The sequence below is a fragment of the Rhamphochromis longiceps genome, linkage group LG17 (genome assembly GCF_057381845.1).
Source record: "Rhamphochromis longiceps isolate RC_006_pf linkage group LG17, R_longiceps_female_GT1.1, whole genome shotgun sequence".
NCBI lineage: Eukaryota > Metazoa > Chordata > Actinopteri > Cichliformes > Cichlidae > Rhamphochromis > Rhamphochromis longiceps.
In genome coordinates, this window is record NC_140573.1 from 5,824,943 (window position 1) to 6,113,300 (window position 288,358).

At 40.5% G+C, this 288,358-nt stretch overlaps 9 protein-coding genes across 16 annotated transcripts in view; 4 read left to right on the plus strand and 5 right to left on the minus strand.

The window, feature by feature from the left end:
• Positions 1-809: 809 nt before the first annotated feature.
• LOC146649158 (uncharacterized) lies at positions 810-11,976 on the plus strand. 2 transcript variants are annotated; one of them, XM_085387566.1, is made up of 6 exons: positions 810-1,201; positions 1,339-1,400; positions 2,708-2,818; positions 2,948-3,016; positions 10,960-11,055; positions 11,608-11,976. In XM_085387566.1, exons 2-6 carry the CDS (start codon positions 1,359-1,361, stop codon positions 11,695-11,697), a joined length of 408 nt encoding a protein of 135 aa, XP_085243692.1. In that variant the 5' UTR covers positions 810-1,201; positions 1,339-1,358; the 3' UTR covers positions 11,698-11,976. The 2 variants fall into 2 exon arrangements, with proteins under 2 accessions (XP_085243692.1, XP_085243691.1); XM_085387565.1 differs by having other exon boundaries at positions 820-1,201; positions 1,345-1,400.
• Positions 11,977-30,839: 18,863 nt separating this feature from the next.
• ano2b (anoctamin 2b) lies at positions 30,840-94,750 on the minus strand. Of its 3 annotated transcripts, XM_085386715.1 has the most exons (25): positions 94,599-94,750; positions 90,624-91,031; positions 77,277-77,375; positions 76,776-76,927; positions 76,341-76,395; positions 76,196-76,247; positions 72,729-72,784; positions 70,601-70,648; positions 69,833-69,897; positions 68,147-68,281; positions 67,404-67,564; positions 64,938-65,020; positions 64,545-64,634; positions 63,116-63,199; positions 57,022-57,096; positions 56,335-56,536; positions 54,961-55,072; positions 54,768-54,825; positions 54,534-54,634; positions 52,917-53,059; positions 44,398-44,550; positions 43,765-43,817; positions 41,844-42,022; positions 34,004-34,109; positions 30,840-31,510 (listed from the first exon to the last, which is right to left on the minus strand). In XM_085386715.1, the coding sequence occupies exons 1-25, from the start codon at positions 94,629-94,631 to the stop codon at positions 31,130-31,132; spliced, it is 3,084 nt and encodes a 1,027-aa protein (XP_085242841.1). In that variant the 5' UTR covers positions 94,632-94,750; the 3' UTR covers positions 30,840-31,129. The 3 variants fall into 3 exon arrangements, with proteins under 3 accessions (XP_085242841.1, XP_085242842.1, XP_085242843.1); XM_085386716.1 differs by lacking the exon at positions 63,116-63,199; XM_085386717.1 differs by lacking the exons at positions 90,624-91,031; positions 94,599-94,750 and adding an exon at positions 81,814-83,102.
• Positions 94,751-114,744: 19,994 nt separating this feature from the next.
• pik3cg (phosphatidylinositol-4,5-bisphosphate 3-kinase, catalytic subunit gamma) lies at positions 114,745-137,400 on the minus strand. Its single transcript, XM_085386523.1, has 24 exons — positions 137,236-137,400; positions 135,934-136,153; positions 135,677-135,848; positions 135,295-135,557; positions 132,041-132,127; positions 131,848-131,948; positions 131,550-131,719; positions 131,277-131,464; positions 129,197-129,304; positions 128,992-129,076; positions 128,478-128,907; positions 128,271-128,369; positions 128,054-128,189; positions 125,421-125,486; positions 125,149-125,292; positions 124,271-124,352; positions 120,160-120,263; positions 119,862-120,008; positions 119,688-119,778; positions 119,423-119,553; positions 117,408-117,519; positions 117,116-117,273; positions 116,909-116,990; positions 114,745-116,690 (listed from the first exon to the last, which is right to left on the minus strand). The coding sequence occupies exons 2-24, from the start codon at positions 136,144-136,146 to the stop codon at positions 116,491-116,493; spliced, it is 3,369 nt and encodes a 1,122-aa protein (XP_085242649.1). The 5' UTR covers positions 136,147-136,153; positions 137,236-137,400; the 3' UTR covers positions 114,745-116,490.
• A 1,433-nt stretch (positions 137,401-138,833) lies between these two features.
• LOC146649161 (HMG box-containing protein 1-like) lies at positions 138,834-147,238 on the plus strand. Of its 2 annotated transcripts, none has more exons than XM_085387162.1 (13): positions 138,834-138,951; positions 139,868-139,969; positions 140,309-140,416; positions 140,505-140,709; positions 142,718-142,844; positions 143,031-143,142; positions 143,230-143,339; positions 143,451-143,607; positions 143,688-143,832; positions 144,046-144,164; positions 144,278-144,461; positions 144,548-144,689; positions 144,767-147,238. In XM_085387162.1, the coding sequence occupies exons 1-13, from the start codon at positions 138,834-138,836 to the stop codon at positions 144,782-144,784; spliced, it is 1,647 nt and encodes a 548-aa protein (XP_085243288.1). In that variant the 3' UTR covers positions 144,785-147,238. The 2 variants fall into 2 exon arrangements, with proteins under 2 accessions (XP_085243288.1, XP_085243289.1); XM_085387163.1 differs by lacking the exon at positions 138,834-138,951 and adding an exon at positions 138,983-139,077.
• A 95-nt stretch (positions 147,239-147,333) lies between these two features.
• Positions 147,334-221,416, minus strand: ptprz1b (protein tyrosine phosphatase receptor type Z1b). Of its 3 annotated transcripts, XM_085386817.1 has the most exons (33): positions 221,080-221,416; positions 198,223-198,291; positions 169,483-169,662; positions 167,752-167,903; positions 167,569-167,664; positions 167,354-167,420; positions 165,888-166,045; positions 164,735-164,885; positions 163,673-163,857; positions 162,566-162,692; positions 162,334-162,386; positions 161,729-161,981; positions 161,508-161,584; positions 161,165-161,348; positions 160,620-160,823; positions 157,372-157,516; positions 157,193-157,281; positions 157,016-157,101; positions 156,011-156,031; positions 154,229-154,325; positions 154,051-154,133; positions 153,841-153,975; positions 153,389-153,520; positions 153,153-153,310; positions 152,922-153,057; positions 152,161-152,307; positions 151,967-152,060; positions 151,386-151,459; positions 151,168-151,296; positions 150,913-151,062; positions 150,686-150,828; positions 150,465-150,600; positions 147,334-149,702 (listed from the first exon to the last, which is right to left on the minus strand). In XM_085386817.1, exons 1-33 carry the CDS (start codon positions 221,141-221,143, stop codon positions 149,559-149,561), a joined length of 4,119 nt encoding a protein of 1,372 aa, XP_085242943.1. In that variant the 5' UTR covers positions 221,144-221,416; the 3' UTR covers positions 147,334-149,558. The 3 variants fall into 3 exon arrangements, with proteins under 3 accessions (XP_085242943.1, XP_085242941.1, XP_085242942.1); XM_085386815.1 differs by having other exon boundaries at positions 161,508-161,981; XM_085386816.1 differs by lacking the exon at positions 156,011-156,031 and having other exon boundaries at positions 161,508-161,981.
• Positions 183,617-184,979, minus strand: LOC146649163 (uncharacterized). The gene has a single exon (XM_085386776.1). The coding sequence runs from the start codon at positions 184,812-184,814 to the stop codon at positions 183,897-183,899; it is 918 nt and encodes a 305-aa protein (XP_085242902.1). The 5' UTR covers positions 184,815-184,979; the 3' UTR covers positions 183,617-183,896.
• A 9,907-nt stretch (positions 221,417-231,323) lies between the features above and the next one.
• Positions 231,324-233,658, plus strand: coa6 (cytochrome c oxidase assembly factor 6). Its single transcript, XM_085386424.1, has 3 exons — positions 231,324-231,501; positions 232,136-232,281; positions 232,496-233,658. Coding segments are annotated over exons 1-3 (246 nt in total). The 5' UTR covers positions 231,324-231,500; the 3' UTR covers positions 232,595-233,658.
• A 1,298-nt stretch (positions 233,659-234,956) lies between these two features.
• Positions 234,957-257,791, minus strand: slc13a4 (solute carrier family 13 member 4). 2 transcript variants are annotated; one of them, XM_085386422.1, is made up of 16 exons: positions 257,332-257,791; positions 250,630-250,758; positions 246,880-247,016; positions 246,581-246,756; positions 246,345-246,408; positions 246,053-246,101; positions 245,771-245,857; positions 245,464-245,648; positions 240,193-240,312; positions 239,850-239,951; positions 239,525-239,626; positions 238,907-239,013; positions 238,496-238,617; positions 238,074-238,235; positions 236,097-236,234; positions 234,957-235,927 (listed from the first exon to the last, which is right to left on the minus strand). In XM_085386422.1, the coding sequence occupies exons 1-16, from the start codon at positions 257,452-257,454 to the stop codon at positions 235,790-235,792; spliced, it is 1,941 nt and encodes a 646-aa protein (XP_085242548.1). In that variant the 5' UTR covers positions 257,455-257,791; the 3' UTR covers positions 234,957-235,789. The 2 variants fall into 2 exon arrangements, with proteins under 2 accessions (XP_085242548.1, XP_085242549.1); XM_085386423.1 differs by having other exon boundaries at positions 246,062-246,101; positions 257,332-257,790.
• Positions 257,792-277,044: 19,253 nt separating this feature from the next.
• The window catches only part of LOC146649166 (uncharacterized), a 19,564-nt gene continuing 8,250 nt past the window's right edge, over positions 277,045-288,358 (plus strand). Inside the window, exon 1 of the mRNA XM_085386897.1 lies at positions 277,045-277,875. Within this exon, the coding sequence (XP_085243023.1) occupies positions 277,590-277,875 (286 nt within the window). The 5' untranslated portion in view covers positions 277,045-277,589. The remainder of the gene's footprint in view (positions 277,876-288,358) is intronic.

Consider the following 288,358-nt stretch of genomic DNA (forward strand, 5'->3'; position numbering starts at 1 on the left):
GTGTTTGATTTTATTAAGTAACAGAATAATAAAATATCAGAACTTTACTTGTTAAAACTGAAGCACAAACTTGTTGAATGATTTGTGTCAGATTTTTCATGAGAACATTTTAATGCCAGAATGACTTTGGAGGTAGCCTCAAGTGGTCGTTTTAGGAGATGCAGTTTTTGGCGCATCAGTATCGGCTTCATTCTTCAGTCCAGGAAACTACTGCGATCTGTTTCATGCAAAATATCTGCACTGAAATTCATGCCTTTATCGTGTTTTATAGACAGAATCCAATGTCTCATTGAATCTGAATGAGAAATTGGAAAGGAAGTGATCCCTGCTGTGAAAAGTTTCACTCAGCTTTGACTTCTCTTGGTCACATCTCCTGATCTGAATTGATACAGCAACAATGTAACAACACTGTGGTAGAAGGTGTTCAGTGGAAACACTCAGAGCCTCAGTGCTGCATATCCATCACAGGAGCAGCTAATGTGGCTGTCAGGCTCCTTTTTAGCAGCCTGCTGAAAATACTAGTAATTAAAATAACAGAGTATCATGAACTTTACTCATCCCAGATGGGGGAGGGTAACACAGCAGCAGAATGCCAACTGCAAAGACAAATGAAGCTGTATATTTACAATGCTGACAATTATTTTTGACCCATGTGGGCATATTAAAATGGTACTTTTCTATACCTGAGGATACAAAGATTCATATTTTTTATTAAATAGTTAAATTAAATGATGTAAGCTGTTGGTTTGTTTCGATTAGCATACAGACTAAAATGTGCCTGTACCTTTTAAAAAAAAAACAAAAAAACAAGGGTAATTTTTTTTTTTTTACTTAATTCTTACTGTGTGTCATCGTGGTTAAGATACAGTGACCCACGAACTTTAATTTTTAAAAAGCGTCACCTATTTATTATGCTCTTCTTGGCTTCCTGACTTTTTATTAGCAGGATAGTGGCAATTCTATCACTGCACTGTGGAAATGACCAGCATTTAAGTGTTGCACTGTTACTGTACAAAAACGTCCATGACTCCGATCGTCAGCTTTCTGTTGGGACTCTGAGCTGAGTAAGGACACATCTGTGGGCATTCTAAAAGATTGAGCAGAAGAGGAGGCAATTAGAGCGGGGTGAGAAAGATCTCAAAACACACTGAACCCGAAAGAGTGTGTAAAAAGAGAGGACACAGTTCTTCTTGACCTACAGGTGAGTTGAGCTAATTTCTGATTAGCTATTTAACTCTAAATGCTACAAAGTTTTCACAGATTTTGAAAGAAAATTAAATGTGTGACATAAAAGCATCACTGAGACTTAATAAAATGTGAACATCTGTGTGTCATGAGCCGCAGATCTGTTGTTTAAGATGACGCACGAGAAGAGGTTTCAAGGCATTCCCATGTCAAAGGTAAGTTACATGCTGCTGGGATTGAAGACTCATGGGTGTAGGGTTGAAAGTTTCTTCATATATTTATTCTTCACCAACTAGATAGATAATTATCCTCAGATAACATAAAGTAGAACAATTCTGAGAAAAGCCAAGAAAAGAAACACAGTAAATCAAATAAACAGTTTCCATTTCCTCGGTGCATTTGTTCCACATGTGTATTTGTCATTTGGGTTGAGATCTTGTGAGGCAGCTGAGGTCATAGCAGATGTCATTTAGTGTCATTTTTATATTCATGAGACCTTTTGGTGATCCCAGTAAAAGGGTGACCTAGTTATGAAGCAGCACTTATCTCTTGTCCCGCTGTCCTACATATTGACAATGTCCTACATTTGACTGTTTCAAGTTTATATAAGTGAACATTTGTAAAACCTGGATTCAACCCAGTGAATATGAAGGAAGCAGGGAAGGCAGGCATCATGGTAAAGTGCAGGTTTATATGTCTTTTGCTGTCAATAAGCCCAAGGGGGAAACAGTCACCAGTCACCACAAAGTTACAAGCTATTCAGACCTTCCAGAAAATGTAGTGGTGTAAAAAAGTTAAAGTAAAAAAATAATCTCAGACAAGAAAAACAACATGTCATAATTAACATGTTAGAAAAACCAATGAATGGCTGCATCCCGACTCAGGCAGCAGGCTAGCAAAGTGAGGCAGTGGTTAACGCTGTGGCATTACAGCAAGAAGGTTCCTGGATTGAAACACTGATGGCAATTCTGTGTGTGTAGTTTGCATGTTCTCCCTGTGCCTAAATTTCCTCTGAATGCTATGGCTTCTTCCCAAAGGCAAGTAAGTTAACCCTTATGTACTGAAATCTGATGACTTCTTAAAGTGAATTGAAATACACAAAAATAAATGAATTTTAAAACTTTTCTAAAAATTTTATACATTTATTTTTGTATTTGGTAATTTTACCCAAATCAAATACCTACTTGCCAGTTCTCTAGACAAAAAACATTTAGCATTGTTAGCGTGCATCACTGGACATTAGCATCTAGTCATGGGTGTTGCACTTACAGTAACATATGTGGCATAAAACTATGAACAGAAGCTTTATGTGAATCATAAAGTGTGGTGTGTGTAAGAATGAATGCCACATAGAAATGTAACTTCAATGAGTCTCTAGTAAGAAATAAATACTGAATACTGAAATACTGAAAATATCCAGACACCACCAAGGGACTACTTTTTCACCACTTCACCATATTGCCTGTGTTCCAGCATTGACGCTGTTTCATGACACTCACAAAAGCCACTTTTCTGGTTCTAGTCAATGAGAGGTTTGTGTAAAGAGGAGGACTATGCATTTCTGAGAACATCGGAAAGGACAGAAGGAGCGGCGGCTTTAGGGAACGACTGGAGAGACAGGAAAGAAGAGAGGGTATGGCAAGTGCGACCGAATCAAATATCACACCCCAAATGTGCACAAATTTCATGTATATCCATGTGTTTGTGTGTGTGTGTGCTGTGTGTGTGTGCATGTGCATGTATGTGTGTCTGTGTGATTTAGGTCCGCAGGCGATTAGAGCAGGAGCAGCAGGAAAAAAAACGACTCAGAGAAATAGAGGAGAGCAAGAAGGTGAGCAGACGCGTGCACACACATACACACATGACTGGATGGTTCACACTCTACAAGTCCATACATCTGCAAAACAAACATAGTCTTCACTTCCAACCTTTGGCACAGCATGAAGGGTTGCGCTAACTGACAGCAGCTTAGGCTCAACAGCTTGTACTTGTTTCTTCTTAGAAACCACATGCCTGTTACACACACATACACACACACACACACACAGGTTGGACACAGGAGCCAAGCAATAGTAACTGAATGTGACTGGTGCTGTGATAGATCAAGCTGGCCATCAGCGCTATTTATTGGAAACCAGGCACTGTTTTAGCCTTTCAGAGTTTAATAATTGAATGTTCTTGACTGGGAGGATGCTTTCCATAACACTTTTTAAACAGCTTTTTCAAGGGTTTTGTGTGAAAATGATCTTCCTTATTAAGTTATTAGCAAATACCAAATGTGAAGTCAGTGTTTTTTGTTTGTTTTTTTATTTCCTTCACTTGTGAGGCACACACACTGTGAAGGTGACTCATTTATTCACATTTTAAGACGGCAAGCTTAGGTTTTCGTGAGACCAGGTTGTAGTAATCAGTCTGATGGAAACAGAGAGCTGAACTATCAAGTAGACGGGCCGTGGTGTGACGCCAAATCAATGAGCATTAATCTACCGTTGAGGTTCACTTTGTTGCTCAGGGCAAAATCAGATCGACTTCCTGGAATTAACAGTCTAGGCAACACAATTCTGGCCCTCTGTCAAGACTGCCAGGGTTTATCAGTCACTTTGGGAGAGCATGTAGACACACACGCAGTAGAAGAATGAAATAGACATTTGGCAGTATGAAACAAAAGAAAGTGGTTTTGCATTGATAGTACGGATTTATTCAAAACACAACACAACACATAAACAGTTGCCAAAACAGATGGACACTCTCATGGACTTGGAATGCAGCATACACTAAACAGCTGTGGACGCTTTGAGCAGTTGCCCAATTTTTGACAAGAGCGTGTTAAGGTCAACAGGGGACGAGGGCTTGCTGTTGCTGTCAGTGTTTCTGCTTCTCTGCAGAAAAAATAAAAAGACAGGAAGCTGATGACAACATTTACCCTGATAGAGTAGACAGTCACTCTCACAGCAGTATGGAATGTACTTTCTGCTGAACCCTAACTTAACCCAGAGCCACACATCAAAAGTACACACAAATGTGCATGGACTCAGTGACTTATGACCTCTGACATGTGCACAGAGAACACAGAGAAACATACAGCCAATGCAGAAAAGCAACCTGAACCCAAACAGACCTCCAGTCTTCATTAAACAAGGGTTAATCTGTATAAAATGTCACACGTGCTCACCACTGGAATGTGTCAGTCGAGCCATATGAATACCAGAAAACCGTTGTAATGTTGACAAGTCAACATGGAGATTTAAGTGAGTGCATTACAATGAATTCAACCAAAATAACCAAACGAAAAACTTAATAGATGGGTGTCTTTTAAACCTAAGCTATATTGCCAGTGTTCACTCACCCATCCACGTCATCGAATTCAGGTAATCGCTTCCATGGCCACAGGTTGATAAAATCAAGCATCTGGGCATGCAGACTGCTTCTACAAACATCTGTGGAAAAAATGGGGCACGCTCAGGAGCTCAGTGAATTCCGAATGAATTGGTACTGTGATAGGATGCCACCTGTGCAAAAAGTCCAGTTGTATATTCCTCACAATTGCACTTGTCGTGAGGAATTAATTCAGCTGCATCCAGGACTTACTGATTTTTATAGCCTGGTCTCGGACAACTGAAAGTCCTTGAAAAAGGACTTGAATCACCAAGCAAAATGCAAAGTGTCAGATGTAGTGGTGTAAAGCATTTCTCTGGAGTGATGAATCATGCTTTCCTGGGAATCCAAAGAACGAGTCTGGGTTTGGTGCTTGTAGGGAAAACGGTACTTTTACTGACTGCATTGTGCCAAGTGTAATGTTTAGTGAAGGAGGGATTATGATGTAAGGTTATCTTCAGGAGCTGGGCTCTGCCCCTTAGTTCTTTAGCATACCAAGACATTTTAGACAGTTCCAGACTCACAACTTTGTGGAAGCAGTTTTGTTGATGGCCCCTTACTGTTCCAACATGACTGTGCACTGGTGCACAAAGCAAACTCCATGGATGATTATACCTTTGGTGAAGAAGAACTTGACTGGCCTGCACAAAGTCCTGACCTCAACCAGACAGAAGACCTTTGGGATGAAATAGAGCAGAGACTGCAGACCAGGTCTGACCTCTGAAATGGGATTCTGGAAGAGTGGTCAAAAATTCCCATAAACACAGTCCTAAACCTTGTGGAAAGCCTTTCCAGAAGAGTTGAAGCTGTTATAGCTGCAAAGTGTGGGCCAACATGGTATTAAACCCTATGCATTAAAAATGGGATGACACTCAAGTTCAAATTCAATTCAATAAACTTTATTGATCCTGAAGGTTGGCCCCGAAGGAAATTGGTGAATGCGTGTGAAGGCAGACAAGTGCATACTTGTCTGCCTTCAATATTGTGCATTTCCAAATTAGTTCTCTGAAGTTGGGGCAAAAAGTTCTTGGTTTAGAGCCTGTTTTTGCTAAATTATGTACTATTATAGGCAAACTCACTGAATAGTGATTGCAAGAACAAGCAACATTTTTTAAGTATTACATAAGCATCTGACATCACCTAAATCAAAGGCCTTTGGTTCAGAGACATGGAGGCAGTTACAGTGGTAGTACTGTACTACTGGCTACATTAGATTCTTTTGTGCTGCTCAACTTTGGCGCTGCATTAAAAGTCCTTAAAAAACACCACACACATACAAATTATGAATCTGTAGTGAAAATTCTGAAAACCTTAGCATAGTTCATTGCTGCATGCATATTTTTCATGTTACAGATCATGCCGTACATTAACCAGACCTAGGAAAGCTGCTGTTTTCTTTGATGAGATGGGGCAAAATGGAGATCATCTACATCTTGTCCTTCACATTAAATAGGACAGGTACCATCCTGATTGCTACCAGGTGACACTTCATAAGCCAGAATCCTTAATGGTTAGGAGGCATTCTGCTGTCCGACAAACCGAACAAGCAACTGAAATCTCACAGAAAAAACATTTCGTTTTATAAACTACAACAGGCTAACTTACTTATTTTATAGTTCTATATAACATTATTATCACATTGACCTTCAGAACCATCTATTGAGGAATGTGCATTTTTCCTCTTCCCCCCATTCCTTTGACAACCTGAAAAAAGTCATAGGGTGCAGCATAAAAACAGGTCAGCTACAGCATCCTTTTATATCTCTAATTCTAACGCACGACGCAGAGCTGATCTTCAAAGACATGGCAACATGTGTCTGGCATCTTTCCTTCTTGAAGCAAACTGGATAGACAGACTTCTGACTTCTTCAGAGTTTCCTAGTTTTTAGATTGAAAAGCTAAAATATTAATTAGCAATAGGACGCATTGAAAACTCCTGGAACCAATGGAATTTGCTGAGAGCCTTTGTCAAAAGTGATGTTTTGTTCATTGCCAAAGTTGTCAACCTGAAGTTTATCTGAACACAAAGCTTACCCCTTACAATATAAAGTGCCTTGAGGCGACTGTTGTGATTTTGCGCTGTATAAATAAAACTGAATTCAATTGAAAAGAGGAGATTTTCGTGTGGTGAGGGTCTCACTCTCAGTACTTAGTAATTAACTAATGATAGCTGTATGCAGTCTATTAGCTCATATTTACTGTTAACTCCCCCTATATGTGTTGAAAGCTATTCCTTTGGGTTTTTTATACAAATAATGTCTGCACGTTAGTTCTGTTAGTGATGGAGTTCACCTTTCTTCACCTTTCAGTTCCCGCAGCATCCTGTGGGAGTACGTTTTTATTTAGTTTCTTTAATGGCTTATAGCATCTCCAGTCTTCTGCGAGATGACAGACCAACGTTAACCAAGTGTGACCTTCCTCCAAATATTTGTTCTTTTATAGTTGACGTCCAAACTTTGGCGTGTTTCACACATGTAGTGCAGATTAAAATGCTTATATAACTTTCCTGTGAAATACAATAATTATGACCTTCTGTCATCTAGTGTCATCTGCACAAGGGGGGTGGGGGGGGGGGCATGTAAACTGCTAAAAACAGAAAGAGAGAGAACGCACATTTGTTTACATATTTCTGTAACTTTTTCCAAATTATTAGTGATTACTAACAAAAGCTGCTGTGACTCAGTCTTGAGTGAACATTACACAAAAAACAGACAGGACTGTGCAGCGATCAAAACTTGATTCCAGCCTTTGAATTGCAGTTAGCAACTTTAAATTTCATACTATGTACATCTTTGTACTATGTGTTCATTAGCTGCACTTTGACTGCTTTCAGGACACATTTAACTAGAGCCAAGATGAAGGTTAATTAGGAACTGCGACCTCAATTGACAAAATGTCAAATTTAGTTACATTTTGTAAAACAAAATGTAACTAAATTTAAAAACAATTTTTTAAAAAAAGAATGAAATGATTTGAAAATCTAGATCCATTTCTTTATTCTCAGTACAAAAGAAAAAATATTACATGTTTAAACTAAGAAAATATTAAATTTTTGAATAAAAATATTAGCAAATTTTGAATCTGATCGCAATAATACATATCAAAAAAGCTGGGGGAAATAAAAGTTAATTGGCAACAGGTCAGTAACATGACTCAGTATAAAAAAAGAGTCTTTTTGAGAGGCAGGGTTTCTCAGAGGTAAAGATGGGCGATTTTGAGAATAATGTTCCCCAAAATAAAATTTTCATCATCTCCAGTACTTGATGTCATTAAAAGATTTGGAGAATCTGGATAGCTATGACAGAAGGAGCAAGAGTAAATGGGCAAATTTAGAAGATGGTGGACCTGCTGTGATGGGGTTTGGAGACAGTGGCAGTGACAGTTGATTTTGGATGCTTGTGGTCTTCAAGCTCTCAGGCAGGACTGCATTTTTTCTGTCTTGGAAATCGCAGCATGGGCCCAGGATCACTTCCAGAAATCATTGTTTGTGAACACAGTTCTCTGCACCATCCACAAATGCAGGTTAAAGCTCATTTAAAATGGACAGAGGCAAAGTGGGAAAACTGTTCTGTAGTTAGATGGTTTGAAATTTGAAAGGAGTTTCATTTTAAAAAGCCTTCATCTCTGATTGTATGTGGGTATATTAGTACATACAGATCTGTCAGCTTGCACATTTGGAACAGCAACAGCAATATACAGTTTTTAGAACACATGCTCCCATCCTGTTGATGTTTTTTTTCTTTTCAGGGAAGGCCTTTCACATTTCAGCAAGAGAACACTAAACCACACACTGCAGCTATTAACACAGCACAGCTTTGAGGTAGAGTCCAGGCGCTGAACTGGCTTGTCTGCAGTCCGGACCTTTCACCAGCTTAAAACATCTGACTCATCATGGAGTAGAAAACACAGCAATGATGCACGGGGACCATTGAGCAACTATAGAATCCTACATCAGACAATAGTGGGACAACACTGTGCTCTCAAAAATACAGCAACTGGTCTCTGTAGTTTCCAAATGTTTTACAGCAGCGATCCCCAACCTTTTTTGCGCCACGGACCAGTTTATGCCCGACAATATTTTCATGGACCGGCCTTTAAGGTGTCGCGGATAAATACAACAAAATAAAACTAGTACCGGTACCGAAAAAAAGAAGATTTATTCATAACACACGTGAAAAGACCCAGGAAAACCGAGTAAACGATAAAAACGATAACAAAATAACGCTGAAAACCGATAAAAACCCTGAAAACCATACATTTCATACCTGAGCCTCAACTCTCGCGGCCCGGTACCAAACGACTCACGGACCAATACCGGTCCGAGGCCCGGGGGTTGGGGACCGCTGTTTTACAGACTGTTGTAAAAAGAAGAGGGATGCTGCATAATGATAAACATGACCTCGTCTAAGCTGTTCCAAACTGTGTTGTTGCCATCTAATTCAAAATGAGCTAATATTTTTCTTAAAATGGTACATTTTCTCACTCTCACGTTTAAACTTATATATGCAAATTCGTTTTAATTAAAGAAATTATCAGAAAGTTTACCAAACACTCCTTTTCCCCAAAATCTAAATTTTCTGGCAATTATTTCATAGTTCAGACTTTAAAAGGTTAATTCAACTAAAAACTAGTACTACTACTACTACTAGTACTAGTACTAAAAGTCACAGCCGGCAATTTATTGCTTAAACATGTATATTGCAATTTATTTCATTTTTTCAGGGTGAATGTATTTAGTAGAGGTCTGAAAAACTGTGTTTTTCCTGTTTTGTTATGTATGTATCAAATGTAATGTAGTTGTTGTTACAGGGTTAAACATCCAAAATCTAGACCTGCCTTTACATTTTCCAAAACCATCCATCCAGTGGAACAAATTGGAGTGTTTGCCAGGCTGATTCTGGCCCTTATGTTTAACACCCCTGCTCTGTTATAAAGTTTCACTTTAATTGGAATGAGACTTTAAAAGTTATTGAGACCATAAACTCAAAGTATGTAAGAGGTTGTAAAGCCTGTGAGCAGCAGGGCCATGGAAGTTTTACTTCACAGACCTGGAGGTTACATCCACGTGTCCGCCTGTAATTCTTCATATAAGCAAGTACATCCAGAGAGGAAATAAATCTAAGAAAAAACAGTTCAGAAGACAGAAAAACAGAAAAGATACACAATCATTCTCACTTAATCCTCCATAATATTTTGAGGCTCTGTAGGATTATTTTGATGGCTAAAGTTCCCCTGGTACAGTGATATAACAGGACATACATTCTGCTGGGCTTGCACCGCAGAGCCTTAAGTAGGCGTGCTTGTGTGTGTGTGATGAAAAGTTCTGGGTCTGCTGGCGGGTGTGTTCCTGACCTCGAATTTGAATCTCTTGTTGAATCTCTTGGATCCAATTTCCTGCAGTGTGTTTGTGTGTATTTTTAAGTAGAATTTACACACATGTGTGTGAGAGAGAAGGCCGATGCGAGTTGCGCTCAATGAACAGCGTCTGTCATTAATTAACGTTCCCGTCATGCTGTGTGTGGGTCTGGGGAGCCGTAATGTTTAGAGGAAGTTGATGTGAGCGAGGGAGCCATTTGCTCTAATGTCAGTCAGTTTCAAGAGGAAGACTCGCTGACACATATGGAGTGAAGGTGAAAGCAGTTACACAGTCAATGCGAACACACACACACACACACACACACACACACACACACACACACACACACACACACACACACACACACACACACACACACACACACTTCCAGACAAACAACCAAGACATTCTTTCTTTAAAGGCCTTTGAATGATTATGGAGAGGGATATGGGGTAGCACTCTTGGTGCAAATTTGCTCAGACGGGCGATCACTGACAAGTTGACAAATTGAGTTGATTATTTTCCGTCTCAACTCCACTGACAAGTTTGTGGGAGCAATTTGCCAAGTTTTGATGATTGTGGAGTGTCATTGTGAGGATCAGTCAGAGGGGCTTTGGGTTGAAACATTAACCGTCAGCAGACGTGTTACTGTTGTAATTATGAAAACTACGGATGTAGTTAAACTCATTTTTCATGGCTGATTAAGACAAATGGAGTATAAAAAGGCAGTGCCAGCTGCTGGACTACTCTACATGGAATATTGCTTGTAAGCAGGGTACAGTTCAGATTCTTTACACTGACAGAATGGAGAGTTACACTTAAGATCAAAGCAGCCTGTATGTGGCCCACAGTGTAAAATGAGTTTGACAATTTGTTACCATGCAGTATTATTCCATGTACTTGGTTTCCCCAGTAAGAACCACTTCCTGTTCTTAACATCTGATTTCAAAAGGAATGAAGGGATTTCACAAAACCAGCAGCTAAGACAAATGTGTCCATCTTTTATATATAGTCTATCTTAAAACTGCATTTTGGTCTTTCAGGAGAAAGAGCAGCTGTGGCGCACTCATGTAGCAGAGCTGACCTCCAGCCAGGAGAAGACTCTGCAAGACAGACTGGCAAGGCTGCGCAGATTCAGGGTGAGGATGACAGGCAAACACATCCAGATCTCATTACCAACTGTTGATGTGAAAATCATGCACCTGCTGTTGTTTGATGTGGTTGCTGTGCTGAAATTCACATTAACCATACGAGATTCAACACCACAAAGCGACAGCCTAAGCAGCCGCAAAGCTTCTAGAGTTTCACTGCTCCAGCAACACAGAAAAGCTTTTTTTTTTCTTTCTTTTTTTTTTATAAAGGACATGGAGTTTATGAGACACTGAGCGGTCATGGACGAAGTCATCAAGTTACAGAGCAGTTACAATTTAGGGTCATTGATCAGGTGCTGGATAAAGAGACTAGTGAGTAGCTTTGAAGCGATATTCATGACTTTGTCATTATGTCATTCATTCTGGTGCCAAAAGATCATTGATCTGTCTTTCAGTCAAATATCACTATCAGGGTTTTTTTTTTTCCTATGCTGGTCAGGTTTATGCCATTGCTGTCTACACACATATTGTGCACCTAGCAATCATCAAATGTGTAAGTGTTTAATGTTCAAACACTCTGAGTCTTTTTTTTTCATGCAGGAGTTCCAGAAGAAGGTGATGGAAGAGGAGTCTGGAGAGGAGGGTGCACCAAGCAGCCAGGCAGTCAATCAACTCCTCACAAGGATGTAGATGCATTAAAGGATAATCAAGAAGAAGGCTGACCGCTGCTTTAGTGGCCAGAACATAGCATTCTAATGCAAATATAAATTTAACAGTCACATACTGAATGAACTACTTTAATCTTTTAAAGTTAGTTATTGTATCTGACAGTGCTTCTTGGGGATTATACCAGAGATTGCTGTTCTTTTCCTCAAGTGTTTCAAAAATCTTGATACACTGTAACAAAGAACTGGTTACATTGTGATCTTGCCTAAATGAAGCATGCATTCTCCTTGCTGTTGCAAATCAGCTGGCTGTTTGTCTGGTGTGACTTTTTGGGGGGGGGGGACTAACAGTCAAAATGTCTCTAGAATTCGTCACAGTGCAGCTCCCTCCAGGATATCCAAGAAATAGATTGTCAGCATCGAGTTTTGTTTCTCTTCAGAAAGTTCAAACCAGCCATCAGGCAACCAGACATGATGGAAATGTTAAACGTCTTATTTTAATACAGTAGACACGACCGAAGGCTGATTAAGGAAGGGCGAGTTTGGGAGCCTGTGCAGCAACTTGTGCTCACATAATATTTGACTGTTCCCAATACATTTTCATCCCACTGTATCGCTTCTGTTTCTTTTCTTTTCTTTTGTTAAATTCTTATATTAAACCGCAGTTGTCCAAAGGACTACTGAGGCTGCCTCATGTGTTATCAGGAGAACATAGCCTAGTTTGAATTAAAGGGAGGGAAAAAGCCCAAAAGAACATTCAGAAAGACAGGTCCCTGAAAACTACTGTGAACCTGAAAGTAAATTCATTTTTTCGTATGTCTTCTGGTCCACAGGTCAGCTTCTTAAGTGAGGTATTATACCCATACTTAAATCTTCAGCATGTTAAAATGCACACTTTGGTGCATTTTTCAAAATGTTTCAGTGTATGTTGGCTCTGATAGTGGTCTCTGGATTTATGCTTCCAGCAATACAATGTAACTAATATGGTGTGTGCATTCAGGACAGTCAAGAAAGCCTGGCTAAATAGAGGGATTAAATGGAAAAGATAGAAAATAGTCCTTTATATATATTCAAAGTCTACTGCAGTTTTAGGGTCACCGAGGAAACAAATAACAGGGCTAGCATAGTCAGAGTTGTTATCCCCAAGTATGTATATCAGTCTGTACTGCTAAGCACATTACTTAGAACTTTGACAGTGGAGGCAGGTGCTCGCACGCCATGTCCCAGTGGTGGTTAGCGTTAGGCTAAAATTTGTGTGAGCAATTTGTTACTGTGGGAAATATTTTAATTGCATTCTTGCTTCATCTGCAGTGTTAATTTTGACTGAAATTTTAATTTAGTTTTAATAATAGGCTTTTGACTAAAAAGAAAATTCTAGGGAGAGGAGCTACGCTAAGAGAGCACTTAACCAACCAGTGTTAAGTGTAAAGAGGGCATAGCCATCAATTGAGTACACTGTCATGAAATGTTCACTGTAAACATCCATTTTGCATGTCTTTGCTTTAATGTCCCAGCAAAGGCCAAACAAGATTAAGGTAATATGAGTTGGATTGCTGTAAGCACTCGTCATTTCCAAATGTCTTTTCTGGAGTTTTTTGGGGGGGTTTTGGAAGTAAAAAGAAACGATGAAGAAAAAACTCAGGAAAGACTTGCAACAACTTACACACACACACACCTTCCTGTCACACTTCAAAGTTTATGTATTGACACAGATGGAAAGACAATTTGGTGAGTCTCAGCTGTGATCCCTCTAAATATAAATGTGTGTGGGAGTTAAAAGTTCCTGCTTTGTGCGTTCACATCCTCACATGCAAGCATGTGCATTTTGCACATGCGCGATAAAGTACTTTTACTTATTTGTCTGCACATGTGTGTGGACATTTTATATAGTGCATTAACCCACCACCATTGTGTGTGTGTGAATTTAAGGTGTGGCCTGGGTCCTATAGGACCCTTTCATCAGTGCACCGAAGGGGGAAAAAAGGACAAAACATGTCGAAAGAGATGAAGTGAGCAAAGGTGAGATGAGGAGGAACAGGAGTTTCCAGTGTGTAAGAGCAGATCAGGAGAAGAAAAGAGGAGAATATGTCCTACAATGCAAAGTATAGTATTGCCTGAGGACACAGACATACAGGAACATGAACCGTTTCCCTCCCTCCCACAGTGTCTCTTCAATAGTATACCACAGTGTGAGCCTTTTCTGTGTTTATAATTATTTATTATATTTTATATGATATATTTATTTATTAAAACTGTGGACAGGTTTCCCACATTAAAGAGGCTTTATTATTCTAATTGCTTGTTTTATTGTGCAATTAAAACACACAATGTTCTAACGAACAAAAAGCCCCCACTATATGCAGAGCTAACTATTCATTTTTGCATTTTCAACTGTTACACCCAAAGCAACATAGAGTGCACAAGAGAGGTGTAGAAAAGAGTGCAGACAGGTTGGAGTGGGTGGAGATTACAGAAGGATAGCAGCAAAACTGAAAGGGAAGGTTTACGAGACTGTAGTGCTGTGAGATGATGGACGATGTGGTAGAGCTTGATGTTGAACAGTTGGAGATGATAAGATTTTTGTTATTTTAAAGGAAGAGCTCTGGTTTAGCAGTTTGGAGACAAAGTGGGAGAGACAAGGGATGGTGTGGACATGTGCAGAGGAGGGATAGTGGATATACTGTACAGAGGATGTTGAATAAAGAACAGGCAGGCAGGAGGAAAGAGGAAGACCTCAGAGGATGTTCAGGGATATAACAAAGGAGGACATGCAGAGGGTTGGTGTGACAGAGGAGGATGGTAAGGCCAGGATGAGATAAAGGCATTTGATTTGCTGTGATGAACAATAAAGGGAGCAGAAGAAGTCTGTGATACAGCACAATCAGAATCTGCTCCCTTGAAAAATTATGGGAGTTTTAGTATTAGCTGATTTATCAGCATGTGTCAGTTTTCCAGATAATTTGAAATCTACTAGCTGCTACATATAAAATCAGAACAGAAAAACAGTAAATTTTTTAGTGTATTTTGGGAGGGCTTTTATTGTTTATTGATAGTGAAGAGAAGACTGGAAAGCCAAGGAGAGAAAACAGGTTAAGAGACAGTGTCTCAAATGTTTCTGCAAACCAGTGAAACAGTCTTCTGTAACCCAAGAAGCGACCTGCAGGGCTGAAAAATGAAGCCAACATGCAAAGGCCAAAAACTGCAGTTCCCAGCGTGGCCACTTGAGGCTGATTTCAAAAGTGAATTGCAAAATTTCGTTATAAAACCCCACATGTTAAAATTCAACCTAAAAGGATGTTCACAGCCAGCTCAAAAAAAACAAACCAACATCCATCCTCTTCCACTTATCCTTATCAGATCACCAGCCTGCTACAGGGCTAACACTGAGGGACGACCATTCACACCCAGTAGTGGTTTTTGATAAGGGCGACACGGGCGGTTGCCCGGGGCGGCATCGTGGTGGGGGGCGGCATCATGGGCATCTGCAAAAAAAAAAAAAAAAAAATTGCTCGTATTCATGCTGCCCTGACGTCATGCCAGCGCATACTGGGAATGGCATAGGCACCGATCGGTTTTCTATCGCCCATTTGCTGGGAGTAAGGGTGACCTCCGTTTGCGAGGTTCGCCTGCTGCTTGCGGCACAGGAAGGAGAGGGCGGGGCGGCGGGGGAGTCTCTGGCTGGCTGGAGCGGCATCTAATCCGGTCGTTAGGTCTGACGTCACTAGCCGTGTCTGGGCCTAAACTCCGCTGCAGGTCCATATATCAAACGATCACTATGGCATTACTGAGAGTTGAAAAACTGTCTAAAGTCTTTCATCTTTAATAAAATGATCAGCGTTCTGCTCTACCAGGTGTAACAATTGAGTTTAACATCCAGTATATAGCATGTCCTGACTGCGGGGTTTTGGAAACAAATTAAAACGTACAGCTCTGTTATCATTTCCAACATAAATGAATAATAATAATAATAATGGATTTATATAGCGCTTTTCAAGGCACCCAAAGCGCTTTACAATACCACTATTCATTCACTCTCACATTCATACACTGGTGGAGGAAGCTACAGTTGTAGCCACAGCTGCCCTGGGGCAGACTGACAGAAGCGAGGCTGCCATATCGCGCCATCGGCCCCTCTGGCCAACACCGGTAGGCAAGTAGGGTAAAGTGTCTTGCCCAAGGACACAACGACCAGGACAGAGAGCCCAGGGATCGAACCGGCGACCTTCCGGTTACAGATGCGATTCCCAACCCCCTGAGCCATGGTCGTAAATGAAGACAGAAAACTAAACAGCAGTGACGTTTGTAGGGTTACTGAAGTTTGGCTAACTGGTATATAATGATGTGCTACGTGACTGCTAGCGACACAGCTATGTTAGCATAATAAAAACAAGCTAACTTTTTTTCCACTCGATAAAAGTTAACATGAGTGTTCTCGGTGGTCAGGAACAAATGCAATCGCATGGCAGGATGCTGTAAAAGGACCAAACTTCAGCCAGGAGAGCAACTGAGATAATCCATCCACAATACGAGGTTAGTCATTCATATACTGCTGCATGGGCTGTAGTTAAATCCTAAGGTTTTAAAAACTGAGCTTAAATAAATGATTAGCGGTAATAAAAGCAGAGGGAGGTCAACAGTGATCACTGACTGTTTTCACTGAGCTTTTTGAGATTAAATAGAAGAAAATACAAAACATTAAACATGTTAACAACACAAAAGCCATATTAAACGCAGACTACTTTAGGCCCGAAAGTAGGATTCGTCACGTCATCACTTAACGACCGGATAACCAACTCACAAAATAAAAACAAAACAACAAACACGAAAACACCAGACATTATAATACAGACTTATAATTTGCACCGATGTTTTTTCAAAATTCAATACGCGAAAAGTGAGCGCGAGAGCCCTCGGTGCGCCTGCTTGCTGCCGAAGTCAAAGTAAAACTTTATTGTCATCTCTGCTACATACAGTCCAGTATATAGAGAGAGGAGACGACGAGGCTCCAGTTACAGCAGTGCAGTTAAACAAACAAACAATAAATATAAGAAGAGTAAGAAAATAAACATACACTTTAGGACCAGGGGTAAAGGGATCAATAACAGTTTAAAATTTATAATTTACAGTTTGATGATTTAAAGTCTCACACACAACCCGTCGAAAGGTGAGGGGGGCCGGCTGCTGCCAAATAGCACATTTCATTCATAATGATGTAAATCCAAGCCCATTATTTATTCATGATCTGAATCCTGGGTTACGTGTAATCCCAGAAATAAACCCTAGACAAAGTGAATCTGTGAACTAAGGTGTAGGTCTTTTAGGTTATGTTGTGGTGATTCTCGGGTTGGGGAATGGGTGTTCATACTGGAGTGCAAAATTATAACCACTGGAAGATGGACAAGAAAAGTTCAAATCCATCAGGTGCTCAGTTTAGAAGAAGAAGAGAAGAGAGGAGAAACGAGCAAAAGATGCAGGTAAGCAGATGTGTCATTGGATAATGGCAGGTCATCCTGAAACAATCAGAATCAGAATACTTTATTAATCCCTAAGGAAATTATGTGGGTTACAGTTGCTCCAAGAAGAAATGGTAAAAATAGTAACAGTAACAGGCTAAACTCCGAACAATACATTATTTTACAGATTTTAATATTAATTAGTCATTGTCAGTTGTTGATTTGTCCTGTTCTCATACTATGCATACTCTCTCTCTTCGTGTGTGTGCGTGTGTGTGTATGTTTCTGTGGTGAAGTTCAGTGTGGTTCCGACAACAGTTTTATGTTAATGTACAATCCTTAATATGTTTTGTGGACAATTCAGAAACGGCAAGTAACTTAACCCACTAACTCCATAGCTCTGGGCCGTGTAAGGAAGCTGGGCTACCTGGAGAGTAACACGTGCAGGACCTTCTTACTGTAAGGCAACAGTGCTAACCACCACACCACCATACTGGCGTGAAAAAAAAAAGTTTTTGTTACCATTCAGGTTTCCCTTTTCATTTCATTTCACTGGATGAATTAAAAAAAACAAACAAACATACATTTGGATCCTATTAAGGCATAAATTTAGGATGATGCCACTTTAATTGACCAGTGTTCTAAAACAGCTCAACAACAACAACTCCTACCCTGAGGCTAAGTTGAAAAATGAGAAAATTCCTTGTCTTAGGAATCGAAATTCTTTTTGGAAAACATGGACCCCACATCCTTTGAACTAAAGACAGGTTAAGAGGTTATCAGCTCTCACTTCAAAAGCCTGCATCTCTGATTGTATAGAGGTGCATGAGTCCACAAGAATACAACATTCCTCTCCCAAATATCCAGCAAAATGGACTTCTCAGTTCTCAAATATCCTTCTGGAGAATTGCAAAATCACATTAGCATGTAGGACCTTTTTTATTGTCTGTGTAGGGTCAGTTATCCAGGTCACGGTAGTCTTGAGTGCTTAAGAAAAGAAAGCAATTGGACTTCTTTAAATTTTCTGAAGACATTTTTACCTTTCATCCAAGAGGCCTCTTTGGTTCTAAAAGCAAATGGTGGAGAGTCCCAGGTATTTAACCCCTAGTGGGGGTTGTCTTGATGCATACTCAATCATCCAGGTAGGAAATTCCCAGAAAGTTTATTCTGTTCTCTTAGTGGGTGTTGGCCCCTTTAGACGTGGTCCTCGGGGTAGTTGGACTAGCATTGATCATGTCGTCACATAGGCCAAGGTGCACTTTAGACTCAGCAACACTCTTAAACAAAAACTGGTTCAACTCAAGGACAAGCTCCCAAACACAAGTTACACAGCACAGTGTTTGATATGTTCAGACCTCGAACCTTGTAGAACATAAACCTTCACTTGAAGAAGAAAAGCACACTCTTTCAATGATTCCAATGTTCACATTCTAGACTGAGGTGGTTTAAAGGGGAGGTAAAAGAGGACATCGTTCACTGTGAACGACCATGGCAACACCAGCTGTCCACCACCTACAGTGGAGTCTTGAGATGCATTACCAGGTGCTTCAACCCCCACTCACTGCCTCGGGTGCCTTCCACCGGTCACATGATGGGGTGGGACAAGGTCTCACAGTGGTTTCACCCTTAACCCCAATGGTGATTCTAACAATCCCCCCAGCCCACCCAATGTTTTCACACTTTGGCTCAATAGTAGGTCAATGACCCTCAGGGGGAAAACACACACACAGGGATAAAACTGTGAGTCTCCACCTTTTGTATTTAGAGCTCAAGAAGCCTCTCAGATGACAGGTGAAACATCTTCACATGCCTAAAAAAAAAATCTAGCTGCCTTCTTTACAAGCTCTTAAGACAGCCTTTCCCGTTACGCTAATATTAATGCAGAGAACAGCAGTGGTTGAAAACTAACCTGTAGTGTTGTGTTGTCTTGCACTTCTTTTGCATAGTCCACAAAAAAGTTTGTAAGACTCCTTGGAAATATTGATTTCTATCACTAAAAGTGTGTGCGACACAGCATTGTCCACGACAGCTGGAACAGGCTCCAGAGGCCTGTTTAAATGAACCTTTTTTTTTTTTAAAGGATTGGCTATAAGTCTTGCAATTATTCAGTGTAAGATTTGTGTGACCAACATAAGTCTGACAGCGAAACTCTGTTACATGCCACAGTTTGCAGAACATGTTATTACACCCAAAACAAGACAAGTTAACTGCACCTAGCTTGATGCATCATGGGAGGAAATACAGTTTTGTCATCTAAAGAGACACACCTAGAGACAAAAGGAGCACTTTTCAGAAAAGTAAACGGTATTATGACTATGAAGGTTTTTTTTTTCCTCCTACAAATAGAATTCATGATAGAAATGTAATAAAGGAGGATGAGCTAGTTAAACATTTAGTTCTCAAACTGTGTGTGCAGAGAACCATAAGCAGAAGCGTGAACACTATTGGAGACTTGAGACAAATCTGGGCAGGTCAGGAATTAGCCTGAGGCAGGTGACTGACACACACACACACACACACACTTTTATGAAACACAATTGATGAAACGCACACCATGTGCATGTCATCTAGAGTCATCTACCTTTAGTGCCTGGTGGATCACTTTTAATCAGAATCAGAATACTTTATTGATCCCTAGGGGAAATTCTTTTTCGTTACAGTGCTCCGTTATAAATAACCATTAACAAAGACAGAAGAAAACAGAGCTAAACTAAGAGAAAAAGCAGGAGCAACTGTAACAGGCTGCACGCTGGTTGGCGCATGCGCACAAAAAAAGCTTTAGGTGAGAACTGTCTAATTTCACATGTTTCACATTGCGAAGGTCTGATATGCATCATTAATTTATGGTGTTTGCAGACTAACGACGCAATCGCCACAAGAGCAACTAAATGTCACATGCTTAGAATATAAATCAATTTGTAGTATGAATTAAATATTATCGCAGCAAATGCTTAGCAGACAAGCCAGACATCCTTTATTAAACAAAGGAGGATTTACGTTTTTATTTCTCTCTGACTCTTTGTCTGCTGATCTTTCTTTTCTTTGTAGAGCTTAACAGACCAAAACATTTGGTAACCTTCTCTTATATTTACATTTTCACTTTAAGGTTTTCATTATGTTACATGACATTATTCATGCAATATTCTGCAATCAAATAGCCTCAAACCAGACTTGCATTTATTCAGCTCTGTGTCTTTGCATATCCTTACCTCATTTACACCCTTCGATCATGAAGACAGAGAGAGTGCAACAGGTTCGTATGATTTTGTGGTCAGCTATCAGCTTATGCTCAGACTGTGTGTCATGCTAAAACTAAGTCAATAAATCCAAATATTTATGTGCCTCTGGTCCCCAAGAGCAGGGTTTTTTCGTTTGTTTTGGGGTTTTTTTTTTTTCTTTTTTTCAAATGACCCAGCTACAGGCTTTAATATACGTTGCCTGTTAAGCCTGTGGCCAATGTAATCCTCCCTGAAAGCACACATATACTCAGGAGATCAGACCGTCAAACCAGACTGACAAATACACAAGGTTAAAAATCCGTTGCATATCCGGCTTTAGCTGAGTTAACAGGAAATTTGAACATTTCCGGTGTCATTACATCATCATTAGCCTGCAACTGTGATTTTCTCTCTTTTAGAGAGCAGATAACCAAATTTTGGATCGCTCAGCCCACTTACAAAAGTCAGGCAAAAGTTTGCTTGACAGACCAGAAAACACATTTTTAGCAACAACTAAACCTTACCCTAGCCCATGTGAGGAATGTGAATCCCATAATGCCACACTCAGGATGTCGGTTTGTAGGAATGTGTTTGCCACCACCCACAACTCGGCAGCTGGTGTTGATTTTAATCTCAGTGTCACGATCATGTAAGCGGATTGTGATTAGACACAGTTGTGACCGATTCTATAGATTTTGGCCATGTCTACAGAAGTGTGCGCACGTCCTTCAGCCTAGTTTTACACAAATATTTGAACAACCACCTGTTTTTGCTACATTCTGCGTCTGGCCCACAGAAAGCCACAAGGTTATTTGCTATCTCCTTTTTCTCTCTCTCTAAATTAACTTAAGCTACTTTCACAGATGAATAAGCAACCCACTGCACTCAGCAGGAGATAGTCCACACTAGATTCTGTTCTCACCATTGGAAATACCGTCTTTGGCTTAGGCAAAGAGAGCTGTCTGGGTAGAGCGGGAAGCCAACAGGACAGCCATTGCCTCAGTGAATTCATGGACAATCACCCAGTGGTGTTTTGTCAGGACAAGGCCTTGTCAAATCTAAAAATAGATATAAATGAACATACCAAAGTAAAACAATGTCTCTCAACTTTCATCTTGGACGTTGCTGTCATAAAGCTTCTCACCTTTTTCCATCAATCCATATGTTACTGCCATCTTGTGAGACAGTCAGCTACTGCCACTGAAAGTTGGGCTTGTTAGGTGCTCATAGGAAACTGTAGCTGTCTGTCTCTTTCCTTGTATGGGTGTGGCCATCCCTTGTTGAAATGAGTGGAACTGGGCAAGCTGACCATATCTAGTCTAATGAAACAGGCAAGATGAAGGCTCACAGCACTTTCAGGTTAGCATCTACGCGATTGTCTCAATCTAATATGTTTAACCAGCTACTTTGCCAGCACTCTACATTCATTTTTCATTGGTATGGACCAATAACCATATTACACCCTGCTCGAGCTTTTTAATTCAGCTGATTTTCTTTTTGATAACAAATTTTAATATTACTTTATTTTCAAATAAAGAAGCAGACCTGTGTTTGAGCTTTTAGTTTTTTGGCTTGAGCATGAATTGAGGCTGCTGTTCGGGGAATGCCTCAGGGGACTGGCTGCAGCTCTCGAGCCAGGCAGATCCCCATGTAGTAATGCAAAGTAAATGAATTGGAAATTGCAGGGAGGGTGGGGCATGTAAACAAGAATGTAAACAAGAACACCAGACTGGAACAGGTGTCTATGGAGATGTGGTCCTACTCCTGAAATTCAAATACATCATCTATAATTCAAATTCAACCTTAAATATTGGCAGCAGTAATATAAATCCTCCACTTGTTGTTGTCAACTAATAGTAAATAATATTTGGAGTATAGTAGCTATTTATTTAAATATAGCAGTAATAAAATTTTCCAATTGTTCAACCAGGAGGGAGTGCAGAAACACGTCCATGTAGATTGCAGACAGCAAGTCTGTTTTTAACTGATCCAGTTTATCTTCAATTCCTAAATAGTGGAAGCAGATGTTTTTGTTTGTGTGTGCATCACCCGGTGTACGTCCTTACCTTTCTGTAAAATTGACCACATACCGTTACTTCCCTCTGGCTTTGTACTAGGGAGGTCACAGACTGAAGATTTTTTAAATCAGACATTTGTATTACAGTTTTTCTCAAATGCTAAAACACATTTCACAAACGTTACCACCAGGTCCCCCAATGTCCAAACACAACACCCTTCTCTAAAGCTACATAAACACAACCACACCTTCCCACTGCAAAACTCAAACTCCCACACCAAGAGAGCAGCTCGAAGCTGTCAAAACTGTAAACACTATACACAGCATTACACACTACAGCAAAACAATTGAAAACACAATGCTCAATTTGTGAGAAGGTTCTTTGTTTCATAACTGCCAATGCATATTTTAGAAGCTATACAGTAACGGATCGTCGTAGATCTCTGCAGAGGATTAGGCATTTAGATTTGTGAGTTTCATATGAGTAGTATAAATCTATAGAAAATCCTGCATGTACGTACACTACTGTAACACAACTCTGCAAAAACAGAATCTATTGCACACAACAGTAATCTTGAAAACATGAACAGGGTGTGAAGTTTTTTTATTTACGTTATTCACACCACACACACACCACAATCACTGTGCGGCATCATGTCGCTGAGCTGTTGCTCGCATCTCGTCCGTAATGATGGTGCGAGGTTGTCTTGCTCTCCCTCCTGGACCTTCTCCTCTCCCATGTTGGCCTTCTCCTCTTCCTCGTTGGTCGCTCCTCTTCCTCCTCTCATTTGAACTCCTCTTCCTCATTGGCCTGCTCCTCTTCTTCCAGGGCCAGCTCTTCTCCCTCCTCTGCATCAGATTCCTCTTCCCCTGACTCTGCCTTCATCCATTGTGTTTGTTTGGAACCTTCAGCATACTGTGCACTCTGAACTTGCTTTTACATGTGGGTACAGCATTAGCAACAAGTGTCTTCAATTTTGAGTCATTGTGTGTAGTGAATGACGCCAGGTGTGTTCCCTGTGTTCAAAGATTGGTGACTGTGGCAAGCATTTTGCATCACATGGGCTTTCATTTGAGGATATGAGCAGAGTTGTTTTGCAACATGTGTTTTAGCAAGGAAAAATGTGTTTAGATTTATGAGTACAGAGGGTTGTGTTTTGTGAATTGTGTCTTCATGTGACATGTGTTTATGGTACTGGAATATGGTGGCTACATTTAGTAAATGTGTTTAGACTACTGGTCATTTGGGTTACAGGATTGGCTTTTGTGTTTTAACATTTGAGAAAAACTGTAATACCTGCTGATGTTCAAAGTATCCCAGAAAGGAGTGGAGTCTCTCACAACAACCCAGTATTTAAGCAGACACCGATTTCTGTGTCTAACTGCCTTTTTCCTCTTTCCTGTACAGCATAATGTAGTTCCCATAAAAATAGACCTATTTTGAACAACATGGAGTGGAAAGCCAATGCTGGGACTGAACACACTGGAAGACATCCAAGCACTGTCTTAATTGGGAGCAATCACAGTCATGTCCAGTGTATTTCTGGGGTAAGTCCATACATGGAGAATACTGAATCTGGAAACTAAATGTGAACAGGAAAAAAACACGTACACAATGAATCCAATAAAGAAACAAAGAAATGTCATTTCTTTGTGCTCATGAAGCACAAAGACAACCTGGGAACTTGCAGGAGATGCTGACTGCCTATACTAAGCTGAAATGGCTAATTAGAAACATTTGGTAATCAAATGGGAAGAGGAAGTAAAACTGAAAAAAAACCAAAAAAAACAGAAAGATTCTTTAACCTAAACATAACCAAAACTGTGCTAGTTAGCGTTGCTAATTGTCTTTCTGCTTAGCAAGCAAAGCATAATTAACTGCACGCTTACACAAGAAGATATGGCCGTTTTTGCTTGTAGATTTATAAAACAGAATGCCGCTGGAAGCCAGCATTTTAGGTGTACACCTAACCACACAATAGCTGAAAATAAACATAAAAACCTCGTGTTTTAAAGTAATGGTCCAACGAGGGAGTTGAACCCGGCTCCAAAGTAAGAGTCTTATATTCAATAAGTAACTACTGCTTTAAGCCAGACTGTTTTTGTCAGTTTCTAAGCACAAGGGAAACTATGTTCCCACAAGAACACAGCTACCAATTAACCATCCAGTGGCATTGTTTCTTTGTTGTAGCTATGTAATTTTAACACATCACTTACCACCACATGATTAATTATTAAGAGGTCATGAATAATTCACATATTTCTGTGAGTTGTTGCTCCCTTCTGTTTCAACCAGCTGACAAATGGTGAACGAAGGTTGACTTAGTTTAGCTCTTGTGTGTCCTGTGGACTGGTCGCACAGCACATGGTAGGGCACACATTTTGGCTTTAGGGACAAGTTGGCAGAGAAAAGAGGTTGCTAGACTTGTGCTCATGCATGTTCATTTCCAGCATCAGTCATCTGATGTAACCACAAGCTCATTTTCTGTGGTGAAGTTTAGCTTTCCTTAGGCATCCAACAACAACATAGCTATTTGGCCTCACACTATAAAAAAAGGAAAACTATGTTTTCATAGTGTTTCATTGCAACACACTTGAAAGCGCAATGCCACAAACAGTAGTACATATTACTTGGTGTTGATGTCTGATTTCTGTGCCTTGTGTTGCAATCATGTTTGCAGGGTTGGGCCAGATTATTATATAGTCAGTTACTCAATGCAAATAACAACATATTGTAATTAATAAGTCAGTTAAACATGTGTATTATTGTATCTGATCAGTATTCTGACAACACTTAAAATATCTTACACAAAAGAGACAACTTTTTTTTCAAAGCTTCTTCAGTAAACAAATTGATTTTCCAAATTAAGCATTAGCTGATGGTCAAATTTAACATTGCTTGCAAAAACAGTACTGTAGTACATTACTACTTTACTGTAGTACATTCTGTGTGCTCTTACCTTGCACTAGCATCAGACTGAAAATTTTTATTTTAAAGAAGTATTCAAATCATAATCCTTATTGATGAGGCCATAATCTAACATATTTACACATTTTGTTAAATATCATCTACAGGTGTAGTTTCTTATTTTTAGAGTGACTACTACGAATGTTGTTGGCGACTAATTTGTAGTTGATTAATCATGAGAAAAATCAAATCCAGTTAATGATATTTGTAATAAACATTGGCAATACAAATACTAGGGGTGTATATACAAGATATATGGGACTGTCAAAGTCTTGGTTAATAAGCTTTAAATGACACTGAAATGCATGGAACCTTGCACCGTATACATGTGTGGCTAACATTAGTAGTGCTAGCACCAGTAGCCTTCCATCTCTGCAGGCTGGCATCTACACACCTGAGAACAGCCTGCATATAACCTTTCATTTTCTGCATCCGAGTACTGTCTGTCAACATTGGTTCACACAGCTGTCATCTGATTACTTTCCACTTTGTTTGTTGTGACAACAGCCCATCACACAGGGAGAGGCAAAACCCATTAGCCTCGGATAGTGTCACTCTAACATTGCGAACCATCTTTGTACATAAATTCTTAAAAATATAAGAACAATATATTTACCTTGCATTGCAATACCATTTGCATTTCACCTAACCAATGGAGTAGAGCTGTTGTATGATACAGTATCATGCACTGCTTGTTGTGACTATGGTAAGAGTCTGTGCACCGTCAGCTGCAGCTGTGCGGTTAGGCACCCGTTCGTGTCACAGCATTTAGAAAGAAAAACAGAGATTGACTGCCTCTCCCAAAGAGCACCGCCAAGACAAATCTATGACTAAAATTTCAGACTTTGGATGACACAACTAGCAATGATTGTTTTTTGTTTGCTATGATTAGGATTTTTTGATTTAAATGGATGAAACTGTGTGGACATGGAATGACTGTTGTGATGGCTGTTGAAGACAACGCATCTTTCACAGATGCATCACAAGTTGAAATGACTCTATAGAATGAGCAGCTGTTGCAGATAAAGTATGAACAGTAACCTCATGTCCAGTGATAGAAGGAAGAGCAGCAGCAACTTGCTCACACTTGCAGCTGGATACTGTCAGGGAGTAAAAATATTACAAAGTGTCACATCATCTCTTTTCTCTTACAGTTATGTTGTAGAAAGTATCTTGGCTGTCCATTCAGATATTCAATTATCAGTTAGCAACATAAACTTTAAGTCACACAAACTAATACGAATCCACATCTTCATGAGGACATCTTATATCAACTTAAGTTGATATCAACTGCTATCAACTAAAGCTGGCAAAAAAGTTGTCAAAGTTCCCTTGTAAAAAATATTTGAATGTAGAAAAACACGTGGGTAGAAATCAGTACTAATTTCATGCATGATGTAAATTTTTTAGATATACCTATGAGGTTTATTTCACCTCTTTTTGGATATAATGTATGAATTTTGATCGCAAAGACTGCGTTTTACAGGTTTTGGTTGGCTGCTATATTAAACTGAATTACCAAACAGAACTGTTTAGTAGCATCTGAGCTTTAACCAGATAAACAGTACTGTTTATCTGGTTAAAGCTCAGATGCTACTAATGTGCAGTATTTATTTTTGCATCTACTCAACCATTAATTCATATTTCGATTCAGCAAAGCAGTGACTTCACTCAGTAAGATTTAACGTATTACATCACTGGAAAATTCTCTGCAGCAATTTGCATTTGCATAAAATCACCATAAACCAATGGTCAAAATACAAGATAGACTTTTAAAGCTGTATCGGGGCCTCTTTTGTCCACCAGGTGGCAGGAATAATCAGAAACAACCCTAAAACAACAGTTGCTACAACTTTTGTATCAAGGTGTTCATGGACATATACAGGGTAGTATAAGCAATCCAAAAAAGGTGTGTTTCATAAATTTAATGTAGAAATACAACCTTTGCTGGAGTCCAAAGAGACGTCAGATTTTATGACAGTGTTTGGCAGGATGAGACGTACTTTGAAGCAAACCATCTTTTATTTCACTGGACATAGGCACGAAGAGACTCCCTTATGAGGATTATTCTCTTCATCGGTTGCAGTTTTGATGCATCAGATTTTTACTGGTCAATAAAATCCAGTGTCTGTTCATGTGGATTTACCAGCAGACATTACTGATAATGCCATGCTCTAACAGCCTCATATATTCGTCATGTTGTATTTTTCTTTTGACCAAGTAATCACACTAAGACTACCTGGTCCAAAAAAAGACCAATAAATAAACAGAACTATGGGATAAAAGTACACATCACACAATGTGAAGAACCAATCCATCTAACAATTCTGTATTTAGGATTTTGTACACCATCTTAAACTAGGACCAACATTTTTTGAACAACAGAAAGTCGTTTAACAAATAGATCTTAATTACAACTTCCTAAAGTCGATACAAATAAAGTTAACAGTCTGTCACTGAGTATTAGATGGGCAGATGATGTGACAAATGCAAAGTAAAGAGCAGTTACAAGGCCTCTGAAACAGCACTGAAGGTTTACAGCATGTCGGCATATTAACATTATTACAAGAACTAGATATTGAGTGTCAAGAAAGTACCCTTTCATTCCAGTGAAGATTCACTGTCCCATCACACATCCTTGAAAAGTATACAATATGCAGTTGGCCAGCAATACACATTAGCAGCAGGAGTGATTCTTCCACACTGTTAAATCTGTGAAGATTAAAATTAACAACACTTTCCCTCCGTATTTTTTTCCAAGAGGGCATGAATTGAAGCAGTTTTGGTTAATTGAGCAGTCTAATATCTTGTGACACCTACAAATAGTTTATAGTAGCTTGCGGGTCTACTCCTACTGCAAATACCATGTCTATTTCATGTTATGAAACACAGACTGATCACAATTACTGTGACAAAATAGATATTTAACATACCTCATGACAGACCTTCTGTAATGTAGGATGAACACAGCACCAAGTGTACAGGAGCTGAATTTCATAGGTGTTGAAATAAGTTACCAAGCTAAGCTAATAAGCTTCATCAATTCAAGAATTTAAAAAGAAGATGCAGTCTTGCGGGGATTCATCAATACTGAAAGTATTCAGACTACAGTACATGATGCATTCACCCTTTAAAAAAAGAAAATTAAAAAAAACAAACAAACAAAAAACCCCACTAACCATAGCCTTTACATTTTTCATCTATAGAGCACATGACTTTTGTAGGTCTGTCACGTAACCAGTCTCTCTCACTGACACTTGCTTTTATTGGATAACAGCTGGCTTCTCATCCATTAGGGTCCTAAAAGCTAAACATGAAGAAACCAAATAAAAACTAATCTCAGCTGCATTCTTTGCACATTCAAATTGTTTGCTGACAACAGTATTAACTGTTGGAATATCAGATAGCAATAATGCTGATATGGATGTGTGATGTTTAAAAATGTTGTGTTCAGTGTAGCTTTGTCCATTTAATTTTAACACCTCTTTGCAAATTCAACCTTCTCAGATTTGGTTATGAGTGAGCGCTACTTCATGATGGGAACTTATTTACTCCAGTATGATATGCACATCACATTAACATTGTCTGAATAAAAGAAAGTAGCTTAATAGCTTAAGGTCTTGCAAGACACTGGATGTTATAAAGGGACAAATTTTCTAAAATCACAAATTCTACACCATCAACAAGCGGGCTTGTTTGGAGACCATCTGTTAAATTAACATTTGTAGGCTACATAGCTATGGACTGTTTCAGTAGGTACATCGATGAACATTGACTTCCAAGAGACGATCAATGACTGCAAAGGAACTGCCTACTGAGAAGCTGTTTTATGCCATTGCATGTACATTAGCTACAATATGATCACAGCTTATATTTCTTAGAATTTAATTTTTGAATAACATGCAAAAGCTCTTTTAATCTGTATGTCATTTAACTATACACCAACAGACCTGGGGTCTTTACTACAAAGCAAGTTTGATGTACCTAGGATGTCAGGATATTTTAACCCAGGGTTCATCAATCTGGCTAAGAGCACATTCACATGAAAGGGTTTGTGCTGGCATCATCTGACCAATCACAAACATGGAAAATTCTACTGCAGTAGAGCATCTGGAAGACATAACTATCATATTAGAATAATACAATAGTGAGAGGATGACTGTGAGAGGGGGAAAGCGCTGTATAAATGTGTCTCTTCTTGAATTGCTTTGGTCAGTAAAATCTGTGAATACCTTTCATGTTAATCAAATTGGGCATATTTAAAGTCAATAAGGAAAGCTAGCAGAAATGCTGATTGTATGGGCTAAGTTAACAGGCTTACCAATATCACCGCTCTATTGGTCTGAAAGTAAAATTTCAGTTTTCATTATTTCAGTTGCAGTCATGTTGCTATTTGAATGAGTAAATAGAATAAATATAAAAACAGAATTCAAGGGTACGCGCCAATTTGATATTAGATCTACAAAGACAAATGGGCGCCCCGTTTTCAAAGGAGTAACTTTTGTAAAACAGTTCCCTGCCAAAGTCAGGTATTATTTTCCAGAGAACTGATTGGTCAGCAGGCAGTGATTTCTTACGTGTTCATATTTAATCTAGAGTATAATCTGCGCCGCAGCAAATTAGGTCTGCTGCATAAATTACAAAATAAGTTCCCATTGCATGTAACTCATTGAGAATGGAACTGCCTTCATAATACGGGAACCTTAGGGTTAACATTTTACATATTGGCTAGCTAACAAGCTAATAAAAAAAAAAAAAACGTGATTTAACCGCAATCAAAGAAATCTGTGTGTGTGTGAAGATGCAGATTTCCACTAAATGGGCATGTTGAGTCCATGTTAAGGTCTTCTGTTTAAGCAGAACGGGCTCAGATTGATTACTTACCTGAAGGAATGTCAAGGTACACTGTCAGGTGTTTCATAATAAAGGACAGCTAATGCCTTTTGTTTCGCTGTCAATAAGACACAGTGTGATCATTTTCACCTGACTCAGTCTATAAAAGAGATGGCTTTTCCTTTGCATTCACAAGTTATTAAAGTCATTCAACAGTCAGCTGAAAGTTGTCACGACAGCTTCAACTGAAATGAGTGCCATAAACATGGTTTGTCACATTAGCATTTTTCCATCATTTCAAACTCAGGGTAAGGTAAAGAGAAACAATGACCAGCAGCTCAATCTTTAGTGGCAATTTTAGTGAATTCTGAAAAAAGGGGTTCAAAGTGTATTCCTGAATTCTAAAGAGAAGAGTACAGAAAATGTGGTATTTTTCAACTGCTACAAATTCTGTAAACAAAAATACATGAATAGCATAAGCACATAAAGCAGGAAACTATTGACAGCCCTAATGAGGAGCCACAATGTCTGTCAGTTTAATCATGTTGGTTAAATGCTTATTAAGACTACCCATTAGTTCATAGTCCTCTCTTCATCTCCAGTCTCTTCCAGGTTCCTGCAACATTTAGTTGTTTAACCTAACATGATGATTATTGCTTCTCTACGCTATGAAGCTAGTATGCCTCACTATTTTGACCAAAAAGTAAAAACGACAACTCTGTCAGGTAAACAGTCAGTGAGAGTAGGAACAACACATACATACACACACACGCTCACACCCATTTAGTCAATCAATGTGAACATTGCAGAGTCAACCACTCACATATCAGTGAATTTAAAATTTATGTTCAAAAGGTAAGCCACACATACCGGGACACAAAAGACACAGAAAAGACATACATGGACCGAGTCACCCAAGTGACAATCCATAGAACCAGCTGAAGCACCCCCGTAACGTGTGTTTCATCTCACACCGCTGTGTGTTTTGAATTCTCGTTTTCCTTCATGGGCGAAGAGGCAATATTCCTGTTGAACTGGCTGAAACTGGCTGCCCTGCATCTTGCCCTTGGCCCTCCTCCTCCTCGGTCCTCTCCAGCTGTGGGCCCCGATGGTAAAGTACTGTAGCGACCCGGGATCGGCAGATCCTGCCCTGGGGGGAGCGTGTTGCCGCTGGGGTGGAGGGTGGCATCCTTGGCAAACAGCCGCTGGATGAGTTGTAATTTCTCCTTCTCCTCCTGTAAAAAGACATCGACCAGGAGCTTCTTTTCCCTTTTGAGCTGCTCCACTATGGTTTTGGGAACATCAGGAATCACCCAGGCAACCACGAGGCTGAGGAACATCACCAGGTTCTTGAAGAATAGGAGAAAAGTGGGAATATAAGTGATAGAAAGACTGATGCATGTGGAAACAAGTGCGATTGATGATAACTGTGACAGTGACATACTGTATATCAACCATATCAATGTCACTGAGCCATTATGTCAAAAATATATACGCGGCTAGCGTAACACGCCAAAGTTGAAATAATGGATCCTGGCACTATTACAATTGTCCACTGGGTTATACCTGAGAACCAGCTGATCAGTGATGATCCCTGATAGCAATTTGGACCAGTTTAATGCAGAAGCTGATGTTTGCCTTTGTGCAACTTTGAGGTCTTTGCTCAAATCAAAGACAAACCAGTTCAAGTGATGAGAACGAGAAGGTACAGTCTGTAAATTTTTCACCGCAACACGTCAGTAGATTGAAGATTGCATTCATCTGTAGTGAGCAGAGATGGGCAGTAATGCATTACTGTAATCCGATTACTTTTTTCAAGTAACGAGTAAAGTAAGGGATTACTATTGCAAAAAAAGGTAATTAGATTACCGTTACTTTCCGGTAAGCACACTGCGTTACTAAAACTGTAATTTTTTTTGTGAGTGTCTCATGACAATGATGTAAGCGAGCGCGACGTTCGTGGCATATATCGAGTGCGGGAGAGAGTATGCCCGTGCAGCTTTTAAAGTGTGGAAGTACTGACCTTACTTTGAGCTTAAAAACTTAAGCTCAAAGTAAAAATGTGACAAAAAAGTGACAAAAACATTAGCGTCCACTGTTCACTGCGTGGGAAGAAAACTTCTTTTTACAGCAAAAAAACCCCTAAACTTCCAAGCAAGTACCGAGTACGCACCGAGTATGCTACGACGTAATGGGAAATTCACAGACAAACTTCCACTGACCGCTGCGGCACACCTGCACCAGGGCAAACCTCTGCCTGCCCCACTCCTGCTATACAGGTGAAAATAGAGCAACAGGACCGCTGAGTCTTTGATTTTATTTATTTTCTGCTGTGTTTTACTTGCATCTATTGAAAAACTGAGTGTAAACACAAAAAAATATTTTATTTTATGTGCAGGAATGTGCAGAAAATAGGTTTAGATGTTAAACAAATTTCTTCCAGTCAGAGAATGTTGCATATAATTTAATGTTTTCTTGATGCATAAAGTCAAGTCATAAAGATTAAAACTAATAAAAACAAATTTTAAAAAGAGACTTTTTCCATTTGATTACATTTTATATGATGGATTAGGCAGAAAGTAGAGCTGGGCTGAAAGATCTATTGCTTTATCACCTATTCAGGTTGTAAATCATGTTTTTAAAAGTAACTAAGTAACTAATTACTTTTGAAAATAAGTAATCAGTAAAGTAATGGGATTACTTTTGGGGAAGTAATTAGTAATTAGTTACTGATTAACTTGACCAACACTGGTAGTGTGTGTACTCTGCGTATCTGTAACCGGAAGGTCGCCGGTTCGATCCCCGGGCTCTCTGTCCTGGTCGTTGTGTCCTTGGGCAAGACACTTTACCCTACTTGCCTACTGGTGTTGGCCAGAGGGGCCGATGGCGCGATATGGCAGCCTCGCTTCTGTCAGTCTGCCCCAGGGCAGCTGTGGCTACAACCGTAGCTTGCCTCCACCAGTGTGTGAGAGTGAATGAATAGTGGCATTGTAAAGCGCTTTGGGTGCCTTGAAAAGCGCTATATAAATCCAATCCATTATTATTATTATTATTATTATTACTCAGATACCAAAGTGACTCCGGACTTTTTCCCCTATCTGCGCAGGCCGTCACTCTATTGTTAACCGGAGCTGTCAGTGCTGGGTGAAACATTCTGAAGAGTCCAACATGGACCAATGAGTGAGAGAAGCTCACTTCTGACCGATGACAGCAATACTGAAGTGAGTTGTTGAGGATTTCCCAAACTTTTCAGTCTGTGAGCACTGCTGTTTTTTCTGTTGTTATGCTCAAGGGTCGTAAAAATTACAATTTCCCTCTGACAAACAGTTTGATTACATTCTGATGCCGTATGAGAGTTTATTCAGGACAACAATTTTACATCTATTTCAGATAGTTTTACTAATGCAACTATTTATGGGAGTAGGATTTTTAGTGGAAATTGCAGCAATCACAGATAAAGGACATAAGTGGGTAAAACTAAAAATGATTTCTCACTGTTCCATTCACATCACAAAACAACTATTGAACCAAAAGTTTAAGAGCAACTGTATAGTACCTGAATTCTGGTCATGATTATTTCTTAACAGAAATAAAGAATGAAACTTTAACAACTTGTCCAAGGACATTTGAGAAACATGAAGCATCTGGTTGTTTTCCTGACCATAATGAGAGCAGAGTGTGATCCACTCAGTTTGGAATGACTGGCCAAACCCCCCCCCCCCCCACACACACACACACACACACACACACACACACGTTTCTTTTATATGCATCGCTGCAAATGCAGACAGGATTTAAAAAAAAGAAAAAAACAGAAACTGAGTAATACACTGAAATTGCACCTGGAACAGAATGACGAAGGCGAGCCTTGCAGCCAGGACACACCAGTACTGTTTAGAGAACTGGTACGCGTCTGGAGACCATGGGGGTTCCCTGTAGTCTTTATACCTAGAACAAAAAAAAATAAAATAAAATAAAACACCCATGGAGACAAGAATATCTACGAGTCCAGAGTTTGAGAATATGAGGCAAACCTAAGATTAAACTGATTTACAGCATCTTTATCTAGCTGAGACTTTGCCTAATCAAAACATATAGCTCCTTGGCTCAGTCGAGAAACTTAAAGTGCAATAAACTTTATCAGGATTCCTTTCATTTGTTGTCCTTGTAGTAAACACTCTTTATTGTACCTTCAAAACAAACATGGGGAAACTCAAACCACATGTTGTACAAACTGTCTACATGCTCCAAATAAGGACAGAGGCAGAATAAGATAACAAGGACTAAGAATAACAGCCAAGTGCACAACAAAAAGGTAGACAGGGTAGAGCCATTTTACCACCACTTCACACTTTGACATTATACCTGGAAACTTCACTTAACCATAACTACTACTATCCTCACCCAAACCCTTACCAATCATACTAAAAAGCACAAACTGAGATTATGGGGATTTGTCGTTCCCCAAATCTTGAGTAATTAGATTGCGGTCCCCACAGGATCAGCAATACCAGATGTGATACAGAAATTGTTTCAGTCTGTTTTAATCATCACAGAAAGATGTCGTCCAAATTCAGTTCAAGGGTAAAAGAAGGTGAGGAGTGAACACGTGAAATTAAAAAAAATAAATAAATAAAGCACAGTTGGTTCATTATTCATTATTCATTCATTATATCTTTAACTTTAAAAAAAAAAAAAAAAAAAGCGGTTTGTTAACACTGGAGAAAAAATGTGAGTTATTTGCTGCTGGAAGAAAGACATGAATAATATAGTTGGTACAGCTGGTACATTCAGGTACCAGAGCTGCTGCTGCTTCTGTATCTGTTGGCTAAAATGCAACCAGAGAGGATTAGAAAACAAATGTCAAGTTGCAACTGGACTGTTTGAGATTCAGCAGTATTATGAAATCAAAGAGACCCTGCTGAGTGAGTGTTGGAGAAAACCTCAGTGGTTTGTTGGCAATTTTCCACCCACTCTCTCTTAAAATAAAATAAGTGAAACGGACAAAAAAAAAAAAATTCCCAAGAAAATAAAAGCATTTGTGGACAGGCATCTGATTTGAGCTACTGCATACATAAACTAACAGTCTAGATGATCCAACTTCAGCACAGCCAAGATTATTTAGATTTCCAAGTTCCTTAAATTCACTCGCTCCTTAATGAAGGTTGCACCCTCTTTACATCCTACTTTAGGATTTTAAAAAAAAGCATTTTCAAAAGAAAGGCAATGAGCAATAACTGTGGGTTAAAATACCTCCATCTAAACACATTTAGTAAAATTGTGGGTATTGAAACTCCAAATAACAATACTACTATGCATGTTATGGAACTGGCTGAGAGACCTTTGCAACCTGCAGCATTATGAGATGTTATGAAATATCACTAAAATGCCAGTAAAAGCATTGAACAGCCTTAACCTGTAAACATCTGAAACGTTGAAGCTCACCAGAGTTCAGCAGCAGGTTACTAATCTGACCATCAACCAACCTTCTACAAATATGTAGAGAATGACACTTGGCTTTATGTTACACTGCTTTTGGCCTCCGTTTTCACAGCTATTGTAAAAGAGGCTGCATTTTCCTGTGGGATGCAAAGTACAACATAGAGCATTCCTTTGAAGCCAAGAACTAGGAGACAGTCCCTCTTATTGTTAACCTCAAGCACATCTTTAGGCAGAAAACGCGTCGTCTGAAACCACTAAATGTACAGAAGAGTGTGGAGACAAAGACTGGCTTTATGTGGAGCTGTAGCTATAGACAGTAGACATCTATTCAACATTAGGTTGAATCAGTGCACATTTAAGACATGGAGACACTCAAAATCAGGTTAAAAAGCAACATTTACTCCGTACTTAAAAATGTACTTTAGTGGAGACTTAAAATGTTATGAAAAGCACAACCAAAGAACGATTTTCAATCAAGTACTCAAACTTTAACTGCTTGCACTATGCTTGGATCAAGTGTGGTGCAAAGGTCCTCTCTCACTTCTGCAGCAATTTATGGAAACATGATTACAGAGATTCTGGGACTCTCCACCATTTGACCCTTAGAACTGAAGAAGCTTCTCGGATGAGAGGTGAAACGTCTTCAAGCAACTTAAAGAAGTCCAGACGCTTTTCTTTCCAAGCTCTTTAGACTACAATGACCTGGATGACTGAGAGCCTTCACAGAAATTACAGAGATTGTAATATTCTTTTGAGCATGAAAGTCAGAAAGTCAGTCATTTCTTTCCTGCATTTATAACTCGATCAGTTCTGGAAGATCCCCAACAACACTGGCTCAAATAAACCCGCAAATCATGACAGAGCTTGAACCTGAAAACTATATTCCTTATATTTTACATAGATGTATTTAAAACTGCACACCCCAAGAAGCAAAACAAAAGCATAACAGAAAAGAAATGCAGGAAGCTCGAACTGCAGGGCAGTTTAACACGTCACGCAAACAGGATGTCTCACATCAAAGTTTTACATTAAAATGACTGCACAACAAAAGTCAATTCCACACACTGTCATGAAAAAATTCCTCTGAAGTCAAAATAAATTAAAGGGACTGAATGAGCTGCCTCACTAAGCACTTGACTAACAGTATAGAAATAACAGAGAGGGAGGGGAGGGCCAGTGTGTGTGTGTTAGCATGGTCTTATGATGCCTGACTCCTTCTCCTTATACAGTCATGAGTGAGGAATGCTGTCCGTGAGAGTCAGTCTTCTTTCCCTTTCTTTTTCCTTTGATCTAGTCATCTGTCTCTCAGTCTCTCAGTAATATTTTTGCAACATTTTGTTTTAGGTCATCTTGAAATATAAAAAAAAAAATGAAATAAAAATAAAATAAGACCAGTCTCTGTCAGTTTAATTCACTTAACACTTCTTAGGTGGAATCACAAATACAGTTGTGCTATCAAAGATGATTTTTCTCTCTGTTCTTGTGTGTGTGCACGCATGTGTTTTCTCAAAGCTCCATGTTTGGTTAAAATAGTGGAGCTCTGCAGCACTGAAGCATTTAACTCAATATTCTTTCAGAAGACCTCTCAATAAGATTAGGGTTACTATGTGAGACGAGCGTGTTCGTCTGGGTCATTCCCATCTATAAATAAATAAATAAATAAATAAATACACAGTAAACCTGTGTTACGCAACATGGTAGCTGTTAGCTATCATCCTGTTTGTTGTACGAACATATGAGCTTCATATTGGATCCATTTGGTAGGTTTGGCATCACCCCACATTTGCCCCAAACCCCTTTAACCCTTGTGCAGTTTATTCATTGTCTCTAGATCGCTCTAGGCAGGAAAATGGAGCCGGATGCAATCTTTTGGAGGGCAGACTTTGGGGGCACAAAATTTTATGTTGTTTTTCCAATGAGGTCACGTTTCATTTCAAACTAAAAACATGGAGGATTATTTAATGCTGGCAAATGGCAGTATATACTGTATTAAACTTTACACTATATGTGGATCAATGCAATCAGCGTACAGTAATATAAGTCTTGAGCCAGTCCCCATCTCTTTATATTTCACTAGGAAAATGTGATTCAGTTAAATGTGCAAACATACATGGAAATACAAAACATAAGGCAAAACCACAGTTGTACAATTCAAAAAAATAATAATAATAAAAAATGTAAAGTCAATATTTTATATGACCACCTTCGGTGTTGCCGTGATGTAGCCAAATCAGTCTGGTATTACGTCACAAAGAACATAATAAACTGACAGAAAACCAAATCAAATGTTCTTCAACACAGCCTGAACTCTTTAAGAAACTTTTCATGTCATTCTTTTCCTGTAATTTCTTCAAGTAGTCTTCAGGAAGGGCATCTGGCAAAATAAAACTCCCAAATCATACATAGAGCTGTAGTAACTCCTTATACATAAGGGAGTAGCTAAAAGTAGCAGTCTGTTGGTAGCGGTCTTTAAGAGGCTTCTTGAATGACATTCCAAAGCTTTTTGGATTTCGACTGACTTTTGTTCTGTTCTGTCAAAATTATCCCACACTGCTTCAGTAATGTTGTAGGTCTGGGCTCTGGGGAGGCCAATCCATGACAGTGTTCCACTATGTTTTACAGATTACTGTACACACTCACTACTGTACCTTTCTCCTGACCTGTTCCCTATAAGTTTCAAGGTTTTTTTTTTTTACTGTGCTATGTTTGTCACAACCCTATTACCCATACTCTCCAACCTGAAAAAGTAAGTTTTTAAATTATTGTTTCATAAATTCTTGACTTAACAGACATTAGTTTAAGCAGCTTTAGAATTCTTGTTCAACATTTCACTTGTGACATTTTTGTTTTTGCTGTAATTCCAGTTTATTTTCAAATATTTGCTCAAATACAATATTAATATACTGTAATGGCAAACTAATACAGAGGCAATATATTAAAGTTTCAGTCAGGTTTCAGAGCTCATCAGAGCACAGAAACAGCTTTAGTGAAGGTTACAAATGATCTTCTTATGGCCTCTGACAGTGGACTCGTCTCTGTGCTTGTCCTGCTAGACCTCAGTGCAGCGTTCGATACAGTTGACCATAATATTCTATTAGAGTGATTAAAGCATGCTGTAGGTATTACAGGTAATGCACTGCAGTGGTTTGTATCATATCTATCTAAAATTAGAAATATCCTGTCTCAGAGTGACGCTGAAAAACTAGTTCATGCATTTATTACTTCCAGGCTGGACCACTGCAATTCATTATTATCACGATGTCCTAATAACTCCTTAAAACTCCCATGATGCATTGAGTTTTTCCTTTCCAGTCACCTTTCTCACTCACTATGTGTTAATAGACCTCTCTGCATTGAATCATATCTGTTATTAACCTCTGTCTCTCTTCCACAGCATTTCTTTTATCCTGTCTTCCTTCTCTCATCCCAACCGGTCGCAGCAGATGGCCGCCCCTCCCTGAGCCTGCTTCTGCCGGAGGTTTCTTCCTGTTAAAAGGGAGTTTTTCCTTCCCACTGTCGCCAAAGTGCTTGCTCATAGGGGGTCATATGATTGTTGGGATTTCTCTGTATCTATTATTGTACGATCTACTGTACAATATAAAGCATCTTGAGGCGACTGCTGTTGTGATTTGGCGCTATATAAATAAAATTGAATTGAATTGAATTACTAAACCAAGCACTGAAAATAAAGAATATTTTCTCCTAATGCTGAGAGGAAACCTCTCCTTACAAATTATTTGATAATCCATTGCATAACCGCTTAACCCTCAATTGACTTCCTGCTGATAAGCCTGTTAGCAAAGCCAACTTCCCGTCAGCTCAGGAGTGAGTACTGTCTTGATATAAAGCAGGTATATACCTAAATGGCAATTTTAACAGTTTTCCTCTAAGATTATGATTTTCAATACATTTCCATCTATAATGGTAGGTTCCTTGTTTTCTGTAAATCACTCGAAATCTACACTTTCAAGCTAAATATAATTTTATTATAACCAACTTATATCAGTAGATGTCAGACACATGGAGGTCAAAGGTCAAAGATGTGATATAAGAGGAGGTACAGCCACTCCAAATCTGTTTTAAAACTGATTTTTTTGTTTTGTTTTAAAAGTGAGCTTTTACTCTACGCCAGGGGCTACTCAACATCCCACACTTCAAATTTCATCTCCTTAAATAAACAGTTTTGAAATAGCTATACACTAAAAAGATATAATAATATAAAAATTATTTGTTTAAAGTTTTAACCAGATACACTGTTACTGCTATTTTCATATAAATTTACACAAAACAGCTAACATCAGCATCACAACATCATCAAAAATGGAAAATAGAAAAGGAAAATGTCCTTTTCTTGACATAGTCTTAAAATGTTTAACTCTTTGTTTCACATTCAGAATTTTGATGACACCGACAACACTGTAGGACAAAAAGGACTGCGGAGATGTACAGTCATGCTCTGCTCACTGATGCAGAATCTTCAACTTCCTCACACTGCTGTTTTTAAAATTTTATTAAAAATGTAAAACCTTGGTGGGTAGCTTCTGTCACACCATCCATCTATTTATCCACCCATCCATATGCAGCACCACCCCCCTGCCTTCATTCATTCATTTCCTCACTGGTATTTCTATATCTTTCCATTTCAACAGTTTCCTTACTGTCTTAAAAAGCATTCCTTTGTATTATTATCTGATCATCAGTTCAATGATATCTCCCCTCATCTCTGCATCCTCTGAATGGATGGATAGTTATTATCCATCCATTCATCTTGACTATTGCATGCATTCATCCATATGTCCAGAACCCCAAATTAACTGGGCCAGAAAGAAGAAGGAGGAAAAAAAAAAGGCAACCATTGTCTGGAGAATCTGAAATTCAGAGCTGAATCATTTGCCCTGAGCCCAGAGGCACTGCCCACATCAGCAGCACTGTCTAGATACAGTCTATACATGACTACACAGCTCTGCTCACTGCAGACACACAAAATCTTCCTGGAACATCCTGCAGCCAATTTCACGCCTATGAAACGTTCAAGGCGAACACTATCTGGTCATTCTTGCGATGTGACATATCAGCCTACAGTGGTACAAAGACTGCATTCTCGCATAGTAATTCTTTGCCATCTTATGTAACAGCAGGTCGGCCTCAGTTGTCTGTGGGCGCTGGCATCCATGACCTTTTCCTCTGCAAAGCTTTATATTGATATTATGAAAGAGATGCTTACCAGTGGAATGAGTGAAAATGCATAAAAGATACAATTGTGCATTTTGCAATAATGCCTTTCCAATCCATTCTTGTTGTTTCCACATTCAAAGTGGCATTACAGTTTGCATGAGGGTGCGATGGTGCGTCTTAATCAAGAACTTAGTTCCTCGCCGTTTAATTGAGTGTTTCACATTTGTAGCTAGCACAAAATATTAATACATCAATATTTGGTATGATAGTGACGACTACAAAAGGTTTTTGGTTCATTCAACTGCAGCCCTTAGCCCTGTAGCACAACCCAACTCAAGAAAAATCAAGTGAAAAAAAAAAAAAAAAAATCAATAAATCAGCTGTCCCTCCCTCAGATTGGAGTTTAATATTAGATGCAGAACAGGCCTTCAGGTTGAGCATTAAAAAGTGTTTGTTGTACCCAAAACAAAACACTCTTAAGCAATCCAAACTTGTAATGATTTTCAAAATTAGCAACGTTTAACTAAATTTATCACAGAAACATTTTTGAGACCAGTGATAAACGTTCAAAGCACTAAATAAAGTTCCTAAACTCAAATACAAGTTCAGATATAAAGAGAAGATTTCAACTCCATGAAACAAACATTCTTTAGTCAAGATTAAAGGGCCATTAACCTTAATTTATACATAATAATCTGAGTGAATCCTTGTTAATAGAGACACTGTTTGCATGTTTCTGCAAAGGCCAAAATTATAAGTTATGACAAAACACAGAAATGCTGTTTTATCCTTCCCCAAATTAAATTCCTCAGATGTAAAAATAGATGAATTGGCCTGAATGTTTTCTTGAATGCTCACCAAATACTTCACTGGCAGTTGAGGGAACAAAAGCAACAAGGCCAAACGCACAGCGTTTGTCCATGTATGACAAGTGAATAAACAAGTTGAATAGGTATTCCCATGTTGACTGGCTATTTGCTGAATACAGAAGTGCTCGTCCCACAGAAATGTGAGCAAAACGTAATTGCTACAAATATACTTCGTGAGCATGGGTGTGTGTTTTACCGGCATAAAGTTATGTTTCCAAGCTCAGAGTTCTGTGGTGCTGTGCCAGGTTTTAAATCGGACACGTTGAAGTAGGACAGCGTGTGGTCAATGAAGCCGTGCATGGTGCCCGTCGGACTGTACATGTACTCGTAAACGAGCCTAGGGATGAAGTCGGACGTAAAGGAGATCACAAAGGCCTATAGACAGAAAGACAAAGAGATCAAAACAGAAAGAGTGAAACAGTCTGTCTGTCAGGACCAGTGATATAGAAAAGTATAAAAACTGAATCATGTTTTATGCTGTTCACATTTCTTCCTTCACTTTTTATATATGCAAACAATTTGATTTTTAAGGAAACATTCTCACAGTGAAGAATGTAGCTTATTAAGCTACTGTAAGACCAGAATCAAATCAGAATACGATCAGCTATTACTCAAAGCCAAACTATCTGTAGCTGTAAAGGACAGAAAACCTCAGACTGATGCTTGTTCTTTTCAGTGAGAGGAGGGACAGGGGTTACAAAGAGCAAAAATCTGGTAAACTGTGCATTTGTTTAATATACATTTGAGTTTAAGGAACATTAAAGTCAGTAGAACTGATAGATACACATCTGTTATTGTTGTGAAGCTCCTGGTCAATCAATCAATCTTTATTTATAAAGCACTTTTCATACAGCAATGTAGCACAAAGTGCTTTACATGGTTAAAAGCAGCCCACCCCACCCTGCCCTCCAACTCACTCCCCACACTCTCATTAATATAAACAATCATGGATACATACCACCCCCCCCCCCCACACACACACACACACACACACACACTTAAAAAGTAAAATTGGGCTGGACAGACATGAGCCAGGTGAGGAAACGCTATCACAGGGAGCCGTCTGCACCGGGAGCCGGTCACGGACTGCAGCCTCCGGCTGGGCACACAGCAGGAGAGAGGCAAAGAAGCCCCCCAGCCAGGCTGAGAAGACCCACAGAGCCCCAGCAGCCACGGTCCACAGTGTGTGTCCAATCCCTCAGATCTAGATTACATTAAAAACTCCTGCTGCTTGTTTTTGGATCTGCCACAAATCTGTTTAGTATTAAAAGTAAACTACCGGTAGATGGGCTTTAGCTCACTGGCCAGAGACAAATGCAAAGCAGAACCTTCCTGACCCCCCTTCCCCCTCCCCTCCACAAACATTGCATATTTATGTATTTCAGATACAACTCTGTAAATTGACAAAAGGTCTAATCAGCAGATCCAAAAGAGTATTTCACACATTATCCATGCCTGCGTGTAAAATTTGCCCCAAAATTGCAAATATCTTTTTTTATTAAAAATCTATAATAAACAATTATTTAACTACTTATTAACTAATCAGTCAAGAAATATGGCCGCCCATCCAGAGACTAGTTCTGTTGAAGGTTTCTTCCTTTTAAAAGGAGGATTTCCTCACCAGGTGCTGCTCAAAGGAGATCTGTTTGGACCCGTTTGCACTTTACACTTGTTCTCTGTTCTTTCATTTGATAATTTCTAAGGCACTTTGAATTTCACCTATCTTATAGCAGCACAGAGATCTGTGTTAGAGAAGTCTGGAAATGCACCATTATGCCAACTTTGTTAGTGCATTCCTGTCTCCGGTCTCTAAAAACAGGTAACATTTAATCTTATAAAGACATGAAGAAGTGGAAGATCCATGCAGTATATGCAACATATATACTATACAACCATTTTCCCCAAGATAAACTGAGCTGTAGAGGACTTTAAATTGATTACCAATTGCACCAACAGTGATAAATGTTTAAGTGTTTGGGTGTTTTGTGAAGTAATTAAAACACATATATTACTACAATATTTGTAGAATAATTATCTTCAGGTTTTTATTTTGCATGCATCTGCCTCATTTACTAATTTAGAAACCTGGAAGAGTGGAACACTGTGTTTATACTTACATTTATAATGACTGAGAACTTGCCCATTCCACTTAGTACATTGTACCAAATGCCTGTAAGGTGAGAAGCAAAAAAGACAGAAGGATAAGTTGAAGGGAATAAACAGGAAAAACAGGAAAGTCTGTATTAAGTACAGTAATAAAACTGTATAGGGACTGAGACAGTCAGTTAAACTTTACCTATAAAGTATTTAAAGGATATATTTATAACTGAGTGTGATGCAAATGTTAGCTAATTTTTAAGTGATCTGCATATAGACCAGAGCTTAGCTACACATAGACAAATAATCCATCTGATGATTATGAATTTACTTATTTTAATAATCCAAAGTGAATTATTTCGCTGGCAAACCATCATTCTGGTGATATCAGTTACCTAGAAAAATGTTATTGAATCGGTTGCCTTACAGTGTGGCTTTTGGGCTTATTAAACCTCTTTAAAAGTATCTGGGTACAGTGAAAAATGCTTGGAAATCAAGCTGAGAGGTTTCAGTCTGTGTATTAGTGAGATTAGCCAAACTGCCTGAAGCCACTGCTAACTCAAAGAATCAAATCAGACTGGTTTAAGATGAGTTGTAGCATCTTGTTGATGCTTAGAATGGCGATTCATAAACTGAGTGTCAGATTAGCTTACCAATGTCTTTAGCTCGTGCAGCGACTGGCCTACGCAGCTCTGTAACAAACTTCTTGGCATCCAATCTGATCTCAATGATATTGTTCAGCAGGGCAAAGAGAGGAGCCAGCGGGAAAGAAGCCACGAACAGAGAGACGAAACCAAACTGGATGACTGCAGAAAGAGAAACAGTTATTACATCTATCGGATGTATAATATAGGACATTAAAACGTTTTTTGGTAATTTGTCTACATGTATTCAGATAAATAAGTTCTATATTTAAACCAATATTTACAATTACCAATTAAAAAAAAAACACTGCTTACGTGTTAATTGTTGATATATCCCATACTTCCTACTGTAATTTTGCTGATGATATTAATGGCCATTCTACATGTAGATGATGTGATGATCTAAGTATAAAGATGAACAATACATCTGCTCCCAAAGCCTCATGCAAAACAAAAACGGGACTCATGAAAGTTTCATTTCATGATTTTACATTACTTAATTTATGATGTCTCAAGGGCACAAAGAACATTGAACCATTGAAAAGTAAAACAAATCAGATGTTTACAACGTTCAAGTTTATGTCACATGCTAACATAAGCCCCAGTGTTTGGCACATTTTGCTTTGGAGAGAAAAGTTGTTTAACTGAAAATCTCTGGATCTGCCTCAAAACTGTTTTCAAGTTAACCCTTGTGAAGCTGCAGTTACGTCGACAGGTTTTTGGACGATGATGCTTGTTTTTGGCAGTTTTGTCCCTGTACACCACCACAGAGTTTTAAATCAAATGATCAGGATGTAATTCAAGTGCAGACTTTCAGCTTTAATTCAAAGGGTTCAACAAAAGCATTAGACTAACTGTTTACGTCAGCTTTTATGCAAAGTCTCCCATTTTCATAGGCTTAAAAGAAATCACACAATTGACAGACAAGCAGTTTTTATCTTTCAATCAAGTTTCCACAATCTGGTAGCTTCATAAAAAGAATGAATGCACTGGGGCAGCTCAGCAAGCCACAGAAGATGACTGCAGTGCAAAATGACAGAATTATTTCCTTGATTAGGAAAAAACACTTCACAACATCAACAAACCAACATTTTCAAAGAAGTGACAATGGCAAAGTCTACAATTGCCAGTATGAATGAAAATACAGAACAATGTGACCAGTGGTTTGTGCCACTGATGATGTTAAGAGAAGAGCACAAAGAAGCAGAGAATCGGCTCTGAAGTGCATAACATCATCTGTCAAACATGGAGGAGGCAGTGTTATGGGATGGGCACGTATGGCAACCACTGGAACCACATCAATAGTGTTAAATAATGATGTGACTGCTGATAGAAGTAACAGGATAAATTATGAAGAGCACAGAGTTGCACTCTCTGCTTAGATTCACAAAAATGCTGCAAAACGGATCAGATAGTGCTTCCCAGTGCACATGGATAATGATCCAAAGCATACTGCAAAAGAAACCCAGGAGTTTGTCAAGGCAAAGACACGGGATATTCTTCAATGGTCAAGTCAGTCACCTGATCTCAACCCAAGACAGCAATCTTCGGTGACTGAAGGTAAAACTGAAGGCGGAGAGACCCACAAACAAGCAGCAACTGAAAGCAGCTGCAGTAAAGGCCTGAAAGAGCATCTCAAATTTAAACTATTACATTTGGTGATGCTGATGGCTTCAGGCGGTAACTACCTTCAAAAAATTTGCATCTAAGTATTCAATCACATATTGATTGTTTAAAATCCACTATAGGCAAGCTACCAAAGAAGCGCCACTGCTCAAATACTTTGGGTTCCAATTGTATTTCTGCTCTTCCACATCTCACGCAATATGAGAAGGAAATCAAACCCACAACACAGGAAGCACATTTTTTCAGTAGCCACTAATACACCCTCGGATTGACATTTGTGAACAGTCATTTGTCTGGTCAAGAGTCACACTGTCTGTCTGGGCTTTTTGGTGGTTCAGAAGATGCCTTTTATGGTTAAACCCTCTGCTGCAGCAGCCAAGCTGAGACATTTTTATGATTAAGCAGTGTTAATGGGGGTGTGCATCTACACTGTGTGCTGTGTGACTGAGATATTTAATCAGGTGGATTTAATCTGAATTTGTCAAACATCATAATCAATATATCCGTGTAGGTTTTGTATAACCATAGATGTTAGTTAAAAACAATAGGTTTAGATGGATGAATACATTCTTTTTAACCACACAGAGTGGAAGCAGTAATCTAGAAAGTAGTATAAAGTCTGGATTTTTGGCTGAGGACCATAAAGGCAGTTAGGCAGTTTATTTGGACACTGGGTAGAACTGGACTAGTATTTGTTAGAGCAAATGTGCTGTGACATCAACTGAAATCTTGCTGTGATACAAATTTTTCTCCACTTAGTATTGTAAAAGCTTTCATATGATATTAGCATCAATAACCTCAAGGTGGGCTTACAGTCTGATTGGTTTGACAAAGCAAAATGGGGCTGGGTTTGGAGAAATAAATTGTCTAACAAGTCGTCTCATGATCAGTTCACCCGCTTGTAAAGAATGCTGAAAGGAAACCTGAGAAACACAAGGCAGTATTCCTGACTGCGGCCAGTGCAGGACTTCTGTCAGAGCATTGGAACTTTAGCAGTGTGGGAACGGGGATTTCCAGCGAGCGGAAGACTGACGGCTTCACCTCAAGACACTACACTGAGACAATGAGTGGAAAGGAAGAAAATACGGCCGAGGCACAGCGAGCGCTAAAGGGCAAGCTTAGAATAACCCAACATCTACCTGAGCCGAGGTTAACGAGTTCGACCCAGTCACACAAAGAAAGACGCGCATACATTAAATTAAAAAATGAGTTAACACAAATCCAGACTATCCATTCACACACACTCGCTACAGTGCGTGTGTCAGACATTTCTGACATTCCTCTGTGTGCCCTACAGCTACAGCCCAGTCTTCTTGTTCCGCCCGTCCTCACTCTATTCATGTCACATGAAATAACTAAAACACAGCAGAAACATAAAAATCGCCAGGTTTTCATCCAGTTTGACCTGGATTACTTTACAGCAGTATAAAACTACCATCATTTTGATGTTCTTAATAGAAACCAAGTGTAAGGTTCCCACAAACATCAAATTCTGCCAAGAAAACTTCACTTTGAAAACACTGTTACACAAGTTCTATATGGCACTGATATCCAAGGAAAACACGGCCCATTTTATGGGTTCACGAAGATCAACACCAATTTTTTTTTACAGGTCAAGCTTGTTGATGCATGTTTGTGAAACTGCTGCAGCGCTTAGACTTCTATCAGCAGTGGGGAAATGATCAGACACCTCAAGCCGTGCAGCATGGAGGCCAGCGCTGCATGTCTCCTTCAAACAGTGCACGTCTTTCATTTGTTTGTTGATTGTATCTCAGTTTCTTGTTTTCTTTTATTCTCTGTACAAAATTAGGGTTCAAATGTATGTTCATTTATCTATTCAGTAAAACCTTTTGAAAGAGGCAGTTTCACAAGCTCACTCTGAATTAGACTGACTCAAAAAAAATGTAATCAACCAATCAAAGAAAAATGTAGGGGCTTAAATGAAATTTAGTCAAAATATCACTAGCTTCATTGTTTGCAAAACAGGCATGATGCATGGAATTTACTCTCCCCTGTCATAGGTTATCCTCACTGTATTGGCTGTTGTGTTTTAGCTGTGCCTTTTGATGAGAGATACAAAATGCTTTGTTTTGTTTCTAATGAGCTTCAAAAAATTTTTAAATCTGCTTCTTAAGTTTGAAGTAAGTAACAGTTTCTGGGTCCAAATGCTCCTCTATCCATCCATCCATCTTCTTCCTCTCATCCAACTCGCCCTATAGCAGGCTGGGTATTGAAGATATGCGTAGCTTATTTGAGAGTTTAGAAATGTGTTAGGTAGGATGTAGAATTATTGTAGAGACACTGACACTGCCCTGGATGCAATAAACAGAGGTGGGACCAAGTCATTGTTTTGCAAGTCTCAAGTAAGTCTCAAGTCTTTATCCTCAAGTCTCAAGTCAAGTCTCAAGTAATGTCAGGCAAGTCAGAGTCGAGTCTCAAGTCACTGGTGTAAAAGTCCGAGTCAAGTCACAAGTCTGAAACTTTGAATTTCAAGTCCTTTCGAGTCTTTAAAAAAAAACAAAAACGAAAAAATAATGTTGCAGTTATGCTAAATGTAAATATTAGACCATGTAATTTTTAAATCTGTGTTTTTCTCAACACATGACAAAATAGTGAACTTAGAAAATATACACAAATTGTGAAATTGCACCTCTTTAAAATGCAGCTCAATTAAACCTAGCTCCTAGAATAATTTTCACCGACAGTTCTGAGATAAGCTGCATGTCATTCTTGGATGCGGTTGTAGGACCAGCTTTAAAATCGCATGACAAAAATATCATACATATTAAAAAAAACTGCATCACCAACGTAGCCTGGACAACATTTGCTAGTTAGATGAAGTCAGCTATCTCATCGTAGCATATTTATATGCATATTTATAATCATATGGCTCTTGGAGTGAGTGCATACACTCATGAAGTTTAGTAACTTCCGGTCACTGCAACAAGCCCAGGTACAGTTTACCGACAGATGGGTGCAGGACCTTGAAATGCACCGTGTAGAAAGTAAAGACCATCGTACGTATCATAAGTTTACCACTCTCACAAATCGTCTTCATAAATACACATTCCTTAACCGTTTATTAATAGGACCTTTGAGCTCAACGGTAATTAATTAGCAGTGGAAATAATTTCTGGTAGCATCACAGAAATGTAGCAGTGACAACAATACTGTATGCTGTAATCGTACTGGGCAATTAGTGATACAAAAAACCTGTTTTATCCTGTGAATAAAAGTATATGTTTTTGTCAATGTACCATAATAACAGAAGCGAAACGCAATATTGTGTCAGGACAATTCACTATTTATGCACAATAAACAAAGGAGCATAGCGCGACAATTTCTGTTCAGCGCCAGACTTGCTTGTAACCTATATCACCAATTATGTTATGAAAATGACGTATTAACTACAACAGCAGACTGACCTTCGTGTAAATGCTTGGAGCAGACTAACCTGTGAGCTGGAGTGTTCTGGGACGTTATATTTGGTCTTTGAATGGCTGCAATCCAGGCCATCCGTCGCGTCTTTGTTACTTCGGAAACATGGCTCGAACAATTTCTCTTCAACGACGTAATCCGATAACAACCGATCTCTTTACCCGTCGGCTTCCCGTGGCTGTCATGCGACCGGCTATTGCAGTTAATAATACAACAGCTTCTTGACATTTTTGTGTTTCTTTTTATCGCTGTGTGACTGATTTTAATTGAAAGCCTGCGTGCGCTAGTACCGCTTGCCACGAGTTCCCAGAATCCTTTGCGGTTCTACCCGTGAATGACGTCACATTTTCAATCTCTATATAATATGCATGTTAAATTTTATATTTGGGGTAAAATATCAAGTCTTTTCAAGTAAACCGGTTCAAGTCCAATTCAAGTCCCAAGTCATTGGTGTAAAAGTCCAAGTCAAGTCACAAGTCTTAGAACATTTTTTCAAGTCAAGTCTAAAGTCATAAAATTAATGACTCGAGTCTGACTCGAGTCCAAGTCATGTGACTCGAGTCCACACCTCTGGCAATAAAGGCCTGAGTGTGTCATGAATTTAGGAGTAGATTTCTAGGAGGCCCACCCACTTTGAACTGTGAAAGTAAGACAAAGAGAAGTTAATGTTGAGTGGAAATTGCCCAGGGGAGACCTGGGTGGGGGTCTCAGTGTTTGTAATATGTTAACTCTGTTTTCTCTGTTGTGTAGAGGAATTTGGTGTAGTTCAGGTGAGGAGATTACTTTTATGACCGGCAGGAAGTCACAAACAGAGACACACACACAGTGCTTTGACTGTTATGATGCACCCACACCTACATGCACACTCACTCACGTGCACTCACATAGACATACGAGTACGCGCACACACACAGGCACTCACGCGCTCGTGCATACACACACAGACAGAGTTTGCAGTACACCATGGGGGTATTATGATAGGGTCGCTTCTATAAAGCTGACTGTAACAAACAAAGGAGTGGAAGATCTGCAGAGGGACACCGGCCTTGCACGTCTTCCCTTCTAGAAGATGCATGCTTAAATGAAGATGAATAAAGATGAATAAAGGTTTTGTGAAAATGACTACTGAGTTCCGGTGCAGTCTCTGGATGCCCGAGGAATAAAAAGAACCGGGGTGAAACTGATTTCGTAACAGTATGCTAGACAAATTGTCAGCCTGTTGCAGGGCTAACACAGAGAGACACACAACCATTCACACTCACATTCACGCCTATGAACAATTTAGAATCACCAGTTAACCTATCCCTAATAACCGCATGTCTTTGGGCTGCAGGAGGAAGCCGGAGTACCCGAAAAGAAGCCACGCTGACACGGATTGAACAAGAAAACCCCACACAGAAAGGCCCTAATCACAGCGCCACCAGGTACCAAAAACCTGTCAGTACCACAGAGTGAAAAACATGGTCAAAATGATTTAAAATCCAATAAAACAAGAAGTCTGTTCTCTCAGGGTTCACAGTAAAGCATAGCATTCAGCCGTATTGTGAAAAACAACATTTACAAGGTTTCACTGAGTTCAAAGCTGCCAGTCAGCAACCTCACTGATATCTAACATGTCACCCAGTGCGAGCTGGAGGCCATCACCTGATGAAGCCAGCAGAACTACATCATCTGCAAAAAGACAGGGATGAGATTCTGAGATCATCTAAGTGGAAGCCTTTTGCCACTTGGCTACGCCTAAAAATTATGAACAGAATCGGTGACAAAGGGCAGCTCTGGCAGAGCCCATCACCCACCGGAAACGAGTCCGACTTATTGCCAGCGGACTAAACTCCTGCAACAGCTGTATCACGCTTCCCGAAGCACCTCCCACAGGACACCCCAGGGACAAGGTCGAATGCCATGTCCAAGTCCAGAAAACACATAAACTTGTTGGCCAAACTCTCATGCGCCCTCAAGTATCCTCGATACTGTATCTGAGGAGTATGGCATCTTACCTGTCTAAGATGCCATACAAAGAACTGAGAAGTTGTTGCTTATCCAAGGTGATTTTAAACACTCAACACTGATGGCAAGCCTATACATTTAAAATGGCGTAAATAGCATGGAGTGGTGTCAGGCAATGATAAGTTGGGCAGCTCCAGCTTACAGTGGTTTATTGGAATCCTTGCCATCCATCCATCCATCCATCCATCCATCCATCTTCATCCGCTTTATCCGGGGCCAGGTCGCGGGGGCAGCAGCCTAAGCAAAGAGGCCCAGACCTCCCTCTCCCCAGCCACCTCCTCCAGCTTATCCGGGGGAACACCAAGGCGTTCCCAGGCCAGCCGAGAGATATAATCTCTCCAGCGTGTCCTGGGTCTGCCCCGGGGCCTCCTCCCGGTGGGACATGCCTGGAACACCTCACCCAGGAGGCGCCCAGGGGGCATCCTTGTCAGATGCCCGAACCACCTCAGCTGGCTCCTTTCGATGTGGAGCAGCAGCTGCTCTACTCTGAGCCCCTCCCGGATGGCCGAACTTCTCACCCTATCTCTAAGGGAGAGGCCAGCCACCCTTCGGAGGAAGCTCATTTCTGCCACTTGTATCCGCGATCTCGTTCTTTCGGTCACTACCCACAGCTCGTGGCCATAGGTGAGGGTAGGGACGTAGATCGACCGGTAAATTGAGAGCTTCGCTTTTACACTCAGCTCCCTCTTCACCACGACGGACCGGTGCAGCGTCCGCATTACTGCAGCTGCAGCCCCAATCCGTCTGTCGATCTCCGGCTCCCTTCTCCCATCACTCGCGAACAAGACCCCGAGATACTTGAACTCCTCCACTTGGGGCAGGAACTCATCCCCGACCCGGAGTGGGCACTCCACCCTTTTCCGGCTGAGAACCATGGCCTCAGATTTGGAGGTGCTGATCCTCATTCCCGCTGCTTCACACTCGGCTGCGAACCGTTCCAGTGCGAGCTGGAGGCCCTCACCCGATGAAGCCAACAGAACCACATCATCTGCAAAAATCAGAGATGAGATTCTGAGGCCACCAAAGCGAAAGCCCTCCGTCACTTGGCTGCGCCTAGAAATCCTGTCCATAAAAATTATGAACAGAACCGGAGACAAAGGGCAGCCCTGGCGGAGCCCATCACCCACCAGGAACGAGTCCAGGAATTCCCACCAGGAGTTCCTGGTGGGTGGGAATCCTTGCCATTATTATAAATAAATATTCTAAATACTATTGTTCTTATTTTAAAAACTAATGCCTCCTGTTTTTAATATTTTCTGTCTTTCGTCTCTGCTTGCCTTCCTGTAAATGTCCCTGCATTCCACTGTAGTATACAGAGTTCATCAACTCACAGCACTGCACAGTTTTGCAGTGACATCTGTTGGAAAGCAGCATAATGTAAACGTCTTATGTGTCTTATATAAGTTTTCAGGCTACAGACTGTGAGGCCATTTTTCTCTGTGTGTATGCATACTCACTCATCTCCATGTATTCTGGAGTGAGGCCTTCAAAGGGAGCCAGGGCATAGTCCAGGTTCCACTGCTGAGGTGGCTTCTCTTCCTCCCTCGCCTTTGGTGTCGTTTCTTTTTCCTTTAATGTACGGACCAATTTCTTCAATTTCCTGTTAAAATGAAGGAAGATGAAAGTGCAAAGACAATAAAAGACTTTACCTTTACTGCAACTGTACTATGTGTAAGGCTCCAACTGACTGCTGGGTTATAGCTGTGATTAATCCCTACTGCAAAAATCCATTCTAAAGTTGTCAGAGGCAGGGCATGAATACCTTCCACTCACAATTCCTGCTTTCTTGTTTACTTTCAGTAAAAGATATCAAAGCTGGAAACTAAAATAGGTGGCACCGATGCAGTTGAATGAGTGCAATGACTCCAACAAAACGATCGCATTTGGAGTTTCTAGCACAGCACAGAGTCGTTAAAACTCTCTAGACCTTAGCTGGAACAATAAAAGATTTGCAGACTGCTTGTGAAACATAATAGCAAAATAAGTATTTACAGAGGTGCTGAAATGCTGATGTTTGTTGAAAACCCAGTGAACTGACAGCCAGGGGCTGAATGTTTTAGGGTTTTTATGTAAGCGAAAAAGGGAACAGCCAACAGAGAACTGAAGAGACAGTGAAGGAAAGTGAGAGCATGGGTGTTTCTCTAAGAATGCACTCTTACATGAGTAATACAACCATAAATATGCATGTGTGTTTGCAGTTTGGTGAAGGGATATACAATACAACCTAAATATTTTTTATGTTTTGTTTGCATAAACACACATGGAGCAACAGGGCACATGTGATGAGTTACACACCTGCACACAACAATTCTACCAGGTGTGAAACTTTTAAGGAGATGAATGTGTAACAGTGGAAAGGATGGCATGCAGATATGATTGCATGTGCTGCGACTTGCAGGTCCATCAAGATGACTAACAGAGCTTTTGATGAAGCTCACCTAATGAGTGAGTAAAGCAACAATAAAAGTGTAGCCTGAAGCTAGAAAGGGTGTCTGGTTGACATCTGTTATAAACGTAGATGACCTTTGAGCTTTCAGATTTGCATGTTAATGCTAAGCTATTGCACAAAACCACTGTCCAGACATGGAAGGAATGTTACTAGAACAAGAAAGGGCAGAGCAGATGCTGCAAGAAATTGTCAGCAAGTGTGTGTGTGTGTGTGTGTGTGTGTGTGTGTGTGTGTGTACACACGTTTAGACATCTTTGTGGGAATAGAAAATTGGCATGCTACTATACTTGTGGGGACCAACAGTCACAAAACACTCGTCCCCATGTGTTTGAAGGCATTGTTGAGGCTCAAAATGTGGTGTTGGTGTCAGGTTTATAATTGGGTTACGGTTAAGTATAAAGAGCATGGTTTTTCTGTAGCCATTAATTATAGGTTCAGTGCACTGGCATAGGTTTAGGGTAAGGTATTCATTTTTGATTTTCAGGGTTAGAGTAAGCGGCTGGGGAAAGCATTATGTCAATGTCCAAATGATATCAAACACTAGCAATCAAACACATACAAGGGACAATCTTATTGCCTGACTGCTTCTTTTCATTTTTATCTTCATACAAATCGATGGACTTACGGGATGCCAATCTCAAAGATGTTGTTCTGGATTAGTTGCTTCCCCAACATGATGATGCTGAGCTGAATACACAACTCAATGAGGCACCCTCCTGGAGCACACTGGGGGATACATATCATTTTTTTTTTTTTTTTTTTTTTTTTTTTTTTTTACACATTACACTGTAACTTTTGAATCCAATTTCGCTAATCCAAATGAAAAACAAACTTATGTTTAAAGGTAAAAATCACACACCTCCTCCATCCGAAAATCATTAAACACATACACATAATTTCCCGGGCGTCCAGCAAACCTGCAAAAACGTACAAAAAAAAAAAAACATTAGGTCCCAGTAGTGACACTAAAAAGAAGTGGGTGTCATTTTATAGGTGACATTTCAGATGTGGTGTTCATGGTACAATGGTGAACACAAACACAGAGGGCTTACCGTCCCTTGAAGAAAGCCACGTAAAAGATGGGAGCATATGCGTTCATAAACTTGAGTAAGAAGGCTTTCAGGATGAGCCGTTCTTCAAAGTTGGTTTCTGTTTTAGGAATCTCTGAAAAATAGTTGATGTGAAACAGTGAGAAAGAGTTAGCACGGTATTTCATGAGTGCTACAGAAAAAGAGGCATGCTAATAGAAATGAAATGGGGCCTATGTAAAAGAAACATCAAGCAAACACATGCACAGCTCTATTAGGCTTGTATTTCTAAGGTGTCCACATTATTTTTTCTACAGTGTGACTCTAGACTGTTATGACTGCACAAGAATGGCGTCTGTTCAGCAGAAAGTGACAACTCTGCAAGTGAAGAGAGTTTAACATGATCACTGTGCTGGAAGTAGGTTAAAATACTGGAACTTTTCACATTGCACATCATCTCTCTCACACACACTCACGAGCGCACACACACACACACACACTCTCTCTCTCTCTCTCTCTCTCTCTCTTCCCTCACATTTCTCCATCTAATTTTTTTCTATTTCAGAGGTTTTGAATATGAATATAAATGTAGGAAAACCCTCCTGGGATGACTGATGGGATGGCTGGAGCATGAAAACATCAAAGTTTTATCAAGCTGTCCACCATGAGGCAGAAGGACTCTTTCTCAGATACAGAAGATGAAGATGATTACATGTTTTATCAAGAGACCTAGGCATTATTTTACTCCTAGCATTTGTAAATGTGTCATTCTGGATATTTGAAACAACTCCCTGATTTCCAGAAATCAGGGTTAGATTAGATTCAAGGAGTAAATTACTAGCAGGATATAATTACCTTAGCTTAGAAACAAAACCAGGGCAATCTACTGGCCTAGCCTTAACGTAGGAAATATCAGTCTGTTGCAACTGTCATGCCAGTACATGTTCCCAAATAGACTGTAGTTAACAGGATGTATGAAGAGCTTGTATAATCTATCTATCTATCTATCTATCTATCTATCTATATATATATATATATATATAATTTTTTTTTTTTTTTTTAAACTATAAAAAAAAAACCCCATACTTATAGCAATTCAAAAAATACATTTCTAAAGTTAATCAGACTTTGATGACTTTGAGACTTGATATCATGCATGGTGACCAGCATGGTGACTGTTAAGCTAAGCTAACATCTTGTGCAGTTACAGCTTCATTATTAAAGATATTCAAATGTTAATGATCTTTTTACTTAACTCTTGGCAGGAAAGAAAACCAATCAAGGTTTTTAGCAGTGTTCACCAGTGGATCCAGTTTTCCCCCCCATTCTCTCTGGTACTTGAAACCAAAGTTACTTTACTAGAATAGAGTAAAAGGACATGTGTGTGTGTGTCTGTACCTAGCTCAGTTAACCACACTGCCACAGCACCGTAGATTTCATCCAGAATCAAGATAACCACGAGGTTGATGATGACCGCAGTGGCAGTGACTGTCACCCGAACATTGTGCCTGATCTCCGGGTCAGGGCTCATCGCCATAATCGCAGAGATTGTGATGCGGTAAATGATGACGCCGAAAACTGCAGAAAATGTCAGCGCAAACTGGGAGCAAAAACACAAGCAAAGGAAGGGTAGTTATTACTCAAATCGTTATAGAGCAATGGCTAGACTTATTATGCTCTCACACTTCAATTCTGAGAAAATGGCACGGCTAGGCTAGATCAGATGTAACCAAACCTTATTTTAAAATCATACATATCTCAGAGAGGGGGATAGTAATGTTGAGAAACTCGTGCTTAAAGTGGTAACTTTCGGGATGAATAAAGTATTCTGATTCTGATTTAGAAGGAAAAAATGTGCGCTTTGGTAAGTTAAAAGTATTTCTTTACTGCTAAATCCAACTGGAAAGAAAGATCTAATTGTATTCTCTTATCCGCTGTTGCTTGATGAGGTCAATCCAACCTTATAAAGTCAAATGGATCTTAAGAAAAAAAAAAAAAGGAAAAAGGAATCCCTTTTATTCCCAGCTCTGCACATACATTTTTCTCATCCTACACTGGCCCTAAAACACATTTTTAAATACTCACCATGAAGAGGATAGAGGACACGTTTATCAAGTATCCGGGAAGGCGATCTTTCCAGGTCAGCTTCTCTATAGGAGACTGACAGAAAAAACAGAGGAGGAGAAAAGAGGGAAAATTCCAAATCAGTCATACAGGAATCTGTGGATCTTTAAGTTTGTTTTTAAATCTGTTATCCAGAACAGAGAGCCTACAGAGACGTCTTAAAAAGAGAGAAAAACAAAGCCCCTTCCTCCTTTCAAATGGTTTGTAAAAACTGAGTTTAGAGCGAAACAAGCAGCCAGTGAATTTCACACGACCACGGGGAACATTACCACATCTCAGCACAGACATAAGGGAGCATAAAAATGTGTTTTACTGTACGCAGCCTAAATTCAAACACTTGCTTCTTGAGGACATCGTTTTATTCCAGAGAATCTCTAACATCCAGATGACTCCCAGCTGATTCATCCATTCTCCCAGGCATTAACCACATTAACTGGCTTCTACTTTGGAGCGATTTCAGGTCTAAGAAAACACAAGTATCTGCTTTCTTGCCAAGATTCAGATAGGAAGATTGATTTCTACAACCTCGAAAACCAGGTTACAGCCAGGAGACAGTAGCAATGCATAATTTAAAATGCTAGGAGATGACAGAAGGATCTGGTTTTGCCCAGCTACTAAACCCTGTGCAAACAAAAGTCTCGCCCAGAATGTCAGAAATTTTAATAATGGAATGTAACCTGTACAGTTACAGTTTACAGTGGAACAAAACCGCTGTCAAACTGTTTCAAATCTTCCACCCCCAGGTGGTGCTTATAGGCATATGGAAATAATGCATACATGAACATCTTCACACAGTGATAGGAAGTCAGTTTGCACACACAGACCTGAGTGGATCAAAACCCTGTATACTCTGAAGAGGGATTATGCAGCCTAGCAGTGCAATGGCACCATCTAGTGAATATGATGGCATTGTACACCCTGCAATACAAGCTTTTTAAAAACAGAAACAGGCAAATATACATATGAACCGTCACGAATAAGCTTATACAGTGGGTTGAAAGGGGAGTGTTAGACATTTAATCTGAGATTTAGAGTAAGACACCACGTCTAGGAGTAGCATCAGTTTAAAATATGGGGACGCAAGGTTCAAAATAAGGATTTCGAACCTTGTAGAATTAAAATGACGTACACATTTCTGCATGCAAGGACACATTTTGACATTTATTAGAACTACATTAATACTGGTCTAATTGCTTCAACCACTCAAGAGTTCTGCCCTTTAGTCATCTGAGGACCTCTTGGTTTTTCACTAAATAGTAAATGCACATTTAGACAGCCTTAACCATTAAAGCATGTTTCTTGCATACATCATTAGGTAGTCCTTTGGTTGCTCCAACATTTGCACTGCAGATCTGAGGTGTGTATGCTACATTCAAGTTGTGTTTTTATAAAATTAATAATGTGTTTTTCAAGCCCACTACAAACTTTAAGAGACAAATTAATTATGAGGTGTTAGCCATGTAAATTATTGGATTACAAACAAATCTCTTAAATGTGAAGTTTTTTATTGTCACTTCAGTTCTACAACATTGTTCACTTTGCAGCTTTTGGCAAGTATTCCCAGAGAGACAGTGAGTCCAGAAGCCTTTCACTTGGGGTCAGGTTGTAGGTTGTTCGCTGATGATTGAAGACCTATAACAAAAAAAAAAAAAAAAAAGACACAAGTCATTTTAAAAACCCAATTCTAATAAAGTTTTAGTTAAAAATGAGAATTTGCTAAGTAATAAGTAAGATTAAAAGTTAAAACAGAGACTGTGGCTTTTTATAGCTCTCTGGCATTCTGGATTAGACTCCACCTGACTGGTTCTCCATTGCTGTGTTTCAAAAGTTCAGCTAGTAATTTGTTTAAAAAAAATGACCTACAAAAGGACAATTCATGGCAGAAATCCAAGAAACCATTAACACCAAAAATATTTAAAAGAAACAATCTTTCAGCAAAAACCAAAAATAATCAAAATAAAGCCATACCATCTTCTCTTAAGGTTCTCACTTCTCCTCCCCCTTTTCCAGACTCTTAGCCTGGTTCAAGTGCTGAAGGAAAATTTGATCACACCAGGACTCGTGACAAATTTCCAATCTGCTAGAGACAGAAGAGCAAAACAAGATTTAAATGAAATGTAAAATAAGGCTGCATTAAACTGCAACAAGTTATCATCAGTAGTTTCTACTTTTCACAGACACTACCACTTCTATTATTAAATAGTACTATGTATGCAAAACTATTACTGCTACCAAGTATAAATTCTTCATATTAACCTTTTTTAAAAGACTATTACTAGAATAATAAAACGTGTTAGCACTTGAATGTGACGTGGGCACTATGTGCATACTTGTCAGTTTAGATCAGATTAGATTAAGTGTGTAAATCAACTTGTGCGTTCTACTTTGGTAACCAGCAGCAGATGTCTACACTGTGTTCAGACAACAAACCAACTCATTTAATTAACTTACCGGATGGTTTTGGCAAGCTTCTTGAAAACGACCTCGTTGAGTCTTCTAAACTTGTGAACGCTGGAAAGTGTGTTTGTTTGCACTCAGAGTGCGGTGTTGAGAAATGACAAACAGGTTTCATCCTGATTACAACTGACGAAATACATTTGATTTAAAAATACACAATTTCGCTAACATTTTTCTTTCTCATTATTCTGTTGGAACAAAGTCGTTAGCCTTTCAAACGGAGGGCCTTTTGTCTTAACTGAACATGCACATATTAAATATAAAAACTTTAATGGAAATGAAAGTGTTACATGGAACACAATGTGCTTTTCTGCTCAAGTCCATTATTCAGATTTATGCAGTCTCTCACTTATAACGTCTATGCAGTGAGCAGTGTATAAAAGAACCAGAAACGAAATCAGCAACTTGTTTTTAATCTGTACATTTATCATCATTTTGAGAATCGCGCCTTTTGGACATGAGCCTTCATTTCAAACATAATAAATGCTTTTCTTCTAAAATACTAACTAAATACTAACCCCACGTTTGCCTACTGGTGGTGGTCAGAGAGCCCGGTGGCGCCAGTGTCCGGCAGCCTCGCCTCTGTCAGTGCACCCCAGGGCAGCTGTGGCTACAATGTAGCTTGCCATTGCCAGTGTGTGAATCTGTGTGTGAATGGGTGGATGACTGAATGTAGTGTAAAGCGCTTTGGGGTCCTTAGGGACTGAGTAAAGCGCTATACAAATGCAGGCCATTTACCATTCTTGCTCTCTCACTCTCACCCTGAAGCCTCTACATACACAAAGTGTATACAAAAAGACCTTCAGAGTGTGATGGCCATCCTGACCAAGAGAAAGAAAAAGGTAGGTCAGACTTTATATTTAGCTTGTAATGCCCACTGAGGAAAGACCAACAAAGCCTTTGCATTTGTGACAGACTTGGCTCTTAAATTGCTCCTTTTTTCAATTTCACTTTCAGTTCGTACTCCAGTTCCCCTTTTGAAGTACGTATTGCTGCACTCACTATGGATAGACTGCAAAACACTACTTCATTGGAGCAACTCAAATATTCAAGCACAGAGTATTGTGGACCAGAATCACTAAAAACCATGCTGGCTTGATTTCTGCAAAATGTAAGCAGATGCAGAAAAACACTGTATTTAATATATTAAGCAGTGGGGAACTATTCTGGTATACTACATGGCTGTTTTAGCAAATAAATGTTTACATTTGCTTAAATGTTAAGAATGATGTTATACATATAGTACCATTTCACCATTTTCAGGCACATCTAATGCAATGTAAGTGTCTAAGACAGAGCTGGCTTCCCTTTAGGATTCTGGGCTTTAAAACATGTGACCCTCTCTCTTTTTTTAGTTTGTCTTGTATTATTAGCACTAACATGCCCTGTAGTTCAAAAACTGATTTGAAACATTGTGACAGTGATTTGTCCGTCACTGAAGATTAGCCACTGATGTAGTTACGGCACTTTTACTGTCAGTTTGCAAATGTAAGCATGCAGCCTGAGCTCTGTACTTAAAGTAGCCAAAATGAATGCTCAACTTGATTTACCCAACATTTATAAGTGCTTAGTATGCCGAAGGCATATTGCTTTAAAATAACAGGACCAACGTAGAAGACTCAAAAACCAAAGACCCATTTTACTCACATATATGTTCATATAATCTTTTGATTTGATCCTACAGCACATTCAGGTAACAATGGTTCAAGTGTGTGAGAGGGAGTTGTGTGTCGCCATAGTGACGGTCACTAATCTTACCCCTGGCTTCCTGCCCAGCATGCATCACTCCCACTCAGCCCGCCCTCCCTCAGTTTCTTTCCATCCCTCTACTTCTCCAAGTCGGCTTATTTGTGTTGTGCATCTTTTTGTCATATAAATTTGTGTTTTAAGTCTCACACTCTGTCATTTCTGCATTCACAGAATTCCATCCGCGTCTTGATGTCAGTGGCTTCCATCTCCTCCTTCAGCCAGCTTATTATCCCAGCAGGGTACCTGATCAGAGCTAGGTGTTGATAGCCTAGACTTTGTTTTTGCCATTCAGCTGACTCCCCAGGACTTGCCTGAACCTCTGCAGGTACTTGGTGTTTGCAGCTTTCATAGTGGCCTCTTCATGGTTCCCATTTGCCTGTGGGATCCCCAGGTACTTGTAGCTGTTTGTTTGTTTGTTTTTTTGACAGTAGACCTAACCACAATTAACTTGTCATACAAGAAAAGGTGTAACAAACAGTATGTCTCCATTGAGTCCATTAATGTCATGTGGTACACCTGCGATGAGGAAAAAGCCCACAGAGATAAAGGTTGCAAAGAAGGATTAGCAGCTCACCCAATTCATAAGGGGGTCCTGTTAACTGTCTAGCAACAAGGTTTGTAGAAAAGAAATCCTTTAGATCCAACAAATCATTTTACCTTTGCTGTGTTATAAAGAATGTTCCTTTTTTAAAGACTATATTGGAAGGATTTCTTAACATTAATTAGCTTAACTACCTGGGAAAACAGTACTACAGTGCTTTGGTTGAGAACTATTTTCAGACCTGGATTAATACTTCTTTGATTAGTGTGTAAAGCGTGTGTTTAGCCTGTTTAATGACAAGGCAGTTTGAGAAAGGAAAGACATGCACGAACTCATCCAGGGTGGAATAGAACCAGGCCGCACATGGGTCACCTACCAGCACCCAAGTTGAGCCAGATTTCATTCCATTCTGAGAAAAAAGCAAAAATCATACACTACTATCTGAATTTTTCCCAGAGCACATGTTCTACAGGGTGACGTGGGCAGTGGAATGCAGGGTAATTTTGTGTGTCATGCCCTTCACTTGTACCATCATTCCCACCAAGCTGCAAAGCGCAATCTTTTCCCTCCCTACTTTCTGTGTTTCTGTTTTCTGCCTGCTTGATTGCAGGATGTGATGAGCGGGGGAAGTCAGACTGCCAGCTGCTTGTCATCATCCTGCTCTGCAATAAATACCTAGATCCAACACTTTGACTGTGAAAACATTGTATACACAACTGCCAGATCATGCAGTCTCTGTTAGTTTATTGCCCACTCATGTATTCGCATTTACCAACACCTGTTCTTCTCTGTCTGCAGCATTCATCTGCCTAAGCCCCTTCTTATCTTTCTCAGTTCTGAGCTCTCTGTTCTCTGAACTTCTCATACAGCAGTCCTTAGCTGCATTGGCGCCCTGGCCCTGCCTATTGCTTCAACCTCATCGTGACCTCCATTCAAACCCAACTCTCTCCCACCAACAATGAGCATTTTTTTTTTTTTTTTTTTTTAAATACGCAATCTTCCTGTTCCTGCTCATATCTGTGCTCTGCTTTCGGGTTCATCAACTAGCCCAACTATATGGGCAATTTTAACTCCTGCTGTGGTCATCACATACCTGGATTGATATATTTAAAAGGGGTATGCTAGAAAACATACAAAGAAATACCTGTGAAGTGGAAACGGTAGCACCCTGAGGATGGGACAGGAAGAGAAGAACAGACAGCAGCCTGCAGGAGGGGAAAGAAAGGATAGGGAAAGCAAGGTGGGAGCAGGAGGGAAAAGAAAAGGACAGGTGGTAGAAGAGGACAGGGGAAGGAGAGGAGGGGTTACCGGTATTCCTGCAGACATGGCTGACAGTAGTTTTTGTCTCCATCTGTCCTTCCCTGTCACTGTCCCGTCCTCCTGCTTTGCTGGCTGAAAGACAGGGGGGACAAGTTACAGACACACAGACAGACAGACAAATACACAGACAGACACAGACAGACAGACGCACCCACTATCACTCAAAAGCTTGGAGGATGTTTTTCTCTTTGCACATAAAGCATATTTGTTTATATAAAATATAACATATTTATTTAAGTCACATCGATTTACAACAATTCTATTAATTATGAATCACACCTCCTTTTTAATGGACCATCTGTGTAGGTGTACAGAGGCACACTTTCAGCAACAAGCATTCCTGTACTCCACATTATATTACCTAATACAAGTTTGTTAAAAGTCAAAAAATAAAAAATAAAAAAACAAAAAAAAACATGAAGGACCTAAAGACTCTGATAAAGTCAGGTTTGGGTACCAAACTCTGTACTTTTTAGGGTACTGACTGAATTATCTACTGAAAACCAACTCACACTAAATCATTCGGTGCCAAATTTTAGGTAAGCGTAAGAAAGAGCATGACTATTACTAACTATCACTCAAGTTAACCAAAAGATCTCTCAGGTGTGGTTACGCTTTCAAAAAATAAAAATAAAAATTGCGCAACGATTGCTCTCTGTAACATTTGCAGAGGAAAATGAAGGGAAAAAAAATGGCAACACATCAAATCTGAGGAAACACCTGGTCAAACACAAAGTGCATTGGCTCTGAAGAGTGTCCCATATTTGATTGGCTGAAAGCCACCGAAGGACCTGCAGCTAACTTTCGCAAGTCTTTCGCCAACGTATAAGAAGTTGAACCCATTGATGGTGAGGAATCTTTAAGTGGCACACTAACAGCTCTATCAATTTCTTCATTGTGGTTATGGGTCAGGAGATAGAGTGGTTCATCCACTAATCAGAAGGTTGGGTGGGTTCCTGGCTGCTCCAGCCTGCATGCCAAAGTATCTGTGGGCAAGATACTAAATCCTGAGTTGCAACTACAGTATATATGATCAGCTCCCAGGAAGATCTTTTAAATTTTTCTATTTTTCTTCCCTAATCAATTTTGGGATGGTGTAATGATGATCCTGTGTCATGTGAACCAGTTCCCTGCTTCCCTCTGGCAGCAGCAGGCAGCCATCTGTTACCACTGCAAAAGTATGTGGGCCAACAGGACTCAGTGTGATTGACCTGGTTTACACAGAGAATCTAGATCACTCCCAGTCATGAGATAATCTTGGACATGTTGAAAACCAGCTGGGTGAAAGGAAATATATTTCCTTCATATTTGTATTATGTATACAGATCACTGAATTTAAAAAACATGACTTGTTACCATAACACGTTCCTATAGTAAGCACTTTAATAGTATAGCTTTGTTTTCTTTGCCTTCCTACCTCATTCTTTTTCTTCTTCTTTTTCTTATTGTTCTGCTTCTTCTGTCTTTTCTGCAGGAGGACGGTCTCATATCTTGGCCTGGGGTGTTCCTGAAAGAAAACAGGAGTGAGAAGGAGTTAGGTTCTGGACATTCTATCTGACTCTCATGTGGGCATCTATGTGTATGCCACATGTACATTCCAGGCTAGTGTGGGATTAGCATTAGATGATAATGCATTTAGTGCCAATGTTAAGTGTCACTGCAGGAGGAGGTAGTGTGGCCACACGCAGATTGTAGGAGTGAAACTGGTTAAGAAAAAAGAAAAAACCTCTGCCAATCTGAATGTTCAGAAATTTTTCTGCTAATTTTGTAGGTTTGATGCGTTTATGTTTGCACTTTAAAAAGCATTTACCTCATCCTCCTCAATGCCTGTCAAGTCCCAGCTGAAGCTCAGACTGATCTGACGTCGCTTCCACTGTTCCAGAAATAGCACCGCTGCACAATCACACAAACGAGGAACTTTAATAAAGGTTACAGTATCGTAAATCTCCAATTGCAAGTTTCCAACTGCATCATATGACTTAAAAGTTGACCCTAAGTTTTTATTTTAGAGTTGACTAAACTACTTCTTTTTCAATTGATTCAACGACATAGAGGGCAAGCAAGAAAGCAAGAGAGAAATAATGCATTTGTCCCCTAATTGCTCTTTGACAGTGACTTGGTGTAATTTAAATTTACAGCTGCCCAACCTGAGCTGTTCCTATGACTTATTTGTAACATATATACTCATTTCTAATCGTGTCCATTCTGGTCATTGCCAATGAAGGATTTAACATCTTCCACCTCCCATCTTGCCTTTGTACCAGTCTCCAAACCAGACATCATAGTAACTCTCACTACTGTCCTGCAAACCTTTGCTTTCACACTTGCTGCTATCAACAAAATCACCTATTCACCTCTCTCATGTGCTGTATGTTGCTTTGGATAGCTGCCAACAGATGTTTAACTCATCTATCTTCAAAACATCTGCTGAGTGCAGCTTCACTCTTACACCCGTCACCCTCTCTTTCACACAAACTTATTCTGTCTTGTTTCCAGGGACTTGTCCTTTTCTCTCCACTGTATACCTCCACCTCTCCTGGCTCTCTTCCACCTGCTTCCTACTCTCACTACAGATCTTAATGTCATCTGTGAAAATGATACCCCACAGAGACTCCTGCCTGACCTCATTAATCAGCCTGTCCATTACTAGTGCAAACAAGAAGCCGATCCCTGATTAATCCCACTCAAAGCTCAGACATATGTCAATCCTACCACATACCTCACAGCTGTCTTACCATCTTCATACATGTCATCTACCAGCACTCTCACTCTATCACTCCTTCCTCATACAGTACAACAGTTCCGCACTTGGCACCCTCTCATATGCTTTATCTAGACCATCAAAGACACAGTGCAGCTCCTTCTGACAGTCTATACTTTTCCATCAACACCCAAACATCATGCTGAGAAAGAACTACAGATGTGAAGCCACACTGCTGCTCATTGATTGTCACCTCTCTTCTTAACCTAGCTTCAGCAACTCTTTCCCACAGCTTCATGGTGTGGCTCGTTAACTTTATCCCTCTGTATCTACTATGGCAGCGGTCCCCAACCCCCGGGCCACGGACCAGTACCGGTCCGTGAGTCGTTTGGTATCCGGCTGCGAGAGTTGAGGCTCGGGTGTGAAATTTATGGTTCTCAGGGTTTTTATCGTTTTTTTTTTTTTATTGTTTTTATCGTTAACTCAGTTTCCCTGGGTCTTTTCCCATGTGTTATGCATAAATCTTTTTTTTTGGTACAGTTACCGGTTTTATTTTGTTGTATTTATCTGCAACACCTTAGAGGCCAGTCTGTGAAAATATTGTTGGGCATTAAACCAGTGCATGGCGCAAGAAACGTTGGGGATTGCTGTACTATAGCTCTGCACATCAGCCATTTCTTCTCCATTCCTCAGTCATGCTCTCACTCTCCAAGATTGTGTCTGGTTAAAAATCCCACTGCCCTCTCTCCTACACATCTTTATACCACCACAGGTATGCCACCTGAACCATCCACCTTTCTAATCTTCATCCTCTTCATAGCCGTCCTCACTTCCTCCTTACTAATCTTCTGCACTTCTTAATACACCATTTATCCTCCTCTGTCATGTTCTTTACATTCATGAGCTCCCCAAAGTACTCCTTCCATCTTCTCAGCATACTCTATTCAGTCATTAGTAGAATTCCATCTCTATCCTTAACCACTCTAACCTGCTGCTCCTTCCTTAGTGTTCAGTCTCATGTAATTTTATACAGATTCTCTCAGGACATAAAATTCAGGTCATAAGATACAGTCCCAATCAAAAGTTTAGGACCACATGCCTTTAAAAGGCCAAATCTGTGCAAAAATGTGGATTGTGCGCTGCTAGAGACCCTGCTTATGCAGTTCAGCAACCCGACCCCGTTCAAAAAGGGAACATTTTGCCTTTGCCATCAGAACACCATGACAGTATGACTACCGGACAGAAAATGACAATGAATCCACATTTTGCACAGATTTGGCCTTTTAAAGGCATGTGGTCCTAAACCTTTGATCAGCTGTAAAACAGTCTGTTTCAGTTTAAGCATTGTTTTCAATAAATTGCATGCTCAAAAAAAATGTTTTGTCTCACTCCCATTTCTTCTTGTTGCATGTTGAAGCTCTACTTAGAACCTTGTTAAGATCCAACCATGCCAAATATGTTATTTGCCATTTTTCAAGTGGTCTTAAACTTTTGATCAGGACTGTATCTCTGAGCATTTTCATAACCAGCCCACCTGTCATCTCGGTATGCATATGCAAAAACACATAACCTTACCCCATAGAGACATGAAGATGGCAAAGAAGACAGTGGCAGGGTTATCAAAGAGGTGTGAAGCTTTGGCGGTTCCACAGGCAGTGCTGAGATGCCAGAAGTCACATGCTCGGTCACACAGAGGACACATGGTGAAATTGAGACGCTGGTCACACATCTCCAGACTGAAGAAGAGGGGGAAAAAATATCAAATCTAGAGTGCCCACCATTATATAACACGTGGTGTAGTGTTAATGTTTATGACTATAAGATTAACTGAGGCTCTATATTTCTGTCTGTGGATTCACTCTCAGCTAAAAAGGCGCATGGATCTTTGGGTCTGTTACATTTAACCACAATAAATGAATGGAACTTTTAACACATAACCACAACACAAGCTTTTCTACTTTGACCCTATTCATACTTGGTGTAGGCTGAATTATCAGCCTTCCACTTCATCACACACACACACACACACACACACACACAGCCAGCTGAGCCTTTTGTGCGCCACCCACACAACCCTGACTAAAGCCAGATACAGCAGGTATCTGGGCAATCCCTGTCTAGTAAATGTGTGTATGGGCATATGTGCATGCAATGGCAGGAACAAATCCTTATTTTCTGCATTATGCTAGAATCCGTATTTTAGGGAACATCTCATTCCATAACCACTTTTTACAGTGTGGGATTGTACAATGATTTTCTCTCTCAAATGAAACTGCAACAGTAAAACTAGAGATTTTTGCAGTGGATTTCTAATGTACCTTGGTATATTAGTGTCCATTGTCGCCACTCCATAGCCAAACACAATGATACCCACTATGGAAGCTGGTACAAGCAGCTGGGTGTACACGCCGAGCCATGCAAAGTAAAGGCCGATCTTCTCACCAAAGTACTTCCTGTGGGTAAGGAATAATGCAGTTCATGGTTAGGGCACAGCAGACGGAATTAGTATGTAAAACAGGTGTAAGGATCCTGATGCTGTGTTTGACCCCAAAATAGATTAAGAGGGCTAATGCTCTTATTATTTAGGGTGTTTCCTACCTCTGCAAAGCCTTTAATAGTTGCTTCTTAAAGACTGGTGTACAAATTCTGCCTGAGCAAGATCTAAAGACTCCAACATGGACTTAATTAACCTTAACAATGGATAAATCTGTGCTACTTACTGCAGAGTAATCAAAATAGTATAATTAGTTACACTATTTAGTTATACTATTTAGAAGTACAAATCAACAGAATATATAGTAAATAGCAGCATCAAGTTTTTATGATTGTCAGAGGTTTATTACCACAAAGCAAATGTGTCCACATGTAATGAGATAAGCAACATTCTTCATTCTGTGTAATTTTGCTGAGTCAATAATTGTGTCAGTACATAGTATTTTAGCCCTCAGCCTACTCTATTGGGTGTTCTATTGGATTTAGGTCAGGCGAGTACGGGGGTCATTGAATGGTATCAGTTTCTTCATATTCAAGCAACTGCCTGCATTCTCTCACCATATGAAGCCGAGCACTAGGTGAAACCCGTCAGTGTAGGGTCTGACGGCAGGCCGAAGGATTTCATCCCCATATCTACTGGCAGTCAGGGTGCCAACACCCAGCATGTCGAGGTCTGTGGATATTCCTCCATGGATATATACCTCCCCAGACCATCACCGACCCACCACCAAACAGGGCATACTAAATGAGCTTGCATGCAGCATTACATTCTCCACAGCTTCTACAAACCCACGACTGTCACAGGTGCTCGGGGTGAACCTGCTCTCATTTATGAAAAGCACAGGGTGCAAGTAGTGGACCTGCTATGACTGGTGTTCTATGGTAAATGTCAAATGGGCTCCACAGTGCCAGGTAGTGAGCACAAGGGACATCGGGCCTTCAGGCCACCTGTATGAAGTCTGCTGGAGGTCATTTTGTAGCTCTGGTAGTGCTCATCCTGTTCCTCCTTGAGCACATACCAGTCCTGCTAATGGGTACAGCCCTGTCCAGCTCTCCTAGAGTAACTTCTGTGCTCCTAAAATCTCCTCTATGTTCCTGAGTCTGTCAATATTGGGTCAGGCTGAGATATAAAATTTGCAGTTGAAACAAATATAAATTCTTGATTTGTCAGTCTTACAAGGTGGTTTGGCTAGTAAGGAATCATTCATGACCAGTATACACATGGTGACTAGTAATGCCAAAGAACAAATGGGCATGTGAATATCTTAAGAACCATTTCACTAGCTGGCCGACATTCTTATTTTTAGGTTTGACAGCATTTTTTAGTAGATAAAGGTGAATGGCATAAACATGAATTGAGCTGCTGTTTGGGGAAGGGCTCTGAGGGGACTGGCGGCGGCTCCCGTGCCTGGCAGGTCCCCATGTACATCTTTCACTAATCATGTATGGCAGAGTCATATTAAATTAAAAGAAAAACGGAGGTCTTCGTGTTGATGCTGTGGTTACTTTACCTGACTAGATCAATGGGTTGGTACTTGTAAAAGGCTGAGTATCTAGCCCACTCTTCATGCAGAACCTGACAGACAAGACAAAGCAATAGAGAGAAAGGGAGAGGGAGAGAGAGAGGGGGAGAGAGAGAGAGAGGGAGAGAGAGAGGGAGAGAGAGAGAGAGAGAGAGAGAGTGTGGGCGTATTTTGTCATGTTGTAAGTTGAAAATGATTCTCAGAGGTAGAGCTCATCTGTAGGCAGTAACATTCTGATTGGCCGAATTAAACCTCAGTGGATGAAGCCAACAAGCTGCAGTATAAGTAACATTATCCTGCAGCCAAGTGAAATGCAGTAAGAGAGGAGGAAAACCGCATTATGAAGCCTGGTGCTCCTCGTGCTTAAAAGATAAAAATCTAACAAGGTATGTGGTTGAACTAGAACATGTTACAAAAACTGGAGTAAACACAAGGATAAAGACTAATCCTCTCAATTTTCACATTTCAATTTTCTATTAATATTTTGCTTTGAAATTTGAGTCGGATCCTGTTTTTTTGCACTTTGAGAGTTTTGTAAACACGTTAGACAGATGTTGGAAGAAAATCAAATTAAATATGAGATGAGGATGGCAAACTAAAGCTCAGTTGTTCAGAAAAGTGGAGGTCCCTTTTTGAGTTGCTGGGAGTTAACATGTTTTGGACAGCTGACTTGACTGAGACTGAGTTTTCATAGCTGTACCACATCACTTAAAGGAACAAAGGGGGTGACAGGAATGAAAGGCTGAGTCAACGCACCTGTCTGTCGTTCCTCTCCTCCAGGTGTCCGATGACCTTGTAGTCACCCTGAGCAGTGAGAAGAGAGGATGAAAAGCATGAGTGCACACAGGCGCACGACAACAGGCAGCACAGTGCACTTGTGGAAAACATGTAGAAATACAGAAATTAAAAACACTCGAAATACAGTATTTGAAGTTGTTAAGAGCAGATAATGTGGTAAGAGGAGGTTGTCTGAAGTGTTAATATCAATCAAGTTAGATGTCAGAGTTATTGTCAGTTTTATAGCTGGTTAAACCACGGGGCCATGCCAGTGTACATCTTTAATTTAGAGCCAAAGACTTTTCAGAAACTGAAATTATCATTTTAGGTCAGAGAAGGCATGATAGACTCCAATTTGTTCATTTAAATGGATTTTTCTACACACTAAGGTTAAATATGGAGATCCACAGGGTTCTATGCTGGACCAATTCTATTACACATGCTTCCCTTAGGCAGCATAATTAGACATACATTTTCATTTCTATGCAGATGAAACTCAGGGGATCTATGAAAGTAAATGATACACACCAATTAGCTAAGCTGCAGGAATGTCTTAAAGAAAAAGACTGGATAACCTCTAATTTACTGCTTCTAAAATCAGATCAAACTGGGGTTATTCGACTCACTCCTAAGGATCTTAGAAATCTGATGGCTGCTTGGCCTCATTACCTTGGCTTCCAGTATCACCGTAAGGAATCTATTATATTAAACAAATATTTAGGACTTCTTTCTTCCATCTGTGCAATCTCTTAAAAAATAGAAATATCCTGTCTAAGAGTGATGCTGAAAAACTATTCCATGCATTTATTTGTTCTAGGAAAAATGATCCAAAGTGCTGCAGCAAGAGTACTGACAGGGACTACAAACAGCTTTTTTCCACCATACTGGTTCCTCTTCAATCACTGTTAAAGCTGGGATTATATTTAAAATCCTTGTCCTCACAAACAAGGTCTTAAATAATCAGGCCCCAGTAGAGCACTTAGCTCTCAGATTTCCTTCTGGTTCCTAAGATATTTAAAAAGTGGAATGACAGGCAGAGTCTTCAGCATTCAGGCCCCTCTTCTGTGGAACCAGCTCCCAGCTTGAACTTAAAAGCAGAGAGAGTGTCTTCTAAGTTCAGGCTTAAAACTTTCCCTCTTGTTAAAGCTTAGCTGGGGCTGGATCAGGTGATCCTGAATTTAGTGTAACTAAACACTACAATAGACATGGCTTGCTGGGGCTTTCCATGATTCACTTAGCATTTCTTTCTCACTCACTTGTTTTTGCCTCAGCATTTAATTATCAGATATTCGATTCTGGCTCTCTTCCTCAGTACATGTTTTGTCCAATTTCCTTCCACTCACCCTCAACCTGTCACAGCAGATAGCTGCCCCTCCCTTAGCCTGGTTCTGCTGAAGGTTTCTTCCTGTTAAAGGGGAGTTCTTCCTTCCCACTTCTTGATGCATGTTCAATCATCCAGGTAAGTAAATCTCCAAAAGTTGATTCTGTTCATCTGGACGTAGCGTTTTGTGGAAGAAACGTTTCATCACTCATCCAAGTGACTTCTTCAGACTCAGCTGACTGCAGACTGAAGAAGTCACTTGGATGAGTGACGAAACGTTTCTTCCACGAAACGCTACGTCCGGATGAACAGAATCAACTTTTGGAGACTTCCTTCCCACCGTCGCAAAGTGCTAGCTTAAAGGGGGTCATATGTTTTTGGGCTTTTTTCTCTGTCATTGTAGGGTCTTTACAATACAAAGTGCTTTGAAGCGACTGTTGTTGTCATTTGGTGCTGTATAAATAAAACTGAATTGAATTATCACTCACAAAATATAATTAGATAATCAAAAATTAACACAGAACAGTAATTCTTCCTTATATTTCAATTTTCAATTTCAATTTTATTTATATAGCGCCAAATCACAACATAAGTCGCCTCAAGGCCCAATTATGTATTATATGTACCCGTTAATTTCAAAACTTGAGAAATTCCTGCACTAGTCAGTATTTTGCTACGTCATTTGTCAGAGTGTAAGATTTCTACTCCAAGAATGTTTCCACTCACTGAAAATTGAAATCTAGTACACATTAAAACCATCAGCGTCTCAGGGGACTTTGCACTTACATCGTGAAGAGGGAAGGCAGCGTCATACACGCCTTTAGCTATCAATGTGCTGATGCCTGAAAGAGAGAGAGCAGAGACGTGAGACAACCCCAAGAGAGTTTGAGTGTCATTTATGAGGGGTTTCCTTTTCCTGCTAAGCATCGTGAACTGCATCCTCTGAAAAGACGACAGTTTTTACTTGCATTGAAAGGCAAGTGAGGTTTCAACCAGAAACTCAAACAGCTGGCTGGGCTTTTAAAAAAATAAGTGTTTGAGGCACTTACAAAGAGGTGTGTAAGCACATTTTTTACTGAAAAAGAATTAAGGATTGAGGTTAAAATAACTGTTCCAGGCTAAGAGGAAATTCATTTTTAGACAATGAAAAAGAGCACCTCCTTTTATTTATCCAATATCCAGCACTACTTACTTGTGATTCGATTTTTTTAAGGATGTGATTTGTTGTCCCAAAAAGATAATAATAAAAAAGAAAAATGGTTCTTTCCCCACACGTATTGTATAGCCTGTACCATTTTAAAAAGTCTGGTTTTCAGTGTCAGACAGACTGGTTCTGTCTTTTGCCCTTGAAAGTTTTCACACGTTAAATCGTGGCCTGCCCGTTACCTGTCAATGTCAGGGGTGGACGCTGATGCATGACATGACGCGGCATACACAACTACCTCTTCCATCAAACTAACTAATCAATTATCAGTGCCTCAAAGGGGACACGGACCTATGCAGCGATTAGCTGTGCTATTAATGAACATCACGACCAACACACATACACCTACGCATGAATGCTCACTCAACCAGCCAGAAACAACCACAACTCCCAGTGGCCCCTGCTTCAATCTCAGCCTGACCCGGGAAGTATGACCCACTTGTAGAAGAGATGGAGTAAAGCAACAGAGACAGAGAGGGAGAGTGTGTGTGTGGGGATTGTGTGAGCCTGGGTGGGCGGGGGGAGGGGAAGAGAGAAAATAGAGGTTAAAAAGATGCAACTCTATTTTTCTCGTCCCTTCTTGCCCTACAGCTTCATTAGTACCCGCTGGCTGAGACCTTCTGCTGTGATAGGCAAGCCAACCAGACATATGGTGGACATTAGAAATGAAACTGGGATCAGCATATCTATATGGGACCGATGGGCATTATAAGTGTGACAGGCAGATGCAACCATAATCTGCGTCTAATTAAATGCTACAGTTATATAAACAGGAAAGAGCTGCACTAACAAAGAATCAGGGGATACCTGATACCATGCAGTTCTTTCATGTCTCATACGGACAAACAGTGGTGGATATATTTTTATGGAAATTCCAATGAAAGTACAATGAAGCCTTTAAGACAGCCGTCATCTGCGTGCCTTGCATGTTTATTTTCTAGATTACCTCAACAAATTATGGGTCACGCACAATTGCACAAACAAAGAGTGCGGCTGAACATATTGACTTAGCTGCTGAATGTCCCTATGGGTGTCTATGGTTAAAGGAATTGTTATTGAGCAGCCTTTCTAGGAACGGCCTGGTGGGAATAGGTTGTTGGGAAAATGATCTCTGTGTCATCCAACTATGCAGCACAGCACTCATTGTTTAGACAACCACTTGAACGTCACTTTATCTCTCTAGTGCACAAACAGCTTGCATGGCTCTGCGACCTTCTAGTACCTTCTTCTTCCTAAACTAAGAATTATTGCTGTATAACATTTAACTACAAATCTATAGTTTTACCTTTCACAACAGAGAACAAGACAATATGAGATGCTCGGGTGTTATTTAGTTTATCATCATTGACGCAAATAAATGTTGCCTGATTGCTACACCCTGTTTGAAGGGTGCTATAAAACGGGTGTAGTCAATGTGCTGTTATACCAAAGGTGTAACCAAAATGCTCAGTATTGTATACGTATTGTATACAGATCTAAGTAGCTTGGAAAGAAAAGCCAGTGGATTTCTTTAGGTTTCTTGAAGATGTTTCACCTTCATCAGAGAACCTGCTTCATTTCTAAAACCAAATGGTGGAGTATTTAATCCCTAGTGGGATTAACCCTTAAGAGGGCCGTTGACCCGCTATTGATTATGTGCCTCATCACATGAGCCAAGGTGTGAAAAGGGTGTGGGTCATTATCAGCAGAGTTTTCAGGTGAAACTATTGTGAGACCTTGGCTCACCCGATCATGTGACCTATTGAGATCAAGTCACAGAAGATGTGAGTGGGCGTTGAGGTGTCTGGGGAGGGATCTCAAAACTGGCTTGTAAGTTGGCAGACAGTTGGTGTTGTAAGCCACCCCAAAGTGGACAATGACAAGACAATGTTGTTTCATTTGTCATTCTGCTTCTTCCTAGTTGGTGTCTGACCTTTATCCTGTGCATCTTTACAGATTCGATGAATTGGGATAACCACCTGTTTAAAGAGCTTTCTTTACATGTGTGCGTTCCTTTTCTTTCCTTTCTGGCTTACAGGGAATGTTTTCAGCCCGGTGTTCTAGGGTTCTGATTACTCCAATGTTGTGTTCCAGAGGGTGGCGGTGGAGTCAAAGAGTGGGTACTGGTCTGTGTGTGGGCTTCTGGTAAACTTCCAATGTTGAGGTTTCCATTCTCTTCAATGTGCACAGCACAGTCCAGAAATGGCAAACTATTATCCTTCTTGTCTTCCCTGGTGAACTTTATGTTTCTATCCACTGAATTGAGGTGAACAGTGTAGGCTTCTACTTCTTGGGTTTTGATTTTGACCCAGGTGTCATCCACATATCTGCAGCAGTAGAAGCCTATAGAAAGTCCAGTCACGTTTCTTCCGAGTGCCTCGATTCGATTACCATGAGATTGAGATTACCATGATCTGGATGACTGAGAACCTACACATCCATATTGAATGCAAACATATTTTGAAGCAGGGTTTTATTGTCATAGGCTCTTGTGTAGACCAGTGGTTTAGAGGTTTTTATGGCACACTAAAGAGCAAAGCAAAATTTCCAGCAACACCTGTTTTTATATCTGCAGAAGAGAGAGTGTTTATGTCATCTGGAACACCAGATCCTTTTGCACTTAAAAATAAATAAATAAATAAATAAATAAATAAATAAATAAATAATGCTTGACACTATGCTAGCAAATGATAAATTCACATAAACTTTCCTCAAGACATACCAGTGTGTCTCTGTTAAGAAGCACTGGTGTAGAAATAATCTAAAATGAGTTAGTTCTGGGAGTAACCAATGGCGGACCAAATTTCAGGAGGCTGGGAAGGATATGATTGGAGGAGTGTTGCTGCTTTCCAGCACAGGTGAATGAGATCAATTATACTGAAAACTATTTTAGACTAGCAACATGACACTTAAAAAAAAAAATGAGTGAATAACTTAGTGACTTCTATTAGACACTGATGCCTTCAGCAAACCACTTGAGATCTGCTATTGGAGTCTATTGGAATACACATTTAAACACTGATAAAGCAGAGGCACAGCAAACTTCTAATGAAATGCTTTGTACCCTCACCTATGGTTTGACAGGTTCGTGCACACACCGTCCGTCTCAGGATCTCATAAACCTGTGGAACATTTCAGCTTGTTAGACTGGAAAAATTGACTAATCTTGAAAAAAATATGATACAGGAGGTAGTGATGTAAACATAGAGACTTACTATTCTGCCCCTTGTAGAATTGTCAAAGAAAGTGTCTTTAGATGTGATGTTGTACCTGAAGGAAACACAACCAATGAACACTATGGTACACTATGGCAGGGCTGCTAAGGTTTTTGCAAAACATAGTCTTTTCAACTTTAAACACAAAATGCACCTGCAACAACACCAAACAGGTGGCTGTGTGTTACAAGTTTGTGGTTTAAAAAAACAAAACAAAAAAACAAGTGTAGTGACTTTTCGACAATAAATGATTTGACATCATTTGTTGTTTAGGTTAATAGAAGGTTGTGACTATAGCATCCATAGTCAGATCCAACTAAGGACCAGCCCTGGTACCAGACAGTTGGCTTTCTTATCATTACTTAGTCTTATTTTATACTGAAACCATAAAATAAGGCTCTATAGAAAATAAATCTGTGTTCATATTTATCTCACAAGTGTAGCTTGTCCCTGGAGAAGCAGTGTGAAAGAAATTTGGTGCGTCCATGATCTTGATGTGGTACTTTAGGCTGGAAAGGCTTGGTCAGCGTTCTCCACACTGTGCTCATACTGGAGCCGAAACCAGTTTCCTCTTTGATTTCATAACTCTGGGGTAACCAAAACATACAGAGTTAACCATGTTACTACCTGTAAGATACACACATCCAAAGAACTTAACACTGTCTGAGAATTAAAGACCTAACACTGAGTGGTACTGCAGTAATAACCCCACGTGTAAATATAATTATGGGTATGACTGTCTCTGTACTTTTAACTGAATTTTAAAAAAACTGGCATACCAAAGTCTTAGACTTAATTTCTTAAAATGTTACAACCCTTAAGTTTATTGTAATAGCCATTATATAGAAAAAAAAAATAACTACAGAGACACAATATCAACTTCAGCTGTTTGCTAACCTAACAAGAAACTGCTGCAGTGAGGTACTCTGATCTTACCGTCTTGGTGGGGACTCTAATCTTGAGAAACTCGGCCTCTCGACATAATACTGGCCATGGTGCGTGGACTCTGGTAAAGCTGGGGCCATGGCTCTTTAACTGAAAAAAACAAAAACATTCAGTTGTGTTTATGTAAGCAATTTGGGAAATTAAACATGCTAATCAGATCCAAACACAGTTTTGATTAGCCATGATTCAGTGTTTACAAGGACTTACCATGACTGAGCTTGTTTTCTACCAATAATGCTTTATTGCCCTCAACTTTTTATGCTCGGGGAAATGTATCAGCAGACTGCTTGGCTGACAGTACCTGCTGTTTAAAAATGGCTTACCAGACCATCTGCCAATACTGCTTTGCAATCCAATACAGCAGACTTTGTTTTAGCAGGAGAGACCTAAATACATTCTGCTCCTCACTTGATATTTTCGCTTCTCAGTGCTTTTTCCCTTCAGGCCTTACAGTTGACATCTGCAAGGGCCAACTCAACATTTTGCATTCAACACGGAGTTTTCTTTGAAATCCAAGCCAGATGCAACCAATCCTTGCCATCATTCTGACCTACGGAAAAGCTTTGGCTAGCCTGTTTAGCCAGCAGCATTCCTCTGATATCTATTAAAGATAGATGTGTCCTGTGCTCCTACAGCAAAGCCTGGAGCCGTTTGCAGTTTGGTGCAGAATGTTCCTAACACATTGGAGGTTTGTTTTTTGTGATTTTACCTCCAACTTCAAATGTAACATATTAATTGTATGTAAGATGAAATTCTGACTCATCTAGCTGCTAATGAATCATGTTCCAGTTCCCACACGGTAATTAGTATATTAATATTAATATGCATTAGCAAAATTTGATAATTGGTTGCTTCAAATAGCACCAAGAGATACATGATTGAATTCCTGAATACGAGCGCGATGACAAAACTTCTTCTGGATTCCTGTGGCTGAATATAAATAGAAAGTATAAGTGAAGCAACACATTTCCAAGAAATTTGTTCCAAAAGTAAATTCAAAAAAAAAATTGTTTGCAGCAGGCCTGATGGACCTGGTTTTTAGTGTGAGTGAGAGAGTAAATGAAATGAAAGCGGAGCCAGTGGGGGATGACAGCCAGGTAACCTTACCCTCCTTAGACCCCCCCATTAGGTTCTGCAAGAGGGGGGGGAAGTGAAAAGAGAAAGGTGGTATGGCAAATGACAGAAACCTGAAACTATTCCCTTTCTCCTCTCGACTCCTACTCTCCTGAGATCTTTCACTCCCCCTCACCACCCTCCCCTCCTCACATATATTACTGTAGCTTGTGCTGCCCGCTAGACACTGTTTCACTGACTGATTGACTGCTTCACTGTCAGTCTTACTGCTCTTATTTCATTATCATCTCTCTCCCTCTGTCACATCCACACAGACTTTAGTCCCACACATTGCATACAGCTGAATGCGAAGGCACCTGAGATTCACCTCGCTTTAATAAGATGTATTTGTTATAAATAATCCATGTGCGGGCACACACACACATACAAAATAAATGTACTTTTACCATTTACAGATGACCAAAATAGAAGAAAAATAACTAAAAGAAACACAAGTAAATTATCTCACTAAAGTACGAGGAGACTCAGTTGAATGTGAAATTGAAGTGCTTTCACCTTGTTGCTGTCCTGTTACACACTGATCTGTCACATCACAGTATGTTTATGTGTCATGGCAAAAAGCTTACATTCCTGAGGACTTGAGAGGTTGTTTATGCTTATCAGACTATAAAAGGGTTACATAATTCATCCCAAACAGACAGATAATGTAAAAATCAAGGAAATCAAAGACCACTACCACTCTCCTCACGGGTGGTCGATCAGCAAAGATCATTCCACGAGTAAGAGGTGTTAAAGTCCAGAGCAACGTCTAATCAAGCAAAAGCCTGCAACTAAAACTGGTCTACTGTTTTAGGTTTATGAGTCCATCACCGGGAGATCACTGAATGTGTGGTGTGCATGGCAGGATTAAAACAAAAAAGGACATCGCTGCCCATCTGCAGTTTGCTAAAGATCACATGGATGAGCCAGATGGCTGCTTAAACAATGACTGTTATTGGGATGAATGAGACCAAAATAGAAGTTTTTGTTTTAATGAGAAGTTTTATGTTCAGATAAAGGGAGCTACTCCACTGCAGGACAACTGTGTTATCACACCTGTGAAACATGGTCTCATGGTTTTCACCTCTTTTGTATAACAGTTGTATGTTGAAATAAATATTTGAAATATTAGCATTTAGCAATTCCCAGAAATCTTTAGTCGAGGGGGAAACAGCAACTAAAAATATTTGACACCAGACACAGTTTTTCCTTCTAGCAGATATTAGATCCTTTTCCTCAAAAACAAAATCACAAAGTCATATCATACTTTTTTTGGAGAGGAGATTTTCTTTGTCTCCTTTCTTTAAATCAGATACTCTGCATGATGTGTGTAGACCACATTTGTGCAACACTGAAAATACTATAGACCTCAGAGTTTCAAGAAACCCCTGAACATTAGGTGAATATCCTAAGAGACATGTTATACAATCTGCAGTGCCTGGCCTATATTTGTGGGCATTTCTTGATTTATATTTCAGTTCCTTTTCAATCTCCTTTGATACTCCCACAATTCATCTAATCATTTCAGGAAAGTTTTCTTTTCTTGTCTAAATCAAAATTTAGATTCATGACAATATTCATAGTACTAAAAGTAAAAAAAAAATGTAAACACTTCTGGCGTAATCAACTGTAATCCTTGTCATAAGTACCATTGATAGAACCGTTGAACTCTACTGCCTGTGTTATTGTTAGATAAAGTTTACAAAATTAGACTACACGTATCCAGAGACTACATTTCCCCCGAGGTCCCTCTGCACCCCCAAGGGTTTACCCTCACCCCTTTCCCCATCTGCCATCATCAAAAACACAGACACTTCAGTCAATTTAGGACAAAACAATCCAGCAGGTTTCACTCCACACTGACCTGGTTTTTCTGTGTTTGTCAAGCAGCAAACTGATGGCTGAAAATTTTGCAACCTTACAACTGACCATCTGCCACAAAACTGAGAAATAAGCAATGAATTGCCGATGTACTCCATCTCGACTTGCTCCTTTGAAATTTTTTTGTAGCCCCTCTCACCAGTATTCTGTTTCACCTGCTTAATCAACATTTATCATCTGTCTCCCAATCCTTTCCTCCCTCTTCCTCCTCCTCAACCTCTCCTCCCATTGCTATCGCTCCATCAAAAAGCAGATGATATAAATACCTTTTAGCCTGGAGAAGGTTAATTAGTAGAGCGATTTCCAATTAGCTCTTTATCTCTGTTGGGGGCGTAACTAGGCCGCAGCCGGGGGCGTCTTTGGGTAGGAGGGTGGTGGGTTATGAGAGGGTGATCAGGTGGGTGATGGGATGGCTGGGAAGAAAAGTATAGCAGGAAGTGGAGAGAAATCAAGAGAGATGAGGGGGGACTGGTTGAGTGAGATAAACGAAGAAAATACAAAAAACAAACTGAACCATGGGAAACATGGGCATAGGCAAAATTCCAAGATTGGAATTTGGAGGCAATGCTGGAGGTGGCAGAGTTAAAGATGTTAACATTTTCATCAGGAGTGACAGTATGGACAAGATAGAATGAGTACTTCAAAGGGAGCACTCAGGTTGAGTGTTTGAGAGAAAATGTTAGAGAGGCAAAGCTGAGATGGTTGGACAGGTGTAGAGGAGGGATATAGTGGATACACTGAACAAAGGATGTTGAATATGGAGCTGCCAGAGAGGAGGAAAAGAGTAAGACTTCAGAGGAGGTTAATGGATGTCATGAAGCAGGACATGCAGAGGGTTGGTGTGACAGAGGAGGATAGTAGAGGGTGAGACGTGGGTAGGGTTGCCAACTCCCTGAAAAATAAATAAGGGACACCTCGTGGCCAGGGCCGGGCGACCCAGTTGTCTTCACCCTTCCCAGTGTGGTGAATTTTCTAGCTCTTTTTTTGTGTGTGAAATTATTTTTTTTAACCATTTGACTTGAATTTGATTTAAGTAGATGTTTATTCTTTGTGATATGAACACATGTGAAACAAATGATCATTTAGCCATTTATTTTTAGCTCAAAATGACAACATTAACACAGTAAAACAGGTCTCTTTCTTAAACAGAAGCCTGTCATGCTTAACTTTTGAGAATATAAGTAAATCTTTCTTTAAAAGAACTCTGTCCTGCTTAACTTAAAATAATAGAAAACAATAGAAAGAAAAACATTCTTGTAACAGTGCTCATTTAGTGCATTTAGTACAATTGGCTTCAGTTGAGGTATTATTTCAGCTTTTCTAATGCTAATCAGCTGCTCCTGTTTGTAAACCCGCTTGTTCCCATGATTACGCATCTTAACTCATCATCATTATTCATCTATGTATTACTTTTATGTATTAGTCATCTATTTGTAATCATCTATCCTTGCAGTTGTTTATTACACAAAATAAATTATATTATCACACTTCTGGCCACATAGCGCTGATATTGACTGCACATGCCCATATTAACCTTTTCCAGCCAGGTGTTTTCCTTTTCCCATTCTTCCCTTTCTCTGAGGGGAACAAACATTGCTGCTCTAATGCTGGGCTTACACTGTGCGGTTTTAGGCCCATTTTGAGCCGATTTTTGAGTGATCTTCATCGTGCGTCGTGTAGTATACGTGGGGTAACGAGAAGCGATTAACACCTCACGACCAGCTCCCGATCATCAATCGCTCGTGAGGGTCTCATCACAGCCGCTCACACTGCTCGCGCGCAAACACGTAAACGTTGGTGTAAAAGATGGAGCAGCACGGCTGTGCAGCGTGTGATCTGGACACAAGCGATGGAGGCACTACTTGTAGAACTTTTCAAAGCTCATCCGAGCCTTTTCGATGTGGCATCACAAAATTATCACGACCACAACAACCGTGAAAATAGTTGGATTTACACTGCTGCTCAATCACAGCTGCCTGATCAATGTTTTTCATTAGCAATTTAGCAAAGTTGATGGTGGTGGTGTGTGTGTCTGTGTGAGTGTAATGCTGGGCTCACACTGTGCGATTTTTGGCCCATTTTGAACCGATTTTTGAGTCGTGCGACCGATTTGGCGATCGGCCCGATTTTGGCCTTCATCGTGCGTCGTGTAGTATACGTGGGGTAACGAGACGCGATTAACACCTCACGACCAGCTCCCGATCATCAATCGCTTGGTCGTGAGGGTGTCACCGCAGTTTGTCACACTGTGCACGCGCAAACACAAATGTCAGCGAAAAAGACAGAGCAGCACGGCTGTGCAGCGTGTGATCTGGACACAAGCGATGGAGGCACAACTTGTAGAACTTTGGAAAGCTCATCCGAGCCATTTCGATGTGGCCTCACAAAATTATCACGACCACAACAACCATGAAAATAGTTGGATTTACACTGCTGCTCAATCACAGCTGCCTGATCAATGTTTTTCATTAGCAATTTAGCAAAGTTGATGGTGGTGGTGTGTCTGTGTGAGTGAAAGACAGAGGGAGAGCGCGACAGATTTTCTGTTATAACCTTCATTTTATGGAGGCACAGTGTGAGCACTCAGGTCGCATCAGAGCATCGGGCCGTATAGTGTGAGACCTGCATCGTGACCTACCCCTGCGAGTCAATTGTGCAGTTTGAGCAGGAGCTGAATAACGCGACTGAAAAAAATCGCACAGTGTCTGCCCAGCTTTAGGTGTACTGTCGTCCGAGACTTGCACCGCAGTGTCGGCGTTTGTTTCCCTGTTGGCCATGCTTCTTGTTGTGGTCATCTGTTGTCTTCCGGTATTTTCTCCGTAAGCGACCTTTCCTCGACCAATGAGATGAGCGGTAATCTGAATTGTCATACTCGAATTGTCATAAGTGTGCTGTCAGCTCATTGGTCACAAAGCAGGAGAGGGGCTGGGAATTATGTTTTCAAACAAAGCGTTAATTCCATTAAAAGTTATAGACTACTTTTGATTCTCACTGTATTACGGGACAAAGTGCGTCCCTTATTAGCTCAATACGGGACGTGTACTTTTGTTTCGAAATACGGGACGATTCCGTTTTTTAAGGGACGGTTGGCAACCCTAGACGTGGGCAAATGATCTGCTGTGGTCCCCTACAGGGAGCAGCCAACAGAAGGTAAAGAAAGTGTTTACAGAGCTCAAGTCAGATTTCTATAGGACCAGAAGTCCTATTACAACCACAGCTATCGCTATGTGGTGGCCTTAAGATAGATGCAGGTTTGAGGCACTTTTATTTTCCAATCCACAAGGTACATCTATCTTTTACAGCATCTATAGCTAGGTGTTAGGATGACATCAGTAACTTTCTACAGATCTCTAGGTGGTCGGATCATACCTGTAGGTAGCTAGATTTTTTCTTTGTTGTTAAAATCAATTAGCAAAAAACTCACCTGTGTTAGCACTGTGATGGACTGGACACCTGTTCAGGGTGTACCTTGCCAATCATGAAGCCCCCAGCAAGAAGTCATTCCAGCCATCAAGAATGAATAAACTAAATGCAGGAGGTGCATAGCATTCAAACTAAATGCAATGCAGTTGACACACAACTAGGGTTGCTACCTTTTTAACTATCAAGTAAGCGACAGTCTGGTGTGCCAGAAGCACAATGCACAGACAGGTGTGTATAGTGAAAATATGTATGTTCATTTTCTTACAGTAAAAATCCAGTAAAATGTTAGTATTAAGTTTAATCAATACCTCATCTAAAACAATAAAGAAAAATAAATTAAGTGATGACAGAAATCCTATGGGCATTTCCTTTAAAAAATAAGCAAAAGAGAAAAAATATTCAAATACAGGCTTCAATTACCCAGGTTAATATGCTGCGCAGACCAAACAGCACCGTCTTTTTAAGAGTCACGACTCCAGGACACAATCACTCGTCTGATATAATTGTGGTCAAATCAGATATTTATAAGAGTGCAAATCTGTTGGTCAGAAAGTGACATTTCAAGTAATGGTCAATATATGGGACATTTAAGTTGGAATAAGGGACAAACAAATTTTGCTCATTATACAGGATGTCCCGGCTAAAACAGGACATTTAGCAGCCCTACACACAACTCAATTCCCATTAACCGTAGCTGATGCTGACAACACTAAATAACACGGAGAAATTTCGAGAGGTGAGTAAAGCTCCCATTTTGAAAACAGTTAAGTATTAAACACTTTTCATTAACATTAACCTGGCCGTCATACACTTTCATGTTACCCATATAACTATTAGCAGTTAAGTGTTAGCCACATTAGCGGTCTATTATCATGACGGTTTTGGTTAGCTGCTAAAGCTAACAATAACATAACTGTTAAAGTCTAGGCTAATCTGTAACAGTCATTAGTGTGGCCCATCTGCAACATTAACAGAGTAGATTTAACAGTTATTTTGGTTCAGAAAATGCTAGACTGATTCAGATTCTGTTCAGTAGACTGGATATACTGGATTTCGTAATGTGCAGTGTGTTTTTCATGGCAATTCAACAAGTAAAAAAAAAATATATATATATATATATATATATATATATATATATATATATATATATATATATATATATATATATATATATATATATATATATATATATATATATATATATATATATATATATAAATAAAATAAAATAAAAAGATTTCCTTCATTTTGCACTAGGAACAGAGTAGGTGGTTTTCATACACCTTAGCCTACTTCTGAAACACACAGGTCTAGACTAGCAAGGTGTTCTACACACACCAGTGTTGTTGGATATTTGACCTTTACACTGAAAACAACAAAAAAAATTAATTTATAAAACAAAACCAAAAAAAAAAAAAAACCCATTGCTGGTGTATTAGATGGAGAGCGCAGTCAAAATGCAGGTAACATACACTTGATACTGTGTATGCATATACTCAGTTACAGACAGGTGATGGACTGAAGCTGCAATTACTTTGCTGACAAAAATGTCTACGTGGGAAGAACAGGACAAAAATATTAGCAGAGCACCAGTTTCGGCGCTACATTTTTATCTACATAGTGCTGCTTTCTGGCAGCACTTACTGCCAAATACACAGTCACTGTATCGGTGTAGAATGGAAGAAAAATAGTTTCATGTATAAAAATACTGTATGGTTTGCAGTTTGCATGTTTAGCACAAGTATAGAGCTGTTATTCATTTGGTTAATTAAAACTAAGGCAAGATGCCGGATGAATCCTAGCATGGAGTCCACAGCAACACAAATATGTTTTAGAAGACGAGTGGAACATACTTATTTTTTCTGATTATTAATGTTCCCATGCCTTCATCTAAAAATACTAACATAACATTTAAGTGTTTAAAATGTTTCTAAAAACCCCATGGACTGAAATCTTGACAAGTCCCAGCTCTACTTCTTCAATTAAAATCTCGCTCTGATTTAATTAAGCATGTTCTCTAAGAGGATGTCCCTAAGAGATCAAAGGTCAGCGCAATAATCCTGAGACACAATCAACAAGTTTGACATTTGAGTCACTCTTCTTTACCAGCATCAAGTTAATCTGAAGTCAAACAGGTTGGGCACAATAAGGATCATCTTTTTTATTATATAAAAAGTATACTTTGCTACTGGTGATGCTCAATGTATATATCTTTAAAACAGAACAGCAAAAACTATTCCTTCTACCTCACTCAAGAATAGCTGTAGCTCAGGTAGATAGGCCATCTACTAATCTCAGAGTTGCTGGTTCAATCCCTGATTGCTCCAGTCTGCGTGCCAAAGTACCCTTGCGTAAGATACTAAGCCGTGAGTTGCTCCTGATGCGTTAATCAGACTGTGAATGCGTTCAAATGTTAGATAGAAAGCTTTTAGATGTAAATAAAGTAACATTTTAAAACGCATCAGATTCTCACTGGGGGAAAAAAGACTAATGTTACCAACTTCAAAATGCTAAAACATTTCAAGCAAAATGACATTTGACATTTATCATTACCCATGTCGAGTGAGACACTTACACTGACCCTAATCTCTCAAAAATAAAAGTGTCTTCCAAAGCCTTTGGAAAACATTTAACTACCAACATACGCCAGCAGGCCATCCGTTAATTACCTGCTTTATTTTAAGTTAGAGGTGCAGTTTGTACTTCTGTTGTATGCACTTGATTAACTATGATTAATGTTGAACAGCTTCACCCGATTATGTGCACACAGAGTACAGTGGAAAATTGATTTTTGGTACATGACTTATTATATCTGTAAGGCTGCTTCTCACCCATTGCGGCCTATACAATGATGGAAGGAGAGCAGTTATGTTTGTCAGAGTGCTTCCCACTTTGTTCAAATTAAGGATATTGGGATGTTTGTTTCTCTCGGTGGCAGATTTTAGCCCTAGATCTGTGAGACGAGATAAAAAGCTATCAGTCAGTCAGTTAATCTCATCCAGGCTTAGGCTCCATTGCCACACTGTCAACAATCTGATTAATACTAGCCTGCAGACTCCACACACTGCCAACTGGCTGCCAGCCAACACACACGCGCGCACACACACACAGCAAAATGGGTATCATACACACGACAAGCCCTGCACTGGTAAGTTAGACACTACAGTACACTATTTCTTAAACATTTTAGAGTACATGAGACTTTTATGCTGTTTTTGCCTTGTGCTGAGTAAAAAAAAAAAAAAAAAAAAAAATCTATTTTGTTTTTTTACTTTACGAGCGAAACAAGTAAGCATCACTTAAATTTAACAATTTAATCCTCTTGTTGAAGCCAAAGTGCAGCAGAAGCTCATTAACTGACAAACGGAAGTTTAACAAAAACTGCATTTGTACAACTTTGTGGCAGTAAGCCTGGAGCATCATTACCACAAGCAGGCAGAGCACATAGGCCGTGTGTTGTGCCAAGTGCCACGCATAAGCATGCATGCACGCGCACACACACACACACACGCACAAACAACAAAAGCAGGACAGAGCCACACAAGCTAGCGCCAGTAACACACAATGACAGCGAAAGTGATTTGTGCGTGTCAAAACAAAATTAGCCGTTTTAGGCCAAATTAGGAAATCGATGCAGAGGTCAGAGCAGCAGCTGTGTCAGCTAAAGTGACCAGAATTAAAGGCTTTTAGCACCGATGAAACATCAAGGCCACTGTGGATGCTGACTCAAAACAAACAGGATCTGCACTAACTGGACATTTTATTAGGTACACCCTGCTTTTACCCAGCTTGGGCACCCTTTTGCCATCAGAACTTTCTTTGTTTTTCATGGTTCAACAAGGTGTTTTAAGGCAGCACGGTGGCACGGTGGTTAGCACTGTTGCCGCACAGCAAGAAGGTCCTGAGTTCAATTCCAACATCAGGCCGGGGTCTTTCTGTGTGGAGTTTGCATGTTCTCCCCGTGTTTGCGTGGGTTCCCTCCGGGTACTCCGGCTTCCTCCCACCGTCCAAAGACATGCAGCTTGTGGGGATAGGTTAATTGGAAAATCCAAATTGCCATTAGGTGTGAATGTGCGAGTGAATGTGTGCGCGAATGGTTGTCCGTCCCTGTGTGTTGGCCCTGCGACAGACTGGCGACCTGTCCAGGGTGTACCCCGCCTCTCGCCCTATGACAGCTGGGATAGGCTCCAGCGCCCCCCGCGACCCTGAAAAGGATAAGCGGAAGCGAATGGATGGATGGGTGGATGGATGGACAGTTGTTGCAGATTTGTCCGCTGCATATCCATATCCATAATCTATGATCCACCATTTCCTAAAGGTGCTCTGCGGGATTGAGAGCTGTGACTCTGGAAGCCATTTAAGTACAATGTTCAAGAAACTAGTTTGAGATCATTTGAGCTTTGATGCTCAGTTGGTACTAAGGTCTGCCAAGAAACTACACCCCCATATCAAAACACCACCACCATTAGCCTAAACAGTTCATACAAGCCAGGATGGATCCATGCCTCATTTTATTTGTGCCAAATTCAGATCAAAATGTCACAGCAGTAATTGAAACTCATCACACCAGGTTGTATAACAGGTACCGTTTCCTGGTCTTAGACAGCAGAAGTGGCAGCCAATGCAGTTTTCTGCTCCTTCAGCCCATCAGTTTCCAAAGTTTGACATGTTGTGCATTCACAGATTATGCATACCTGGGTTTTAGCAAGAGGTCCACCAACGCAAACAACCATTTCCAACAACCATGCCATGCTCAAAGTCACTTCTTCCCCATGCTCAATTTGGGCTACCTGCCTCAGTGCATCAAGTTGCTGATATGTTAAATTACAATAAATAAACATTTAAATTTAGACTGCCAGTAACCAGAAAACAGCAGCAAAGGTAAGTCACAAGGTAAGACTTTGCAAAAGTCTTGCGGCAAAAGGTGCGTCGCAAAACATCTGACGTGATGAAATCACTTGTGGTAAATAGACATAGCCCAGTGTACGGGAACGCTGTAGAATGTGCACACACCAAATTCAACTTGTTGAGCTGCTAATTTGGCTATATTCCACCCCATGCTCAACAGTGAGCAATCTCTGTGTTTTTAGTAGACACAGTAGACACAGATCCATCTATAATGGTAGAAAACACTGACAGTTAAAGGTTTCCTTTCTGCAGGCATTTACGGATGAAGGCAGAAGGCTGAATGACTCAGGCTTGACTTTTTTCTCCCATCACTCAGGTTTGCAGGTTTGGTGCAGCTTGCACCAAGTTATGCATCAGTGGGTTGCCCTTGGATACAAGCCATTTCTGACACAGAAAGCCGCCATTCTCTAAAACCACAATGTTACTGAAGTTTCTGTGAAACTGCTTTAAGTTCTAGAGGTTTTTGTTTGTTTTTATTGGTGAACTTCAGTGATGAATTTTGTCCACGTTTCCCACAATGCTGACATTTATTCTGACTTTCCATTTTGTAAAGCATCTCTATTTTGATGTGTGTTTATTCAAGTGGCAAATTCCTTGTACCCTTTTTTTTTTTTTTTTTTTTTCACCCTCCCCACACCTCAGGAGCCCATAGAGCAGGGGTGGGCAATCTCAGTCCACGAGGGCCGGTGTCCCTGCAGGTTTTAGATGTGTCCTCGAACCAACACAGCTGATTTAAATGGCTAAATTAGCTCCTCAACATGTCCTGAAGTTCTCCAGAGCCCTGGTAACGAACTAATCATGTGATTCAGGTGTGTTGACCCAAGGTGAGATCTAAAACCTGCAGGGACACCGGCCCTCGTGGACTGAGATTGCCAACCCCTGAGTCATGGGGGTGTCTAAACCAGTACCTATGGAAATATTTGTCGGTTGCAGCTGTGGCTACAACCGTAGCTTGCCTCCACCAGTGTGTGAATGTGAGAGTGAATGAATAGTGGCATTGTAAAGCGCTTTGGGTGCCTTGAAAAGCGCTATATAAATCCAATCCATTATTATTATTATTATTATTATGTAGAGGAATAAAGTTTCATAATTTCACATAAGTAGTCAGAAACTGGCGATATCGTAATATGGTTTAGGCTAAAATATAATCACCAACTTAAAGCCCCTAAAGACAAACCCACTTTGCAGCTGCCCTAAATTGGGATGACTCATGTAGGTTTTCTGTTGTTTTGTCCCACAGCAGTAGGATGATTAAAGAAGGTTGAACACTTTGGTACAATCAGCAGAAACCTCAAGACAAGCTCAACTGCTGTTGTTACACAGTCTCTCCCACCTCCTTCTACTATCTGAGCCAGGCTCCTATGTAGGCGCTCACTTTAAATAGCTCAAGATAGTGTTACGTCAGATCCTGTGTAGAGGTTCAACTTCAAAAAGCCTGTGAAGTCAGTGAAGCTATAGAATTTAGCCTGTGTTCAAAAACACAGAGTCTAGTGTGTCAAATTATAATCCCATTTATTTCTCAAGGATTTGGGATAAAAATAAATAAATAAATAATAATAAAATAAAATAAAAAACAAAGCTTTTGTTTTTTCCAAGCCTTAATGAAAACTAATGGTTTTTAAATATACCTGAACTCTGCGCACTATTCACCTCAGCATTGGCTGACCTAGCTCTGCGATTTTACGTGTTCTACCACTTAGTGGCTTAGTTGCTGTTGTTCCCAATTGCTTCCTTCCACTTTGTTAAAATACCACTTTCAGTTCCACTTTCGCTTATCCTCATCAGAGTCACAGGGGGGCTGGGGCCTATTCCAACTACCATAGGACGAGAGGTGGGGTACCCCCTGGACAGGTCGCCAACTGACACCATTTAGAATGACCATTTAACCTGATCCCACTAACTACATGTCTTTGGAAAGTGTCTGTTAAAGCCTACCTGTCAGCTGCATTAAATTTAGCCAGTGTTGTGCAAATGAGAATAAAAGAAGCTTAGCATGACCATACACACACTCACCTCTCTGTCTCTCTCAATCTCCAAACCAGCCTCTAGTAGGTTAGCCTCAAACTCCTGCCTGATTAGACGCATCTCATGGTCACCGGGCTCCATTGGCTCGCCATCTCCTGCTCCTCCAAGCTCCATGAACACCTCGCTGGCGCCCGCACCCTCCCCTCCTGGAATGCCGCCGCCGCCTCCACCACCACCACCACTTCCACCTGGTGCCACATCTGAGGCCGCCATTGAAGGAAAGTTGCCATTAGAAACAATAGATAACCGGTCTTGTGAAACGGAGGCACTAGCAGGAGATCGTATCGAGGTGTGCCTTCGCTGATGAAAGACCAGAACATAGTCGACTTTCCGTCGGCCGTCACTGAAGTAAAGGCCTTCTCCGATGGCATGAGGACCTGAAGTTGATCCCATGACCTGTAAAATATAAATATCAAGCAAACATCAATACTGGTGCACTATATATTAAAAAACCTAAAAGATTTAGAATAATTATTGTAGCGTATCCCAGTCAAATACAAACTGGTTATAGAGAGCATACAACACCTTTAAGCAGCAGTGGAGTTATGTAATAAGTGTTTGAATGAACTTAAACATTACTGCAGTGTCAGTGCACACAACCACAAGTGGCTTTTGGCAGGTTCTCAAAAACACTGAAGTGAGAACCTTCAGCAGCAGAGTGGGCAGTCAGCTCACCTTTGGCTGTTTTATTCTTTATTTAGACAGAGGGAAAGCAGAGAGCGAGACTAAACATGGAGGACACAAGAGGCAAAGCTCTATACTCTGAGCATGATGGGAGATTTCTTACCAGACAGCAGTATAGCGATGCAATGTATGTTGTTGTATTACTCTGTTACACTTTAACCTAAACACACACTGTGCTTCGGTTGAATACACATCAGGTTTTTTCACATAACGCCAAATCACAGCGAGTGTCATCTTTATACTGTAAAGTAAAGACCAGAGTATTCTGGAGAAAACCCCAACAGTCAAACAATCCCTCATGAGCAAACACTTGGTGAGAATAGAAGGAAAAACTACTTTTAACAGGAAGAAACCTCCAGTAGATTCAGGCTCAGGGAGGGGGTAACCATCTGCCATGACCAGAAACAGGACAAAACAGAGACCAAGGGAGAGAGAAGATGTACATGAACGATCACAAAGTGCTTACATTTTAAACTATTTGAGCATGAAATAGACTAGTACACTAAAAAAAGAAAAGAAAGAAAAAACATGCTAAGTTTAACAGCTTGGTTTTTAGAAATATCTGATATGATATAGCTAGAAAAAGCTAGCATCACTATTGAAAGTAATTTTGTTGAATTTGCCAATACTTAATATCACTAAAGCTGATTGAAAACTACATTACAAGAGCAACTTTGAGACAACAGTGTAGGCCTTATCCTTTTTTTCCATAGTGAGAGAAAAGAAAGAGTGAACTTCACTCAGAAATGGAGAAAGATAAAAAAGACAGGACAGGAGAGGAAGAAGAGAAGATAGATTTAAAGGTAAGAACTGCTCAGTTGTGTTTGATCAATGGAAATGTAAAGCTTGCATGCAAGTCCTCATGTTTTTGTGGTATTATGGGGGGTTTTCATATTGTGAAACATGCAGCAAATCAAAATGAGGCATGGTTTAAAGGGCACCAGAGATTAATTTAGTTAAATGATGATGATGCTTAGATTCATTAGCTGAATTCCACCTTTCATGCCAACTGTATGCCCTAGAGTATAAAGACAGCATAAACAGCATACTGTCAGTGTAGAGGATGGAGATTAATCAGGACAACTCATGAAACACCTGCTGACATCGTATTAAATTCAGTGTATATCCACAAAGATCAGTAAACCTCAGAGCTGCAGCATCCCCAATCAACTGATCACAGCAGGTACATTAAGAAAATCTACTTGACCTCTCGATAAAAATTATTGTGAGTTGTGATTCTTGTTCCGATGTTGGGCCATTTCAGCTGATTTTAGGGTTCCCCCACCTGCTGAATCCCACTTTAACCTGTACCCTACTCATTTTCTTGTTTAGAGGGAAAGTCACCCTCTACAATGCAGGCAACAGAAAATGGAGCTAATTTTTTTCTCCTTCCTTTTCTCTGCTCATGTTCTGCTTACCTGTCTCAAGTTGAGTACCTTTATTAGAATTACAATTTAGACAGAAATCATATTTGTATTCCTGTCTACTAATATTATTTTTATGTGACATTAATATAGCACAAAATTCAGTTTGCTTTGCATAAAAATAGATACTAGAGTTAAATAGGTAGTAGAAACATCCTCCAAAGAGCTACTTTTTAAACTTTTCTAGAGTACATTTCAGAACCTGCTCATTTTCCACTTTTACTTGAGTAAATAAAATGAACCAGTTCTTGAAGTTTTACTGGTGCATTTTTTTTAAACACTAGTATCTGTAATTCATCCTAAGTAGAGGATGTCATGATTACCAGTTCAGTAATGTGTACTCTATATCACTTTAATGATGCAGCTGATGGTTTTAATTTCCTATATGTTGTTGAGTAGCATGATTTAAAACAATGTGATTAGAAGCTAAATAAAAAATAATAATATTTTGATGCAATATATAGTAGAATAGAGGCAAAGAAACAAGCATGACAGAAATTGTTCCTTTTTGGGAGAAGCAGTGCCACCCCATGCCCTTCTTCTGGACACACCCCTGGCAAACACATTGCAGTAAATGACTGAAGCAACTAAAAAAAAAAAAAAGACCAAAACAATAATTAATAATAATAATAATAATAATTCCCTTAGCTACCTTTAACTTGCCAATTGTTAACCAAACAGACAGCACACCAAACAGCTAGGCCTTTTTTAGACATTTGAATTCCTGTCTATCTCGCCAAGTACTGAATAAATGTAAACCCCGGTAGAACAAACCGAATGAGTGCAAATTCAGGAAGGTGTGCATTACCGACTTATTTCATGGCTCAGGCAAGTCAAAACAAGTTTAGATGTTCCTGAAGCATGTATTGCCAAGTCTCACCAGATTAGCTTATCGGTGTAGTTTATTCAAGGTGTTTCTTTCTATCAAGCTAATTAGCTGCACCTGCTGGATGAAAGACCCTATTTCACCTTTGAGCCGTGTCTTCACTTTCAGATTCCACTTAGTTTACAACACTCCATGTGAACTTTAAAAGTCGCTGCTGAGCGGACTCCCAAGAAAAGCTGAGTTAGTATAGCGCCGACCGACTTGGGTCTAATCAACAGACACCTGTGTAACGGTGTAAATTACTCCAGCGCATTGTTCCTAATGTCTCGGGTGTTCTTGTGCTTCAGCTACAGTTGCTATTACAAAAACTGTTTGCTGCATGTGTACAAAGTCTATAGACTATTACTCAAATTACTTACGAAAGCTCTAATTATTTTTGACTGCATAACCGCACAACAATACATATTGTCTGCACTACTCTGCAGGACACAAACGCTGCTACAGTCACGCTCCTGGAGCTTCACTATAGTGCTTGTGTTTGCTCACACATAACAGAGCGAGAGAGACAGGTGTGCAGGGATTTTTAGTTGCTTTAGTTTAACCAGTACCAAGAATCCCCCGGTAGTTGTTGTTCTGTTAAGAGCTTAATGAAAACTCCTGGGAAGACCTTCCCTGGAGGTTGCCAAACATTTTACTGAGCCTCACCTGTCTGCTCATCATAAAGTGGTATATGATAGCCAATTATGATGTTCTCACGTATAATCGAAAGCGTCGTCTTACGTTTCTTGTAGCCCCATGGACAAATTAACTAATTATAGGTTCCAAGTAAATATAGTAGATGGAGAAACACTTCAAATCAAAAATTAAAGCCGAGCTTTCGGCAATGTCACCAAATGTAAAACGAATATGAAAACTACCATAGAGAGTCGTAAATATGTCACGAACACTGAGGTGTAGTAAAAACTAACTCCAGACCACGACCAGAAGACCAAGAGAAGCGGCGTGCGGGGAGGCTGTCGTTGTACTTACTGGGATCTTGTCTTCACTCGGGGAGACCTGCATGCTGTTGCGCTTTAAAGACACACAGAGGATGAGTAGTGGGAGAAGAAGAAGAGCAGGAGTGAAAGTTGGCGGTTTAGGCAGAAAAATACCTCCGGATTCATCATCCCTCCCATCCCTCCCATCAGATTCATGAAGTCACTCCAGTTAGTCGACAGTCCAGGTGGAGCGACGGATCGAGTGTCTCAGGTTTCATTATTTTCTTTGTCTGTCAGATGTATGAGGCAGTTCGTATGCAATCGGCAGCCTGATCACATGCTGGTGATACCCATCTATCCAACTGTGTGATCTGGAGGCTGGCTGCGCGCTGCCTGCGCTTTTGGCACGGAGCGTCCCACGCTGTAAAAAATGCCCATCTCCAATATGTTGTTTTCGTCTTGCTGCTCATAGCGACATGTATACTCAAAAAAAGAAGAAAAAAAACACCCTCAGTTAATTTGAGTTTTTTAATTTGAATATTTTTTTCCTTTTTTGAGTATACATGTCGCTATATTCAAAGATTAATTTATTTACATACTTAATCTTTAACCTGAATGTAAAATTACATTTTACATTGTACCTATTGTACCTAACAAAATTACGTGGACATTTTACATTATTAGTTAAAATCAGCATTTTGGGTAGATTTTTCTTTTTCTTTTTTTTTTTTTAGTGTATATGACATTCAACCACCTGAAAAAAAGACCAAGTTTATTTACAGTAAAATATAGGACTCCCCAAAGTGTTTGTTACTTTTCATTTTTAGTTTTGGGTAAGATGGTTAGGATGGACACTTTTTGCAGCGTGGAGAGAGGGAGCAGCATTGGCTGTTTCCACACTTCGGTGATGTAACTTGCAGGGAGACCTGTGTTTTCACATCATTAAAGCAACAAAATGTTTTTTGAAACAGTGCTTTTGTGCCCCAGCAGCATATCTGTGCTTTTCACAGCATGCCAGTTTTTCCAATTTAAATTTTGAACGATTTTTCTTTCTTTTTGTGCGCTTGTACTTGTGTGATGGAGGGACTAACGTACAAGTGTAAGGAAACGGTATGCAAAGAAAAGAAAGAGAAGTGAGCACATTTTGTGTTGCATCAGTATATACATGTTCTGTTAACTGTGTTTTGATGCATTATAAAGGGTGTATTGTAGAACCCCCCCCCCCCCCCCACCCGCACACACACACACACACTCACACACACACACAGATTGAGCTCAAGTCTTTTCCTTACTCTTACAATCATTTTAAACTTCTTCTCAAAGTCAGTCCGAGGTGATTCTAGGCTGTTCAAATATCTCAGATGCGACTTTTATTTTGAAAGAGTACAGGAACAAACATCATTAAACCTCAGAGACTGGCCTCCTTCATCATTATCACAGTCTTATCTGGGGTCATTTTAATGAGACATGATAAATCATACAATGATGCAATGCAATGAAACACATGAGCTCACAGGAAATATTACGTGATTGGCTTAGTTGAGGAAGTTGGTAACGAAAGAATGAAAGGGGGAAAAAAACATTAGACTGGTTCCCCAAAAAATATTATAGCTTTTTAAGCATGTTATTATAGTTCCCCACACATGCACATTTTCTCTGGTCCTGTAGTTACCTGTAGCAGACTTTGTGATTCCTCAGCCCATGGTTCTTCTCTATAAGGTCCAGGCTCCAGGGTGCTGTAGGACATGGGTTCCAGTCCAATCCCGGACATGTCCTTGTTCAGGTAGCACAGCGCATCACTATGGATTGAGGAAGATTCGCTGAGTACTGTGGCCACTCGCTTGAAGCCTGCACCATTAGGCCATGACTCTGCAAGACATTTATTTTGGAAATTAAACACAGCTGCAGATTATTCAACTGTTTGTGAACTGATATTGTTCACATATCAGTTTTATTTAATACAATTACTGAAGAAACAACAATGAGCTAGCTGTAATTTATGTATATGTAGAAAAATCTGTCTATTATGAAACACAAGTCTCATGTGTGTGATTTCATGTAAAGTCACACTCACTGTGTGACTTGAGTAACAAGGTGCAGTGAGTTTCTGAAGTTACTGGCTTCCAGGTCTCAGGAAATTGCTGTTTCCCCATCAAGACATAGTTCAACACATAATCTCTCCGTAAAACCCCAAACTGACCACAATTAAGATTAAACATGTTAACCTGCAAACTTCCTAAGAACTTAACAACAAATTTAGTTACATTTGAAGCAAACTAGACCAATTCTAGCTGTCTTAGGGTGAGAGGCAGGGTACAACCTGGACAGGTCGCCAGTCAGGCTGTGCGACCATTGTCCAATTGTTTCTGTCTGACTTATGTTTTAATGCTAAGCTGCAGACTATTGTGGAACACACCTGCTGGTCTGTTCACTTAGCCAGGATCTGTGGATAGCAGATAATGGCTATCCAGTTCAAAACTAATCGTTTGTACAGTTTTTAAAGTTAGTGTCTACCATCACATGACAGCAGATGTGTTTGAAATGAAATCGCTCTTTTACTCTCCACCTGGACTGTTTACCTGCATGTAACCAAAGACTGCTCATACAAGCCCAGTCAATAAAACTGGGACGACAGGTGTACTACAAACAGAAACTAGAAAGGTTCCAGTGCCTGAAAGCTTTTCCTTGGTCTACATATTTTGTACATTTACATACAGATACAGTATTCACAGCACTTCTTTTCTTCAACATTTTGTCATGTTACAGCCTTATTCTTGTATAGATTTCATTCATTTTTCACCTCAAAATTCTACACAAAATCCCCCATAATGACAAAGAGAAATTCTTGAAAATGTATTAAAAAAGCAAATATAACAATATAACAGGTACACTCCAAACTGAGCATAGGTGCATCCTGTTTCCACTGATCATCTCTCTGATGTTTCTACAACTTGAGTCCACTTGTGTTAAGTTGATTGGACATGGCTTGGAAAGGGACACACCTGTCTATACAAGATTCAGTCATGTACAGTTCATGTCAAAGCACAAACCAAAAATCCAAGAAACTGCCTGTAGACCTCTAGACAGGATTGTATCGAGGCACAGATCAGGGCAAGGGTATAGAAAAATTCTCCTGTATTTAAGGTCCCAATGAGCACAGTCGGCTCCAACATCCATAAAGGGAAGAAGTGAGCGATCCAGAGTTCTAGTTTTACTCTGTGGAGAAAGGAGGATCTCTCAAAAGGACAATCATTTCTGCAGCACTCCACCAATCAGGCCCGTATGGTAGAGTGGCCAGAAGAAAGCCACGCCTTTGAAAAAGGTACATGACAGTATGCCTGGAGTTTGACAAAGCCCCCTGAAGGACTCTTAGACCATGGGAAACAGAATTCTCCGATCTGATAAAAAAAAAAAAGGAATACCAAGCTTCATGTCAGGAGGAAACCAGCACCACTCATCACCTAGCCGATACTATCCCTAGAGTGAAGCATGGTGGTGGCAGTTTAATGCTGTGGGGATGTTTTTCAGCAGCTGGGAGGCAGCTGGGAGGCTGGTTACGGTTGGGGAAAGATGGATGCAGCGATGTACAAAGACATCCTTGATGAAAACCTGCTCCTGAGCACTCTGGACAGCCAAGATAAAGGAGTGGCTTTAAAATCATTCTGTGAATGTCCTTGACCAGTCAAGCCAGAGCTGAGACTTGAACCTCTCTTGAGAAATGGCACCGACACTTCCTATCCTACCTGATGAGCTTGAAAGGTTCTGCAAAAAAAGAATGGGAGAGAATTCCCAAAAATAGGTGTGCCAAGCTTGTAGCATCCTAATGAAAAAGAGTCTGTAGTTACTATCAGAGGTGCTTCAACAAGGTGCTGAGCAAAGGATGTGAATACTTTCTGGATGCACTGTATCTGTTTAAAAAGTTTAAAACATTCGAAACATTTGCTTGGTGTATATTAAATACATAAATAATTCTAGTATTTTCTCCTGTGAAATTCTAGCATCCTGTCCAGGTTGTACCCTGTCTTCTCACCCTGTGACAGTCGGGATAGGCTCCAGCACTCCAGTGACACTGAATTGGGTAAGCAGAAGAGAATGGAAGGTATCATCTCTAACTCTCAGTAAGGTCATTTATATCCCAGAACTGTTTTGTTCCACCATTCTTCACTATCTTAAGCTTTTGTTTACTGCATTTCTTCTCCATAATGCAACATAATATATACTCAGCTTCAAAAAGTAAGGTGACCCACCAATAAACATGCTGCCATCTGTCCTTTTGAAAATGGGTATATACACTATTTTATCCCCAGGTCAGTGTGTCACACAGGTTTGGCAGTCTTGCGTTCAACATTTTCAGCCAGTTTTCTCTGTATTTGGAGCTGCAAATATGCAAAGTGGCCCGGTGGAGCTTTGTTTCCCACTGTGCAAATTGATGCATGTGTCAGTCAATCACAAAGTTTGTCTCAAAGCACTTTACAAAAGACAAGCCTACAAAGTGCCAACTTCTCAATTTGCCTCAGAGCACAAAGGACACATTGTAACACAAAGAAAAAAAAATACAAGAAACAAAAAAAATACTGTAAACGTGTAGACTTCATTTTTATCCTGCATTAAGGGCACGAAGGAAGAAAAAAACAGCAGGTTACTTGTTGCATAGCACTGAGTGCTGATTTTCCAAATGGTACCTCGGAGGGAGTTTGAGAGCATTAGTGACAAAAACGATATTTGTCCGCTTTTATCAGTGTGACCACTGTGCTATCAGGAACTGAACAGATTGCCATTTTTTTGTAATAAGGTTACTCTCTGTGTGTGTGTATGGTTATTTTAGGGATACAGACAGCTGTAGCCATAGTAACGCACCAGGCCACGTGCTGTGCTCTCATTTCAGTACCACGGACAGCTCTTTCTCTTGGTCATCCAAATAGTTGCACCATGCTAAAAAATATGGTATGACAATGAGATCTATCCGTGAGGTCAAGAGGGGTAAAATGTTTTTAGGATTTCAAGCACACAATTTTATATATATATATATATATATATATATATATATATATATATATATATATATACACACACACACACAGTGGGGCAAAAAAGTATTTAGTCAGCCACCGATTGTGCAAGTTCCCCCACCTAAAATGATGACAGAGGTCAGTAATTTGCACCAGAGGTACACTTCAACTGTGAGAGACAGCATGTGAAAAAAAAAATCCATGAATCCACATGGTAGGATTTGTAAAGAATTTATTCGTAAATCAGGGTGGAAAATAAGTATTTGGTCAATAACAAAAATACATCTCAATACTTTGTAACATAACCTTTGTTGGCAATAACAGAGGTCAAACGTTTACTATAGGTCTTTACCAGGTTTGCACACACAGTAGCTGGTATTTTGGCCCATTCCTCCATGCAGATCTTCTCGAGAGCAGTGATGTTTTGGGGCTGTCGCCGAGCAACATGGACTTTCAACTCCCGCCACAGATTTTCTATGGGGTTGAGGTCTGGAGACTGGCTAGGCCACTCCAGGACTTTCAAATGCTTCTTACGGAGCCACTCCTTTGTTGCCCGGGCGGTGTGTTTTGGATCATTGTCATGTTGGAAGACCCAGCCTCGTTTCATCTTCAAAGTTCTCACTGATGGAAGGAGGTTTTGGCTCAAAATCTCACGATACATGGCCCCATTCATTCTGTCCTTAACACGGATCAGTCGTCCTGTCCCCTTGGCAGAAAAACAGCCCCATAGCATGATGTTTCCACCCCCATGCTTCACAGTAGGTATGGTGTTCTTGGGATGCAACTCAGTATTCTTCTTCCTCCAAACACGACGAGTTGAGTTTATACCAAAAAGTTCTACTTTGGTTTCATCTGACCACATGACATTCTCCCAATCCTCTGCTGTATCATCCATGTGCTCTCTGGCAAACTTCAGACGGGCCTGGACATGCACTGGCTTCAGCAGCGGAACACGTCTGGCACTGCGGGATTTGATTCCCTGCCGTTGTAGTGTGTTACTGATGGTGACCTTTGTTACTTTGGTCCCAGCTCTCTGCAGGTCATTCACCAGGTCCCCCCGTGTGGTTCTGGGATCTTTGCTCACCGTTCTCATGATCATTTTGACCCCACGGGATGAAATCTTGCGTGGAGCCCCAGATCGAGGGAGATTATCAGTGGTCTTGTATGTCTTCCATTTTCTGATGATTGCTCCCACAGTTGATTTTTTCACACCAAGCTGCTTGCCTATTGTAGATTCACTCTTCCCAGTCTGGTGCAGGTCTACAATACTTTTCCTGGTGTCCTTCGAAAGCTCTTTGGTCTTGGCCATGGCGGAGTTTGGAGTCTGACTGTTTGAGGCTGTGGACAGGTGTCTTTTATACAGATGATGAGTTCACACAGGTGCCATTCATACAGGTAACGAGTGGGGGACAGAAAAGCTTCTTACAGAAGACGTTACAGGTCTGTGAGAGCCAGAGATTTTCCTTGTTTGAGGTGACCAAATACTTATTTTCCACCCTAATTTACGAATAAATTCTTTACAAATCCTACCATGTGAATTCATGGATTTTTTTTCACATTCTGTCTCTCACAGTTGAAGTGTACCTCTGGTGCAAATTACTGACCTCTGTCATCATTTTAAGTGGGGGAACTTGCACAATCGGTGGCTGACTAAATACTTTTTTGCCCCACTGTATATAGCATCACAGTAGCCTGGAGGTGCAAGAGGCAGGCCTGTCACTGGAAGGTCGCCAATTTAAATCTGGTAGGAGGGGGAAATTATTGAGAATATCCCCATAAACTATATATTTATGTAAAGCCCTACTTAGTGTGTCTAAATTGTCAAATAAAACATGAACTTGAGATCATCTTAGCAAGTTCTCCAACTACACCCATCTTCAAATTTTACCTTTACTTTGATGAACACCACACGCCCCAAAAAAGTAAAAACGCTCAGAACAAATATGTACAGTCAAAATTAGATTAAATGAAAGTGTTTAAAAGAATACTCTTACTCAGGGAATAGCAGGAAGAAACATAAGGGCACAAGAAGAGACACAAAGCTCACAAGCTTCAAACACAGATGACCAAAAAAGTTGTAGTGCAGCAAAAATGAGTTAAGGGTAGTATAACATCTGTTTTCTTTGATTACACAAACATTATGTAGGAGTAGGTCACGGATAATAGGTGTTTATTTGTAAAGAATATTTTTAGGTTATTATATAATATCATACTACAGTATATTTCTAAATACTGTAACAAGGCAGTTCATTCTCTTTCTCTTAATAATTTCTCTTAACAATTAAAAGAAAGGCAGATGTGAAATGTAAAAGTGAGATCTGAGGTTAAATGTGAGATGATATTTGGATGCAAACTATAATGTGATAGTCAAAACCCCCACATAACTGCATCATTTCCTACATACAATACAATACGAACAAAGACAGTAGAATTTTCAGCATCGTTTTAAAGATAAATGGAAAATTTCTGAATTTTTAACCTTATTTGACTTTGAAGACGAGGTCAGAGGTCCAAAGTAGTGACATTTAGTGACATTTAGAATCACCCTATATCATTCCCTATATGCATATACACTGAACAAAAATATAAACGCAACACTTTTGTTTTTGCTCCCATTCCCCATGGGATGGACGTAGAGACCTAAAATTCATTCCAGATACACAATATAACCATCCCTCCCAAACAGTGGTCACAAATCAGTCCAAATGTGTGGTAGTGGGCACATCTGCTATATTGAGATAATCCATCCCACCTCACAGGTGTGCCACATCAGGATGCTGATCTGACACCATGAGTAGTCCACAGGTGTACCTCAGACTGCCCACAACAAAAGGCCACCCTGGAAGTTTACAGTTTTTTGTTCTATTGGGGGTCTGGGGACCCAAAACCGGTCAGTATCTGGTGTGACCACCATTTGCCTCATGCAGTGCAACACATCGTCGCATGGAGTCTATCAGATTGTCAATTGTGGCCTGTGGAATGTTGGTCCACTCCACTTCAATGGCTGTGCGAGGTTGTTGGATATTCATGGGAACTGGTACACGCTGTCGTATACGCCGGTCAAGCACATCCCGAACATGCTCAATGGGTGACATGTCCGGTGAGTATGCTGGGCATGCAAGAACTGGGACATTCTCAGCTGCCATCTGCCCTGAACAATGTGAACCATGATTCATCCGTGAAGCGCACACCTCTCCAACGTGCCAGACGCCATCGAATGTGAGCATTTGCCCACACAAGTCTGTTACGGCGACGAGCTGGAGTCAGGTCAAGACCCCGATGAGGACGACGGGCATGCAGTTGAGCGTCCCTGAGACGGTTTCTGACAGTTTGTGCAGAAATTGTTTGGTTGTGCAAACCAATTGTTCCAGCAGCTGTCTGGGTGGCTGGTCTCAGACGATCTTGGAGGTGAACCTGCTGGATGTGGAGGTCCTGGGCTGGTGTGGTTACACAAGGTCTGCGGTTGTGAGGCCAGTTGGATGTGCTGCCATATTCTCTGAAACGCCTGTGGAGACGGCTTATGGTTGAGAAATGAACATTCAGAATAGAATAGAATAGAATTCAACTTTATTGTCATTGCATATGCACAGGTACAGGGCAACGAAATGCAGTTTGCATCCATCCAGAAGTGCTTTAGTGATATAGATATATTACAATATATATTAGCAATAATATAGATATGTGAGTATATTACAGAAATGGGTCTATTATGGTATGTTATAATGTACACGGTATGAAGTATGTTGTGAATATTCTATAACTATAAGTATGTACAGGCTGTAGTGAGTACAAGCTATGTACAGGATATGAACAGGATATAAATATGAAAAACTATACAGAATATGAAATAAATAACTTTACAGAATCTGGGATATACAGCTATACAGAAATGGGAACTATGCAAGTTGTAAACAGTTGTAGGATTAAAGATTATCGAATGTACAGAATGATTATTTACACAGAGCTATACAGTAGTGCAGTTAAGATAAGTGAGGGTGTAGATAGTTTCTACAGAGGCTATATAAAGTGCTACAGGCGGGCGACAGATCTGGTTGACATTCCTGCTGTCAGCATGCCAATTGCACGCTCCCTCATTGCTTGTGGCATCTGTGGCATTTTGCTGTGAGACAAAACTGCACATTCCAGGGTGGCCTTTTGTTGTGGGCAGTCTGAGATACACCTGTGCACTACTCATGATGTCAGATCAGCATCCTGATGTGGCACACCTGTGAGGTGGGATGGATTATCTCAATATAGCAGATGTGCCCACTACCACACATTTGGACTGATTTGTGACCACTGTTTGGGAGGGATGGTTATATTGTGTATCTGGAATGAATTTTAGGTCTCTACGTCCATCCCATGGGGAATGGGAGCAAAAACAAAAGTGTTGCGTTTATATTTTTGTTGAGTGTATGTTGTCAGTATAAATAATAGCAGGTGGAAACATAGTTTTAATAAACAGCTCCATGAAGCATTCTTATCACTTTGACCTTCGGATCAATCTATTGACATTGAAGGAGAGGTCAGAGGTGAAATATGTTATTTGAAATCTTTAAATGGTATTTTCTATGTGTTGACAATACACACAATACTTGTAAAAATCTCTTCTTTTTTTTTTGTCAATTTTCAACCAATAAATCATTGGGTTGACCTCGGAGATCTTGTTGGATGTAAGCCATCAGAATTCATTTAAATCTTTGTGAGCTGCCATGTTTACAGACAGTATGATATGCAAATGCTTAAAAAAACATGACCTCTTTGGCAGAGGTAATTAAAAAGAATGTGTACCAGCGATATAGTAGTAGTCCTGAGCCAGACCACGCCCATCTTCATACATGACCTTTAATAAACACCTGCAACAGTTTTACACAGCTGCAAAACTACTGTACTGACAGATTCAGTCCACAGAACATAAACATATCTTCACAGGACAGCCTGACAATATTATCATCTGATATTGGCCTAACACAGATATCAGCTTGTTCAACATTACACAACATAATGCAGAAAAACATGCCAGGGGTTATTCCGAAAGTGTCATCAAACAATGGTCATCACACAGTTTGAGCAGGAGAGCAGCTCCAACTCCTTGCTTGCAGCACTCTCTGCGGCACATCGCAGAGTAGCATCACAGCCGCGCAGGTGATGAGTCAAGTGCGGTCTTTACATTAAGTTGCGAACTAGCTTGTGACATAATGACCCCATCATTTTCTCTGCTCAGTATAACTCAGTGTGTGGACAAACAGTATCTGTGCATTTATACAACAAATATCTGCTAATAAGCTAATATTGTATCCCCCCAAAACCATAAAAGATGCCAAAATCATTCATTCGGGCTCTAATAAATACCATTCAATACACTCCAAACCACCTTTGTGGTTATCCCTGCTACCCGAGGTGTCCCCTATGGCCCTGATGCCATACACACCAACAGGCAGTCCAACTTAAAAGAACACAGCAGGTAATTAAATATATTTTTTGCAAATGACAAACTGTTCATGAAATGGTTTCTCGGGAGCAGCAGGGGGTCTTAGAGGGAGCATGCGGGGGTCCAAATCTGAAAAAGTGATAGCTTAATCTCTGTACTCTGAAAATTTATTGGAAAATATGTGAATACAAAACGTTTATTCTGTATTTTGTGTTCAGAGATTGCACTGCAAGGAGTGTCCCATGAGACATATTATTCTAAATTGGGACGCTGTATCTCTTTTGAGGTGCCTGACATAAAAAAGCTTCCTCACTTTCCTTGTTGCTTTATACCAGAAGCTCTTGCAGTTTCATCCAGCGTCTGTTTCTCAGAATGATTGTGTAAGATAAACTCTCTCTCTATTTTCACACTGATTTCTAATGGCAGAGACAAAGGGCACCTTTCAGAGAACAGCTAATGGGCAGCAGCACGGCACATAGACTTAATGCTGATGCTTTTAGTACATGCTGCCTCAGCTCTAGTTGCCTGATTGCACGGACACCTCTGCCTGAACAGTGTCTTATTTGGTTTTATGTTATTAACTACTAATTAGAGGGAAAAATGATTGTGTTACAGCGCTGGAGACTTCCACCATTAGCTGAGCACTGAGCTGGGCTGAATTGCACAAGAATTTTTGTCACATATCAAAGTCCCCTTTGATGAAAAATGAATTTCACATTTCTTGATGGGTTTTGTATATCAGTCTTAGTTAATGGTTTGAAGACCAGTCATGGTCCAGCCTACATAATGGTAATGTTTAATCCACGAGAAGGCACTTTTCTGTGAAGTAAAAGGTATTTTGTGTCTAATATCATATAGAACTAGTTTTTTAATGTACCAATATGTTACCTGAATAACTTAATAATTAAACAAATTATTCAGTACAAGTCTTGCAAAATGTTGGCTAAAGGACTTTCTCTGTTATGGACAATATGGGTAAATGGCTTTCTCCCAGCAATTAGAGGCATCCAGGCTTTGAGGTAACAAAGCAGGCCAAAGCCACCATGCTTCACAGTTACCATAAGGTATTGCAGTTACCAACGGCAATACCTTATGTCACACCATGTCTTTCCCCCAAGAAAAACTACAGATTTCTGCTTGTGTCTTTCAGATTCATTCATGTGTCTGTATTTTTATGCACATATACTGTACACACTATTAAATGAAAAAGAAGGTAGCATGGGCAGTAGATCAAAGACAGTTATAAATTATCAGTCATTATTCTCTTATTGACTTTGGGAGAGAAAGCCTCCAGGTGGGGGTGGTGGGGCATAAAAGGACGGTTTCTTTTAACCTATGTCTTTCTGAGTTTCTGAGAATGTTGCCTTGCCAGTATCCTGCTGTTTAAACCCAAAAATAAAATTTCACCTTAGGCCCAGGAGGCTCCTCGCCTGACTAACAGTGAATCACAGCAGCAGTCAGCCATGTAAATAAATTGGGATTACTGCTCTGCCTGAGGCTTACCTCGAGAGAGCACATGTCTGAGAAACAGTCATCTCTCAAAACTGATTAATTCTGTTCAAATATGACAAAGGATTTCCTCTCTGAGACAAGCTGAGAACAGCAAGAGGCTCAAGAGGGGCCTGACTGCATATCTGTATTAAACTCACATGCAACCATATACCCTGCCTGCTGTAAAGAGCTGCCTGTTGATGGCTGCCCCACACAAACACACACACTGGGGGAACAGGGAAGGTACAAAAGGTGGGTTACTCTACAGTGGTCCTGTCTTTTGTTAGGTGAAGATACAGGAGGGACAGGCCACACAGGCCACACAAAGGAAAGAGACAAGGCCTTTCTATCTGTGTCTGCAGCACTCACCTGCACAGGTAGAGGAGGGAGATCTGCGGAAGGCCATTTCACCAACTCTGTTACTGAAGCAGAGACTCGTTTCCCATAAGTTCCCAGTCAGCCAGTCAGTTAACCATGCTGTTTTGCAGAGAGCAGCAGGTAAGAGGAAGAACAGCAACACTCTGACTCAGTAGTACAATCCTAAGCTCTGATGAAGCTTAGCTCTGATGGGATAATGCTCCTCTCCAACTGGCTGGCAGGGCGACAGAAACTCTGTAGCTCAGCTTATTGTGTACACTTGCTTAATGCACTGTACACCAGGCTCATGGGTAAGAGACCAGCTGGCTGATTGGGTGTTTATAGCCCCGCATACTTGAGCGGAGATTATTGGGGCATCAAATGTGCAGTAATTACTGTGCCTTCTGTTTAGATTTAGCTGCAAACCTGTGGTGTCTTAAAGGACTTAAGACCTGAGAGAGGCATCCTGGGACAAATTAAAATTATACAAGGAGCAGAGAGCGCGATAGTGACAGTTCGCATTAGGAGCAGCACATACGGACTTTAGGTGCACCTTCAACAGGGCAATAACAAGTCCAGATATTACTAGCTAATTATAGAGCAAGAATAAAGAATATATGTTCAAGCAAGATTGTGAAAAACAGCCCTATACCTTTATATGTGCACTAGGTTGAAGTGTAAAAGAGTCCTTTGCGACATTTAATTCCCTTTTGTCATTTTAATCGTGACATGGAGATGAGTCAGGTGTTATCACTTGTGGTACTTGTTTATGAGTCGCAACAATTTTATAGAAGTGGCCTGATTTTGATCTTTTTAAAATTTTTGTACAGTTTTAATGAGGTTGAAAGTCAGTATGTTTAAATATTTGCAATGGCCACATTTACACATCTCTCTTAGGCCAGTTTTTTAGTCATTTCTTTGACTGGCTCCATAGTGTAGTGGTTTATAAATTCACCTAACAAACAGTAGTTCTCTAGTTTGATCCTGGGAGAAGGCACAACTATTTCTGGAGTTGTGTCAGGAAGGGCGAAAAAAAACCAGTGAAAGTAGAAGCCTTCAGATATGGCTCTCCATGTCCTTCTTGAAGGACATTCAAAGCTCTTCTTTGGATATTTGTTCCTTGGTATGTTAAGGTTCTGGGGAGGCCAATCCATGACTGATAGCATTGCATGTTGTGTTTTCTCTCTCCAGGTATGCTTCTACTCAATTTCCGGTGTGTGCACAGTGTGCAGTGTGATTTACAGATCTAAAATTTGATCTGCATTCACAGTTCCATCAAATTCAACACCATTGGCTCAAATGCTACTTGTGTTTCCCTAAGCTCAAGAGGACTGGTTGGCTGGTTGAGAGGGTCATGGCAAATGTGATTATATAAATATGATAAATATGATAAATGTTGGTTTGTAAAAAAAATTGTTATGCTACGTTAGGGCTTTTTGGTTGTTGTTTGTGTTAGTTTTCCCCTTTTTATGTGTCTCCTATATCAATATATACTCTTGTGTGTCGCTAGGGGACGTCAGTTATGTTATGTTAACATTAGCTGTGTTTTTCTTTGCTGGCCTGATTTTGAGTGGGTCCTGTTTAGTAGCTACTTTTTCCAATTTGGATTTTATGGCCATTTTTACAATTTCTTCATTCGATTAAAATCAAAATGACTAGCTACACCTTTGTCTTTGACTTTCAGCTTTTTCTCAGGTCTTCTCTGCATCTCTCATGTTGTGCGTCAGGTCTTATACTCACTGCTGTGGAGGTTTTTTTGGGGGGCGGGGGGCTGTCACTTCTTTTTTTGTCCTCCAGTTATCCAGTTTTCTCAGAAAAAAGAACATACTGCACACTGTGATGTGCAGAACCACCTTGTTAGTGCAAAAATAATTTTTATTCCTGTCAAACTATTTAGCTGTGATTCAGCTAAATAAATGGGACCAAAGTATCTGTTTTAATCACCACGGTTAAAATGGGATTTGCATATCAGTAAAAGCATATATTTCGACCTTACTGCTTCTCTATTTCTTCTCTTGGAAAGTAATTAATTAAATAAATGATCTAATTAGCTACAGGTTTGTGTGTTACACATTAAACTTCCTCCTGCTTGGCCTCTCTCCTCAGTGACTAATTGTTCTACCCGATGGTAACTGATGCTAAATACAGATAGAGTGCGAGAAGCAGCATCAGGTTGCACACACACATGCATGCACGCACTAACACACACTTTCATGCACCCTCGTATTCTGTCAGTAAAAGTATCTGATGTGGCACACTGACACACACGTGTGTGTACTCAGACACAACTCCACGTTCATTCTCCAGTTACAGAGGGTACAGATATGTTCAGGGCGTTAAATATTAAAGGCTGTAATTTTAACGGCTAGGTGTTGTAATCGTGGAAACCGGTAAAAGGTCATGTTCAGACTACAGACTGTGGTTATGTGGTTGACCATTTGGCGAAGCAATGTAAAGTATACAGGTACAGGGTGTGAAGCTAATATATGTAATATATAATATTTTGGCCTACTGTTCTTTACAACATTGCTTTAGTTCAGTTGTCATTTTGTTATAATATCTATAATATTTCAGTCAGGTTGAGGTCTGAACTTTGAGCTATTTCTTTTCTTTTTCGGCATTTCTGTTGCAGATTTTCTGCTGTGCTTGGGATCATTGTCCAAGGTTTATCAGCCTCACATTTGACTCAAGAATTCTTTGTTATCCAAAGAAGTTAACTGTCGACTCAGTGACTGTAAAGTACCCAGCTCCTGTGGCCACAAATCAAGCCCAAATCATGACCTCTTCACCACCACGCTTGACATTTTTAATCAAGTATTTGTGCTGTTAGGCTGTATTTTGGTTTTGCCAAACGTGGCACTGTGCATTATGGCCAACCAATCTCCAATCTGTTCAAATGACATTGCTCCAGAGTTCTTGTGGTTTGTTAAGATACAACTTCTCTTTTTCCAGAGAAAAGAGGCTTTCCTAGTCTTTCTTTGATTGTCATGATCTTTAACATGCTGAGGCCTGAAGAGTCTGAAATGTAGCTCTTGAATTTTTTGCAGTTTCTCTTAAGGGGAATTTCCTGGGATCTCCTCTCCTGGTAAGATTGTGGTATTGTGTTAGCACACACCAGAATGGTCCAGATCAGCAAACTGCTATTTAAACCTTGCCCCTATTTAAGCGATTTCTTGATTCGGTTGGTCTGGAAGATTCTTCTGCCAGTATCCCCAAGAAATACATGTGTAAAATGCAGTAATATTACAAATGGTTTGGTAATTATTTTGTTTACCTATCATGAAATTTCATTTCACATCTAATTTTTCAAAAATGTACACTACAGTGGCAAAAAAGATCAAAAGTAAGCGCATGAATGGAGACATCTTCGACAGCTAACATGTACTCTTCACACTCACACTGCGAATTCAGAGAGAAAGCATCAAATCTATATTTATGCCCTTCAAGCCACTTCAAAACACCCACCACAAACAGAGTGAATCACACCCACACATCATAGGCATATACATGCACATACGGTTTAACAGCATTTACATTAACATAGTTGTGCATACACAGATATGTGCACATGTGCATGCACAAGTCACACACACACAATTATTTTAGTGCCTTTGCAGTCTTTAACCTTTGGTTCTACACAGCCCTACACACACTAATTATTTCTAATTAACCTCAAACCAGGTCCTAACCCTAATATAACCAGGTCATACCCTCACCCGATGCTCCTAAACTCCCACTGTTCCTCACAAAGATTATACAGGATCACACACATTCATGCACACAGTACGTGATGGCACGCAAGCATGTGCACGCACACACGCATACAGACAATGGAGTGATTTCCCCCGTTGTCTGATCTGGTTCATGTCTTCCTGGAGAGGAACAAGAGATAATAAAGAAAGAGAGGGAATCGATTCTAGATGCTCCAGTTCACTCCAGTTTCTTCCAGTTCCCTCCCACACCAACCTCACAGCCCTGTCACAGCCGAGGGAGTTATTTTGTAAAAGCTACAGTGCACATTTACCCTGGAAAAAAAGCTACTGAAAATCATTTAGTTGCTGTTTCAGAAGCAGAAATATGCCCTGTTGAAATACTTCTGACTGTTCTACAACTCGCAGCATTTATGTGAGGCAAAGCCTCTGTGATGTGATCACCATAATAGTGTGCTCATCAGTAAATTTGACTCGCTCTCGGTTTGTTAGAAAGCACGATACTGTATATTTAAAGCACGCTGATTTGCAGTGGATGGATTCAATGGATTCAAGCTTAAGCAGCAGAGTCACTGCATTGTTTCACTGTTCAGATCAAGCACTCAGGCCTATGCTGTTATCCTGGTGGATGCCAAACATGCATTTCCTCACTTGTTGAGAATATGACAAAGGATGACTCATCTAACCATACTGCTTCTTTCACCTCTCTGTGGATCTGTACCTATCGTTTTTGCACCACTATACTCTCAAAAGTGCATTCGCTGTTGTTACGAGGGGTTTATATATCCATCTATATTATCCCTCTATATTTAACATAATATAGAGAATTTTTGCTGACTTGGATCTGGTTCTGTGGTAACTTTATGACTCTCTCATCAAATTAAATGGTTTTCTGTTTTTTTCCCCTACATATTTACTATGAAACTAAAATTTGCTGCACTGATTTCTTTATCATAGAAAAAAATACACACATTTAGGTTTTGTTACCATTTCTGGTGAAACACTACAGTGTTTGTGAGTCCTGTCATCAGTGCTTCAACTATGAGGACCATCTTTGGACACAAGCCAGCAGACCACAGATGGGTTATATGTTTTTAATCAGAGTTACTAAAAACAAATGTAATCAATGTTTCACAAAACATAGGAAAGCTTAAGTTCCAGCTGTTTGCAGCAGTCCTGTGAGTTTGTTAAATACCTGCAACTTTGTAGGTTTACCTACAGCAAGAGAATCAAAGTGAGGGTTCCCAGAATTATTATTTATTCAGAATTATTCAGAATTCTGTTTAGCCAACAGACAAACAGGTGAGCTGCATACACAGTCGAATTTGGACTTTTTAAGTCATTTGTTACATAACAGCCATCCAGTTAAATAAAAAGATGTTTTTCTCTTGCAATTTTGATAGAAAATCAGGACCAACTGGGCTACAGCTCTTAAATACTACAGCTCAAGACTGAATGTTAATTATTTAAATGTACCGGCAATCTGAACATTTAAGTAGGATTATACTGGCACACTCTGAAGGTTTCTTGAAATGTGCAAACATGAATGGAAACAGTATATAAGGTAAAAAAAAAAAAAAAGCAGCCTTCAGGAATAAATGGTAAATGGCCTGTATTTGTATAGCGCTTTTACTACTCCCTAGTAGTAGTAAAAGGACCCAAAAGCGCGTTACACATTCAGTCATCCACCCATTCACACACTGGTGATGGCAGCTACATTGTAGCCACAGCTGCCCTGGGGCGCACTGACAGAGGCAAGGCTGCCAGACACTGGCACCACCGGGCCCTCTGACCACCACCAGTAGGCAACAGGTGAAGTGTCTTGCCCAAGGACACAACGACCGAGACTGTCAAGTTGGGGCTCGAACCGGCAACCATCTGATTACAAGGTGAACTCCCAACTCTTCAGCCACGATCGCCCAGAATACTTCTCAAAGCTTCTTGAAGGTTGTTCAATGCTCTTCTTTGGATGTTAGGTGCATTTTGATCTGTTCTCTGTCAAGATGATCGCATACTGCTTCAATAATCTTGAGGTCCAGGCTTGAGGGAGGAAATCCATGACAGTGTTTCACTGTGTGAATTTTTGTACAAGTATGCTGTTACTGCATTTGCAGTTTGGGATCACTGTCATGCTGATAAATGAACCCATTGCCAGTCAGATACTTTCCCAGTGGTAATGCATGGTGGACCAAACTCTGATGGTACTTTTCTGGGTCCATCAAGATTTTCATCAAGATTGGCTGCAATGCAACCCCAAACCATGACAGACCCTCCACCATGCTTTACAGATGGCTCTGGACACTCACTGTTATACCTCCCTCCTTGACCTCCTCCATACTTATAGACAACGATTTGGAGCACAACTTTCAAATTCATCACTTCGTAAGACCTGTTGTCACAGATTTTCAGTCCAGTTCTTGGATATGTCTTTGGTCAACATTGGTTGTTGATCATTGGTCATGACAATTAGCATATTAATGACCAAAAAACTGACCTCACAGCCCATTGTTCCTTCAGTGGTGCTAGTTTCTGTCATTATGCAAATGTACTGTTTATAAGGTTGGGGAAACCTGCAGTCAGCTGAAGAAGTCACTTGGATGAGTGACAAAACGTTTCTCCCACTGAAAACACTACGTCCAGATGAACAGAATCAATATAAGTATAATATGACATACCTCAGACTTTTCTTCCCTTTTTCCTCTGCTTAAGAACTGTTTACTGACAGCCACAATTTCTGATGAGGCTTCAATAAACAGTAAATAGATCAATTGAAGGGTCAGATGCATCTCTTAGGTCCTGTATCAGGTCTTTGCTGGATTTTGTTTTCCTGTTTCTTAAGGAGATGACTTTCATATATTGTCCATCTGCTGTAAATAGTTTGCAGGCCCACCACTTCTTCTACAAAGAAATGAGGGCTGGCTCAATACTTATGCACAGCACTGTGTAAAATATATTTTTGTTGTCCAAAAGAGAAGGATGGAGGAGACGTTGCACATAAAAGCATTGACGATTTATGTCTATCTGCAAGAATGCATAAGAAAAAAAACACTCTATTCAGTGAGCACCATTATTGTCTTGCTTCGATACAGTTCGTAGGCACACTAAAAACCTTACAAATTACATTACATAGAAAAAAGTCAAAAGGAGGAGGCTCATCTGTCTAATCCATTTAGAACCTCAACACTGTACATCACAAGGCATAAGCGTACTGCCATAAAGACTGAAAGAGATGTGTTCTTCGTGCAGTGCGCTTACTCCCACGACTCTGCTGAAATTTTGTTGGGGAAGACAAAGGAGATAAGGTGAGGAGGAACAGAATACATGGGATAACTATCAGGAAGGAAAAGGGGAGCTGAACAGGGAAAAATACAGGGAAAAAAGAGGAGCAGAGGAAAGGATGAGACTGGTTTCTATTTTGTCAAGCTTTGGGACGTGTAAATGTAGAGACAAGCTTGTGGTCTTGCGCCATCTTGTGGTAAAAGTGGACTTCCATCATTGAAGTACACTCACCAGACACTTTATTAGGCACATCTTGCTCATACTAAGTTGGACCGCCAGAACTGCTGCAATTCTTCATGGCATGGATTCAACAAGGTGCTGGAAATACTTCACAGAGATTTTTATCCATGGGCATGATGGAAGCTATTTGAATTCAGTAAACGTCTTGACATAATCCAGAAACCAGTTTGAGAGTTTTGACATGGTGTGTTATCCTACTCAAAGCAGCCATCAATAGATAGCATTGTTTAAAAGCCTGCCCGAGTGTACCTTAGTCGGTATTAAGGGGCCCAAAGTTTGCTAAAAATATATCCCCTACACCATTACTCTATTACCACTACCAGCCTGAATCGTTGACACAAGGCAACACAGATCCATGCACTGATGTATATTGCCAAATTCTCACCCTTTCATCCAAATGTTGAGGCACCAATTGAAACTCAGACCAGGCAACATTTCCCTGTCTTCTTTTCTCCAATTTTGGTGAAACTGTACAAACTCTAGACTCTGTTTCCTGTTCTTAGCTGATAGGAGTAGCACCTGGTAGGTTCCCCTGCTGCTGTAATCCATCTCCATCAAGGTTTGACATGACATGTTGTGCATTCAGAGATGCTCTTTAGCACACTTCTTGGCTGTAGTGAGTATTACTGTGAAAGGACATGACTTACATTGAACAGCACAAACACGTTTCAGTCCTTTTATTGTCCGGAATCAACGTCTACAGGCAATTACACGCACAAAAAGGCTTGATTATAAAACGTTCTTTCTGCTACAAAAAAAAAGAAGAAGAAGAAAGTTTTCCATCTTTCCAATAATGTTTTAATGCAAACTTTAAAAAAACACTGATTGTCAAACTACTGCATTTAACTTTCTTTTAGCTTTTATCTCCAACATAGATACATGGATACTACTGATATGGAAAGACAACACAATCCCACTTCCTGTTTATTTCAGAAAAACTGTGGAAAGACAAAAGTACATATTCATACAGTAAGCTGCAACTTATCTCTGTACATGGCTGTTATTTTAAACTTTAAGACAGCAAACAGCCATAAAACAGACTGAAACATGTTTTTAAGTCATTACATAATTAGAAGTTGGAAATTCCAGTTTTAAAGACATCGAACAGTTTTTCCTTAATGGGCAGCGCAAATAAAAACCACTTTCACGTATAAATAATAAGCCTCTCATCAAGCACAAAGTTGGATGTGTTATATTATTTGCAATCTCTGAAAAGGAGAATCTAACCATTTCAATAAACTCTTGCATACTAGTCAAATATATATATATTAAACATTTAATTACCTGGACACTGAAACACTACTAAAATACTCTGACCACATTTAAAACATTTTTTAAGGATGAACGTAAACATTGCAAAGATCCGTTTTTTACTGTTTGCTTCTGTTTTAAAAGCTTTCTTTTTAACTACTGCATTAAGTGGTGTCACTAAAGCAGACAGATTCAGTGCTTTTAAGTCTTAGGTCACTCCTATTTTGCATCTAAAAATGACACATTTGATGTTTGACATGGTCCATTGTGCAGTGAAAACAGTCATACCTGTATTTGGTTTATCTCTCCCCTTGGTCTGAATCATAGCATATAACCTTTAGCGCAAAGCTTTGCAGGAATGGCTCAGCAGATAAAATTTAAGTTAGTGACGTTTTATAGACAGTGACATCCCATTATTTAGCGAAATATCTCATTTCAGATGGTCTCAGCTCATTCGCACAGGCCTAGAGACTGATCAGGCCATCTCCCCCGGCAACCTCTAGTTGCTAGGCAAAACTGTGTATTTGGCAACCACTTGGCAAGTGGTTCCTGGAAGTTGGGGAAGGTTGCCAGGTGACATCAGCGCTGCACCACAAATCGTCCTTGTGATTGTTTTGGTCACTATTAGATTGCCACAGTCTCCCATAGCTTGCATGGAAGACAGCAATTTGTTTGCAAGCAGCCTTGACTTGAAAAAGCGCACCACAAACAGGAAACAGAGAAGGTTCACCTTCAAAGTAAAAGTTCTGCCTTACCACTGGAACCAACACATTTCAAAAGGCCCAACTTTTACTTTGAGGGCAAATGTGTTCCGTTTCTGGTTTGTGTTGCACTTTTAACAGTTTCACTACAGCTGGGTGAGCAGTTTTCAAGTGTTTGCAGACAAGTTAACATCTTCCTTGAAAAAGCAACCAGAAAGAGGTTTTTGTTGCAGAACCGTATATCTCTTTAAACCACTCTCAAAAACTTGTTGAGAACACGGTTTTCCCTCGTGACCAGTGGCTGTCTAATGGTCACCGACCAGTCTCTAGATGCCTAAAACACCACTTTCAAAAATACATTGTGTGCAAACATTTTAAATCCTTCTAGATTGTCTTCAGATTTTAAAGTCAAGAGTTTAAACTCTTCAGTCATTGACTTTTTTTTTTTTTTTCATGGAATACATCTTAGTAAGTCCTAAGTGGACCGTTTCTCCACACCCTGCTTGATTCCCAGGACCAGATGAACAAACCAGTTAATCTGAACCATCCAGCCTTTCTCCCTGCAGATCTCTATCTGGTCCAGCAGGTGGCGCTGTGCCTCATCTTCACTGCGGCCAACAGTCAGGGCCTCGCGGATGTACTCGATGTCCTCCTTACTAGTCAGCTGAGGCATCCCTGTTAATGAACCAAAAATAAGTGTCAAAGCATGAGCATGTCTTAGTTTCACTTCACTTTGGTATCAATATCTAAAAAGATTGAAAATCTGTTTAAAACTACTTGTCACCGGTGAGCCAGTCATACTCAAATTGGGTACAACTGGACCAACCTGTGAAAATGACACTATTATTATTGTTTTAATAACTGGGTGTTGTGGTATCAGGAGGAGATTGTACCAGTCATAAGCATCATGGAGAAAAGAATGATGAGCAGGTTGGTGTGATGCCGAAGGGCGAGGTAAGCCTTCACGCACACGTCCTGAAACACAGAGGATGTTCATATAGACAAATGTGACTAACTGGTGTTTGCATGAATCTGCATGAATTTAAGAATGGGACGTGTGTGTTCCTGCATCTATATTGTATTGACATGAAAAAAAGCACCTGGAACTTCTGGAAGTGGGGGCTACTTTTCTTTCCCGAAGTTCCCATAACATACAGGAAGTCTGGTGTGAGCACAAAGGGAACCCACTCCTTACTGATTCCCATGAAACTCTTGTAATTCCCCAGGATGTGACCAAAGTCGATGTGGAAGAGATTCCCTGCAGAAACACAAAGGAGGTCTGTTAGTGTGGTGCCACTCGAGTTTAATTTCTTTCTAAAAATATCCCATTTTTGTAATTATTTAATCTGTATTTTGTCTGACAGTGACGTGAAAACGCAGATGTAAGATTACCAGATTCAGTGATCATGATGTTGTCGTTATGGCGATCCCCAATACCCAGGACGTATGTAGCCACACAGTATCCACCACAGGAGTACAGGAACCTCTCCACAGCCTGCTGGAACTACAACACAGACAACAGAGTTTTTAATCATGTACTTGTATACGACAACATCCGGGCTGTAACCCATCCAGCTTTGATAAGTGAGCTTCACACTAATAGTGTAGCTGTTAAAAACATGCACAAGGACATTCAGCTCCTCATGAAGACCCAAGTTTAATCATCACGACTAATGCAATGGCTAAAGCCCTTACACTGACCTAAGCCTAACTTTATCTTAACCCTTTAAACCAAGTCTTAAATCTCAAAGAGGTCTTTGAAAGGGGTGTGGAAAAAATGAAACACCATCACTCTTACAGCCTAAAAGTGTATCAAAGATAGACTATTACACACTATGTTTTCTAAATTCTGTGTCAAATTTATTAATTTTCATCTTCAGTTTTCTTGAACAAATGACTTGCGTCACACAGTCTCTAGTTTGCATGAGCAGTTGTTATGAAAGCTCCAACACAGAATCTGCCCACTGGGAACATGCAGAGGCACAAACACACACTCACACGCGTGCGCGCGCGCGCGCACACACACACACACACACACACACACACACACACACACACACACACACACAGTGAGTGTATCTTCGCATCAGTCCTTGCTTCAGAAGTGTAGCTTTCTGACTGCCTGCATGTGATGCATTTTGGACACATCTGTAAATTGTAGCTTTAACAAATAACCTCAGTTACACTCTCGCCCAACAGACGCTGCACTATTAAAAGCCAAGTGAGCACACTCACTCACACACACAACAATACTGTTTTGGAAAGAGAACAGCCATAATTATACGGTGGCAGGTTAAATTGATGGTATGTGTGTGAGTCACTGCTGATAAACAAAAGCACCCAAGAAGCAGAAGAAGTCAATGCTAACTGAGCTAGATTAGGGAAGATTCGATTTGGGAAGACTTGTACTTACGTTATATTGACCCCTTTATTTGAAACTCTGGCCATATTTAATATGAGAATCAATTATTGTAACAGAGTTAATGCCAAAAGTGACAAAAGGAGTAACAGGTCCCCTTTAAGAAACTTTGACCTTGTAGTTACTGGAAACATAACTCGGTTTAAAAAAACCACGCAGAGGAAAAAGCGCAGACTGTGGGAGTGCAGGTGTCTGTGCTAAAAGTAGCGCACGTGGGTGCCATAGCGACAGGAAAAACTCTGACGGTTGCTTCCTTCCTCTCTCTTCCTCATTTCCTCTGATCTAATAAAGTCTGCAAAACTGGTCTTATCAACACAGTTACTTAATGCATGCATTGCGTGCAAGGCTTGTAACTAAAGCTTTGCTGATCAGCGACATGTAATCAAGTATAATGATGAATTGGAGCGGAGGTATCAAATATGGGGGACAGGGACCAGAATCAGCCTGACAAAGACTTCAATCCGGTCAGCTGGATTGCTTTGCGAAAATGGAAGTAGGGCATAAAAAAGTCCACCAATGGATTTAAAAAAAACTAGATGACAGCTTTGTAATGCCATTTGTTTTATTTGAGACTTCTACATCATCCGTGTGATTTTTTAAGCAATAAATTGCTTAAAAAAAAAAAATCCCAGCTGCACATCACTGAGCAGTGATGACCAGGAACGCGAGCAGCATGAAAAATCATCAAAGATGGAAAATACAGCATGAAAAACACAGTGACAGCAGTGGAAACTTCATTGTTTAGCACTTGGTTTACCTTCAGCTCTTTGCGTGTTAGGACTTCGCTCTTCACCGCAGCTGATTGACCACAGGACAAACAAGTGCAGCCCGCAGACCGGTTGTACTGCATATTTTTGACACTGACCCCATCTGACAACAAACACTCTCTGTAGGTAGTCAGGCTGTCCACGACTGCCCGCAGACTGTCTTCGTGCTACCCCCGCTCAAGCGTAAAACCATCATAAGCTGTCAGTGATACAGTACGTACCTTGTCCTCACTGACACACTTGTCCCGGAGCCACTGGTAGAGGATTTCATCTTTAAATGCGCCGGTGCTTCCCACAACACTCTGCTGGATGTTGGCGATGGTGGTGGCGTCCTTAACAATCTCAATCATGCCTACAGTGATGCAATAAAGACAGCGATGACACGCTATTTTGGATTTGTCAGGCTCACATGATCAGCCTTGGTTGTTATAAATGAGGGACACAGGATCTAATATGTTTTCTGTATCTCTGCAGGGAATAACCGACCTATCTTATTTCCAGTGGAGATGCAGCCGTACGGTAAAAGACAGAGATCCAGCGATTCAGTCTCCCAGATTGACTCCATGATCAGCAGAATCTGCAAAGAAGACAGACGGAGTGCTACAGAACTTTTCTTCTCATAACTCTCTCAGTCCTGTCTAAGGCTGAGCTGCTACACACCTGCAGGATGAGCATATCCTGTCTGAGATCATCACCGTCTTTGAAGATGATGCCTATGGGGTCTTTGGAGAGAGTGGTGGAGTCGGCCCGTTTGAACTGCAGCCACAGCGGCTTCTTCTTAGACGCCATCACTTTGCACTGCTCAATCTACATAAAGATAAATTGTTTTCATCAAAAATTCAGTCATTTATAGATACAATTCTGACGTCTCTGCCCAGAAATAAGCACTCATGAGAGCTGAAAGTTGTTCTAATTTCAGTGTTTATTGCAGGGTCGTGTTGATGTGTTTGCTCCTCACCAGCAGGGCTCCAGCTCTTAGTCCTGGATCATAAGGAACTCTGAAGCTCTCTGGCAGACCAGAGGACTGCAGATTCTCCAACTTCTGACGCAACTGAAACACCACTGAAAAACACACACTTCTTTCTTTACACGTCTTTTCAAGTCTTAGTGCAAATTAGAAGGTTTAGAATAGTCAGAGTAATATCGACACATCAAAAAATAAAAAATAAATACACATCTGACCATACAGTACATACATGCAACCATGTATTCATACAACAGACATGCTTTACACATGCTTAGATACAAATGCTGGTGTTAACCACAGAAAGTACAACCCAGAATAAACTAGTGAAGAATGTTTAGCAAAGAAAGGTAACCGTAGACATTTAAAGCAAAGGTTTGGGGTGCAAACCTCAAAAGTGTGATATTCTGTTGATAACAGAATAAATAAAACCAGTGTGGAAGAAAAAGTCAGCAGGTTCACTGTATAAGCAGGACCAAAGCCTTGGAGGGTTTGTATTTAAAACTGAAACCATCTATCCATCTTCTTCCACATATCCACTTTGGGGTTTGCAAGGGCACTGGAGCCTATTCCAGCTGTCATAAGACAAAAACTGAGCTTACACCCTGGGCTAACACAGAGAGACAACCATTTTTTATTATTATTAATCCTTTATTTATCCAGGTAAAAAATCTCATTGAGATTAAAAATCTCATTTCCAAGAGAGACCTGGCATCATAGCAACAAAAGTCACATACCACATAGGTATCTAACATTTAAAACAAATACAATATCCCATACAAACATGTGTAAAATATACAATAACAGATCAAATTAAGAGTACATTAAAAATAATCACACTGAGTAAAAGAGCTGTTCTCTCGTTCCTTTAAGACAGACTTAAACTCTCCCAAGGTAACCAATTCTGATAACTTCAGTTCCTTCTGCAGATTATTCCAGGAAGCAGGGGCAGCGTATTTAAAAGCCCTTTTCCCCAATTCTGTTCTGATTTTTGGGACAATCAATTGTATGATTTTGTTCGAACGAAGGTTGTATTGGTTGTGGTTTTTACACATATAAACACATAAATAAGATGGAACCAGCCCAAGGAGAGATTTATAGATAAAAATCAACCAATGGGAGAGTCTGCGAATATGCAAAGATGGACATTTAGCAGCAGCATACAAAGAACAATGATGTACACGATTTCCATAGCCAGTAATAAAACGTAAAGCACAATGGTCCACAGTATCCAACCTCTTTAGGTAGTGGGCAGGTGCATTCATAAAAAGCAGGTCACCATAATCCAATAAAGGTAAAAAGGTTGCACGAATCAAATGTTTTCTCACTTGGAGGGAGAAACAGGATTGGTTTCTAAAAAGTAACCTAGTTTTAATTTTAACTTCGACACAAGCCTTTGAATGTGAGTCTTAAATGACAAATTCTGATCTATAATGATCCCTAGATACTTGTAAGATGTGACCATTTCAATTTCAGATCCTTGAATTGTTTTAATCTTAGGAGACGTAGCTAACAACTCTTTGCCATTTGAGAATAACATGAACTTGGATTTCTCTGGATTTAACACCAACTTAAGTTGAGTTAAATGGGACTGAACGACATCAAAGGCAGACTGCAGAAATTGCAGAGTTTGTGCTACTGAAGGGGATGAACAATAAATGATTGTATCATCTGCATAAAGATGAAATGCTGCGTTTGACAAATTATCACAAAGGTTGTTTATGTAAAGAGAAAATAGCAATGGTCCTAATATGGAACCCTGTGGAACTCCTTTGGATACTGGGAGAAAAGAGGAAGAAGACCCAGCAGCACGGACACACTGTTTTCTTGCTGACAAGTAATTTGAAAACCAACTTACAGCATTTACAGATAGACCAATATTGTTTAGACTATTTAATAAAATAGCATGGTCAACTGTATCAAAAGCCTTTGACAAGTCAAGAAAAAGAGCAGCACAGTATTTTTTGCAGTCCATTGAATCAACAATGTCATTAACCACTTTAATAGCAGCAGTTATTGTGCTGTGTTGTTTTCTGAATCCTGACTGATGTTGGGAAAGAACTGAATTTTTGTCCAAAAAGTCTTTCAGTTGTTCACTAATGAACTTTTCTAGAACTTTTGCTAGAACACACAATTTAGATATGGGCCTGTAATTATTAACATCTGAAGGATCACCTCCTTTCAGCAAAGGGAGAACATAGGCAGATTTCCATATTACAGGGATCTCACTGTTCGAGAGGCTAAGATTAAAAATGTAAGTTATCGGTTCTGCTATAAAATCTGCAGCCAACTTAAGAAAATAGGGATCAAGTTGATCTGGTCCTGCAGATTTATTTAGATCCAACAGATTTAAAGCCCTATGGACCTTAAAAACATTTAGTGGAGAAAAACTGAAGGGTTGGACCACAGATTCAGTTTGAGCAGTTGCAGAGAGAGCCTCTTGTTGATTAAGCTGTTTTAAATCTGGATATAAAGATTCAAATAGAGATCCTGAAGAAACAATATGCTCATTAAAGCAGTTTAGAATGTCGCATTTCTCTGTTAAAGTGCAGGAGTCTTTTACAACAAAAGTTGGCATCTCGTTTGTAGTTATGTCCCCATAAGAAGATTTTATTATTTTCCAGAATTTTTTAGGATCGTTCAAATGTTTAGTAGTTTTTGAAAGATAGAATTCTGATTTGGCCTTTTTAATTAAGGAAGTTGAACGGTTTCTGAGCTGTCTAAAAATCAGCCAATCCGCTTCAGATTTAGTTTTTCTGGCCTTAGCCCAGGCAGCATCCCTTTTTTTGAGTAGACTAGAGAGCTGAAGAGAAAACCAAGGGTTGTTTCTGCATTTTACTCTAAATTTGCGGATAGGGGCATGTTTATTTATAATTTTGATAAAAGTATCATAAAAATAATTCCATGCCAGCTCAAGATCAGTTATCAGGTAAATTCTACTCCAGTTATAGTCCCATAAATCATGAAAGAAAGCTTGCTCACAGAAATGCTTAAAATCTCGTTTAAAAGCTATCTGTGGCCTTGATTTTGGGAGCTTCGATTGCCTGACTACAGCTACCACACAGTGGTCACTGATATCATTTGCGAAAACCCCAGTGTGAGAATATTTATACGGCATATTAGTTAAAAATAAATCAATAAGTGATGACTTTTCTGGGTATTTAAGATTTGGACGAGTTGTGCTGTAAATTAGTTGTGTGAGATTATATGAATCACACATGGATTTAAAACTGTCTGAGGCAGAGGACAACCAGTCCCAGTTGAAATCTCCGGCCAGCACAATTTCATTAAAATTTAAAGTAGATTTTTTACTAAGTGAAACTAAAGCCTCACTACTAGCTGAGGGGGGTCTATAACAGCCCACAATGGTAATAAAATAGCCCTTGAAAAGTTGGAGTTTGAGGGCAAGAAGTTCAAACTGCTTACAAACAGATACCGATGAATCGACAGTAACATGGAATTTGCTTTTTACATAAATTGCAACACCGCCACCCTTTCTGGGGCGGTCGCAACGGAAAAGATTATAGCCCGTTATTGCAATGTCTTTGTCAGTAATTGATTTAGTAAGCCAGGTTTCTGATAATATAAGAATATCAGTATCTAACTCTTTCATCCAAAATTTCACAAACTCAAGTTTGGGAAGAAGACTTCTGACATTTAAATGAGTGATACCAAGACCTGTTCGAGTTTTGAAATCACAAGGAGTACTTAAGCATTTGCAGTCTGGACCGGGATTAGGTTGCACATTTCCAGATAAAAGAAGCAGAAGAACAATAAAACATTTTCTTTTCACAGATTTTTTTTGTAGGATTACAGACTGATTTCTCTTAGTGCCCGATCTCTTCACGCCTAAACGCAGTTTACTGTCGCCAGTTAACCTAACAGGCATGTCTTTGGACTGTAGGGGGAAACCAGAGTGCTCTGAGCACGTGCAAACTCCACACAGAAAGGCCGGCAGGTTTGAACTACCAGCTCTCTTACTGTGAGGTGACAGGGGCATCCACAAAGGAGTACCACTAAATTACTTTAAAAAAAATAAGCAAATAATGCACGTTCATGCTACACGATATAGGCTCATATCAGTGCTTCTGTTTCTGCTCCTCACCTTGTGGCGTAACATCATACTTGTCTGCAGACATGGTCTTGATCTCACGGGTGACTTTCTGCAGAGCCTCTGTCATATCCACCTGCAAGCATCAGGACTTTCTGTCAAAGATGTGTTCAAACCCAACCCCCCAAACACCTTCTTCTTCAACACAGCCTGAACCTTTCTAGGCAGCTTTCTCGTCATTTCATTAAGAAGTCTTCGGCAAAGCTCTTCTTTGGTCAGCTGCTTTTTGTTCCATTCTCTGTAAAGATTATCCCAAATTTGGACTCCGTAAGACATGCTGCCACCAGTGTTGATTTTGCTGACCAACAATTTTTTGTCACAATTTTCATCAATGACTTCTTTTCCTCTGATGAAAAGAAAAATGATATCTAAATAAAAGTGAATGCACGAGGACAGAAACCAGCGAATAAAAACGAGATGAAATAATTCTGAACGGAAAATTCCAATCAGAACTATTAAGTTGTCTAGAAAGGCGGGACAAGTTTGGAAGTGATCCAATCAGAAGTAATCACCACGTGCAGTGAGGTTAGACATGCTCATTTGATGTGCCCCCAGGATCAGTACAGCTGGTTCACACTGTGTCTCATGAAAACGTCACAAAATCTCAACGCTTGGGAGGAAGAGATGAGCAGACATATGGAAACATTTCACATGTGACATCAAGGAAAATTAAAAAGCTTTGAAAACCGTGTTAAGTCTACTCTAATTATGACTAAAACTACATTTAAATTTGCTGTCAAAGTTATTGATGGTTGCCCCTAATTTTCCCTTCTTTAAGAATGGCGTCTTCACAGCCTGCCCTTCAGACCATGCGTATCACATTTTCACAGTACTATACAATTGTGGAAACATCTATAAATAGGGCGTGTCACCTGCTTCCGGAAGTCCTGCAGCATATTTTCACCACAGCCTCTGAGGTAGGCCTCCAGGAGGACAGCGTACCTCTGCTGGTAGTGCTTGGACTGAGCGATTTCACTCCGCAGGAACCAGAAGAGAAAATGACCGATACGCTTACTCTGCAAAAGAAAAACAAAAGGTGTTGTTTAACTTGACATTTTTTTGACTGCAGTTATTGTGCTAGTAAAACACACACACACACACAGAGCTGAAATGACATAACACAGGCAGACACATGTCTGCTTACCCTCAGAGCTCTCTTCAGCAGGAACCTGACTAGAGCGCTGTCATGGTAGGGCTCAAACTTGACTGCCTGCAGGACACACAAACACATAAACAAAGCAGCTAACATGATTTCTGATGATAGCACAATGTGTGTCTACAACAAGCCTGTGTGACCTCTGGTGTTGTGCAATGCACAAAAAGGAAAATGAAACATTCTTCCTACTCCAAAGCACGTGGTGGTGGGCTTTCTAACAACATCACGCTCTCTTCTCTTTGTACATGTTGCCGTTGGGATTAATTTTTAGAAAATACAACATCTCCTTTCACTGTTATGCTGACGATATCCAGATTTATTCACCTTTGAAATCCAACGTGTCCGCTTCTTTGCAACCTCTGTTCAACTGTTTGCATGAAGTTAAAATTTGGTTATCACATAATTTTCTTACATTGAACGAGAATAAGACCGAAATCTTTGGTAGTCTTTGGTAGTCACACTCCGCTAGACCAGTTAGCTGATGCCCTTGGCCCTCTCGCTAGCATCTCTCGCTCGCTGTAAGAAACCTTGGAGTGTTCCTGGATGGCTCTTTTAAACTTGAGAAACACGTCTCCACTGTGGTAAAAAACAGCTTTTGCCAGTTGCGTCAGATATCCAAAGCAAAGCCGTTCCTTCCTTTAAAGGACCTTGAAAAGCTTATCCACGCATTTATCACATCCAGATTGGACTACTGTAACTCCCTCTACTCGGGCCTCCAACACTCTTCTCTTTACCGGCTTCAGTTACCGGCGCGTCTTTTAACAGGTACGAGAATATATGAACGCATAATTTTAGCCAAATTACATTGGCTCCCTGTTAAATATCGCATAGATTTTAAAATTCTTTTATTCACTTTTAAAATTCTGAATAATTTAGCGCCCAGCTATCTTTCTGAACTACTCCACTTATACAATCCCAACAGAGCACTTAGATCATCCAATCACAGGCTCCTAGCACAACCTAGGTCTCGAATGAAGTCGAGAGGTGACCGGGCCTTTGTAACCGTGGCACCTAGACGTCTTAAAACTTATCTTTTTACTTTGGCTTTTGATTCTAACTAGTTGGCTGTTGTGTTGTTACCTATTTTTTGTTGTCCTGTTTTATTGTTTGTTTTAATTGTCTCATGCTTTTACTGACTGTGAAGCACTATGGTCAACACTGTTGTTTTAATATGTGCTATATAAATAAATTTTGATTTGATTTGATCATCTGCCAGGTGAAGTTAGCAGGCTGTGTGCACACATTTATACCAGAAGAACTGCCTTTTAACAGAGGCTACAGTGTGTTGGGAAGCAGCATGGACTGGCAGTAAAGCAAGTGCAATGAAAACACAGAAGTAACTGTGCTCCAACATAACTGCTATTTAAATGTTTAGAAAAAGAGGCAGCGAGTGGTTTAAAAAGGACTGAATCCCTTTTTTTTTAGCATATTGTGAAGCATCATGGAAACAGTGTATGTAATGTGTATTCTTTCACGTTCACCCTACAAAGACTTTGACACATGCATGTTCTGGAGAATTTTGATGGTATAATATATTCCACAGATCAGTGAGATGTCATAACTGCATTTAGGAAGATGTCTTTCTCCTAAAAGGCTCTTTTGTTGGCCACGGCTGACGACTGATACAGTATCGCTCATGCAAAGCTGACTGCAGAGTCAACTAAACTCACAGCATGAAACAGTGAATCAGACAGAGTGAGAGTGTAAATGCAAAAGAGGCTTGGTCCTCTCGAGCTAATATTTATCCGACCAGTCAAATGTTAGTGGTTACACATTTGAAATCAACAATAAACAACTGTAACAGCAGCAGAGTGTGTGCTCATCAGCACCGCATCATAAACTCACAACAACACAAAACTTGGCAGCAGCAATGTAAAGCAGGCAGTGTGTGTTTTTGTTCACCAAACAAACTGCCAGCGTAGGATTAAAGTGTAGCATGTCTGCGCTAGGCTATGCTAACCAGCGTCACATAGATACCAGAGCCTGAATCTGACACAGGAAACGAATGTCCAACTCTAAAGTGCAAACAGTCTCACATTATCGACACATCAACACAGAAACTGTAAAAGATCAACTTTAGCATTCAGCAACATTTTAAAAAATGCATTAGATTGATTGTTTTGTAAGCAAATGTGGTTTCAGCTGCCAAAAGAATACAGCAGGATACAAAATGTACCATCTGTTTCCTGGTTGTAGATGGAGGAAAGAAAAGTTCTGTGCAAGTACAGCGAGTACATGTTAGGTATGCAAATGTTAGCGGCAGATAACAGCTGATTTTAATGCTGGCCCACGTCAGTCGATGACTCAGCAGATACTTTTACAGCCTTCTTCGATTACAATTGGAGACTCTCACATAGGGCGCCACTTTATTAGGTACACCTCACTAGTGTCAAACTGGACCCATTTTTGGCTTCAGGAGTGCCCTGATGCTTCATGGCACAGATTCCTCTGTGCTGAGACCTTACACCCTCCCTCCATCTTTAGCTCTGAATGCACATGTATAGAAAGGTAGGAAGGTCCTAGAAAAGAGCTGATGGCTAATTCTGTGACTGAAGTGGTTCTTACTCAGATTAACCAAATATTATTTATATTAAAATAAAAGGAAAAAAGACAGGGTGTACCTGTACAAGCTGGAGAAGATATCGGAGCACATCATCATCCTCCAGCGTCTCCAGCTTCCTGACAGCCATTGAGCGAACCTGTGCATCTGAGTAGTGGCAGTCAAGCAGCTGCATGGCCAGGCCAACATCCAGACCACTGCAAAGCAATGTTATGGTGAAAGGTGATACGACATTGATCCTAAACACAGTACAGTGGCAGTTTGAAACGCTCTTGTACCTGGTGTCCCATGCGCTGCTGCGCTCCAGCAGTCGATGCGTCGCCAAAACATCTTCCTGTTTCCCCCATCTGACTGAGCCCAGCAGCTTTGGGTAGGCTCTAAGGGCAAGGCATTTGTTATAAAATTATATTTTCAGTACTTTGGGGCAAAACATTACTTTATTGTCGTTTTAATTTAAAAGGACAAATAAAGAAATAAATCAGTACCTGGGGTCACGCATACATTCGTGTCTAAAGTGCCACAGCAGCTCTTTGTCCTCAGGGCTGAGGGGATGTAGGGGATCGGTACCTACAATGGCCTCAAACTGCTTTTTCAAGTGGTTTGGCATCTCTCTCTGACCCCGCTCCCCTCCCTCTGCGTCCTCACCCCCAACAGCCCAGTCCCGGCCCACATCCCGGCTCTTGGGTAGTACCACAGGGTAGCAGTATTTGTCCAGCAAAATGGCAATGGCCATGGAAGAGGCCTTGTCTGGGTTCGTGGCTGAGGTGAGCTTGTCCGCGTTGATGCTACTGCTGCTTTCCTCGCTCTTTTCTGGCATTTTCCACATGTGGAGGATAAACTCCCCCTGGCGGAGCAAGGAGCGGTGATCGATCAGGAGCAGGTTCACGTAGTACAGGAGACGACTCTTGGTCTTTCCTGAAAGCCGGGTGAACACACAGAATAAAGCATTGCTCTGTAGATTTTCAACATGCGAAAGAACAGAAAGGGAGAGGACTTTACCATCAAGACAGCTGCTTCCCGCTGTACTCTCTTGATAAGAGCTTCCTTTGGAATTTGGGATCTGGGGTTGCTTCCCACAGATCACCTGGGTGGGAAACGTAGAACCATTATGTAACAAAAGTACAATAGTTACAGCTTAATGATTATTTATTCTACCAACAAACAGAGAATGATAACAGCACCAGAAAGAAATTTCTTAGATTACCTGGAGGTTAAGGCATGCCCCCTTAGGCAGATCCTTGATCTTAATGTTAAACTCCAGCCAGCAGTTCCACAGCACTTCTTCACTGAAGGTTTTAGAGGTGGTTCTCTCCTTAAAAATGTAAAAATAAATAAATAAACAAAACACTGCTTTTATCACCCTCCAGCCTTTTTCAAACCCATCTATTTCATATATTTTCATGCTGCTTATACATTTGTGGGCAGAAGTCATCATGGGCATGAATGTGAGGGTAATTTGGAGCTTCCAATGCTTTCTTTGAACTGTTCTTTTTCTAAGGTGGCATACATCTTTAGTTCAAAAACAAGAAGTGAGTGCACAAATTTGAAATTCCTTTAGATATTTTTTAATCCACTATTTAAGTATACATAAAGGGTCTAAAATATACATGCTGCTGCCACTAATATTGGGTTAAATGTCCCTTAGCAAGTTGCACCTGAACCAGGTGCTATTAGTAGCCAACAATAAATCTCGCTGTATATTTGCCTATTCTTCTTGGCAGAATTGGTAGTTCATTTAAATTGGTTGGTTTCCTGGCACAGACCCAGCATTTAAGCATAATCCACGGGCGATCATGGCTCAAGAGTTGGGAGTTCGCCTTGTAATTGGAAGGTTGCCGGTTCGAGCCCCGGCTTGGACAGTCTCGGTCGTTGTGTCCTTGGGCAAGACACTTCACCCGTTGCCTACTGGTGGTGGTCAGAGGGCCCGGTGGCGCCAGTGTCCGGCAGCCTCGCCTCTGTCAGTGCGCCCCAGGGTGGCTGTGGCTACAATGTAGCTTGCCGTGAATGGGTGGATGACTGGATATGTAAAGCGCTTTGGGGTCCTTAGGGACTAGTAAAGCGCTATATAAATACAGGCCATTTACCATTTAATTTTGAAGAGGCTGAGGTCAGAGCTCTGCCAAAGCTGTTCAGGAAGCATAATGGGCCATTATGTTTAAACTGCAGATTCCAGGATCAGCAGTTTAAACAACTGTTAATGTAAGTACATGTTAGTTGGATGTCTTACCGTTTTACCAAGGTCTAGAAGAAGACCCAAACAGTCACCCTCAGAGGGTAGAAAACTGGTTTGAATGCTCAGAAACAACCAAGGCTCAAGCTTGCCATGGAATGGAAAAGTGCTGGAACACCAATGTCACTGTCCACAGTTAAGTGAGTTTTCCATTTCCACGGACTGAAAGGCTTGTATAGTTATATTTAACTCATTCACTCAGTGAAGCAGTGGGCAGCAATTCAGCACCCGGGGAGCTCAGTGGTACCTCAGTGCAGCCGTTGTATTTTCAAATTCAACACAAAACTGTTTTATGTAGTTTGTAACACAAACTATCTGCTAGCTAAATATGCAGTTGCTGTATTTTTTTTCTCTGGGTGAGAAAAAAACATTAAAGTGTGACAGATGAAAGACAGGACAGAGGAAGTGAACGTTAGCAATGCTCATGCTACCAGTAGTGAGAGTGCACTGAAGCACCCAATCTTAGGTATACCCTACCTGGCTAGTCTCATTTTAACCTCTGTTTATATGCTAATTATTGGAAGAAGCATACACATAAACACAACAGTCACCTGAAGGTGCCTAATATTGTAAGTTAGAGACCCTATGAGGACGCACTTGGCGACATTGGGAAGGAAAAACTCCCTTTCAACAGGAAGAAACCTTCAGCAGAAGCGGAGGCTATCTCCCGCTGCCAGTTTGGGTAAGTCAAGACATGACCTGGATGCTTGAGAATCTGCATGGACCAAAACTGGATCACAGTCAGTTAAGGAAGTTAACCTCATAATAAAGCGCTATACAAATACAGGCCATAATAGTATTTGTCAGATAAATGCACTAAAAATGCTTCCAAAGCCACAACAAAATGATCAAAAGGTTAAGTTAATATGACTTGGTTCAGCTTTGATGAAGACCAGTAGGAAGCCAGTGGTCTAAGTTTAAGTTTAATGCAATTTAAAGATAAAATAAAGGGTAAACAAAGTGTAATTTAATCTAGAGACTGCAGAGGGATCAACTTGGTTTTATGGCTGGGCTTAAATTGTCGTTTGAAAAAGTGTAGTTTTGTCTCAATTACCTGAGCTAAAAGCTGCTGCCCGTGAAAGATGCTGGCCTCGATGTAGACAATAAACTCCGGGACTTTGGGGAGAGATGGGATGTCAATACCCAGCACCTTCACTCTGAACTTCCTGTTACAGTCCCACATGGAGATGGTGAACACCCGTTCATGGTCCTTCTCATCAATGGTCAGCTGCTCATGGGTGCCTGAGAGGGAAAAATCAAAAGACTAGGGTTACAAGGTTGGCCATGTGGAAAGAAAATGACTGAACAGCTTAGTTTAACTGTTTACCTGCAACTCCAGTGCAGTCATCAACTTGGGCCCAGTCTTCCTTCTGGACCAGATCCAGATCGGGATCAGGAGGCATCTCCAGAACCAGGTGGATTTCCTCGCCATTCTTCAGGCACTGACGGATCCAGTTAAAGTTCTCCAGAGGCTTTTCTCCGTACAGGTACTCCTCCCTGTGGGACAGCGGCATGCTTACTCTCTAATGTAACGAATAAAATAGTAATGCTGCTCTGTTTCTCTCAACTTGGTTCTCAGTTTAAGCCATCAGCGGCTTTCAAGCCCAACTCGATGGCACGGTTACCTGCCACACACCCGCAGCACAAAGTCAGTCTCACACACATTGTCGGGGATGCCCAGCAAAGCTCTTTTATTTGATGTCTTGGCAAAAAAGCTCGCCAACACCTAAACAAGATGGCAAACTTTCAGGAAACTGTACAGGAAATAGGCAGAGGAAACAGTAAAGATATAAGTGGAATTCATCACTGCACATCTACCAGTGTTGGTGTGTCATCAATGGAGACTTTGATGGTCTGGCTGGCTGTCCCTATGTGGATTACCACCAGAATGTGGCCATTATTGATCTGAGAGGAGGAGCAGAACACAAAAAACAACTTGAAAGTCTAAATAAACACACACTAAGACATTTACTCCAACATTTGACCAACAGCTTGTTGACAAATGGTCAGTCATTTACGTTTTGATGCATTCTCAATCATCCAGGTAAGTAAATCTCCAAAAGTTGATTCTATTCATCTGGACGTAGCGTTTTCAACGGGAGAACCGTTTTGTCACTCATCCAAGTGACTTCCTCAGTCTGAGCTGACTGCAGGTTTCCCCAATCTTATAAACAGTACATTTGCATAATGACAGAAACCAGCCCACTGAAGGAACAATGGGCTGGGAGGTCAGTTCCTTCATCATGATTATGCAAAAACGGCCAGAAGACAGAAGGATGCGACACCGAGGACAAGTGGGTGAAGAATTTGTCTGGCAGACAGCTCACCGAAACAGAGAAAAACATCCTTGCTAAAGGGTTGAATTTTGCTGTCACGCCAAGACAAATCCCGCTAGTGGAACTGATCACAGCCACAGAAACAACAATATTGCAGAAGTGGAAGCAGAGCAACTACGGACAAAGGTTTCGGCCTGTCGCAGCAATGCAAAGCTCCCAGCATCCAACATCACCATGGAGGAGAGGAAGGCACTCACAACAACAATGACAACAACATTATCATCCTTCTGGCAGACAGGAGTAGGTGCACAGTTTTGCTAAACCAGAAAGACTATCGTGAGAAAATTTTGTCACTACTAAATGATGAAAATACTTATGAGCCCCTGAAACAAGACCCAGGCAGTGGCTACAGGAAGAGGGTGATAGACTGTCAGAAGCAGTTAGAACGAGACAATGCTATTGACCAGACCTCATACCACAGGCTGTACCCAGGGGAGTCTACACCAAGTCTGTATGGTTTACCAAAGATACATAAACAGGGTGCACCTTTAAGACCGATTGTCTGTATGATCAACTCGGTCACCAATAACATCTTTAAGTTTCTGGCTTCGATCCTCAACCCGCTGGTAAGCAGCTCTGAACACCACGACCAGAACACCTTGGATTTTGTTGAGAAGGTGAGAGATATTACGATGGAGGCAGTTAAAACCATGGTCTCGTACGACGTTACATCTCTCTTCACTTGCACTCCAGTCATGGAAGCGTTGGAGGTAGTTCGTAAGCGATTACAGGATGATCCCAACCTCAGCAACAGGACCACTCTCAGCATCGACCAAGTGTGTTTGCTTTTGGAACTGTGCCTTCATTTCACCTATTTGAAAATTTGTACATGGAAGAAGTGGAAAAGAGGGCTTTGCTATCCTACTCTGGAACACCACCAAGTCATTGGTTCAGGTATGTGGATGACACCTGGGTGCAAATCAAATCTCAGGACGTACCACAATTCATGGATCACATTAACTCTGTGGACCGACACATCAAATTCACCAGGGAGGATATGAAAAGTGTCAGGTTAGCCTTCTGTGAGATTTCCATCAGTAATGGGGGACATCTAAAAGCTGACGTGTACCGTAAACCTACAATACGGATCAGTATTTAAGGTTTGACTCTCATCATCCACTGGAGCACAAACTGGGTGTCATCAGGACGCTACAACACAGAGCCAACACCATCCCCACAGACACAGTGGCCAGAGAAGAAGAAAAACATCACATCAGGAAGGCCCCGAGTACATGTGGTTATCCCAGCTGGACTTTTGTCAAAGCTGGGAAGGCGCCAAAAGAAAGCTCCAGCTGATCCAGGAGAGAAGGACAACGGTAGACTAAGCGAAAACCTGTAGTTATCCCGTACGTGTCAGGAGTATTGGAACAGTTGAGACGCATTTTTTCTAAACACCGCATCTCATTGGGGCATACATCGGGGAAACCAAACAACCTCTGGCAAAGCGAACAGCACAACACAGAAGAGCTACCTCGTCAGGCCAGGACTCTGCAGTCTATGGACACCTACAGGCCAGTGGACACTCTTTCAATGATAAGGATGTACACATCCTGGACAGGAAGGAATGCTGGTTTGGAGTCAAGGAGGCCATTTAGGTGAAAAGAGAAAAAGACCATCTCTGAATCGAGGAGGGGGCCTAAGTACCCTTAGGACCCTCCTCTTTCGCCATCTTACAATGCTGTGATTGCAGCCATTCCCCAACTCTCTGTGAATGGTACTCATGGCCATTGATCAGTGGTCTTTGATCAATGGTCATGAGAATTTGCATAATCATGATGAAGGAACTGACCTCCCAGCCCATTGTTCCTTCAGTGGTGCTAGTTTCTGTCATTATGCAAATGTACTGTCTATAAAACTGGAACTGAAGAAGTCACTTGGATAAGTGACGAAACGTTTCTCCCACTGAAAACGCTACATCCAGATGAACAGAATCAACTTTTGGAGGGTCAGTCATTTAGTGGAACATAATTTCTAATTAAGACTAAACTGAGAAATTCATCAAACAGTTGAAAGTTCAAGTTCAGCCTGTTGATCTGCAGTTTTCTTGATGCACTATTTTCCTCATCTCATTCAAAGGCAAAACTCGCTGCTCTCATTCTCTGCCCTGTTCTCCAAGCAAATCACTCCACAGTCAGTTTTTTTGAAAGAACTTTGAATGAAGAGCCTGGGGTTTCACACTGGTAGTAATACGCTCCAGGATCCAATCACCTGTCATTACAATCATACAACTAGGAGGCAAATAGGTGTATACAAGGCTAGAGGAGGTGGTTTCTGTAGCAACAGACATCCCCGTCTATCCTGTAAGCTCAAGCTGGTGAAGAAAGTGGCTCTTTAGTGAACTTACTACTCCAAGTCACACTTTTATGTGTGACTAAAGCTGTATCAGTCATCAGCGCAAGCACAGACTTTATAACTCAAGAAGAAGAGAGAACAGGCAGATGAAGTGTGGAGTTAATACTTTTTTTAGGTTTCAAAATGAATTATTATGACTGAAGCAGAAGCTGTAGCAAAGGTTGGTCCATTTTTTTTAAATAACCTAGCCCGTTTTTCTTTTCTACTTTATAATTATAGGAAAACATCTACATCATTTTACAGAGGTTTTCATTTGAGTCTGCAGGGCTTGGAGTTCTGGGTCAAACCTTGCATATACATATAAGTCATTTTGAACTGCAGTAATTAAAGCTAACAGTGCTAACTGTGTTATACTATTATAAACACACACACACATACACACACCTTGGAGAGCAGGTGCTCGGGCAGAGGCTTGCGTGTCACCCAGGGGTCCATGGAGTAGAGCTTTGGGTCGCGTTCCGACAGCTCTATGCGTCGTGGGGTCAGCAGCTTCCTGCGTGTGAACTCCAGCTCGTCGTCGTGGACGTTGCTGACGTCGGTTACGTCGTAGCCAATCAGGTAGTTCAGGTAGCGCTGGTACTCCACAGACTCCTGTGAGGGCTGTGGGCGGGGCACTAGCTGAATCCGCCCCACATCCTTCTTCAGAGCTTTTGAAACAAACAAACAAACAAAAAACAATTTAACATGATTTAACAAAACATGATTTTTACATCACAGCTAAAGACCAGCTCAGACTCTGATTGCAGGTAGAAGTGGGTCGTGGTACCTCTCCAGTAGCGAATGCAGTCTAGCGTCTGGAAGACCTGGTGCTTGTCATAGATCTCGCAAACGTTGCCCTTCTTCTGGTACAACAGGATGCAATGGTCAGGAGAGAAGCGCTGGTAGAACTCAGGGCACAGGTTCGAAGTCACTGCCTTCATCCATACCTGGGCTTTCACCTGCAAACGAGGCGCAGTGAGGATTTTTAACATCTACAGCAGACGGTACGCGGGTCTGAGAAGAAAAGGAGTGAACGAGCCGGACCTGTTCGACAGTCCAGTTCCCAGCCACGTCCAGCTGCAGAGTGTCGGGGCCACTTCCACCCCGCGCAGCTGTGGGTAGCACAAACTCGACAGAGATCTGATCCATGGAGGTGGAGCAGGACGAGGTTATGGCTTTCTTTCTCCTCCTCCTTCGGCTCTCTTCTCGTGGTACTTGACACTCTTCGTCGCTCACCTGGATCTGCTGCCTGTCCATCGCCTAGCTTGAGGAGGATGAGTATATGGAAATAGGAAAAAAAATCCAACGCGCTGGTGTCATTAATTTGTGACGAGCCCTTCCCTTCAATAAACTCTGAAATTGGAAACATGCTGTGTTTCCTGCTGATGCTGGAAACTGAGACAGGCCATGATTGGCTGGTGAAAATATAAAATACCAAAGCATCTTCGAAGATAGACGACTCAGAGCCATCCCGGTATCAAGCATCGTCCAGCAACGCCTCCTCGTGTCAGCAAAATGTTGTGTCAGCAAATTTACCCAGATTAAGAAAGACTTCAGATTTCTTTTTTTAAACTTATTTTCCATTTATTCACATCATAAATTCAGTTTACTTCTCTTTTTTTAAGATCCAGTTTTAGATTGGCATACTTCCTAAAAGTTGGTATCAGAAAAATTCAGTCAGTCAGTGCAGAGGCAGATGCAGCAATCAGCCCACAGACCTTCAATGTTTTACTGACACCCCCCCCCCCTCTCTCTCTCTCTCTCACACACACACACACACACACACACACACAGCTCTCTATAATTAGACCTATACAAGAATAATACACTTTGCAATCTAAATGTTACCTCTAACTACACTTCAGAATCAGACACAGAAAATAAACACACTGAGGGCGACTGCATGTACTGGCACTGCTTTTGGGAAAGTAAAGATTTACCAAGACGGTATTACTCATATACCTCACTAATAACTAAATACTTTTTCATCTTTTCTTTCAAATCATCTTCACTGGCTGACGTGTTCAGGATTAAATGGCCGGGGTTTCCCTTCTGCTTCTGTCACATCAGCAGAGGAAGCTTTGAAAAGCAGGAAGCAAAACTCAAAACAACATGGATGTGATTACAAGTGGCTTTAGTGACAGTCTGCTGTTTTGACGACTGTGTCATAAACATTTAAAAACACTTGAAAAGTGACCGTGGGGCATCTACTGGTGGGGATAGTTCAGCCTGTATTTAACATGACCACAGCCGAGCAGGGTTAGCCTGTGGGTGTAACGGTACAGCTGCCGCAATAATCGAAAGGAGAGGCGGTAATTCTGTAAAATAAAATTTATAAAAACTCACCAATGAACGAAGATGGCAACGAAATCCGGAGCTTTGGACAAAAGTTTCGGCATTTATGCGGAAAGAAGAGACCACGGAATAGAGTAAATGATACTTTCAAGCTAATGTGCACAGTTTGTGGTTAAGGAAACGCGCCGCTTCTACTCAGAAACTTTGTCAAACTCTCTGGCCAACTTTTGCCCAGTCAGAGTCACACCGACACTTCCGGCTTCTCTCCAAAATAAAATACCATTACGCGACACCATGCTCTCATAGACCAGTGCAGAAAGTTATTATGTATAATATTTACAGTCAGTGACATGGCCCCACCAAGCTGAACACGCTTTCTGCAAAATACGTAAAAGCAAAAAAGGGTAAAGCATTTAAATATTAAGGGCAAACTAAAGTGAAGGGATGTTTAGAGGGAGCATGTAAGAGCTATAAAAGCAATATTATTATGTATATTTATTATTTTTATTATTATACATACTTGCATAGTTCCCTAATTAAGTTAGTGCTTTCTGGCATCAGCATCATGCCTGATCCGATGCCGTAGAACTGCCGTTGTTCACTGCCCTCTGGCGGCTACAGTAGGAAACTACATTACTACCAATACATGCGCTCGTGAGAGGTTTAAGTAATACATTTGTGAAGGAATAAGGGCAAAAATAACAAGATCCGAATTTTACGAATAAAATATGTTGAGCTACCCACTGTCGTTGTTGCTCCATTTATGTTGGTGTTTTATTAATTTATTGTGAAATAGTTGCTGGAAATGTGCATATGTAACTAGATCTAACTTAATCTATCGGGCTTGCTATAAGTCTCCGTAACCATAACCACTAGAGGGTAGTGACTGACAAAATTGCATATCAAATACCTAGTGCCAGCTGCAGTCACGCAATACTTTTTTTTAAAAATAAATACATTTGTTTAAACATGTACTTTCCACGTGTTTTACTAACGACGTGGTCGCCTCACTGTTTTTGCTGAGTTCTGCATGTAGTGCTCTCAAAGTTATGCTCCTAAAGCTCAACTGGTTTGATGAGTTTAATGTTTCTGGGTCTTGCTCAAACTAGTACGCTGATGTGTATTCGCTCATTTCACATAATGATAACATTGGTTGCCCATATTTGATTTGTAAAAACAGTCGCCAAAACGGAGAATATCACACAGCAAATTCTGAAATCCATATGTTCGGCTTTACATAGACATCTATAATTACAGTAAAGACCTATTTAATCGCTTCACACAGAAGTTGCAAACTTTGGTGAAAAAACAAACAAATAAAAAAACGGGTGTGTGGGACAGAAACCCTAACCAGGCAACATGGCGCCCCCCCAGTGTTTTTGTTGCGCTGGATCTGAGAACTGAGCTGAAGGCTGTTTGACCGCCGATGTTCGTAGTTATTTTACAAAAAGACGCTTGAGTCAAGCATACGACTCCTGTTTCATTTTAGAGTGCTATTGTAAAATTGCGCTAATGGAAATGACTTTCTATTTAGCTTCACATGTAATAAAAGAAAAGAAAATAAATAAAAATGAAAAGTAGACACACACGATACATTTTTAACAAACTTTTTTTTTTTGCGGGGATCACAATGTACAAAACCAGCTGGAATGGAATTGACCAATGAGCGCAAGAGAAGTTGCGGATTGACGTCGATTGTGACCAATAGCACAGCTTGTGAAACTGTGTTTATACCTACCCACTTTTCCGTACAGGGAGACTGTTTTGGTGAGTTAAGGAAAGTTCATTGAAATAGTTTATAGGTTTAAAAGCGTTGAAATGAAAAAGCGACTCCACAACTTGATTTGTTTCTCATTGAACTAGGCGTCGGAGCAACAGCGTGAAGCTGACACCGTGCGTTTTTTGTCGTAAAATACATTTGCGCCGCTCGCCCCGTAAAGCTTCTTTGTTGACGTTTGTTGTTTTGTTGTAATGTCTTTTGCGCAACCGTGTAGCTCGTCCATTTTCATCCATTTAATGGCATTTTCACCCCGAACATGTTTTGAGAATGTATTCGGTGCGTTTTAATAAAACCCGAGATGTTTTTGGCCACTTTCTTGTCGAAGTACAAACACAATTTTATCGACAGCTAGTTTCGATACAAAATGCTCGAGTGACGCGTTTCAAAACGGGCAGTCCGTGACGTAACGCTGTTGCGTTAGCTTTGGGTGATTTCATTTCTTTGCTTTTTATTCGTTTTGACGACTTTCTTCAACTCTTATTATCGCTCCCTTTCTCCGTATTGAATGAATGGGCTTTTTGTGCGCATGCGTCCAGGAACGAAGTTTATAAACAAGACGTCACATGATTATGAAATTATAAAATAGATAAAAGTTCTCTTCGGGGTCTGCGGTAGTTCTCGTCTTTAGTCCCTCTGGTAGTGAAGTGGAACGGGTCTAATGTGTCTATAGTAAACCTGTTTATGAGAGGGGAATAGCAGCCAGGCTACTGTCCCCTATGCCACCGCAACCATTTATAGCCTATACATTACAGCTCAGTTAGGGATTATGTTTCTGTGTGTGTGCGTGCCTGCGGCTGACCCATGGGGATTGGGAACATGGCTAATGCTGATTCAAGTGTATAGATTAGCCTTAATTCTGGGTCATGTATCTGAGACTCATGTAAATCACTCTGTATGTTTTAGTGCCTGGCATCATGGTGTGGGAGGTGGTGACTCCAACTGTGCTGTCAGGTCACTCTAAATGTCACCAAGTGCCGGAGCCCGAGCCTCAGGCTGAGGACACAGGTAACCACTGATTACAGCAGTTTGTTAAACATGCTTCTGTGCTATGATGAAGCCGTCAGAAAGCCTCACCAAAAAAAAAGAAGGTCAAGATCTAAATGTCTCTTACCCTGGTTCTGCTGGAGGTTTCTTCCTGTTAAAAGGCAGTTTGTCTTTCCCACTGTCACCAAGTGCTTGGTTTTTTATATTATTATAGGATCTTTACCTTGTGATATAAAATAGCTTGAGGGGATTGTTATTGTGATTTGGTGCTGTATATGTATAATGAAGTTGGACTAAACTAAATTATTTAAAGCCCCGTCAAACCGTTAAAGCATGTGGTGACTCTGCTGTAACCTTCAGAAATGATGATGGATGCAGATGGAGACCAATCGCATGATTTGCTGCGCTGTGACGAACACTTCCCCTCCTTGCCCGGATTCCCCACCAGTGACAGTTACATGGAATATGGTATATAAGACACGAGGAAGCAGCTTGCAGGCTTCAGCTCTTATCAAAAGGAATTTAACTGTTTCTAATGTCTGTTTACTTCTCCTAGATGACCTCCCAGATCTACAGGAGGTTCGAGAGGAGACGGAATCAACATCACCACCTGTGTACCAGGTGGAGTTGGGTGTGTCACACCAGGAACGAAACACACAGACACACAGACCAGAGCCTCCGGACACACGCTGGCTGACACAGCTAGCACACATTGCCACTGGACCTCAGAGTCCACTGCTACAGGAGCCTCCTGACAGCAGGTAGGTGCATGCCTCTTAAACAAAGCTTGAATACTTTACTGAAGGTACAAATAACTGGAAGTGTGTATAGTCTTAATTTGTCTTGTAAACAAAGTGAAGTGACTCACAGCACCGTGACATTTAGTGACCCGAGATCAATTTTTCTCAACTTTCAAACACATTAGAGGGTTACCTGTGATACATCTGTGCTGAATCTACGTAGAGTCTATGTTCTTTCCAGGTTATGGTGTAAGTTATGGGATAGTGTTTCAGAAGGGTTCATGGTTATGATGCACCTATAGTGTATATTTAACACATAAATATAAGTCCCTCTGTAGATGACAATATTAGACATTTCTGGTCTCCCTCACATCATACAGGGCCAATAGTAGAAAAAATGTCTGAAACCAAGTGTAGAGTTGTCTCAAGTGTGAGCTTTTCACTCACAGACATTACTTGCACATTTGCTGACATAACTATTTGAAACGCCGGAGCTATATTAATATGACAACCCACCACTGTAACAATATATTATCCCCTCTAAAGGTAAAGTATGTAAAATATGACCACTAGATGTCAGTATATTGCACATTGCAGTCAGATGAGTTTTGTTATCCTAACTACAGTGGCCCCTGTGTGGCAATCAACTCTGGCTGCCGTTCATCAGTAGTGAGTGTAGGTCAGTCTGCTGTTTACCTCAGCTAGTGTCCACATCTGTGTACTCTGCAGGAGGCTGTAAAACCTTGAGGAAAGAGTCTGATGCGAGTCAGTGAGTCTGAGAAGCTCAATTCTGTCCGATAATAGCTGTACAGAGCCTCAAATAATGTGGGAATGTAATTTTAAAAAAGTTTATCAGAGGGAAAGATGTCAGGTCACTTGAGCCTAACATTACATGGAATAATGTTACCACATAACCAGCTGTGGTTGTTGTCTTGCCGGCTCATTGTTAGTTGTATGGAAACAAGAAGGTCACATATCTAACACACACAAAAATGTTTATTAAAATGTTAGAGCCTTGACATGACCACCTCAAGCCGCTTCTTCTGATGAGGTGGAAATAAGGGAGGAAAGAGAATAATGTACAATTGTTAAAATATCATATATATAGTTTGAAAGAGAAACTTGTGATCTTTAAATTAAAAGTAACTTATAAGGCATGCAACATATGTGGCCGTTCTCTAGCATACATAAAACAGTAAGGCAGAAGCACGATGTCTTTCTCCACCACTGTATGGCAGGGCAACAAGTGCTGTGTTCTCCTTTGTATTTGTAATGTATTAAGTTTATGAGAAGACATCGGTTTTTTTAAGATATGATTACACATTAATCAGTGTATATTTATGAATACAACATTTTTTTTCTATGAAATAACTTCAACAGTTTACAGACTGTACCTTAAACATAGATGTATATACTTCATTACAACGAAAAAGTGTGTCAGAAACAGGCTTTATTCTCTTTTGGTTGTTTTCTCCTCCAAATTTAAACAAATCACATTTCAAAAATCTCTTTTCCACACGTGAAAAGTACTGAAGCAGCAAGTGAAGCAACAGAGAATGGTTTATTGTTTTTAACCAGAGAACATGGAAACAAAACTAGCGCCATCTCCTGGGGAAATCTGGTACTGCACATGTATTAGTGAAACATTTAAAATATAATTGGACTTACTTTTTTCATTGTTATAACCTCATCAAACACTTATCTTAGTTTTTTTCTATAGTTTCTTGTTTGGTCACATGACTTTTCCCAAAACGAGGCAGTCTTTCTAAGACACTTCAGCTTCAAAGAGGGGATGTTATATAGTCTATGCCTAATATTTCTACTTGTGCACACGAGTTGCTGACATTAAACATACCAAAAATTACAGCTCGTGTTGACAAGTAGAAAAACTTTAGCACCACATCTGAGTGACAACAGCGAGCTTCAGAACATCATCTTTATTACACAATTCTTTGTGTCCTTGAGCCCTCTTTTAGCAACACGTAAGTGGACATTCTGAGCATTTACAGTCACACCTCTCTTTTTGCAGTTCTTCTTCAGTCTGCATCCCGAGCAGCAGCAGTGATCTACATTCCTACGCTCGGCCTCCTCCTCCTCTCCCCAGCAGCCCCCTGTCGTCCCTCAGAGGTCACGGCAGGGAGCGTCAGCGCTGCAGGGTAGAGCCTTCTTATTTCCTGTGCTTCAATACCACCCACAGTCAATTATGAAAACTCACTTACACCACTGCTTTTATAATTGTATACGTTTAATACAGTAGTGGTTTTTTTGGTGAAACCTCCAGAGCTTTTCTGGCTTCTTACAGCATGCATTGATCCTGATGATGCTTCTGTATCTTTCCACAGACAAGCAGTGAATGTGGCTCTGCAGTGTCCACCAGATCTTCTCTGTCTGATGATGAAGACATGGGCTGGAGTTTTTCCTGCCCACCCACTGCCTGGCACTGTTTTTTCAAGGGTATGTACAACACTTACACACTCAGTCAAGATGGACTGATTGTGTTCTTTCATTTCACAGTAGCTCACTGCTCCTCTCTGTCACCAGGAACTCGTCTGCATTTCCACAGCAGCTCAAATATAGAGTGGCGAGAAGCTGAGGACTTGGAGTCTGCTGAGGAAGACTCTGCTGATGAGGAGCAGTCTAGATTTCTGAAGGTACGTTAAGCAAGCAGCAGACTGCTGGGAGAAAATGCATAAAAAAAACAAGCAGGGATCCACCAAAAGACATCACACAGTGAGGTAAAAATACCACTTGTTCTTCTGCAGAGTTATGGCTCTGAGGGTCTGCAGCTGGTGGAGCATGCAGAGATTGTGTTGTCTGGTCAGGCTGTTCTACAACTGACCTTTGACCCCGGCACATTTGGATATATCCCCCTGACTGCCCGCTGCCAACTGGATCACCCCTTCTATGTCAAAAACAAAGGTACAAGTGTGGTCAAGGTTTAAAGAGACTAAACAGCATCAATGACTCTGCAGACATTTCATCCTCCTTTCTGTCGTCAGGCTGGTCATCCTTTTACCCCAGCTTGACTGTGGTGCATTATGGGATACCATGTTATGAAATGGAAGTGGGAGATGTTTGCCTGCCTCCAGGACACAGAGACGCCAAGCACACAGAGGATTCTCCAGTCTTTGACACATTTAAAAGGTAAAGCAGATGTTTGCAGTGTCATGCTTAAATACAGTGTTATGCGAAAATGACTCAGTACTAAGGGAAAGGTCTTAAAACAGTAATCAAATGCCCATATAGAGGCTGTGGTTTGGGGTGAAAAAAAGAGGGAAAATAGTCTTGTTTGAACCAGCTAAGCCTAAAATAAACACCACTTAGTTTCAAATCAACCTCTGTTTGTCTCATACTTAGTTATGATTTCACTCCTCTGGACTCCTCGGCGGTTTACGTATTGAGCAGTATGGCGAGAAGGCGGCGTGCTTCCCAGTCCAGTGGGGGAGCTGTTTCTCCAGACAGAGACGTGCTTCAAGGTCCTGCACTTCAAATCTCCTGAATTATTACTTACTCACTGATACCGTTCAGTTTGCAAGATGCAAAAATCCCTGAAAAAAAAATTCATGTGAACCCTGTTTTGAACCCACAGATGTGCACAGTCCCAGTCATTCCCACGCCACTAAGCAAAAGCCCCCCAAAAACCAGCTGCTCAGTACACAAGGAGGCAGCAGCGCCACACCCACTAAGTGCAAGCGGCCAATGAATGCATTCATGCTGTTTGCCAAGAAGTTCAGAGTGGAATACACGCAAATGTACCCGGGCAAAGACAACAGGTGGGTGCATGCCATGGTTGTTAGCGTGGGTGTTGTGTAGGAGTAATCAGGTGTGTGTGTTAGTAAATGTGTGCGTCTGCCATCAGAGCCATCAGCGTCCTCCTCGGTGAGCGGTGGAAGAAAATGCGAAGTGAGGAGCGTCGCGTGTTCACCCTGCAGGCCAAAGCACTCGCAGACGAGCAGAAAAGACTCAACCCAGACTGCTGGAAACGGAAACGAACCAACTCTGTGAGTACACACATGCGCCTGCACAGCTTCACCCACTGTTTTGTATTTCTGCTTCATCCTGCCTCTTTGTCTTGCAGGGCTGTCAAGGAAATTAAGGCTACAGAAAAGAAAAGAGGACAACTGACAGAGCCTGTTGTGTACACACACACACACACACACGCACTCACATACGCACATTAAAAAAAAGAGCTATGCATAACCGAATATTACGCTTTAGTTCTATATTTGTTTTGTCTTGATCTCCTAAATCCCTGAATCCTGTTATAGTAATGCAAAAAAACAAAAACAAACAAACAGCTGCCCCTGGTGAACACCTTGGGCTGCTCTCAACAAACATCACTTTCCTTTTTCTTGCCTTTCAAAGGTGCTACTTATAAAATCTTGAAGTGCTATAAATCATTATTTCTTAATAGGAATTAGCAGAGGTGTCAAACATCGCCTTTTTTTTGAAATGCTGCGGGACACCCGTAGTGTCTCCTGCCGGGGACCGGATATTTTTCCAAAGAGATGAACGGATTTTAGCTCCAATGAGCAAAGTTCGTCTCTACACGTGATTCTTACATCAATGTGATAATATCCACAAAAAAAGAAGAGATTCTGATGATCTTCAGTTTCTCACACTATGCTTGAAACAGGTGGAAGTTGTGGTGCTTTTAGCCAAAGTAGAGAATGTAGCTATTTTTCCAAAATTCTATATTGTACAATAAGAAATATACAATTTATTTTATTGTCTGTATTACTTGTATTTGGACTCAGTGTTATTGCACAAGACTACATATGTTAACTTTGCTTTCATTTATCACGTAGCATTTAATAATGAAACACCACAAACTCTTAAACAGGGGCCTGGGTTTTATTCACCTCCCCACAAATTAAATGTGGCCTTTTTTAGCAGCAATAATAATAATTTGCTGTATTTTAGTGAGTCTCCAGTAGTGCTTCAGTTTTTCTCAGTAAGGGTTCCTCGTGGAGTTGTTATGTAAACAAATGTGTTTACATTTGGCGTTAGTGACCTAAACCTGCCGTGTCATTTGGAGGACTGTGCATCACGTCACCCTTGTGATCGCGTGACAAACCAAGAGACTGCATAATATCATTTGAATTCATCAAGTTGAAGTGATGAAGGGAAAAATAACCATTAAATGTCAACCCAAGTTAAAGCTCTTTCATCTTTGAGGTTAACAATTCTAGTGGCCAACAATGGAGGTAAAGAAAACCATTGAAATGTGGTGGTGCAGTAACTCTAGGTCATCTAAAGAGGGTCATCTGTGCGCTGGTCCACCAACAACCAGAAACAAGTTGCTTTACATGAAGACGAGGCTTAAAACTCTACAGGGTTAAAGCTTCCCTGAACTCCTTGAATCCCTCACTTGCCCAAAGCTTTTATTTTGAAATAAGAAATGTATTTAAGGAAGTAGAACCACACTCTAATTGTACTTTGAATTAAATGACAATTACTTGGACAGTAAATAATCCCACTGCTTAAAGTTTAACTTTACCTGTGACTACTGGTGGCTTGACTTCGTGTAAAATAAATAAATAAAATAATAAAAATAAATTAGTAATACAAATATATATATATATATATATATATATATATATATATACATTATGACGTGCCCATTGATTAACCGCTACTGTGAACATTCGGTGAAGCTAAATGCCAAGAAATCATCATGAGCAGTCGATGTGATCAGAAACAGGGAAATGTACGATGATGAGGTTTTGTGGTGTATTTTATTCAGGATGTTTTGTTTTTGGCAAAAATAAACAACTTTGTGAATGTGTTTACATGCACATTGTAAAGAGTAAAGAAGGAAGGACATTTTACATTTACATTGTAAATGTAAAATTGTTTACACTGTAAAATTTAGAATCTCAAAGATGAAAATGGGAAAGGAAATAAAGCAGCCCTGAGGCCTCACTGATAGTAGGGAATGCTTGCCAAAGGCACTAAGAAGAATTCTGGTATACAGTCATAAGCATTAAAAAAAAACTAACAGTACTGTTCCTCTTACTAAATAACTGAAAGTGAAACGCGTCTCAGTTCGGAAAACCTTCTGCCTGAAAAGCGCGACCCGGGGCTGAATCGTCATACCTTAATAAAAAAACAGGAGATATTCCCCGTGTGCATGTAAACACACCCACTGCTAGAAATGTTTGGAATTCAACAGGTGTATGGGAACTCAGCTGTGTGAGGATTTAGAGATGTCACACAATTATTATGAGAGAGTGGGTTTGTGTAGATTTGCTATCCAGGCAGAGTGCAGGAAGGGTGGGCACTCTTAACTCCCACTGCACAACGAGGTTTATTCTTAATGCACTATATACACTTTATCTACTATTTTTTTGTGACTGCTACAGTATAATGTGTAAAGATAAACATTAATATGATCATATAGAAATCTATATTTTTGGTTTTGACTTATCTTTGGTAACTTTTCGTGGTTGTGCTTTGGATTATTTGACTTTTTGTCTTTGCCATCATGTCATGTACAGGTCCATCAGGGGAGACAATGCAATACAGTGTATTATAGTCAAAATAAAAGTGTGATAAACATGTAATGCTCCATGTCTTTACTTCTCTTTGAGTCCAATAATGATAATTTGAAAAGACGAGAAGATGTCTACAATAAAGGTTTGAACAAATCTTTAATCTTGTTGCATTATACATACAGCACCAGTTCATAGCTGGAGATAAAGGTGTAGACATTAAGCTGCTACTGTAATTATAGAGATAAAAAGAGATGCCATTTCATTAAAACTATAAACATGATCAATTTTTCCAGGCTAAAATTATCAAATAGAATCCACACAGTTATATATATGTATGTGTGTGCGTGTGTGTGTGGAAAGGACTAGAAAATCACTTTTTGTAGTAAAATAGAAAATATGTAGAGGTACAGTATAAACATACAGTAATTTGGCCTTTAAAGTATTCTGGGATCTTTACACATAAAGACTTTTTATTCCAGTTAGGACTGCTCTGAGCGTGTTCAGCTGCGGTCTCTGTGATTTACACCAGAAAGAGATTCACAGGTTGGCTAAATGTGTCTGATGCAATAGAAAATACTTGGACCCTTTTAGAAAAATGGAAACAGTCACAGCAAGCGCTACCAAGAATTTCATTGCCAGCCTGTGCCGCTGAGTATTAACAGAACGTTAAGCCTCCCAAAATATCAAGAATATGGGCAGTTTCTATTAATTCCTCCCTTGTCTCGTTTCACAGCAGTAAATTTTTACAACGTGATGGCAAAAAAAGAAAAAAAAAAATCTTATCTCTGCCTACATCTATAAGAAAATAAGAAATGTCATCTCTTAAGATTTATTTTCAAATGGATTTTGAGCCGCACATCACTTTAAATCCCAGATTTGATCTTTTTTGTTTCTTTTTTCCTTTTTTAAACAAAACAGCTGAAACTGATGGCATTTTTTTAACGAGATCACCAACACAGGGAATCACCTTTAAGAAAATAGATAAAAATACCTCACCAGGATTTTGGCATATTAGTCACACAAACAGGTTTTTAAAAGTACAATAACGTGACGTACAAAAGGCACTGGGTACCACGGACCATGGAGCCAGTTGCAAGGTGACGTAAACGTTAAAAAAAAAAAAACGAGCAGTTGCTTCAGTTCTCACCAGTGAGGCCTCGGAGAGGTTTGGCTAGTAAGAACATGATTCTAATTAAGGATACGTGGTAGTTTAAGCCCCACAATGTGCTGGTTAATGTGCAGTGCATTTGATATTTTGCAGGGAAACGAAGGGTTGTCTTGCATTGTTTCCCTTTTTAACAATAAAGTAAGAATTTGCACTTTATCTATATTTATCGGCATTTCTACAATTCCATTTTGCCTGTGCATTTCTCTATTATTGATTTATTTTCTCTTAGAAGGAAGGTGTAACCTATGACGGTAATAAAAGAATATACTAATAAAATGAAAGAAACAATAGATAAAAGAAACATTAATAGACAGATTGAATTTAATTATAAGGGATCTGTCATTAGAAATAAACAAAAAAACTTCATGCTGACCAGTGTCAGGTACAGACATGGAGACTTTCTTACCACTATCACCTAATTCCAACTATCCATCCATTCTCTTCCACTTATCCTTTCAGGGTCGCAGGGGAGTTGGAGCCTGTCCCAGCTGTCTTAGGGCGAGAGGCAGGGCACACCCTGACAGGTCACCAGTGTGTCGCAGGGCTAACACAGACAACCATTCACACCTATGGGCAATTTAGAGTTTCCAATTAGCCTTACCCCACTAACTGCATGTCTTTGGACTGTGGGAGGAAGCCAAAGTACCCGGAGAGGCCATGCAAACTCCACACAGAAAGACCCCGGCCTGATGGATTTGAACTCAGGACCTTCTTACTGTGATGCAACAGTGCTAACCACCGTGCCACCCCTAATTCCAACTAATGCTTTAAATGATGATTAAAAATAAAATAATAATGTATTGTTATAAATGATGCAGGGTTTTGTTTGTTGTTCACTTATAAAGGGTCCCTTAGAAGCAGAAGGGTACCTTTTTCTCTCATCTGGTAGCCTTGTCTGCTGTGCATGCTAACATAACAAAAGGGACACTTTCAGGTGTTTCATCATCGCTTGTCGGGCAGAGTAAGAATTTTCTTCATAATAAGTGATTGAAAGGGAAAAGACTTTAGACCAGAGGTCTTTTAGATTAAATGTCATTTCATTAGATTGTTCTGTTTTGAAAAATGATCTTATAAATAATGATTTTTGAATTTGTGGTAAATGAAAGTATTAGCATGATCAGCAGACCTACTCTTTTCTCCTCGTAATCTCAAATGTGCGCTCGTGTGATTTATTTTCTCTTTCATGCGCATTTTTGTGTGGATGTCTACATGAGCGACTCCAGGCTTTCTGCGATGTTGGTCTGGCCCAGCGGTACAGATCCGTTGGTCTCTGGATTCTGCAGAGCTCTCTGGTCCTCCTGACTGCTCACCAGGCTCAACACCGCTCTGTACAGATACTGGTACTGCTCCTGTAGGGAGTAAAGAGGCAGAACACTGGTAAAAGCTTGCACTTGTTACCTGTCTCATCCATTTATTACTTCTAGGCTGGACAGTTGTGATTCATTATTATCAGATTGTCCTAAATAAACAAAACAATCCCCCCCCCCCCCCCCCCCCCCCTGAAACCTTCAGTTGATCCAAAATGCTGCAGTAAGAGTACTGACAGGGACGAGAAAGAGAGAGCACACTTCCTGTTAACTCCAGAATCAAATTTGAATTCCTTCCCATCATATACAAACTCTTGAATAATTAGGTCCTCTCTTATTTTAAAGACCCCATAGCATCACATCACCCTAATAGAGCACTTAGCTCTCAGACTGTGGGCTTACTTGGGTATTTAAAAGTAGAATGGGAGGCAGAGTCTTCAGCTTTCAGGCCCCTGTTTCTGTGAACCAGCTTCCAGTTTGGCCAGACGAACACCCTCCCTACTTTTTTATTAGGCTTAAAACGTTCCTTTTTGATAATGCATATAGTTACGGCCTGGTCCGGTGACCGCAAGTTTCTTCCTGTTAAAAGTGTGTTTTTCCTTCCTGCTTTTGCCAAAGTGCTTACTCATAAGAGGTTCTCTGATTGTTGGAGTTTTCTCTGTATTACGGTAGAGTCTTTACCTCACAATATAAAGCACCTTGACAGGACTGTTGTTGTGATTTGGTGCAATGTATTTGATTTTATTTATTTTTTCTAAATTATGCTGGTAGATGAGAATTAAAAGGAAACATTCCAGTACTTACTATATCATTAAATACCCCAGGCCTCATGAGGTTGGTCATCCGTGCCACTTGGTAGACATCTACTGATCCCTCCTCCTCTAGCTGATTGGACAGGGTCGTGAGGGCACAAAACAGTCCTGACGTAGCACCTCCCAAACTACACATCCACAAAAAAACCATTAAGAACATTAGACGGATTTAAACAGTTTTATGTCCTTAAAAGGAGTCTGACTCATACTCACGGATCATGTACGATCACCGGTCCCTGTGTGTGCGTGCTCTGTTCTCTGACTCTGTTAATGAGATCAAAGCTGTTTCGGATCGGACTGTCTGGGTTGGGCCAGCAGGTGGTGCTGTACTGACGCACTTCCAGCACATAATTGTTCTAGATGCAAAAACAGTTTTAAAGTCTCAGACTGTATTAAAACATTTTGATTGATGTAAAATATTCTCTTTTATCGCGTGTTACCTGTGGAGACTGGACTGTGAAGTCCTGCACTAAAAGTCTCTCATCATTAGACAGACACATGTGCTCCTCCCTGGAGTATGACACAGTGAAGCCATCAATGCTCAGGGGCTGGTCTTTACTGGGCCAGTACGCACGACACTCTTCGTCTCTCTGAGATAAACAGGAAACATGTTTATGTGTGTGTAGTTTTATATAGATATATCTATATGTATAGGTATCTATAAGTTCTACATGGAGTATGTGTGTGTTTTATACCTGGCTGTTTGAGTCTGGCAGACAGACTACAATCTGTGCATTGTGTTCCCAGATCATTCTCCAGAAATCTGCCACCGTGCTGCTCAGAGGAGTCTGGCTCACTATGAACTCCTTAGTGTAGTGATGTCCCTGTGAAAATACGAGCAGCAATATTTATCCACCAGCTGATTTCGAGGTTTTCGAGACTGGAAAACATTTGCAATTTCCAGTGGTCTTACCATCACGTAGGATGCATTGATGTAGCCTGTGGAGTTTGATTCTGAAGCAGTCAGAGTGACTCTTGATCTCTCCACTTCACAGAGACATGAAGAACCAGGTTAGAGAGAAAATGCCCCCAAAATAAGACAAAAAACAATAATCCTGCATTTAAGTTCATCATTATAGTTAATTAAAGTAACCATAAGGGATTATTGAGCAAGCTGTGGAAGAAATGATGAGGCATCAGGTAACTTGTCGTCATAATCTTGAACCGAAATATCACATTTAACCTCTGACCTCTTCTTCTAGGTCAACGCATTGATCTAAAGGTCAAAGTCATAACTTTGTATAGAGCTATTCAAAACTCTTTCTTAATGCCACTGTTTGCACTGACAATACAGGCATACAGTGATTAACTATGGGGATTCTAAACATCACGTTATAATTTGCATCGAAATATCATGTCATATTTGAACTCTGAACTCTGCCTTTCTTTCTGGTTTATTGTGTGCTATGTATGGACTGAAATTTCCAGAAATTATCTGCAACATATTGCTGGGAGTTGCCGGTTTTGCCCAGTGAGTAATCCAGATCTGCTTACCAGGCATTAGAGCTCTGGCTCTGTTCCTCTCAGCGTTGCCATCTTTCAGGGCAGTGCTGTAGTCTGCGTGCTTCGCCTGACGCTGACTAATTAACTGAAACACAAAAATAAAAACATTTGGTTACATTCACATGGCAGGAACATCACAAATGATTCATTACAAGTTGGTGGGCGAAAAAGGAAGCATGCTGTACCTTGAATTGTTTATCCATACGTGTCCTGCCTGTGGCACCAGGGGTCAGCAGGTCAGAGACGTAATTGTGAAGGAGGTCAGAGGTCACCAAGGTGTCCCGGCTCAAAATAGCTTCAACCAGGGCATCGTGGATGAATATGTACTGCTCCTAGAAGACAGCAAAAAAATGACTTCCTGGTTTTAGTAAGGTATGTCTTTGTGAACACTAGTGAAACACTTTTAAATGCCACGAGTTACATTTTTACAAGAAAGAAATCTGATATGAATGTGTTTCCTCTGGCCCTTGCTGCTGTTTAGTCATCTAGACTGTCTTTATATAAGTGGCCTAGTTTGCCTGTGCTTGAATAAAATGGAACTAGTAATGACTTTGAGGCTTCGAGGCGCGAAAAGTACAAAAATTATACTGAAAAAGCTCAGCAGCAGAAATCAAGTCCCAGTTTGTCAAAAAATGTGCTGTAAGAGAATACGGCGTATTAATATAATAATAATAATAATGTGTGGGGCTATATTTTTCTCGTTCCGTCTTCATCCTCCAAAAGAAAAAGGAGCATGCAGTGAGCTTACACACAGATCGACAAATGCCTCCATCTGCACAGTGACGTGGTTGTTGAGTAAGTCCGTACAGACCTCATTACACCGGCTAAAATTACCCTTAATCTAGCCACTATTTCCTTCTTTGCAAATGTTTAAATTGATATTACATTTCTGGGATTGCCCCCACAAAAGGAAAGGTGAATTCCCACAGCTGTATCACCCTCTTACCTCTGTCTGAACAAGGAAATTCCTCTGTGTGCGGACATGTTTCAGGAAGCCAAGAACGTTCACTGTCCCTTGATCCTGGATCTGCTGCAGCATGCTGTCTATCACAATGTAGGTTCCTGTCCTTCCCACACCGGCGCTGTGACAGACACATGCATCACATGTTAGCAGTACACACACCATCAAATTGTGGTAAGTCTTAAAGAGCAATAAATCATTCCACACACACTCTACCTGCAATGTACCAACACAGGTCCCATCTCCTGCGTGCGGGCCCTGGAGGACGCTCTGATGAAGGAGAGGACGGGCAGAGTGTATTCTGGGACGCCCATGTCCGGCCACTGGGTGTAATGATAATGGAGGACTGTGTGTTCAACTCTCCTTTGAGATACCTAGAGGATCGAAGTGGGTATGAGAAACCTAACCACAAAGCCACTTTGGACTATCGCTGCATAGAGAGAAGGGCTTACCTTATTTGCAGTATCCCTGACAGTGAACGTCCGGAGTGTGTAGTAAGCAAGTGTCTTGGTGTTTTTCAGTGTCACCTGATAAGACCCATACTCTTCCTGGTTCTCCTCTGGCCAGTACTGATCACATTTTGTCTGTAGAAAGGGAGAAAAATTCTGTGGATGTAGTTTAATTTTAGGCCTAATACATCTGAAACCGCAAGGAAAACATGTCAAAAGGAAAGTCCTCAAGTGTATAACAAAGCCAGATTGCACTAGTGTCCATTCTGCAGTTTTTCAGCTGTCAGACTGCAGTGAAACTAAATGAAATACCTGAAGTGAATCAGCTGGTGTCTGCTCATGACAAGAGACGGAAGACACAAACTAAAAAGAAATCAGCTGCCTGGGGTCAGTGTGAATGATATCAGATAAAACTGCACTTATGTCTGCGGTGAGGCTTGTGTTTGAGCTCCTACCCGTCCCTTCTCCTTCAGATTGGTGATCATGACAATAACTCCAATATTCTGCTGCCAGATCATCCTCCAAAAGTCCTCCCTGCCTGATTTTAGAGGCCCCTGAGCTGCAATGTATGCCCTCGTCCGCTCATAACCCTGCAAAAGGAAACATCAGTTGGTTTGCGGCAGCCTGGATGTAAGGTGTGTACACGTAAAAGGACCTTTACTTACATCAACAAAGTTAGCGTTGATGTAGTCCCCGCATGTCCCATCTCTGTCCAAACTGTTAGAGAGCTTAACTCTACTGTGGTCGTCTGAGACAAGTAAAAAGAGTCATTAGCAACATTCCTGCTGGCTTACACAGTTAAAAGTTGAACAGCGATGCAGTGAACAGTGAAGGATGACATACAGGCCAGTATGTTGATGTATCGGTTCTTGTTTTTGTTGTCAGGGTGGTTAGAGCTGTCTGTAGTAATGCCCATGTCCACTGTGCATGCCTGCACCTCCTGAAACACACAATCCAATACTAATAAGAATGACAGTAATTACTCAGATGAACACAATGAGGCTGTTTTTCTTACAAGCAGGGAGGTTTGCGTTCTCTTCATTTGCCACATTACAATGTGAAGGTCAGGTATATAGAGAAGCTACTATAGGAAATAACAAGAAATAAGCACAACTGAATCATATCAAATCAATTTCTGTCTCTCTACAGTGTGCCTTTTGTCCCGTCTCCCTCCCATCGCACCCAATAGCAGATGGCCGCCCCTCCCTGAGCCTGGTGTTGCTGGAGATTTCTTCTTATTAAAAGGGAGTTTTTCCTTCTCACTGCTTCCAAGTGCTTGCGCATACAGGGTCTTCTGATTGTTGGGGTTGCTGTAGGGTCTTATAATACAAAGCACCTTGAGCACCTCTTGTCGTGACTTGCTGCCATACAAATAAAATGTAATCAAATGAGAGGAGGAGCTGTGTATAGATTTAAGAGAACAAGAAATAAAATCACCCCATGGGATTGGACAAGTCGCCATAATACAAATGTTTTCATTCTGTGATGATGACCCCATATTTAAGCCTCATATTGCAAGCTCTGGGAGAGAAAGGCGACTATTAACAGCCAGTCCCAACAAGCAGCAACCTCGAAGAGCTTCCTGGAGTGGCCACTTAAAATTAAGCATGTTTACATCTTGGCAGACAAAATAATTTTGGTCTCTATAGCTGCTACACCTTTTATGACTTTATGAATTGTACTTTTACTTTATTTTTATTTATATAGCACATTTAATAAAAAAAAACAAAATGTTGGCCAAAGTAATTTACAATGATAAAAAAATATTACACAGTAACACATAACATCAATAACAAATAAAAAATACCTGGTAACCGATGAGTAAGTAGATAAACAGGTAACTCTCATGCGGTGTTAAAAGTGAGTAAAAACGTGTTGAAGATGGGATTTGTAAAGATTGACGGTCGGGGCCTCTCTAATGTGGAGAGGTAAATCATTCCACATTTTCGGCGCTACAACCACAAACGCCCGGTCACCAGTATTGAATTGTATGAAACTCTTGTATGAATTGTACCAGAATTAATTTGCAGTTCACCTTGTTAAACTTTTTCAAGGTTTAAACATAGGTGGCTATAGCCATTAGCCAACTGCTAGGCCACACCTTAGCTAGCTTGAGACATGGACGTAGCATTCCTTTCTGTGTTTGTGCCTTTGGAGTGATTGAATGCAGCCATCTAACAAACAACATGGATTACTGTCTGGTTAAGTGTGCTAGTAGTCCTTCGAACAAGTCTATCCTTCAGTTTTTGGTGAATATATTTTATTTGCCTGTTTCTTTCTCTGTGCATTGTACCCATACAGTCAAAGGACACAGGTTGCTAGAACTGGCGGATGGGTAATCAAAGTTACTCTTATATTTCTCTGTATTTCTGCCATTTTTACTGACTTCCATTGCTTTTATTAGAAGTGTGTTTAACTCGCACAGGCGACCATATTATTGTGTGTAAAACATGGCGAGTGCAGTAAAAGAAAAATACATTTTCTTCCCAATTAAAACATCAATATGGAACGCTAAATTTTAAAATGTAAATTTTAGATTTTTTACAGTTGCAGTTACACTTGTAAAAATCAGGCCAAGAAAACAACAACAGCTCTGCAACAGGAGAGGGATGGTTGGTGTCTTACCTCATAGGACTCTTTGACAATCTAATGGAGGGTGGTGAGGATGCAGAAAGCACGGCGATGGTGGAGATGAGAGGAGAGTGGGATAGGGGACCAAGATGATGGACAGACAGACAGACAGACAGGGAGTCAGTGCAGGTACAGGATATAGGGGTTCAGATACACACAGAGAGGTGTGTTTAAAGTCCACAGCTCCCATCTGAGCTGTGGACTTTAAACCTGCTACTATGTAAACCATGTTTTGTTATTTTACAAGTATAATTATAAATCAGGCTAGTTTTAATGTAATGATATAGAGAAAGTAAGCAAATGTAAGTCCCCCTGGCAGTAATAAGGGAGAAGTAAACTTTATCTAATCCTATCTGTGTGTGTTTCTTAGGAGGTTCATGCTAGGAAACAGGGGTGACTAATGCCATGCAAATGTACCTGTTGAAATTAATCCATGTGTTTCTCTCAAACCATTAACCAACATTCAGATATGTCAATACTCCACATAAGACTAATATCTCTTTCTTCACATTCTAAACAAGCTAAAATGGAGATTTTAAATGCCTGAAAGTCAACAGGTAGTTTGCAAGTAGCTGGCCTAGCATTGACAACCTGTCTTTCAGTTGTAAAGTCCAGTTTTCAGGTCAACAGGTTTAAATTTAGAGTCTGGTGTGAGAAGAAAGCTGCACGGTCATGGTTAGTACCAAAACCTTCCTGCATGTTGATGTTGCACATGGGCGTTACACATCAACGCCATGCTAAATGACCTGCCTAAAGAACGTGATGTTAATAGAGATATGGAAGAGCATTAAGGGGCTATGACAAATGAAATACTTATACACATGGACCAGAGCTAGGTGATCTATTTATATGCTGGTTACGTTTTTGTACAAATCCAAAAACAAGAAAATTTTTGTAAGTCTCCTAAAAGCGCAAACATACTGTAACTCACTAGGTTTTTTTTAAAAACAAAAATATCTTCTTCTGAACTCAAACACTGTGACTGGAAATGTCACCGACCTCAAATTCCTTGGAGAAAGTGTTGGTGGTCTGGAGCTCCATGACATGCTTCACAAACTGCTTCACTGTCAGCGGCTCGTGACCATCTGGAACACAAGACTGAATATTAACTACATCCTGGTCACCTCAGCCTAACAGTTACAATAAGACTACTAGGGGATCCTTTGAGCATGTCACCTGTGGCCAACAGCAGGGGTGTAGATGGAGCAGATACAACTTTAGGCGATGTGTCATCTGGGTAGAAATTAGCTGCCTGGAAACAGTTTCTGTGACATACACACAGACATAAAATCTGAAGTAAAGTGCAAGGGTGCAAACTATACAGACAGGCACAGTATGTTTAAGTTGGCACGTACCTCCAGTAGATGAGTATTCCCACTAGTACCAGCAGACAAAGGATGGTGAGAGTGGATACGACAGCCAGAGGAATGACTGTCCTCTTCTCTCTGTCCACACCCTCAACAAGTCCGACCCGAGACTCGTGGCTGCTGTTGCTTCGCTCTGTAAGAGAGTAGAAGACAAGTTTGAAAGTCAAGAATGAACTATGAATTTAAATTGCTATTATTTACAACACAGAGCAACAGTTAAGAGCACAAAAAAACTTTACATAAGAATTTCAAACTGTTCCCCAAAGGTTCCTGTGAAAAACAACTGGTCTGGAATTAAGTGTGGATCTAATGCCCACTTTTGGACATAAGTAATCATACTTATAAAGGTGGGATTGACTATATTCCATTTAAGAGGAGCTGTTAACAAAGCTTGTCTCAAATCACCAGTGCTTTTCCTACCATCAGAAGTCTGTTATCATCTTCTAAGATGACATATCTAGCATGTTTTCAAACTGTTTCCTACCATGGATGTATTAAGAGAGCTGAATATACTATCAATCAGATTTCCTGTCTTGCCACAGAGAAGTGCAATTTTCTCCTCGAACTCCTGAGAAAAAGCTCTGGATCTTCACCTGCTAAAGATTCAGACCAAGCCAGAACCAGTTGTCAAACATTGTAATGTGCTGTCTGCAATCTTACCACATAACGCATAGTCAGTTGATCCAGATTTAACTGTCCGTGTCTCCACCAGTAATATTGCTTCTGTATTCTACTTGATTATTGACTCTGATCAAGGTTAAATTAAGAGAAGTCCACCACCTCAAACCTCAAACAATGGGCTGACCTCCCAGCCCATCGTTCCTTCAGTGGGCTGGTTTCAGTCATTATGCAAATATACTGTTTATAAGGTTGGGGAAACCTGCAGTCAGCTGAGACTGAAGAAGTTACTTGGATGAGTGACGAAACGTTTCTCCCACTGAAAACGCTACGTCCAGATGAATCAACTTTTGGAGACCTCAAACCTAGTTAGCTGAAATTGGACTTGTATGCATGTCACATTCCATAACAAACAGCCAGGGCTGTGTCAAATACTACAGTATTTACCTTCCAGTTGCTCCTCCGTTGCCTTGTCGGTGTCCGTCAGTCTGACCAGAGGAACAAGAGGTCCCAACTCAGGGTTACTTGCACCATCAAACAATAACCCATCTACACTGGAGAACTCGTGCACACTGTCTTCAGCTATGCCTTCTTTGTCCTCTTTAGTACCTCCTTTTAAGTATTCTTTATTCTCAAAAGTAGATTCAACCCCTAAAAATGGACCTATAAGGCTTTTGTTTTGATTGTGTTTATAAATTCTGTCACCATGGCCTTGTTCTTCACTGTGGTCAAATAGTATGGACTCTGCTTTTTCACTTTTTGAAAAATTGCCTTTAAGACCTTTGGCATTATTGTCACCTACAGTTCTAAAACCCTTTTTACTGTTATTAAGTACCTTTAGATTTTCTCTAAAGTCAAGCCCATCATGCTCCCCAGAGCCACTGACATCCTCAGCTCCACTTCCGCTATCACCATATATTGTCGTTCCTAATACACTTACCACTATCTTTTTTTCTTTCAGCATCTCCTCAATATTTCTTAAACTCTCATTTCTTACTCCCCTTTCTCTTATATTTTCTCCTTCCTTTCTGTTTAGCTCGCTTTCATTCTCCCGTATCTCATTCTTTGACTCTTTTTCATTCTCATAGTTTTTGCTTTTTGTTACATCTCTTTCATTGATCACGGATCTGTCATTATCAGTGACCATCTTAGTTACTGCTGATCTACTTTTGTCCTCGAAGCTAATAGTTGAAATGTCAAACACTGAAAATTCAGTTTTTACTGCAGCAGCTTCATTGATTTCCTCATTGAAGCCATTGCTGCCAAGGCCAGAGCCTGATCCACTGTCTTCTGCTGAACTTTCTGACAAATCCAGACTTTTGGAATTAAAGAAAAATGTTATTGCACTGACATTGTAGTTATCAATTTGTTTATCCGCCCTGGCTTCCATTTCTCCTATCTTGCTATCACTTTGAGAATGAGGAGACTTGTTTTTTTCTCCATCAGCAGTGTTTGTTTTTGATGGGTTTATGGTACTCCAACCAGAATTAGGAAGGGAATAAGTGGCAAATAATTGATCATGTGAAGACGTGGTAGAGAATTGAGGGTTTTCTACATCAGTCTGCAAAGGAACAAAAGTGGGCTCTTCAGAGGACTTGTCATTATGATGAACGATAACACCACTTTTCCTGTTTTCATGGAGGGCAGGAAAAAGATGGAAGATGGCAGGGTCTTTGCTGAAGGGTGTCTGTAATGGAGGGATTACACTGGATAAATCTCCTTCAGCAGAAAATGCCCATTCAGAGACTGTTGCAAGTGCAGGGTTGATGATAATTCCCTTTTGAGTGTTTTTGAAGCCAGACGAGGCATCAATGGTCGAGTCTTCAACCGTCGACGTGGCTGTATTTGCTGCAAAATATTGCAAAGTCAAAAAAAAAAAAAAATCCAAGACAGAAAGCTTACAGAAATATCTCCTTTCATTTTGTGTTTCTCAAGCCAGCAAAGATGGAAGCAAAGGAAAGAACTGTTCTTCATTGAGTGTGCGAAAATTCTCCATAAAGGGTACTAGCAGATGAGGCACCCTGGAGATGAAGCAAAGCCTTCATTCTTTAAACAGGACAGAGGAAAAGAACAACCACCAGAGTGCGCTGTTGAGGCGCAGAAAGAATTCAGACACAGAGAAGGAGTCCCAAAGCAGACGATAATCACCAAGCTCGAGTGGATTCAAGTAGATTACATTGAGCAAGGAAAAAACTTGACCTTCTTGAGGTATGTGCTGAAAGATTTGCAAGAGTCAAACATATTTAATTTCCGGACCAAAAACCAAAGCAAGAAAGGAAGCTGCTGATCATCACTCTAATCATCAAAGCCAACATAATTTTCCTGGCCATCATAATTACCACCACCACATTATCCACATCATGTCACTAAACAACTGATCAGAGAGCGCAGCAGTGATTAGCTACACAGCCACAGGCCATTAGAGGAGAAAAGCAAACAACCACCACACTTAAATCCAGCTTTCCACCACAGAAGAACTTAATCATGTTCCTATGCATTAAAATTCATCAATATGACAATTCACAACTGCTTTTATTAAGACCTGGAGATCAGTTTTGGTGTTTTATTTTGTCTAATGGTGTGTTTGATTGATTCCTAGAGAAGTTGTTACATCTCACCATTGAACATGGGCTGAGTCGTATGCATCAGCACTCTGAGGAGAGAGGAGGTAGTGAAGGACTTGTAAACTGAATCGGCAAGTGTGTTGCTGGGGGTCGCCGTCTTTTCTGTGATCCAGAGAGATGAGGAGGGTAGCGTTTTTGGCAGGGGCTCATTTACAGGGGCATCGTCATCTTCAGAGGGCGGCGGGAAGGCTTCGTCCACTATATAACGGACAAAATGATAAATAAGAAAAGATGGTGTAAACTGAACCTGTCTCATTCTCAATATGTCTCATAAGACACGTTGTGCCGAAACGATGTTCCAGAAGGTCTAAATGTTCTACAGTGATTATAATTTCAGGTTTAGTTCATTTTAAATGTAGACAAACAGTTTCAAACTGAAACTAAACAGTAAAAGATTTACACCACTTGGCAAGTGCCCAGCGGACTTAATCTTCTGTTTGTACCTGTTAGATTAAACTCCCTCCTCGCTCTGCGTGACAAGCTGCAATAGCAGAAACAAACAGAAAGAAACAAGAAAAGCACTTATTCTCTGATCTGACCTGGCACTGCAGAGGCAGGCGTCGTTGGAGGGGAGGTGATGATTTCCTGTGGAGAGTTGTTGACTGTGTCTTCATAGAAGACATCTGTGATGTGGATATCCTCCATAGGAGTTGTGTAGAGCTCTGGTGAAGCAGAAGGGAGGCTATTTCCACTGGCTTGCTGTGGTGGGCCTTGATCTCTTGTCTGCGAGCAAAAGATACAGTGGATAAAAGAACAGATGAAGAACTGAATTAGGTTGAATGAAAAAAAATGTTGCTGCAAGTAACAGTGAGTCTTTATGTTTGTTCAAATTAAAAGTTTTAAAGTGAAAAAATCAAAGTAAATTGCGGTATGAGCAACTACCTCATGTGGCAGCACTGACAGCGATGCCTCTTCTGTGATTTGCCGGCGAATTGCTGGCAGAGAGGTTGTCCGAACAACTGGAAATAGGAAGCCTGGTTGTTCAGTTAGCTCAGTGGTAACCCATATTGCGCTATTGCCCTCAAAGCCTGCATTAGTGAAAGGCTGGTTCATCATCTGGTCACCTTCAATCCAGTTCTGATCCACATCATGTGATTTTTTACCCTGTTTCTTTCTGACATTCTGAGAAACTGGGGCCTCGGTGGGTGTCTTCGGGGTTGGAGTGGTGCCTTCTTGGACTGGAATGTTCTGGCTGGCTTGGGTTCGGTCTGTGGGCTGGTTCTCATGATATGAAGGTTGGTTCTGGTAAACTCTGGTCTGCTCCAGTGGAATCGCCTCCACTGGGCTGTTGTCCTCTGAAGCTAAATGCATCGGATTCTGCTTCACTGGCTTCTCCCATCTGACTATGGACGAAAGCTTAAAAGAGGAATAAAAAACAGGTATGTCATGTGTATACTGTGTTTATAGGAAATTAGAAACAAAAAAATGTTTTACAATTTCACCTCTTCCTCCTGAAAAGAGTGAAAAATTACAGTAGGATTACTGTTTTTTCTGGTAATCCCAACTCAACATGTCCCTCAAAAAGTCCCTCACAACCTTTTATAAAGCTCTCACAGCCTCTACAAACATAATTACATTAATCTGCATAATAATTAGATGCACTGATTTTATTGCCGACAGGTCAAAAGTCAGCACTGCAAAATAATTGCACAAAATTCAGCTCAATTATGTGGTCAAGTGAAAACACAGATAGCTCAGACAAGCTTACCTCCCTGTTTCCTTCCAAATCCTTTGTGACAGCTTCAGGGTCAGAATCGCTTTCTAAAACAAGAAGGAAGGAAGGAAGGAAGGAAGGAAGAAAGGAAGGAAGGAAGGAAGGAAGGAAGGAGGAAAGAAAGAAAGAAAGAAAGAAAGAAAGAAAGAAAGAAAGAAAGAAAGAAAGAAAGAGTTAGCATGTAAAAATGTGCTCTCACCAGGAGCATGCTTGTGTGTCTTTGTACCTGGGTCTTCCAATGGCATGTCCACGATTATCTGGTCGCTCCATCGTCCTCTGAGTCCATTGGTGCAAACAGCCACCACCTGGACCACATAGCTGCTGTTGGCCAGCAGGTTGGAGATGATGGCACCCTGCAAATTTACATGTTAGACTTATGTTAGATCCTTTCAAATGGACCCTCATTACCAGGCCTCTGGAGAACTTCAAGACATGTTGGCTGTGTCCAAATTCAGGGGTAGCATGCTTCGAAGGACCCTACCCTACGTGGAGTGGATAGGTTGGGTCCTTCGAAGCATGCTACCCCTGAATTTGGACACAGCCTTTGAGGAGGTAATTTAGCCATTTAAATCAGCTGTATTGGATCAAGGACACATCTAATACCTGACACCGGCCCTTGAGGCCTGGAGTTCCCCCACCCCTGCTCTAAGTGAATTCAATGCGAATCCTCTTGAGTCGAACCGAATGTCTTTTTACAATGAATCTGCAGTCACAATGACACTTTTAGTATCTTAAAGATATACTTAACCCTCTTAACAGTTACTAAGTATCTATTTGCATTTATCTGCCTGTTCACTTGCTTCTTTCTACACACAGTCACTCATCTTTTTTCATGTACTCTCTCTCAGAATTACCCACATGGATGACACATGACTCCTGGATGTCTTTAAGTATAAGGAAGTTAAATTCACCACCACTATCACACTAAAACAAATATGAAACTACAAGTCGACAATAAAAAAAATAATAAAATAAAGACTGGAAATGAAAATCTCCGAAATCTGAAAATCTTGTACTCTGAAATACAAATACATGGATATTGTTAGTCACAATAAGGGATGTTCAGTGACTCACTGACAGGCAAAAACTGACTGTCACCACCAACAGCAGCAGCTGAACTATGTGAGAGATACATGGAGAGGAAGAGCAGATGGTAGGAATGCTTGATTTTCACCAAAAGTACAGGAAATTACTGTAATTTCTATCGGTTACCTATTTATCAGTTTAATATTGCTGTGTGGACAGTAGATAATAGTACAAAACAACATGAAATTACACATCCAGGCGCTGTTTTTCAGCATTTTGTGGAGAGATATAAAAAGATCTTGCATACCACATCCTGGTCTCCGTCGGTCCTGTACTCCTGCTTGCGCTGGTCTTGGCCCTGCAGCTTCTGGTATGTGACAGTGTACCAGTCGATGGTTGTGTCATACACTGCACGGGGACGCTCCCAGGTCACCATGATGGTGGTGTCGTTCTGAGCATCAGCCTGAACATTCTGTGGCTCAGAGCTGCAAGCTGGAGGCAGTGCACAGAAAGACAGGTTACTAACATGAATAGCATGCAAGAAACTTTTTTAAAAAAAGAATGAGAAATAAAGAGATGATAGCAGCAACTGCAAGTAAACATCAAGTATGAGCACACATAAACGTTCCCCACATTGAGTTCTGAGTTTCTGAGGCAACTTGATATTAATCAGCTGCTGAAACTGGGAGGCTGAGTGTATGCGTGTGTGCATGGGTGGATGAATTTGTTACAGGGACAAAAAAAAGCCTTTCTGAATTTCTGAAAACGTTATTTCAATTTCAAAAAGAGCTGCAAAATAAATTGCCTGCACTGAGAGAAGCAGGGCCACTGAATTACAAAGTCGAGCTGCTTGGCAACCCAAAAGACCCACTTTATTTCAAGGTCCCCTTTATGAAAATGGAGAGTGCGGTGAATTGTATCTTTTGATGATCATAATCAGGCTAGCCTTGAAGGACCACATTACAACCATAGTGGATGCAGAAGATGGGCAATATTTTTAGTGGAGTGAAAAAACATAAGATTAATAATGCAATACTTATACTGATCCCTGAGCGGTGATCCAATTTTCTCCTCCACGCACGCAAAATTTGGTATAAATTAGATTGGTGAAAAGCTTCAGAGACTCTGAGTCAAACTCTTTAAAACCTAATAAGGATGTTTTTTTTCACAATTTAAAATTATAGCATGCTGTATTGGGATGGGGGTGAATAGCATTGTATCTCAATGTCTTACTTTTGGAGACGCTGGTAAATGCGACTATTAGTGTGCACAGTAAATAATCATAAAAAAAACTTGTAAAAAGGTCAGTAAAAACACATATGATGGATAAATGGATGGCAAACTTTTCCTTTAGACTGTGATGACATACTGGGTGTGAGCACCTCCTCGACTCCAGTGTAAGAGGCAAACACCTGACCCATAAACTGCTGCTGCTGCTCTCTGAAGTTGTTCTGCAGGTAATCCGTCAGCATCACATAACCAGCCTGCTCCATAGTCATCACTTCACAAAACACCTCAAGCTGGTGGCAGACAGAAAACACACAGAGGTAAACAAAGAGAAAATGTTGCACATCTTCCTGCTAATCTCTATCAGGCTGCTGAAATAAACCAAAAGTGATGCTTCTGAGTGTTTCTCTGTGTGTGTTAAAGTGGCTTGTGTTGGTGCCAGGCTGAGGCAGAGAGGCAGCGCTGCTCTATTTTTGGTTAGCATGAATATGCCTGTGTCATGCCTTGCCACACTGTTTCAATCATGCATGCACTCACAAAACACACACAAATATTCATGTACAATACACACGCAACCATTCGCAAGGCCTCATTCCCTCTCCATTACTCTGCTGCAAAAGTGATGATTATTACACGGATCAATTCGTCAAGTCAGGGGTCCTTAAGCGTCGTCAGTCCAGAATCAAAATGTAGTAATGCTGCTGCGTCAGCCCGTGATGCCATGTTTACCGGATTACCCTGCTACAAAACCCTGCTCTGTGCAGTTTGACTTAATGTGTCACACTGCATCGCTTCAATGCAGCATTTTGTTTTATTTTGTGCAGAGATGTCAAAGACAATTGACCTGATGCCAACCTCACACAACAACCAGACACAACTGCAGGCAGTTCTGCTGTTTTGTTCATGCACATCATGTGCTGTGCATAGGGCACCAAGTGCTGGAGGGGACGCCAATACAAGATAATGAGATATATATATAAATGACAGGCTGACACAGACCTGTCTCTGTATGCGAATCTCAAACCTGATCAGGTGATAAAATAAATAACAGTAGCTGAATTTCTTGCTTGTAGCTGTTTGTAGGAGTCTTTACTTCTGACTTAATTAAATACCAAAGGTCCCGAAATTTAAACACGTAGAAGCATCAGCATTTTCATGATTATATAAATAATGCTGTAATGTATATTTGAATGGTTTTATTCTATGTAGTATTTTTTTTTTCTTTTGAATAAATAATTCAGTGTTACATTTGGCCAGTTTTGGGGGTAAGCGTGTGTGTGATTCAGTGTACTTACCTGTGTTTCCGATATGGGCACAACATGCTTAAAGACAATCCATTCCACCATTTCAGTGCATGGGGGGGAAGTCAGTGAGCCGTTGTAGATGTAGTATTTGTCTGTGTTATTTGGCAGCAAGGACCTCAAGGTGAATGCCTCCACTGACCCACTCTTACCTTGCAAAAAACAACAAATAGCAAATCTTTTCTACAAGCTGCAAGAACATCTTTAACATTTTAAAAATATCCCTAAATGTTGTTCTCTGGTCATTTATAGCACTCCTTCATAATTTTTCTCAGATTCATTCTGGTTGTCGTGCACTGTTTACCTCAGCTGTATGTATGACTGCAGTCATTCTGAGGCTGTGAAGGTTTGCAAAAGAAGTCCCATACGAGTCGATGAGTCAATGAAGCTCACTTCTGTTTAATAACAGCTGCACTAAGGTGAGTTGTTGATATTCTGAACTTTTCTGTTGGTAAGCACTGTTGTTTTTGCTGCTGTTAGCTGCTGTTAGCCTCGGTCAGTTGCTGTTATCAGTGAAACTTTCTTTAAAGCGGATCCAACATTGTTAGATTTGGACACTTAACAAATAAACTCTTATACAGTTTGAGAATGTAATTTACCTGGGGTTAATGTTTATCAGAGGGGAAGTGTGATTTTTATTATGCTCGAGCCTAATGCATAACTTTAGCTAATAACTAGTTGTTGTTACTGCTTATCTGGCTTGTTTTGAGTTGGTCTGGAGACGGAATGGAGTCTAAGCAGTCTCATAATTAATAGCAATAATACTGGGAGTAAATGAGCATTTCTATGCATGTTTTCATGTATTAGAGCCCTGACTTCAGCCTAGGAGGTGATGCTTCTGGTGAGGAGAAAGAAGATTGAGGTAGAAATTAAGAAATAAGAGGGGAAAAACAGCAGTGGTGGAGTAGGCAGATAAAGAAAGACATGATGAGAAAAAGATGATGAAAATATTGTAGGGTCTACCTTACAATATAAAGCGCCTTGAGGCGACTGTTGTTGTAATTTGGCGCTGTATAAATAAAATTTAATTGATTTGAAAATATGTTAAATGGTCACAAGAGTTTTGTGATCTTTAAATTTAATTTATAAGACATACTACATATGTGGACAGTCTCTAGTCACACATATAAAACATGATAAGGCAGAACAGTGATGTCTAGCAGCGCTGCTTCCTATGTACTTTTAATGGATTAATTCTTTTTGAGAACACAAAACTTGCTGTAAGAAGTAATTTCACACTATTTGATGTATATTGAGTACAACATTCTATCTGAGCTCAAAAGAAAATATTTACTGTACCTTTAAGTGAAAAATTGAAATTAGGCCTGCTTTCCCTGATTACGTGTTTTGGGTTATATTTGCTAAAACATACGCTTTTGTTTATCTCTCGATTTGATAGCTTGATATTTAATGTTCATTGTTCACAAGCTGCAATGCACTGTCCTGTAGCTTCAACCTACCAAACCTGCTGACAGTGTTAATGGCTTCCACAACAGGAATTAAGTTCTCATTATCATCCAAGCTAATCTGCAGACAAAAGCACAAGCTATTATTGAGGATCACATAGACAAACAATGACAATATTACATTTACAGTATCTGAGGAGAAACCGATTGGACCCTAATAATGACACTTTAGTTATCAGGTGATCAGGTCAGTTATCAGATCAGCCTACCTCAAATAGCACAGCTAAGGCAGCCACCCTTCCTTCTTTCTCTATAGCTTCATCCAGACTTTGGAACTCCTCTGAATTGTAACAATAGATCTGCATCTGATCCATAAGAGACACAAAAGTTATCACGGTGTAAGGTTATTGGTTAAAAAAGCCAAACTGATGCTGTGCACCACTGTCCTTTACCTCCAGAGGGTATTTCATTCCATTCAGACTGTGTTCAGACCCATCTGATGTTGCATTGCAGCGACCCCAGTGGAAGGTGATTCTGCCAACACGAAACCTGGACCTCAGCCCTCCGCCACTCACAAAGAACTCCCCATCCACATCGATTGCCACTAAAATGCACAATAGAACACAAGTTTAAAAGAGTTTCACAGAAGCCAAAAAGGCCGATCATCAATCTTGTTTAGGCAGGACTCATTACTTATATGTATTCAGTCTCTCCTAACTTCAAAGTATGTCTTTAATGTTTGACAGCCTAAGCAACAGATTAGACAGTAGTAACTTTTAATTCTGAAACATACTTCTCACCTCATAAAAATTAAAAACTTCATGTGATCAAATTTGGCACAATCACCCCTTCAAAATTATCTTCTAAAAAAATTAATTAATTAAAGAAACACTTTTTAATCCGAGTTTAGCATCAAGCCAGTTAAACCTCTAGCATATTGATCTGGTTAGTTAAGTGGGAGAGGGAATTGTTAATCAGTTTCAGCTGCGCTAGAGCAGCAACAATTTAAAAAAACAATAACAATTTTTTTGTCATAAGCACCACAAGGCTGGGCTCGAACCTACTTAGTTACAGTGTTAGCATTAGCATTACGGTCTCAGAGAAGAATCAATATGCCAGTGTTATACTGGTTTAGGTGCTCACACAGCATACTGCTACCAAGCAGAACAATCACAAGCACGGGCTTATGAGATCAAAATCTGATACATCTGAGGCTGATTGGTTAGGTTCCTGTCATGGCCCATCAGCTGAATACTGGTGATCACCAGATCAATTGGTATATCACTTTCTACTTTGCTGAAAAATATCTCACAACATAATAAAACATTTTAATGGGACTCTGTAGGCTATACATTTCTCTCATGAAAATCCTGCCAGCAATGGAATATCTGTTTAATATGCAATTTCCTCTCAGACAGAGCAAGAAAGGATTAATTTTGGAACCATTAACATATACAGAGCGCACACAGAAGCACACACTCCCACAGCCCAGGCAGTATTGGAAAGAGGGTGATGATAGCTCAGCCAGCTTTCATTTGTTTATCAGACCAGACATCACTCCACATGATGCCTCTCCTGCCTGTCTCTTCACATCGTCCTCATTTCATGCCTTCCCTCTCTATACGTTTTCCCTTTGCTCTTTTGTCGCCTCTTTTCTTTTGCTCAGTTTCATCTCTGCCTCTTGGCATCGATCTTTCTTTCTCCACACGGTCTCCCTCTGCTGCTGTCCCTCTAGTTGCATCGCTCTCAATTACTTAGTCTCTTTCTCTTCATCTTCCTTTGACTTGTTCTCCTTTAAATCCTAGCTGCGCTCTCCTTCATTAACCTCAGAACTGTGAATCATTTTTTTTGTGGTATTTAGAAAGTTAAGCTTATTTCCACAGCCAGAGATTAAGATGTTGTAATTTCGAGCTCCACGAGTATGTCAAAATCATTGCCGTAAATTGAACTGACCATATATTGTATCTCTACCTCATGTGCTCGCTACTTTAATACTTTAATAAGCTGGTGAAATAGTTCAGTAGAGATGAACTGGCTTGTCGTTGGACAGGACAGAATATTTTTTTAAAGAAAATTAAGAAACAGCACTGGTTAAGGTAAAAAGATAGATGCTGGAAATTATACGTATTAGGGTCAAACACAAACAAAAGCACACAAGGGACAGTAGAGGGCTATCAACATACCAGTCTTCCCGTTGTTGTGAATGGTGGTAGACTCTGCTGTCAAGCTGTTCCAGCCCTCTAGCTGTAGATTCTGGTACTGCAGCCTAACCTGGGTAAATGTCTCGTCGATGTCCACAGGAGACTGTCTGGGACTGTTACAGGATGGATACTTCTTACCCCACTTGCGCTGGTTTAGGGTACCTGTATACAGTATGGAGAAAGTGGATTAGTGCTCATAAAAGCTATTAAAGTACAACTGTTACCACCAGACAATATTCACACGAAAGGCAAGGATTACACCTGTACATTGTGGTGTCACAAAACTAAAAGGTAAAAATACTCAACAAGGTCTCATATATCATAAAGGTAAAAAGTAATACTAAAAAAAGACAAAAAACAAATCATCTGATATCACCAACACGTTCTTATCCCATAACGTAACATACGACGCCATGTGACAAATGTCGATATGTTACACTTTCGGCCATCCAACCTGTCTGTATGTTACGTGTTCGGAAACACGAGAACCATTTGGAATGAATCTACAGATGTATATTTATTTTCTCATCAATAATCGCTTTGGAAAACACTATCTAATACGATTAAGATTGTGGTTAAGGTTAGGGATAAGGTTATGGTTGGGTTAGGGCTGGAATAAACAGCTGGAACATGTGTTACCGCCAGAAGTGTCATTCTGTTGGATTCCATCCACAATCCGGTGCTCCTCATAGGGATGCGACAGGTTACCTTTCACGTTTCTATGGGATGCCTCGAGACGTGACAAATCGTTGGTAATGTTATGCGTTGAGAATGAGAACGGTCTCATACCACTGTTAAAGGTATTATTTTTCATTTTTGGCTGATCATTACAATTTAAATGAGTGCTAGAATAACAACTGTACAAAAACAGTAGTTAATAACAGTTGTTACTAAATGTAACTCCTGTTCTGTGAGTAGGCACAAGGCCACTTACAAGTTTAATCACTGAATGTGTGGACCCAGAAGAAAGAAACCACTTCTGCTTTGTGCTAAAAAGAAATCTTCCCTTTAATGTACAGTTCAGTATATTGCACAGTAATGTAATGTGTACAGTACAGTTTAGTGGTCCATTCAATTAGAATGTATTGTGTCAGTTTCAATTTTTAGTCAGTTCAGAGCAGACGGTCAAACTCAACAGTAACCAATTGGCATCAGTCAAACTTTATGCTAGCATTTTAATTACTCTATATTTTAATATTGATGTGCTGTGGTTGAAGAGATGTCTTTTTTTAAACAAGACTGTATTTTTCACATATAAAGATTAAAAATAAAAACTAAACAAAAACACATTTGTAGTGAAAAATGCAACATGAATAATCCCAATGAGGTAAACCAAAAGCAGCATTCCTCTTTTTTGAGGGAAGGAGTTTTATGCTAATTTTCACCAGCTCAAATGTCTTTGTGCTGTGAATTATTATTTATGAGACCCTGTCAGAATGTACGTATATGATGATTTTCTGAATTTATCTACTGCATGACACATACTCCGCATTTAAATCCACCTGTATAATGACTGTTTTCTGCTTTGGCTACATTTGCTTCATATTCAACATTTATTTAATTTTGTTCATGTCTGAACTGCACCTTTGTATTTATTAACAAGATATATGTGCAAGTGGTTAAAACATTACTTGTTATGTGCAACTTATATATTACTAGTCATGCATTCAGGCACACACAAGTACATGTTTCTGCATAAATAAATGTTTTAATTTATTGTGCATCCAAATCCATGACATTTACTCAGTTCCTCCAGGCATATCTAGGGAAACGCTCGTTAAATGCATTTATTATGCTGACTAAACTTACTGAGCTTTCTGCAACGCTGATAAATACCATAAAAGATAGTACTGTAAATATCATATTTTACATAGGTTTTACAATAACAACTGGGACTTTACTTCATTCTTTTCAATCTGATCCATTTAAAAAAAAAAAAGATGAATGCATCAAATATGCATCTTTACCAATAACAATTGAGCAAAGACCTATTGTGAGAATTAACATTTCTGCATAATGAAATTGCATAACTAGACGCTTCTTTTCTAAAATATAATCATTAGCATGTGTATACTTAGTATAGTATAGTATACAGTAAAGACAATAAGTCTAACGAGGTCAGAGCAGATGGTTTAACTGTAACTTGTCACACATGACCAAACAGCTATTGGCTTTACATTCCTGCTTGCGTGTGTGAGCATGTGTGTGACGGAGAGAGCGTTGATCGAAATCGATCGCTGTGATCCTTGTTTCGCTGTGCCCTCTTTCAACAGCTGAATACGGAGGGTGAAGGCAGGTGCTTTTTTTCTATCCAAAGATGCCACATGTACGATAAGCAGTTGTGTTACTTTTTCCTCTAATGCTGTCGCCCGGGGACACAGCTGAAGCGACATTCACTCTGCTGTTTTCCAGTATAATACAAAATTGAATTTTTCAAACCACTGAAGGGGATTCAGTCACCAATCAACAACCCATTTTTTACAAGCTGAGATTTGTGACCCAATTTGTTTGTGCACTGACCACTCAGAAACCCAACACACAACAGCATCTATCTCTGCATCAAGTATAGATTGACATATGACCTTCAGTATCCGAGTATAATGCTACACCAAGAGACTGTGGAGACTGAAAACCTCAGAGCTACCTCCAGCTCCACTGAGGAATTATCGCATTCTCCAGCCATTCTACCAGTGTATTAAAATCAGCTAAAGGGAGCGCACTTAGTGGCTGCCAGTGGTGTCACCTTATAACCTGGTTCACAGTCTTGGTGTGTGTGCTAATGGGTGTATGACAATCAAATTGTAAAGTGCTTGAATAACAAGCACAATATAAATGTATAGCTGTTTGCCAAGTTTAAACAAGCAGTAAATGGGATGATTTTTCAGTGTTTGCTGGTGAAGCTAAGATAAAACAGTGGTATCATTCTTTCCAAAAGAAATATTGGACTGTCCCTTAAAGACTCTTTAAAGTGCAACTGTGATTTAAGCATATTTTAAGCCTTTACATTGGCTAAGATTTGAACACACAGTATCTGTCACCAAAACCTCAAATCCTACTTTACTTCACTGACTGCAGGCAATCAAAGTGGAGTGCTCTAGTTAAAAGGTCAAAGCAGAGTGGCACAAGTCCTTATATTCAATTTAAATTGAAGCTCTAATAAGTTTCCTGTGCTCAGTAATACAGTGTTTTTATTATTTCTTACCGAGGTGTTGTAGAGCAAAAATATTTGACCTAAGTATTTATTCACTGATGGATTTTTTAAACAGGAATAAATATGACTAAACACGACTGAAAGCCAACAGTTTGTTTGACATGGACAGATCCTTGATCTTATATATAAAAAAAAAAACTTTAGTTACCCATATTTTAAACCTCTGGGGCCTCATTCATATCGCCGGCATACACACATAACCAGGTCTGAAATATGTATAAAACAGTAGTGTTCTGTCAGGGTCTTTCTCCTTTCATCTCAGTATTGTGTCAGAAGTCTTCTCACACATCTATTTCCATCACAGGTGATGGATGGGAGACTAGCATAGTAGACAAGCTTACATTGCTTTCACTGCACTTGAGTTGAATGGAGTTTCTCCTGTTGACCATCACAGCCAACATGTGTAACATATGTAACTTGTTTACCATGTTAGTAAAGAAAGCTTCAATGAAGGAGAAGGTAACTCCTCCTGTGTCAAACAGATTCCACAAACGCTTTCAGATTAGCATCAAGTTTAACCAGCTGTTTTTCTAATACAAATCCTACTGTAGATATTGAAAGTCAAAGGCTCAAGCCTTTAATTCACCTGTTTTTAAATAAATATATTTAATATACTTCGGTAAATCAAAATGTAGGCCTGTGTTTCTGAGCTGATTGTAAGCAGAATGTAAAGTGTTTAAAATGAGCTCACAATAATGCTAATCCATGTAACGCTGAGGAGGAATATTTATTTTTGCTGCTTTGTCTGGAATTTGCCAATAATACAGTTTTATTTGTAGTGAAGTGTTTTACATCCAACCATTTTATTGCTTCTTCTACTAAAGCAATGTTTCCATCACCTCACACTATTTTCAGCTAATAGTAAATGGCAACACACACACACACACACACACACACACACACACACACACACACACACACACACACACACACACACACACACACACACACACAGTAGTGAACATGCTCCAGGTACAAAACATGTCCCAAATTCTAGCATCTTTAAAAACCAACCTGATGGATGCACAGCTGGTTGAAAACTCATGACCCATGACAAAACACAAAAATTATAATACTGTATAACTGTTGTTTTGCATTGTGTGGTACATTTTCCTTTTTAGTTTGTCGTTGTTACAACAGGTTTTAAGCTGCTAAAACTGATTCATTTGCTTCGAAATAAGCAATTTGTAATTAATTATTAGAATTGTCATTTAGTCATCTCTGAACTAAAGCACCACAAAAGACAGATAGAAAGGAAAGAAATCATAAATAAAAGTTATTTTTCAGCCAAAAGAGCAGTCAGCTGTTAAAGTGGTCAAGACAGAAACCATTTACACCTGATGCTGCTGCTCCTTTTTATCCCCAGTCATTTGAGCTCACCTCTCACTCAGGGGAGGAGAGAAAACACAGGAGAGGAGGAGAGTGGATAGATGGCAGAAAGAAGAAAAGGAGATACAGCAGCAGAGGGCAAGGAAGCTAAAGTAAGAACAGAAAGAGGAGCAGAGAGAGGATGATATGCAAGACAAGTGGGAGGAACAGAGAAGCACAGAATGAGACAAAATGAGGACAGCAGTGTGCACATAGACGTATGGCATGTTTGTGTAGTGTGTGTGTGTCTGTCTCCCCTCGCCCACGCTTACACCAATTAAGCTCCCATGGACAGCATAAACACACAGAGAGCTGATTTCACTGTCTGTCAAAGGTTCTGCACTGCCGAGTGAGCGAAGTGTTCGGAAAACATGCGGGATTATTACTCTGAATAATGTAGGGCTTGACTTTTTTAGTGAGTGTCTGCTCCTGTTTGCATCACTGGCGGCAAAGATAACTGGATATGTATCAAATATTAAATACCGAAAAACGGCCTCTGGTTTAGTTTAACTCGCACTGCCTATTTCGAATCTGCATTATCGTCTGGCTGACATAGATAAAACACCAGTTAAACAGCTTAACCTCATTTCATGCACTGAGAGCCCACTATTTCTCAAAGGCCCTGGATGTAACATTTTATGTACTTAAACACGTTCTTATTGCTTTCATTACCCGCTGGGTTGTTTATCTTTTTTGGCAGGGTTTTTTTTAATCATTCTCTCTAGAAAATGACAGAGATGAATGAGCAATTTTAACAAAAGCTGTAAAGCTGTGAAATCGATCTATTGTACTGTCAGTTTACTGTTTATTACCTCATATCAAACATGCCCAAAGTTTCTAACAATGAGGTCAGCATATGTGTTTTTTCTCTATGACCCCCATCCACCCTGCTGTTAAAATCTTCTGTTTGTAAGAGGCAACCAATGAGAAGAAAGTCGGATTAGATTAGTATGGGGGCAGGGAGTAGATAAAATGACTAAACCGAGGCCAAATAAAGATTATTTTGGACTGAGACTAATGTAAAACTATAACATGAAGCTGGAAATCAGCATAATTTTGGCAATGAAACTTCCCTCCTTGATTAACTTACATTAATATTACTACGTTGTAGTCATCTGAGTTTTCCGTAACCCTCCCAATTCAATGCAAAATCCTAGCTACGTTAGCCACTGTAGGAAAAACAACTATGGTTGTTGTTTGTCTGTAGTGAGTGTAGGAAGTCTGTTGCTGTTTAGATGCTAGAGAAGATTAAAACTTGAAAGTAACCCAATGTGTTAAGTGATGTTCACTTATGTCAGATGACAACAATACTGAGGTCCGATGTTGAGGATGTCCTGAACTGTTTTTAACCTCCTAAGGCCCGAACTCTTCCACAGCATGCATTTTTAATTTCTCTTTGATATTTGAGCTAAGACCCTTATGAAAAGGACACCGAGGGAACAGTTTACCCTGCCCGGGACAGGGTTACCGGGGCCCCGCCCTGGAGCCAGGCCCGGGGAGGGTGCCCGAGGGCGAGCGTCTGGTGGCCGGGCCTTAGTCCAGCCCGAAGAGGAGACATGGGCCCATCCTCCCGCAGGCCCACCACCCGCAGGGGGTGGGGTCGGGTGCATTGTGTGCCGGGTGGCGGCCAGGAGCGGAGGCCCTGGCGGACTGACCCCCGGCTGCCAAGACTGGCAATAGGGACATGGAATGTCACCTCTCTGGTGGGGAAGGAGCCTGAGTTAGTGCGTGAGGTTGAGAGGTACCGGCTAGATATAGTCGGGCTCACCTCTACACATGGCTTGGGCTCTGGAACCAGTCTCCTGGAGAGGGGCTGGACTCTGTCTCAGTCTGGAGTTGCCCCTGGTGAGAGGCGGCGGGCTGGGGTGGGTATCCTAATATCCCCTCGGCTTGCTGCCGGTACGTTGGGGTTTTTCCCGGTGGACGAGAGGGTTTGTTCCCTGCGCCTTAGGGTCGGGGAACGGGTCCTGACTGTCATCTGCGCTTATGCGCCGAGTGGCAGTTCAGAGTACCCAGCCTTCTTAGAGTCCCGGGGGGGGGGTGCTGGAGGGTGCTCCACCTGGAGACTCTGTTGTCCTGCTGGGAGACTTCAATGCTCACGTGGGTAACAACAGCGAGACCTGGAGGGGCGTGATTGGGAGGAACGGCCTCCCTGATCTGAACCCGAGCGGTGCTCTGTTATTGGACTTCTGTGCTAATCACAGTTTGGCCATAACGAACACCCTGTTCGAACATAAGAGTGTCCATAAGTGCACGTGGCACCAGGACGCTCTAGGCCGTAGGTCGATGATCGATTTTGTAATCGTATCAGCAGACCTGCGACCATATGTTCTGGACACTCGGGTAAAGAGAGGGGCTGAGCTGTCAACTGATCACCACCTGGTGGTGAGTTGGATCAGGTGGCGGGGGAGGACGCTGGACAGACCTGGTGCACCTAAACGCGTAGTGAGGGTGTGCTGGGAACGTCTAGCAGAGGCCCCAGTCCGCGAGATCTTCAACGCACACCTCCGGCAGAGCTTCAACAGCATTCCGAGGGAGACTGGGGACATTGAGTCCGAATGGACCATGTTCAGCGTCTCCATTGCCAAAGCTGCTGCATTGAGCTGCGGCCGCAAGGTGGTTGGTGCCTGCCATGGTGGTAATCCCGGAACCAAATGGTGGACACCAGAGGTGAAGGGAGCCACCAGGCTGAAGAAGGAGTCCTATCGGGCTTGGTTAGCCTGTGGGACTCCGGAGGCAGCCGACAGGTATCGACAGGCCAAGCGGAATGCGGCTCGGGCAGTGGCTGAAGCAAAAACTCGGGTGTGGGAGGAGTTCGGAGAGGCCATTTAAAAAGACTTTCAGACTGCCTCGAAGAGATTCTGGCAAACCGTCAGACGTCTCAGGAGGGGAAAGCGGTGCTCTACCTGCACTGTGTATAGTGCTGGCGGAGCGCTGCTGACGTCGACTGAGAAAATTGTCAGGCGGTGGAAGGAATACTTCGAGGACCTCCTTAATCCCACTGACACGTCTTCCGAGGAGGAAGCAGAGTCTGGGGATGAGGGGAATGACCCGCCAATTTCCGGGGGCGAGGTCACTAAGGCAGTTAAACAACTCCTTGGTGGCAGAGCCCCTGGTGTTGATGAGGTCCGCCCCGAGTTCCTGAAGGCTCTGGACGTTGTAGGGCTGTCCTGGTTGACACGCCTCTGCAATGTTGCGTGGAGATCAGGGGCAGTACCTGTGGACTGGCAGACCGGGGTGGTGGTCCCCATCTTTAAGAAAGGGGACCGGAGGGTGTGTTCCAACTACAGGGGGCTCACACTCCTCAGCCTCCCTGGGAAAGTCTATGCCAGGGTGCTGGAAAGGAGAGTTCGTCCATTAGTCGAACCTCGGATACAGGAGGAACAATGCGGTTTTCGTCCTGGTCGCGGAACACTGGACCAGCTCTTTATCCTCTCCAGGATACTTGAGGGTGCATGGGAGTTTGCCCAACCAGTCTACATGTGTTTTGTGGACTTGGAGAAGGCATTCGACCGTGTCCCTCGGGGTGTCCTGTGGGAGGTGTTGCGGAAATATGGGGTGTCTGGCCCATTGCTACGGGCCATTCGATCCCTATACAACCGTTGCAAGAGCTTGGTTCGCATCGCCGGCAATAAGTTGGACTCGTTCCCGGTGGGTGATGGGCTCCGCCAGGGCTGCCCTTTGTCTCCGGTTCTGTTCATAATTTTTATGGACAGGATTTCTAGGCACAGCCAAGTAGCGGAGGGCTTTCGCTTTGGTGGCCTCAGAATCTCATCTCTGATTTTTGCAGATGATGTGGTTCTGTTGGCTTCATCGGGTGAGGGCCTCCAGCTCGCACTGGAACGGTTCGCAGCCGAGTGTGAAGCAGCGGGAATGAGGATCAGCACCTCCAAATCTGAGGCCATGGTTCTCAGCCGGAAAAGGGTGGAGTGCCCACTCCGGGTCGGGGATGAGTTCCTGCCCCAAGTGGAGGAGTTCAAGTATCTCGGGGTCTTGTTCGCGAGTGATGGGAGAAGGGAGCCGGAGATCGACAGACGGATTGGGGCTGCAGCTGCAGTAATGCGGACGCTGCACCGGTCCGTCGTGGTGAAGAGGGAGCTGAGTGTAAAAGCGAAGCTCTCAATTTACCGGTCGATCTACGTCCCTACCCTCACCTATGGCCACGAGCTGTGGGTAGTGACCGAAAGAACGAGATCGCGGATACAAGCGGCAGAAATGAGCTTCCTCCGAAGGGTGGCTGGCCTCTCCCTTAGAGATAGGGTGAGAAGTTCGGCCATCCGGGAGGGGCTCAGAGTAGAGCAGCTGCTGCTCCACATCGAAAGGAGCCAGCTGAGGTGGTTCGGGCATCTGACAAGGATGCCCCCTGGGCGCCTCCTGGGTGAGGTGTTCCAGGCATGTCCCACCGGGAGGAGGCCCCGGGGCAGACCCAGGACACGCTGGAGAGATTATATCTCTCGGCTGGCCTGGGAACGCCTTGGTATTCCCCCGGATAAGCTGGAGGAGGTGGCTGGGGAGAGGGAGGTCTGGGCCTCTTTGCTTAGGCTGCTGCCCCCGCGACCCGGCCCCGGACAAAGCGGATGAAGATGGATGGATGGATGGATATTTGAGCTGATTGGGACCTGATGAATGTAAAAACAAAGAATTACCAGATTTTGTTTTTATCTAATTTTTGTTTCTAAGAAAAATAAGAGCCACATATGAGGATATTCATTTAAAATTTTGATAGAACAGTAGCAGTATTATGTCCTCGTAAGTGGATATCAGGCCCTTGTAGAGCAAAATTGAGTATTTTGGTCTAAATAACCCAAAATGTGATGTCCACATATGTGGACGCCAGGTCGTAGGAGGTTAAGGTAAGAACTTCTGTTTTTGCTGCTGTTAGCTGTTGTTAGTCAAACTTTCTTTTTTTTTTTTTTTTTTTTTTTACAACTTTATTTATAGTTTTCCAACAAAACAGTCCAGAATTTCTTACAAAAGTTGCGAACCCTACCCCCCACCCCCATCCAGGTGGCATCCCCACAACCAGGAAGCACAATACACACAACACAAAAAAAAAAAAAAAAAAAAAAAAGGGGGGAGAAACACTCAAACCAATCTGTGACAGTCATTATAGCACCAACAGCCGGACCCCGGCACATGAGAGAAGAAACAAAGAAGAAAAAGGGATTAAAGAAATCCCAACAGTCAAAGTACGGGCATTGAGGAGACTATGGACAGCAGTCCGAGAAGAGAGCAAGAGCATAAATTACCAACAAGTAAAGAACAATAAATCAGGCAAAAGACAGACTCTTGACATGAGTTATGAACCGTGACCAGGTTTTGTCATATTTACTCTCCAAGCCGCGCACGGTATACCTAATTTTTTCCAGAGCTAATCCCAACATCACCTCTCTAATCCAATGGACGTAGGAAGGAGGGTTCGACGCCTTCCAGCTCAGCAGTATCAGACGGCGGGCATGCAACGAGGCAAAGGCTATTGCGTTTTTGTGGAGGGGAGAGAGTCTCAGCTCTTCCCGAGGTACACCGAAGATAGCTATCAAAGAGTCAGGCCGCAGTGTTTCACCCGATATAGCTGACAGTGATTGAAAAATTGATGTCCAGAAACCATACAGGGAGGGACATGACCAAAACATGTGCCCCAAAGAAACAGGAGAGTAATCACATCTAGGACAATTCGGTGCAACATCAGGGTACAGTTTAGACAGTCTGTCATTAGAATAGTGGAGCCTGTGGACGACCTTAAATTGAATCAGGCCATGTCTAATACAGAGAGAAGACGTATGTATACGCTGTATGGCTTTCTTCCAGATGTCTTCTGAGATGAGTTCTCCAACCTCCCCTTCCCACGCCGCCTTAGGTTTGTCCCATGTATGAGGGCAGCTTTCAAGAATCAATGCATAAATCTTCGATATTGCTCTTTTAGTGGGCTGACTCACATTAAGAACTAGATACAGTAGGTCCTTAGAGGGCAGAGACGGGTACCCTGGGAGAAATTTAGAAGCAAAACTCCGAGCCTGAAGGTATCTGAAGTAGTGAGACTTTGGTAAGTTATGGTCTTCACACAAATGTTTAAATGAGACAAAGCCATCCTCAGTGAAGAGATCTTGAAAGAAAACCAGACCGTTTCTGTGCCAGACTGCAAATGAATGATCTATTTGAGATGGTGTAAAAAGATGGTTGAACATTATCGGAGAAAAGCTACAAGTATTTGTCAAGTTAAAATGTTTCCTGAATTGACCCCAGATCTTAATTGAATTTTGAACCACCAAATTGGAGTTCAGCCCAGATGCTTTGACATTCAGTGGGAGAGGGGCAGTTAAGATCGAAATCGGAGAGATTGGGAGTGTAGCTCTCAGTTCCATATCAGCCCAGACTGGACCCTCCCCATCCGCAAACATGGTTATCCAATATGTCAGCTTGACAATGTTAGCAGCCCAATAATAGAATAAGAAATTAGGTAAGCCCAAACCACCATCAGCTTTAGCTCTCTCCAGGCTCGCTCTCCTTATGCGTGCAGGTTTTTTGTTCCATATGAACAAAGAGACAAAGCGATCCAGCTGGGCAAAATAGGATTTGGGGAGAAAGATGGGGATCATTTGGAATAGATAAAGAAACCTGGGCATTACAGTCATCTTCACCACATTTATCCGTCCTGCCAGCGAAAGTGGAAGTTTTGACCACCTACCCAGATCAGATTTAGTACTGTCCAGAATAGACCTGTAGTTATACTGGAAAATAGTCTTAATCGAGCCAGCTATTTCCAGTCCCAAATATGTGAATTTGTCATTTTCAATTTTAAAAGGCAAATCGTCATAAGTGGTCTGTTTTGCCAGATTGTTCAATGGAAACAGTAAAGATTTTGATAAATTAACCTTATACCCCGATATGTTGCTGAACTCCCGCAGCCAGCGGAAAAGGTGGGGCATACTCCCAATTGGGTCTGATATCTGCAAAAGGAGATCATCAGCATAAAGCAGAGTTTTATGAGTTACCTCACCCCTGGATATACCTTTAATCCTCTCATCAGATCTGATAGCAATTGCCAGCGGTTCGATCGCAATGTCAAACAGGAAGGGTGACAGGCAACAGCCCTGCCTCGTCCCCCTGTAGAGCGAAAAATATTCCGAAATCAGACCATTTGTCCTGACTGCAGCCATAGGCGTTGAATATAGGACTTTAATCCATCTACAAAAAGTAGGTCCCATGCCGAATTTCTCCAGAACTGTGAAAAGGTAGGACCATTCGATTCTATCAAACGCCTTTTCAGCGTCAAGGCTCAGAATAACTTCCGGTTGTATTGTCGAATGGGGGGAGAATACCACATTAAACAGTCGTCTCACATTAAAAAATGACTGCCGTCCGGGAATGAAGCCCGTTTGGTCCTCATTAATAATGGTGGAAATAATAGGGTCCAACCGTAGTGCAAGAGTTTTGGTTAAAATCTTATAGTCACAGCACAAAAGACTTATTGGCCTGTATGAGCTACACTGTACAGGATCTTTATCTTTCTTTAGTAAGACTGAGATCGTGGCCTGGGTAAGCGTCTGCGGCAGATTGCCAGTAGCAAAAGATTCAGCATAAACTGATTCTAAAATAGGTGTGAGCTTCGAAGAGAATTCCTTGTAAAACTCCATGGGGAAACCGTCCGGACCTGGCGACCTTCCAGTCTGAGATAATTTAATAGCGTTCGTTATCTCTTCAATCGACAACGGCTGTTCCAAAGGCGACTGAGCGTCCGGAGAGAGCTTGGGAAGATCCAGCGAGTCAAGAAACGAGTAGATCTCGGATGAATTACTGCCCACCTCTGATTGATATAGGGTAGAGTAGAAATATTTGAACTGGTCATTAATGACTCGGGGGTCGTGAGATATCGAATCAGCACCTATTTCAATTCCCGAAATCACGCGCTCAGCTGACCGCTGTTTGAGCTGAAGTGCAAGGAGCCTCCCCGCTTTATCTCCATGCTCATAATATACCTGCCTGGATTTAAAAATATTTCTTTCGGCTCTCCATGTCATAAGCGTGTCAAATTCAGTTTGCAACAGTAATTTCTCCTTAAAAAGATCTGGCGTAGGTGAAAGAGCGTAACGCCTATCCATATCCGCAATCTTGTCAGCCAGTTCTTTAAGTTGTTTAGAGCGCTCCTTGTCTCTGTGTGCCACATAAGAAATAACTTGGCCCCTAATATAGGCTTTCATAGACTCCCACAAGACTCCCCTCGACACATCCTGAGTGTCATTAATTTCTAGAAAGAAGTCAATCTGATTGCTGAGAAACGTTTTAAAGCGTTCACATAAAAGTAATAGGGGGTCTAGCCGCCACGTTCGTTGGGGCGCCACATTACCTGGAAAAACCAGACCCATCTGCACAGGGCTATGATCTGACAGCACTATACTGTGGTATTTGGTGCTGGAAATTAAGGGAAGTAGCTGGTTATCGACAATGAAGTAATCAATCCTGGAGTAACTATGATGTACAGGGGAAAAAAAGGAAAATTGCTTCGTAGATGGGTTTGTTGCACGCCAAGGGTCTGATAAGCCGTAAGAACGAAGTAGGGAATTAATAGCCACTGCTGCTGACGAGAGGGTGTTGCTCGACCTTACGCTTGATCGGTCCAGCTGGGGAGAAAGGACACAATTAAAGTCTCCACCTAGAATCAGTTTATAGGAGACAAGGTCTGGGAGAGTCGAAAAAAAATTAAGAAAGAACTGTGCGTTGTCCCAGTTAGGTCCATAAATATTAGCCAGTATTAGTGGTGTGTTAAACAGCTTGCCCACTACAACAACATATCTGCCATTAGGATCTGATATCACTTCAGAGTGTTCAAATGGAACCCCCTTCCTAATTAAGATTGCTGTTCCCCTGGCTTTGTAGTTAAAACGTGAATGATATATTTGTCCAATCCACTTACAACCTAGTCTTTTTTGGGAGTTAGTATTTAAGTGTGTCTCCTGTAGAAACATCACGTCAGGTTTGAGCGATTTCAAATGACTAAATACCTTGCTTCTTTTAACCAAATTATTCAGCCCTTTGACGTTCCAGCTAATGAATGAGACCGATTTCTGTTGATTATTCACATTATCCAGAGTCATAGTGCCACAATCGATAATAGACTGATCCTGCACGTTGGTTATATCTCAGTGTTTCAGTGCCTGTTTGAGCCACAACATAAACCACAGATAAACCCAAAGCAAAACTAACAAAAACAAACAGATAAACATAGATAAACCTCTCACCATCCTGGACCCCTGGGCTGGTCTTCCACAAACCTGAGACTGCCCTGAAAACACTCCTCTCTCTCCTAGGCATATAACACGTTTACACTAGCTTAAACTCTTACATGAACTCAGCAAAGACAGAACAAAGTATAATAGGACCCTTGACTCAGCATCATTATTGCCGCATGCATGTCGGCACCCATCCACTTACAGGCCGGTACGGCTCTGAACACTCACGGTTGGAAAATAATCCCACAAGAAAGGGGTAAAACCCAATAAAAATAATGACACTGGTGATAAGAAAAAGGGGATTAATTAATCAGAATACATCAAAAAGCAAAATAAAAGCACTGTTGGGGTTATGGTGTCGGGCTGGAACTAAGACCAATGAGGATACCGAAGATATTCTGAAATAAAATATTCCCCAGGCCACATGACATCCACAGAAATCCTCAACATCTTATAGCTATACCTTGTCCAATCATAAAGGGCATCCAACCGTAGCGTGGCGACGTTCACCAGTCAATGCACAGCCTGTGCAGACTACCTCAATGGTAGCACGCAGCGTGTGATACTTGTTGTGGTCCGTGAATTAACTGTCACTCTCCCTCCGTCTCCCGTGGGCGCAGATTGGTCTCGACGTAGTGCCTTGCCTTGATCGGATCTTCGAAAGACATCTGTTCGCCAGCCGGGGTCGTGATTTTCAATGTAGCTGGATACAGGAGACCATATTTCACCCCCGTACACCGGCGAAGCAATCTTCTCACCTCGGTAAAGGCCGATCTCTTCTTTCTAACGGTGGCCGAGAAATCTGGGTAGATGTAGAAACGCTTCCCATTACGGGTAATGGGACCTGCCCCCATGGCCTTTCGAAGAACATCCACTTTCTCCTGAAAATAGTGGAACTTGACGATTATCGGTCTCGGGGCATCTCCATCCTTTGGCCTCGGCTGCAGGCTCCTATGCGCCCGATCGAGCGTCGGCGTATAGTCGAGGGCGAGCGCTTCCTTCAACAATTCAGCCACGGCTTTCTCCGGTCGAATATTTCCGAATCCCTCTTCCACTCCAATTAGTCTGCAGTTATCACGACGTTGCCGGGACTCCAAATCATCGGCCTTGTCTGCCAACCGGACGACTTGGGCAGATAGCGCATCAACTTTAGCTTCCAGTGCTACAACACGGTTAGCCTGGCCATTAGCTTCCTCCTCAAGATCATCAGTGCGGGTCGAGAGCGTGGCGTTTTCTTTCTGCATGTCTTCGATAGCCTTCGCAAACTCTGCGCGCACACTCAGGACCTCTGACCTTAAATCACCCGCCAAGTCGTCTATTTTCTTGTGTAGTTCACCTGCAGCTGCCATCACAGACGAGTCGATCTTGGCTAGCACATTCTGCTCCGTTTGCTTTATGGCAGCCATGATTGTGTCGAGATCCGGCCCGGCCCCCACCCCCGCGGCCGGATCCGCACCAGGCAAGTCCGAGGCATCAGGCCCCGGCTTCTGCTTGAGCGATTTAGGCATGTTGAACAGCTTTAGACTACAAAATACAACTGATTCGAAAGATTAGGCACTTGTGAGACGGGTTCGCGCCGGGATGTACTAGAAGGGGAGCGGGAAAATTACGCAAATGGTCAATCTAAGCAGAGCTCGCAAAAACACGTCTTCACATGTCGCTGCTCTCTCCCCTCCCCCGTTAGTCAAACTTTCTTTGAAGTGGCAAATAGACTCTCATACACAAGAATGTATGCAAATTGTTTATCACATGTAAAGTCTATTTCTTTAGGACAAATGAGCCTAACAATACATGTCTGTATCTAGAAGTCATCAGAATCATCATCATTAGCTCAGGTCAGGTCATTATCAACCATCCTAGGGGGCGTGTCCCATTTAAAGCTTGGAACTGAATCGACACACTGGAATCTGGGAAATTCCTAATTATCATAAATGATTCCTACTGGGGACAAATAAGGTGAGTGTACGCTACCAGTAGTACCGTTGCCAGTATCCTAGCCAGCTAAATGTATCTATTTGTCCTGTGAGAGACTAATTAGTGATGAAGCTCCACACTCCACACATCTCTCTCTTTGATTAAGAGGTAAAACCTGTGAAGCTGGTTAATGACCTGCTGCATTTTTTATGTTTTTGGCCTTTTGTTTTGACAGAGCAGGCCCTTATCACAGGGATGCTAATGTAATCAAGCCACACACAAACGACAGAGGCTACTATTCCCGTTAATTAACCCTTCAATATGACATAGGTTATTCTGTATTACACTTTTTCTTTTCTTTTTTTCACTTAAATGACCTCGGACAAGAAAGCCAATTTTTTCTGTTGTCCAATACTGAAGAAATTTAAACTTTATATGCAGAACATTGTAGAATATTTTTAAGGTTATCTGCTATAAAAAGCCAGACCAGGGAAAATCTCCTTCATGTTTTTCTGTGTTTTATTCTCAGTTACTTTCACACAAAGGCATCTGCTGTGATTTTCACAATTCTGAAGAAGTCTCATGTGTATCAGTACTGATAAATGATCAGAATTATAATATTTCTGACTGTCTGAGGCTAAGTTGAATCGAATCGGGACTTTGAAAACCGGAATCGAATGGATTATAGAAATCAGTGATGATACCCAGCCCTAGTGAGTAGCCTAGGCACGACAGAAGTGGATGTAGCTGTAATAGGAAAAGAACTATTGCTAACTTTTCTGTTAAGTTAAGGCCTGATCCTTCTGAAATTCATAGCCAGTGCTCTGACACGGTGTCATCAATCTTTGAATGCTGAAAAAGCACAGTGTATCCAGAAAAACACATTAAATTATATAAATTATTAGAAAATAATTACGCCTAACTTTTTAAAGTTAGGCGTACCGGTACGCCCATGGCAAAAAGTTTGTCTAGAGCCCTGTATAAAGAGCAGATAACAGCGAGCACAGATCACTGCTATCGCACTGCAACTGTTATGTAGGGTTAACAGTTAAGCACTTTTATGCACTACAAATAAATAACCTTGTTCTCGTAAACCTCAATATTCAGTGGTGGATTTTACAATTAGAGAGCCATTCTTCTGTCTCAGCTGGAGTCAGGTGTTTCGATTAGCATCTCAGCTAGCAGTATCACTGATTAAAAGCTGAGCACACAAATAAGAATCATACCTTTGTGTGAGAGTAATTTTTATTCATTTGCGAGCACATACAGACTCACACAGACTGACTGACACAAAGAAGCGAGTCTGTAGCTGACAAGATCTGAGCCACTAAATGAATCCTTTCTGAATGACAGAGAATAGACTACACACACACACACACACACACACACACACACACACAATCGCACATCACTCATTCAACAAGATCGACTACAAAGACAGATTGTCACACACATGAGCAGCCAGCATATCTGACAAACAGACCCGTCAGAAAATTCAAAAAGAAAGCAAGCGGGTGGGGGGAGTGAATCAGAGTTCCCATATGAACTTTACGTTATCTCGATGACTCGATAAAGTGGTGAACGTGAGAAAGTCTTCAAACCGCCGCTTGCATAAATATTAAACACCAACTGGTAGACTGGCTCTCTGAATGAATTTACTATTTATCTGAAGTTTTCAAATAAAAATATCTGTATTTCTTACAGAAAACGAGATTCACTTTGACCACTAAAATTATTCCTACTGCCGACACGAGCTTGTATCTTTTAGAATCCCACCTGTTGACCTGTGACTGCTAGGCAAAAAAGACTAGACTGGCCATGCGGGTACACATAAGCGTGAAGTGTGGCGTTTGAACATTTTTAAATGCTGAAGTCACCTCATAACATCTCCCGTCAAGGCTGTGTAGTGCTGCCAGTGCGCAGGGGGGGAAAACCCAAGCAAAGAACTCATTAACCCAACCACATACTGGTGAGAGCAAGTGAAAAGGAGAGAAAATAGGGAGTGCATATTGTGTATTTGTGAATAAAGAAGCACACCTCTGCATCATTACCTCATGTCTCCCACAAGGCTCCAAGAGCAGCCACACAGGCTGAGCAACAACTGGAGCAGAAGAGCAGCCGGCGTAAAGTATTTGGTGACTAAGAGAGCTGTTGAGAACATAGTGGGTGGTGAACACAAGCATGTAAAGGGAAAAAGAAACAACAAACGCATGAAGGAAGGGTGCAATGCACTGCTAGCTGCCTGAGAGATACTTAAATAACAAGGATTTAATGTTTTCTTCATGTCACAGTGGAAATGGCACAATGAGAGCTTTTAAACCGGGATCTGAAAGCTTGTTTCTAAAATTTTCACTCATCAGAAATAAAAGCGGTAAATAAGATGGCTGAGAATAATTAAGATGGCTGAGAATAATTAAAGCGACAAATCAGATCTCAGTGAGGAAACAAAATCATGCCTGATGTCTATACTGATGTGAACTGGGTCATGTGCTAGGAATGAAAGGATGCCACACCTTTTACTAGAAATATAAATGACCAACCTACAGAGGGCAGAATTCAAAGACACCTCAAAAATTAAAATGAAAAAATGATGTTCTGTGAAAAGCACAAGGTGCCAATGAGGAACCTGCCAGTTCTGATATTCTATGGCAGATGCCAATCGGGTTCCACGGTGCCAGGCAGCAAGCACACTAGAGGACCATCAGGCCTCCCTCATGAAGTGGCCAGGGGCCTGTTGAAGGTAATTTTGTAGCTCTGACGGGGCTCATTGTCTTCCTCCTTGAAAAAAATGAGCAGATATCAGTCCTGCAGATAGGTTGAGGACCTTCTATGGGTCTGTCTAGCTTTCCTAGAGTAGCGGTCTATTTCCTGGGAGACACAACAAACCTTCTGGCAATGACATATATTGATGTGCCACTCTGGAAGAGCTGGACTACCTGTACAACCTCTGTATGGTCCAGGTATCTCCTCATGCTACCAGTGCTACACTTACCCTAGCAGTCAGTGTCACTAGTGTCAGTGTAATAAGCAACAAATGATAAATAACTAATTAAAGACAATGTCGTTCAAAATAATTGCAAACGCAAAAGGAAGATAACTGGCACTTCTCACATTTAAATAACTACCACTGAAAGTATGGGATTAAAAAGTGTGTTCACAAATCACAAATACAGCAGTGGCCGTTTTAATCCCGAACAGTTTCAGTGTTGATTTGTCATCAGACAGTCAAAACGACTGAGTCTGGTGTGTCACAGAGTTACTTTTCTCCACTCTTACTAAGCACCTTGGGGAATAGGTTTCGCTCTACAATGCTAAAACATCTTCACCCCATTATGTAAGATACAAAGGAAAGACCTATGCTAGGTCTGGCACTTACGGAGCCCCTCTGATGACATGGTCCAAAAAATAAATAAATTGTGGCCACAAAATACTACTTTGTGCCCTCGAAATAGTATAACGTGCCCACAAAATACTTATTTGTGGCCGCGAAATACTATTTCGAGGGCAACGAATGTGGCAACGAATTACGCATTTGTGGCAACGAAATAGATAACGTGCACACATCATATTGATACAATTCCTGGACAGCTGCGTAGAGACATAAGCATAAGAGTAGGCTAAACCTATACACCATGGACAGAGACAGTATGATTGAGTTTTATTTTAGGCTGGGAAAGAGCTACAAATGCATTTTGAAAAGCCTGGCAATGCAAAGAACCATTTTTACGGAGAGACATTTAAACAGGATATTGAGAGCCCAGTTACTTTACAAACTAAAGCACGACCTGGATGCCAGGATAGATTTTATTGTCAACCAACTGCAAGGGCCTGGGAAGGATCACGGTTATCGGTCAAGTGTTTCATGCCCACTAATTAGCATTACACGTTATGCCTATTTCGTGCCCTCAAAATAGTATTTCGTGGGCACAAATAAGTATTTCGCGGGCACGTTATATCCATTTGGTGCCCACGAAGTAGTATTTTGTGGCCACAATTTATTTATTTTTTGGACCATGTCATCAGAGGGGCTCTGTAGTCACTATACAAGTCAAATAAATATGAAAACTGTCTAGCCCGTAGATTTAAAAACAAGATTTGTCTTAATTTGTGTTCCATTTAAAGAAGGCAGAAATAAGCAGAAGAAAACAATTACTAAACTATTTTCTGCTTAATATATTTATTTTATCTCTTTATAAGCTTAATGGAACAGCCTTGAAAATGAAATGATTTGCCCACCACTGCTTAAGGTCAATGGATCATGCAGATGACACAACAGTGATTATATCCCCACCTTACCTGATAAGGTAAGGTGGGGCCGAATAAGTCATCAAACATCCGATTAACACATCCAGCAGACACAGAGTCCAACATTCCCCTCTCTGCTTTAGTGGCCAAGAAATCCTGTAGCTGATAAACACTCACTGTTCTGGAAACAGCAGCAGAATCAGGCTGAGACATTGCACACAGCAGGGGATAGTTTGCATCAGGTACTAGTGGAAATCATGCTGCCTGACTAGAGCATTCGAGAGGGAGAGCACAGAGCAGTCGCTCACAAGCTGTGAGAGGACATGCGCTATCACATCAGCACAAATCGGTGCAATCGGACTTCAAACAGGCTTTGTGGCAGGGAGTTTGACGATTACGGGCAGAGTCTCACGTGCACCTCAGGTGATGTCGACAAAAGTTTAGAACTGCCTGCTGTTTACTGCAGACAGAGCGATGTAAAGTGTGATCCAGCTTTTGGTTTGCTTGTTTGCTTGTCATAGACTGCATCTGGAAACAGCATTGCAAAAAAGGACAAGTGTGAACTATGAAGGTAAAGCTTCAAGTTGTAAAACTAAAAGAATGACACAATAAAGTCCACATAAAACAAATTTCTGTCATTTCACATCCAGTAAACAGAAGAATAACGAATGCTGTCAAGATCTGCCGAGCTCTTATTCCTTCCTTTGTTTATTTGTTACATACCTGTGCTTGCTTCTCCTACTAAATACTGAACGTGTATACACATACAGTACACACATGGACCAATCAGGCATGACTACCTGCCAAATGACTACCTCCCCCTTTTCCTGCCAAAACAGCAAACAACAACAACTGTGATGCACGGTGGATTCTGACACCTTTCTATCACAATGAGGCTGTAGTAAAAAAATAATAATAATAAAATAGCACTTTGAGTGCTCTATAGCGACCAGTCGATTTATTTTCTCTAATGTGAACAACTAAGAACTCTGTTTGCATGATATGACTGGAAATGCAAAAATTTTGTTGGTGCCTCCTTTGTCTGAATTAACATTATGTGATATCATTGAAATGAATGAGTGATTGCATTTTTATTCATACTGTGCTCCTGTTCCTACATGAAGAACATTGTATAGCTGAACTACGTTGCCTTCCCATTATGCACCTCTCTATTTCATTGGTTGAAATAAATACTTTAGCTTCAATGCAACTTTCTTCGGATTGGCTGCCCCTCATAAACAAAAGATTGTAACAGCGGGTGGGTGGATTTTCCGTGCTCTCATCATAAAATGAGTGTTTAGCGCAGTCTGAAGCCTGAGCCTTTGGCTAAGAGGAATTAATGGTGACCTCATTACTTGGAAATTTTGGCCATGCGTAATATGAGAATCAAATATGATCATTTTCTTTATTCTGTAGAATGTTTTCGACCAATTCTTCTAAAGAGATTTGGGTTAGGTTTTTGTTTATATAAAAGAAGATAATTCAACAAGCACGGATGCTCTCAGGCATTCTCTACCATTATAAAATACACGTACAGAGTCCTAAATTTTCTCATAAATTATTCACTGCTTTTCTCATTTAATATTCTCCCAACTGAATCAACCTGCAGTCATGATTTACTCTTTGGTCCTGGTTTTAGATGAGTGTAACCAGACAGTTCAACATGATATCAAGTCACTTTTGCATCTTTTGTTTCGGGATGTAACCTCTTTAGATGTGCATGTGTTAACTGCAAACTTCTAAGATGAAAATGAGTTAGCTTAATTTGTTTCAACTTGTCGGATTGAAAAATGTCAGACCTCGTCTTTCTTTTTCCTTCTGCCTCATCCATGGATATCAATCAGCCTGTGTGTACAATGGATCAGAGGAGAAGCTGTGCAGCTGCTAACTGAGATCACAATACTGTGACTGTCCACAAAATAGTGCTATGGTTAAAATTAAGATTTCTGAGTCAGAGACATTCCTCACTTCCTCACTCGCCTAATAGTACAAGTGCAATATTTCCCCTCCATCCATGCCGAAATCCACACTGTCTGAATATTCACAGACTATAAACCCACACACAGAGCAAATCACAAACTCCTCTGAGATTTGCCAAAATTAAGCTATTACGCAGTCTCTCTTTTTAGTCCTAATGATTCTGCTGCATGAAGAGCAGCGCTCTGTTCAACTGCAGCGTAGATACAGGATGTTTTCTTGGAAACCACTGCACAGTTTAACCAAATGTGTGATCTGAATCTAAATGTGAAAATATATGGGTTGATTCATAGTCTGCTTCTCCTTCCAATCAGATAAAATGAAAACTTTAGGGGGGAATTTTACAAATGCATAAGGACAGAGGTATTCATATTTAAAATCTGCAAATGCATGCATGTACATGTGTGTGCGTTTGTGTGTGTCTTCCCCAGACAATGAGGGGAGTATTGAAGCCTGCATTGCCTTCGGCTATGACTTAGTTGGATCAAGAAGAGGGAAGAGGCAGAGAGACACACAGAGAAGCTCAGATACAGATAGTGGGGGGGGGGGGAGGACAAAAAACATTCAGCATTTCCATTCAATTAAATTCTTTTTCTCTTTGTCATAAGGCCAAAGCATCATGTTGTTACTGCTTCAGTGAAAATACTGTCTTATATAACAGTGATCACATCTATTACGAGGGCTCATTTTTATGTGGTTCTGAGGTAAGTAACTTAAAGCAAATAGAAACCACTGACTTATTTTTGATATCCATTAATAAATAGTGCTATTGTATGTCTATTTCCTCTATAAGGATATGAATATAACAGGCAAAAGCAGGGGAAACTCTGGGTTATCAGGCCACTCTTACATCCACACATACACATAACAGATGGGGCCCTAAGGGGTGTCTTCCAGGCAGAAGGATCCAATGGACACCCTGAAGGCAAAGCACAGTAATGATGAGGACAACACAGAGGAGAAGGCGATGAGGAGGAAGAGGAGGAAGGACTAACACTGATACACTTTGCACACAAATATGGCCTCATGTATGAGTATGCCAGAGTGTGCAGGCAGTTTCTGGAGGACGAAGGAACTGATACCACTAAATGGCCCCACAGTTACCTGATCCAATGAAATCCATCAAAAGTGTGACATCGTTCCATTCCTCACACATTACCGAGTCTATATCAGTATACATATCCACATGTTTTTTTCTTATTGAGATTCGATGTGTTTTTAAAGTGTTCCTTTAACTCTTTTGAGCAGTCTAATTTATTTCTCAAGTAGATGAATCAGCAACTTAAAAAAAACAAACAAAAAAACAAACTGTGAATGGTGCAGCCACATGCTGTATGTAATACATTTAATCAAATCAAATCAAATCAAATCACTTTTATTGTCACATCACATGTGCAGGTACATTGGTACAGCACATGTGAGTGAAATTCTTGTGTGCGAGCTTCACAAGCAACAGAGTTGTGCAAACTACAATAATGTAAACAAGCAAAATACAAGAATGGCTACATCTGAAACTAATAAATATATGTACAATATATAATAGTATATGCATTTCTGGATGTGTATACTAAATATTTTTCTACGTGTGTGTGTGTGTGTGTGTGTGTGTGTGTGTGTGTGTGTGTGTGTGTGTGTGTGTGTGTGTGTGTGTGTGTGTGTACACACATACAGTGGGGCAAAAAAGTATTTAGTCAGCCACCGGTTGTGCAAGTTCCCCCACTTAAAATGATGACAGAGGTCAGTAATTTGCACCAGAGGTACACTGCAACTGTGAGAGACAGAATGTGAAAAAAAAAATCTTGACTTCACATGGTAGGATTTGTAAAGAATTTATTCGTAAATCAGGGTGGAAAATAAGTATTTGGTCACCTCAAACAAGGAAAATCTCTGGCTCTCACAGACCTGTAACGTCTTCTGTAAGAAGCTTTTCTGTCCCCCACTCGTTACCTGTATGAATGGCACCTGTTTGAACTCATCATCTGTATAAAAGACACCTGTCCACAGCCTCAAACAGTCAGACTCCAAACTCCGCCATGGCCAAGACCAAAGAGCTTTCGAAGGACACCAGGAAAAGTATTGTAGACCTGCACCAGACTGGGAAGAGTGAATCTACAATAGGCAAGCAGCTTGGTGTGAAAAAAATCAACTGTGGGAGCAATCATCAGAAAATGGAAGACATACAAGACCACTGATAATCTCCCTCGATCTGGGGCTCCACGCAAGATCTCATCCCGTGGGGTCAAAATGATCATGAGAACGGTGAGCAAAGATCCCAGAACCACACGGGGGGACCTGGTGAATGACCTGCAGAGAGCTGGGACCAAAGTAACAAAGGTCACCATCAGTAACACACTACAACGGCAGGGAATCAAATCCCGCAGTGCCAGACGTGTTCCGCTGCTGAAGCCAGTGCATGTCCAGGCCCGTCTGAAGTTTGCCAGAGAGCACATGGATGATACAGCAGAGGATTGGAAGAATGTCATGTGGTCAGATGAAACCAAAGTAGAACTTTTTGGTATAAACTCAACTCGTCGTGTTTGGAGGAAGAAGAATACTGAGTTGCATCCCAAGAACACCATACCTACTGTGAAGCATGGGGGTGGAAACATCATGCTATGGGGCTGTTTTTCTGCCAAGGGGACAGGACGACTGATCCGTGTTAAGGACAGAATGAATGGGGCCATGTATCGTGAGATTTTGAGCCAAAACCTCCTTCCATCAGTGAGAACTTTGAAGATGAAACGAGGCTGGGTCTTCCAACATGACAATGATCCAAAACACACCGCCCGGGCAACAAAGGAGTGGCTCCGTAAGAAGCATTTGAAAGTCCTGGAGTGGCCTAGCCAGTCTCCAGACCTCAACCCCATAGAAAATCTGTGGCGGGAGTTGAAAGTCCATGTTGCTCGGCGACAGCCCCAAAACATCACTGCTCTCGAGAAGATCTGCATGGAGGAATGGGCCAAAATACCAGCTACTGTGTGTGCAAACCTGGTAAAGACCTATAGTAAACGTTTGACCTCTGTTATTGCCAACAAAGGTTATGTTACAAAGTATTGAGTTGTATTTTTGTTATTGACCAAATACTTGTTTTCCACCCTGATTTACGAATAAATTCTTTACAAATCCTACCATGTGGATTCATGGATTTTTTTTTTCACATTCTGTCTCTCACAGTTGACGTGTACCTCTGGTGCAAATTACTGACCTCTGTCATCATTTTAAGTGGGGGAACTTGCACAATCGGTGGCTGACTAAATACTTTTTTGCCCCACTGTATTTTACAAATTAAATAGAGTAAACAATAAATAAAATATATAAAAATTTACAGAGTTGAGACATGTGCAAAACAGTGGCATTACTGTACAGTATGGAGTGCATAATGTTAAAGTTCCAGTAGTGAAGCTGAGGTGTCTATGACGTGTTCATCAGTCTGATGGCCTGGTGGAAGAAGCTGTCTCTCAGTCTGCTGGTTCGGGACCGGATGCTGCAGAACCTCCTTCCTGATGGAAGTAGTCTGAACAGTTTATGGCTGGGGTGACTGGAGTCCTATCCAGGTGTCTTAGTGACAGTAACAAGAGGCCCAATAATATGCCTGTCCAGCCATAAACTAAACAGATAACAACATGACAAGGGATTTATACTGACTTCATATTATAGCTCACTATCTGATATACAGTATCAAATCAAATCAAATCACTTTTTATTGTCACATCACATGTGCAGGCACACTGGCACAGCACATGCGAGTGAAGTTCTTGTGTGCGAGCCCCACAAGCAACAGAGATGTGCAAACACAACAACACAAACGAGCAAAATACAAGAATGGCCAACCTGAAACTAATAAATATATGTACAATATATAATAGTGTATGCATTTCTGGATGTGTATACTAAATATTTTCCTACGTGTGTGTGTGTGTGTGTGTGTGTGTGTGTGTGTGTGTGTGCGTGTGTATACACATTTTTACAAATTAAATAGTAAAAAAATAAAATAAAATAATAATAATAATAATAATAATAATAATAAAATATATAAAATATACAGAGTTGAATATGTGCAAAACAAGTGGCATTTATATACAGTGTGGAGTGCATAATGTTGAAGTTCCAGTAGTGAAGCTGAGGTGTCTATGACGTGTTCAGCAGTCTGATGGCCTGATGGAAAAAGCTGTCTCTCAGTCTGCTGGTTCGGGACCGGATGCTGCAGAACCTCCTTCCTGATGGAAGCAGTCTGAACAGTTTATGGCTGGGGTGACTGGAGTCCTTGATGATCCTCCCCGCTTTCCTCAGGCACCGCTTCCTGTAGATGTCTTGGAGGGAGGGAAGCTCACCTCCAATTATCCGTTCAGAGCACCGCACTACTCGCTGGAGAGCTTTGCAGTTGTAGGCGGTGCTGTTGCCATACCAGGTGGTGATGCATCCAGTGAGGATGCTCTCAATGGCACAGCGATAGAAGGTCCTGAGGATGCGGGGGCTCATGCCGAATCTTTTCAGTCTCCTGAGTATCTCTCACTATTTACTTTCTCAAGCTTTTCCGAGCTTTTGCCAACGATGATGACGATGATTTGAAAAACTATCCCTTGTACAGACGACAAAACACAGACCAACCACTCTTGCTTTGGACTAAAACGTATAAACTATCACTTCTTTAAAAAGGCAGGCCGCCACAAATTCCTAAGCAGGAATTGTGTTTCAGTTCTTTACTTTTAAACATTATTAGGACTCAAACCATAGTACGTCTGAGATAAGCATCTCAAAAAGGGTATTGTGATCTGGATGTAACCTAATTTGAAACCTTCTCCAACTCTCTAACACCCCCCCCCCCCCCCCCACACACACACACACACACACACTTTCTTTTATTTCCTTTTGAGCCCGCACCCCCCACCCCCACTCCTGACCTAACTAAAACACAGTGCACAGTGCTTCACAATGAAGTGTATTTCTTTCACATGTTAATGCTTTTACTCATGGCTCAGTGCACAGCACAAGGCAAGAAACAGAGCTGGTCAGGAAAACAAGACTGCGCGCACACACACAGATAGAATGAATCTAAATGAACTGCCACTGACTTACCTTTATTTGTGATAATGACATTTGAATGAATGAAAGAATGAAAGAAAGAACCATGTCTATTGTAGACATTTGTCATTGTTTCTAACCATTTACACAAAAAACCCTTTTCCACATTGACAAAGAGGGCGTATGTGTGTGTCTGTCGAGGAATTGATTGTACAGATTTGACAAGGGGGAGGAAGAAAAAAACAGAGATGAAAATACATATGAATATGTTGACATTCATGCTGTTTGACAAATAGAACTACAGCGAGTCTCAGAAACAAAAAATAACACAGCTGTATGCGAATTTTGTGTGTGTGCGCATGTATGTAACTCCTCCTTCAAAAATGCACGAGAAGTGATTTATCGGTTCATTAATTAATTAAATTCTTCTGTGACGGCCGATTCGATCCCGTTTTATCCTTTTTGCTTCATTGTTTTTAACATGTTTCATATTTCACCCAGTTAGCAAGGACGTGGATGAATTGTACTTTGGAACAAACAGCCGCGACATTTCATTTTCACAGGCTAACGATATCTGTTTCGGGAATACGGTGACAATTCATCCACCGGTAAAGCAGATTGCGAATGATTACTTTCACATGCTAAATTGTGTGAGAGCTGGAGACACTGTCATGGTAATTTGCAGAAATTCAGGTAAAGGAATGAAGACCAAGAGGAACATTAATCTTTTGCTTTGCGGTGACGTTAACTGCGAATCTCTGCAATGGTAAGCTTCCCTTTTAAGGAGCTGAAACACAGGGATTCAAAGAACAGAAACCCAAACAGTGGATTTGGTGTGCAGGAGAACAGCATTGCCATCTGTCTTCTACAGAAAAAATGTTTCTGTCTGCTCAGTATGCCCATCAATAAACATTTCTAACAAATACTCATAGCTGCACATTATATTCTGTGTACTCATCAGGAGTCGGATCAATAAACCAGACAGAATATGTTGCTGATTTGCCAGTTATTGATTTATACTGTCTATGATCCCTGTAAGCCTAAAACTAACCATTTCTCTTGTATGAGCTTCAAATGACGTGCTTATTATCACCAACATGCTACTTAGAAGTGCAGGTTAATAAGTCTAATAGCTCTGCATTTAACCCCCTGATGGCCTGCTAAGCCTGTTCGCTCCTCCCGGTTCCCCTTGAACAGCTAATCTCTCCCTCTGGGACCATCGCTGTCTGTCTGCGTCCACTCTTCGTTTCTGTTAGACCCACGGCTTAGCTCGGGAGGAGCTTCGTGCTGAGTTAGCCTTTATCATCCAACCATATGGTCTGAGGTAGATCAAGGCTCTCTCGTGGGAGATAGTAACACATAATTCCTTTGCTTGATGTGATGTTCAGACGGTCCAGACTGACATTGACCAGTCTGGTGTAGCTGTCTGTTTCAGGAAGCGTCTGAGTGATTTTGAAATCCTCTGGGATTTCTGGCTGAAACCTTCTGTCACTGTTTGCAAGTTTGCAGTGCGCTCTCCTTCTTTTCCTGCTTGTCTTTCACTTCTCCTTTATCGTTCTTCATATTAGCGATGTAAAATATATTTCAAAGATATTACAACACTGCCTTAAAAATAGACCTGAGATTTGATTTGCCATTTATTGCGCCGTGTAACTGACAGCAGATCAGATTTCTGATGATTCTCATCTGAAATTTCCTCTTAATGCCAAAAAAGGTCAGAAAAGGAAATAAGAAAAGCCACAAAAAGCTCACACAGACCTGAGTATGACCAGTCGACATCTTCGGTGAGCCTCCTCAAGCCTTGGGCCAATGGTTCAGCTTCCACAACTATCAGGGACAGAGAGAGATTATTAAGTATGACGTGATCAATGACTTTTTCTTGGGTTCACTTCAGTTCATTCACCAAGCTGCCTATTAGAAAAAACTAGTTTCATTTAAGCACACGGCAAAGGTAAGATTCTCTAAGTAACACTGAAACAGCCACAACTTTGAATTATTCCATTTTTCCAACTGGTGTTATATACTGATTTATTCAGTGGCCCTATACATTTATAGGGCCACTGAAAAAAATTGGGGTGTGTTTTGGATTTTATTTTCCCAGAATTCTGACACTGACAGAAATGTTTTCTCTTCCGCAGAGCTATGTCAATATATGAAATGACTATTTTTCACTTTTGAAGGGCAAAATAAAATCGTGGTCAAGGTGTTTGAAATGCCACTCACACCAGAAACTACCTTTTAAGGCCCACACGTGACAGATTTCATCATTACAAATTTGCAATGTATTGAACGTAATGTAATATATAGTTCTGGGGCGATCGTGGCTCAAGAGTTGGGAGTTTGCCTTGTAATCGGAAGGTTGCCGGTTCGAGCCCCGGCTTGGACAGTCTCGGTTGTTGTGTCCTTGGGCAAGACACTTCACCCGTTGCCTACTGGTGGTGGTCAGAGGGCCCGGTGGCGCCAGTGTCCGGCAGCCTCGCCTCTGTCAGTGCGCCCCAGGGTGGCTGTGGCTATAATGTAGCTGCCATCACCAGTGTGTGAATGGGTGGATGACTGGTTGTGTAAAGGACTTTGGGGTCCTTAGGGACTAGAAAAGCGCTATACAGATCATTTACCATTTTTTCCAAAGTGACAACATCCCACCTCACACTGTACTTCCCATGAAATACAATAGTTTCAAAGTTACAATTCATAACCAGGAATATAAATAGACATGTTTTTAATTTATGTTTGCAATGAATGCAGGTTAGGTGGTTTACAATAAACATATTCTATATCCTGGGTAGTCCAGTCCAGAGCCTTTTGATGTCTTAATTAAACAAACCAACAAATGAATTCTATACTGAATCAAAACATCTCTATTTTTCATCAAAATGACCTGTGTGTAGCCTTGAGTAACAATCTGTCTTTGCTGGATGGGTTTAATTAATGAAATAATTCCTTCTTCCCATTTTCTGCCACTTGAGCTCATCATGCTCCTCTGACTGTTAAACTATTCTCTGACACAGGGATCAGCAACCTGACAACAATAATTTATGATAATTTGGATGTTTATTATGATTATGATACGATTGCACAATAACACCATGCTTTGGTAGTATTTATGAAATTATTAAACTAAAATAATAAAATTCAATCACTTCTTTTATAATTTTTGTTAAAATCTAAACAGAATAATCATGGCACAGTGAGAAATATATATTCGCATGTACAGGCCGACTTTAGTTACCTGTGTTTTTGCAAATGAATCCGTGTAAATTTGCCTGCTTTGATGATGAATGAAACATTGTAAGTTGTAATAACTGAAAATTAAACAGTTCAGTTTCCGCACCAGCTAAAATTGAATTGTCGCCGTAAAGAAACAGTCTTGGCAGTAAAAGTAAATCTGTCTTTCTTAACAGCCGTTCTTCATTTGGACTCTGTTGGTTGCCATTTATGTGTATACACCCATGTTAAACACAGCTTTACAAGTCCAACAAAGATAAAAGAAAAGGGTGCAGGTGATAAATTGCAACAATGTACATATTACAACTTTTCTTGGCAAATGTAACGAATGATAGCAAATCTAAATAACATTTTCCATCTTTTTAACTAAGTATGTGATGCAAATGAAATAAAAGAGTATCACTAAACAAGAGATGACTTTGTAGAGCGCAGGAAGTAACTGTAATTCTGTTAGCATACACGCACACACAAACACACATTCATAGAGCTATCTATCACGGCAGTAACTTTCACTCTGGGACAGATGAGGACACGATGATGAATGGTGTCGCAGCTTCAGTGTATCTGTGGAAGTGCTGCTTGCATAGCTAATAATTCCACTAGCTGTACATTTGCTAACAGCTTTGTGCCCTTCCATAACCACCCTCTCTTCTATTATCACAGTGTAACAACATAAAAACGCACAACGCTCTCTTCCTTGTGCTAAATCTAGTTCAGACTCTTGCTTTCTATTTTCACATTCTGCATACCAATCTTTTTCTCTGCTTTAGTTTTCCTTCCTACTTCAAACAGGGTTCGGTAATGAAAGGTATTTAATGAAAGAAACGACTGCATGTGAATTTATTTTCTTAACTTGGTTGGTTGGTTTTTAGGAGAGCTGAGTGAGTACTATCAAGTGTATTTCCTAATCATTTCTATTCATGGCACAAGGGTAATCTCAGCTGGATAATAATGTCAACAACATTATAAAAAAAAATCTTCGCATTTCTGTTAATCAAAACTGCAAAGATGTCTATCTTTACGTGTGGTCCAACAAGCCTGTTGCTACACTGAACCCCACAAAGAGAGCAGCAGGGGGCTCCATGACAGTCCAGACTGCAACATAGAATCTGAAAGGTTTGTGTCAAAAACAACATGAATAAATAAAAAATAAGAGGACTATAAGAAACCATCTTCTCTTTCTTTGATCTTTTACTGTGTGCAAAAATACAGAAAACCTGTCCTCCAGGAAGATGAAAGCCCTGCGCAGAGTCAGATTTAGGTCACGGACAACAACCATCATATCCACAACGTTAAATCTGTCCGTGCGGCTCAAGAATAATCCCATTGTTTACTGCATAAAGCAGCAGGATAGAAACACTGGGTAAATTACTGCACATGTGACATATGCACTTGTGTTGTTCAAACACCAAATATATTTAATGCAACGCTGCCACGCTGTATCATCTGTTAAAACTCCTTCCTAATGAATATTCAACAAATGCTGACAGAGAATCAGCCACAGGGGGATGTAATGTATTTTACACTTGTCTGACTCATTGTTGCTTCTTCCGCGTTTTTACCCCATAAGTGAATTAAGGGGAAAAAATAAAAGAATCGTTGCTTTCTTCTCTCTCTTTTTGGAGTTTACAGACAGCTCACTGCTAACTAGCTGGCTGAAGAGTTAAAAACAGAAAACATTTTGAGGGAAAAAGGGTTCTGGAAATATCTGAACAGTGACTTATGCTTCAATCCACAAAAACAAACAAAAAAACATGAATCCGCACTTCCTTTACTGTGCTTCATCGCTTTTACATGAATCCAGTCCCACAGTCACCGATGAATCCACTACATTTGGAAATGTATGTAGTTAATGCGTGTATCATCCTGCATATTGCCTGTACTGCAAGAATGAGAAATGATGTGTATTTAGGTGTATGGTCAAGTGAAGAAAACTACAACCAGATCTGTATCTGTGAATTATTATGGTCCATGTAGTCACAATAACTTTAGATGTGTATTATGTGTCTACAAGGAGCGAAGAAAAGCACTGAGGAGAAATGAATGGAGTCAGCTGGAGCTTTAATAATGACTTCATTAACGTCACACTATGCGCAATCTAATTTGGTAATGCTCTTTGGTAAACTTGGATTTTCAAGGGTTTTTTTTCTAGAATTAAATTTCCATCTGAAAAGGGATTTGAAGTATTTCTTTGGAGAAAAACAGGAGAACCGGAGAACTGCCATGGGCAATGCGTGGAAAACAAATATTCAGAATTGAATGAAAATGCAGAATAAATGCATCTCAGCAGTATTTCCTTCCCATGTGATCACTGAGACGACACTTGATTAGACATCCATGACCCGCTGTGCAGTTATGAATTCATGTCCTTTCTCACAATAAAAACGGTTTTCTGCTTAATCAAAAGACAAAACCTTAGTTTACTATGGGACAGAAAATACAGTAACTTTCAGGAGAAACTTAATAATAACTGTATCAAGTCTTCTCTAACTCAAGTGACAGGAATTCACGAATGAACACAGCAAACTTAGCACGTTTTTCACTTCATAATACAGCCTGTGACTAAGAGTGTAATTCCCAAGTAATTAAAGGAAATTTCTGTATGTATTTTATTTAAAATTACAGTATCTACTAATACTTAAAGGTAGGCATACTGGAATAATGGGTAACAAATCAAGTTTTTTAAAGAAACCAAAAAAATAACTTGATTGTAACAAATTTTGAATAATGCCTAAGTAGTTTAGGTAGATTATGAGTACGTTTAAGTACTGCAAAAGTTCAGGTATTTTCCATAAAGGGATCCACAAATTATATTTGCGTAAGTACTGTGAGTGCTGAGTACTTTCTTGGTAATTTGATGAAAAATCACAATCTTACAATGTAAGTGCACTGTACTTTTCTGGACACTGGCTGTATTGTGGAGCGGCTTAATCTTGGCTAAATTCATATATTTTGCAGGAAAAGAGACACTGATGGAGCTTTAGAGGTTCTGCAAAGACAAAAGGGAGAAGCTGCCCGAAAATAGGTGTGCCAAGCTTGTGGTACCATACTCAAAACGTCTCGAGGCAGTGATTGCTGCCAAGAGTGCTTCAACAAAGTCTAAAGCAAAGACTGTGAATGCTTACGTTACATTTTTGTTTTGTTTTTTGTTTTTTTTATATATAGTTGTAAGAATTTCAAGCAAACTTTTTTTATTTTGACATTATGGGGTATTGTATGTAGAATTTTGAGGTGAAATTTTCATATAAAATTCATTTTGGAATAAGACTGAAAAAATGACAAAATGTGGAACAAGTGAAGCGCTGTGATTACTTTGTGGATGCACGTTATGCTGGCAGTGCCCTGCATGTGAAATGATGCTGGTAAAGCAGGAAAAGATTTCTCAAAATTAGACAATGAAAAGGTTCTCACAGGTGCTTTTCCAGAGTGCTGCCCTTTAAGAGAATACTGCTCAGCAGGACAAATGTAGATGGAAGACCAGAAGGAGGAAACCAAGACAAGCATTCTCTTAAAAGAGCTGGCAGAGAAAGAGACAAAACTCTCCACGAACAGGAACCAGCAGCTTCAGGTATACTGCCTGAGCTCATGATGTTCCTTTACAACAGTGGCTTGTTGAATCCTAAGAGATTTTTTCAAAAGTGTTTCTCAGTTTAGTGAAGAATCCTTAAAAATAAACTTTTTTTCTGTTCAGCAACTCCAACTTTTACGTCCTTAAATACTTGAAAAAACTAACTGTCTAAACCTACCTACCTAAAAATGTTCTTAGTTTCCTTAGAAGAGATAATGGTATAATAAATAGTTTTAAAGTGTTTTGCTGATATTTTATTGACTCCTTTTACATATAGAGGATTTTCATACTTACTTACTTCACTGAAGAGGTATGTGCCACCCTGCCTAGACCTCTTGCCCCTCCTTTCCCCCCTCATGTAAAGTTTACAAAACACCATTTACACACAAGTCCCAACTCTCTGCACAACATGCACATATTGTCCAGGGTTACTACTGTCTTCACTGCAAGTTATAAGTACACATGCAGCACTGCTAACGAAAATACCTTTTGTTATCAGTAATGAATACGTTATGCTGAAATGCACACATGTGGAAACTTTTGGGGGTTTTTCCAGTGCAAAAACTGTAAAGTTGAAGCTTTTAGCAGATAAGATAAGGCATATATTGGGGGGTTTGTGGACATTTTGGATCACACAGATAGGTTTCATAGCTACAGCAGGAGCTAGCCACAAGAGCCACAAAGCCACATTTGGTCTGTGGCTGTCAGTCAGTTTTTAGACACTACTTGAGGGAAGAGATGACGAGACAGTGAAAAGCCAGGAGCAAAAAGACACTGGTGCTCTCTGCTTTAAGAGCATAGCGGAGACTGATGGGCTTTCACTGCTACAGGCTGGCCATGCATAAAGCTCACAGCTGAATCACTGTATTATTCCACCCATCTGCACTTTATCTGCTTTATCAGATTTCCTGATATTAAAATTTTAAGAGACTGCTGCAGAAAGAAGACTTTCTATGAACGGTGTTTTATTTAGACAGGAAAGTCAAAGGACATGCAGCGCTCCAACAATGTTTCACTGTCAAACAATCACACGGCTACTATCTGATACCTGCATCAAGGGCATCCAGAAGTAACTGATGTCCTGTGATAAATGAAAGTAATTAAGATGAATGAAATCCTGACTGAAAGGCGTGGAACAGGCACTTGACACTGACGACACTGACTACACTGACGTGTCAGTCAGTGAGGATAATTTGTTATCAGAGCAACACTCATGCATATAAGCACAAAAGATCCTTCGTTTTCACATGTGTATCAGCTGGTTGGGAAAAACTATTTTCCTTAAAAAAAAATAATAATAAAATAGCATCACACAACCACGTTTCTTAAATTAAATAGCAGGTATTAGTAGTAGGTGCATTTTTAATTTACAGTGCCACTTTTCTTGTAGACAAAATTTAAAAAACAACTTTTAAATGGAAAAGGGGACAAAGATCACAAAGGCAAAGGTCATGAAACTGTTACCTCCTGCTCCCATCACCCTGATGGGTTAGTGCTACCTCTCGAATTTCATTACATCAACACTGATTCATTCCAGACGTGATTTGGTGATGAAGTGCTGAAATTTACTGTTTCAGTCTACATATTTGACCGTGACCTTTTCTCCTTCTTTAGTTACCAGTCCCCCTCTGCCCAGAGCAGGGACATGAACTTACCAAATTAAATCAAGAATTGATGTTTAGGCAAAGAATTTTAGTGTTGCAGTTTGTGAACCTGCATTAGTTTTGGATCACTGGATTTCTCATTCACTGAATTAAACTGATATGTCACTTGTTTTTTGGTTGTTTTTATTAGATTTATACAGCAATAGCATTGGTTTTCTTCTGGTGAAGGCTGCGGTGGGGGGATGGAGATGCTGCGGGAATGATTCATTGAAACCTTCTCACTGTTATTAGATTAAGGAAAAGCGAAGCTGTCCCAGCTGAACACTAATGAATAGCACCGTGTTGGATTACATGACTCCTGGGGGAGATTTAGCCCGACTCCTGAGATGAGGGAATAGGCTGCTATGTTTACACCAACACACACTGATTTTTAATGGTAGATGTTATTACTGTTGTCCTCTTAAATGAGTCTCAGCACTCCAACAGGAAGCCCACATGTGTTCACCCACAGAGGGAAAGGTGTCTGTGAGGTCCTGTGAATGTATTCATTTATAAGGGGTTTACTTTGAAGCCTGGTAAAAATCATATGTGAATTCAATTGTATGTACGATGTTACAATGTTACAATGTTAATAATACATGTAAATGGATCTAATTTGTACAGAGACCATTTTCAAGCAGAAATCTATGATACTTAGATTGTTAGTTTTTCTGAAATGATTCCAACAAAGGCTTACAGTAAGCAGACAGGGAGCTTTTAGGAAAGGGGACCCTAAAGAGACATCCACTAAAATAGATTTTTTTTCAGACCATTGCTTATCTAACTAGGGTTACAGAGGGCTGAAGCTCATCCCAGCTGACATTGTGAAAGAGATGGGGTACACCCTGGACAGGTCATCAAACCATAACAGGACTAACACAAGGAGACAGCCTGCTATTGCTCACATCCACCGCTGCAGCCAATTTAGGCTCCACAAATAGGCTGGCATGTACTGGCACAGCGAGAACATGCAAACTTCACACAGAAAGAAAACTCCAAACCTTCAAGCTGCGAGGCATCATATTTGTCTGCTGTAAGATAAATGAAGACTTTTTTAAATAAACATCCAAAGCTTTAGTGAACAACAAAACATGATGAATTCCACTGTGTCACTATTTATCTAACAAAAACTAAATCAAAATGCAGAAATAGACTGTTAAAAAAATGCAGTAGCTTGTAGAACTGCCTGGAAATAAAAACTCAAAATAATCATTCTCACGTGGCTTTGTCAGGCTCTCTCGCTTCAGTTTAAGCATAGCTTTGTTAAGTCAGGTCAAAGTCTGGACTTTGATTGGGTCATTGCAACATTTTATTCTTTTATTTTTCAGCCATTCTGTTGTAAATTTACTGCTTCAGATTATTGTTCTCGTGCATGACCCCAAGCAAGGTTTAGCTGTTGACAGATGACCTCACATTTAACTCATAGAAAAGTTTATGATTGACTCAATGACTGTGAGATGTCCAGGTCCTGTAGCTGCACGACATGCCCAAATCATCACACATCCACCCCCGTGCTTGACAGTTGTTATGAAGTGTTTCTGCAGATATGCTGTGTTTGGTGTTAGCCATTATGGCCAAACATATTAACTCTGGCCCTTTGTGTCCAAACCTCATTATTCCAAAGGTCTTGTGGTTTCTCTAGATACATCCTTACAAACCATAAGCCGCGCTTTTATGTTTTTGAAGAGAAGAGGCTTTCTCCTGGCAACCCTTCCAAACACGCTTTAATTTTTTCATCTTTTTCTAATTGTTCTGTCAAGAACTTTAACATTTAGGATGTTAACAGAGGCCTGTAGAGTCTGAGATGTAACTGTTGGCTCATTTAATAAACTACATCATACTGAACAACTCTAAGAAGAAGGACACAATAGTAGATTTGCAAAAATTCAGAGCTCGTCTCCACCCTGTGAAAGTTTGTGGGTTGGACATAGAAGTGGTAACAAAATCTAAATATCTAGTTTTACCACTAGATAACAAACTAGACTGGCCCCTGAATACAGACAAACTATACAAAAAGGGGGAGAGTCGCCTCTTTTTGTTAATCTTACATTCATCTTAAATTTGACCTGAGTGTCAAACCAACATCCAAAGCCAAATTGAGGCATTCAACCATAAACTGAACACTGCTAAGTGAAAGGACGCAGTGACAAAAACTGCCCTGACGGATCTCTGATGAACACACTACATCCGCGTCACATAAAACGTGACACCTGTTGACCTCAGCGTCAGAAACACAAGCCCAAACACACACACAAACGCACACAGGCACATACCACCAGGGGCCATCTTATAACTTATATAGCACTCAGCTGTGTTAGCCATCAGCTGGTTAAATTAGTATGCATGTCATCTCTCACCGTCTCACTATGTCTGTTTCCTTATCGTACTCTATCAGCCTCGGTCTGATTTCCTGTGTGTCATACTGGAAACTATGCACAGGTCCATTAGCAGGATGGTTAAACAGAACGAAGATTTAAACAAGAGACAGCTTAAATGTTGGTTGTACCACAAGCACCCTGTTATTTACAAGTCTAATTAAATATCCATTAAATGGTTCAATGAACATCATTTATTAAACTGTCCATCTAATAAAATCCCAGTAATTTAATTACTTATAGATAAAATGCAGATTTTGCCCAGTTTTGCCTAGTTCTGGGACCTTTTCTGGTCTTTCTGTGTGTTGCTGTGTTTAAGATGTCTCACATATATCTATGTCCACCTGAAAGAATGAAACCTCAGAATAAAGTCCACCAGTGCAGGTTATGAGTTTAAGAGATTAGGCTCCATATAAAATGGAGGATATTGTTTCTGTGTGCTAAACAAACCAAACATTGTTCCGCAGAGAGTCAACGACATTAAAAGCGCAATATAAAACCTTATCACAAAAGCCTATCATTGCACTCTGTGTGTGTGTGTAACAGAGCATGTGGACTGTCTTGCACTCCAGCTGTTCTGAAAGAGGCAAAGAAATAAGCTTTGTGAGAAAGTGTGTGTATGCGTGTGCATGTGACTGGTTTAGAGGTGACCATGAAAATATGGGGCCCTGTCTTGAACAGCTGGGAAAGGGAGGGTTAAAAGACACATATGCAGACACACATACACACACACACAGAGCGTTGACACCCGACTATGTCCAGCCAGATGAGGTATCACATATTCCTTTCCTGCCATTTGGCTCCATGAAAATCTAATAAAACCAAGCTTGTTCTGTAATTTAAAACTCTTCTCAGCTTTAACCAGTTTCATCTACACACCGCCTGACAACTCAAAAGTGGCTGCTGGGTCTCCATGGGACAAAAGCTTTAGTGTGTTTCAGGGTGCGGACTGTACTATAAGGGAATCCCCACACTGGCAGCAGGAGTTAGTAATGTAATCAGAGTTGCATTGAGTTAAACATTTTCTTTCGCCTGTGCAATATTCTTGTTTACTGCACACAATAAATTGAATGACAATATCATACGTAGGCAGTGTCCAGAGAGCAGCAATTACCACAACAGTAAAAATTAATGAGCAGGTGTCCTCTTGCTGTATTTTTCTGTTATTCTGTTAAGATTTTTTGTAAACAATTCCTGGAATATTTTAGATGTAGGCTCAGATGGCCCCGCCCCTCCCTGAGCCTGGTTCTGCCGGAGGTTTCTTCCTGTTAAAAGGCAGTTTTTCCTTCCCACTGTCGCCAAAGTGCTTGCTCATAGGGCGTCATATGATTGTTGGGTTTTTCTCTGTATGTATTATTGTAGGGTCTACCTTACAATATAAAGCGCCTTGAGGTGACCGTTGTTGTGATTTGGCGATATATAGTGAATTGAATTGAATTGAAGATGGGCACAGGAGGAGTGTAGCCAATTTGATCGACAGGTGGATGCTTTCTAATCCTTTTCGGCGTTTAGTTGTAGCTGCTGAAAAACACTGTAAGGAGTCAACTATACGATATTCCCAAAAATAAAATTCTTTTTTTAAAACTTATTATTGTGCATCCAATTAAATATCACTATTGCTAACTAAGCCAGGCTAGCATTAGCTAATAACCCCCCCAGCACTACTGTCTCAGACATATATGATCATATCTAGTTAAAAAAAAAATAATCTAATGACCTCAATGGCAAACTTGAGATTAAGAGAAATAGCTTTCAAATCAGCGGGGATCACCACTCTGGCTGGATCCATCTTTGATATACAGTATATTTATTTATATACAGTACTTTATTATCTTCCTGTTCTATTAAATTAGGATTGAGAGAGCTCTTGTCTTGTTCATTGGGCTTCAGTATAATCTTCTAAGTTAAATGAGGTAAGCTCATAAAGCTATAGTGTTAAACTCTGAAAAAAAGATCCCAGCCTTGGGTTAAAGCCAGATGTTAAGAAGATGAATGAGCATGTTCTCTCCACTTTTAGCCTGCAGCTGGGATATTTCTGATGAACTGTGAGTAGCAGAGGCCCTGCAGGGGACTGACCTCAAATTTTTTCTCCTAGATAAAAATCAAACTAGCAGGTCAGACAGGAGCCTTCTTATCCAAAGCCTATGAATAAATGCAGCACATGAAAGCATATGCTCTCTCTCTCTGGCACACATACACATGTGAGTACGTGTCAGATCATTTTCTTAGTCAAATGAGGTGAACACACAATTATCAAAGGAGATTAAATAAGCCATGACACACGTATTACCAGTAACGAATGAGTGATGTGAGGCGACATCTAGGACACACATATGTATGCAGGAAGGAGCGCAGTGGACTGAAGGAAAGCAGCCAGTTGGCACGCACAACTGTTTATCTGTGTGTGTGTGTGTGTGTGTGTGTGTGTGTGTGTGTGTGTGTGTGTGTGTGTGTGTGTGTGTGTGTGTGTGTGTGTGTCCGTGCTTAATGTTTCAACCCAATTCCCGTGTTCCCACTGGTTATGTGTTGTGGTTACTGTTGTGTACATGTCCACCTTAGTCATCAGCGAGCTTTGTGCGTCCATGTGTGTGTGTCTCACTAATCTGCCCGTTAGAGCAGTGAGATGTACCATTTCCATCTGCTTGGCACAAACTGAGAAAATACCACACAGCATCTTTGGATATGCGCGTGTGTGTGTGTGTGTGTGTTTGGAATATGCGATTAGTAGTCTGTAGTTTAGTGGGGCCACGTTGCACACTGATACATCTGTTTGTGGTTTTAAACAAAGATCATCTTGAAGATTTCCTAGGATCTGCAAGATTTGTTTACTCGAGGAAAGCTAACAAATCTGAATGCACAAAAAGGACACAAGGAAAAAAACATATGGCTTCTTGAAGGCTGTTTTGTTTTCTCTGAGAATTTTCTGCTCTAGGTTGGTTAAATCTTACGTTATGTTACGACACAGACCAACAACATCGCACAGTCTTGTTCATCTGGTGATTCCTTAAAGCGTAATTGTGGAAAAACTTCCCTATCAACAAGTGTCGAGACTCATTGTAGAGTCTATTCAGCATGCTTTCCATAAGCATTCAGCCTCAATCAGCAGAGTTCCCATGACAACAGTTCACAGCGTCATGACAACGGAAGAGCCCCTGATGGCGTGCTGAACACCCTGACTTCCTGTCGGCTTCCTACTCTGACTCTCTCTATCTCCATGGATACAAAACCATCCCCTCTCCTCTCTATTTTTCAGGGCAGGATCACGCCCCCAATTCTTCTCCTGTTTAGCAGAAAGCGCTCACACACAAACACACATAGGCTGGAATAGCAACACAAAAACACATGGATACACTTACAGACTTCAAAAACAATCCCTACACATATACATTTGTATTTATGCACGTATACAAAGGTATTCAAGGGCTGTTGAAAAAGTGTTCAAGCACACAAATATAGGGGAGACTGCTCCAAGAGCTCACCCAAATCTTTCGATTCAAGAATCTCTATGTGCACGCAAGCATGTGTGACTAATGGGGTGGCTGGCTGGTGGGGGTTAATCAACTTTCAAAAAACTCATTGGTCACAGCAGCAGCAACTTAATGAACGTTCCCACTGGAGAAAAAAAAACTTAATGCTCTGCTCAAATTCACTCAACCTCTACTCTTCCCCTCTCTGAATTTTGTGCTTGAAAAAGTAAAAGCTAAATCTCCTTTAACTTTCAATACAACCACTTTTTTGCTCAGTGCCAGGGCCCTGGGGTGCCCCGACTTCCTTAAGGCTCTGGATGTTGTAGGTCTGTCCTGGTTGTCACCTTTCTGCATTATTCAATTAAATTCAATTTTATTTTTACGGCGCCAAATCAAATTAACAGTCGGCTCAAATTGGATTTGATTATTTAAGACCTTGTATGTTCCAAATCATATAGCTCAAATTAAAGCAACTGAGGAATAAAGGGGTGCAACAAACAATTAATATACTGATTAATTTCAGTGTCACATATTATTTTATCCATTATTCCATTTTCTTTACATCTGAAATTTTTGTTGTCAATAAAAAAAAAAAACAATACTGTGCTGTCATGGTCAGTCTAACCTCTGATATAGGTCTAAGATGCCAAACAAAAGTATTTGCAGTTATAGGTCTATCAGCAGCACACATAACTAAAGATATAAATTGGTATTTAAATAAAAGTCAAGTCTGAATTACACTTTAGCATAAAGCTTAACTTTATTCAATTATCTAACTAAGAACTGTCCTAAAAGTGTGATTGTGTGAGTTCAGAAGTACAGAAACATACTAGAAAGGTACTCCCTCTCCAGAAGCCTTGGTCCTTGTGCCAGCCTCTTAAAAAAACCAAAAAAAAACAACAACAGTAGCTTTTGTATGTGGGCAGAGACAGAGACAGACGGCCATTGTCAGCTGCTGTAACTTCAGACAGACTTTCTCAACTGGAGAGACCACAGAGAGAGCATTGGCATTGGCATTGTATATCTGAGCACTGGTTTCACTGGCTTAGTTACTCTCTTCCTCTCCTTTTCACCTTTTGTCCCCTCTTATCCAGACATTGGCCTTTTTAGATGCAAACTCCTCTGATCCTTATCTTCATCCTCTTATCAGCTCCTGGACATTTTCAGACTTAAAGCACTAAATGGTGAAGACAAATTTACCACCATTTCAAGTCTGTGACGGCCAGTTGCTGTGAAGTGACAAAGTAACATGGGTTTGAACTTCTCTTACTCTCCAAGTCACCTAGCATCTAGATACCACACAAGAAAGCCGGGCATCTTATTTCTCAGAGAAACATTTAACCACACATTGCTGGGCCAGTGCAAGGCAGCTGGATGGTTGTATTTCAGGCATGATGAATCCAATCCCAGGTTCTAAAGAGGTAGTGCTGATGTTGCCAGTATCAGTTGTAGCAAAAGAGGAGATCATTGAAAAACTGAAGAGCACTGAAGGCTTTTCTAGTTGGTAACCAGAACTCGTCTTATGTTATCAGCATTGTGTTGCATGGTTTTCAGAGAATTCATAGAAACATTAATGAAATGTTGATCCTCCACCACGTTACAAACACTGCCAAAGCCACGGAGAAATGTAGCATTACTAGCTGAGGTCAGAGTTGCCATAACACCAGACAACTGAAGATATCTGGTGAAAGAAGACTTTCACCTCTGCATAGAGTCACTTCCCCAGCAAACTAAGTTTCACTAAGGTCGCTACAGGTCATACTTCTTGGAAGGGGCTGGAGTTTATTAGTGAAGCCGGTCAGCTACAAATCAGAAGGTTGGTGACTTCCCAGCTACAGTGGGGCAAAAAAGTATTTAGTCAGCCACCGATTGTGCAAGTTCCCCCACTTAAAATGATGACAGAGGTCAGTAATTTGCACCAGAGGTACACTTCAACTGTGAGAGACAGAATGTGAAAAAAAAATCCATGAATTCACATGGTAGGATTTGTAAAGAATTTATTCGTAAATTAGGGTGGAAAATAAGTATTTGGTCACCTCAAACAAGGAAAATCTCTGGCTCTCACAGACCTGTAACGTCTTCTGTAAGAAGCTTTTCTGTCCCCCACTCGTTACCTGTATGAATGGCACCTGTTTGAACTCATCATCTGTATAAAAGACACCTGTCCACAGCCTCAAACAGTCAGACTCCAAACTCCGCCATGGCCAAGACCAAAGAGCTTTCGAAGGACACCAGGAAAAGTATTGTAGACCTGCACCAGACTGGGAAGAGTGAATCTACAATAGGCAAGCAGCTTGGTGTGAAAAAAATCAACTGTGGGAGCAATCATCAGAAAATGGAAGACATACAAGACCACTGATAATCTCCCTCGATCTGGGGCTCCACGCAAGATCTCATCCCGTGGGGTCAAAATGATCATGAGAACGGTGAGCAAAGATCCCAGAACCACACGGGGGGACCTGGTGAATGACCTGCAGAGAGCTGGGACCAAAGTAACAAAGGTCACCATCAGTAACACACTACAACGGCAGGGAATCAAATCCCGCAGTGCCAGACGTGTTCCGCTGCTGAAGCCAGTGCATGTCCAGGCCCGTCTGAAGTTTGCCAGAGAGCACATGGATGATACAGCAGAGGATTGGGAGAATGTCATGTGGTCAGATGAAACCAAAGTAGAACTTTTTGGTATAAACTCAACTCGTTGTGTTTGGAGGAAGAAGAATACTGAGTTGCATCCCAAGAACACCATACCTACTGTGAAGCATGGGGGTGGAAACATCATGCTATGGGGCTGTTTTTCTGCCAAGGGGACAGGACGACTGATCCGTGTTAAGGACAGAATGAATGGGGCCATGTATCGTGAGATTTTGAGCCAAAACCTCCTTCCATCAGTGAGAACTTTGAAGATGAAACGAGGCTGGGTCTTCCAACATGACAATGATCCAAAACACACCGCCCGGGCAACAAAGGAGTGGCTCCGTAAGAAGCATTTGAAAGTCCTGGAGTGGCCTAGCCAGTCTCCAGACCTCAACTCCATAGAAAATCTGTGGCGGGAGTTGAAAGTCCATGTTGCTCGGCGACAGCCCCAAAACATCACTTCTCTCGAGAAGATCTGCATGGAGGAATGGGCCAAAATACCAGCTACTGTGTGTGCAAACCTGGTAAAGACCTATAGTAAACGTTTGACCTCTGTTATTGCCAACAAAGGTTATGTTACAAAGTATTGAGTTGTATTTTTGTTATTGACCAAATACTTATTTTCCACCCTGATTTACGAATAAATTCTTTACAAATCCTACCATGTGGATTCATGGATTTTCTTTTTCACATTCTGTCTCTCACAGTTGAAGTGTACCTCTGGTGCAAATTACTGACCTCTGTCATCATTTTAGGTGGGGGAACTTGCACAATCGGTGGCTGACTAAATACTTTTTTGCCCCACTGTATATGTTTGCTGCCACAGATGCATTTAAGCCTAAACCATGACCTTATTAGGAACATAACCAACTGAAACAGTGAATCGGAATGAGACAACTGAAAATTAAACACTGATTAAAAACGAAACTAAACTGCGAGAGAAAACTGACTAAAGTTTAGTTTTAAAATATAGAAACTAAGTTGGTTTTTTTTGTTTTTTTTAAATCCTCAATCATTCCCACTACCTCTTTGTGCAGGTTTTGATGCCCTTTTATCTTTGACACTTTATGCATTTTTAAATCACAACTGACAACAGCAACCAAAGTAATTTGTGAAAAAAAAAAGAAAGCTCTGACTGACATAAGCAATTCATTGAGCTGAGTTTCCTGTTCAGGCCGCTCAGTATCAAAGAGATCCGTCAGTCCTCGTGGCACAGACCAGCTCTAAAATAGCCATGACCAAACGCTGTCACAGTCGCAGCAGAATGCGTCTGAGTGGATTAAAGAATAAGAGCACTTACGAGTATAATGCTTTAGATGGAGGGGCCAGACAGAAAAGTAGCTGCGTGAGTGGGGAAAAACAGAGGGCAGGAAGAAAAATTATCAAAGTAGAAAGCAGCCAATCATTTATTCAGTGCAACAGCTGTGGTTTTTAGCAACACCAACCCAGCAGTGGCTACGGACAGTTCTTCCTACCTCTGCATGTATACTCAACATTCAAGTTTGGCTTTCAATACGATTTGCTGTACAAAGTCTGCAGAACACAGAAATGTTAATAGATTCCTCAACTTTCAGAATGAATCTTTTTTTTTAATGCAATATCATCCTCTCCCCAGTGTGTTGTCAAGAAAAAAAGAAATCAGATTTTATATATATATATATATATATATATACACTTTTTTTTAAATCCCAAATGCCAGACAGTTAAGAAGGCTTTGGAAAATCTTTCTAACAAGATTTATTTCCCTCAGTGAAGATTTTTATTTCGTTGGTTGACCAAGCTTGACTCCACCAGCCTGCACACGTGTGTATGAATGTGTGTGTGCATGTGTGTAAATTAGTGCGCACATAATCTCATCTTAAGTATGGAGTTAAAGGTAGATGGAGACTGACAAACAGACTTTATCTTAAATGCAATCCTATGTACAAAACAGCAGGGCTCCGAAATAGAAATATGTAGTACTTCTATGTTATGTTGATGCTGACACCAACTAAAACGCTCAGAGGGTTCTGGATTTTTAAATTAGGCAGTGACCTGATTTTTCTATGAGGTATCCTTTAACATTGCCTCAAATAGATACATTGGATATCCAAGTTCATTTTTAATTTTCAGTTTGATTCAATTTCATTTATGTAGCACCACATTATATTAACATTATTTTGTCAGGTGAAGACCCTACAATGGCTCTGTAATCAGTGACAACAGAGCAATCTAAGAGGTCGATCTGCTCAATTCAGTTCAGTTTTGCCCACTATTGACATCACTGCACAAGCAGTGAACCTGAAAGTAAAATCAGGCAGAGCTTATAGTATAGTATGTGCAAATAAATGAAATTATCAACATAAATACATTTATTAGTTTAAATTTTTATTCATTTAGGTCTGTAAGTTGTTGGACAGTGAAATTTCTTTTTTTTTTGAATGTGTGTAATTATTTCTTTGTTCATCACCACGGTGAATTTTAAATCAAACATTCAAGATTTGATTTGGGTGCAGCTTTAATTCAAGGGTTTTACAAAAGCACTGTAGTAGTTGTATTAGTTGACTCGAAGTGCTGAACCTGCATTCAGTAACTGTTTGCTGGAACAATGAAGTTCAAAGATATGTCCATGTGAGTGAGGGAGGCCATCATTAGGCTGAAAAAAACAAAATAAACCTACCAAAGAGAGAGCAGAAAATAAAAATGTAGAAGTTGGCTAATGTATTCTATATTCTTAAAAAGAAGGCATGTACGGGCAACACCAAAAGGCCTAATGCCACAGAGGACAAAGTGGATGATCACAGAGTTATTTCCAATGTCACATTGTCAAGAACAGAAGGGAAGTATCTCATTGTAATTGGTTCGTTGGAGAGATAAAATTAAGACTTGTAACTTAAACCAGTATGTTTGGAAGAGAAAGGTATGAAGGAAGGAAAGGAACAGCTCATGATCCAAAGCAGTATTATGGCACGTGCAGGAATGGCTCGGCTAATGTGTATATGATATGACTACTGATAGGAGCAGAAGGATGGCCTGTGAAGTGTACAGGGTGTACTTTCTGTTCAGATTTAGTCAAAACTGATCTCCAAAACTAACCAGACAATGCTTCACAGTGAAAATGGATACTGACCCAAAACATAATGCAAAAGCAACCCAGAAACTTTTCATGCCAAAGAAATGGGATATTCTTGAATGACCACAGCAGTCACCTGATCTTGACCCAAGGGAGCATGCTTCAGTTACTGAAGACAAAACTAAAGGCAGAGAGACCCACAAAAAAAACAGCAACTGAAGGCAGCTGTAGTAAAGACACAGCAGAGCATCTCAAGGGAAGCATGTTATGTGTATGTGACTTCAGGCAGTCACTCACTGCATAGAATTTAGGCCCAGGTATTAAAAATAATCTTTATATTTAAAATTATGTTTGCTTGTCCAATTACTGTTGAGCCTCTGCAAATGGCTCTCTGTGTACAAGAATGGCTGCAATCCTTAACAATGAATCCATTACTTTTGTAAAACCCTTCAAATTAAAGCTGAAAACGTGCACTGTCTGTCATGATTTAATTTAAGGCTGGGCCATATCATACCATTCACGGTATAATGTTGGGCAACGATAAGAAAATGAAATATTGTGATATGGGTAAATGCGCAGTGCCTTTGTTTTCATACGCACATGGTGGAAAAAGCATGGCGGCGACGGAGAATGAGAAGGGCGAAAGCGGATCGTTGAGTGAAACGGATGAACCAGAATTGGTTTGTAAAAATGCTGCAACTTCAGTGGTGTGGAACTGGTTTGGCTTTCGTCCGTCAGATACACAACAAAGCACTATTTTTGGTAGAACATGCTAGCGGGCCGTCGTTATTGCCGTGTTTTTTGGAAAATACGGCACACTTAAAATCAATCCTTTGATTTTTCTGAAAATCGACAGTGCAGCTTATAATCCCGTGTGCCTTATGTATGAATTCTGGTTGTGTTTACTGACCTCGAAACGATTTATGTGCTACACGGCGCTGGAAAATCTGTCAAATGTTTTAGTACGACTTTGCTAAGCTACGAACCTGCACAGCTTATCGTGGTGTTCAATTTGCCTACGAAGATTGATAAAGTAACAGATTTAATGTCAATATGGTTGATTTTAAAGTTCGCTTAAAGAACTAATTTTCATTCATTCTTAATTCTTAGACTTGTCACAGAGCCCAAGAGAATGATCACAACCCCTTGGCAAACTCCGGTCACCAGCGAAAAATGGGCATTGTCCTGCTGGTTAGCAATTGGTTGTTGCACCTTCTGAAACGTGTTGGTTGCACTGATAAGGCACAGCTTTTACATTGAAGGAAAACATTCTCCGTTTCTGGTTTGGATCTCACTTTTTCAAGTTTCCTTATGGCTCAGTGAGCAGTTGGCAACAGTTTGGAGACAAGGTGGTGTCTTCATTCAAACTGAGGGGACACAGGGACAGTCGTATGCACTGTATGTATCAGTTTATGTATTATATTCTCTATAAACCTCTTATTAGAGTCTTCGACCATATCTAATATGAGCATCAACCACCATAGCAATAAATATTCTATAATGTATATTAAAAAAAAGGAAAAAAGGCAACAGATCTCATTTAAAAGTAAAAATTTTAAATCTAACTGTTACAGAAGAGACACGTCTATTGTGCATTACCATCTATTTGACTGATTCGACTGCTTCTTTTATATAATTGATGTGTTTACACATGGAGCATGCTCAGTTCACTAGGGGTGCCAGGATGTACGTGCCAATATTTTGTAGCCAATTACTATTACACCATCAGGCATCCTATCCTTATGTCACCGGATGCAACCCCTTTGGTTCAAATTCCCAGAGTGCACTGGCCAGCCAGATGGTATCTCACAAGCACACCGTACAATTCGCTGAACACTTCAGAGATGACAGTGCATGGTGCTGTAATGCTCAGATTTTCTGCACAGGGGGCTTCATGAAATTCATCTGATGATCAGAGGAATTTTGATGAGATTAGTACACACTACACTCACAGATCAAACACACACACACACACTGATCAATAGCATGCAGCCTGTTGCTGTCTCACTCCATCTAACTATCTGTCATGCACTGCCAAATCTATTACAGCCACAGTGCCTTTGCTACTATTTCCAAGCTCAACACTAGAGCTAAACTCAATACAAAATGATTGGTGGTACCGCGCAACCAACTGCAGAACCAAGCTGGGGAAAAAAGCATCAGCTACAAGGTGTTGTGTTTGGAAAGCTGAGTTTAACGTGTGAGCTGAGCGAAGCCCAGAGTGCTGTGAAGTGGTAAGAGCACCAGAGGAGACAACCACCATGCTGAGCTGAATCAGATTAGGTTTAAATCTCTAACCAGCAGGATCACAGGATACTAAAACTCCATGTTATGGGGGTTTCCAAACACTTGGTTCTTCATATGTACAAAGCCAAAATGTTGTATCCAAAAGGGAACACAAGCTCACATCCTCTCCTTCCTGCTAAACTGCAGATAGAGCATGAAAGGCAGCAGGTGTGATACACACTGAGAAGTCAGATGTACGCTGTATGGAGACTGTGCTGTTAAAAAGCATAAGGCGCAGCAAAAAGGACTGTGTTCACTGCTATTTGTATGTGTGTGTGTTTGCACGGAGGAGTGTGACAGCAAGGCTGAGCAAGAAAATGTGTGTGATGTTGTGTGGTGTCCAGGCATATTGGGAGACAGATGGTGGGGGGAGACGCTGTGCTTCCTCGAGAGAGGGGAGACAATATTTCTCTCACTATGTATCTGAAAACATAAGCTTTCACATAAACATTCAAAAAGCAATGGACCAAACTGCATCAGATAATTGCAAAGAGAATCAACAACAAGTGGACGCCAACAACTTCATCTCAAACTTTGACCGTGCAAAGGCTTTTCTTAGAAAGGAACTCCTCTAAAGTTCAGTAGAAAATGATCTCAGCCGATCACACCAAATCTCAGATGCACAGATCTCTTTATTCCGAGCATCTCCATTTAATTAAGATATGGCCTTTACCCTGTGGTGACAGCAGGTGGTGGAAGGAGTTAAAGGCCGGTGGAATTTATGCAGATTCTGATCCTCTTCTTCTTCTTTTTTTCTTGACATGAAAGCAATAGCAATTGCACTGCTATTATTGAATTCAACCATCCAACCAATCAACCATGTAGTAGAGGAAGATTTCAGGTATCTTCCCTCCCTCGTACCATCTATCATGATGCATCTATTTCTGTACAAATTTAGAGTTTATCAAATTAAAAGAAGGAAAAAAAAGAAAGGATGTCATTAGAGAAAATCTCATCAAATGGGAGCAGACAGGTTTGTGTTTCGGGACGTGAAAACGTTTGAAACCGTCTGATCTCGGCTTAATAACTGGACCGTCATGGGATTCTGCCTTTTGAACAGCCGATTTAATAAAAATCAGTTGGATAACCTCATTAAGACTCAACCTTGAACAACTGACTGTTTGTTATGAGGTCAAAATCAACGTTTTTCAACCAGCTTCAGACAGAAGCTAGTTGAGATTGGCAGGCGTCCCTCTAAATAGTTCAAAGAGCACCTCAGCAAATTTAGAAACGTCTTCATTTCATTCTTCACTTTTGAACTTTTGTTGAAAAATTCCTGACTCTGTGCCAGGAAAATCCCTCCTGGGGCCACTTCAATTTTACTGTTTGCCTCAGGTTTTATGATAACACTTAGATATGCCATATTGGTTATATTTCAGCATCAATTTACTACTATAATATATTTCACAGTGAACGAAAGTTACCATCTAAAGCTACACTGTTCGCTTTAATTCATGTAACTTGGCTTTGCTCCATGAGGGGGCTAGATCTTGGAACTGCCACTAATCTGGTTTTGATGAAATCTGAACAGATCGGATGCTTATGTATTCCAGTTATTAGTCGTTGGTAATGTGTTTGCAGTCAGGATACACAGAATTCACAGTTTCTTCCCCACCTGTTACGCAAATCTGTACCAATTTCAATACACGAATGAGTATCTGTGATTTGGCATCAACAAGCTATTAAGGTGAGGTTAAAATGAGCCAACAAGGTCAAAAAATAATAACTGAGGTGAGTAAATGTTAAAGGCGTGAATTCAGCAGCCAAACCAAAAAGTACTTTCAAACATTATATAGAACCGTACTTAAACCACAATGTGCTAAACATTAAGCTTTCATATGGATTCCCGCGTCTTCCAATTTAAATGAAAATGTAGATTGTATCTACATGTTTGTGACTCAGAGAAAGCCCAGTGGAATCCCGTCATGTCACTGAAAATGTTGATTAATATTTATCTTCTCAGATGCGTTTAGAAGACCGCGAGCGTTCACCAAATAAAACATCAAACACCGAGCGCGCTCACAGCGAGCATCACATTTCATTCACTCTTCAACTTGTCTTTGAAAACGCTTCAACACGTCTAAAGCATGATCAGGGAAACCGCTGCATGCACTGCGCACGCTTCCTCTGAAACAACAATCCTGAAACCCCGAGAAGCCAGCGGCAACATGTGTAATCCTTCTGTCTTTTCCACCGATTGCACATTTGGAAACACGGGCTGAAAGTGTGCCGAATATTCCGGGGGAATAACACGGACCCACCGCTCGGTCTTTAAACGGCGTTCAGAAACATTCACGGCATCACTTGTCAGCCACCACAATCACTTAAATTGGGATTCTTATCATTTTCCTCCTCAGTTTCTTACCTATTTGGATGAAAAGGAGAAGCAGAGAGAAGATAATATGGGTCCTTAGAAGTGCTGTGTCCATGATCTCAGCACGCGAATCAAGCGCAAACAGGCGGAATGTGAGCTTTTAAGGGACGGACAGCGGGTCGAGTGCGTAAAAGATGCGTTAAGAGGTCATCATTCCGTCTCTCCAGCCTTGGACTGCGCTGGCGGGGATGTCGATTCGGATCGTTGTAGTTCGGCTCGGGTTGGTTCGGCTGGGTCTGATTTGAGGAGTGCGGGCTCGCTGGCTGGTTGGACGATTACGGACGCGCATGTACATCGCAGTAAGAGACGAGCTGTGCGCGCGCGCCGCCCACTGCCATTAATGGAAATCACTGTTTCGCTCCTGCGAAATTCCTTATGGTAGTAGGGACATTATGTGTGTGTGTGTGTGTGTGTGTGTGTGTGTGTGTGTGTGTGTGTGTGTGTGTGTGTGTGTGTGTGTGTGTGTGTGTGTGGCATGCGACTGTGATCAGGCTCTTATATCCCAGGGCGGCAGTACAACACATAATACAGTATTCCTCCTATCTACCCAATGAGATCTTGGTAATATGTGGCACTGTGGGAATGACAAGGATATGCAGTAACTGTACCTGTGCTCTCTAATGTTACAGTGCTGTATAGTGACACACTCATTTCTCACTGCATAGCTCACTTTATTGATTTTTTTCATCCCTTACACAATATTGTGCAAAATTCTTGAGCCTCATTTCTTCATATTTGGCTAAAAATGGAAATAGCTGCAGTGATTTACTGAAATATTCAGTCAAATACTGCATATATAACAAAAACCGAGTTTGTACAATTCTCACAAGCTCAAAAGTCAATATTTGGTGACACAGCCTCGACTCTCTTATGCGAACTTTCTTATAATTTTCAGGTACGGTTCATGTCCTCCACACGTCAAGAAATTTTGTAATGACACACTGCACACCATGCCATGTTAAACCAAGTTTTTGGCTAATATCTCTTTAGGAATCACCTTGTTCATGCAAAAATAATACTTTATCCCTGTCAAACTCTGTCATCTTTGTTATTTTTCATAGATTTGGTGAAAGAAATGGAAAATTGGTTCTTTACTATGTGTCTAATTTGTGCAGACACAAAAGTTGTTCATCCCTTCAGTTACGACCCTTTCAATGCATTACTGATTCATAGGTAAGTGTTAAGTAGTTTAACAAACAAGAAAGAAATTATACTAAAAATGGTCACATACAAGACTGCAGTGAATGAAAAAGCAGACAATGTCCAAAGAAAATCTTTGAAAGTTCTTTAGAAATCTGAAAAACTGCCACTCAAGGCTGCTTTAAAAAATTCCAAGACAGTCTGGATCCTTGGAAGCAAAATATAAAGAAATTAGGGATGGCGGCTTTTGCACAGTTTTTGTGACCCAATGAAACCTGGAGATGTGGGCTACATCTGGGCTTTAGCCACTGGTACACAGTATGGGTATTTGGGCTGCATCCAGCCTTCTTTTCTCCAGGATCAAACCTATATGATTTACACAACATACCACGAGTGCCAAAAGTTTTCCTGGCCCACAGATTTTGTGGTGTTTTGGAACTGTATTTATTATTAAGTCTAGATTTCTGTTTGGGTGATTGAATGTTGTGAGGTTTCCTGTCTCGGTTTGGTTTATCTGTGCATGCTCCCTTGTGTGCTGAACATCATTCCTTTAGGATTCATCCCTTTGCTCCATTCTGTTTACTTTTTGGATTTATGGTTTCTTCAGTTATTAGACTTTGTTGCTCCTGGATGTTTCTCACAGCCATTAAAGGCTCATTTTTATTTCAATCCTTTTTGTTCTCGTGTCTGTTTGTGGGACTTCCCTCCAGCCTTCATTATTACAAAAATAGTCGAAAGGTTGTGGTGTGTGTTTGTGATAGGAAACCCATTGATAGGAAATGAGCATGGCTTTTCATGGGCTAAGCGTCCCCACAGGCAATTTAGACAGCTGTGATGTCACAGAAATATCAACCAAAAACAAAAGCAGGTTACTTCAAATAGCTCTAATGTCACAGACGGACATCAGGTGGTGACCTTTAAAAAAACAACAACAACAAAAAACCAACTTGAATTTGCGCAGCTAAGCAGAGAAATGACGACAGTCTGCTGAGCTGAAGCAGAAACAAATAACAAAAACAAGAATGTGGAAGCAGCCGAGCCAGCGCAGTCCCACAGAGGAAACAGGGTGATGGTAGAGAGTTTTGGCTGTAGTTGGTTGTGGACTGATGGATTCAGGAGTTTTTGTGTGTCTGTGAGACACAATAACACACAGCTCTTGTTGCTCTGTGTGCATTCATTAGCATAAATTAAGAGAGCTAATCCCCCCCTTAACTCAGGCCGGAGCCTCATCTCACTTGTTGGACCAACATTTTTTCGGATGCTTGTTACAATATCCCCTCTGGCGTCCGTGCTGCCGGCACATAAGAGTAAAGGTGCATGCATGTTTGTGAAAGAACGGGAGTGTTGTCTGTGGAAAACATGCTGATTGGACCCTCAGTTTGTGTAATTACTCACACGAATAGAAAAGTTAAGCTTCGGAGGGAATCTTCTCTCACCGAGTCTCATTCAAACCGCACAAACATTACCTTTTATAGTCAAAGCCTGTAACATGAGTGTAAGAAAAGAGGGGTAAATGAATCAAATCATCTGATAACAAACATGTCAGACCCACACACGGTCTCCTCTGACAGTTGCAGCCTGATGAAGGCCTCCTGCAAAAGCATCCAGAGCTTTCTCGCATCCTGTTACTGAGTAAAGCTGATTCTGTTTCCAGTGCACACAGGCAGCTATGGATTATGGATTACGTGTTTGCTCTCTTTCCTCACTCTCACTGTGCATTCACATCACGACTGGAACAAGGTCAATAACCTGACAGGAGCTCATTTAGGTTACCCACAGAGAAGATTTGCGCCACGTTATCAGCGGCGCCTCTAATCACTGATTTAATGACACTTTAAGAAAAGATTCACGCCGCAGCTGCCCTCCATTCATCTTTGCCTCATATACTTCTAACTGTGGATGACTACTCAAGTAGTTTTTAACATAAATAAACCAGTTTGACAAAAACCCTTGTACCCTGTTCTGAATTTTCATGCACTGATACACCAAACACGAGCAGAGTCAGTACTCTTCTTGCCAGCTGCTGTCCAGGACAGTGGACTGCATGGAGAGGCAGCTGACTGAGTGTTTTAAAACACATAGAAATAAAAAAATCTTTGCAGCGTTCATGTGGCTTCTTTCACATTTACACATGTGCATATAGTGTCAACAAATGTTATTTAAATGAGTGTGGAAATGCTAAAACTTCTGTTACCATGACAGTGGATGTCATTTCCAGACTGACAATGATATTGACTGGTTGACTGGTGGCAACGGGAGGTCAGCATCCTGGACACCACTGGTTTGGCAAATACTGCTCGATGTGTTCGTTTGTGTTTGTGGGTGAAAGAAAGAGATGCCTCCGCCGTGGAGTGAGTGATGTAATGCTTACTGTAAGTGCTGAAAACATTGGGCTGCACATTATACAGTAGGTGGTTGCTCAAACACTGTACAGTACATTGTGTTGAGAATTCGTGAGCCAAGCTTCCGTGTTCTCTGCGATTAAAAGGCAAGCTGACCTATCAGTCAGTGTCAGGAGAGAAAGGGGTTTCTTTTTCTTTTCTTTCCACGGTCATCGATTTATATTAGCAGCACCTGAGTGTAAGTGTTTTCATCTGAGAGTGAAACTGAATGCGAGCAAGTGTGTGACTGTGATCTGACATTTACCGTCCTGGAATACTAAAGTTTCCACTAACAATCTTGAAGTCAAATGACTCATCTCTCACTCTATTTATCACGTGAGCGGGGAGAAAAAGGACTTACTTATCTGTAATTCTGTTTTTACAATATTCAGACCTCATTATCGGCTCCTTCATTTCTTATTTGTCTCTGGGGAATAGATGCCATCTCACAACACTCATAAATATTCTGATATGATGGCCCCTAGCACATGTTGATAAATGGACTAGCTGAACAAATCCAGACGTGCAGATCATTTATATCACACAAATTCATGTTAACATCATAGTCTCATTAACCTTGCTTGAATGAAGTGTTTACATGACAGTTTCTATGAGTCACAGAAAGATAGAGGCACACAGTGAGAGCAGGAGAACAAGAATCAGACTGGTAGCTGAAAGATTCATTAAGGATATTTGGACAGATTAATGGCCTAGAGACAAAATCACATCTGCCCAATCATAAAATCTATCATAGAAGAATACAGTGAAAAAATAGAAAGTACAGTATAAAGACTCTCCTTTAACGTCAATAGATTGATTTGAGCGTTAAAGTGATAATAATGCTAAATAGGACTATTTAAAACAGAAAGAACAAAGAGAAAACAGCTTTAGTGAAATGTCTCTGTAGGTTTCTCAGTCATCCAAGTCCTGCTAGTCTAAAGAGCTTTGAAAGAAAGCGACTGGACATTTTTAAGTTCTTGAAGGTGTTTCAACTCTCATCCAAGAGGCTTCTTCTGTTGCAAGATGTATTTCATTGCAATATTTAAAAATCACAAGCAAGGATAAAATTTTTAAAGTTTAGCTTACAGACAGCGTGCACATTATATCTGATAATCCCTTTTAAACTGCTCTTAGAACTGACTTTAAACCTAACTGTCTTGTCACAAGTACTGTAAACCTCTTCTTGACATACAGGCCGAAGTGACACTGACTGACAGGTGACAGCAGACTGATGGTCACCCCAAAGGAACAGGTGCTCATACAATTTAAAGCATGCATTAAAAATATAGAAAAAGTACTTCTTCCACTGGTGCAGCTTTTTTTAAATTCTATTTGTGGCATTATTCCTGACAACTGTGAATGGATAATACATCACACTGCTCCAATCTAACGGTCGCTGCTCACATTTCTGGTTCTCTCCGCAAAGAATCTGTTGCCAGATCAGATGGTGCTTCTGCTGCTGACAACATTGCAGTAGGAGGAAGAGGAAATGCTTTAGTGCTTTTAATAGCTTTGAAATGACACAATGGATCAACCACCTCACCAGTTCATTTAAAAAAAAAATGAAAGCAAGACTTTCAAACAGAATGAGAAAATAACTTTGAGATCTATCAGAGTCAAATGAAAGTGGTGAGAGCCTACATTACCCAAGTGGTTGATCCCATAGAATTAAGCTTCAAATTCCAGAGATGACCCACATTGTATGTGGAGTGTGCACACACACACACACACACACACACACACACACACACACACACACACACACACACACACACACACACACACACACACACACAAAATGATACAACTGTCAAAAACAGCCAGGTCATTTAAGAGCAAAAAAGAGGAGGAAATGAATATTCATGAAAGCACAAACCTTCCAAACCTCTGAGCTCTGCTTTATTTCTCTTTTAAACATTTTAAAACTTTCATAATAGCCCGATGTATTTTTGATGTGTAGTCACATCTCTTAATTGTGGGGTAGGAGAGATTCTTCTGGAAACAAAAACTTCATATGGACAGATCACGATCACAGCAATGTGCCTGCTCCATTTAATCTTTATTCAGTGGTTCATAACATTTTGTCTTCTTTTTGCTTATTATCACAATTTGTAACAAATAAATAAATAAAATATGAAGCGCTTTTTCAAAAACATACACACGTTTCAGGAATGGCGCTTCATTTAGTTTATTGCAGACCCAGCCCTCCGTGTTGGATCTAAAAGCAGCTCTGCTCCTTCACAGAATGCAGTTACTAAGCCTTGGCTTTATAACCCACTTCCATTTAAGGTTATTTGGTTTGAAGCAGCACATAATGTGGCAGACCTTCCATGAGAATGAGAGTGAGAGTTTGCAGGGAGAGGGTATATAGGGGGCAGATTATAATTGGGCCGAGAGGTACAGTATACTTCATTTGGAGTTCCTGATTTTGCAGAAAGCAGTGGTTTTTAAGTGCAAAGGGTCACTGTGAATGAGGTTTAGTTTTTAACATGGCATGAAGTGTGGCGTCATCAGATGTGTGGACCTCTGTTCTTCAGCCTGCACTCATTATTGAAACAAAGTTTTCTCAAGAAGCCAGTCTGAACTCTAATGCTGCCTGTGACTGCACTGCAAATTAAAATTCACTTCAGTTCAATTCAGTTTTATTATATAGCACCAAATCACAACAACATTTGTCTCTTTATACTATATGTAAAGATCCTACAATAATACAGAGAAACCCCAACAATCAGACAACCCCCTATGAGAAAGCACGTGGCAGCAGTGGGAAGGAAAAACTCCCTTTTAACAGAAAGAAACCTCCAGCAGACCCAACGCTCAGGGAAGGACGGCTATCTGCCGTGGCTCTGCTTTGATTCTGCTTTATCAAAAAAGAAAACAAATTAAAAAGCAGACAGGGTGCCAGTCTCAGCCTCAAATCCAAAGTGAAAGCTGGTTCCACAGAAGAGGAGCCAAAATGCTCTGCCTCCCATTCTACTTTTAAAACAAGATGTGTTCCTGAATGTTTGTGTTTTTCTGTTTTGCCTCCATATTTGTTGCTCTGTGTTGTGTATTAGTTTCAGATCTTAATCCAACAGTGCTTTCCATGGCTGTGGCTTTGCACTGTCACAGTCCGGCGAGGGCAGACTGTATGTGTTGACAAAAGGACCCAAAACGCAGACTCCAAAAACTGAACGTGGCGTGGAGTTAACAAAAAACAAGCCGTTTATTGAGGCTAGCAAAAAAGGGTACAAACAAAAGGGCATTGGTGAAACTAAACAATAACCTAAACTGGGTGAACTAAAACTAAACATGAAAAAATCTTAAACATGGTGAACTGACATAGATTCCTGAAGTTGTGACGTGGATGAGCAGACGACCTGAGAAAGAATGACTGAAAGCACACGGACTAAATACACACAGGAGGATAATGAGGGAAGTGGGAACACATGGAGAAACAGCTGACACACATGAACACAACGACGTCACAAGGAGAGAGTAACACTAAAAACATTGAACATAGGAACACAGGACCCCTTCAAAATAAAACAGGAAATATAATGAGACGCAGACCTGACAACATAAGACACACAGACATGAAACACACGAAGGGCAAGGGAGACTTCACAGGGGTTGAAAACACAAGGGGGAACTAATAAGCAAATGCACATAGGAAACCTAATGAGCTTAAACATACACTATAAACATCAAAAGAACTAAAACTCAAAACACTGGGTCATAAGACCCAGGATCGTGACATGCACTCCCTGTTTCTCACCGTGTGAAGTCTAAACTTCAACTCGTGTGAAGTTTAGAGCTCAAAGACTCATTCAGTAATTAAGCTCTTGCAGTGTGTATACAGTACAACATGGTTCTTAATTCTCCACCACATTGTTCAATATAACCAAGCGGCAGAAATCTTATGGTATTCAATTTCAATTCAATTTGATATATACAGTGCCAAATAACAACAACAGTTGCCTAAAGCCACTTTATATTGCATGGTAGACCCTACACAATACATACAGAGAAAAACCCAACAGTCATATGGTCCCCTCTGAGCAAGCACTTTGGCGACAGTGGGAAGGAAAAACTCCCTTTTAACAGGAAGAAACCTCCGGCAGAACCAGGCTCCCTGTTGGTATTGTCAACAATATTTTAAACTTAAACCTAGTTTTTTTTAAATTCTTTAATTAACCCTCTGTCTCATCCACTACCATCTTTCAAATTGCAAGTCAGACTATTTTGTAAGCACTCTTAAAATAACTGCAATTCTGTTACAATTTTTGCTAAAAGTCAGAAATTTCCTGAAAGATGAGATTGATTTCTTTAATTCTATAGCTAAAATGACAAAATAAGTCCATTAGGTCTGTATGGATCCTGCTTGATAAGGGGTTGAGCCTCATGTATGGTTTGCTTCCAGCAATCTCAGCTGCCTGAACCACTCTGCTGCACTCAACTGCCTCTGATTCTCAAATAAAATCTATTGAACTATTTAGCTCTAATCTCTGAATCCAGCTTTTGATTCTTAAATCCTTTAGTTCTTAATAAGTGTGTGTCCCAGATGAAACGAGTCATCGTAAGTCCACAGTCAACTGAAATAAGGATGCAAAACTGCGAGTCACAAATTACAGACATGAGGGAGACACTCATTATTCATCACTCAGAGATTTACAACGCATCTTCAAAACTTTGCAGCTTGCCTTGGAGCCTAATGCATTTTTTAAGCTGAGTTACTTTTGCACAGGAGCTACATAAGCCGACAAGCATGTTTACCATAAGATTTGGCGGAGGGTTAGAGCCTGGTGGGATAAAGCTCATGGCAAATGCATAGGATTCCTCCCACATGAAACAGGCTCTCTTTTTAGATATTAGGACTTTATCTTACAGCACTGGTTCAATGTGAGTCAATGTGAGTTGTTGATGTTTCTATGATAGCATGAAATATGCATCTTGTGTGTCAACAAAAATCCAATCAATGAACTCATCACACTGTAATGGAACAATTTTAGTAGTGTAGTGTAATTGCAGACAATTTTAGCCACTTTAAGACTTTTTTGAATATCACAGCCCCTCGTTTATTTATTGGCTTTCCACGCACTTCCAGAGAGCTGCTCTATACCTGCTGAAATCTGTGTAATGAAGTAAGCTCAAATGAAAACCCCTCATTAACAGAGGAAGTAACACACCAGACGTGAGATCAGTAAATGGTTTGTGCCATAAATAGTGAATGAAGTTCTGTCTCTGAAGAAACGCACTCAAGACACGCACAAACACTTACTTTCCCCAGAACAGGGTGAGCCTCTCACCCTTGCATCGGGGGTGCTTGTGTTTTTCATTCCCTTCAGTCTACACACCAACTAGGGTGGATTTCTGCTGGGCGCCATGGCAACCAGTGGGGCTATTCTCCATCACAGTGGCTGAGGGAGGAAAGACAAAGGAGAGTTAATCAACAACACGCATTTCCCACTAAGACACACATGCACACACATACACAAAAAATCATTACATTCACTTAGCGTTTGCTGAGGCTTCCACGGATAATATGGAGGTATGAATAAATTCATGACCTCCCATACAAACAGACTCAAAGTTTTAGCAAAATTACCCACGGTCACAGCTGGGGTTTCCTGTGGTCCTGTGTTTACTGACATTAAACTATTCCAAACCAAGTTGCAACTAGCAGCATTCCTACCTTTGCCAAGGAGGTTTTGTTGTCTCGCTCAGTCTGTTTGTTATCAGGATTACTCACACTTATGGCTTTAACACTTAAAATGTTTAAGTTTTGAAGTTAATCTGGATCTGGATCCAGGAAACAGAATTTTTTGGAGGGATTTTTTTTTTTTTTTGCCATTATGAGACAGAGTCTTTTTCCCCTCATATCTTTACAAATGCATAAGAAAATGAAAAAAAAAATGAAATTGAGAGAAATCATCTACAGTTTGAAAAATCCCAAACCGATCAACAGGTTCTCCCTGTGTCTGTGTGGGTTTTATCTGGCATGGCAGCTTCATAAAACTAGACTGGAGGTACTTTCTTCCCTGAGGACTGACTTGTCAATAACAATACTAAAAGACTTATCTGGCAAATAAGAATAAAACCACCTTAAAACCTTAACTAGAAATGCCAACCCACTGTTGGAGACAACTCAAAAAGAAAATCTAGCGATCCAAGAGTGTCAAATACAGCGCTTATAATTCATCAGCTGTCTCTGTCCTGTGGTTTTCTCTAAAACCCAAGTGGCCTGTTTCAAAGAGTCCACTTCTCTTTAACGATTTTCTAGTCCAATGATTTCTTCTGTCCAGACACCACTGTAACACCTCACTGCATTTGGCACATATTACCATTTGGACAGTGTAATAAATAAATAAATAAATAAATAAAAATATAAAAAAAGATGTGAACGTTTTACAGTGGGTAGAATAGAAAAATAAATGCTGTCAGTGGAAAATTTGCTATCAATCACTCACATGTTGCTTCCTTTAGGAAATACCGTCCTGTAATATACATATATAGAGAGAGAGATGTCATACCACCCAGACAAAACCTGCCTCACAAGCAACACAGTTTAAAAATACAATTTAATTAAACGGATGAATTACTTAATATTACATTAATATACAAAAAAAAAACCCTTCAAAACCTGTCGTCCTCGCGCTTCTTTGGTTTAACAATGGCGCCATCACCTGGTACATTTCAGTAGCTACGTCCGAACGTCATCACGGCGCGACAAGGAAGCGCCTCTGTGAGCGTCCTTCACTTTGCTCTACGCTACAAACACCCGAGCAGGTTACAAAAGTCTGTCTGTCGTTTGTGGAGTACAAGTAGCTCTGTGCGGGTGGTCGGGCTTTATGGAGTGAACGCGGGAGACTGAAGGGAGACGTGCTCTGAGAGGTTTCCGCGTTTTTATTCAGTGAGTGACGTTTAGCTAAGTTTATACAGGTGAAGTTGGTTTGGCAGCTACCGGTGTGGTGCCACAAAAGTCATTTCTAATATTTCTCTGCTTTTTTAGTGCCCAATATGTTTGCTTATATTGGTAAATAAACTGTATTCAAGAGGATTTATAAAGGTGTTATATATAAAAAATAATGATTATTTTGCAAGTATTTTTATGACTCTTTGTATTTGCACCCACATTATATCCAATCAGTTAGTCCAGTCATTTACAACAGATGAAATATAGTCATTTTTGGCAAATACCGGAAATTAATTGTTGTCTGACTTTTTGCCACAGCACCTGTTGTTGTGTAAGGTTGCAGTCTGGTATTAAAGCAGGCTTAGAAGATGTGCAAGTTCTTTTTGAGGCTGTTTTTTCAGTGTGAACACAGAAAGTTGTGAAAACCTGGACAATATGTGAAGGTAAAGTTTACCCAACTGTATATACAAAGCTTAGATTAACTGTTATATGGATGAGGGGACTTTCCTGACTAGAATAGATTTCTGTGGTAGAGAAACTGTTATATTTTAACAGTTTACCTGTGCTAAGTCATTAGCTATTAAAATTTCTGTTTTATTGATGATTAATTTTCTCTTTGTGTTTGGGGCAGTGATGACAGCTCCAAACTCAGCAGAAAGGAAGACCTGCTGGGATGCCAGGGATCATCTCTGGAAGTGTTTGGATGATAATGATGACAATGTTGCATCGTGCCAGAGGTTCCAGAGCGAATTTGAGGCCAAATGCCCGGCCCAGTGGGTAAAATATCCCATCTTTTTTATTAATGGTTGAAGTTAGGGTTGCAGATAGTGTCGATAGCAGTGTCACAGATGAGCAGCCGACAGTGTTTATTGGACAATTTTGGAAACTTTAAGTTAAATGTAGACATTTAGAGAACATTTTAAAGAACCTAAGCAGCAACAAGATTGTCAGCCTTCAGTAGCTTCTTGCTCCTTTTCATTCTCCCCTGCAGGTGAAGTATTTTACCAAAAGGAGAGACTTCCTGAAATACAAGGAGAAGATGCAGACAGAGGGATTCACACCTGCTGAAGGCCCCCAGGGGGCATCCTAATCACCTAGAAACCATCAAGAGCTGCAAGTTGGCCTGGGTTTGCTGAGGTGCAGGACTTGGACAGGAGCTTGTGGCTTTGTTGCGGACAGAGTGCGTGAAGATCAAACTAATAATGTTATTTATTTTTAAAAATAAAGGCTGCTTTAGGAAATACAAGTGGCAGCACAAGGGACCTGTTTGAAAATCCTCATATCTTCCATCCCCAGAAATGCTAAAGAGTCCAGAGTTATGGAGTCCAGTAGGATTTCACCTCAAAGTAACGTGTCATTTTGGACAGATTTTACTATCATTACCTCCTGCTGGAATTCTGAAGTCTCACATTCAACCTGTTGCCATTAGTTCTCACAACACTGTCCAATATTAATGTTTCTGTGGTTCTCTTCAAGCAAAACAATTTTTTTCCCTAACACGTATTTCTCTCAGCAGAACAGAGAATCTGTTCTGCTTTTGCGTCTGCCTGGTGTTTTTCTTAAAAATATGTGATTTGCAAATAAGAGCTGATCTGATAGTGGAGATTTAAACTCTTTACTCTCATTTTTTGAAAATCTTGAAAGCTTGAATGACTTGTGTCGTTCAAGAATAAATCAAAACAACAGAGTGGTTTTAGTGGTTTTATTGTTGCACATGAAGTAATATTGGATCATCTTGACTCCTAGGTTGTGTTGTGGCTGGATATGAATGCACTATCAGGGTCAAACAAAACTTAAGAATGTTACAGCTCATTTGAAACAGGCAAGGACATAGTATGCTTATATTACAAGTCTTTAAAGTATTTACAGAAGAGCGTGGCCCCTGGGTCAAAGGTCACTGCTGTAACACGACTGAGATGTACGAAACCTTCAGGAGAAGTCAATAAATTACACAAGAAAAAGACATGCTTCTGATTGAGGCTACGCTAAAGGCCCATACTGTACTTACAATGCTGTTATATTAAAAAAAAAAGTGACTAATGACACTTAAAATCTGTGTACAAATATATAAAGGCATATATTTTACATTTTTGCACAGTACAGTGAGTGTTCTGTGCAAACCTTTTTTGTGATTTGACAGTTGATTGAACAAACTACTACACCCTTCCACTCCTTGCTTGCACAGTCTTTTCCTTAAATGCTTTCTTTGCGTGCTGCATTAAAGAACCAGTAGCCAGAGGGAGTCTGCGGCCTCCCACAGTGGCATTTCATTTTTTTTCTTTACATGCCAGGAGAAATGTTGCTCCTCCCAGGAGACAATGAAAAAGTACAAAAAGCGGTCACGCTATGGTGCGACAAGTGAACGATTTCGTGAAACCAATTTTTCTGCAGTTACTAAAAAAGCTTTCTGTATTTCATAAAGATCCTTTGTTAATGTTTGACTAACATGAGCGCCACAGTTAAAGCTCATACTTCAATAAGTAGGTAAATTATCTTGTTCGACTTGATCTACCTTTAAAAATTTCCAGATCCTTTCAACATGTGACATGAATGCAAATCAGGAGCGCAGAGACAAAGACAAACACCCTGCTGGGTTCACTGGGTAATGACCAGAGTTGGTCTATAAGCTTCTGCAATTAGGAAAAGAAAGTTCTGGCATAGGTCGAGCAAAAAGTAACTGAAGGCAGCTCAAGTCTTTAGCGTAAATACATCTTTTCTAAACTTCGTTATGTTATGTGATTGAAGGAGAAAGGTAAAAAGGCTGGTTGCAGTCGAGTAGTCACAAAAACCCCAACTTTTATGCCTTTCTGATCATTTTTCCTTGGCCTTCATGGAAGTAAAAGAACCGTGGTCCTGTGCTTCCAGCTGGTCTTCTGAGGTAACATTAAAACTGACACACTTTTAAAGGGCACATTAACCTGATTTTTTGAAAATGGACTTTATTGAACCTTCTGACAATTATTGTTAATTAATAAAATAATCATTTGAATATCTGAGATTTAAATTGTGCCATATTTGCTACATCAGATTTTTCTTTTTTTGCTTAAAAATGTACTGTGCAATTTCTTTACAATTTGGGGGGGGAGGTCACACTGATGATGTAAGACATTTCAGAAACTCACGTATCATGTCTGTGATACACTAGGAGTCACACTTTTATTTGCCAGATGGCTGGTGGAGTCAGGGAATATTTTTCCTAGCGGTGGGTCCCAGGGGGTTGCCGACTGGTCACCACCAGGGCATCTCTAGATATGCTAAAGGAAGCCCCCTTATTTAGTATTTACCATTTAAGCTGCTCTTGTTATGGCTGCCAGGTGCACATCATTCATTTTATGAATCTTCCTAAGCAAAACTGACTAAAACTACCGCAACCAGGGTGAGGATGAGGGTGGAGTGTGCTTTGACATCACAGGAAGACATGAACACTGTTGGGATAAGAAGTTTGATAGTAGGTCATGTTAAAGTAGCGTGTAAATTCATTAACACAAGGCACTGTAAAAGGCACTGCAGTGTTCGAGTAACATGTAGCAACAAGAATTGTAACGTTCACAGCATTTTAGGACACAAAAGCAGCTTCAGAAACTTTGGTAAGAATGTGCATGAAATGTGTAAGGAAGGCCCACGGTGTTCAACGTAAAAAGTACAGTAGCTCTACATATACAGTACACTGGCAGCCACGGTAGATTTCTCTTTTCATGCTCTTTTCTCGCTTTAATCCAGCAACCACTTCTTCCCTCTTACACGAAAGACAAGACCGATTTTTTCCAGAAATGCTGAAATGTGTTCAATTTAGTTGTAAAAAGTATATTTCATTGGAAATGTTTAAGTTCAGCAAACATGCAATAAAAAGAGACTTGTCTACAGTGGCCTTATGTAGCTTATTTCTATCTAAAAACAGTGAAATGAAAGGATGTTGTAGATCTGAAAATGTATTTCAGGTTTACTGTAAAACTGTAACTTATCATTTTTCTTCTACTACAAATCAAAAAAACTAAATCAGTTCTTGATTTTTTTAAGGTTTCAGTTGGAGTTTAATGTCCTCCAGTGGCCAAAGGCGTTTAACATTCCTTGTAACACACCAGTATGGCCAGTATATAATAGTATATCTAAGCAGCTGGTGAGGGTTGTTTCTCCACTTCTTCTCCTTCTCACCACATCCATGTTCTTCTTTTAAGGTCTGTTTAATCAGTATAATTCTGAGCAATCGCAACACTTGCCCAGTCTCTTCCTCATCTGTTTTTGAGTTCATCCCCGCTTTGTACCACCAGCACCTGCCCACTGTTAGTTATAAGCTCCCAGTGACATTCCTGGCCAGTGCCCAGGCTGGGAACTCAGTCAGATTGAAGAGTGGAACCCCCCAGGTGGTGATGGCCAACATTACCACCGCCACGCCAATCAGATTCACCCCAAAACCTGCTTTGACCTGGAGATGAGGAGGAGAAAAATTACTTCAGTAAGCATCAAGAGTTTCTGTTTGCCACATAGTACGAAATAAAAAGAGCCTCGAATTGGATACGCTGTTCCCGGAAGTCTTTTGATTCCGCAGGTGCAAGAAGATTGTGGGACAGTGAGTGTGTGTTTGTGTGTCGTACCATGTCCCTGATCTGCACGTGGCCGTAACTGAAGACGATGGCGTTGGGGGGGTTCCCCACTGGAAGCATGACCCCAAATGACACGCACATGGTGGAAGGGATCAAAGTGTGGAGGGGGTTGATGTGCAGAGTCTCCGACTGGACAGAGAAGTACGCAATGAAGAAGAACAAAGGGGGTAAAGAGAGAGTAATGAAGAAAAAAGACAAGTGCGAAGAGGAGAGGTGAAATGGTTGGGAGTACAGAGGTTATAGATAACTCGGAAAAATGTAGAAGGAGGGAAGAGAAAAGAAAAAAGGATGATAAAGAAAAATTTAACAAATGGGAGAAAGAGAAGGTCAGAGTTACCAACTGCTACAAAAGTTGATATGACACTTAAAAACAACATTTTCACATAATATAATCATAAAAATGTTTGTCTAGAATTAACGTCACAACTGACCCATCCTGTCGCTATGATGTCATACTTTTGCAATGTGGGGAAAAATAAAAAAAAATTGCACATGTACAATTTTATCTGCTGTTACAATGGTAAGCATTTTAAGGTTGGTTTTTTTTTGTTTTTTTTTAAACTGAACTTTAAAACATGCAACAAGAGTGGTAATAAAAACCCACAGAAGCCGACAGACATCACTGACTATATTTTAAGGGCCGGTTGAGATTACATAGAACAAGACAAAAATCATTAAAACATGTTAAAAAAAAAGACTTTAGCCTTAATGAATGCAGTGTAGTTTGGAGCCGGAAGCAGGGTTCATACATCATCAGTTAACAACTGGACAGAGGTGAAGTATTATGGCACCTGCTGTGAAATAAAAAGAGCCTTGATGTGCACTTTATGAGTAAGTGCACGAGGAACAGGCGCCATTCTGCAATAAAATGGCTTGTGACGTACTGGTGAGAAAACGTCACCACTGACAGCTAAAATGGATTATTGCCAGTACAGCAGTTTTTGGGGGGGGTTCTGAGTAAAAGGGTCATAATGTGCAGATGCACAAATATTTTTCCCCTACTCTTACATGTGTTTGTGCTGCTATCCCAGTATAGTATAAGAGTATAAATAACAGGTTGTTTTTATGGAAGCCCGTTTCCGCCAATTAAAAAAAAAAAAAAAAAAAAAAAAAAGGATCCATAACTCAAAATTCCAAGTTATTTTCTCGAAATTTCGATTTATTAACTCAAAATTTCGAGAAAAGTAACTCGAAATTTCGAGTTAGCGCTGCCAATCAGTAATCTACGTGAATGACGTCATTTCCTTGTTACCCGGAAGCTGAAGCCCTCAGCTACAAATGCTACAGCTAAGCTACCAGTATTACATCCAGTCGTGAATGCACAGATTGCTGAGTGTTTTCAGCCTGGCTTCACAAATGATGAAATCCCTGTGTTATTGGCTGAATCACATGGTGTTACTATCAGCAAACATACTCGCGAAAGCGCCAATTTGTTGGGATCCGTTTTTGAGTGTGCGGTCCTCTGCGCCATATGCTTCCGGGTAACAAGAAAGTGACCTCATTCACGTATATTTTTGATTGGCAGAGCTAACTCGAAATTTTGAGAAAAGTAACTCGAAATTTCGAGTTATGGATACTAGCTTCTTTGTTTTTATTTAGTGGCAGAAACGGGCTTCCATATGTTTTAGATATCTATATGTATATAAAAAGAGAACTCGGCCTCACAATCAGTGCCACTTGCCTCAAGCTTTACATTGTTTGCACTGTTACACGCACGCACTTATGTAATGGTTATGTAACCAGTACTATTTAGACCACCTGGTAAAGATTATTCAAATTCGTGGCCCACATCAGAAGTAATTAGCACAGTTTAAAAATGAAAAAGTATTTTCAAGCAGCACATTAGTGCAGACCTGTTAGACTGAATATCCTCCAGGTCATTTATGTGAGTGTTTTTAATGATTTATGACATTTTTATGATCATTAATGAGGAACAGGTGTTGCGATATGAAAGAGAATATGTCGTACCAGCGCAGACAGGATGGGCAGGAAGACGGTGAGAGTTGCTGGGTTGGAGGCGAACTCGGTGACCGCAGAAACCAGCAGGCAGGCTAGCAGGGTGACCGCCCAGGGAGGAAGACCACTCATGGGCTCCAGCTGTCTGCCAATCCACACTGACAGGCCGGACACCTACACACACACGCAACATTAATCAGCTTTCTACATGCTGTTCATATCCCCACCATTACCTAATGTAATAATATGTGAAATGATTCTTCTCTTTTATAGCTACAGTCTCTTGTAGATACGTGTTGAAATCACATTAACTCCATCAAAGTAATCAAGAAATTTATAATGGTGAAAATGGATCGCAGATTCAGATTACCCAGATGCTATGATGCCAGAGCAGTAGAGTAATACAAGAACACACAGACATATATTCGTAGTACCTTGCAGCCCGCTGCCAGTGCATAGCCTCCACCAACCAGGATGACGATCTCCCACGGCATGAGTCTCTGGAAGTCCTTCCAGGTGATCATGGGAGCCAGTGGGTCAGACTCTGAATCATCATCTAATATTTTAAATTGACAGAAAAAAAATGTCAATAGAGCAGGATCTGGGGGAATAATATCATGTAATACTTGTGGTTGACAAACACTTGAAAAGTCATTTATTTTACCAAATCTCAAATGAATGGCTCACAACATCTGTAATGTGCTGTTAAAATAATCTGAGGTAGTATACGAATGTTAACGAAGCTAGCTGAACAACATCACTGAGCCCTTTTTTATTATTCAATATGTTTTAAAGCCACCAAATGGAGCCCTGATGAGACAACCCAAAGGTGCTCGAGTGCTGACCTGAGTTTTTACAGCAAGAGGAGGAAGAGAAGGGCCGCCTGGCTGGGATGAGGAAGAGGAGGAAGCCCAGAAGAACAGACACCGTTGCATCAGTCCTGTAGCCTTTCCTGAGAGAGAAATTAAGAATACACAGATATAAAACAGATAATGCAAAAGTACTCTAACAGAGGCCAAAAATCAAAAATATGGTGTATGAAAAGAGCATAAGCACTCCTTACTAAGTGTCTATTATACCTACTCTATGTGACAGGGTGTGTATTTGTTACGGAGAACCAGTGCTTCCCTAAAGTGTCTGACCACTAACACTTCTGAACGTTTGTGGTGATCCGGCGCGACATTATCATGGAACATGTTACAGAAAGACTGGAAACTAACTGAATTGTTGTCTTTAAATGTTTTTAAAACTAAACTCAAAGGCCTACAGGCTGCCTCAATAATGTGTAATTGTTTTGTGTAATTTTAACTTTGTTTGTTCGTATGTATTTGTCTTGAAATGTGCTGCCTCTTGGCCAGGACTCCCTTGAAAAAGAGGTCTTTGATCTCAACGGGACATTCCTGGTTAAATAAAGGTTAAATAAAAAAAATAAATAAATAAAAAAAAAAAAAAAAAAAACTTACTTTTCAAAGAGCGACGTCCAGCCGGGCACAAAGCCAGGCTCTCTGGTGAACCACAGCAGTGTCATCAGGATGAAGAAAACACCTGTCACCACCTCTGGGTAGCTGCACACACAATCCACAAAAGCGCGTCAGCAACAATTACATGAGTGACAACACGATGGGGACAAAATGTCACGTCTAGGCTCGTGAGTAAGATGCAAATGCATAGCTTATATTTACACACAGGTGAATTTAGTCCTTTAAATATACATAAAAAGTGGATGAGTTGACATCAGAGTTGGAATTTCGGGAAATTATTTTGCATCGTTTCAGCTCTGGCACACACCTGATGGGTCCCAGCTTTGCGTACTCCTCGTGGATCCTCCTCTCTGACAGCATCTCTCTCCTGGTTTTGCGTTTCTTACTGAGTGAGCAGGTTTCTCTGAAGCTGAACACACAGACAGCAACAACAAGATCAACCACACGGTGACCTGATACGGTCGCTTTGTGCTTTTCAAGCTGTAGCCTCAACAACATACAGGCAGCAGGATTACCATGAGTCCATAATGACAACATGGAGATGTGGGCAAGTAGGAGACCCACCTCTGTAATCACACCCCTGCCTGTGACCATTAGCACAGCAACTAGCAACACAGCACACACACAAAGATCCTCGAACGGGCACTCACTTGCAGCCGAGGAAAAGGAAGTGCAGCCACAGCCAGGTGAGAACCAGCATGATGATGGCGATGGGGAAGCTGAAGATGAACCATGTGCCAAAGTTGATCACCTTTGCGTCTGGATAACGGCTGGAAAGACAGTTGGAAACAGCAGCTTTAAACCACACTCATCGGTATTCATTTCACTTTAATGTGTAATATACGCATTGCTACACACTGGCTCTTTAGGGGCTGAGCCTCATGACTTGTGACGGCATGTGTCACGGCCGATAAAAATGGAACCTTATCACGTTTAAAAATAGCCGATTAACTCACATCAGCTACACACATTGACCCAGCCTCGGTCACGTGTGTTTGCTTTGACTGACAGATGTTGTCATTCTCATTTACTTATCTGTGCAGCATTACAGCTGACTGTCCACACTGATAAGACTGTGACTATCACAGCTCAGAGAGCTATACTACACTACTGGACAGAAGCCATAATGGGTCACCGAAATTCTCTTAAGAAACACTTAAGAAGCTTCTATAGAGCAGAACGCAGTTACAGAGTAAAGCAGCAGCATCTATCTATTTTAAAAGAAGAGAACCAACATGACATGCCAGAAAGGATGCCACTTTCTAATATTCAGCCTTATATATAAAGCTTTGTAATATCTTTACACATTCACCTAACAAGTGGAAGATATTAGTTCAATCCCGGGAAGAGACACAAATCCCTTTGGGGCTGCATCAGGAAGGTATCTGGCGTAACATTTGCTATAACAAAAAATGTGTGGAGGGACTTGTGTAGCGCCCCCTTGTGGATAAGAGAGCAGCCAAAAAGTATCCATTAATGCCCTACATCTAAGTTCACATTCACACTCATATGAGGAGTAACTCAGGGATACTTTAGCATGCAGCCTGGAGCATCCAGGGGGGAATCAAACTACCAACCTTCCCCTTACTGTAGTAGACGACCTGCTCTAACCACACGGTTGCTACACACTTCTGCAATATACTATTAATATTTACAACCCTTTATTGATAACCTATTGAAAGGTAAGTTTATCACCTAATTAAATGTATTCATGTTTAAAGAGTAGTGCTGTTCATACATCTAGAACAGTGGTTTCAAACATAAGGCCCGGGGGCCGGAATTAGCCCAGCAACTCCTCCAATCCTAGAAGGTTTTGGAAAATGTGTATAAATTAGGAACTTCTGACTGTATTTTGAGAAGTTTTCCAGGTTTCCCTACTGACAAAACCTTCTCCATTGCCATTCATACTGCAAGAAACTAACAGATACACAGGAAAATGACAAAAATGTTCCTGTTTTTCAAGATTTACTATATTTTCTGTGATTAACTAGAACGTCTATTTAATTTAACACATTTGTCATGTAGAAAAGTTGAAATGTACTGTTGAAACTGGACTTCTTTTTCTGATATTAAGAGTTATCAGGGATTAAATGTTGAGTGAAATGTCTTTATTCTGACAGAAAGGGTTGATTCGCTGATACGATTGATACGATCAAAGTGGCCCACCGTGTAGTTTGACGTCCCTGATGTGGAATGTTTAGGTGTTAGTTGCTCAGATTTGGAGATACTTTGAATCTAGAATCCACTGGAACTAAATGACATTCACTGTTGCTTTCTAAGCTCATAAATGGTTTCAGTTGTTTGTTTTTTCAAAGATTAAGTTTTTATTCTTATTTTAGCTAATTAAAATGTTGTTGTTTTTTCAGTTAACTATGTATCCTTGGTGATCTCTGTACCCTAATTCCACCCAGTGACAGCTGGGATAGGTGAGGATAACCTCCCCCTTTTTTCCACAGAGAAAAAGAAATCTGAGAAAACTGTGAGGAGACCATATCATCAACATTAATAGCCCTCTGTGTAGTGTATCAGTAGTTTATGATTAGTGCACTTTAAGCTATAAGACAAGTTGTTGGTCTCCACTGTTGTTTCATTTAAAGCTATATAGGTAATAAAGTGTGTTTGCTCTGATATGCTTCACTGCTCTGTAACGACGCTAAGCAGAGTAAAGGTGACATGCAAATACGGTGATCACGTATCTGCTGCACAAACAACTCTGCCATGCCTTCTCTGACCTCCGGGCATTCTCATCGTGGATGGAAAAGTGAAAGCGAGCCAATAAAAAGTATGGGAAAATGACTGGGCTGCTTGTCATCCTCTGAGGATCATAGATATCTGCATCAAATTTTACAGATCCCATCACCTAGATAATATGAGGGGAAAACCCCATCAACCTCATAGCTCGACAGAAAGAATCAGGGAAAACAGACCTCTGGGAACCATGAGTTTCTATATAAAATAACAGCAGAGAGAAAAAAAAGAGATATTTCAGGCAAATAGAAAGTTTCATTTATGAAAAACAAGAACACAATAAATTAAATAAAAGTATGAAACTATTCTAGAGCTTTTAAGATTTCATCTTAACACCAAATTGCATTTTAAAAAGAACTAAAGTAATAAAAATCATAATATGTTGACAACATCAGTGTCAGTGTCCATCAGGATTTCCTGTGCTGGGTTAAATTTTATGATCCGTACTAAAGAGACACATTTAAAAACGCTGACAGTCTGCTGGTGGGGCTCTGGAGCCATGAAACACTGGATTCGTTGCACAGTTTAAATAGTTGAAACCCAGTTTACACGAGTATCTTTAATAAGAGCAGAACTTTCACCACTGAAACACAAAATCCAGCTTCTATTACCGCAAAATTATGTACAAATGGAGACAGAGAACAATTAAGCGTACAGTGGAGGGGGTAATAATTCAAAGATGCAGTCCTGTCAGAAAAAAACAGAACTAAATTTTTAAAGTATCTCACTTAAAAAAAAACTAAAAAAAAAAAAAAAAAAAAACAGCCTTTCATCAGCAGACAAAAGTGGAAGAAAGTTATAAGATGTGAGGCTTCAGCACAGACGTACATAAAAGATGGATGTTGCTAGCAGGATTTTTTTAACCTAGATCTCGTATGGGTATTATTTGTCATTATGGTAACCAGCCTCTACTTGTCTTTATAGTCCTTTTTAACTCTAATGGGGACCATAATGCATCAAATGAGCATTACAGTGTATTCAATGAGAATTAAGATAGCGACTGGAGACCATAAACTCATCAGGAAAATGTTTACTGAGATTATAGATCAAGCCAACGTTGGCAATTAGTCAGAGACTTCAACATAAACTGACTTTAAAAATAAAACCAAATATCCTGATTTCAGTTTTAGGATACTACATTTCTGAATCATCAGTTAAAAATAAAAAGAGTTGATTCAGAAAGCTATGAGTAATGATATGTTTGCAGTTCCATTCAATCCTATTTTATTCATATAGCACCAAACCATAGTTGGCTCAAGGTGCTTTATATTGTAAGGTAAAGACCCTACAATAACAGAGAAAACCTAGCAGCCTAAGTCTACAGCAGGTTAACTAAGGAAGGATTCAGGGATACCTGATCTAGACCCAACTATAAGCTTTACTAAAAAGGAAAGTTTTAAGCGTTCTTTTAAAAGGAGACAGATTATCTCCTGAATCAGAACTTCCATAGAAGAGGGGCCTGAAAGCTGAAGATTCTCCCTCCCATTCCATTTTCAATATTATAGGAACCACAAGTAAGCCAGCAGTCTGAGAGCAAAGTGCTCTACTGAGGTGATACAGTACTATGAGTTTCACAGATAAGACAGAGCCTGATTGTATGTGAGGATAAAGATTTTAAACTCAATTCTGGATTTAACAGACAGAGCCAATGAAGAGAAGCCAGTGTGGAAGAAATCTGCTCTCTCTTTCTAGTCCTTCCCAGTACTCTTTCTGCAGCATTTAGGATCAACTGATCAATCCGTTGGGCATCTTTCCATCCGTTGGGCATCTTTCTTTGCCTTTAGACAACAATTCTGATGGCAAAAGAGCCAAACGGGACAGGCCAAAAAAAAAAAAAAAAAAAAAAAAAGGATCAACTGAAAGCTTTTCAGGAATATTTACAGTAGTCCACCCTAGAAGTAATAAATGCATGGAATAGTTTTCCAGCATCACTCTGAGACAGGATGTTTCTAATTTTAGAGATTTTATGCAAATGCAGGAAAGTAGTCATTACACTGGAGGCCAAGGTAATGCCAGCCAGAGTAAATATCTGGTTACATACAATGTTTCTAAGATATTTAAGGGCCAAGTACAATAATCTCACAATTGGAGGTCTTCTAGGTCATTATGTCTTTAAGAAATCCCTGCACTTTAATTAATTGGAGTGTGTTATCTGGCTTAATGGATATATAAAGCTGGGTATCATCTGCATAGCAATGAAAATGTACACAGAATACTGCCTAAGTGATGAATGAATAATTTGAATAGAACTGGTCCCAGGCAGAACCCTATGGAACTCCACAAGTAGCTAGCTAAGAGAAACCTGCAAACAAACAGCTCATTTTCAGCTTCTAAAAGTTAGCCGGGTACTAAAATAACCCTCCGATAAATCTAACATTGCTTTGTTAGCGTCTCTGCCCTCATTCACATATCATGGGACTGACAGTGACAAGTCCTCCACTTCGTGTAGACACATACTAATGTGTCAAAAGCACATAGCATAGATAAAAAGGCTTTTTTGTTTAATTTGTCTGTATGTTTGAATTTATTTTTATAAGTTTGGTTGTATTTGTGCAGCACTGACTAAAATCACATCCACAATCTGTACAAATATGCTTGTCAAAGCAACTGATGTCAAGTTTATCACTTGTTGTACGAGCATGGACTCCAGTTTTGGATCAACTAAACTGAATAAGTACACACAATCAACGAATTTCAAGCTTAAATCTCTAATCTATGAGATTTTACTTTACACTGCTTAGATTTGTTGCTGTCCCTGTTAGCATCACAACTACTAGCACACACGCAATCCCACACAGATCAAAACCTGACCTTTGTCCACAAGCTGTGACATGAAGGAGGCCATTCTGTCAGGCAGTGGCCAGATGAAATCATCTCTGTGAGCACTGTAGAGGCTGATTAGTTTGATCTCTTGTGGCCCCAGACACTCAGCTAACATAAACTTTTTCAAAATAGAGAACACAGCAGCCAAGAAATCAACCAAGCTGTAAACATGTCTGAGAACTGAGGAGATGTCTGCAGTCATCCAAAGCCATTACAGACCAGCATCTCTCTCTGGTTCTGAACGGTTTGTAAAGTAGATTTAATATTACTGTCAACAGATTTTGGAAGCTTATTTAAATCATTACATAAGCAAGCGTTTGTGTAGATACCACATACGTGAGCATACTTACGTGTTAAACTGTTCAGCAAAGATGAGGTTGGTTGACGTGCCGGTGATGGTGATGAGTCCTCCGATGGTCGCTGCATACGTGATGCTTAGTGACAGGCATTTACAGATCATGTGATCCCTTTTGGTGGGATACTGGGAGTCTCTTCTCATCTTCACCCTCTTTACATTTGGGATTTCAATCTCAACCTAGAGTGATGAAAATGTTGTAAACGAAGAGCAAACATGAGAAGCAATCAGGAAGATTGCTTCTAGCTCTTGTTTCCAGCAACATGGCTCTGGCCCACCCTCTTCACTGACACACTGCTCACCTGTGGCAGGTGGCCGTTGGTGTTTTTTATGAATTCCTGGTTTGAGATGGGCTTGAGACCCAAACCGTTGACCTCAGCGGTTTTTGTCTGAAAACAACAGAATACCAAATCAGTGAAAGCATATAGATTTTTCTGTGGCTAATTTCCACATTCTGTGTACTTCACGCACGCACACACACACACACACACACACACACACACACACACACACACACACACACACACACACACACACACACACACACACACACACACACACACACACACACACACGTCACTTACGTCACTTACGTCACTTAGTGTGGAGAGCTCCTGCTTATTGTTGTCATTGCTGAAATAAGAAGAGAAGAAAGAAAATCAGTATGGTTGTGTGAGAGAAAATTGACTTTACTTTGGTTAAAATGAGTGAGACTGAAGGAAAACAGTCATTTGATGTAACTTATTAGCACAGATAAAGAGGTAAAATCCTTGCAGAAATACCACAGAACCCTGTGTAGACAACTTAAACAGACATTCACATATCATCGAGTGTACACTGCATAAATAAAGACTCAAAATGTCCACAGACACATACCAGTTGTTGCGGTAGAGCAGCTCTAGCTGGTTCTTGTCCAGGTTCTCCTCTTTGTCTGGCACAGCTGCAGAGAAACACGGGCATCGTCAAGTCAATGACAGAAGTAGTTTGAAAAGTTTGACTGTTTGCCTGTTAACAGGAGACCCTCTCTGCTACAGCACCTTCTAGCTAATGTCCACACTGGTGCAAGCACTGTTGTTATATTTGCAGAAATGTAGTGACAGACCCAGACATACCACTGTCCTCTTCAGGCACCTCTGCTGTTTCAGAGTCGACATGACTGTCTGCCAGACCGGTGCAGATCAGCTGCTGCAGGACGGCCTCAGCTATGGGCATCACCATGGCTGTGGTGGATGTGTTGCTGAGCCACATGGAGAGAAATACGGTGCAGCACATGAAGCCCAGTACCAACCTGCACAAGAAGGAGGTCATTTTATACTTTTGTGTGTGTGTGTGTGTGGGGGGGGGGGGGCGCACATTATGACTACATTTACCATCATTATAGTGTTTAAATGTACAAAAGTGTGATGCTCACATGCCAGGCTTGGCCCCTGCAATCATCACCATCCTCAAAGCAATCCGTTTATGAAGGTTCCACTTCTCTATGGAGGCCGCCAGGCAAATGACTCCCATCAGCAGCAGAGTTGTGTCTTTGCAGTACTCTGCTGCTACCTGAACACGCACAGAGGTACAAAAATTATCACTTCAAATGATAAGTCTACATCATTTCAAACTAATTCAACAGATGCTGGGAAAATAAACAAAATGAGATGTTGTAGGCAGGAAGAAGTTCCGAGACCCTCCTTTCACCCGGTCCACCCTCCCTCGTACAGGATCAGCACTTACGGTTTGTTGTTCTTAATTTGCTCTACTTCCCATCAGCAGCGTTCACAGGTCTGCAAGTGCACTCACCTCTCACCTAAAATCTTTTAATTTTCCTTAATAATAATACATTTTATTTAAAAAATAGCGCCTTTCAAAGCACCCAAGGACACTGTACAACAGATAAAAACACAGAAACTGGAAATATACACAATAATAAGAATAACAGATAAAAGTTAGAGCATACAGAGGTTTAAACATAAGCAATTTTAAACAGATGAGTTTTGAGGGTGGACTTAAAAAGAGGGAATGAACTAATATTTCTGAGGTCAGGGGGTAAGGAATTCCAAAGTCGAGGGGCAGAGCAACTAAAAGTCCTGCCCCCCATTGTAATCAGACGAGCGGAAGGAACAGAGAGAGAAAGAGAAGATGAAGATCTGAGGCACCGGGATGGGAAGTTCATCTGTACTAAATCGGAGAGGTATGGTGGAGAGAGAGAATGAATAGCCTTAAATGTATAGAGGATTATTTTAAAATGGATGCGAAATTTAACCGGGAGCCAGTGAAGCTGCTTCAGGATTGGGGAGATGTGGTGGGTAGAGGAAGTCCTAGTAATAATACAGGCAGCTGAACGTTTACACTTTGGTCTTCTTGGGAACAAAAGTACACAGGGTAGGCCCTATAAAATGTCTCTCCACACTGTTTGTTGTCATATAAGATGTCAAAATCCCATAAATGAACTTTTAAAAACAAGAAACCAACTTTTAGCCTGAATGGGAATCAGACAGATGCTGGAATGCATCCAAGCCTATCAGCTGCTTCACAGTAACAATAACAGCTGTTATTAAGCTGTTTATTAAGTTAAAGGAATGACTAAAATAGCTAAAATCTCAGTGTTAGCTAATGCAAAGCTTAGTAGTGACAGCTCCAGGTTTAACAGACACATAATCATTGCTACAGTATTCACATACAGTGTACAGATTATCCTCCACAGCTGTTTAGCACTGAAACTCGGCTAATCGGTTTTCATTTCAATTTGCAGGTACAAATCCAAGTCATAGTCCTTTCCAATCACTTTAAATACTAGCTTTTTTATGGAACACTTATGACCGCAGAAAACTTTAACTGTTAACTGGATGAGATAAGATCCTGTGCATTGTTGATGCTCTTATATTCCACTCTTGAGTGGCAGCAGATGAAGATGGAATCTAATCTCTAAATTAGCAGCATTAAAGCAGCAGAAAATGAGGAGATTACAAAAAAATGAAAGTGCTATAATAGACTGGAAATGTTGCATAAAGCTCTCTGCTGGCATATTTATGGAACACCATCACAAGCGGCTTACAGCAGTGTTAACAGGCAGCTTTTGTCACTGTTTGTCAAGGCGCTTTGGTCACGACTCAGTTTTTATGTAATGCAGATAACAAAGGTAAAGATGATGAAGGTGAGTTTAATTGAGAGGAAACTGTTACTGGTATTATTATTTTTTTAAAGAAAAAAAAAGGGAACTGACGCCAATGGCCACCACTATCAGTAACGCCAATCGTACTGTATTAAGGATCGGCAGTGGTGTTAATGGTCGTAAAGAGGCTGGGTGTGGCCATGTGAAGAACATCAGTGGGTACTGATGATGAGTGCTGGGTTAACGGGTTCATCTGCACTCTCCACTCAGTCATGTCTAATGAAACCTTCACAGTTGACTGACCATGCCTCTGGTTTACACTGGAGTGTAATAGGATAAGCAACAGAGAACTGTAAATCAAAAAACTGATGTATGTCTGAGGAGCACACACGTGGACCAAATTTCTTTAAGCATACATAGCACAGTCCAGAACACAAAAACCATGCACCGTCTGATCTGCACGTATATTTTTACTACCACCTTTTTCTTTCTTTTCTTGCTTTAATGTTGCTTTAGAAAAAAAGTAGCAAACCCCCAATAAAGTAAGACAATGCAGTTTCTAAGGAGAATATTCTTAATTATTCAATAACCTCTTCCTATTAACATGGACATAACTCTACTTAAACAGATATATAGAGATCTGTACAGCAGATTTTTACTTTATAAAAACTGTAAACACTAAAAATTGATGAAGTTTGTAAAAAAAAAAAAAAAACCTACTGGGGACTCCTGTGCCTCATACTGTACAGTTACAAGAACACTTATAATAATGTATACTTTATTGATCCCCATAGGGGAATTACTCTCTCTGCATTGGACCCATTCAATCAGTGGGCAGCCACTAAGCAGGCGCAGCATGTAGGGACAGTACTTTGCTCAGGGGTATCTCAAGGTAGCCTTTCAGTGGATTCAAACCCCAGACCTTCCGACGATGGGGAACCCACTCTACCTACTGAGCTATCCCTGCCCCACTTGTTTAATTAGCAAAAAGCAAAAACCTTAACAAGAATCTGACCAAGACTTTTGTACTGCTACAGGAGTCTCAGTCCTGGTGCCTTTTCAAACTGAAAGAACGGAGGAGGATATTTGCATAATAAGGCAAAGTTTTAACAAAAGACATCCAGAATTAGGATGTAATAAATTAAAGAATAATTGTTATCGTTTAGATTTACTGCACTGTGTCAAAGCTGTAATTTGCCTTGAAAATAGTTAGCTACGCATGGTGCTGTAGCAGGATTTGCAGCACATGGCTGTGTGGGAATTATATCATTTTTATATTATGTTTATTCTTCTATATCCTTTTTATTAAGCTTTGAGTAGTGGCATTTGATGAGAACATTTATTCAATTTATTGAACATATAGTTTTAATCATGTTATTACACACATTGCATATGTGCTCATGAAAGAGTTAAGCACTCAGTCCTGTGAAGGTCAGAAGCTTCGTTCAGCGTGACTGTCTATCCTATTTTACAGTGCTTTTCAATGTTCAAACGGGCATTTTAATCACAAGACACATTGAAAACCCGAGAAACATGATGTGAAAATCTCCATACAAAGACAGAAAAGTGGAATCAGCACACACAGCATTCACTGGTGCACAGAATGACACTAAGATTAAGATATTGTCTTTTCAGAAATTGAGAGCAGGCGATGCTAAAACTTCCTCCAATTTTCAAACATGCAAGCAAAATTTTAGGTATTTTGTGGGACACTGAACTGTCTTTTAGCACCTTGTACCAATCAGTTTAAGATTTCACTTATAACGCATTAAAGCATGAGGTCATAGTCATAGTGTCTCTGCTCTGCATGTTCTAACCCGACTATGTGAAACTGCCACAATCGGTCGCGTTCATTCTGAAAAACGGGATCTTTGTTTTTCTTTGCTCTCCTTCTCTGCCAGGCTCTGCAGTTATGAAAAATCAAAACTTTTAGCTCACAATAGATGCTACAATTTTCAATATACAACTCACTCTTAATTTGGCATCTCAAATAGAGTTTATAAGACAGGTTTCAGAGAACTGAAGCTCAAACCAGACAATCAGCTGGAAAGAAGGACTCACCTCACTGGACTTGAGTACACCAAAGAGCGGGTAGAGGAAGGCTGGGACCAGAGCAGCAGCACCCAAGGGAACAGCTTCAGACACCCAGTAGACGGCCGTCACCATCAACACATAAGCACAACACGCCTCCTGCAACCCCCAAAAAAGTCTGTCTATATCATCCACACAATAAGCAATACAGAAAAAAAGACACAGGTCTCTATAGCAATTGCATTATTATTTTAGATTGGTAGCAACATTGTCCACACACACACATCCATGTGTGGATGTGCTCACATGGATGTGTGTGTGTGGATGTGCTCACATGGATGCGCACAGTCTTTTAGAATACATTACAAGTACAAGTACAAATATTGTGTGAGTTTATTGTTGTGGCAGCAGTGGGGAGTGTTGTTTGTACTTAATATCCAACTGGGACACACACTAACACTCTTTCTGACAAAACTCTAGCACACACACACACACTGATATTACATTAATCTTGTTATTGGTTATATAATGTCAGCATGCCAGCCTCTCATACCGCTCTGTCGCAACACCAATGGGCTTAGTGACACGCTCTCCAATCTTCAAAACTAAAGTTGAATCTCGTGACATTTGTTAAGACCTTTTATAGCTGACACTCGCTTCGCAGAAAAATACAGTTTGTTCACAAATGAATTATGCTTAATGCTTAATAAGCTTAATTTAGGTCAGAATGAATGTGTCATAGACAGGGTGCACATAGTGCTATTATATATGCAGGTTATCACTATGTTATAATATGAGACTTGGATAGTCTTTTGTTGAACACAGATTTCATATTAGCTTCTATCAAACGCTGCTGGAGTCTGTACTGAAGAATGCTTAGTATAGCATTTCGCTTGTAGCAGGTCACTTAATCTCAAGTTAATAAACCCACAGGGAGGAGAATTAGCCACAGGACTTCAGCGTGAACCATGTCCAGACCTGCTTGAACTCCCATTTAAAAAAAAAAAAAAAAAAAAACCTTTTCAGAAGTCAAGCTTATCCATGCCTGCTGTTTACATTATGTTGCAAGAAAACCCATGTACATTATTACAATTCAAAGACATTGTAGAAGAACCCTGAAACTTTGAAGTTTCAAAATATCCACAGGTAAGCACAGATGCCTCAGTGCATGTGACAACAACCACAAAGAGACTGTACAAATGTGGCCAGTGTGCAAAAGAAAAAAAATGGTGTTCAAAAGGAACACAATAGCCAAACTACAGTTTGACGATCAACATATCAATGAAGACAAGAAATATGAGAGAATGCTTGTTGGTAATCTGCTGCTCGCAGACCATTTTTAAGGCGGCTCAGTATGTTTGAATATGCATATTGATCTTCAGTGTGTTTATCATGTGTTTGTATTCAAACTGTGAACCACTTTGCAACTCTGTGTTTTGAAACGTGCTATGCAACTAATGTTATTATAAAGCTACAATAAGCCATTTTAATAGCTATATTAAAAGTTTTAATAGCTGTAGAAGTAGTATAGAAACAGTAACAAGCAAGTAAATATTTAAAAGCCTATTATTATTTTCAACTACCACATTTATTTATTTAAAAAACTACCTTACAGTACTATTGATGGGTCTGATTATTCAAGATATTTTATGTGACATGAAGGATTTTAAATTTATTTTGGATTTAACAGCGAGCCAATGAAGAGGCAGTATGGGAGAAATATGCTTTCTGTTTGTAGTCTATGTCAGCTTGTCTGTTGCTGTGTTTTGGATCAAATGAAAACTTCTCAGGCAGTTTTAGGACAGCCTGATAAAAATGAATTACAGTAGTTGAGTCTAGAAGTAATAAATGTTGCAGAGTGATGGTAAAATAGTTTTTCAGCATAACTCCGAGACAGGCTGTTTCTAATTTTAGACATATTGCACAGATGGAGTAAGGTCTTTATGTCTATAAGACGTTCCTGCAGTTAAATTTACTGGTCATCTAGCTTTGTGAGTAGATAAAACTGGGTATCATCTGCACAGCAATGGAAATGTATGCTATGCCTTCTAATAATACCGCCTAAAGGAAGTATCTATAATGTAAACGGAAGTGGTCCTAGCACGAAACCCTGTGGAACTCCACATCTTAACCTTAACCCCAGTGTGTGAAGACGACTCCCTATTTCTGCTCTAACTGATATCACAGACAGCCAAAAATGTTAAAATGTCTCAAAAGGGGCATTTAGAGCATTTTAAAGCCGGAGCTGTTGGCTCACAGGGATTACTTGCACATACAAAGCTCTCATTATATGAAGCACTGGCCATATTTAACAAGCATCTACCACTCTAACAGAAAATAAGCAGAAGCATAAAATGTGCTCTGACGTTGCTCTGTTTTTGATTTGCCGTTGACAACACAGGTTTTTACTCTAAAGACAGGTGCTTACTTTTTGGAAACGCTCCTAAAGATTTAAGAGGCATTTCCAGGCATTAGGTGCAGCTGCCTGATTAGACCAAATGAGATGTTTGGGGTTCATAATCAAAGAGAACTTCGCCACTGAAAAGATTACAACAATTTAAATCCACTAAGAAAACATTCCAGTATTATAAAGAGAGACATTGTGTCCAAATAATGAGTTTTTGCACTTTAACAGCTAGCTTTACAGCTCCTGCCTGTGTCGGACACAACACCACACCGAGGACGTGCTGGAAGTCTGCCAGATCAGAATCAGAATGCTTTATTAATCCTGGGGGGGATAGGATTAAAGCCATGCCAAAGGTCTGACTACTGGTTTGCGGGGGGGAAAGCACACTGATGAGAATGTAAAGAGAAAAAGAAATGTGACCTTCGGAAAGAACAAACAAATGGACAGATAAACAAAAAAGACAAATCAGCAGTAATCCATGATTGATTATTGGTCACTATTTATCAGAGCACAGTTGCCCCACAGAAACTGCAGCTTCAGTTAGATCCTCAAATCCTACTCTTTGGCTTCCTTGTTTGGCTTGTTTTTAAAGCCATTGTACTTCATCCTTTGTGCTGAAAAGACTTCACGCTAAGACGTGTCGAGGTTCCGAAGTCATCACATGAAAGATAACCTGTGCTTGTGCTGATTTAAGGCTGGCTTCTCTGAAGGTTATGTAACCAGTTATTAATCTTAAAAATCATTTCAACTACAAAATTAGCAACTCTCTGTGGTGACAAAATTAAAATCAGCCTACATATATTTTATGAAAGTGCCACCTGCAGGGCCATTTTTGAGGGAAAGTGGACAACTGACCGGCCACCCCGGCTGTGACAGGCATGAAAGTGTGAGATGCTGTTTTTTGTATTCCATCTAGGTGAGAGTTCACTTGATTTCTGCTTCTGTTGTAAAATGTGATATTGGAGAACCAGAGGGAAAATGTTAAACGGCTTAACAAACTGTAATGGACCCTTCAGGCACAATCGTATCTTTCCTCAAGCAAGATGCTGCAGAGAAGAAAAATATAAGTTTTTATATTCTGGGTATTTAGCTGCAGTTTGTCATAAGAAACATCCATAAGTGACAGTGCATCCTATTACTCTCTTTGTGCTAATGAAAACAGTGAAATAGATCATGCTTTAGACCATTTAAATGCATTTAACAATCAGGACACCAAAAGGACTCATAATTTGTTTGTAACAATGCCCTGGACTTGTTGTTTCCTACTTTCCTGTGAGATCTGTGAGGAAGAAAGAGGAATGCAAAAGTTTTCTCTTTACAGCTATTCACTAGACACTTCTTGAGTCTTTTGCATCGGAGCCCGGTGTGGTTTTAGAAGCTTTGAGCAAAGCGATTACTGTGAGCTTACTGGGATGAGAAAAGATGTTTTTCTTTGAAATCTCAGTGTTTTACAGCTGATAGATCAGCTTTTCTCTAAACAGAAGCCCACTGATTGCCTCGTCAACTAACTGTTATCCGTGATCAGCTTGGGAAATGAACAGGAATATTATTCAGTTTAGAAAAAGAAGAGACAGTTACCTAAGGATGTCTGATAGGCAGATTAGATCACAGCTCAAACGTTTTTCACTGAGTCAATCAGCAGAAGGCTAAACGGCTCAATAGATAACATGCACACGGTTCACTCCTGTGCCCATTTGTATGGAAAAATACTCACATGAAAACTGACTTGATACTGACAACACTGATGAAACTTCCTTTTCTAAGACTGTCCAAGGTGTACCTCGGCTATCTCATCAGTTATAGAGTGCACACCTACAGACCCCACTACCCTGAACTGGGTAACAAATGGATGACATATCAGTCAAACAAATTAATTATCCAAATTGCTCTGACAATAAAAGCATTTTTAAAAGAACATCAGTACACATCACAGCTAAAAAGACCATCTTAGGTGAGTCATACACATATTTGTCCTGATCACCACAGTTATCGTCCTACAGGGTACATTCATTGGCAATCCATCCACATGACAAGACAGCTAAAAACCACAAATGCCAGATTTCTGCTAAAGGAAAATTCAGAGGCTCACCAAATATAAATCGTAATTAACTGCCAGTTTTTTAACAGTAGCAGCAATTTTTCAGTGTGTGCATCACAGCAGCCAAGCCAAAGGCCAGGGAACATCTCTTTGCGTGTGTGTATACGTAGCTGTCTGGACTCAGCAAAAATTCTGGAAAGTTGTGAAACTGCACACGTGCGCCTCTGATAAGCACTGTGCTTATCTGCCACTGACTCTGCTTCTTTGTTCCTGTCCTCAGTCTCTCTGACCTGGCCTGACTGCATCCTACAGATGTCCTGTTCAGCTGCAGCTGGACACAGGACCTCTCCAAACACACACACAATGTTTCTCTGAACCCGTCACATTCCCGACACAGTCTGGGGTCCCTGGTGTCGTAAGGAAGCCACGTGGGGGCTCAAATCCAGCGTGGTTGTGGGTTGATTATATAACTTAATTGCTTGGGTTGTTTCTTTCTTTTTCTTTGCAGTCAAGTTTTTGTTCTTTTGTTCTTTCTTGGCCTCATCCCGCACCACTTACTCATGCCAAACATCCACCACCACTGACATAACAGCAGGGCTCCTTGGCGATCGCTCTTATTGGCTGACGGTCAACTTGTGGAGCATAACACTTTCTTTGAATATGAATGACATTAAAATAAACACAGAGAAACACCTGTAGTTACAATTGATATATGTGTAGAAAACACTATGGCCATGTCCCAGAATATGATCTAAAGTGCATCGCCTCTCTTACGACTGTTTTATCACAGAACACCTTGAGGATTTTGAAAATGCATTGTGCATGCCGTGAGTTTTGAAATGACGTGGGCCTTTCAAACCAACACATTCTCACTCCCTTTAAATTGATTGTTACCTCTGTGACTCAGATTGTAATACATTAAAGTCACAAACTGGAGCTAATGTGTACCATTTGCATCATAAATACAGTGACGTGCTCTGATAGGGTGTTTTAAAGCTTCAATTTTGGTTTGCTGATTGCTACTGTCTTTCACTGGTCACGGGAGAAAAAGAATCCTAATCCCAATTGAGGTGTTCTCAGTATGACCTACACTAGAGGGAAAAAAGTGCTTTCTACTGGATATCATGGAATCTGACAGGTGACCACGTTAACCAGAGAGGCTCTGCAAATCAGAGAAATGCACTGGTCTGAGCCTCGGTAAATATGAGACCACACCACAATCAGAAAGTCTGAAACAAACAAAACAAATATTCAAATAATTTTTAAAAAATACATGAAACTCACTCCCCAGCAGCAAAAGTTTAAGGTTTTAGTCTCAGAATGGCGAATGCTTGCACATGGCTCATGTAATTTTGTGCTTTTCATTACGATTTCACTAATCCGAGGACACTGAAAACAGAGCTATCCCAGATTCGGAGGGAAGACACGCAAAAGAGGAACGGACCTCTCTCCTTTTATTCCCATCTTTTCCCTCTTCACTTTTTTATTTTTCAGGAGCACGATGATGTTTAGCTCATTAACATGTCGCGACATCTCCTCTCCACACACGGCTCAGCTGATGATCGGGGGAGCTCGAGACAAGCGATTATCAAAACGGAGGACAGTGCGCCTTTCTCTCTCTCTCTCCCTCACACACACACACACACACACACACACACACACACACACACACACACACACACACACACACACACACACACACACACACACACACACACACACACACACACCAAGATCCCATCAGGACACTGAGGCCAAGAGCAGCAGCATCACCACCCACAGATCAACTGGATATCTTGTTTACTGCTGTGCCGGATGGTTGCTAGGTATTTATTAAGAGTAAATTATTGGCGCATGATGTTTGATTTAACCTAAGTTCGCATATACTGATTATTTTTAACATACATCTTTAATTTATTTCTTATAGGCACTGGTATATCCATCACATTTAATGCTTTGAAGAGATTTTCTGGTGCTTTAAAAGTAGTTTCTCGTCATTTCGTCTTTAAATGTTTCACATCTGTGCATTTAAAAAAAAGTGTATCTGTCGAACTACGAATTAACTTCAATAAATTTGACGCATTTATATGTCAATAATTTCCAATAGAATATTAATACCTTTATATTCTATCCATCAAATACATTGATAGTGAAAATTATACAGTTAAACTCTACCGTGCTCTTATTTTGAAACCCATTTGGTTATGGTAAGCGTTCTGTTGCGTGTATATGCTGCGTGTAATGATAAAAACTTCACATTTTTTCACACTCTCTCTCTCGTACTCACACTGGTAGGGTGGATGAGCGGTAAGGGAAGCAGGGACAGCGGAATGAACACCACAAGGATCAGCTTCCTCGCTCTCCACAGCTTCCTGAACAGATCCATCCTGGCTGCGGCCTCCAGCCTCATGGGTGACCCGGGGCTCTGGGTGGAACCGGCCACAACTCAGCAGAACCGGGCGTAAGAGTCAGAAGTGGCCTACGGAAAGCCTCAAGGCACAGTCAAGCAGGGAGAGCCGGAGGAAAGAGGAGGGGGTGGTACGATCCTCCAGGGAGAGCGTAAAGTTCTCAGTTTGGGCTGTGCGCCTTAACGCACAGACGGCGGAGCCTGATCGGGTTCTCGGTGAGGTGAGAGAGCTTGGCTGAGCTTTACTTCCACGGTGACTTTCACTCGCACCGTACACTACACACGAAGGTCCCCCTCTTCCTCTCTGTGTGTGACGCTCTCCGAAGCATCAGGTGAGCGTGCCGGCGCATTTATCGGACTGCACAGGTATGCTAATTAATCCCAAGGTTTCCCCACCCTCTGTGGCTGTGAGGCCACCAATCAGGGCGGGTGAAAAAAGTTTGCGCAAGGGTGAGAGTGTGCGTGTGTGTGTGTGTGTGTGTGCAAAGCACACATACACACACACAAAAACGTGTTCAAGGGATGAGAAGGAAATACTTCTTAATCAATTATGTAAAAAAAAAAACCAGTGGCTCGTACACAAAAACTGTTTGTCTTATAAAGTGAATCATAGCAATTATCAGAAGGTTTCTAAAGTCATAAAACAAAGCGCCTCATAGAAGCAACAAATCAATCAGGTCAAACAATCACGAAACAGTGATCGAATGATGACGATCAAATAAAACAAACAAGAACGCAGCAAGAGGACAAAACATTATTCTGTTATAATTATACAATTATTCTAAGTAATCGGCCTGTCTGTCTGTTTGTCAGCAGTCTATTGTCCACAGTTGTTGAGATATCATTTTCAAACTTTGAGTGACGGTAGATACCAACAATAGCTCGAGCTGATTTAATTTAGCTGAAACATCAAGGTCACACCAAATGTGAAAACCAGTAGAAACGTTTTTTATAGATCATCTTCAAACTTCACAGCAATATACTGGCCTTGTGCGACATGAGTACCCAGGCTGAAGAAGCATTTGACCTTGACCTTCATGTTAATGGCCAAGATCAAAGTTGACCTTGAAGAAAAAATTCAGGGAACCATATCGCGTAATATGTCATACAAAAGGCCATCAAGACAGCTGCACAACACTTGTGCAGAGAAGTGACACAGTGTATTTGATTAGATCTTTTCAATATGACATCACAAAAAAATCACACATTGCATTAATATCTTAAAATATCAAGTTTTTAGAGCTTATAGAAGCCAAAGATTTCAGAAAGTTCTGCTCAAGTCATATGGTTAAAGATAATAGCATACAAGGTCAAAGGTCAGTGTCACACAAATTAGGGAAAAAATCTGTGGCTCATATATTAGTATGAATTAGTCATCGGGGGACATAAGCAACAGGCTAATGTCATGTTGTATTAAAAGCATCATAAAGCATCAAAGTGTTAGCATAGCTCTTGACCTTCTGTGGAAATGTCACTGTTGTTCTTTAATGTTTCAAAATGCAAAGTTGGGAGTTTTGCTTTGAAATTGTTTTTGGACAGTGGGTGTGCATAGTCCTAACTTTTGGAACTGCAACATAAATGAGGGGTTAATGGAGAAAAATGTATTTATATAGGTTTAAACTATGTTATTCTGTATGTAACAGAAATCCCTACCACACCAGCAGGTATAAAAACATAACACAGGAGGCCAGTATGGAAACCATTGACGTGTGGCCGCATTCATACACTGCCATCTAGAGGATTCACAGAGTTAATGGCATCAAGTGAAGTTTCTAAACAGCTTTCCTCCACCAGACTCCTGCTGGCCCTGACAATGATGTTAGTGTTTAGCCTATTGCTAATCCAGGTAGAGAAAAACTATATATATGTTTTTTATTTTTGCTGAAAATTTTGACTCTGTTGGGATTAATACAACCTTTATCTTTAAACAGTTATCAAAAGGTAACTGTTATTGTATCTTCTAATATATGAAGAAATAATGAAATGTAATTCATAAAGTAACTTCTATTATAGACAGATAATAACAGTTTAATTTTTTTTAGTTCTTTGCAACAGTAAAAACAATATTTCTATGAATGTTAAGAATTTAGTACTAAGGGTTCCCAAATCATTTTTCTCTTTTAACAGAAAGGATTTTTAAATCTCTGTTTTAGTAACGCTACAGAGAACAAAAGCTTTTTCTCAGTGAATATGTTTAATCCCAACATGGCAGTTTTCCATCCATTTTCAGTCCTTTAGTATTTTTCTAAGACTGACGCTGTTATTAAGGGTGCTGATGTTTATTAATAGCCTTCGAAAATGTCATGATTTTGTTGAAATCATCCTATTGTTAGGAATATGATCTTAAAACAACAGAAATTGTCTTTGTGGATCCATCTCCATTGCTTGCACCAAACAGTTCACATCTGTGATTTATTGTCATATATATATATATCTTATTGTAGAGTCTAGAGCACGCTGTCGATATTGAAAGTTTTGCCCTGCTGTTGTTTCAATCACATCTTTCTAATAGAATCCAATTTATTCATGTAAACAGGAGTCTTCTTCACACAAAAAGGTTCATTATGTAGTTCCACAGGGCTCCATGTTAGAACCAGTTCTGTTTACATTATGCACGCTTCCCTTAGGCAGTATCATTCAGAGGCATAGCATACATTTTCATGGGTATGTTGATGATACCCAACTCTAGCTATCCATGAAGTCAGATAACACACACCAATTATTTAAACTGCAGGAATGTCTTAAAGACATAAAGACCTGGATGGCCTCTAATTTCCTGCTTCTAAATTCAGATAAAACTGAGGTAAGTGTATTTGGCCCTGAAAATGTTAGAACAATGGTATCTAACTAGATTCCAGTTCTGGGTGGCATTACCTTGGCTTCCAGTAACACTGAGGAACCTTGGAGTCATTTCTGACCAGGATATGTCCTTCAATGCACATTAAACAAATATGTAAGACTGCTTACTTGCATTGACACAATATCTCTAAAATTAGAAACATCCTGTCTCAGAGTGATGCTGATCACTCAGAGTGATTACTTCTAGGCTACACTATTATAATTCTTTATGATCAGACTATCCTATAATATAAATATAAATAAAATATATAAATAAAATAGATTTGAATTAAAATTAAAATTATCCTCATAACAAATCATTCAACAGAAAATATGATAGTAAGGAAACAGTTGCACATCAACAGGCTTTGTATACTCTGAGACCTCTCAGTTGTTCACACCTGCTGCATGTTTATATCACTTTACTTATTAGATATAATAAAGTTTTATGCGGAGCTTCTCTGAAATCCTGCTTATCCAGAGAAGGGGAGCTGTCCACCCTTCTGTGGTGCTGAAGGCTGCTCATTAGCAGCAGTTTGCTTTCAACACATCATTAGTTCGAGGCATGATCAGTACACAACTGTGCTGACTACAGGTTAAATGTTGTGTTTCTATGTATTTATGATAAAATAATAGAATGTTTAAAAAGTAAAGAATATTTCTAATTAAAATAGGAGTAGAGACAGTATATGAAATGTTTAAAATGGATTTAAAAAAAAATAGGAGGTCTGGTTGAATTTGAATTCATTAAAAAAAAGCCAGGGGCAATTTTAAAAAAAACTGGAAAACTTCTTCTATGCTGAAAAACCAACTGGTGGACCATCTCACCGCTAATTAGTTTAATTAGTAACATGACTGGGTTTCAGAAGTAACGGTAAAGGAGAAGGGTTCAGGGAATCCACAGAAATCTCTGTACACTCTTCAGTGCAAGAGAAAATTGTAGCATGCAAAGAAAATATGCATATGTACACAAGATCCAGAAACAATGCTATCTTCTCTGGGCCTGAGCTCATTTTAGGATGAAGTGAAGATAGAAGTGAAGATTACATGAACACAGGTTTCCACCCAGATGTCTTTTTGATGTCAAAGACATTCTACACATTCGGCATCAGCACAGATTTGTGGTTTTTTTAAAAAAAAGGTCAAGTGCTACACTAGTCCTTAACTAGTAAGCCACTTAAAGCAAGACATTTTATCAAAAACAAATGCAACACATAAGACTCCAGCATGTAGAATATCTTAAGTAGTAGCGAGGGAATGAGAAGATTAACAAAAGGTGAGGTTATCGCAGGATCAATGGGCAGGAAGCGCGGAGATATCTTGCCCTTGAAACACAAAGGTGTGGTCAAATACTGTTCACCTGCTGTAGATATTTGTTTTTAGGTCTGCCACTTCTTCCTTTGTCATCCATTTGTCCAGTTTCCCCAGATATCTTCAAGGACACGCTGCAAAACATGCTGAAATATGTCAGTAGTGCTTTGTGATTAACGTTTTTGGTGTAAAAATACTATTTTATGCCAGTGAAACTGTCATCTTTGGCATTTTTCATAGATTTTGCTAAAGATATGGGAACAAGTTGATTTCTGTGATAGGCTACAAGTAACAAGCAGCCCAAAGATATCATTTAAAATTGGTTCTCTGTTATGTGTATGGTTCATACCTTGGGTCGCATGCTTGAATGCTTGAATGTTTTGGTGTTTAGTGGTTTAACAAGAATTTTAAAAAAAATTCTTATGATAATGGTCAGATACAAGGACTGGACTGAAAGAAACTCCAAAGAAAATCTTTTAAAAGTTCAGAAAACTGGAAAACTATAGCTCAAGAGCACTTTAAACATTACAAAAAAGCCTGGAGGATATCAAGAAATGAGGGGTAGCTCAAGACTTTCGTATAGCACTGAAGAAGAAGTAGAAAAACACTGCTTCATAATCTCTAACAAGCATAGAGGTAGTGTTTAAGTGACACACCCGTGTCCAATGTTTAATGAGGGAGGCATCAGCTTTAAAAGTAAATTATATACACTTTAAAAAAAATGTAAAAAAGTTCTACATTTAAAACGTTGTGTTTGTACTGTTTTCAGCAAAATATAGGTTTCAATTCTTTGCCAATTGTCGCTTTGTGCTCTCTGATTTCCACCGTTGAACTGCATTAACCTCTGATTGCTACAAGATGGTGCTGTATACCTCCCCAAGGTATGTTTTTGGAGCATTTGGCATGGTTTGTTTTATAGATGGCACTCTTATAGATACACATCCACTGTAAAATAAAAGGTAAACAGAAATGGAATCTAGATTAAGGCTGAACATTTTAATTAATTTATTATTAGAAACAGTTGATATTATATTATGATAATCGAAACTGAGAGCCAAATCCACCTCAGTTCACATGAAATAGTTTGTAGTTTTCACTCAATTCTTTTAAAACGATAAACGTAGTTTTAAAGACATTTATATCAATTTGTGCTCCTATTCATTTTTTATAAATTAAAATGCCTCACTGTCATTAACTCTTCTTAAAACAGCAGCGTCTAATCACTTTTTGTACCAGTTATTACTGGACTCTTACTGCACCCTGCGGTGTAGATCAGACAGGAGTTCAGACACTCTACAGGACTCCAGTCCCCCAGCCTCTCGACGTGTCACTGCAAGTTCACATGTTTATCTGACTGCTTATTTTTAATCTGCCACTGTTACTTCCCTCCCAAATTAACGTCAACGCTGTGGGGAGTCACCCAAAGCTCAGATCTTCCCTTAAATCCTCATCCTACAGATTAGGAAGTGGTTAAGTGTTCCAATCCTGAGAACTAAATTGAGTGTCCAGGTGTGGAAACCAGAGAAGAATCAAAGTGGAAGCATTAACTTTTAACTTCTGATTACAGTGTACATTTAATCATTACATTACATTTAATCTCAGTGTTTTCTCCTCCCTCGTGTATCATGTTTGTCTTTCCCTTCTATTTTACACTCCTTTGGTCTTCAGATGCTGTGATGGTGCAGTTTCCCCCACAGAGATCAATGACTTCTCATCTCATGTGTCACAGTTACCTCAGTGATGGCAAAGCAGAATTTTCAGGCTACACTCCAGCTCTCAACAAGTCAATCAACCAGTGTGGGCAGTACATTTTCCCCCCATTAAATATTAATAAAAAATAACAAATAAAACTAAAAGCACTTCTGTTTAGTCCAAACAAATAAGCCCAATCTTGTGTCACACACGACAATACTTCAGTAACCGCTCAAGGAACCTCTTGTGGGAACTTATTCCCCAGCTGGGCCACAGTTTCTGAACAGTCTATGATTTGAACCAGCAGCTTTGCCCTTCAAATCCCCTCTGTCGTGTTTGACTGCTTCCTTCCTCTGGGGTCAAATGTGGTTTGTCTCAGCAGGAACAGATGCTTCAAGATACAACTGGTTCTCATCAGAAAAAAAAAAAAGAAACTAAAAAAAGAAACACATCATTAATGCCGTAGAAAGATGAATCCAATCAGGGCAGATCTTTTTTTAATCTACAGTTTCCCACTGTGCTGCAGTAAGACCCTGTAAGCTGTTTATCGCTGGGTATGATGATGTTGTGTCTGCGTTATATGCAGTGCAGATAGACTGAAAGTAATGAGGCAGCTTCATTTGGAAGCAGACAGGTCTAGAGCAATATATATATATATACAATATCATTCTTAATCATAACAAAATCAGTATAAAATATGAACGAAGCCTTTGGTGACATAGATCCACAATCTTGCAACAGTTGGCGACACCTGACTCCTAATCTTATTGCAAGAGTGTTTACAATCTGTCTAAGCTAGGAACCAAATAAAAGACACGAGTCAGGCAGTCTGAGCAATAAGACTTTTTTTCATCTTCAATTAGATTTAATGTCAAAGAAAAGGCACTGAGTAATACTTTAGAGAAGTGATGTCTAAAAAAAATGTTAAACATAAGGAACTGAAGAGCACAGAGGACAGGAATGCAAACAGACATCAGACAGGGAGACGGGACCATAAACAGACAGGGAACTAATAGGGAACGAATGAATAGGAAAACAAAAAGAAGGCAGGCGGTGAATCATAAAGGAGGCAACAACAAAAAACAAAACACACATGCAGGAAGTAAAAACACAATAAGATGCGTGAGCAAATTACTTGTCAAAATAAAACAGGAAGTAAGGAAAAGAGAGGGAATAACTCACACAAAAAAATATGAAGACAAGAAATGAGGGAGAGAAGTCAGAAGGAAACATACTAGGAAACTAGCATGGATTGAGAAAACAGCAGTCAAATATAGCAAACAAAGACCCTCTGTTTTCTATTCACGGCATCCCAGCTTCACTTTCCCATACCAATGGTGAAAGCACATAAGCATGCTGGCCAATATACAAAACTTTCAGTGCTGCAAAGGATGATTTTGGCTTCTTGAGGTCAGCTGAAAAAAATGTTCAGTATAGGAGCTGATAGCAGCTAAACTTTGAGAAAATAGTGCCTGCTTTTATATCCCTACATCAAATTTGTACCTGGATTTCATTTTTTGAAATGAAAACAGAAAATGAAAAAATCTGATCGGTCGGTCTGGTTTCAATGAAAATGGAAGAAAAACAGTCACAACAAAATGACATAACTGCAGGAAAACCTAAATGATAGTATAAGGTCAAATATAGTGTGTAAACAGTGTCTGTCACTTTCAGGAAGGTCCGCTTCCTTTCCGGGTGCTGCTTTATTGTAGGTTTTTATGAATACTCTGCAAATATTAAAATTTACTTCTCTCTTGAGATCTTTTAGCTCTAGTTTGGTCTCCACCTTCTTCCACCTTGGAAGAATTTGAGGCTCATTATCTGTTAAATCCTTTGATAAGACCACAAACACCACAAACAAGTTCCAAGACTCAGATTATCTGAGGTGACGCTAAGCTAAACTAAGCTAAGCTAAGGCAACCAGTGGTTATAGTTCTGTGGTTATACAGGGTGGGCCATTTATATGGATACACCGTAATAACATGGGAATGGTTGGTGATATTAAAGTCCTGTTTGTGGCACGTTAGTATATGTGAGGGGGCAAACTCCTCAAGATGGGTGGTGACCATGGTGGCCATTTAGAAGTCGGCCATCTTGGATACAACTTTTGTTTTTTCAATAGGCAGAGGGCCATGTGACACATCAAACTTATTGGTAATGTCACAAGAAAAACAATGGTGTGCTTGGTTTCAATGTAACTTTATTCTTTCATGAGTTATTTACAAGTTTCTGACCGCTTATAAAATGTGTTCAATGTGCTGCCCATTGTGTGGAATTGTCAATGCAACCCTCTTCTCCCACTCTTCACACACTGATTGTCATGGTCCTGGGTCCTTTTGACCCAGGGTTTTGTGTTTTCTATTAGTGTGATTTTTGGTTCTGTTCTTCCTCTGTTTAGTGTTTACTCTGTTCTGCCCGTGTGTTCCTCTATCTAGTCCGCGTTTCTTAGTCTGTGTCCTTGCATGTGTAAGTTCCTGTTTTATTGTGAAGGTCTGCGTCTTAGTGTTTTCAGTTCGCCTCCCTAGTCTCGTCACGTTAATCCCTCCCAGCTGTGTCCCCCACCTGTGTGTAATCTCCCTGTGTTCTCTGTTGTTTAAGTTCTAGTTTTTCCCATTTTAGAGTATTTTCAGTTCTGTTTCTCGCCACCCCTGCTTTGTGTTGTACTCCACCCCTTTGGTTATTAAAGCTCGCTCACAACTACGCAGTCTGCATCTTGGGTCCGTTTATATTTTCACACGGCCTGCCTCGGCACCCCGTGACACTGATAGCAACACTGCAGGAGAAAGGCCAGCACAGGGATCCAGTATCCGTAGTTTCAGGTGCTGCACATCTCGTATCTTGACACCATAGACAATTGCCTTCAGATAACCCCAAAGATAAAAGTCTAAGGGGGTCAGATCGGGAGACCTTGGGGGCCATTCAACTGGCCCACAACAACCAATCCACTTTCCAGGAAACTGTTCATCTAGGAATGCTCGGACCTGGCACCCATAATGTGGTGGTGCACCATCTTGCTGGAAAAACTCAGGGAACGTGCCAGCTTCAGTGCATAAAGAGGGAATGGTAAATGGCCTGTATTTATATAGCGCTTTTACTAGTCCCTAAGGACCCCAAAGCGCTTTACATATCCAGTCATCCACCCATTCACACACTGGTGATGGCAAGCTACATTGTAGCCACAGCCACCCTGGGGCGCACTGACAGAGGCAAGGCTGCCGGACACTGGCGCCACCGGGCCCTCTGACCACCACCAGTAGGCAACGGGTGAAGTGTCTTGCCCAAGGACACAACGACCGAGACTGTCTGAGCCGGGGCTCGAACCGGCAACCTTCCGATTACAAGGCGAACTCCCAACTCTTGAGCCACGATCGCCCCACGATCGGGAAACACATCATCATGTAGTAATTTCAAATATCCAGTGGCCTTGAGGCTTCCATTGATGAAGAATGGACCCACTATCATTGTACCCCATATACCACACCAAACCATCACTTTTATTGTTCCAACAGTCTTGGAGGGATCCATCCAATGTGGGTTAGTGTCAGACCAATACTGGTGGTTTTGTTTGTTAACTTCACCATTCACATAAAAGTTTGCCTCATCACTGAACAAAATCTTCTGCGTGAACTGAGGGTCCTGTTCCAATTTTTGTTTTCATTGAGATCCTCCGAAGGGATGTTCGACTAATGTCAGTCTCCAGTGACATGCGGCGAGTGCTATGCTGTGGGCTCTTGCTGAATGAAGCTAGGACAGCCACTGATGTTTCTTCATTAGTGACAGTTTTCTTGCGTCCACATTTTGGCAAATCCAACACTGAACCAGCTTCACGAAACTTAGCAAGCAGTTTGCTAACTGTAGCATGGGAGATGGGTGGTCTCGTTGGGTGTCTTGCATTGAGATCTGCTGCAATAACCCAGTTACTGTGTTCACCAGATATCAACACAATTTTGATCCGCTCTTCGACATGTCAATGGCTGTGAACAAAGAGAAACTTGTAAATAACTCATGAAAGAATAAAGTTATGTTGAAACCAAGCACACCATTGTTTTTCTTGTGACATTACCAATAAGTTTGATGTGTCACATGGCCCTCTTCCTGTTGAAAAAAAAAATTGTATCCAAGATGGCCGACGTCTAAATGGCCACCACCCATCTTGAGGAGTTTGCCCCCTCACATATACTAATGTGCCACAAACAGGACTTTAATATCACCAACCATTCCCATGTTATTACGGTGTATCCATATAAATGGCCCACCCTGTAGTTTTGTGTAAGCACCCCTGACATTCAAAGCAGGCATTAATAATTTAAACCTTGGGTTCTAATTCAATTTCAACACTATATAGTAATTCACCTCCTGTACTGTTGTCATGAACTGAGACATTAGCTATAGCCACCCTTAAAAACCTTTTTTTCTGCTTTTTAACCTGCTTTTGGAGAGTCCTACATTTGAAGAGCTTTAGCTTCATTTTTTAGCACTTTAAATGTAGATTTTAATCATTTTGAGTTTCTGCAATCTACAATGTGTTTGTTTTTGTACAAGCAGCTGGGTATACTAATCTGCTCCTTTCATTGGAAATAATGAGCTGAATGAATTCACTCGTGGGTGCTGCCAGCATACACTGTTTGAAAGTTAGAACTTTTTTGCTGTCTAATCTTTAACAGTATTATCAGAAGCTGTGACAATTAAGACAAACTTTACATATGAAGGCTTTAATATTAAGTTTAAAAAATACAAAAACCGTTAAAAAAAAGACTCAAACAAGAAACAGTGTTGCACATTAGATCTGAACGATTCGATTAACATGGAGTAATATGTGTAATTCAAACCACTAAGTCCTTTATTAAACAGAAAGAGTCAAGTCCAAATCTAACTGTTACTTTTGGTTTGAAATCTATTTTAATGCGTGGCCATAAAACCAAAACAATGAGCAAAAATGCTCTGCACTGTGGGAGAAAGCTGCAAAATTGGGTGGCTCTTAAGATGATGTCATAACATTCCCACATAAAGCTATTTGACATTTAAATTCAAAATAAAATATAAACTATCAGACGCTGACGTTTTTATAAATATATATATCCATGTGATGCAGTGACAGAATACATAAGAATGTATACAACTGCTTGAACATAACAGCTACAGACAGACAGAAATGAAAACACACAGAGAAACACGAAAACGTGAGTGTTCTGTTTCTCTATTATATAACAGTATTTAATGTGCTCTAAGATGTCGCATTAGGGATTAGGCTGATAGTGACTGTGCTGCAGATTGTCTCCGCCTCAGTGTATACGCACACAGACAGACTTCTAATGTTTAATATTCCTCATACTAACCACACTGTACATGCAGGCAGCTTTATTATTCATCAGAGCAAAATGAGGCTTCTCTCTCTGGTTGATAAGCTGGAGTTTTTATGTTGTGATGTTCCACGCTCTCCCAGACATCAAAACTTAAGACTGATGTTCGCAAAAACTGGGAAATCTGGTGTTAATATTCTAGCTTTTTAAGAAAAACAGCCAGTGCGAGGAGGATGAATGCTTTAAAATTAGTATGCTGCTTTTTAGCTATTTCTATAGCTACTTTTTGGTTTGTTTGTTTTTGATTTTGATTTTGATTTAAATAAAAACTGTGATCACAAAACTCCCCAAAATTAGTTATTATGTACTAAATCAGAGAGTCAAACGCTGCTGTTCTGTCAAATGCCCTTGGTGTTGCAACTTATATACATAAACTGTCCTTTTGCATCAGTGCTTTTAGTGCATCAGTACCAATATTAGATCATGGCAGATTATCTTCCTCTTTTGAGGTGTGATATAGTTCACAGTTGGTGATACGGTGGCAGCAGAGTAAAGTCAGCCAGTAAAGTGTGGTTCTTTTGGAAGCCTTGTGTTTTTTGCATGTTTTTATCTAAGTTTTTCCATTCATTTTCACTCACACATTGGTAAGATTTTAATGCAAGGAATTACTTCCTTAGATTGTTGTTTGATTATAATAGTATAACTGTGCATGTTTAAAAATGCCAAGTTGTTTTTCTGTAATCTTCTATATGTGACAACGTAGCAGCAAGATCCTACTGATGACTCTGCTCCAATTTACTGCTCTCACTACTGAGACATAGCCAGGTGATGCCAAGGGATAGCTTGTGTCATGAGACACAGCTTTGACAAAACACCAGCATTTGACGCCCTGGGAATGAGAGAGAGCTGGGTAGTAACAGTGTCCTACCCTGTGTTTTATGGCAGATGGCAAACAGTGTTAACTTGCAATACCTCCAGCCACTGTGTTGGAGTGTTAAATAGTTACTGACACTGGATTATTTTTGACATTATTATATTTGTATGAAGGCACATTAAACTTTGTCATCAAAAATCCTAAACTGATTATTGTCTTAGTCAGTAGGCGAATAGTAGTGATTTTATTCAACCGTATCAAAGGTGTCACTGAAACTTACTATACCGCTGAAAGAAGACATGTCAATAAACATGTTTGGCTTAAAAGTGTGAACATGTCGTGAACATCTGTCACCTCCCCTTGCTATCCATGTCTGTCGCTTCTTAACCCAGCTGACTTTCAGTTTCCTCTTTGTGCTTTTCTCCTCTTTTTAAAGCAATCCAGCTGATTGCATTCAACATCCAACCTCCTCACTCACAGTGTAACATGCTGAGTAAATGCTGATAGTCTGTTCAGGCTGTTGGCATGAGATATACAGTGCTGTGAAAAAGTATTTGCCCCCCTTCCTGATTTCTTAGTTTTTTGTATATATATCACACTTGTTTCAGATCGTCAAACACATTTTAATATTAACCAAACTAAAATAACCAAACAAGTGATTGATTGATTGATTGATTGATTGATTGATTGATTGATTGATTGATTAATTAGACAGCCTGGTGATTATTAGGTTTGGGTGTGGCTAGTACAATTGGACTCCTTTTACTCAAGCTGTGGTTAAGTTAAGTCGTGATTTAACATGGCAGTAAGTATTTTTTCACTTAGGGCCTGGCAGGTTTAAGCTTGTTTCCTGACATAAATTAGATAATTGTTTAAAAACTGCACATTGTATTTGTTTGGGTTATGAGTCACTTATATTAGAACATGTTTGATGTTCTGAAGCATTTAACTGTGAGCAAAACAAGAAATCAGGAGAGGGAATGCAGAGTACTAAAAAATACTTTCTCATTGCACTTATTATTGAATTTGTTAAGCATTAATGTGGTAATTATTTATAGATGTTCAAAAAACACAGCAAGGAGCACATTATACATAATCTGATCAAACTGTGCTTAAGTCAGTGAGAGTAGAAACCTGAGTGTGAACTTTTTAAACAAACCATACTTGTTTGGAAGGGTTTACATACTGCTTCACTGAATTTTGTCTTCTTTTTTGTTAAATAAATAATGAGCTGGCATGCTATGCAGTTTTGCTCGTAGTTTTATTTATGTAATTTTATGACTGGATGTTTTTCAAGTATTTTATTAGCCTGTTACTTAGCATATCAGCATATCCTCATTGCACCAGTGCAGTTTATCAATGCATCTTGCAAGCTAGCAGAGGCTAGCTAGCATCCAGACGCGTTACTGTAATCCGATTACTTTTTTCAAGTAACGAGTAAAGTAAGGGATTACTATTGCAAAAACGGTAATTAGATTACCGTTACTTTCCCGTAGGAACGCTGCATTACTGCGTTACAAAAACCGTGATTTTTTTGCGAGAAGGTCTCATGACAGTGACGTAAGCAAGTGCGCCGTTTGTGACAACAGCTGTGTGCAGATCAACAATATCCAGTGCGGGAGAGAGTATGAGCGTGCAGCGTTTAAAGCGTGGAAGTACTGACCTTACTAAAAACATTAGCGTCCGTTGTGCGTGGGAAGGAAACTTTTTAAAGCGAAAAACCCCCCTAAACTTCCAAGCAAGCACCGAGTGCGCAACGACGTAATGGGAAATTCACAGAGAAACTCGCGGATTCTTCAACTGACCGCTGCGGCACACCTGCACCAGGGTAAACCTCCGCCTACGCCACTCCTGCTTTACAGGTGAAAATAGAGCAAAAGGACCGCTAGTCTTTGACTTTATTTATTTTCTGCTGTGTTTTACTTGCATCTATTTGAGAGAGTGAGTGTAAACACAAAAAATTTTTTTGCTTGATGCATGAAGTGAAAAGATTAAAACTAATAAAACAAGTTTAAAAAAGAGACTTTTCCATTTGATTACATTTTGTATGATGGATTATGTAAAAAAAAGTAGAATTGGGCTGAAAGATCTATCGCTTTATCACCTATTCAGGTTGTAAATCGTGTTTTTAAAAAGTAACTAAGTAATTAATTACTTTTGAAAATAAGTAATCAGTAAAGTAACGGGATTACTTTTTGGGGGAAGTAATCAGTAATTAGTTACTGATTACTTTTTTCAAGTAAGTTGACCAACACTGATACAGACAAAGGAACTTCTCAGTCCAAAAGGCCAACACGGTAGTGGCCAAAACGCTAATGTTGAAGCTTCAAAATATACAATCTAGGATCAGTGGGTGACTCCATCAGTTTTTTTTATTGTCTATGTTCTTAACTTGTAAAACTTAAGGGTTTTCCAGCTAGCAGTTAATTTTTGGTTCGGTGCTGAGCATGTGGTATATAGTGGGCTCCCAAGAGCTTTTCAAGCCTCAAAATTAGGTAAATGAAATGAGCTGTGTGTCTAAATACCACAACAGCCCCTTTTCCATTATTACCTACTTGAATCGACTCGCCATGGTTTGCCACGGTTTTCAGGGTTTATCATTAGGTCATAGTACCTGGTACTGTCATGGGTGTATACTAGAAGGGAAACTGGACGAGCAGCAAGGGATGATCACGGAAGCAGAAAGACAAAAAACCCGGTTAAAATAGTTAAATAAAAATAAATACACTTTATTTACAGCATAAAAATACCCTGACCAGGGAAGAGAATTTTTTTTAAAACATAAAACTCAGCACAATAAAAGTCCAAAAGGTCCTCAGTCAGTGAGCTAAAGTCCCAAGGGTCCCAATCAGGCTCTGCAACACTTCTTGGCCGTTAAGGGTCCGCCGAGTCCACCAGTGGGAGCCAGGCTGACAGCGTCCTCCGTCGTCTCCTCGCCATTCCACACCACCTTCCACCCGCGAGGGCAAAGCTCCAAACTCTGCCTGCCACTGCTCCGTGCCTTTAGTGTTTAGCTGCCATCAACTGGACCCTCTCTCTTCTCCTGCTGTCGCGCCCTTCCGCCAATTGCCACCCCACGGCTCTCACTGCCTTTGCCAGCTATGTTTCCCTTTTCCGACCAACAACAAGGGAGGCCTGATTGATTGCCGTCCTCTATGCCCTCCAGGTGTATCTAATTAGTTAGGGAAAGCAGGGGGGAGGAGTCTCTCCAGAAGAAGTCCCAATAAATACAGTAAAAGCATGCAAAAAAAGAAAAATACTCTTATCATCAAACACAATAAAGCATGCAACAACCAGTAAAGAAAAATCCTTCTGCCCTAGATGGCAGTACCAGGTACTAAGATAGTACCTGCTCAGCCAGAGTTCCTAGCAGGTACTAACATGTGACGTTCTCAGACTGCATGCCACAGACTGACTGGTCAGTAGTTTCACTCGATTGTGAGAGCATCTCATTCAGGAAAATCAAAACCGCCTGGTATATCTTTGCCATGAAGTCCACTTTTGTTGTATCGTTCATTAATTACATCGTGGGATGCTAGGACGTTTCTATGACAATGACCACGCACATTAGGAGGTACTCAATTGTAATGGAAAACCAGTCGATCCGAGTAGCTAATATTGGAAAAGGGGCTTAAGGCGCTCCTTATAGCTAAGGGGAAACTACAATGAGAGCTCAGTGTCCCTTCCTATGAAAAACCTCTTTAATGTTACACATAAAGTATTTGTTTTTGCTTTTATTGACATTTATTTGAAAAGAGACCATGTACATTATTAACACAAATGCCCCCCATTGGATGCATTGTACCAGAGTTAGCTTAAAGCTAACTCTGCTTTAAGAGTTAGCTTAAAGCTAACTCTGCCATCCCTTGGTGGGTTACATGAAGATGATAACAAAAATGTCAAATCAAAAGTATATTGCTGACTACATTTTTAAAGTAGAAATTCACATATCACATATGATATAACATGCTGCTATTGAGAAGAATTTAAACATTCACTGTGTTTGAGTTTTCTGCCAGCATTTTAGTTCACACTTGCATTAGAGGTTAAAGCTCAAACCTGAAGCCACCTTTTCTCTGTTCTAGCCACATTTTGTGATTTATGCCAGCAGCACTTTTCCCATAAAAACCTGGTCTTGTTCAGCTATAATTTGATGGCTTAAAATAAAACCTTGGATCAGTCCTTTGAAGCCATCCCTGTGTCCATTTTGGCAAAGCTGTAGCTGTAAATAATGTAGTTTGCAGCAGCGGAGCCTAGTGAGCCCCCATTTACTGGCCGAACATTTGATAGATGGCAGTTTTCGCAGGCTAAAAGGGCCAGATCACTCCATCGTTCTTTCTTTTTCAATCTCTTGCCGTCTTTCTCTCTCCCACTGCTTTCCTCCTCGCTCTCATGTCATCGCTCACTCTGTCCGCTCCTCTCTTGCTTTTTGATCCTCTCAGACTCTACCTCCTTTCCTTGCTCTACACATCTTGTTCTCTCTCTGTCTCCTTCTCCTATTTTTGGTCCCAGCTGCATCAATAATTCATATCTTTGCATGGACTTTCTGACTTGAGAGCTATCAACAAGAGCTATCAGGGTCATCATGTTACACCTGTGACATACGCTGTCCCACATGAGGATGCATGCACACACACACACACACACACACACACACACACACACACATACAGTTAAACACAAATGGACGATAGTGCACACATTTAGTGACGCAAGAGAAGGCAGTCAGGTACTCAAGTCACGTTTTTGATCACATGAATGCAGCAAAAAAGATAATCAGAAACAGTGATGATAAATTAATGAGCAGAGAAACTCAGTTTTGGACTAAGGCATCAAACTCACCTCACAGGCTTCAGTGTCTTATTGAAATAAAGCCTTGTGCACTGTGTCACCAAAACACATCCTCCTTGTTGTGATTTGAACATGCCTGATGCTCACTGTTCATTTCTGTGAAAGAGTCAACAACTGGTGAGTTATTGGGGAACGGTGACATATTGTAAGATAGTCACAGGCTGACCTGGGAGTATAATGCCAAACAAGTGTGTACTTTCTCAAACTTTGCTTGAAGATAGCAAGACACAGTGCATGCTAGATAATTTCTTACACTGCTGTCACCAAAGCTTCAAATCTGCCTCACGGGGTAATCTAGGGCTACTATTTTTGGATTGACAGACAGTTTTCACGGCTGGATGCTGGGCTGAGTTCCTGACTTCAGTGAACACAAGAAAAGGCTTATCTTATCTTGCAAGGCTACAAACATGTGATAAAATGTCTCTTTAATATTTTGAATAAAATCCATCAAATAGGGTGCAAATCAGCCTGCTAGACTTGCTGTTTGACATGAAGGTGCAAAATTTAGAAGGTGTGCATTCTTAATAATAATGGATTGGATTTATATAGCGCTTTTCAAGGCACCCAAAGCGCTTTACAATGCCACTATTCATTCACTCTCACATACTGGTGGAGGCAAGCTACGGTTGTAGCCACAGCTGCCCTGGGGCAGACTGACAGAAGCGAGGCTGCCATATCGCGCCATCGGCCCCTCTGGCCAACACCAGTAGGCAAGTAGGGTAAAGTGTCTTGCCCAAGGACACAACGACCAGGACAGAGAGCCCGGGGATCGAACCGGCGACCTTCCGGTTACAGATACGCTTCCCAACCCCCTGAGCCACGGTCGCCTTCTTAGATCTACTCATCTCTCCCTTTTCTGCTGTAGGTTTGCTGACACATTCATGTGTGTCTCTCCAGCATAAGCCAGCTAACCATAGCAGCTCCCCTTCCTGTCAGGAGCCCTCTTTAATCTGAATTGACATTATGAGACCTTTGCTGAACAAAAAGCTGGACCTCACTTCAAATCTTCGTATAGCTAATCTCACCTTCTGATTTGACCATCTGTCTCTTAAAACTGTTTTAAGGTGATGAAACTGTCAGAAACTGTCACGGCCTGGGGGTTCAGCTGGTCGCTGATCAGCTGTCTCCCCCTCTTTTTCTCTAGTCCTCTCTCTCTCTCTCTTCTCCGCTTTCTCGCCAGGGCTGAACTCATTATGGGTTCACGCCCTTGGCCCACGGCCTCGGAGGAAGAAACACCTGTGCCTTATCAGTGTGGTATTTAAGAGGGGAAGCAATGGCTGTTCTTCACTGGATCGTTGCGAGAATCGCGTCAGTGAAAGTCGAGCGCCCCAGCAAGTATTTTCCCATGCAGTGTATGTGTTCAGCATTTAACAAGCGTCTCTTTGTGTACAGATTCCCTGGACTGTTCCCCGGGTGTGCGAGTGGATTCGTGTCTGGATTGTGTGGAGTGAGACGAGTGTGTTCCCCTGGATTTTCCCCGGAGCCCTGCCCCCCTCCCCCCTCACCTTTTGTACATAGCACTGCCTCATATCTGTGTATATACTCTCTTTGGACATTGTTCTGCAATAAATTTCCTTGTGTGCATCATCCCCGGAGTCCAGCGCGTGAGTCCACCCCGTACGTCGTGACAGAATCACAACAATGGGGAAAAAAGAAATTCAAATTAAATTCAAAGTGCAAAGAGAAAATTTGAAACAGAAAACAAACTCAGTTCTCCTGTGTTTAAGATGTTTTGTCAGCCCGTACATCCACCCCAACCTCCTCCCTAAGCAGACTTTGTGGTTCTATAACCCCTAGTTTTTCCTTCTCCCAGTTTCTATAGGCACTAATAAATCTAACAGTTGGTCCAGTGAACCCAGGATTAATATTATTGAAGGACAAGGTAAGAAGAAAAGGTGGCCAAACTTAAAATTGCCAATGCGGCAGATTTACCAAGCAAAGAAATTGCATAAAATTGCAGCAAAATAGTGTGTTAGCACAATCACCAAATAGTACTTATAGGTTTGCTTAGTTTTACAGGGGATTTACAAAAGTTGTGCTCTTTTCCAAACACAGGTGCAATCAGTTCATTTCAACATCAAGTGCAAAAAATAAGAATTGCTTTTTTTCTGTGGTAAAGATTGGTGCAATCAGCAGCAAACTGCGTGTCGCAAACATTAGTAAATCTTTTTGCGGGCTTCATTTAAATATTCTCCTCCCTGCAGTTTTGTGCTGTCACTTCATTCTCTTTGTAAATACCCACAGTATTTTTTTACACCAAACACCATCGGTGCAACGTGTTGGTAAATCTGTCCCGTAGTCAGTCAAGTAGTCTGCTAACACCTGCTGTGCAGAGATACTGGTAGACTTGACCTGAGGTGTCAGCCATTCTATGTTGGGCCATGAGCTAAATCAAGTATTTGTTCTCTGTGCCACTTGGTGTGTTTCACTGCCTATGTAGTCGATATGTTTGAGTTTGTTGCAGGACCTTGTGTTTTATGCAGTCAGACTTTCTAACCACATACTGTATGGGATAAAAGTTCCAGGCTTTCCATTCTTTTTTTCTGCCAAAAGCTCTGGAAGCTTTAACTTCTCTTAGCATGGTGTAGTCTAATCTCCAGCTTGCAATCTCCTAGCTGGCTGTCATCGAGTAGCGAATAATCATCAGTCTGAATCGTTTAATGTAAACACCAATATTCAATGCTCCATGCATGCAACCTGCAAGAGGGTGAGAGGGGCAGAGAGGGAAAGAGCAGCCACCAGGAATATCAGGACTTAAGGCTGCATGAGTTACAGCTCAGCACGGCTCAGCGAGTGAGTTACTGTTATGCAAGAGCTCAGTCAGCCCAGCTGGAGATCAGGGAGAGAGAGAGAGAGAGAGCAGCAGCAGTCCGAGTGAGAGCACAAGGAAGTAAGCCGAGAGACGGCGAAGAGCAGGCTGGAGAGAAAACAGCAGCAAGTGAGCAGAGAGCAGGCAGATTACAGCTGGATCTACTACACATGCATACACGAACACACTTATATACACGCTGTCACGATCCTTTCTTCTGTCTCATGCCTCTATGCAGAGCAGCAGCATCATGAGAGGACACACAGAGGGAGTTTACCTCTCTTCACCAAGGGAGTAAGGAAAAGAAGAGAGGAGAGGAGAAGACTGAAGAAAGCAAGACAGAGAAAAAAGGAAAGAAAGAAGAAAACTTTCCTCTACAGGATCTTTCCTCCACGTTTTGAGACTTACCATGAGGCTCTGAATTCTCTTCCTCTCTCATAGCTCTTCTTCAGTAGCTGAACCCATGTCTCTAAAAGTGGCAGCCACCAGTAAAAGTGCCAGCACCCACCTCTTGATGCTGCTGTGCCCCCTGCTCTGTGCTCTGGTCCCTGCTGGAGGCTCCACACTGAGCCCCGAGGACTCGCGGAGCACTGCTGCCACGTTGCTGCCAGAGGACTTGACCGGCACAACAATACAACTCCAGCCAGACCTGCAGACTGAAGCCCAGACACCAACAGAGGCACAGACAGAAGCACAGACAGAGGCTCTGACAGATATGCAGACCCAGGGTGTCACCAGCAATTATACAGGTTGGTCTAATGCCTTACTTTTACTTTTACTTTTACTGTTTTCACTGCTTCAATATTTCAGTGTTCATGAGGGGCAAATGGTCATTCTTGCTTATTAGCAAAACATTTTGAGGAGGATGACTGAGTGCCAAAGCTGAATCTATGGAAAGACTGAAATCCCACACTGAATAAAACATTCATACAAATAAGACAAGCAGCAACAACAAACAGTGTATTAAAAAGTCAATTTAGTCTTTTTTTTAAAGTCTAACCCTTTACACATAATCCAGGAAAATTGCAAAAACTGTGAAAAAAGGACCACAATAACAACATAACACAGTATGCATAAAAATCCAGGTAAATGGGGTATTTACAAAAACACTACAAAAAGATTTTTGCATATCTACCTCCTCTCCAGTCAACCTCACTATGGTTTTATCTGGTTCCTTACCTGAACTCAACCTAAGCACAAAAACCACAACAACAGCAACAAAAATTCTCTAAAATCATTTTATTTAAGCAACACTGCATTTTATCTACAAAAGTGTCTTTGAAAGTACCTAAAAGTCCAGTGGACTTGTGTTTTATGCAGTGCTTTACTTGTGTTTTATCCTTTGCTTAAAGCTGGTTTGAAATTTTCAGCTTGAGCACCCATAGAAAAAAAGCAACTTACTCGCTCTGAAAGCTTCCACTTTGTCTTTCAGTTCACTCACAAGAAAGATGTAAAAAAACAGAAAGAAACCAAAACAAAATAGAACAGGCATGTTATCACTCTGGCTGTTATAGTGGATGAGTGTGCCTCTCAGTCATTTGGACTGTTTATGAAGGCCTGCCTTTACTTTTGATTTATAGTAAATCCTTCTGTTTGCAGTTAAGTAAGCTTGCAGTTTTGTAATCGTGCGAACATTTGGCAGCACAAGTACATGCAAGGACACACGTGTAAAAGGAGCAAGACCCCCGTACAGAACAGAGCAGGCTTCAGTCACAAGAAATCTGACAATAAGTCAGATAAACAATACATAAGCTGTGAAAGATGCGGCTTGCAGATTTGCAGCAAATGTTGGCAGGATAAAACAGCCTAAACCTCTCATGTCTAAATTATCATCAGTGACAACTGTAACCAATCAGGATAAGTTGTTCTCCCCAGTTAAGAAAATAATCATTGTCACATACATCAAAAACTACTTGTTTCTTTCAATGAAAGTCTGTTATTGCTTTCTCCAAAACGTAGAACGGGTTAGGGTTAACAGCTATGATGGCTTAAGTCTCAGAGGATTACCACAGCCACTATGAGATTTGTTAATTGGATGCGTGGTAGTGTACCAGCTGAGCCATTAGCAGTTGTGGGCTGACATTAAGATTGGCAGATCTGCCCAGATTGTTTGGGGTGGACTTTGTGGCCTGCTGCAACTAACAGTGTGCTCAGTTTGATTATTAGCATGAGCTGGTATACAATAAGCAGATAGTACCCTCTTGTTTTGTGCAGGAAGCTGAAACTATTGTGTTTTTAGGGTCTAGTAGGTGCTTCCAAAACACGAGGCGTTTTGAGTGACACAATTTATATATAAGTCATTTAAATGCAATCCAGTTAGCCACGTAAATGGCAGCTCTAACGTTAGCGCTCACATTTACCAAATAAAAGACAGAAAAATGAACCAGCAGTAAAAACCTGACTTTATTAAACCTATGTGTAACAGAGGAAATACAATGTGATTTTGACTTGGCAGACCTAAATATAAAAATGCATAACAGTCATTTTTTTCAACTTGTTAGGCATCCATCACACTATGGAGCAATTTAGAGAGAAAAAACAAACAAGCTCAAACAGCATTAGAAGGAAATAAAAGGCTACAGCAAGAGATGCTGTTGGATTACATCACTGCAGAGCTCATATGAGCAACGTGGAAAGCAAACAGAGAAAAAAAATGGTAGCTTCCATGGGATCCCTGAAATGTTTGGTGTGAAACAACTTTAATATTATCAGTAAACGCAAATCCGTAAATGTAAGCAACAACTCTGTCATGCAAAGAGGAAACAAAGCCATTCAAAAAATAAATGCTGCTGTCTCCTGTCAGCTTTATATACAGTACTACAGTCTTATGAGATAAGTGGAAAAGTTTCATGTCCTGTGATTCTACTTGGAACTCATGGATGCCACAGCTTCTGTGGTAAAAAGGAGGTGAGGTCTAATAGTGCACCGAGCATGAGCAACACACATCTGCGAAGGCACTATCAATGAGTAGCAGACAATATGTTGCTATCCATTTTCAGGAAAAGGCTTGCCTATTTGAGCAAGATAATATCAAACCATAGTATGCACGTATTCCAAAAATATTATTTTAAATAAAAGAAAAAAAAACACAAAATACCAAGTTTCAACATTTCATATACGATGTAGTTGGATTATGATTTGGCAGACAGCTACACTTGCAGCATGTTTAAGTACAAACTGAGGGTTTCCATGTCTGGCTCTCTGATGCCTCTTTGGCAGCGGTCCCCAACCTTTTTTGCGCCACGGACCGGTTTATGCCCGACAATATTTTCTTTAAGGTGTCGCGGATAAATACAGCAAAATAAAACTAGTACCGGTACCCAAAAAAAGAAGATTTATTCATAACACATGTGAAAAGACCCAGGAAAACCGATAAAAACGATAACAAAATAACGCTAAAAACCCTGAAAACCATACATTACACACCCGAGCCTCAACTCTCGCGGCCCGGTACAGAAGTGTAAGTGGGTGCTGTGTGAGGCGGCAGGTGATGCAGTTAAAGAAAGTTCATTATGTCCACGCTGGAGCAGCTCAGCCTGAAGAGAAAGCTGCAGCGCCACTCGCATGACTTCATCTCTACTGGAGCATGAGCTGCCTTTATCTTTTCCTCCTCTCCCACTGCCCATCTAGGCTATTCCTCTTTGCTTTTCTGTCTATAAGTCTCTCCGTTTCACCAATCCCTGTCTCCTCTGTTTCTCAGTTAATTGCTTTTTTTTATCCTCTGTCACTTGGTTTCTTTCTTCATCTCATCTCATTTCCCTTCTTTATTCTATTATCATTTGTATTTTTTCTTTTACTTTTTCCCACTGTCTCTCTCTCTTTTTGGTTTTCCACCATTTATTCTTACGTCCTCGCCCACCCTCCTCTCAGTCACACTGCCCATATCCTCACGTGTACACACAAACAGCCTACAGCAGATGACAAAATGCAAAGCTCACGTGGCTAATACACACATAATTCACTTTCTCTCTCTCTCTCACACACACACACACACACTAGAAATGGACGCACTCAGCCCAAACAACAGCAATCTTCTTAAAGGTTTAGAGAATAAACAACACAGTTGCTCATTTCACAACTGCAGCAATCTGTCTGACCAAGCAGGAATAAGCACTTCATGCTTTAATAACACACACACACACATACAGGTAATCAGCTGGCCTGCCACACTGCACCACATGGAGGGTTTTCACTTGACCAGAGGTTTTATGCAAGAGAGTGCCCAAAAATTTTAAATCCTAAACGTGTGATTAATGTTAACTCTCTTAAAAGCAACATGTGAGTGGTAGCTATGTTTATGACAAAATCAAATCCTAATCAGCTAGCTTTAAGAGATAAAAGCTGCTCTCCAGATTCTGTTTACTTACCCCCATCACTTTAAAGCTGTTTGATTTTTTACTTTAGGACCAGATTACAGCAGCAATGCAGTGTTTATGTTTAGTCATTATAGGTGTTTTAGTTTTGGCTTTGTAAGTATAAAGCCACTGTCAGGTGACAAAAATTAATTCAGTTAAATATAGGAGATGCAGAGCACTTTGATTCAGCAGCCAAATTAAAGGCAATGAACAAAGTCAAATAATAAAGTAAAAAGTAAAAAAAAATGTCTAGCATGATAAAGCATATAGTCGGTTCACCATGTGGATGTCACCCATTTCCTCTCCAAAGCGTGGTAGACAGCATGCAGAAGTTCCAGTACCAGTAGGGGGAGAAAATTTATTTAAAGCCAAAAAGTCATCCTTCTACTCCAGCTAGGCAGCTAACATGTAAAGTCTGTTTAAACACTTTCCCATAATTCTTTTCATGTAGGCTTGAAATGAAATATCTCCCTCTGCTGTTACTGCAACTTATCACACGTGGCCATTCGGCTAATATCACCCATTAGTCCTTGATATTTAGCTAACCATTTGTTCATTGCTTTTAACAAGTAATTCAGCCATCTGTAAATCTATTTCTCTAACCTAATTCTGCAGTTTTTACATTACATTTGGCTAACTAAATGTAACACATTTAGCTAACTCAATTTACTTTTCAGTAAACTGATCTATTTGTCCATTGCTTTTAGCTTGTTTAGGCAAGTGTTTCCCAACCACTGAGGCACGGCACATAGGTGTGCCATGAGAAATTATCAGGTATGCTGTGGAAGATTATCTAACCAACGATCAGCGTAACAGGCAGAACAACATTTTCTTCCACTGAAGGGCAGTACAACTACCTGCCCTAATTAAATGGGTTGCCGACTGCCAGTAAAACAGAAGGAGAGGAAGAACAAATCACATGATGTGAGCCGATGCAGCGTGTATTAGCAATAGATAAATATTTGAAAAGAAAAAGTAGTCAGTCTGACCTGGGTCCTGGAGAAAATTCTGACCCAAATGAAGGCCCTAGCATTAGTAGTGGTCAGAAGAACGCAAAAAAGGTATACTGGGGACAAACTAAGCCAATTCCCCTACGCCTGGTGTGTGGGGGGAAATGGTGAAAATGGTTTTTGTGACATTTCTGTTTGGTGGTGTGCTGTGTGATTTTTCTAAGGTGAAATATGTGCCGTGGCTCCAAACGGTTGGAAAAACTGGTTTGGACCGTTTAACATTCACTTTGAGCAGTTTCATTGAGCCTTTAATGCATTATTTACAGCTGTTTCCACCACTTTTCAATTACTTTTGAGCTGTTACGATCAGCTAACAGCTTTAACCATTCAACACTACATGACTATAAACTAACCAGCCATGTCAGGAACTCTTTTATTTATTTACTGCCTTTAAGCATGTAGACATGTTCAAGTAATCATGCTGAATTTCAAACTGAGTATCAGAATGGAGAAGAAGGTGATTTAAGTGACTTTGAATTGGTGATTGCTGGAGCCAGACGGTGTGAATATTCGAGAAACTGCTGACATACAACCACCTCTAGGGTTTACAGACAACGGTTGAAAACATTTTCCAGTAAGCAGGCAGTTCTCTGGGTGAAAATCCCTCATAACAACCAAGAGCATCTCTGAATGCATAACCTATCAAAACTGAAGCAGATTAGCAGCAGCAGCAGAAGACCACACTGGGTGTCCATCCTCTAATGACCACAGTGTACCCATCTTCTTATGGCTGCTTCCAGCAGGATGTCCCAAAGATCAAACCACATCAGTTCACTGTACTGTAATAATATGCTTTAAAAAATCTGCATCTATTATAAGCAAGGTCAATTCTTTTATTTATTTATAGCTATTAAAGACAAGATTTAGTGTCTGAAAACACAACTGAGATGTCCTGTTAGCAGAATTCACAGTGTTAATATCGATGAGGCTGGCGAAGCAGGTGTCTTAAAGTTTAGTTCAAAGATCCTTGGAGTGTCGGGTAAAACAGAGATTTCAGACTGAATCGATAGAAGCTGCGATTCATTATCCAGCTCATCCAGGAATCCTTACCACTGCCTGGAAGTAAATTGATCTATATTGATCACGTTATCCTCAAGTGATTCTTCTTTTACATCTGACTATGTTTACATTTCTCTTCTTTTTCCTCTCTTCTTGTGAAATGTTTCAAATAATGCACGTTTATTAGCTTTTACTCATACTATTAAATTATCGATGGATTTTTATCTCAGATCGAATCAGATCAGAATCAAAATCAGATCATTATGATTCACAGCCTTCATTTCACCTACCATCCAAAACGTTCCATGCAGTATCTTTCACACAGAACTTACATTGTACATAATGTTCCTTGCATGAAAGGAGACATTTAGTCATAAACTACACAAGATTCATCCTGGAACTGAATGAATGATTAAAATATTAGGATTCATGAAGCGACCAGGAAGGTGCAAATTATGAAGCTAAAACATGCAATATGTGGTTTCCTTGCTGATGCTGAAGGTAAAAAAAAAAAAAAAACAATCAAAAAAGGATTAAGACAAATTTTTAGGGGAATAAGATTCATCAAATATTGTATGAGGATTTGAAGCCTAAATGTTAAACTGACCAGTAGACTGACATTGGCAGCTCTACACCCCTTCAGATTAGCATACAGATAGAAACAATAGACCTGAATAAAGTTAGAAACCAGTTGTCTTAGGGTTGGAAATTTTGGAAAGTAGGAACTTGAAACGAACTGAACACTGCACACTTAGATATCAGCATAAAAAGAAATCATTGGTAGAAATACTTTGTTTTGTACGACTTTTCTCAGGTTTATATAGCTTTAAATATGTGGTCAATAGCAGACTGAGCTGGAGATGGAGTGAGAAGCTGCAGCAGTGCATGTTGATGTCCAGATCGACTTCCTGCGGAGGAACTGGCAGACTCCTGATAAGCAGCAGTTATTTCAGCTTTAGAAAAGCTGTAAGCCTCAAAGTTAACATGATAACACAACCTATTAACCGCGACAGAGTGTAAGAGTTAATGTTAATCCCTAAATTAGGCCTATATCTGTTACTTGGCAGACCTTTGGGCTATTTAATCTAAACAAGCCAAAATTGACAGCGAATCCTTTTTAGACTGTCTGGGATATTGCTTATTTTCCCTCTAAAGACATTTCTGTCCAAAAAATCTTTATTAAAAAATCTACAATTGTTTGACTGAATGAGACAACATATGTATGTATCTATATATATATATCTATATCTATATATATATCTATATATATATATATCTATATATCTATATATATATCTATCTATATATCTATCTATATATGTATATATATATATCTATATATGTATATATATATATATATATATATATATATATATATATATATATATATATATATATATATATATATATATATATATATATAGCCAAAAACGTAAACGTAAAATGTTTTAATGCTTTTAATCTGATTACCTTCTTGGCAGAGCCTATTACCTTTGCCTATTCCAGGTTACATCTAGTGCAAGAAATCCTGTTACTGACACGCTGACACATGCGGATAAAGATGCATTCATTGGTAGCAGATAGAGTCCAGTGTATTTTAACATGAGTTACTTCTGTCCACTTGTATATAAAAAAATTTTCTCCACCAGCTAAAAATAACATACGTTTCTCCCATTAGCACACCATTTTAATCTTCTTCCCTTATGTATAATACTGTTGCATGTTTTTAGTCTTACTAACCACTCAAAGCACATTTTTTCCATACGCCATTTAATTGAATACACTTTACTCAGTTTATCTACCTTTAGCTAGCCCATCTGTGGTTAGTCTAGAATCACTAATCTCATGTTTTTGAGTGGAACTCACACAGGCACAGGAATAACATGCAAGCTCCACACAAAATGGGCCATAAATGGACGTGCTGTGGGGCAACAGCGCTGCCCATCCAATCCAACCTCTAGTATCAGTTACCGCATAATGTTCGCTAATTTCCCTTCAGCGAGAAACACTCAAGAAAGGTGATACACAGAGGAGCGTTTTGGCAAAGATAATGTTGGCAGTTTCTAGATTTCTGCAGTTTGACTGACAGGAATTTATTTGGGGACAAGTATGGTACAAGCCACGACACACACACTTGTTTTCATATCTTAGTGAGGACATCTAACTGACACAATGCTTACCCTAACCCTAACCATCAAAAATGAATGTCTAACCCTAACCATAATGTAATTGTAACCCTGAAAGTAAAACCAAATTTGAGTCTGAAAAATGCCTTCAAACTCGTTCTATGGGCATTTTGTCCCATAAGCGACTGTTGGTCCCCACAAGTATAGTAGCACTCCTACTTTTGGTCCTCACGATGATGTATAAACACACACACGTAGATCCAGGGGTATTTCTGTCAATGACAAACACTGTCGTCACTCCAGAGCTGTCCAGCTCGGTGAGCTTCAGACAAAAAAGACTTGCCTCTGTACCCGGCCTGTCAATCCAATATGGCGTTTGGCAGTGACTCAACTTCATTATTACCTTCCCACAGCTTAAAACTAGCTCAACAAAGTCACTAAGCTGGAGCTGGAAATGAGCCTTCTCTCTTCTTTGATGGGTGAAGCAGAAGGGGAACAACTGCTCTTGCACTCTGTCATTTTTGATTTTCTTTTGTGATATAAGTATACTAATTTATCCTCTCAGTATTTCCATTTCCTACATTTTTAAAAGGCAAGCATGAGTTTTACTTGACTCTCTGCATATGAAACAAAGTGACAGGCACTATGGTGGAACATGCACGCGGAGAAAGTGGGAATAGTCCTGTTATATAAATTTGATGAAGCCTTTTTGCTTAAATGTGTGCTTTTTTTTCTTCTTTTTTTCCCCTTTTTATTTTGTGCAGAATGTACTGAATTCATGGAGCTGTCGCCAAGGCTAATAGAAACTCAAAAGACACTATCGATGCTCAAAATTCAGTCCTACTGTCAGATCTCTACCTGGAAAAATTATCCTTGGTTAAATCTGGCAGCTTTCGGCTAACGTCTGTAGTTTTTGCACACTCAATGAATAAAGGAAAACATAAACCAAGAGATAATCCCTCATAAATGTGATGATCATTTCACATGTTAGGAAAAAGGATTAAACATATGCCATAAACACATGCACTAATTCACAGCTGAGGTTTTAAGGGTTTGCACAGGAGCATACGCTGCACAAGCAGAGAGAGCTGCGGGCATTAGGTAATCAGCTGTGATGCAGCGCATCAGCGAGGTGCCACAGAAATAGATCCACTGATGGATAGGACAGGGAAGCACGATGTTTGTTTGAGCTCAGACCATGTAAGAGAGCAGCTGGAGCAAATGGAGCAAAAAAAGAAGTGCTCAAGAAGATAGGAACTTGAGGACAAACAAGATGCAGCAAGTCAGCCAGATACCCCATCTCTCATTAATATCAGTTCAGAGTTTTAGCATCTGCGTGACTCAAATGAAGTTTATTTGGAAGCATTGTGTATCCAAGGATAGGTTTTGTGGACACTAGCCATGTTTTTCCTGAACTATCCCCCAACTCTGTGAAATGCTTGTTTTTTTATACATAAGACAAGTATTACAATTGCCTTTTTTAGGTAAGATTATAAATTTGAGTTTCTATAAGTAGCTGAAATTGAAATAAAATGGGTAAAGGGCTCTATAAACCTGCTGTTAATAAAAACACGCATGCATTTTTTATTCACTGCATTTTCATTTGTGCATGCTGTGGGTACAGATAGTGTGTATTGGATGTGTTCCCTCTGCGTGTGAATGTGTTTGAATCTTTAATGTGGAGAACCTAATCTTTATTTAATCACAAACTATTCCGAGTGCTTCCATGACAGAGACGAGTGAGGGAGGTGATAAAGAAGAATACAACCCAGTGGATGTTTGGTTGGACAGTGTGGGGTTGCCTGGTTTGGGGAGTGGGGAGGGGTGGGGGGCAGAGTTGTATTAGTACCCTGTTGGCAGCCAAACTCTTTGATATTTTTTTTCTGAATGGGTCTGAAACAAATCGACTGGGCAAACACAGCACAGAGCTAACACACACACATACCCTCACTGCGCTCATACTGTCTTCTCTCTGGGGAAAACACACAATACCTGAACACCAGCATACCTCACAGAAGCAAACGAAGTCTGTGCTTGGAAGCTGCTGTCAGTCCCCCGCTCACACGTCCCCTGTGAGCATTCATTTCAGTTAAAGTCAGATAAAGAAAAAAGTACACTCCAACACAGCCAACACAGATTCAATCTTTTCAGCATTAATTTTGCTTTTCATTGCTTCTGAGCACCACTGAGGACACTATGCTTGTTTGCTCTACACTGTCTTCATTGTTCCTTTTCTACAGTAAAAACCCAGAGGGAAGAAGCTAAGAATCTCAAAAGACATCTCAGAGTCTTAAATAGTGCACCCTGTTTCCTAATGTGTTGCTTAGTAAGTTCACTTTAAACACTGCTGATAAATGGATATCAGTTAATGGGATGACTCTGACTTTGTCAAAGGACTACATAAAGCCACCACGATAAACCTCATTGGATTTTGAAGCTTTTGGCTGGTGGAATCTTAGATTTTTTGAAACTGGATGAATAATTGGCTGGCCAACTAATGGTTAATTATATCTGGTGAAAAACAGGCTTAAAATAAAATAAAAACGACAGTTGACATTCAACAGTACTTTTAAATAGCCACACCCTTTTATGGTCATGAGCTGCAGAATTACATAAAGAGACCATTTTTGCACCAGCAATACACAATTAACATTATGGGCGATCGTGGCTGATGGGCAATCGTGGCTCAAGAGTTGGGAGTTCGCCTTGTAATCGGAAGGTTGCCGGTTCGAGCCGCGGCAT

What these genes read in the sequence shown, in the direction of transcription:
- LOC146649158 (XM_085387566.1), top strand. Translation starts at nt 1,359, where the DNA reads ATGACGCACGAGAAGAGGTTTCAAGGCATTCCCATGTCAAAG. An exon ending in GAGACAGGAAAGAAGAGAGG is followed by an intron (nt 2,819 to 2,947) that starts GTATGGCAAGTG and finishes TGTGTGATTTAG; the next exon opens with GTCCGCAGGCGATTAGAGCA. An exon ending in AAATAGAGGAGAGCAAGAAG is followed by an intron (nt 3,017 to 10,959) that starts GTGAGCAGACGC and finishes TTGGTCTTTCAG; the next exon opens with GAGAAAGAGCAGCTGTGGCG.
- ano2b (XM_085386715.1), bottom strand. Translation starts at nt 94,631, where the DNA reads ATGCAGGTCTCCCCGAGTGAAGACAAGATCCCA. An exon ending in CTGCCTTCCCTCTTCACGAT is followed by an intron (nt 70,649 to 72,728) that starts GTAAGTGCAAAG and finishes CTCACTGCTCAG; the next exon opens with GGTGACTACAAGGTCATCGG. An exon ending in AGTTCTCAGTCATTATAAAT is followed by an intron (nt 42,023 to 43,764) that starts GTAAGTATAAAC and finishes TTCTGTCTATAG; the next exon opens with GCCTTTGTGATCTCCTTTAC.
- pik3cg (XM_085386523.1), bottom strand. Translation starts at nt 136,146, where the DNA reads ATGGACAGGCAGCAGATCCAGGTGAGCGACGAAGAGTGTCAAGTACCA. An exon ending in AGGATATGCTCATCCTGCAG is followed by an intron (nt 119,779 to 119,861) that starts GTGTGTAGCAGC and finishes TCTTCTTTGCAG; the next exon opens with ATTCTGCTGATCATGGAGTC. An exon ending in CTCCATGATGCTTATGACTG is followed by an intron (nt 116,691 to 116,908) that starts GTACAATCTCCT and finishes GTTCATTAACAG; the next exon opens with GGATGCCTCAGCTGACTAGT.
- LOC146649161 (XM_085387162.1), top strand. Translation starts at nt 138,834, where the DNA reads ATGGAATTGACCAATGAGCGCAAGAGAAGTTGCGGATTGACGTCGATT. An exon ending in AGCAGTCTAGATTTCTGAAG is followed by an intron (nt 143,340 to 143,450) that starts GTACGTTAAGCA and finishes GTTCTTCTGCAG; the next exon opens with AGTTATGGCTCTGAGGGTCT. An exon ending in CTTCTATGTCAAAAACAAAG is followed by an intron (nt 143,608 to 143,687) that starts GTACAAGTGTGG and finishes TTCTGTCGTCAG; the next exon opens with GCTGGTCATCCTTTTACCCC.
- LOC146649163 (XM_085386776.1), bottom strand. Translation starts at nt 184,814, where the DNA reads ATGCCTAAATCGCTCAAGCAGAAGCCGGGGCCTGATGCCTCGGACTTG.
- ptprz1b (XM_085386815.1), bottom strand. Translation starts at nt 221,143, where the DNA reads ATGGACACAGCACTTCTAAGGACCCATATTATCTTCTCTCTGCTTCTC. An exon ending in GAATGAAATACCCTCTGGAG is followed by an intron (nt 167,665 to 167,751) that starts GTAAAGGACAGT and finishes CTTATGGATCAG; the next exon opens with ATGCAGATCTATTGTTACAA. An exon ending in CTTTCTCCAAGGAATTTGAG is followed by an intron (nt 156,032 to 157,015) that starts GTCGGTGACATT and finishes ACCCTCCATTAG; the next exon opens with ATTGTCAAAGAGTCCTATGA.
- coa6 (XM_085386424.1), top strand. An exon ending in CCAAATGCCCGGCCCAGTGG is followed by an intron (nt 232,282 to 232,495) that starts GTAAAATATCCC and finishes TCTCCCCTGCAG; the next exon opens with GTGAAGTATTTTACCAAAAG.
- slc13a4 (XM_085386422.1), bottom strand. Translation starts at nt 257,454, where the DNA reads ATGAGGCTGGAGGCCGCAGCCAGGATGGATCTGTTCAGGAAGCTGTGG. An exon ending in GTGTACTCAAGTCCAGTGAG is followed by an intron (nt 247,017 to 250,629) that starts GTGAGTCCTTCT and finishes GTGCGTGTTCAG; the next exon opens with GTAGCAGCAGAGTACTGCAA. An exon ending in CCAACGGCCACCTGCCACAG is followed by an intron (nt 245,649 to 245,770) that starts GTGAGCAGTGTG and finishes TCATCACTCTAG; the next exon opens with GTTGAGATTGAAATCCCAAA.